This window comes from Lonchura striata, chromosome 2 (genome assembly GCF_050655825.1).
Source record: "Lonchura striata isolate lonStrDom1 chromosome 2, ASM5065582v1, whole genome shotgun sequence".
Taxonomy (NCBI): domain Eukaryota; kingdom Metazoa; phylum Chordata; class Aves; order Passeriformes; family Estrildidae; genus Lonchura; species Lonchura striata.
Window position 1 is genome coordinate 128,055,246 of NC_140704.1, and position 288,358 is coordinate 128,343,603.

The following is a 288,358-nucleotide window of genomic DNA, read 5'->3' on the forward strand; positions in this document are numbered from 1 at the left end:
CTTGGGTGGGAAGTAGCAGAGCAGCTGTGCAAGAGCAGCAGCCTCTCCAAATGGCTTAGCAGGACCCAGGAAAGATGTGTCCATGGCCTTAGCATACTGTGTCTGTGTCAAGGTACCCAATATTGACCTTGGAAATCATCTTAGGTATGGGCCTCTCCTGCTCCCATGCTTCCAGCGTGCAGCTTTCAGCAAAAGGACAAAAATCTGGAAGACTATCAGATTTATCAAGTCATGATTTAGCCCTTGCTGTATACGTCAACCACTCTTATTGCTGCCAGGAGACACAGTGAGAGGTTTTGTCAGACCATCCATCTTCCAACACGGCAAACCGCTCGTGCGAGCGGCAGGAGCAACAAAAGCACTCGCCCATCCTGCCTGCATGAGCCCTTGCCCAGCTGGCAGAGGAGCACAGCTCCTGTCCACAGGGCACAAGGAGGAGTCAGCAGAAATCCTTCCTCCTGGTCCTAGCAGCTGAGGATAAACAAGACAGCCTGATGTGCCTGGTCAGCACTGCCTTTCTCCCATCCGGGATCTCAGATGGGCAGCATCCACACATAGAGAGGAAATCTTCACCACATCACCTAAACACAGTTCAGAGCAGAGATCTCAAAAGCATAGAGTGCAGCCGCCTGGATGTGCCTAACTGCAAGGCTGAGCCCTGATCACAGGCAGGAGGTATTCAAGCAGCCAGCCTGATCCCACACACTATCTCTGGTCTCCTGAGATGACTGGGGATCAGTGGTGCCCACAGACGCGTGACCCTGGGGGGAAAATGTTTGCATCTGCAAGGCAGCTTCTGCTTACTACTGCTTTCAGAGCCTCACCAGATAGAAAATAGCAGGTGTATTAAGCTCCAAAATAAGATTATAACATGCTGTAAATTAAAGTACGATGAGCTCTTTGTGTTCAGTCAAATAAGGAATGATGCATGGAAAACACCAGGGGCTCACATTCATCTCCGAGTGATCATTCACAGGATGCACAACAATACAATTTCACACATAGAAATCAGAGAATGTCTCTGAAATGTAAGATCTGCTCTTCCCGGGTGTATTTTTTTTTCTTTCTCACTAAAGATTTCCAATGTGCTGAAACCACTTATAATAATAATTGGGGAAAAAAGAGTCTCTGGGAAATTATTGGCATGAACTTTTAGATCTCTAAATTAAGGCCAGCCTAATTTTCCAATTAGGCAGCTTGATAGGCAAGATGACATGTGCAGAGTAGAAGGGCAGGCCCTAAACGGCATTTTTACGAACATTTCTCATGCCTGCAGCAGCTTTTCTATACCCAACAGCTGAGGAGTGCACTTTCCCATGCCGTCAGGGGTGAGGAGGTTACGACTCCAGCATTGTGCCCCTTGTTTTTCACACAAGAACCCGGCGCGCTTGAAAGGGCGCGGCGCCCGGAGCCCCCCGCGCCGCCGCTGCCGCCGCCCGGCCCCGCGCCCGCCGCCCGGCTGCGGCTCCCTTCAACCCGCCGCGGCGGCGGGCGCCGGCAGCGCTAATTGGCACCGGGAGGACCTTTTTCAGAGTCGTTCAGTCGGTAAATGAAACTTCAGCTCCCCGGTGATGCAGCGTGTGCAAAGATGCCACGGCCCGAGGTGCAAAGGGCACGGCAAAGATTCCGAGCTGACGCTGCTCTTTCACAGCTCGAGCTGCCCGTCTCTGCTGGCTCCCGGCCGCGCCTCCCACTGCCCGCCCGGCCGAGGGAAGCCCCAGCCCCGGGGCTGCACATCCTGCACATCCATCTTCAGCTGAGTGCTGAGGAACCGAGCACCACTGTGAATTTAGCAGTGATCTTCTAGGGCAAACCGGAACCCAGATCAGTGTGTGAGACCCTCAGGAATTAGGGCAACGCCTAGCCTCCAAAAGGTAAAGAAATCACACATCAGCACCTGCTCTTAGGTGAACATGAGCAAACCATGCCTGGCCTATTCAAACTTCCTTCTCTGGGTCAAGCAATTCAACAGCTAGACCCATGCTAGCCTGCCACAGGCCAGTGTGGCTCATGCAAGGGCTTTGGCAGACAGGCCGGGCAGGAGGTAGCCAGTGACTACCAGGAGAGGACATTTACGTACAGGAGTCCAGGACCATCACCCCTCCTTGGAGGACAACTGCCAGATGCTTCTGCCAGCCACACTGAAAACACTGCCCGTTACCTTGGCATGGCTGGCACCAAACTCTGAGCTGGGATGGGCATCCTTTTCACACAGTACAAGAGCCTGGACCAATGGAAATGTGTCTCATTGAGCTTATTCTCAGTTTGCCCATGCATACAGTAGGAATAAAGAAGGAGGAACAATACCTTTGTTGGAAGTGGGAGAGGGCAGCCACCACAGGCAGTAGCCACAGTCTCCCTAAGACTGCAGGGAAGGCCATGCCAACCAAAGAGCAAACCAGCCTCATGGATACACAGAAGGTACTGATTTCCACCCTCCCTACTTCTGGAGAACCTCAATGCCCTGTTGTCTTTTGACAACTGGATCCCAAAGTGAAGACTGTTTGCTCAGCAGCAAACAGTGAAGACTGCTCAGCAGCAAACCATCTCTAGGTCAGGCAATTCAGGATATCCAAGCTTTCAAAAAGTTAGAGAAATTAAATAAAGCACTTCAACCAGAGTGGCCAAGTAAGATTATAACAGAATCAGATGAAAACAGAATGGTACAGGTTGAAAGGGACTTCTGGAGATAATGTGGTCCATTCCTCCCTGCTCAAACAGTGCCCCATGATCCTTGTTGCCCAGGACCATGTCCAGACTTTTTTTCCACTGTTTCCACAGGTGGAGACTCCACAACCTCTCTGGACAACCTGTGCCAGTTCTCAGTCACTGTCACAGTGTAAAACTGTTTCCTGATGTTCAGAGGGAACAGTGTTTCACTGTGTATCCATGACCTCTGGTCTTGGCATTGGGCACCACTGATGTCCTCCTTTGGACCTTTTTTGAAGACAGGAATGATATTTTCTTTCCTCCAATGCTCAGGCACCTCTCCCAGTCACCATGACCATCCAAATATGCCCAATGGTGCCCAGATTCTCATTTGTGAGGCAGGTCAGGACATATATGAACTCTCTTCTCTGAGATGTTTGTATGTTTTGGTAATTGGCATATCAGACTGTGGCCTTCAACTTCAATTAGTTTTGGAGTTTATTTGTATTCAGTGGAGTGAATCTTCATTTTGAGAACTGAACAAATCCCTGGGAAGAGAAGTATGAAGCCCTTAAATTTCTTCCCCATGCTACTGGACTGAGACAGTGAAATAACACTTCATTTCCCATATATGTCATGGCTTAAACACAAACCAGGTTTGAGGTTGAGAATATGTTCAAAGATTCAACCAGAGGAGCTGCTGTTGTGTGAAAGACATTAACAGAGCTGGTATTTCAGTACTCCTTTGATTTCTCATTCAATGGGAGAAAAAAGACTTAGTGTACTACTTTGAAAGTCAACATTTTAAAGCAATTTATATATGCCATCACTTTCAGAGGCTGACCCAAAGCTACAGAGTGACTATTCCAAGGATGCCTTGGATCCCTTAACCCAGTTGGGAAGTGTAACTTTTGGCTGCTCCTGACACGCAGCCTGCTGCAGACAGAAGTTAAATGGCAGATTTCCTCATTAGAGCCACCAAGCAGTGAGTGCATCAGGGTGCTTAACTCTGATTGAATAAGGCACAACCGAGAAGGCAACAAGAACACTTAGAGGTGTTTAAGATCTTACTCATGTTAGTCTAATGCAGTCATACCAGGGATAATATTTATTTTGGGTTATGGCCAGATGACAATGTAATAGCCCCATTTGGGCAGTTTAGACCTTTCATATGCGATAAATGCTTCTCCAGAATGTATAATGTACTAAAAAATGCATGTAGAGTGCATGCTTGTATCTAGCAGAAATGCTCTCTAGCCAAAACAGAAGACTGGAATAGCTTTCCCAGCATATAGGATTAACACTTCAAGAAAAAGAATAAAAAGCTTGAGCAATAATTTGCCTGATTTATAAATGCGACAGTATCAAGAAATGAGGAGGAACCCAAACTCTTCAGAATGCCCTAAAGGAAAGCAAAATGTGAAGTATTCTTTTCTTTAGAAATTAGCTCAGTGCCAAAGCTTTGGTGGCAAGATGGTAATTTATTTTCAATAGGCAGGCCTGATTTCTTTGGTGTTTCCCTTTCTCCCCATCTCATCACCTAAATGCCTGGAATCTGAAAGGGCAGATAAGCCTGGGAGGATTCACCAGGTCAGTCATCAAAGAAACACTGGACACTGATCATTTTTCTTCCAACTCCACAACATAATAAAGATATTTTGCTTTCCAGGTATGTTTAAAGTGTTTAATGTTCTGTTCATAAAATAAAAGGTAGGATTCTAGGACAACTTTTTAAAGCCTTCAAAACAGGTTCATAATAAACACAAAAGAGAAACTATTACTTCAGCTAAAACCCAAGCCAGCTTTGATTCAGTTTTTATCAAAGATAACTTTGCTTTAAACCGCATCGGTAAACCCAGAAACACCATGGACATTCAGGCACATAAGTGGACTGAGAAGTGGAAGTGGGTTAGAGTGAAGTTCACAAGCTCTTCAGTTACAGGTCTAGAAAAGATTGTGTCCTCCTTGCAGAACATGTGGAAATATTCCTTGATTGTGCAGAAGGGAGAACTTCAGCCTGCCCACCACAATTACCCAGAGAGTTCCCAACCAAGTGAGGAGGCAAGGCCACGATGGCAGCAGCCTCCTCTTCCCTCTGCTGAAGATGCATTTCATTCTGCTCTCTGAGCACTCAGCATTATAATACCAAGTGCAAATTTTACACCAATCATGAATTACAACTACTTGATGTGAATCTGTCATGCTCATCCAAATCTACATGACAAATTTGTCAACTAAGAGACATGGGCAGCATGCAAAGCAGAATATGATAGAGAAAAATGAAAACTCAGTATCTGCTAATGAAGTGGGGTTTGTGTTGTTACCTGAAAATTTTCAGAGAAAAGAAAACCATTCCACACTTTCAAAACTCAAGACTGTTACAGGAAAAAAACCCACATGTCTGAAAAGCAGATGATGAAACAAATGTCTTCTCAGCTGCATAATCAAAAAAAAGGTGAGAGAAGAAATCTGTACGATTTTAGTAATGAACTTTGCTCATCTGGTCTGTGCTTCAGAGTAAGACAAAATTACAAAATTTAGAAGAAAACACAGCATGGCATGTAGAGAAGTTCCTGATTTTGGCAGTCAAAGACAGTTGCACAACTTGGTTCATACTGCCCTCAGGATTCTCAGCAAAATTATGCATTTCCATTTACAGTTGGAATCCTGATACGTATAAGTAGCATTCATTTGGTTCACATTAGTTGTACATGTAATTTATATCGTGGTAAGAGTATTCCAGGAGGTGGTTGGGCTGGGCACAGCGCCACAGGAGCTTCTGGGCTGGCTTAACATGTTCTTCATGTTATGCTCTTACCTGAAGTAAGAATGACCTCCAAACAAAAATTCAGACTGATACCACTGCCCAAACCAAGACACATGCAAGGCCACTCAGGGATCTGCAGCACATGGACAGGGAGATTTCACTGTGCACAGCTCTTGTACGTACATTTGTGCACATTTGACAGCAGAAAATGCAGACAGGAATAAAAAGGAATTTGGCCATGAGGAAAAAAGGGAACTCCTAGGGAAGCAACCAGCAATAAAGAGTCCACATTTATTTTTCTTTATGGATGGCCCTAGAAATACCTGCTTGCATTATCAGTTTCTACTCTGATAAAAGACCAGAGTAAAAAATAAGAATAGTCTTATTGACACAGGTCATGCAACTGTGCCATTGTGGCTACTAAGTAATGAATGCTGGTGGTTTCTTACTCTGTGTTAAGGACATGTAGCCTCCACATATTCTTGGTAAAAGCAGGTATTATAGCTATGAAATGCAAAGTACAGCAGCCCACCACAAAGACATTTCAGAATTCTCTGCTCTGGTTTTGCAACTCTACCTTTGGGAGTTCTGCAGAACTGTGCAATGGGCACAGGCTGCCCCAAACAGGGACTCCTCCAACAAACTGGGACAACACTGCTTCACCAAAGGCCACAAAGACTAGCAGCAGCCTAAAGCCATTGGAGGTTCAATCCTGCAATTTGTGTGACTGGGTCAGTTTATGTCAACCCTTGGATTTTTAAATAGAACACTAAGCTGGATTTGAAATAGTGACCACTACGGCCTCGGAAAGCTACTTCTCTAAAGGTTATCCAGAAGAAGGTTTGATAAAATCACTGTTACCCTATTGTGAAATAACTCTTATTCTGCCCCAAAACATTAACACATATACTTCCTCCCAAATCACTTTTATTGAAGGTTGAGGATGAGTTACATTCAACAGACAGGATTTTTCTGATATTTTAAATCCCTCCTCGCTTCTTAAAAGGCTTTCTTTTCCTAACTCTAGTGATAGCATAACTCTTTACCTGGAGGCTAACACCCAATGAAATTCATGTTAAAAATCCCCTAATTAAGATCACTGAAATGAATGAGAAAATTAAAGCAACAAAATAAGCTTACATTACTTGTTTCCTCTCTCTTGCTTGGATCCTTACTGATTTCAGAAACAGAATTTGTTTGCAAAACTTTAAAAGGATCTGCTGGAACATGTCCATTCCTTCAGAATGGTTATGCATTTACTGTGTGATTCCTACTAGTATTTTGGTAAATAAATACCTTATACTAAAAATATTCTTCTTGACAGATCATGCATGAGGCGTATCTTGGAAACTTCCCATATCAGTTGATGTCAGCCATTGGAATAGGCTGCCAAGACAAGTGGTGGAACCACCACCTCTGGAAGTGTTCAAAAAATGTGTAGATGTGGCACTTACGGACATGGTTTAGTGTTGGGTTAACAGTTAGATGCAATGATCATGAAGATCTTTTCCAACCTTAATAATTCTATGATTCTGTCTGCACTTTATCTCTTGTTTCAGTGTTATGAGAGGGCAAAGGTAGGAAATTAGTTTTCTTCTGTTTATTTGGTTAAAGATTTTCTTTTAACCATAGGTATGAGCAGCAATCAAACCACTGTGCATATGGCTGTAGTTCCAGGTAAGAAGGCACTTCAGCTTTCCTTTTGCTTTTCTTTTTATATATTAAAAAAAATTTCAAAAACCTTTAAAAAAGAAATTACAATGGTTAACCTATAAACAAGTTAAAGCTTTAGAACACTGTTATAAACAAATTTTGTTGGACCATATGAAGACTTGCAGAGCTTGGGTGGCAACCTGACCCACCAGCCAGCTGTGATCTAACAGAATTGCTCCCCATTTCTGCACTGATGCCATCTTATCCAAGCACTTCTCAGATGAAGGCAAGGGAAGGGATGTGTGAGCTGTGGCAACCTGGAACTGGCTCTCTGGTACCCTGCTTCTTTAGGGATCCCTTACCTCCTCTTCCCTCATGGGACTGAGACATCAGTCATGAGAGGCAGAAGGAGCTACACCATCCTCCAGTGGCCCCATCACTGCTCACATGGCCTCCTCCAGCAGAAAGATAAGGTGTCAGTGGATCTGGGTAATACATGCTTAAGACAGTGTATGTTTTGCTGAATTTTGTGCAATCTGCTGAATAACATACATATAAAAGGAACACATTGTCACTGGACAGTCACTGCAGACAAACAAGGTATACTATCCTAACAAACCTCATTTCATTCCAACATTTGGGAAAAAATATTTTAAGATTAAACAGGCTTTCTTTTGCAATTCAGTGGTAGGAATGGCAAATTTTACTTTCACTCAGCACACCTGCTAGGCACTATCCAGATCACAAATGACTGCAGAATTCAGGCTTGGTTATATTAGAAAACAAAAGAAGCGTTCTTTGATAACAAAAACACCAAAAATATATAGGAAATACCATAGGATAATTCTTTGGTTATTGTGTTCAAACACCCACTATATTTATCTTAAATATACTCACAGAAAACTAAGACCTACACTTGGCCAACTTCATTGAAACAGCTTCTTTCCATTTTTATGAACCACCAGGGAAAATTTACTCACATGCATTGGAAATGGGAACTCTGATTAAAGCAAAGAATAATCTCTAGTTCCTCATGCAGATGGAGATAAAAGCTTGATGCAGTGTAACAGATAGTAAACCCAGTATCAGCAGCAAAACAGCCTGCACTGCAACTTGGAAATCAGAAACCCTTGATGTTGTTCTGTATGAAACACCATCCTAAAAGCAGCACCATGACAGCAAGCTTTGGACTTCCTCCACGGAAAATTACCATTCCTTTGGGATAGTATGATGGACTCTGAAATTCTTTATACAAGAATATGAACACATTCAGTTAACCTTCACCTTAAAATCTAAAGGCAAAGAGCTAGATAGATGAGTGAATACAAATGGGACAAGAACTAGGTACAATGTGCCTATTGTATTTTATTGACCTCTTTTTTTACATGACTAAGTGGACAGAAAATTTTCATTTATTTCCTGAGGAAGCATTTAATTAATGTAGTAAGTTTTAGAGCACAAAGTACATATCTTTGCAGTAATTTTACTCCTTTTGCTTTGCTTGCTTGCTCTCTGCAAGTCCCAAAAGCACTGCATCAGCTTCCAGCAATGTTGTGTCACTGGCTGCCCCCAAAAACCTGGACGTCAGTTCAAGATCCAGCAGTCTCAGGCGTACCCGGGTTCCTCTCTGATATTTTCTGTGAAGAAAAGGAGAGAGGAGGAAGAAGGTAAGTTTTGTTAAACACTGGTCTTGCATTTCCTAAGGCTCTCTCCCCCCTGCAGATCTAAGCAACAGCCCCACAGAAAACCAAGCACTGCAATGAAGTCCAATCCTGTTGTAATGTCATCAGCTCTAAAACTGCTAGGACACACTCTATACAACCACAGAGACAGTCTCTGCTGATACAATCCTGCCCATCGAAGACCAGATCCCACTGTGGGAATGCAGACTCTACAAAAAAGCAGTTTATTATATGGGAAACTGTTTGTGTCTTCCATCATAATATTTTACTGTATCATCTGCTATCATGCCAATAATTATCTGCAGGACAACATATCATCAAAGGGGAGGAAAAGTCATCATTACATCACTGGTGACATTGCTATTATCAAAAAGTACAATGCCAGCTAACTATGGTTTAGATTTCCAAACCTAGGCCTCAGGCAAGGAACTTTTCTTGTCTTATCCCCTCATCCAAAGAGTGAGCATCATCTGTAAGTTTTTTATTACATATAATTAAAAAGAAACCCCACAACTATTGTAATGAAACATTCTTTCTACAGGCTTGGGTTTTATTGTCTTATGCTCTCTATTTTTCTTTCCTTTTCCTTTTAAGTCAGAAGATGTGAGTGTTCAATGTGCTCTTAAAACAGACCTTGTGTTAAGATGGCAATGACAAATTAGTGAAGATTATTAAAATATGGACAGGTTTTATAATCAGTAGCACCTGGAGAGCTACTGATGGAAGCCCAGCAATAAAATTGAGAACTATTTTTCTTTTGAAAGTTCAAGTTGCGCTTTCTTTTTCCCCAGTCAAAGCAGAAAGAGCTGAAGATGCAGCAAGCTTGACTACCTTGAGCAAAAGCAAGACATAGTTTGAAACATTCTCCAGTTACTAACAGAATAAAATGTAATAGGGAAGTCTGGTTGCAGCATTTCCATTTCTGCATCCACTGCTGCAGTGAAGAGTATGGCACAGCTACCAAAGACAGAACACAGCTTTTGTTTGGTTGTTACCTAAATAGCTGGAAGGGATCAATTCTGTCCTTTTCTCTGTGAAATATATGCATTTCAAAACAGAACAGTTTCACAACTGATGAGAATTATTTAACAACCTAATGTGCAGCATTTCAATGTTGCTCAAAACAAATGACAATGCATAAGACCTCAAAGTGGATGGTATCTTCCAGGATTCGTTAGGCTCATTGAGAAGAGAGGTCCCCAAAAAAGTTTTGGGATAAGAAGGGGAATGAAGAGGAAAGCTCCTCACTGAAGTATCTTAAATGAAGATCAGCTGACTAATAGTTTTAGCCATTTGGGTATATGGGAGAAATTTCAAGAAAATTCTGTAGCATGAACCAAACCTTCACCATACCAACAGCTTCTGGCTAGATGGGTTGTCTTTGCCTCTAACCATGAAGTTATCCTGATCACTAACAATATCTTCAGCATAAAATATCAGACTTAACTGCCTTTATCAGTGTGGGAGGGGGCAGGATTAGGCTTTGAGAAAGGGCAAAATAAGAGGGAGAGAAAAATCTGAGAGGGAGAAATGGTCTGTGGATACAGAAAAGAAGGAGCAGATACCTTTTAATGAGAAAATAGGTGGCTTGGAAAAACACAAAGAATAGATGAATAGTAAAGCATGTGACAAAAAAGCACTGAAAACATAAGCAAATTGTGTAGAAATCTCGGAAACTATATTATATACAATAGAGCCAAGAAGAGGAAAACATTGCCAAAAAGACTGCATAAAACTATTAAAACCTGACACTAAACTCAAATGTATGAACTACAGCATTTTGTGCTGCTTTAAAAGAATCTTAATATATTTAAAATCTAATAAAACTTAATATTAATACTAGTGGTTCTGTAACAAATTTTTAAAGACCAGTCATCCCTCTGCCTTTTTCATCTCTCTTTCCTCCTACAGGAAAAGCAGCTCACCAATAACCTATAGCAGGAGGCTGTTGAGAACACTGCCTTCAGGGTCCAACACATTCCTACAGAGATCGAACTCAATGAGGTTTAAATTGAATTAGAAATTCTTTCTCTATCTGACAGCCCACAGTGGGAGAGATATTGAACTCCATCTTTGTAACTGAAATACAAAATAATACTTTCATCATGCATCAGTTCCTTTTGGGCAGGTTGCTTGACTACTGTGATGTCCTACAAGTGAATACATGAAGCTAATTTTTTTCTAATCAAGCCTTTAAAAGTAGAAAATCCATGAAGAAACTGTACGTATCATTATTAATGCATTTAATTTTATAGAAAATAAACAAATAAATAATCTGAAGCACAACTGCCCCGATTTTAGTTCTGCTCACTGTACAGTCTGAAGAGAACTTTGCTCTGATTTCCAGACATGACTTTAGCATACATTTGTAATGCAAAATCCAAGCAATTGTATTTTTGTAAGAAGAATCACAATCTTCAATGCTGCTTCAGTAACTGGAAGAGATTCCAGATAATTTAATCATACTTAATTATTAAAGAAGCTTTTCCAGTCACAGCACATCTGCTTACAAAAAAGATCACGATGAACATCTCTTTGAAGAGCTGACACAACTGCCAATTTATATGAATATAAACATTTGGGTTTGTGACAGATGTTCCCTACAGCTAAAACACTTCAAGAGTATGTGGATGATGTAGAAAAAGCAGAAACACAATCACAACATGCAGTGATGGTCTATCCACCACATTTTAGAGCAAGAGGAAATGATAAGTTGCTCTATGTATAGCAATCATATTCTATCCACAAAGGTATTTATCCTTGAAACAGATAAAACTATCCCATGGTTAAAGCAGAAGCTTGAAGCAGGACCTAAAAACAAAGCAGGCATTTTATTATTTTCAGGAATAATGGCCTAGGAGACACAGGACACCAGTGTAAAAGTAAAGAAACCATCTACTTGCTCCACTGTGCAAAAGGACTTGCTTTATTTTTAAGTAACAATGCTGGTTTTCAAGATCATCTTATCCAATGACCATCAGCAGGTACCACTGACCTTCACCCAACCCCTGAGCCCTGTGTTTCTCAAGGATTCATGTATTTTCCTCGTACCACTTCCTACTGCCAGGTAAAAGTATTAAATTCACTGAGAAGTAGACAAAGGTGTTTAGTTATATTCATAAATGAAGGTATAAGAATTTCTCTAGAACTTTAAAAATTATTTTGCAAGTAGACTCAAAGCTTGATCCACTTCCACAGAATTTATTTACAATAGCTATGAATTTTAACCGTTTGGGAACCCCAGTTTAGAATGGAAGGATCTCACCTAAAACCCACATTCAGAGGTGGGAATCCAGAGGTTGCTGTTGCTGAGCCATGACCCCTTCTCAAGCCAATGTCCAGAGCACCCACTGAAGCACCATCAGAAGCCTTTGTCTGAACTTCAACCAAGGAACAAGGGGTCCCAAAAAGCTTTCTCTGTTTTAAATGTGTACCTGCAGGTTTCTCTCCAATTCTTCTGGATGGGGCAAAGAACTAGGTACAAGGTATACCTTCCCTCAAACATCCACTTCCAGAAGATGACATGTAGTTAAATTAGAGGCAACCCAAATAACTGCTTCAGTGCTCTTTGTAATTTTTGAACTGTCATGAACTAGAAAAGAATCAAAATAAAAATCCTTTTTCTTGTTTGAACCATGAGTCTGTGCAACTACACATCACCAATGTAACACAAAATGTAAGAGCACAGAGAATACACACAGCACAGCCTTGGTAATGGTGCTAAAGAAATTTTAAAAACAAATACAAAAATTAAAGTTCATGCACTATTACTACATTAAAAATAGGACCTATTATCTTTGCATGCAAATATGAAGCTACTGTGTCTTAACTTACAAAAAGTAGGTCTTCTATTAGCTAATCATATCAGTAGAACAGTGAGCACTTTCAGACTAAAGTGACTTGGAAGCTTCCTTCTGACTGCTTATATCACTTTTATTGCAATTTGGTCTCTATGCTGATCCTTTCACTTTTGCGCTGAAGCTTTAAATCTCTCAAAATCTTAATGGTAAATTAAAGGGTTTAGCCAAAACTCCCCAAACTCTTCAGTCAAGGTTCTAAACTTGTAATTTTAAAGTAATTTTCCTATGTGAAAGATACATGAAGAAACAAAATACCCCAATATTTTTACATAATAAAACTGGAGGGAGAGGATATGGAATGACATATTTCGCTCCTGGGTGGGAGGGGGAATGTTTTTTTAACTTAAAAGTCATTCCAGGTTACAGCAAAAGGTATACTAATGGAGCTGCCTTGGAAAGTGATGAGCATGTTAAAACAAAGAGGCTATAACTAAAAGTGAGGATCCTAATTATACCAATTTCAGCCAAGAAAATGGGACAGTTGTTTTGCAGGTGTGCAATTTCACATGCAAAGGAAGCATCCTTATTACTAAATGGCATTAAGAACTTTATTCAAACTCTAAATTATAGTTGTAGACATTAAAGCATTTTGTTAAACTATCCAGTATTTAAAACAGCATGTGATCGCAAATTAGCAAGCAGTCCTATTTCTATTAAAACTACTCAAGTTATTAGTTTAAAATTGAGGGCAACAAAGCTTCTATTCTTGGAAACACTGCTACAAAAATAACAATGCAATTACAAAAATGGTTGAGTCTCACTGGGTCTTGGCTGGTATTTCCCACTCATTTCAAAAGTGCATTCACAGATACCTTCTATTTCATAGTATAAAAATATAGGACTGATATTTTGAGACAATCAGAATATTTTGGCTCATATATCCTCTACTTTGTTAAGGATTTTCAGTCTCCATTACCTCCTTTTGGAACCATAACCTGTGCAATACAAAGATGAATGAACTTGCTAGGGCTGGGTATGAGCATTCTCATCCACTGTCCATTCTTCCATGCACTCTGTCCCATCCCTTAGGAATGTGCATTTCTGATAGGAGTAGGAAGGCAACTCTTAAACCTGGGGTTTAATTCCTACACTGAGGTGTAATTTAGAGAATTCAATTTGATTTTTTTACACTTTTTGCATCATTATTTTTTAATATCCCTCAGCACAGTCTAGTGATGGCTTTCTGCAATGAAAGGAATCCCTGGATTATCTTCCATACAAAATCAATTAATATAAAACACTCCAAAGACATGGTTAGAGTTGAGCCATGGTACTCTCAGTGAATGCCATCAGAAGTCTTGATGCCTTTCATTTTTGCACGGAGAATTTCAAAGTGTGTTTTTCAGATCCATTATTCAAGCGGTTTTGTTTCAGTGCCTTAGCACAGTACAGAAGAGTTTACAAAATTTGAAACCTTTTCACTTTCTCTTTTTTTTTTGTTATGTGAAAGACACCACATTATCAACCTCAGAAAAAATACAAGAGCAGCGAAGGTAGTGAAATAAATTGACCACCACTTTCTCTCCAGAGTTTGTGTTCACCATCCTTACCACCTTTCAAATCCACTCAAAATCACCCTGTAGCTCCTCATTAGTAATACTGAAATGATGAAGCATCCCCAGAAGCAAACCCACCTCTAACTAACTGCAGCCAGCAGCAAAGCAGTGCAGCTGGTGTGGAACAAAGCTGTGTGTGGAACAATCCATTTTGTTTCTAGAAAATGTTTTGAAGCATTCCCAGATGCTGCCTGAGCTACAGCTGGCTTAAGGAGCATAGTTCTGTATGAGTTTTGTACAGGTCATCCTCTGATGCCCCACAGCAAAGGAGCTCTGTGAAAGCACACTTCCCAGAAAATACTCCCTCATTGCCAGTATACACAAAATTTTTCTTTAGAGAAAATATGGATGAAAAAAGCAGACTGCTGTCAAGCTGAAGGCAGCACATTTCTATGTAAAAATCTACATCTCATTAAGTGGATTTTGCAGTGAGGCACACATTGCACGTGTAGTGATAGGGGCAGCAATCCTGCATCCAGCAGGTCCAGACAACAGTCATAACACACCCTCCCCCTCTGAATGAGCTCCTAAGAAATGCTGGGGCAAAAAGGCCAAATCCCAGTTTTGTACATAGCAGTGATGGAAGAAAGATCAGTGATGGCAGCAGAAAGGTACCGTCAATTTTGCACAGAGTAGAACAGGGATGGTTGAAGAGATACTGGGAGAGCAGTATCATGGGGTAGTATCCTGCTGACTGCCTTTCTTTAAAGGCTGTTAAAGAGAGGACAAAGAATATGCATAAAAATGAATAACCACATAAAGATCTTGATCTGTTATTAAAAAGATTGAGCTGTCTATACAGAAAGAAAATACTGGTATTGAAAGATGCTTAAATCTGTCTGGGAAAAGCATGCAATAATCAGGAAAGTAAAGTCCAACTAATGTAGATGAGAATGACAATTTGCAAATAATATTGATGAATTAATAGGAATAAACTCCAAGCCCTGAGACTTTTCAGCCATTGATGGCTTCAGCTGAAGAGATGTCAAAACAGATGTGCTAGTTCAGTTCAGGATAACCTGCTGAAATGTCATGTCTTATGATACAGTGAAGCCCTGAGAGATGACCTGAAGGTCCTTTTTGGCTTAGATTTTATTCATCCATTATTTATTACCACAGCATCCAGTCATTCAAATAAGGGATGGATGCTCAAAATAGGATTTTCAAAGCATCTCTGTTCTCTGCAATCAAACACTTCACAAAAATGCTCCAAGGTTGCTGGCTACATTCTGTCAGAAAATGCAATCTCGATTATTGTGACTCATCAACCCATTACCACTTCAGCTGTATTTGCTTCCTACTCCATTTGTTTTCCTCTTTCCTTGAATTAAGAAAGCAAACACACTGTCATTTCTTCTGAGCTATTCCTGCTTGTGACACCTGCTTAATAATTTTTCAGAATATTTTTGCTCCTTCTACCAAACCCATGCTTCTACAAGGAAACAGGCTATACTCTGCTAGATAGAAGCAGAGGTCTAGCTTACTCTGCTAGATAAAAGCAGATAAAAGCCTCTCATATTCTTGGAAGCATTTAGCAGAATGCTTTAAGAGTGTGTGAAATTATCAACTTAAGCAACAGTCATTGTCACCTATTGTTTTGGAACAACAGTGCATTAGCAGATCCTACGGCAAACATCCTTAAAACCAGCAGGTTTTATGCACCTGAGGAAGTCCAAAGCGAAACCCTACTTTACACTGACCACCGTCTAAAGCAGAAATTGGAAATAAATACACAATGAGGTGGGGCATATTAACTAGATGCTGATGTGAAAAACATCCTGAAGCACTTGAATATTCCCCCTGGACAACTGGAGCTTACAGAAATGCCAATGTCACTGCATGTATGGAGACTTGGGGGAAAAAAACCCTACTAAACAGGTTGGTACAAGCAGCAGAGTCTGAGAGTCCACCCCATCATTAGGGGGTAAAATAATATCTCTAGTTATGCTTATGGAGCTGTTCAAAGATGTAATTTATTGGTCAAGCCTTGGCAGCTTCATTCAAGTGCAGGGATCTTGTCACTCTTCCCTGAGTCTTCACACTTGGCTATTGAGATGCCAGACAGTGGTGTCAGTCATAGGTGGCACAGACACAGGTGAATGAAACATGTATGTTTTCATTCCTATTGCTAAAAGAAGGTAAATGCAAAGGCTGACAAGAATTGTTTGATAATTGCCACAGAAAAGCATCAAACAAGCCACTGTGAAGACACTGTCAAGTTCTGCTATTACCATGGTATCAATAATCAATGGCATTTGTGTCTGTGACAGCAAAAGAATACAGCCAAAGGTGTCAAATATTTCAATCTAATTCTGTTCCCATCTGGACATTCAGAGTCTTGGTAGAATTTCTTACTTGTAAACCATTTCTTAAAAGTAACATGCTTGTCCTCAATTCAAACAAAACTCAAAGCAGCCAATATTTAATTACTAGAACAAGCAAAAAAAAATTTACTGTAACTTTTGCTACAGTATCTGCAAGAATCAATTTGTATTCACTAAAACTTCTGGTACAGGATCATTCACTTTTTTAGGGAAGTAATCCACAGAATAATCTGTATTTTAAAATGTACTTCATATCACATCAAAGATGAATGCTGTAACCTTTTCTTCATGGCACAGAGAGGTAAGCTTTGACAAATGAAACTTGCAAGAGGTGACTCCTGTCATCTAAGAACTTGTATCAGATATAGTCATGTCATCACACAGTAATTTATGTCAGTTGCTTTCTCAGTCTATAATTTAAAGAATTTCCTTTAACATGAGAGGAAAATGAAAGAAAAAATAAATCTGAGTCTTTAGTCCAAATTTTTGTTTTTTCTACTGTTTAAACTCTTAAATTAACTATTTTGATCAAAATACCGCTTTGTAACTTACAAAATGTTAAAAAAAATAAAGACTATATATTCAAATATATATACAAAATTAGCCAATGATTTTAGAAAACACTAAAAAAACCCATAGCCCTTTATGCTTACAGGAACCAGAAGCCAGACAAACTGCTCGAAAGATGAAAGATAAAGGTACCCAAGTGGAAAAAAACCCAAGAAACCAAACTCATGTGAAGCATGCTCTAGCTCACATTCTTCTATCCATCTTTCCACAAGTAATCACTATACCAATTCCTACTCCTCTTTCCCATGCTGAGACCTTGGCTCAGTCAGATACTTCTCATGCATGTAGTCCTAAACCTTCAGCCCTCCACAGTTCAAATTCACTTTCCACAATACTGTCTTCATTTTCTTCATAGATGTGGTCTCAATATTACTCCCTTTCTACACCCACTCCATTTCCTAAATCACAACTTCTCTGGCCTCTCACTGTCTCCCTGAGATCCCAGACCAGGCATTTCCAATCTTCTTTTTCTATTCCACAAAAAACTATTAGACATATTTTCTTGCCCCCTCTTACTTACTGCCTCCTCACTCATTTTAGTTCCAGCCCATTTATCCAGCCAGCCTTTGCAGTTTCTTACCCCATCATAACTTTCTCTCTCACCAGTACCAACTCAGTTCAGTTGTATTCCTTTTCTGGCAGTGCTTCTCAGTTTTCTCACTCAGCTGATTCTAATCTCCTCGCACCAGCCATCCTGGCAATTCTCTTATAAGGGATTAAAAATAGTACATTTTGATAATTCAGTCATGGTTCTTATCAAAATTCAAATCAGACTCCCCCTTACTACCTGGGTAATGATACTAGGGAACAATGACAATGAATTTAGAAACCTACCCAGCTTTGGTGCTCAACCCTTAAACTTTTTACAGTTTGGAGCAGCTGTCACACAGGAGAATCCTCAGCAAACCAGGATAATTCACATACTGTCAGCAGGTTTTTGCAGACACATCATCTAAGTCTGCTCTGATGCTCCCAGCTGCACTGATGGAAAGTATTGTACATAGCCTTTATTTGTATTTAAACCTCATCATAGCCATAAATTGGATTTATTTTTTCTTGGGAGAGCTGGATGCTGAAGACATGTAGGGACAGCTAAAATGGCTGTTCCAGGGGCAGTGAGTGCTGGTAACCATGTCAATGTCAGGGCTGGCATACAAAGACAGACAGAAAATAGAGCTGCTGAAAGCTGAAGTAGATACCTGAATTCTCAGTTGCAAGTGAATGCAACAGGAGAGACAAAAAAGGTGCTGAAGATGAAGGAAGGGCACTAATGGAAGATGGGCACTAATGATTTGGGGTCTCAGAAGAAGAATGGACAGGGAGAGAGGGGTCTGGAGGAGATAGAGGTTGAGGAGTAAACTTTGGAGAATGTGGGTGAGGTCTGTAGAGAGAGTTGATGGGCTTGAGAGAAAAGGATGAAGAACTGGATGGGACTCAAAGACAAGAGAAGCGGGAGGTTATCACATGGTTCCTCTTTATCAATCAGCTGAGGCCAAGGGAGGACTGCTCCTTCCCAAAGGACTGCTGAAAAGTTCCAGCCTTTTCCCTGAACCTCCTCGTTCCCCAGCTTTTCCCCAACCTCCTTGTGGCTGTTGGTGCCTGCACAAAGCACTGCCTATCACATCTGCCCTCTGGATTGCTCATTCTTACTGTTCACTGTGGCAAAAGTCAAATCATATTTATGTAACAGTTGGTCTGTAAGATGCAGCATATGCAGATTGCTCAGACAACTGCAAGACACTCAGTTACGGATTTTAGCTAAAAATGCCTGACTGTATGGTCTGAAAAAGCTAAAAGAGGATAAAATGAGATCTGGCAGAGAAAAAGTCCCATTGTTACAACAGATTATAAACCTAACTACTTCCAGTGCTCTTAAACCATCTTGAAGCATCACCGAGTGTGCACATCTGGAATAAATGCCTGCATTTCTACACCAGAGAACATTACCCAACATTTTAAGGTATATCAACTAATATTTCTTGACATTTCAATTCCTTGTTAGCATCCACTTATTCGAATGCCTCAAGAACAATCTCAGCTACTTACTTTAAAAGTGAACAATACGGACTAACACTGAACAGACATTTTCATGAGAAAGAGTTCATGGTGCTCCTGCAAAAGGAAGATTTTCAGATTTGGTCAGGAACATTTCTTTGTAAGCTAACACTTGCATTATTCATGCCACTGGTTTTCACAGTTAATAAAATCTATTCAGAGACAACATGAAAATCTTGGAAATTGGGGAATGGTGCCTTAAAAATGCTACCAGTTTGACACTGTCAGTTTGATTTCCAGATATGGCAAGTAGGAGTGTGAACCATGGGGAAGGTTCACTTCTCTGCAGAATGCTATGCACTTACCTTTGAGAGGAGCAAATATTTCATGGTCCACTTTCTGCCAAAAACCCCTAACATATTAATAAATCTTAATCAGAGTTGGGGGAGGGATGGTGTTCAAATGTGTTTTGGATTTTTAAAATATGTCCTTAATGAAATTGTGAAATGAATGAGGAAAACATATACAGGACATCCATGAAAACCCTCATGGGTCTAGGCAAGGCATTGCCAATGAGAAAGATCACCTAACAGGCCACTCACCTGCTGCACCCAACAATGTCAGGAGTAAGCTCAGATTCCCAAAGGCAACTTTTAGAAATGCCAAATGGAGGGAAAAAACATCCAAAGAGTATGAAACAAGGTATTACCAGACTATTAAGATACTAGAAATTACAAAGGTTGACCTAGCACTAATAATGCTTGAGGTTAAGGAAATATGGACTATCACTGAACATAACTATCACAAGGAAATTTTCAGAAAATTTCATTTTGGAGGCAATAAAGAAGAAATGAAGTGCTGGAAAAATCAAAAGAAACATGTAGGCCAAAATGGCAGGTTCAGGTTGGAAGTACACAAGGAGAAGCCTCCAGGGAAAGCCTCTGGGTACCACATCAGAACGTGTCCTGGGCTCCTAACACCGAAGACAGCAGAAGGGTGGGAAGGGCTTCTAAAGGGAATTCTGTTTAGGGGACACTAACACTGAAACAGAAGCATGCTTACAACTTCTAAAGGGGGAATGAAAGGAGAGGGTAAAGCTTAGAGTAAATATAGTCTATGCAATTCAGTGAAATTGGAGAGACAAACAAGAAATAGGCCTCAAAGATGAAAAAAGCTTATTTAAAATAGCAAAAAAGTAGGTGTAATCATGACAGCAGATCTGCATTCAGTATGGGGAATACACCTGGAAATGAACTAGCAACAACTGTTGTGACACTGTAGAAGGACTAGAGTCATCTTCCCGATCTACTTTTTTGGCTTATGCCTTCCTCTATAACTACTTTATTGTCTTCTGCTCAATAGAAAACCACTACTAAGTTCTTATTAAACACAACACACACACATGCACTGAGAAAAAATACCAAATAAGCCTGTGGGATTTTTTCCCTAGATGTGGAAAGACGAAAGAACTACAGAAACATAAATTATTACAATTTTCTCCACAATGAGAAAATTAGAGATAGATAAAGGTACTTCGGGGAGAAAGCAAAAAATAGAGATTCTGTCAGTAGAGGAAACAACTGAGAAATAAAAGAATTAATGATTATTATACAGAGTCAGGTAACTTTCCCTCTACAGTCCCACCTCCAAATTCTTCCTAGTAGCAGCTTCTTTGAGGGATTTTTCACATATAAGCTCTTTTTTGACCCTTTTGGACCAACTTAAAGCTGTGCAATCTTTCAACTGCATCTACATAAGTAGACCTTTCACATCAGAGGTTTATTATGGGAGTACAAAACTGTCAACCAAAAGAGTCAAAGTCATGACAAAATGTGTGCATATTTGAAGAATAGAGATAAAAATAACATTATATGAATAAATTTAATTTAATCTAGACCCCCAGGTCTGTGTTCCTCATGCTTAGTACTATCAACAATAAAAGAGTGGGATTCAGAGCTTTAGGTACACAACGTCATCAGCTGTGCCCAAAGAAGCACAATGTTCTCTGGCAGACTTTAGTACAAGAAACAATTTGAATTCTCTTTTATATACAAATTTAATGTATACAAACACTTAATGCTATTAGTTTCCAATGTTACTTAGAAATTAATTTAAACATCCTAAGCTGTTTTCTTAGACCCTTTATTCAGAAACTCCAGAACAGATATCCTAAAAATAATTTAGAAGAAAGGCTATATCATATCAAATCTTCATAACACTAAGAAATGAAGAGCTGAAAGTACAACTGCTCTCTCTCCATGGTCAGAGCACTCTCATTAGCTCACCACATGCGGCTGCTAAGACTTGTACTCAAGGCAGCAGAGCTGCTGCAGATGCCTGAGACAAATCCTGTGACCATCCAAACTATGCCAACCATACCTTGTGTGACTGCTTGCCAAGGAGAGGGTGTTATTAGCCAGGCTTGGCTCAAACAATTTACTGCCCACAAAGCTACTTTAATGTACTGTCTCTACTGGGGTAAAAAACACAGTAATCCAACAATACATTACGATACTTTCCCATCACTGCAGCAATTCCCACCACAGGCAACACTTTGTCTCCAACAAAGAAGCCTCACATTCTGTGCCTGCAAAAAACCCCTATCCATACTGTAGGGATGCCAAGAGGAACATCTGTGTGCTCAGAAGGACACAAAATTGGCTTTTTGTGTGCGTGTGTGTGTGTGCCTGGGTGAAAGAAATGGGGGCAGGGAGCTCACAGACAATAGCTTGTGTGACTGCATGGTAAGGAAATGTTCTTTCATTCCCTTCCTCCTTCTTTTAATTTATTTTTTCAATCTGAACAAGGGTGTCAAACAGCCGCAACAGTTATCAGCTACTTCCCCAAGCCCAGTGAAAAGGGTTAAGTTTCTCCCACATGACTAGTTTTAGCCTGAATTCATTTTTACCAGAAATAATTTCTTTAAGCATTAAACACCTACATTCACATTTCATCAAATAATATGAGGATTCTGGGTCTACTTGGCCCTTTATCATAAATTATTATGACTGTAATAATGAAATGGATGAAATGCTGAGCTACAGATAGTAAAATGTCTCCTACATGATGGATGCATTCGCGGGCTTTGATTATTAACAAACTGAAGCTTAAAAAAGAGGAAAAAATAATAATACAAAAGAAGTACAAATACTACTGGCTTTCTGAATATTGGGTCAGTCACCTGGAGAGCAGCATAAGAGAATCTAAACTACAAACTTGCACTACCATGAAATTAATGCTGTAAAGCAATGAAAACCAGTCCAGTAGAAGAAAATTATTATAAAAAGTCCCTCTACAGAGGGCAAAGTCCATCACTTACCAGTAAGCATTTTTATTTTGTTTTTATACTTAATCTAAAATTTAAAAAATCCAACAATTCTTGACTAATGGATTGTATTGACCCAGCCTCTTTTAAATATGTTCAAGTACCTGGCTACACTCAAAAGTCAGAAGAAACTGTAAGGTTTTTTTTTCCTGGAGCTGTGCCTGCTAATGTCACATTCTCATTTTCTTCGTGCCCATTCTCCAGCTACTCTGTTCCAACATGTGTGATGCCATCTAATCATCTGACAGAGACCATTAACTCAAATTGCTTTAAGACTCAGCTTTAATGCCAGTACCTCCAAAACTGGGAGCATGAGGCCAGGGAATCAATTAGCAGCGATTTATCTGTTTCCCCAAATATTTGTAACTCTTTAACCAAGGATCTGAAATTACATCCCCATCCTTCTGAAGGGGAAAATGGAGCCAGGAAATTCAAATCTGAAATAAAACTCAGCCTTTCAATCCTCCTCTCAAACACTCACCTTGCTAAGAACATGCTTCAGCAAAATAGGCAGGTCTTAACATACCTGTTGCACATCAAAAAAACAATATTCAGGTAACAGTAGGCACTGTTATCTTACTGTGCCTTCTCCAGACTAAAAACTGAGTTACAGGAGCTCCTAGAACTCCTGTCCACAAAGCAAGGGAATAAAACAGTTCTGTCATCTGGAGAGGTGTCCACAGAATTTTACTCTGGATTTGGAAACACCAGTCTAGCACTCTAGGAAGCTCAATGCAGAGAGGAAGGACTCAGCTGCAGAGTCCAGGTCTGACAGGGCTCCCTGGGTGTGGAATTAGTCCAAATACCTCTGACAGCCTCTTGACTACCCAACCACACAGATCTGAACTGCTTCTCTATGATGCCACACCTGATACAGCTGCACTAGACTCCCACTGTCACGGGCTCCAAAGGGCACAGTGGAAGTGGCTTTTCAGAGAGTCAGCTCAGGACAAGGAAAACGTTTTAGCTCTTATTTAACCCCGACCCTGCCAAATCTAGAATGATTACACATTTTTGCACTGAGCTCCACTGTCCAGAAGGTTCTACTCACCCAGGTCTAATAACACCTGAATGGGAAGGGTCAGCTCTACGTCAGCCAGTACGTCCTGCTGGAGCTTGGGATGCGAATGGCTAGAACACAGCTGGCAAAAAACCAGCCCACACCTGGAGGGACTTGAGGTGAGTGGGTGCCAGCATCTGCATGGAACCACTTGGATGTCCTTCCTAAAACATCCTGTGACAGCCATGAGATCCTGGCAAATGGAATGAACTGGATATCTCCATCCCTATCACATTGGAAAAGAGGTGACTGCAAAGAATGATGTCAAAACTCATTTAGATAAAACACAACTAAATATTTGACTAAAATTGGAGCACTTACTTGAGCTTACAATGCACAAAAGAAAAATGTTTCACCTGTTCTATGCATGAATAAAAATTACCAGAAAATAAAAATAAATACTTAATACAGAATCTGTGTATGAACAGGCAATATTTTACAATTCTTATTTTGCATTTTCCAGTGAAAGTAGTAAGTGCTCATAAAACCAAGATGAAAATGTAAGTCAATTGCAAGAAAATAATTTGATTTTTTAAGAATTTTCCTTTTCCCCCTCGTAGTTATTGCTAACTATGTTCCAGCTCCAGAGTGTGATTGTATTAAGTATTGTACAAATGTGTACAGACAGCAAATCTTGAAATATTTGCAAACTAGTGCTTGAATTCTGTAAGAGCTGTGGTCCATGTCTCTGACAAGGATAAACTTACTGATTTCTGTGGGATTACACATACAGCTCTGCAATGTGCCTGCACAAGTGGCTGCTGAACTGGGGCTAAAAAAACCAAAACAAAACTAAACTCCCAAACCCAAGTAAAATAATGAAGAACAAATGAACAAAGTAAGGAGGTAATGTCTCTCACTTGCTGGACTGTTTTTCAGAGCAGTAAGTTTTTTAGGAATGCAATACATTTCCACTCTATTCTTTGTATTTTCCTCCAAACTTTAGACACTTTAACTGAAACTCCCCATATAACTTCCTTTGTCACCTCCCTTCTCCTTATCAGCATTTTTTTTGATTTTAAAAATGGCACAAAAGGTTTCTCTAGTTGGCGTTGTGGGATACAAGCACTCAGTGAGAACTTTTTTTCCTAGCCAATACTCATACCTGCTCCTAGAAGACCAAGCACCTTGGTCTATATCCCACATTCCTGAACTGGAAAATGGAACCTGTTAAGATGCTGTCTCATTTTCTGTCTGTTACCCGCAACTGCTGTACATTCTGTATGTTTTACACACAGCTCTTGATAATATGTAAGTAATATTCAAGTCCTCCACCATTTTTCTCTGCAAAAGATTTCAATGAACATTTATATTTATATTCTTAAAAATTAATGAAAATATATTTCAATAATCCAAAGACTTCAAAAACTTATAAAACTCACTATGCCTTTTTATAGATGCACGAAACTGTTTTACAGCAAACTAATGATGTCTGATACGTTCACCTTTAGTTTCTGACAAGTAAGAATGAGTTTTCTATTTTAATAGGCTTTGAAGATGTTCTGGAATAGTAAACTAAATACATTCTGCCAGTGAATTACTGTGTGGAAAAAATTATAAAGAAGCCCAGTGCATCCACCCATCACCCTTCCATCTACTTCTCCAGGTCACACACCCTTTTTGTTTTCTATTTTGAACCTTTTACTCTGAGTTTCTTTCCCAAACTGCCTTGAAAATCTCGCTACCTAACCCTACCTCAAAAGACAACAAGTTTTTCCAGTGTTTGATATTAGAGGGATCTTATCAAAGCAAATGAAAACCAATGGAATATTGAAAGTGTATAAGCCTGGAATAAAATGGGAACCCAAAATGTTAGAAACTGATCTTGTACTAAAGGCAGTCCTCCTTTCAAATGCCAACTTTATACAAAAGATTCAGTAACACTAATAAAACAAAGAACAGGCTTGTCCCAACCCATTTTCAAATAAGCTCTGTCACTGAAAAGGGACTTGCTTAACATTTCCATCTATCTCAGAAGCTGGACACTGTAGTTATATTTCCTAGGGAAAGCAAGGGAGACCTCAAGACTGCTTCCGTACCATTCACTTTGCTAGTCTTTTCTTTCTCACTATCGTCCAAGAATTCCAGCTCCTGTTATTGCTTATCTACAGGTGGAACACGGTAAGACGCAATTAATCATGATAACAAAATCCTATTCTTGTTTGTGAGTAAAACTAATTGTGGTACAGTATTTCTTTTCCATCACCTTAGAAGGCGCCTTGCAGCTTTCCCACAGTATCAAGTTCCCAATACATGCACACACAGAGAGCACCCTGCTGATGACTCATTCCAGCTTAACCTACCTTTTCAAATAAACTTCTCCAAACAATGTATTATCTGCATTTTAAATGGCAGGTGAAATTCTACCACTCTCCCTATAAAAAGGACAGGGAGGTTTATTGTACTACACAAAAGATTTAAGGAAAGTATTGATGGTCCAAGCAATTCGCAATACTCTTGGGGGTGGAAACAATCATTCTGAAAGTTTTCTCACATAAGGAAAAGTAAAAACTACACATAAACTATTTTACCTATTAATGTGTCAATTCCATAAAATGTTATCAAGTCTGAAAGGATTTACTTGTGCATTTTAAAATACCCTGGCTGTAGTAAATCATGTTTGAAGCCAGTGGTGTTAGTTATAACATTAATGACCACACAAAGCAAGAATAGGCATTCTGTCACCCAGGTCAAATTTAGTTTCTCTTATACTTGGGAACAAGTTCAGATTATGTGGGTGACGAAATGCCCACAGAGCCCAAGCAGGGCTGAGCACCAGGAGGCAGGTACAGGTTTAGGCTGCTACAGGGCTGATCATCAGTACCTGCTAAGCCATTTATCACCTGTAGAAATTTTACCTGCAGCCAGGACACAGTGCATAAGTACCTGGCATCAGAGATTCACTTCCAGAGCTGTCACCACCCCTGCACCACTATCCTGATGGACCCAAACCTTAAACTGAACTCCAGTGAGGCTGACACTATTTCAGCACCTCCTTTATGTAACAAGCACACTGCACTTAAAGCACACTGCACTTTCTTTTTACAAAACCTAAGCTATTTGTTTTGTCTTTCATAGGCAGAACAGATTTGATCAAAACTTGCCAGTAATATGATATGACAATACATGAGTAATTACTGAACCTTAAAGTGTCACTTTTTGCATAGGAATAATTTTGATTTATGAAATGTACTTTTTATAATATATAAGTAAAACTTAATGTACAAATATACAAAAAAATTAATATCTAAAAAGTCAGCTTTATTTAACATAGGATTTTAGCAATTTGCCACACTTAACACCCAATAAAACAGCAAATAAATTCAAGATTGATGGCTTTGCTTCACCAACTACAGTAAAAATCAGAAAGAAGTCACAGAAGTTTTAGAGTTCAGCTAGCATTGCAATGACTGTTGGCTGGAAACTCAAAATCCCTGGTGGGGGACTTAGGTTTGTCTGCACACTGGATTCTCTATCCCAAGAGCAATTTTTGTGGGCAAGAGAAACAGCAGCATCATTTCTGAATGGCAGTGGGGGACCAGCCACCGCAGAGCTGGGGAAATGGTAAGACAATAACCTTGGTGCTGCAACAGAGACAGCAAAGTGGCTCTGGGAAGTCCAAGGGTTCCCTTTTGCCACCTGACTAGTTAATGCCCCACAATCATGTTTTGTAAAGATACAGAGAACAGATTTGGCCCCAAATAATTATTTCAGTGGTTTTTTTTCCTACCTTTACTAGGCATAATTTGATTGTTGCAGCCTCACTTAGAAAACTAAATTAGTTTTGCTGGAAGGACTGGGGAAGAGACCAAGGAAGTACATACTGAATATGTCTGGAATACTGTCATCGTAGCCTGGATGTCAAATACATGCTTATCCATCTTTGTGATGCAAAAAAAAACAATTCATAACACTTCTATCATTTGACAGTGCAGTATAAGTAGCACTCTGATTACAGCTACATTTAAAGTTTATACATAACATAATTGTCAAGGTAACAATGGACTAAAAATGTTGTATAGAACAAATATTTTGTAGAAATTTGTACAAAGTAAATTAAAAAAGAAAAAAAAGGCAACATAAAAATGAGGACTAGTGAAATTTAAGAACTTAATATTCAAACCACTGGGATTTATCCTTAGGTGATTCTGTGGATGTTGTAAAATAAAAAGTTTCAGAGCAAACTGCTTTGCACCGTAATTGCACAGGTTGTGCAGTAATATACATGTTAGCTGTTTGATATCAAACACAGGTAACTAAACTGCATTCTCGAAAAGATTAAAAATATTTAGATTTTTCAGAGTAACAGTGTATTAGCCTGAAAAATGTATCCTCCAACACATGGGTGCATGACTGCTCTAACTCAAGCTGCTACAGTGTGTCATACTAAGTAATGGGGAAAAAGTAAGTTAATTATTCTTCAGCATTTTCAATATTTACTTCTGATTTTGATTTCTAAAGAGCTTCTATGCAATGACTAACCAACACATTCAATGACAACAATATACCTTCTTAAAAGAGTTTTCCTTTCAGCAGTCAACTGGTTTGTGCATGTGCGCACACACAAGTATTAAAGGAGAGATAGATTTTAATTAAACTACAGTGTGTGTGTAGGCTTGTACCAGATACTGCTATTTGATTGTGATATTGGATGCTCACATCTTTCTGGGGTTTTCCCCCTAACTTTTTCAAACTTGAACAGAAAACAACCCAGGTACAAGCTGTGAGTATTGTTTATTCTTCAGTAAGAAGCATAGATGAAAAAGCAGGAAACTGGAGGGCCAGAAGTTGAGAAACCACAAGAAAAGCTTATTTCTTGTTAAATAGCACAAGTCTTTGGTGAGCCAGAAGATATTTACTCAAGTTGCAGTTTAGCAAAGCCTGACAGCAAATTGTTTCAGAGATAAGGTCCCATGATTGACCACCTCAGCTTTTCCCAACATTTATCGAGCAAATGGAAAGGATTGAGAGCTGACTGAAACGAAAAAATCAAACTGAGGTGGCAGAATCAATCCCAGGTAACAGTTGTATCAATAATTCAGCCAAATGCTTCCCCATCTCACTCCTACTTATTTCATGGTCATTTACAAAAGAAGTTGAGCAGATTACTTTGAGATTGTATTTATGAGCATTTCTTATTCATCTAGATCACTTGCAAGGTAACACAAACTCTTAGAAAAAAGTATTTTACAAGCTGCACAAAGAAATATTTCAGGAATTCTGAAATGTCTGCTGCACTTTATTGAAATGCTGGATTTTCTACTGTACTTGCCTCAAAGTGTCTCAAAAGCAAATCTTCTTTAATGACCAGCAACTTTCTAAATACTTGACCAAAATCAGAGAAATTAAAAATTGGATGAGACATCAAGTCTTATCTTTTACACCAAAGGACATAGCACGATGAAAAATGCATCTAACTTGTTTTTAAGAATCTTCTGTGAAGGAAAGATTTTTTTACAACTGGCCCTGGGTAAGCTCTCTGACAGTTTCACCATCCTAACAGCTGAACTTGTTTACCAAATATCTAAGCTAATTGTCTAAACCAAGCCAATATTTTTTGTTCTTCCTCCAGCCAAGATCAAAAGATATGACTGTGTATGTTGAATCATCTTCTATACTATAAATAGGTTTTGAATCCATGCACTAATTATTTTCATATTGAAATTATTAAAAAAGAAATCTTGAAATAAACTCCCTTTAATACTTTGTTAATTCTGGTATTTATGACATGAAGTAAAGCTTTAAGAAACTTAAGACAGCAAAAAAAAATATTTCCAAAAGCTGAAGACAAAAACGAAAAAAAAGTATCTCCAACATTCACAATTCAGCCCCTTAGGTAAACATTCAAGTTTAATTCAACACCAGTGGTTTTACTGCTATAGAAGTATAGCATAGAGCATAAAGAAGAGCCTAACTCTTCTAAATCCCAGTTCAGTTTTCTCTTCTTCCCTTGGGAAGATCAGCACTACTACTAGCTGTTACTCTTGGCACCCCATGCAAACTACCATCTGACACTAAAAATGGTACTTGATTCTCTAATCATATGACTGACAATTGGCACAGTGATCAAGGGACTGTGAAATGCAAATCATTCTTTTTCTGACCAGGAGAAATAAAACAAGTCTAGATATCACCGTTTCTTCCTGCCTACTATCAATCCTTCCTCACAGGGCTGTAGGACATGAGTTTCCACTGTCAGTGCTCCAGTTGCCTTTGGTCTGGGAGAAGAACCAGTAGACACTAAAGACACCCATGTATGTGTCCAAATGTCTGCTAGCTCAGTCTACATGGACTATCAAGCAAGTAGCATGAGGTACCTCCCTGATGAAGGTCACCCCTGTCAAATGTCAAGGTATTGTCCAGAAGCTGGACAGGATAACAGTACATAAAAAAGTCAATATAGATTCAGAAATGCTTGGCACTTTCTCCAGCACAGAAGGAAAAATAAACAACCAGGAAGGGAAAATGACAGTGGATAATTTTATTCCAAGTATTCAAAATCTCACGGAATTCAGCAGGATCAGTAACAGGAGAGACAGACCACGGGGTATGAGACAAGCTTACTTAGGGAGCACCACAATCACTTTTGCCTACATGGTACAAACATGAATACATTTAACAATTGCTTGCTAATAATGAACTGCCCTGAAGAGTTGCTTTGCTATGGGAACAACCGTCCCACATCAAAAGAATCTCATTTGTATATCAAAGGAGAAATTACACTCAATAATAATGTTTCTTTGAATTGGCACCTAAAAATAGTATTGGACAAACTTAACTTTTGGTCTGAAGACTTTTGAAGGGAGAAGTGATTTTCATTATAACCAAAAAACAAAAAGAAAACACTTTCACTCAACATATTGCAAATACCATAGGAAAGAAGAGAAACTAATTTTAACTATGTGGTGTGAGGAGGTGGGTGTGAAAAAGAGGAAGACTACTTCTTACGCATACTTCAAAACCTCTCAGCAACATCAAAGGAAAAGCATGCCACACTCTTCCAAGAGGTGTTTGTTTACACTCCAAGAGCAGCTTATGGTGCGCAGGACTCCCAGTCCCATAGCGGAACGTGCTCCCATCAACACCGAGGTCCTCTCACGCTTTCCTATTTACTCCTCAAAGACTTCTTTTATTTCACTAGCCCCATATGAAAGCTTGCTAGATACTCAAGAGGTGCACAGTGCTGCACCATTGATGCCTGCTTTGCCCACTCAACAGAATATTAAATATTGCCTTGCTTACTCTCTCTCCACTGCTTTCCTTTTTCCAGAAGCACTTCAGTGCTCTCTGCACAATTTTGCTACTCCATTCAACATTGTCCAGGAAGTCTGAAGTAGCTTAGTTGTGGGCTTTATGTCACTTACCAATGATGGCATGGCTTTATGTCACACACAGTACTTTCAGGCTTTTCACTAATCCCCATTCTTCTTTTCATCTAAGCCTTATGTTACTTGAGAATTTGACAGGAGGAAATTTCATATGGACAAGGCCTTCTAAAATGAAGCTGCCACTGGCTGTTGATACCCAGATGAAATACAGCAGGGTAGAGCTTTCATCTGTCAAAGGCTGCACCAACAGTAATGCAAGCCTCAGTCTTTTTCTTTGAATAAGTGCAGAAGTAAGAGCTTAAGGTTCAAACTCATTTGAGTCTTTAAACCCCACAGAAGTGCCCTCAACAAACAGCCAAGCGCTACAAGCCAGGAAAGACATGCATGAGCTCCCATTTTACCTCTCTTTATGAAAATCACAAAAAGATGTTAAAACTTTTCTGAACAGACACTAATTATACAATTAAAGGAGGTAGAGCTACCAGGTTTTAAATTCAGTATAAAACTTCAACTCAGTCAGTTAAATTTACGCTATATAAACATTTCTGTTTTAGAAAAAATCAGGTCACATGGTGACTTTTGTCACCAGTCCAAATCCATAAAATGCAGAAGAAAAAAAAGGTAGGTAACTTCAACGTATTCAATTACTTCCATTAATTGTACACACTTCCTAATGAAATCACACGGTTTCACAGCCCTAAGCAATATAGCTTAGAGATGAAAAGCCAGGCCATACCCTCCTTGTTTTGAAGTCTCTCCACTCCTATGAGTTGTTCCTAGTAGGAAACACCCTTCCTCCAGCTGTAAGGGCAGCCGAGCAGCTGCCTTAATAACCAATGCCAACTCCACATATTAATACATAAAAGCAGCTGCCTGCCTGCCTATGCAGCTGAAGGAAAAGTGCTGGAGGCACAGGCCAGTATCTAATACTGGCTCTGATCGCAAAGGCAGCTGCTTGGTTCATACAGCTGCAGGAAGAGTGCTAGGTATCAAAGTAAGAGGAGAAATGGAAGATGAAATGGTTCAAGCTGTGCAATCATAATTCCCAGAATTTACAATATATACTTGCATCCTCAGTCTCTGATCCTTAGCTACCCATTTGTGAACTGATGTAAATATGGGATAAATATGCCTCTCTGCTCATAGGATCCTGAAAAATTATTTCCATTTGTGAATGCGAAGCATATTAATATAGTCATACCCTACCAATGCCAAGAAGAAATAGGGAATTCTATCTTTTTGAACAATTCAAAGCATGGCATAGCTGTTCGTTACACAAATACCATTCCTTCTGTTCATTAAACAATATAAAGGACTTAGAAAAATTTAAGATGAAAATGAAGCACTTCTCTGTTCCTGGTGTCTGGTCAGATTTTGAAAACAGCTATAAGGATCTCTTTGATTGCTTTTTGAGCATGCCTGTGCATGAAAAAAAGTGCATAACACATACAAACTAGAGAAATGTGCCCTGTTTCTCTGCTCTGACTCAGTAGGCAGATGTAGCAGTCTGTATTTACTGCATAACATAAATACTGTATGCAGCTTTTACTGCTTTAGGAAAAAGCAATCTCCATCAACATCCCGCAGCTGATGACAAACAGTGGACAAGTTACATCTTCAAACTGGTACAGAAATTGCATGCAATTACTAGCATAAGGGGCTTTCCAATCCCCTTCGTTGTTGAAAGTGCAACTACAGGGCTAACAGAACTGACCAGATTCTTTGAGCTGGAAAGGAAGAAAGGGCACAGAACTGGAAAATAGATGGAGGCATCTCAGAATCACAGAATCTACACTGGACTTCAGTATATGAGGCACAAAAATCAGAAATGGAGGGGAATCTGAGAGCAGAAGACAGGATAAGAAACTTAGCCCAGCAGTTTTTTTTCTCTTGTGCCACTTCTTAACTTTGGGTCTCATCTCCAGAGTGAGACCAGGTGGATGTTCCTAAGTTAGAAAACTCTGATTCAGGCACAAAGGACCTCTGTGAGAACCAGCCCAGGGCTGGCACAACTGCTAAGTTTCCATGCAGTCAGGTACCTCTGACTCAGGTCCACAGTGTAATCCACAGTACCAATACCATGTCCTCCACAGTTCTCCAGAACAACTCAAACTTCATTTAGCTTAAGCTGAGGTGACCAACCTTTCTATGATTCTGGCTTAGTTTCTGAACAAATGTCCAGGAAACCATTTGGAAATTGACATCTCTTCTCAACCAATCATATACAATTACTGTCTGGGCAATGGCATAAATGCAACTTAACATTTCCCAGGGCTGCTGGCAGAATACAGCAACTAACTTACTAGAAACTTGGCTTTTCAAATGCTTCCACAAAAAGAAGATACACAGTGGAAACTGTCTATTTTTAAATAATCAGAAATATTCCATGTCCCCTTGGATTATTCCACACAGCACTATTAAGAGAAGAAATAAATTGATCAAGAAATTTTTTAGATAAAGAAATCCTTCACTTTTCTTCACACGGTTAAAGAAGACAAAGAGAAAAAAACCTCAGAGATGGGCCCTTCCTGAAAGATGCCATATTTCATAGGAAGCATTCATACTCATATTCATACTTGCCTACCTCCTGCTCAGTAATACTGCTACTGCAGATAAACCAGCAGTAACATAAACATCAACAGCTGTACACAAAACATCAGCCAGCAGATAACACATCATGCTCATGAGCAATGACTGCCAAAATACAATCCATTCCACTGAGAAGCCCTCCCCATCACAATCTCATAAGAGATTGAGACCACAAAGAACTATCACATGGCATAACCAGCACATGGCGTAACTGAAGAACCTCAGGTGGCTTTTGTGGTTTCAATCTCCTCCATCCTTCTTCTGGCTCTCCCTCAAACTGAGAATATTGCATAAAATGTGCATTTAAATAATTGGTACCATACGCATACCTGCAATGCACTGCTTTAATACAAAATCAATTTTTGGTATCAACTCTGGTATCAGATTGAGTGTATTTATGAGGACAGCTCTTCATTGTGCTGCTAGCTGTGTTTTTATGTTTCAGAACTGAAGCACACAGTAAACAAACCACTTTTACTTCTCATTATAGGCACAATTATACATAAAACTGGGGTTGATAATTAGTGCTTCCTACTCAAGTCCCTGTCATTCACACAACACACTTAATGAAAGGGAACACATCAGTGTGTGACATGCCACATTTTTATCAATACTCTACATACAAAGGTAAAATAATTCCCTGCCAATAATATTATCTTCCACTACTCTATTAGACAAAAACTCCCTTAATTCCTCTCTTGTAAATGAAATATTTTTGTAATTTCTTCCCAAAAGGGGAATGGCATTTCCTTCTTTCTGGAGTACATCAGTTGCATTGAATGCCAAAATACACTGAAATAAAAATTGAGGATATAAAATAAAAACTTTCAAAATATTTCCAAAGCTGAAGATTTAGAGCAGAAAATGAATGGCAAGCTACATAAGTGGAAAGACAACATCAATAGGGGCAGCAGGTTGAGGAAGGGGATTCTGCCCCTCTATTCTGCTTCCTTGAGACCCCACCTGGAATATTGCATCTGGGGTTTCCAGCACAAGGGACATGGACCTGCCAGACCAGGACCAGGGGAGGACCATGAAAATACCAGAGGGCTGTAACACTCCTATAAAGGAAGGCTCTGAGAGCTGGGGCTGTTACCTTGGAGAAGAGACAGCCCCAGGGGAAACCTCATTACAGCTTTCAACATATAAAGGGGGCTAATTGGAGACATGGGAACAGACTTTGTAGCTACAGGAAAAGAGCCAAAGTTTTTAAACTGAAAGAGAGGAGGTTTAGGATGAACATTAGGAAGACATACTTATGATGACAGTGGTGGAACACTGGAACAGGTTGTCCAGAGTTGTGGATCCAAGGCCACTCAGACTGCACTTTCAGCAACCTGGTGTAGTGGAACGTGTTCCTGCCCATGGCAGAAGGGTGCAAACCACATAGTCTTTAAGGTCCCTTCTAATCCAAACCATTCTGTGATTCTATGATTCTCCTAACTGAACACCAGTCTCCTAATGTGAGTTAAAAACACACCACTTCTATGAAAAGGATTACTTCCCCCATTCACCCAGAACACCCATGAATGACATAGAGATTTTTAGCACATTTTATGGCTTTCTCTAGTTTAGGTAGATTTAGAGAAATAATGGATAGAATATCCTGCTGATGGGTACTCTCCTGCTCTCCCAAAGACTCTCCATTTGATTACCATCAGACAGGTAGTGAAGTATTGTCTCTATGGTAACAGAGACAACAGGAAGGCTGAGGGGGAACTGGAAGAAATGCAGGATAAGGAAGAAATAAGAACAACACTCTTCTGCCTATCTCTGAAACAACAGCTGTCAGCAAATTACACAATCCTAGGTAGCAAAATCTCACATAACACTCCCAGGCTCACTGCAGAGAGGGGTCAATCCCCAACAGCCCAGTACACAGCAATATGCACTCTGTGGAGAAGAGAACAGTCTTAAGCTTCTGCTCCTCCATTCATAGCATAATTCCTGTGCTGCTTCATACAGGTTGCTTTCATTATAGTCTACAAGTGGCAACTCCAGCTTGTACACAGGTTGGGAGAATAATCTTTCTCCATTTTCTTTTCCTTGGTACCATGTGTTTCTACAGATCTCAGGAGGAGTTCAATACTCTACCTAAGCTTTTTTTCTTTTCTGAAATAAGTTTTAATAGGAACCTTTCCCTACAAACAAGTTTAAAATAGAAAAAAAAAACACTAAGAGTTACAATATACAATGGACAATATCTACCGGGTTTATAGCAAAATCTGTATTTTTAAAAAAGGCATGGAATTCTGTATAAATTTGTATCCAAAACATAAGAAAACACCTTTTTAAAGGACCATATACAGCATTTCTATCTTAGTATTAAGAAATATTTGTTATATTTGTTAAAACATCAGTCAATCCTTAGCAACTGACTGAGGGATGATGAAATAACTGCATACTGTTATGCATGATGTTACACATATTAAAGTATTAACCCTTCTAGCTTATTCTTAAAAACCTTAAGTAAGCAAAAAAATAATTTAAACACTAATGAAGAAGGCAGTGTTGAGTTCTTCTTGCTGTAAAGCAGAGGAGAATAATCCTGCTGACATCATTACATCACAGTTATGCAAATTGGCACAAGCAGAGGTAGATGCTTCACTTAACTCCAAGCTGCTCCACAGTCTGACCGTGTCTGACTGCCAGAAAACAGATGCTGCAAAGCCATAGCAACATTTATGCCATTTATCAGAAGAGTCCTTTGCAATTATGATGTGAATCAATGAATTTCAGCCAGGAAGAATAATGTCTCCTGGTTAAAACACAGGCATTATAAATTCAGTTACTTCCTACTCCTGCCAAAAATGTCCATATTCATGAGCATCTTACAGTTTCCACACTGTAATTTTTTTCCATAAAATGGGAATAATAGTTTACTATAGCACTGGGAGATTGAAAAACATGTTTCATTAATATTTACAACATTCCTCTTGAGAACTGCAGAGTCAGCGACAGAAATTACTAATTTGACATGACAACTTGTACATAGATACATCTTACTGACAGCTATTTGTACAGCCTAGGATATGCAACAGTCTGTTTCTCCTACAATGTTATCAACCCCTCATATGAGCCTAAGATCACCAATATGAAAAGCTATTTTATTCCATCAAGAAATCAAACAGGCAAGGTGATATGATTCCTATACCATAAAGCCTACAAACTTTTAATGAAAAGTTAATTGAGCTTTAAATAGCAGGAGGGAGGACAAGTAAAAATGAAAAACAGGCAACAAAGTTCCACAGGATGTATTTTAAAAAGTACAAATAATGATAATTCAAAGCATTCTAAAAAAAAATAATACAGACTGAGGTTCATTGGGATTATCTATACCACAAAGTAGTTGTAAATAATATGGTAGGGAAAAAAATAAAACATTTCTAAGACCAGTCAATAAAACAAAGTAAGAAAAAAGTAGAAGACGAGAAAAGGAAAAAAAAAACCACCAATTTGTTCTGCAGTCAGCATAGCTGGGCATATGTCTTTAGGGTTGCTATAAATGTGTATTCGTATATTTCTATACCACAGTCTCTGCTGGTCTAATGCAACATAAATATTCAGCAACTCAACCTATAAGCCAAAAGCTCCTCTTAGGCCCGGCTCCTTAGCTTTCCTCCTGGTGGGAAAATGCCCGTACAGAAGCTCCACTCTCAGGAGGTTCAGCCCAGTGGAAGCAGTGGCTGCAGGCTGTGCCTCATACCAGGCTGTGAAACCCAGTGGTTGCTGCCACGTTTTGTCTCCCTGCTCCCACCACAGGCCACACAGTTACACATTTCAGTGAAAAGGCTTTTAACCTTTAAATGCGATTTGTTTTCTTACAGGAAGCTTACAAAGGAGGGAACGCTGATCCACTTCATGCATTAAAAGCTATTTGGAAAAGAGTTGGGTTTTCAGGAAGTATTCCTGGGTGCGATGGAGTCACAATTTACAGCGAGGCACTGCCAGTCCCAAGGGAAAGCAGGAGAGATCCAAGGCTTTTATCTATAACAAGCTTGCTCAGCTTGGCTTGTGCTCACAGTGCGCTGCTGAGGAGGGCTGGCTCTCCTCGCACAACGGCACTTGTGTCTACCCAAGGCTCCTCAAGTTCCCACCAAGCTCTTACTCCACGGGAGAGAACAGCAGCATACTTGTTTGCTTCAACATACTTTTTTATTAGAGAAGAAACGTTGTTTTCAGGGAATGTCTCAAAAATAATTACGTAGAACAAAAGCATCTCTTCACTTTAGGATCACTACCTAAGGAAACTTTAAATTTTAGCAGTGTAACAGCCTATATAAAAAATTGTTCATAATATTTTGGATGTCATCCTTCAGCAGTCCCCCTGCTATGTCTTCTCCAATTCCAACATATGTTCGTGTCTCTGCTTGAGATAATTTTTGATAGCAGGCAAACTAATTAAACATTCTTTAGAAGCCACAGGGCTGAAGTCACTGTGTGGTGACTAAACATTGCAGCTGTCAGGAGAAGCAAAGTGGGTTCCCATCCTAATCCTGCGCTGACCTCGGAGCCGAGCCTGAGAACCTGTCAGAAAGGTGCTCTCACAGCACAAGACAGCGAGCAGCAGCTGCTTATGCTCAGCATGCTGCAGCCAATCTTTTTTTAACCCTTCTTTTTTTTACTTTTTTCTCCCTTTTACTTTTTCACTGTCACTCTGGATATGCACTTGCACATGCACAACCCTGCTCCTGGTGAGAAGGAGCTGCCTGTGAGCTCAGTTGCTGACATGAATAAAGCCCAGACTGAGATGAAACCAAATGTCCTCTAATCAAACTGTGGGCAAAAATCCAGCACTCACCTTGTGCATGGGACAAGAAGCATCAAAAATACATTTTAAGGTATTTCCCAATCCAATTAAATCTAGGTATTGGATTACTTAATTAACAATAGTATTAAGCCTTTTTTCTGTTGAAAAATAAAGAGCACTAATTAGAAAAGTATACCAATAATACAAGCAGAATTCTTTAATCATGCTAAATTAGCCACTAAAGCATAAATACGTGGCAGAACATCTCATATAGCTTTAATCTGAAGGAGTGATTTTTTAAAAATACAAGGCATAGAGAAGACAGAGAAAGCAATCCTTGTAAAATATTGTAAATATTTGATGCAGATATAATACTAACTCACAATGAAAAACTTGACAAACAATAGATCTGAGAGTTGGAAAACCTGAACCACAGAACTAGGCATTTGTTCAAATAAACAAATCTCAGCAATTCAGCTAGGTAAAATTACTAAATTGACTTGAGGACAGCTGTGTTCTGCCTGAAGATCAATAAATGAGGTGACTATCAGTGGTGATAATACTGGTCACCACACATTTATCTCTCTTCATGGCACCTTAGAGCAGCCAAATTTTCTAAGAATGCAAATGTGATGACTGTTTATGGACAGCTAATTCTAAAAGCAAAAAACTGAAAGAAGACTGAAGAGACTGAAAAAGGACACTTTTTTTTTTTTTGTAGAAGTTACTAAAATAAATAATAACTCAGCAGCTCAGCACTACTCATCAATTTTGCTTCTAGTTCACTGCACAGTCTAGTTCTTGTGAGCTATCCAAGTCATGTAGTTATGTTAGGTATCCAAAATCTTCCTTTGGTACCATGAGCCCATCCTTTCATCACTAGTTAAACAACTCATCTATTTTCCTCCAGTTCAGTCATAGAATCAAGAAATTATTTGGGTTGGAAGGGACCAGAAAGATCATCTAGTTCCAAAACCCCTTGCTGTGTGCAGGGACATCTTTCACTAGATTGCTCAAAGCCCATCCAATCTGGCCTTAAGCACTTCCAGGGACTGGTCATCCACAACTTCCCCAAACACCTGTTCCAGTGCCTCACCACCCTCACAGCAAAGAATTTCTTCCTAATATCTAATCTAAATCTACCCTCCTTGAGCTTAAGGCCATTACCCTTTGTCCTACTAATGTCCCTTGTAAAACATCCCTCTACAGCCTTCCTGTAGCCCCCATTAAGTACTGCAAAGTGCTATAAGGTCTCCTTGGAACCTGCTCTTCTTTGGGTTGAACAATCCCAATTCTTTCAGTCTGTCTTCATGGACGAGGTGCTCCAGCACTCTGACCATATTCATAACTCTCCTTTAGACCCTCTCCAACAGGTCCATGAAAGCTTGAATACATGAGGCAACAATGAACAAGCTCAACTGTTTTTAATTCAGCTTCTGCAAATTAGACCCATGTATTTCCTGGTTCTGTACTAGTAAGTCATCTTGTAGCTTAAGACTCAATATTGGTTTCAGTGAAGAAAAACTTGATTATGGATAGTGAACTCCCAACTGCACTAAAGTCTCGTACAAAACTTAAAACAACTAACTTGTGATATCCAAGACCAAGATATTGAAAAAAATGTTATGACTGATACTGGTCTGAGCTCAGAAACAAACACATCTTAAACTAGCCAAGCAGAGTTACTGCTTTTTTCTAAGGTCATTTCAGACACTCTGCTTTCTTGCTGTTTCTCAAAGGTACATGACAAATGTACCTTAGATGCCAAAATGGTCAGACTTCCTCTAAGTGTTGGGAATTGAAGAGAGCACTTGAATTCCACCATTGCCTGTGAAGAGCATTTTCCTACTAATTTTTGGGAATGCATCAAACTTCTCAAAGACTCAGACTTCTCAACTGTCAGAGAATGGGAGCAAGGTGAGTAATGGGTGTTTAGCAACAGCATCATCACACTTCCAGGCATTAAGCCACCCTTGAGGAAGCAACAGTTGTAAATTCCTTGGCATAACAGGTTACCAGAAGTTCATCAAATCTCTCCTGTGATCAGCAAACTGACTTATGAAACACAGCACTGTATTAAAAGATATTAATTCTTTGGACTTAGAGGTATTTCAAGACACAGAGCTTGGATATATAAAAGATCTTCTAGCAGGCAGATATCTATTATTTAAAGGTAGTCATCACACTGAAGCTCATGGAGTTATTTATTCCTCAATCAGAACTTAAGTTCTCAAGACCCAGGCTCTGAAAAGTGTGCCTGCCTACATGAGAACCATCCTGCAGCACACCTCTGTGCTTCACTGCAAGCTACATTCCTTTAGCGGGGGCTCCTTCTAGGAAACATACTTAACAAATGAGATACAAATTAAAATCTGTAAAAACAAAATTCCATATGAAACTTTACCCCTGTGAAAAAGAAACCAGAGCAGACTGCCTGTGACAGATGTTAGCTATTCCTCTCACAACATTATTGGAATGTGCACACGTACATGGTGATTGGTGCAGGAGATGGGACCTGACAAAATAAAACTCCACTGACCCTACCTTCAGAGGGATGTGAGCAAAACTCTGCTTTTAAACTTCACTGTTATACTTCCAACTACAGTTGTTATAATTATCCATCATACTAAACTAATACTCCATGTGAACTAATACCTCAAGACAATAGGTTTATGGACTATGAGCAGCTGAGCCTGGATGCACTGACCGTACAACATAAGGCTCAATGCTATGAACAGCCCATAAAATACCTACTAAAACTGTGAGAGAAGTTATAGGCTTGATAACATCAGTGTACACAGATCAGTTCTTTTAAGTAACAAATTTTTCTTACCACAAGTGAGAATCCTGAATAAATGCACAGACTGTCTTCAGCCAGAGATTTTTAACAGGCTTATTATTATCTGAATTAAAATGTGTTTTTCTCATGAATCCAAAATTTTACTGTAAAAACATATCTTTTTTTTTCTTAGAAGTTATCTGATTTATTAAAAAGAATATTATAGAAAGATCTTATACTTCTATCAGAACATATCGCATAAGTTACTATATAATAAATGCTTTCTGCGATGATTAAAGTTGACTTCAAAGCAACTTTCTACAAAACACCTAAAGTTGTACTTTCAAATTAAGAAAAAGGGAGTACCAGAACAGGAGATAATCTGTTAGGGAAATGGCTGATTGATAAAATGGGGTATGTACTATATTGCCAGCTGCTCCAGGTGTTTGCCTTCAGAGGGAGGCTGTGCCACTACCCACATAATTATAATCATTTGCCAACAAATACCTAACAGATGCCAACTTCAAGTCTGGGTAAAACACAAGCATTCGTATGAGCAGAACTTCTGTGATCATATCCTTCTATCATTGCAAGAAGCTAAAATAAACTATTCAGCTAGCCACACTGCTGGACTGCATTTGCATGCATTAACCATCAATTTGTCCAGTCAGAAAGTTTTGAGTACATTTAATATTTTAAGGGAAGAAAAATAACTGATTTGAGGAGGGGGAGAACAGAGGAGCTGCAGTGGGTCTTTTCAAAACTAAACCTTCTCAAACTTCATTTTCTATTCATGATGTTGATTGATTACATTTTAACCCTCTTCCTCCTCAGACAATAGCAGCTCCTCATTTCATTTTCACATAGAAACAGAGCCACGTTCTTGCTCTCCATCTGCTGGCTCTGCAGGAGCAGCTGACCATGACTTCCAGAATACTCTCATTGCTGATAAGGAAGCAAGGAAGAGCAAGGAACAAGATGCAAAGGCTTTTTCCTACACCCCTTACTATTAATATTTGATGAAGTTGTGTCTGCAATGAAATGAAAGCAGACATAACAGAACCAGGAATAATCCCAGAATTAATCAGACAATATGAAGGTGATAACCTGGGCTTTATGACTTGAAATAATCCACTGGTTTAATAATATTTATTTCTTCTGAGTAAATTTACTCCAAACTGGATATCTGTTAAGAATGTTATTTAACTGACTATAATAATAATTGTGATTATCATTGATTTATATTACTGATATAACATTACTGACCTCATAGGTTATGTTGTGGCATATTCTGAAGACTTTCTACTTGATCCAAGTGTTAATTTAATAGTAGTCTTCAAAATAATCCCACACAGAGAGCCCACCATGAGAGCTGCTATCCATTCTCTTACCAAGTTCTTAATAACAACTAACACTAAGTTATTTTTAAAAGCTAATAGCAAATTCAAAATTGAAGTTATATATTTGCATTCTTGCATGTTTATGAGAGACAAACATACTCCAGCACACCAGCTAACACGGAGTTTTAAAAGATGAACTCATAGACAGGCTGGCTGGGCTAAAGGAGCAGACAATGGTTAAACAAGGTGGTTCCATCTATCCTACAACCTCTGATGTGCACCATGATCAAACTTCCTGTGGAGTCAATGGGACTACTCCAAAGAAACAGCTTCTCTGGCTTCCCTAAACATTTCTGTATCACACAACATTGCTCAAGCTGTGGATAGGAGTGGCCTAGGTGGCAAGAAGGAGGTTACTTTTAAAGCACACTAGCAATGACTGCCAGCATTCCACTTACGTGCTTACAAATTTTCACATATCTCATTTCTCACTCACTGGATTTCCCTTGAATTTCCTTTTCCTCTTCCCTAGCCCAGGACACTAGTAACCTTGTAATAATGAGGAAGTCTGTCCAAATGGTGTTCCAGGAGCCACTCCAGCTTCTATAAGGGAAGGAGAGGCAGTCTTTAGATGCACTTCCTTTTTCAGTGAGAAAACTAGGAGAGACTGTGTAATGGATGCACTGGTGTGAGGCTGAAAGCAGCCAAACTACTGATCTGTACCACTTCAAAACAGTTTACTTGAATTTGCAAAGGGTTTCACAAGGCCTCTTCCAAGGAGATAATAAAAAACCCACCCCATACAGAATACCATGCTAAGCTGTCATGGAATATGAAAGATAATGATCACATCAATGAGTGGAAAAGATAAAATCAACCATAAAGTGGTGCATTTTCTCAATAAAGGGAACTCTTCAGTCAAGTCTCACTGAAATGCAATACTTCAATCTGTGTACAAACTCCCTCCTCTTAATATCAGTAAGAAACTTAAACTACTTACTTTAATAAAAATACTGCTGGTCAGAGGGAGTTGCATAACCTCCCCACAGAGTATATGTAGTGATAAGGATAAAAAGTGACAAATCAAATTTGTGACAGGTAAATGTGAAGCAGGTCACATTGAGAGAAAAATATCTAAACTTCATGTGCACACTTAAATACTTTCTCTTGCTCAGAAAGAGTATCGTGGGGTTACAATAGACAATTTTAAAGAAAATATTTGCTTCAGACTCTGCTGCAGTCAAAACCCAAATCAACTATTTGGCTTTACCCAAGAAAAAGAAAACTAAACTGAAAATATTTTATGCTGTTGCACAAAATAATGGCTTTAAAAGTGTCCCCTTTATTGACTCTCTTGCCTGTGAAAGGATATAGTTAAACTTCCAAGTGTGCAGAGAACAGTGAAAAAAATATCTGTGACTATTCAGCCTCAAAAAGAAAGGACTGAACGGTGTGACCAGTAGCCCCTGACCCTTGGTAAACTTCAAGTTTGTGTGAGAAACAGGACTGTATTTGAATCTTGAGTCACGGAAAGTTCCAAGTGGGTAAAATGGTTCATTGTTGCTTCTAATGCAGGAATAAGCAGGCCTTAAATAAAACTGGCATAATAAGCTAAGGAAAAAAAAACTTCATTTATCACACAGGCTGTGATACTCTGTCCTAAGTTATTTCAGGTGCTGAAACAGTTGACAGAAGTTCAAGGAATGTTTTACTGGGGCAGGGGAGATCAGCGAGGGGCTATTAACCACGAGAACACTACCTCTTGCTCTAGAAGCCCCTCCAGCTGGAAGCTGAACAAAAGCACTGCACTGTTATTGCCATGTCTATAAACTTTCCCCAGGCACTGGCTACTGCTGGAGACTGGGTATTGCAAGAGGTATTGCTGTCTTACCCAAAATAGCTGTTTTTATGTTCCTGTTTCTGCCACAAGAAGCCACAGGCAACCACAATGAGAGGCTTTGAGGGTAGGCAATCAGCTCCCAGGCAGGCTGGAGGGAGTAAATGCAACAGCTCAGCTGGGAAGTTCTTCTTTTTCTCTCAATTCCTTGTTCTGCATCCACTCAAAACACCTTAAAAACCCCAATTATTCTCAAATAGCCCCAGACATGAGTTAAATAGTTGTGATTAAAAGCAATTTTAAAGGTAGTTTTAAAAGCTACCCTTAAACAAAAATATTCAAAGGCCATGAATCTCATCACTTACCTGGAAGAAAAATTCAGTATTTGAAAAAGGAAAACAGAGACACCCTGAAAACTTTATGTTGTTCAAACAAAAATGAAAAGCTTCTAAAAATCACTCATATAAAAGTAATGATGTAAAAATTAAGTATAAATCTAAACTGAAAGGAATTGAGCAAAAAGTTGTTTTTTCTTCTCACCAGGAATTCAACCTTTAATTGGTTTAAATTTTTTAAAACAATTTAAAATCTGTATACATGTACAGCCTCTTTCATTTGAAGTAATAAAAACCTGAAGAAGTGACTTAAAAATATATGAACAAACTGTTATTTCTTTCATGTACTTATACCTATTAAAATGCATGCAACTGACTCAGCACTTGTTTTAACACAATTTAATCAAAACCAAGAGATCCTACATTAAAAAGGTAAATTTTCACTGAACAGGTGTAGATAAGTGTTTGTCCAGAGCTAACCCTTTACTCTGAGGGAAACCTTACATACCATACTTTATTCATTGCAAACTCACTGTGACTGACATTCACCTGATGTGGCAGGATGTCACACACAGCATCAGTACTTCAGTGCTTTAATGAATTAAAACATTCTCACAGAGCAGTGTGAACAGCCACAAGTGTCCTTTGACCAGTGACTCTCTGTCCCAGCTTGAGGATATCACAGATATGCCTGGCAGCTATGGGGCTCCTCCCAACAAAATGAAGGCAGGCCAACACCACCTTCCCAACCCATTTTCATAACATCTACAGACTTGTCCCACCAGCAGGCCTAAGAAACACTCTCAATAAAATGAAAATCATCTGGTCTAAAGAACAGAATTGCTGGTTTCTCAACTGGAGATGAAGAGGAAGGATGCACTAAGGAGCTGAATGGATCACCACCATGAGAAGGGTGAAAAAAGTCATCATGGATCAAAATAGTAACACTAATCAAAAATGCCCTTTATATTTATCCAGACAAGTTACTCCGTATTCCTTTCATCTTCTTGGGAAGGGGGGAGACGTAGACATGATTTTCTTTCTTTATACATAGCTTTTTAACTACAGTAACAATAAGACTTTACTCTGCAGAATCACTGTCTACCATTCAATGCCCATCTTTGCCTATGTCCAACACTTTGCAACTGTACCTTCCAATTGTCAAGAGCTTTTCTCAGACTCCTTCTCCAACTTGTCAAACTTAATTTTGAAGTCTAAGGCCATATTAAAGTTTAAAAGAATCAGAAACTGGATTAGCAGCCACTCTCAGCAGGACATCACCTCCACATTTAACAAGCACACTCAGGATTTCATCATCCTGGTCAATAATGAAAATACTGGCAGCTACCATTAACAAAGTCAGCATCCTATGGAAACAAACTGACTGAATCTTTTCATTCAGACAATGAACTATCCATTGATATTTTTAAATGCACTATGGTTTTAACTGAGTTTTGCATGTGCTGTATACTCCTGCCCCCCTAGTTTGCTATTAGAAGGCCAGGAAGATAGCACAAAAACATTTCTTGATGTCATGCTTCTGACATTGAGTTTTTCCCTTCTGTACACAAAAAGTGTTGACAGTAAACACTGGGAGTCTGAGTGAAAGACGTGCTATATACCTGATTTTCAAATAATTTAGCTATGAAATTTTTCACTGTAAATCTTCATTATACACTCCAATTGGTATTTTCTCATGGTAGGTCTTCATTGACCCTAAGCAGTTTCTTCATAAAGCAACTGCTCTCAGATAACTGGTTCAAACTGCTATTTTTACAAGTCTAAATACAAATTCACATCGATCTGCTACATTCCTTAGGATAAAACACACATGCAAACAGTTTACAGAAAAATCTTTAAGTACTAACTTTGCTCTTTCATTTTCATTTAAAATAATTGCACAAACATTTGAAAAAGCAGATCAGATCACTGACTGTCCAAATATTTCTCCCAGAAAACATATGCAGAAAATGCAAACACACAACATCTGCTGTCAAATTAACTTGAAAGTAGCTGCATGTACCCAAGACCCAAGTCTGGTTGTAAGCAAGAGCATCCATGTTCAAGGACACTGTACGAATGGATAACCCACATCTGCACTAGGCAGGGAAGAGACATTTGCCATGACATGCAACTGAGTGCCCACACAAGAAGAGCAGGCTGTCCCAGAGTTATCATGCAGGTGGATAAACCCCTAAATTCTTTAAACTCCAAACACATACTGGAAAATCTTCTGTAGGACTCAGAATTCTTTGCTATCTGAACTTACTGTAAATTGAAAGAGATCATCTTTTTCAAGCAGATAGTGATCCTTCTTCAGGCAGTAAGACCTAAGCATGTGATGTTCTTCACAAAGAAAGTCCTTCTCATCTCAAGCAGCCAGGGCTGTGATTGAATGCTACAGGAGCAACTCCTATTTTCTGCTTTGCAGGGGAAACTATCACTGCTAGGAAGTTCTGATGGCTTCATCTGAGATGATGTGTAATCCCAGGCAAAAAGTCAAACTTGTGAATAGAAAGCATAACACAGGAGACAGCCTTCCAGAACCTTATCATCTTATTCAAAGTGGGTTTTTATCTGGGCAAACTGAAGATTCAAATTCACAGCTGTTTTTTAGATTTCTCTCTATACAGCAAAAACCTACTCATAGAGGGCCATAATAGTACCCACCAGCCTGACACATGTAGCCAACACTGGCAGTGCCACTCTGCTGTCACTCAATAGGCGAGGATAAAGTTAGAGACTCCAGGAATGCTCCAGTGAGGTGCTAAAATAACAGATTATTATTATGCACATAATTGGCATGAATTAAATGACCATTCAGTTCCTCACTAATTAGCAGGACTTGCACTCTGCCGTGACCTGCAAGTCACTGATGTGATTTACTATGTAATGCAGAGTCTGGATGAAGTGAAGTAAATCTCTACCTAGAGATTTAAGACACACTAATGTGGCTACAATTCAATCTTGTTATTTATTGTTAAGTATTAACACCAGTAAAGACTATATTGGTACTGTGGTTTTGTATAGTGAGATTGCAATGCATTATTGATGCCATTGTACCTAAAAGGAAATAATTTTCAGGCATTCACAGACTGGATTTAGGTGCTTAATTTCCATTGAAATTTAGAGAGAAACTGAAAAGCTCAATTACTATTTGTACCTCTGGAAAATCCCTAATACTTACAACACAATTTTCTTCTAACACAGGTATGGGAAATTTCAGAATTCACAGAGATACCAAGGTGCAGTCTTACGAATTCTGGGCTTTTTTTTTACATTGTATAAAGTCTTTCTATGCCCTTTATGGACACACCAGCTAGAGAAGTACCCTACTGTCTCTTGGAATGTGTATCTCTATAGACACAATGTTATCAGCACCGTTCTATCATAATTGGTATCTTTGTATTTCTCATTGTAAGATCCAGCAACCTAGTCCTGAAAGTATAAGTAGTTTTACATTTAATTTTTTAGTAACAGGTTTGGTGTTTTGTTTTACATTTAATCTGCATCATCCATCCAATGACAATATAGGATTAATTTGGCAATTTGATACTATATTTTTTCCTACCAGCACTGTAAATAGCCTATATGTATGCCTATATGCAATGTATACTTCTTTGCATCTATTAACAATTCTTAAAAGTAAATCATCCTCCTTCTTCAAACACATGCAGTAATTCCCAATTTGAAAAGCATCACCAGAGGTCATCAATGTTTTAAAATCTTCTCAGCCTCAAATTCCCCTATTTTCCTATTTTAAGGCAAGTATTGCACTCATTCCCTTCGGTGTGCAAAACCAGATTTGCTCTGCAGTTTTCACTTGCCTCTCCTTCAGCTGTAGGCTACTACATGCAGCGAGTCATGGCAAAAGCAATTTTTATTGACAGGTATCTCCCCCCTCTCTACATCCTTTCTTTTAAAGTCTAAAATGATGAAGCTGGATGGGAAAATGCTTGGCTGCTTTGTTTCAGGTCTGAGCAGCATCTTGCTTTCCCACAACAGGTAGGCAGAGGCAGAGTGCGCTGCTGAATGCAGGAGACTTCGCCAGAGGCTCAAACCACCAGATATTGCTGCTGTCTCAGGCACTGCATATTTCTAGTGACCATGGCTCTTTGCCAAGCTCTAATTAAGACACTTCAGTGTGTCAGGGAGTTAACCCTCCACTGCACATACCTTCTCCAGAAGCACCAAGATATAAGCATCTTCCTCCTAAAAATCCCTGAGCAGCTTTCCTGTTACCAGCGCTTTGCAGTCTCTAAGCCCTCAACATTTTTACCTCACCAATTCCATAAATGAAGGTGAATTAATGAGGTAGCTGGCACTATAACTTTTAGCAGCATTTCTAAAAGTGAATATGCATTCCACCTGCATTAATTTGGTGTGTATCGTCATATATATTTTCCTTTAAAGAAAATACCTCAATTTGTCAGAGTAGAAATTCCTTTTAAAAAAATAAAGCAAGAATAGGCTGTTAAAAATTCTTTACTCTCTAAATAGTTTTTCATTTTATTCTTGAATGCTGCAGAGCAGCAGCAGTGCTCTTATATGGAAAATGAGGAAATCTGAATAATCCAGAACTGCATTTTAATTTTACAAGAGATGAAACATAAACACATTTGCTGACCTACCAGTACTATCTATTGGTCTCACACAAAGAACAACTGCCACCGGACTGAATGAGGGGAAGCTGTGACAATAGTCAGAGGGGGTAAAAGGAAACCCATGCCGAGGCTGTCTGCATCTATACTTTATTGTTCAAAACCCCTCTTTAAGCATTGCATCCTGTCTGTACGTAAAAATCTTCCCTAATGAAAAGCAATATAAGTCACAATGTGACTGAGAGAAAAACTAACTTAATTTCATTCTAGTAACTAGGGAAAAAAATCATCTGAACTTGAATATGAGACATATCCACATGCAATAAAACCAACAGGAAAAAGCAAGCTGTGTCAACTTCTAGAGAGTTATAAAACCAGAAAATATAGTTGACTAGCCAGCTGCCCTCAGACTGCAGAGTATAAAAGGCATTCGTAATGAAGCCTTTGATTACTTTGCAGAAATAAATCTTGAATTTTACAAAGTCTAAACAAGGTAATTAGTAAGCTAATCCCACTCCTTTGTTCTTACTGTGTATTAGCCCCAGTGGCAGGAAAACCAGAGTTGTCTTCTAAAGCCATTACTGATCTGATCTTGGTTGTGTACAAGTTTTCCTTTTCTGAAATCAAGCTTTTTGCTTTAGACAGTATGTTAACAACTAAAATATGTGATCCTCCCTATAGCTGTGTTTCTCTACAGCAACACTGAGTTCTTCACTTCAACACATCCAGAACCCTACATAGGTTACATGAACATGCTCAGAAGTTTCCTCATTATTAGATAATTCTGCACATCACCTAGTGGCCTTAAGAATTGATTTTTTTTTTATTTAGTAAGAATAATTTCAAATGTTTTGTGCTAGTTCACTTTTCTGTTGAAATAAATGCACTTTTTAAAAATATAAAGAAAATTTTTGTAAGGTAAATGGTTAACATTCAGCTGGATAGAGTTTACAGAACCATGAAGCCTTTCCTATAGGCTTGTATGAAGACAAATCCTGGAAGAAACAGTGGTGGAAGGAAAGCCTTCATCTATAGGCACTGTACATTCCTATGCTTCTCTGCCATATTTTCTGTATAGCTGTAACCCCCAAATGTCATATATGGGAAAAGGGCTGTCCTACTTGGTGCTATCAGAACGTTACTTCCCCTACTCAAAGGGTCTGCCCTCAAATATATTTTTAGAAAGGTCATTTCAGTTTCCATAGAGTTCTTTTGAACAGGGGCAATGTGTGCCAAGCATGCTGGATTTTTTACACATTAGTTACGATATCCTGGGACCCTTTGTTGAAACAAGCCAACTAATTTCTCACTGAAAGTTTTTTTCTTTTTAATCACATTTTATTCTCCTTCTAAGAAAGGTACACAAAACTAAGGCCATTTAGCTTATGCCTATATATGCACTATATGTAAATTGCATATATATGCATCATACTCAAGGTTGACTTTACCAGTAAGTATAACAACTTAAGAAAGAACCTCAGGGTCCACAGTGAAGTTATTCTCCACCAAATGCAGACCAGAATGTTGAATACACATATTGCATGTGCAGGTAATCAGTCTTCAGTGCACATCCAAGAACTCTGTATTTCTGTTCTCTTTTTTTTTTCTAGAACTACAGGAATTTTGCCTATGATACCCTGTTTGCTGAAATATGTGATTAAACCATGTATACTATGCAAGACTTAACTTGATTACATTGATGTTAATACCTTATTGCTCTGAACTACTAAGCACATAATAATTCTTACTATATCTAAATTTTCAACTTTTCTTCCTTTATACAGCACCATCTTCTAAACATACAAGAATGCTGAAGTGGTTAATGCTATTTCAGTAAGTTGAGTGACATATCTAAAGACAAGTCAACTAAGTCTCTTTGGAAAGTGTATTCTTATAACTCATTTTGAATTACATAAAGAGATAGCTGAGAATTACAGCTGAGTCATCACAGGATGCACATGACATCAAAACTGGAGTACCCAAATTAAAAGTTTAATCAAGTTTTACTTATTAGGTAAGAGAGAGAAAAAGACAGTTTAACCAGGAACCTTCTTGATCTCTGCTAACTATTCTCCTTTCAAATTCATCCTGACTTTTCGTATTTGAAGTGGAACAGGCTTTCTCAGTTATAGAATGATATTATTTCAAGGAGTATAAGGCATTTACAGACCTCTGCAAGATAATATTTGGCCTCATTTATCTCCTCTACAAATAATACAGCTGAAGAGAACACTGATCAGACTATCGAGTCCTTTAGATTACATCATTCCTTGGTATTCCCTTTACACTGAAAAATAACAGCAGGTACTAAAAAGGAAATAGTCTATTTTGAATATTCATTTTTAAGCAGAGAATTGGGCAAGTGGTTTAGAAGACTATATAAGTGAAAAGCAACGAATTCCTGTGACTATTTAGTTCTTTTATAAACGTAATACATCTACCAGGGAATACACAAATAGAACGTTCTATATATTTGGAAAACACTGTGCTGATGCAGAGGCAGCAAAGAGACTGTATATAGTCCTGGTATACCCTAGAAATGTTATTCTTTCCTACAGCAGTAAGTATTGAAGAGCCACAGAATCAAATAATTGTGAAGATGCAATTTAACTGTCTTTTGATGGCAGATGGACTCAGTCTTTCCCTACTGTCCTTTGCCTGAAAAACATGGTAATGCCAACACACTTCTATATACACTTGAAATTTTCTTGATTTGCACATTTTAACCTTACTTTTTTTCATAAGAAACTCAGTCCATTCCCTAGAGGCCTGTAAGGAGTAGAAGGTGGAAATCAAATAAAAGTCAACTGACAAAAAAAGAAAGAGAAAGCTAATTACATAACAGATGCCTGCACAAGGCATTTTGAGAAATCCACAATACAAGCAGGTTCCCTTGAATCTGAGCAGACCACTTCTTCCTCCCTGATCTGTGAATGAAGAACCAGCTCTCTGATCTCTAACAGTGGATATACTGTGAAAGGAGAACACTTCACTCTTTTGGCAATTACAGTCCTCCCATAATGTTAGAAGATAATATATTGCAAGATTGCATCCATATATCTACATATATCATAATATGTAACACCTACTCTCCCTGTTTCATGACAGTCCACACTGCAAGAGTACTTCACAATAACTGACTCCTAAGGAACCGCACTGGGATGCAAATGCAAGGAGAAGCAGATAACCATTCATACCTGCAAGTGATCCTTTAAAGGAGGGATTTATCAGCTGGCTGCACTTCTCTCCTGCCCTGCACCCAGGGCTGCTCAGCACTGACTGTGCTCCCAGCCTTGATGTGCCAGGAATGAAAGTCACCCAGGACCTTGTAGCCCTCTCTCCTAATTTCTATAGTGGTCGTTATCTATCCCAGCACTGAAAATGGTGCAAGACAGAAAAGCAAGCTGTTTTAATAATTTTAATAATGGAGAGATCTCTTCCCTCTCAGCAGAAAGGGAGAGACCAGAGGGGGATGAGAAAGAGGATGTGTCAGACTAATTTATATGCAAATACTATGCCCTCAGTTCCAAAGTACATTAAAATAAAAAAGTTTCCTAAAATAACTTATGACCAGGAGTGTTTTATCACTCGTGTACACTTAACACTAAATTTTGAAATGCTGACTTATTTATAATGAGGGTCTGATATCTGTAAATCCTGGCAACTCCTCCTATGGGGACCAGAGCTGTTTTGTACAACAGGATGACAGAAGTATTTGGATGCTTCTCCTGATCTAAAACCCTTAAATAATAAATGGTTCTAGAGCCCAGCAAAGCCTGCAGCTATGGGAAAAATCTGATGCATAAGGCAGCAGAAATACCCAAGCAACTGCACTCAGACTTATTTCTGCCTTCTTGGATAAAGTATCCACCTTGTTGACCTGCCAGTCTTGCTAATCCACCTTCTATTTTCAGTTAGTATCATTAAAGTTCAGCGTTTGCGAGCCTGGAGGGAGAGGCGAGCACTCCATCCCCTTTTTCCACGGGGCGGTAACCAGATGTCAATGGCTGCAGCTGTGACTACATAATTACCTGTTTGCATGAACGCGGACCGCAGTTTAGATTTAATAGGTCAGACGACAATGCAGCAAAACGCATTTAGCCCACGATTACCCCTTTTCAAACATTCTCTCGCTCGCAACTTCGACCCTGGGAACATTGCGGGCACAGACTCGGGTCAATAAGAAACATTGGCCGGCACAATGGGGCTGGCCTCAAACAGCGCTGTTGACAGACACCGGCACAAAGGCGGTGAATAGAGTCCCCCTCAGTTCTCACACAGAGCGAAGAATGACTCAGTGTACTGCCGCTTTAGTGCTCTGTTTGTACAGTGTATACAGCTTTTGTCCCGCGCCACTGTTCCAGGCTCAATGGGGGCTAAAGAGCCGAGGAAGTGAAGGCGGAAGAATGGCGGGGCGCTCACCCCGGCAGCCAGCGGTGCTCGCCCCGCGCGGGATGCTGCGGCGGGGCGCCGGCCACGCCGGCCACGGGCTGCCCGCACCGCTGCCAGCGCCCGCCGCGCTCCCCGCCCGGAGAGCCCTGCGCGGCACGGCTGCTCTGAGACAGCCCGGCACCTCCAGCTCCTGCATTTCATCTCCTGAAACAGGAACGCGCCCTCCCGCCCTGCCCTCCCACCCGCGCACAATTCAAGGCTCCCACTCCGAACAAGACGAAAAATTGAGCGTGGGATTTGGAATTACAGAAGCCCTATGTCCCTCCAAAAGGGACATCAAAGACGGTAATAATGGAGTTGTAATTTTAAATCCTCACCGCAAAGTCTCAACAGAACTGAGACGTGGAACAAGACAACCACAGCTGCATGTCTGTATTTCACACACATTTAGACTGTGCAAATAATGGGTCAGAAAAATTTAACGTACCCGTGATACTGCATGTGCACATCTATTATTAGTTATCTATTAGCAGAAAAAAAAAAAATCACTTCATGCAGATTATTGCTACGCTTCAAATAACAATTTTTGTCAACTTTCCATGGCACTTCTATTATTTACATGGCCATGCTTGTGAGCATGTTTAAGAAACCAAAGCAGCCCCCTAGAACAACATTACAAGTGTTAGCTTCACTTGTTTCCTATCACAGAATCATTGAACGGCCTGGGTTGGAGGGGACCTTAAAGATTATCTAATTCCAAACACACATACACAGAATTGAGCAGGGACACCATTCACTATACAATATGCTAAATGTGCAGACCTTTTTCTATGGAGTGAAATCTTTGCTTGCAAAGAATTTTAAGTTTTTTAATTATTAGCACGAAGCTAATGAGAGATTTAGCAATTGCTCTCTAACTCATGCAGACCATACAACAGATAGTGCCATACATAATGAAGTCAAAGAGAAAGAACTGTTTAGTATGTTTTAGGACTGTGAATTGGTTCAACAACAACAACAAAAAAAAGAAAAAAAAAAGAAAAAAAAAAAAAACTGTATTCTAAAATAAACAAATCCCTGGATTTCCATGAACAGAACACAAAGAATATTGTTCATTTTATCACTAATAGCAAAGATTGTAACAGTAGTAACAGCATGTTCTCTACTACTCTTTCAATTTCAGTTTTTAAGCTCATAATACTAGAATGTTATTATGTTAAGCAGCTACAGAAGAAAGCTCCAGAATACTAAAAAAAAAAGAGATGTGTTTAATGCCAGAAAAAAAGAATTGAACCCACAAAATGAAAGTTCCTTATGTTTGAGCTAGTCAGAAAGATTTTGGGAGTCCTGAAGGTTTGACTTTTATTCTTGGCAAACAAGTTGAGAGCAAGGAATCTTAAAGACATGTGAAGACTTTATCCTCAGATACTTTATTTTAGAACAGCACAAGAATTTCTAGTATTTATACCTATGGAGAGCCTTATTTAAATAAGGCAGGCTTGCCTGCTCTGCACACTAAGTATAAGACATAAGTGCTTGAATATCCTGGCATTGACTATGTAAAAGTACTGATGCTAAAGTATGCCTGCAATCTTACCAAGGATTTCATCAATTATGTTACTGAACAGTTTTAAATTCCCTTTAAAGGAGGAAAATCATCACCTTTCAACTAATATTAGGGTCCTTAAATGTCTTTCCACAGGCATATTCATAGATCTAAAGGCTGATGAACAAAGCTAGAAGCAGAACTAACATCTAGCATGATTATTTTTTCTTATAATGAATGGGAAATTCTCAGAGAAAGCCCTTTCAAATTTGATCTATGATGTGAAGAAAATGGAGACAAACTCTACCAATTCTAAATGGTAAAGGATGAGGAACAGACCAAGAGCATGTGGGTCAGGATTAAATTCACAGCAGGGACAAATGACATTATAGCCTACTACAGGTCACCTGATGAAGAAGACCAAGCAGATGCAACATTCACAATCTCTGACCCTCATAGGGGGCTTCAACCAACCCAATACCTGCTGGAGGGACAGCACAGCAGGGCATAAACAATCCAGGAGGCTCCTGCAATGTGTTGATGGTAATGTCCATCTTCAGTGAGAGAGGAGCCAAAGAGGAGAGGTCATAAAATCATGGAATAGCTTGGGTTGGAAGGGACCTTAAAGATCAACTAGTTCCAGCCCCTTGCCATAGGCAGGGACACCTTCACCTAAACCAGGTTTCTCAGAGGCCCATCCACCAATCTCTCCTTGAACGCTTCCAGGCACAGAGCACACACAGCTTTCCTGGGCAACCTGTTGTGCCTCACAACCTCAGTGCCTTACCACCTTCACAATACAGAATTTTTCCTGATATCTAATCTAAATCTACTCTCTTTCAATTTGAACATATTCCATGTTGTTGTGTCACTACATGCTCTTGAAAATAGTCTTGCCCCATCTTTCCTTTAAGCTCCCTTCAGGTACTGGAAGACTGCAATTTGGTCACCCTGAAGCCTTGTCTTTTCCAGGCTGAACAATCCCAATCATTCCCAAGGTGCTGTGTCAGTCCTCGTTCTTGCCAACAAGGAGGGGCTTGTGGGGAATATGAAGCTCAAGGGCAGCCTGAGCAGCATTTACCATAAAATGGTGGAGTTCAAGGTCTTTAGGGCAGTGGGGTCACAGCAAGCTCACTACCCTGGACTTCAGGAGAGCAGACTTTGGCCTGCTCAGGGATCTGTTTGGAAAAGCCATGGCATAAACCCTTAGGGGGACGTGAACCTCAAGAAAGCTGGTTAATACTCAAAGATCACTAAGAGGAATTTAGGGAAAAACACCGGAAGTCCTAAGTGCATGACCAATGAGTTCCTGGACAAACTCAAACACAAAAAGGAAGCTTACAGAGAGTGAAAGCAGTGAGACTGAGTGCACCCTCAGCAAGTTTTCCCATGAAACCAAGCTGTGCAGTGCAGCCAACACACTGGATGCCAGCCAGGGGGACCCTGACAGGCTTGAGAGATGAGCCTATGTGAACAACCCAAAGGCAAACAAGGCCAAGTGCAAGGTCCTGCACATGGGTCAAGGCAATTCCAATACAAGTACAAACTGGGCAGAAAATGGATTGAGAGCAGCCTTGAGAAGGGAGTACTGGTGGACAAGACACCCAACATGATCCAGCAGTGTGCACCTGCAGCCCAGAAAGCCAGCTGTGCTCTGGGCTGCATCAAAAGCAGTGTGACCAGCAGGTCAAGGGAGCCGATTCTGCCCCTCTGCCCTCCTGAGACTCCCACATGGAGTACTGCACACAGCTCTTGGGCCCAAAACACAAGAAGGATGTGGACCTGTTGGACTGAGACCAGAGGAAGATCACAGAAATAATCACAGAATGGTGAAATATTGGACCAGGTTTCCCAGAGAAGCTATGGGTGGCCCATCCCTGAAGGTATGCCCCATCCCTTCAAGGTCCAGCTGGATGGGGCTCTGAGCAACCTGGTCTAGGGAAAGGTGTCCCTGTTCATGGTGGGTGGCTTGAAACTACATGACCTTTAATGATCCTTCCAACACAAACCATTACATGATTCGATAATAAATTGCCTCAAACTTCCTTTCTTCATTTTTGTTTTTTTTAAGCCTAAATCACTGCTTAGCATGTTAGCCTAATCTACTCTTACCATACATTATTCCTTTACACTCACTATAATTTAGTTTCGGCTAAGTGCACCACTGGTGTGTACTCCAGGCCCAAGCTAAGCACACTCTCAATAAAACTCACAGAAGCAGGCTAGTATTTCACAAACCTCCACATTACAGCAATGCCTTATTCAAGTCAAAGTCCCAGAAAAGGATATTGTATTTGCTGCTACGCATCAGTGCTGCTCTGCATCCCCTCCCAGGCTGGCAGCAGCAGCAGCCCTGCCTCCTGCCAAGCAGAGGATCACAGCTTGTTTACTGAGCTGTGTCTGGAGGAAGCAGAGCGCGTTTTAGTCTCGTCTCCAGCAGCTCTGTCAAGCCAGCTGCCAAGAACAGTCTTGAAAGGCTTCGGGAGAAACAAAATCTCGTACTTAGGTGGTAATAGACTGGTCCAGCACCAGCGACCCAAAGATGAGCAAGGTGGCAGGCACTACTTGATCTGAAAGATTAAAACACTTTTGGATAACTTCAAATATATAGTCATAAAAGAAGTAACTGAACTCTCTAAGTGGAAGGACAGATTAGCAATCAACTTATAATTACCACTGAGATTAGGATCTCTATGTTAATACTTGAAGTTAATGAGTACAAATTGCAGATAAATTAAACTCGTATGCTACTTACATTTCCTTATGATGAATGGAAAAGGCTTGAAAACTCTGATAGGGTTTTCACATTGTAGATTATAATTTTTTAAAAATTTAAATATTTAAACTAATGCTCCATTACTTCCAGAAGATTTCAGACAGATTAAACATGCATGTTGAGCATTTCAACAAAGAAATGTTTTACATAGTTTTATAGGAATCATGACACTAATTCAGTAAGATCTCACTGCCTTTGCAAGGTCTGCTAACTACCCTGAAAATAAAGAAAATGAAGTTTCAGAGGACATGTAAGCAATTCTTCATTTCTTTTAAGATCATTAATCAAAGAAAAATTGCTTAAGCCTTTTTCCTCTTACCCTACTAATGAAAAGTCACCAAACACTAATAAATGACTGGCATTTTTAGTTGTACCCAATGGTTATTTCTCTGCCTTTAGACTCATATCTCAGTTTCTTGGTTAAGTGGCTACATGCTCACACAGTGTGACCACGTTATGTGTGCTTTTCTGTGTGATCAGAGCCTCAAAGTCTCAAAGCAGATTATTCAAAATATAGTTTCAGTATTTTTCAGAACAATCCCTTCAGTATTTAAAGAACTGGGCGGCTGTTGTTATTTCTCAAAGTTGGGACTGGATTTTAAGTTCTTCAGGGGAAAAAAAAAGAAAGTAAAATGATAATACAGGAAAACAGAAAATTTGCCTTTCTTGACAACTATCACAGAAGGAAAAAGAGCTTTGAAGCTGTATTAAAAAAAATGCTTCATGATTGGTTCTCATCATACTTCACATTTCAGTGTCCATAAATCATGGCTGTATTCAGCAAGTTCACAAAGCTAAAGACATCTGCATCCCTGCTTGGCTGCTATCGTGCCTAAAATGCTGACAGAGCCATGGCAGCAGTGACCACACACAGACTCCAAAATCTATTAAGGCAAGTTTTAACAGCTACTGAATACTCTTAGAACACTTTCCCAAGTCCCCTTTTTTCTTTTTAAATATATGGGTCTTTCCTTACACTGCAGTTCTTCCAGCACAACAGCAATACCTGCCTAGAATTTTAAATTTTATATTGAAAATCCTATCTTTCTATAAGAAAAGTCAGGCAAGCAAATACAACGGCAGGGACAGTGTTATCAGATGCTCCTTACTGAGTAAGGGCATATACATACAACCTAAGTGTTACTTTAGTACTATTGCCTCTGCTTCTTGCTCCAAAACATTGGATACACAAATTATACTAATTTGCTATTCCTATCCTAGCTCCACACAAGTGCATGTGAAAAGACAAGAAGCAAGACTGTGGGTTTTGTTAGCATATTAGTAAGCAGAAAAGGAGAATAAATTAGTCTTAAGCAAAGACATGTAATAAAATATTATTTACTTTTGCCTCTAAACACCACGTATTTTTTAATTCAGAATTGCTGTGCTGCCTAGTAGCAGCAAGGCAGCCAAATCCCCTACACAGTTTGGCAACACTCAGCCTTAAAAGCCTTACCTTGCTTTGTAGGAATTTACTTGGTTTTGTGCTCTGGTTGGATAACGGCATCTAAACAGGCTGACAAGGAGTTACAGAAAGTATCAGGGGAAGAAAAGCATCTGTCATGGGTTTGGTGTGTAGGAGTAACAGAATTAATTTTATCAGTCTTTTGGGCCTATTCCAAGCTGCAGTAAACACCCACTCCTCCCTCTGCTGAACCATCCCTCTGTACCAACTAGTGACTTCAAATAAAAATGTGTGACTAAATAAATCATCAATGGCCAGAGACAGCTTTTAAGTATCTCCAAGAACAGAGACTCCACAACCTCCCTGGGTAACCTGTGTCAGTGCTCAGTCACCCTCACTGTAAAAAGCTCTTTCCTGATGTTCAGAAGGAACCTCCTGCGTGTTGCTGTGTGCCCACTGCCCCTGGTCCCATCACTGGGCACTGTTGATAAAAGCCTGGCTCTGCACTCTTTGCCCACTCACTTGAGGTATTTCTACACATTGATGAAATCCCTTTGAGCCTTCTCCATGCTGAACAGCCCCAGCTCTCCCAGCCTTTCCTCATCAAAGAGATGCTCCAGTCCCTTCAGCATCTTAGGGGCCCTTCACTGCACTGTCTCTCGAGCTGCAGAGCCCAGAACTGGACATAGCACACCAGGTCTGGCCTCACCAGGGCTAAGTGGAGGAGAAGGACTGCATCCTGCCACCTGCTTGTCTAATGCAGCCCAGGACAGCACTCATTTTCCTTGCCACAAAGGCTCACTGCTGCCTCATGTTTAACTTGGATGACCACCAGGACCCCATAGGCCTTTTCTGGCAAGCAGCTTTGCATCCCAGTGGCCCCAGCCTGGGGCTGTACCTTCCCAGGGGAAGCACTTCACGCTTCTCTGGCTGAACTTGATGTGGTTCCCATCACACCATGTTTCAGCCTGTTGAGGTCGCTCTGGATGGCAGCACAACCATCCTGTGTAAAAACTCCTCCTTCTCATCCCATCACTGAGGTCATGAATGAAAATGTTAAACAGGACTGGACCCATTACTGACCCCTGGGGTACATGGCTAGGTACTGGCTTCCAGCCTGAGTAATCTTCATGTTATATAGCAGACTGAGAGGAATTATCAGTGAAATAATTCTATACATCTCCAGCATTACTAGTATCAACAATTTCATCAGTTACAGAAGAAGATCAATTGCCATTGTTAAAAAAAGTTGGTTTAATTAAAATTTCCTGATCTGCCAAATTAAAAAAAAATTATGTGAACCCAAAAACTAAATAACCCAGAAAGACATAAACCAAAAAAATAAAAACAACTTTAAACTAATTTTTTGGGAGGCCTGATTCATGCCTTCTAAGAGGTCAAGGTTGATATATATATTACCTGCAGTTTTTCCCTAGATGTGTTAATTCCCTTCTCAGACTCACTTACTGAATCTATTCCAGAGGGGTGAATAATTACCAGTCCATGGTTATATGATAGCATTAATTTTCCTGAGTAAGCTATATGAAGTCTTATAATTCACAATTGGTCCCAAACATCATTAATTCAGTTTCTCAACCTAGAAACTAAATAGCTTCTGTCTTAGGGCAAGTCTGCACCTCTCAGAGGATTGCCATGCAGAGTACACGAGCCAGTTTAGGCCAAACTTGTTTCCCAAAATGAAATCAAAGGTCACAGACACATCAGCACAGCACTGCAGCTCAGCTCAGTATGCTGACAAGAGGGTTTAGTGCACAATTACATCCAACCTAATAAAAGCAGTTATACTGCTACAATAACCTGGACTGTTTTTTCATCTAACCCTTACCTCTGTTACAAGTACAGGACAAACTGACCAGACTTCAAGCCATGAATATCTGCAACTTGCTCTGTGGTTTAGTCAAGTACAGTTGCCTGTACTGCTGAGAAGTTTGTGTAACTGGCAGGAGACTACCTCACCCACTTCACCCAGAGCCACTGATGAGTCAAATGTGCTGAGGAGCATTTTAAGAGTTTTCAAAAAATCCATCATCTGCATCTGGACTGGCTGCATCTTGGAGCCTTGTCTAGCTATTGAGAAAATTAATTACACTTTACTAGTAGTATTGTGCACTAACAGCAAGGCTTTCTCAAAGGTGAGGGGGGAAAATTCCTAATATGCTGCACACAGATATTCAAGTCATTTCATCAATCTCAGAACAAAATACTAGAAACAATTTTAATTCTTCTGCCAAGTAATGAGTTTATAATTCTAGTTTCTGCAGTTCTTGACAGCTAGCACCTGGATTAGGGGAAAAGATGGAGTTTATCTACTCATCTCCTACAGACAACACTGAAGCCTTCCAATGCAGTAATAAGCTTCCCAATACTTTTTTTCCTATAGTGTATAAGAGCACATTTGAGAAAATGTGTAGCTTAAAGAGTATTTACAGACTTTGACATTGCCAAAAAAGCTCCAGGCCACCTACGGTCTGCTTTGTTCTCCCAAGACATTGTACACAGCATATTCCATCTCTCATTCATCACGATCCCCTGGGAAAACAGAGCTGGCAAAACTTTTTTATCAATAAATGCTACTGGTTTTGTGAGGGTTTTTTCTTACAGAGGTCATCAGATCTCATAAATCACTGCTACTCTAAACTAATGATAGAAGCAAAAGCTAAGGATAAAAATTGATTAGCAAGCTCATGTGCACTGCTGTGGCCATATTCCTAGGCCCATGTTGTATTTGCTATACCAAATGCTGCCCAGGATGCCTCATTAATATGAACTAGTTGTACTGTTGAAAACCAACACTTGTCCCATGGTATCATTACATTAACTAGAACTCTAAAACACCTATCTGGGATGAAAAATTAATAGTGTAGTCAAAAAAAAAAAAATGTTTACAGACTTTGGGCTCCAGGAACTTTGAAAGCACTGTCTTGTGCATTACAGAACTGCACAAAGCCTACACCTCTATTTGTGGTTGGAAATAACCACTGAAGAATGATATACAGTGGGTGGCAAAAACAGTCACAATTGTAAAGTAACCAAGCAAATAATAAGCTGTGTCCATAGGGGATAAAAATGCTATAATTTCCAAAATGCATGCTGCTATAAATAAGTTAAGAGGTTATTTGCTGCAGCACACAGACCAAGTTTGCAATCACAGAGCTATTCTTCGTGCCTGTTTTTAAAAAAGCAAGCTGAAATTGTTCGACAGCAGACAGAGTGGCACCACGTGCATTGTTTGGGCTCCAAGCAATGGTGAATTGCACTATATAGAAGCTTTGTAGAAAAGGCAGCTCCTGCCACCTCCTTGAATTTAGTCCTCTTCAATATAAATAATAAGGCTTCCTTTTTAAGTTGCAATGTTGGTATGTGGGAACAGGACAACATCATCAGTCCTGCTTACCATTTCTTCCTGGTATTTGGGCATAGTTGGAGACCAGAGGCTGACCAGAGTGCCAAAACCCAAGTTTGCTGATGACTAGTGAAAACCACCTTGGTCCACAGAGAATTTCAACATGACATTCTCATAATTTTAATCATAGAAAGAGACTGGTTTTCACAACGGGGAGACCAGCCATCTGGTTATGTTTTCCACAAAAGATTCAACCTGGAAGAGATCCAGGAAAGCGTGTGTGCACTATTCATTTTATACTTCAGCAAATATGAACAGGTCATAATTATTTAACAATTCAAAAATTATAACATAGGCTAAGTTTGTCTTTTAAAATGCATAGGAATTTTGCTCTCAGATAAGAAGATGCTTACCTGATAGGTGGAGAACTTGGAAGAAGGAGCAGAAAAGTATAAAAACTGCTTTGATTTCAGATAGCCATTTAGTGTTACAAATATCAGCAACATGGCACTGATAGACCTAAACCATTTGACCTTATAGGCTTAAAGGAAATCTGTCATAGAGACTTACAAATTCTCCCAAGTTGCTTACTTATATCACTGCTTTTTTTTTTTTTTTAATAGGTAAGAAATACTTTCCAAACAAATGAAAAAATGAAACAAAAAAAATCTCAGCTGATAACAAAAGAATAAAGATAACTTTGTGGGAAAGACCAGGTAAGTGGTCATGTTGACTAAATAAGATTATAATACCAGGTATTTTAATAAGTTTTGTAATTTCTGCTTTAATTATGCATAAATGAGCAAAAATTATTTTCAAAACTTTCCAAAAATGTTAGTAGAAGGAACATATCATATACTGCTGCAGTGCAGCAACATCTAAAACATGGTAACTGCTTAAAAACACACAACAGAACTGTAAATTCTAACAGTTCAGTAGTAAAGTATTGGTATAAAGCTGAGCAATACTTTTAAAAATGAAAAAATACTAACTCATTTGCATAATGCAGAATAGATACAACAATACAAAACTGTAATTGGTTAGAAATGTACCTACATTATATTTATATTGGAAATATATATTAACAGTCAGTATTGGGAAAAAAAAATGAGAATGAGCCTGGATCAGGTATAAGTAGTTACCAATGGAGCACACAAATTAGGCAATGGCAGCAAATGATGATGGGAGGGAGGGAGGCAGGAAGGAAGGAAGGAAATGCATTTCCTGCAAGAGACAGGACAAAATTTTCACAGTAGCTGTGAGGGAGTGGAGCCTGAAGCCATGTGGGCTTGTCCAGGTTGTTAGGCTACACTACCACACATCACTGGAAGAGGTGGAAATAAGGGATTCTTGCTTCCAGGAAGAAGGGCATGGCTGGGTCAAGAAAAATCATAGCAGGAGGGGGAAAACCTTTCATCGAGGTCCTTTTGTACACTTCTGTTATTAATATTGCTGCTGTTACTGCTGGTTTTCTAATCTCATTGCTATTTCCAGTAAATTTTTCTCATCTGAACCCTTAATTTTTACCTTTTTCTCAACTCTATTCCCAGAGCAGGATGTGGAAAGGGAGGAAAGAGGGGGGAGCAAGCAAGAGACATCTGATTTGGGAGAGTCTTACGGCAAGGGAGCACTAAATTGGGGAGTGCAGTTCCTAAACCATGGCAGAGGGCTTATACATTCTCTCAATATTCTCGTAAGAATTTTTTTACAGTGTGAATACTAATAGACAAACATGTAAGAAAAAGACTGATCTGTTGGGAATGAAAACTATAACAAAAGGGAAGCAGGGAAAGGAAGAAATCACTGATTCATACCAATGAGCTAACAGCAATAATTTGAACACCTAACTAGAATGAGATAATTCTGTCAGAACTGTGTTCATTCCCCTCACATACCAGAATTGGGAGTTAAAAAAGAAAAAGTTTCTGAGTGGACCTTCTTTTCTAAACAAGACAACATAACAGAAACCAAAAGTGGCTTTCCACACCAATCCAGCATCCTGTGCTTTTATTAGTAACTTCAACACACATAAATAATTTTTAAGAAATCACTAAGTTTCTATAAGTTGCCAGTCTCTTTCATATGACCTGTTCTTTCTGCATCTGCCTAAGTTTGAAAATGGTACTTGCAAAAGCATCATTTATTGGATCACTTGTACTGCTGGTTAGCAATTTCCTTCTTTCCTGTTGAGAATTACATATTACAGATAATGCTATTTTGCTGGCAACAGACAGCAAAAAGGAAGTAGACTACTGTAAAAACAAATGTACAACTAAACCTGACATTATTGTAGCAAGATATATTTTCTTTATATATTACATTAATTGCCTTTTTTTTTTTTTTTTTTTTTTAAACAGTAATAGTTTCATCAACATTCAAAGCTTGAAAGCCAAAGGATGTGCCAGGTTGGCAGACCAGCAACACTCCAGTCAGCAACAGTACAGGACAGGGAATAAATATATACTCTAAGGAGTAAACATGGTTAAACATGAATTTGGTGTCTGTGATTCCCCTGGCAGAGGAAGAGCAAAGGCCTTGGGAATGAGAGCTGAATGCTGAGTCTCTCAATCAGTACAGCCTTCCACCAGTTGTTTGGTCATTACATATTTTAAAGGAAGGAGTTAGAAAGTTGTGTTTCCAACATCTCTCTAAATCTTTTCACAGTAATATTGCACCACTGCATACAAAACAGTCAGGGCAAGGAGGGTTCAGCAAGCAAGGACTGAACCAGACACTGACATGTCCTCTTGTATGAGGGTCACTGCCACACTGAGAGCAGGGTGCTTTGTGTGAGGCAGCTCATTCTGGCTGAGATGCACTCGTTCAAAAAGCATATTCACATGGAATCAAAAGAGAGTAAGGAACTCCAAACTTAGCCTCCAGTCTAGCACATGGTGACTGTTTAATACACAAACTGGAACTAAACCACCAGTGTCTTATTTTCTTCTTTTAGAAAATTTTTCTTCTTTTAGAAAATTGATTTTTTTAATTTTACAAGATCTTTTAAGCAGTTTCTTCTATTACTTTCAACATAAATTTAAGACTGTCTTAATAAAATGAATGTGCTAGAAAAAAAACAGCCTTATTCACATTACCTAATCTAAGAAACCAGATTAGTTTAAATTGGATTCCATTCTGACTTATCTATAAAATATTTTAAAAATAGAACAAAAAGAGAAGAATTTAAAATGTTTCCCAAATAAAATTCATCCTGGCAGTCATTCAAACAGAGTAAATATTTTGATACAATTTGCAGAAACAGCATTAGGTAATATTTTATGGTGCTCATTAAGCTGTCATGTTCTAAATCACAACCGGCATCAAATGATTTCTTCCCTTCTCTGCTATTTAAGTTTGGCAAATATGCACTGTATAAAAGGTGTCAAGTAAAATTGCCACAGGATATACTGGAAATCCCTGCACCAGCTGCATACTCAAGCATAAAGGAAGTGTCTTTCTGATCCTACAGCCTGATAATACTGGAGTTGCTGGAGGGTTACAGCAGTCTTTGAAAATAAAGCTTCATTACACTGGCATGGAGAGGTGCAGTTTAATCCTCTTTGGAAGCTGGTCCTGCAATCCTACATTTTAGAAAATTGCTGAAAGCCATTGTGCTTTTGATGGGAATTGGTCATTAACAGTACAGGTGCAGACCATGCAAGAGACAGTGTCAGCACAATCTCTTCCCATATTTTCTACTTCTCAGGAATTCCATCTGATAATGACAGAAGCAGGTTTTAACAGCACCTTTTTGCCACAGATTAAGTTGTTGCTTATTTGTAGATGTAAGACAGACACTTTCTTCTTTAGGACTTCAATTCCTCTGCATGTTAAAAGAGAGAAAAAATATACTTTCTTCCCATTGCTGAAAAGGAACCTTACTTTACTACAGACCCTTTCTCATTTGTATAAACTTTGGATATTTAACAGAATTTTTGTGCTGTTGGTATAAAACACAAATTTAATAAAGCATTTAAGCCAGATTGTATCAAGAAACGTGTTTACTGATTTTAGTATATATTTAATAAGTACAGCATATATTATATGAGACCTTGAAATCATAAGGGTACTAAATACTCCTCACACAGTAAATAAACCCCAAATAACAAAATTGTACTAATATTTATAATGAATACATCCTTGCCTGACCCCAGTGAGATTTTACCAACAATACATTTCATGTTTAACTAAGCCAATGCATTCTTCCAATCTCAATACCATCAATACTGATAACAAAATGTATTTTCTGCAATTCTGTGAAACAGATGTCCAAAAAAAAGGAAAACAATAAATGAAAACCAAGAAAAAATAGCTAGAAGGTTTTTCAAATGTTTATTCAACTTAAATTTTGCATTACTGTTCTATGGTTTCTTTTCCTTGTGGTGTTTTGTTTGGAGTTTTGGTTTGGGTGTTTTGGGTTTTTTTAAAGCTGAAATTTCTTTTAGTAGAACTGAGGGGAGAAATTTATTTAGCTACTTCAAATTTTCCAAGTGAGGGACACCATTTTTTTTTCCAGTTGCTTTTTTACCTAAGACAGTCTTTAGGGTGAAATCCTTTCTTATGGCCACATGGTGGTAGCACTACAGGGTCTTTCACCTGGACACTCAAAGAAATCACAACTGTTAGGAACAGGACTGTGCAGTTCGAAAGAACAAGTTTTACACTCAAGAACATTTTGTTTCTTTTCAAGTAAACTGTAGCGTTTTCTAAGAGCATAGGACATCATATAAGAAAAAGAAAACTGTATTATAATATAACAAAAATAGTTGAGTTCTGGTGAGAAAAAAGCCAATGACCAAGGTAATATCAAAACATGTGTCCACAAGAGATACCTCTACATAAATTGCAAAAGATTGCTTGCTACTGCAATTTTTTTGTAAATTCAGGTAAATTTTAGAAATTCAAATTCCCAGAAACACAATGAATTGGAAAAAGTTGGCAAGAATTATTTAAATTATTTGCTTTCTTATTTAATTATTTTTATTTAGAGGACTAGGTCTTATAAGCAGCATTTAAACACTGAAGTAGTCTGAGAAAAAAATCAGGTTTCTGGTCTGAACTGAGGAAAATAGGGATTTGAATCAGTCACCTACATCTCAAATGAATGCTTTAAGTCATTTAAACATAGAGTAGAAACACTACTATATCCACTGCCACTACATCCTCAATGTTGTAAATGCTGTCTCTACTATTTTGGGAGCTACCGCCTTTAGTACCAAATTTAACTTCATTAAAAATATGCAGGCTATTAAATTCTATCTCTCCATTCCAATTCAAAAGCAGTCAGAAGGAAGTATAAGTTTTATAGGGATCTCTTTGTTTTTATCATTATAAAAGACAGCGAAAATATAACTGGCCAAGATCTTCTCAGCCCCAGGCTTATGCTCCCAGCATTCAGTGGACAATTGACTCTAAGGCACCTGCTCCAACACGAGTTTTCCTGGGCCTCATCTTCCCCTGTACCTCTGCAATGTGTATCACAAGGAAAGGTGTAAGTTACTGAGGGTAAGGTGAGAGCAAGGAAGAAGTGGACAGATGCTTGTTTGCCTGTGAGGTTTTTAAGGATCTTTCATTCCTTTCCCCCAGTTTGTCTTGCCATTTCAGTATTCCAGACCAGCATGACACCACACAAGGAAACAGCGAGTGGTGGGTTCAGCATTCACCAGGTGAGTGAATCACAGTTAGGAATTTGAAGGTAAACACAAAGGTAAAGCTGCCCCCTCCCCAAACCTGGGAAGAATTGTGCAAGCAAACATGGGTCAAGGCAAAGAAGCTGCAGTGGAAGGAAGAAAGGGACATGAGAGCATGGAGCCTTGCTATGAATCATGCAAGGAGGCAGTTCAGAGCCATGAGCCAAAATTGGAGAGAAAGCCAACAGAGACTCATGGTGGGTGTCTGCTGTGGGCAGAGTGATGAGGAAGACAGAGTGGATGAAGCCATATTCAAACAACCAGAAGCCACCTCAGGATTGCAGGCCTTGACTGCCACAGGGCACTTCAAATGTCCTGATGTGTGCTCAAGCAGGAACAAACATGGAGAGGAGCAAGCAATCAGAGCGAGTGCCCTGATGACATTTTCTCACCAGAGCTGCCAGACAACCCAAGTAGGACAGGTTTTCTGCTGGACGTTACACACAGGCCGATAAGAACTGCTTGGGAATGTGACAGCTGATGTCTGTCTCAGCTGCAGAGACCACCGATGAGAGCTTCCATGCTGAAGGAAAGTAAGAAAGGAAAGTGGTAGAAGACAGATCTAGGCTTCAGGGCAGTAGACTTTGGGTTATTCAGGGCAGAGAAGCTGTCCTGACATGAAAAAGTACCCAGAAGACATCAAAGATCTGTAGGAAAAAAATCCTCAATGCTTCACGAGGGCCTTTCTCAACGTGAAGAATGAGCAGGCCTGGCAGAAGGCTGGTGCAGCTGAACTGGGAGTTTTGGTCTGAACTCGACCACAAAACCAATCGAATGGTCAGAGATTGAAACTAATATAGAAACACTCCTCAGGCATACAAGAATGGGATTGGGAAAGGCAAAACTAATCTCAGTTTGAAATTAGCAAGTGATACACACAGCAACAAGGGCTTTATCACTACAGTAGCAGCAACAGACTAAGAAAATCTCTGCCTGCTGCCAGATGGGATGGGCATAAAGAACTCACTTCAATCTGAGACATCAAATGCATTTCCTATGAAAGTCACAGACCTGTCAAAAAAAGAAGCTAAGTATAAAAACACTATGATAAAATGTTATCGTGGACTTGCACACAAACGTCTGATTATTTCTGTTAAATCTCTTTTTGTTAACTCAACTATTGCAGAACTGATTATCACAGGAATCATAGTTAATGTTTCAAAACCAGTGATGTTGTAGATTAACAAAGACGCTCCTCCTCTCTTAGGGGAAATAGAAGGAAAAGAGATGGACTAAAATATTCTGATGCTATGAATTAAAAAAGATAGTGTTTTGCTTGTGTATTAAAAAATAAGTATTAAAGCAACGTGGAGACAAATGAAATAGACAAGAAATCTTTGAATAATAATTATAAGGTGCCAAAGACAACTTAGAAAGCTTATAAATGTAATTTTCACTAGAGTTTATTGCTTTCTTATCTTTTAGCTCGCTAATTATAGTATTCCCCAGTACAACTGTTCTCGTTCCACCACAGTTTCTCTACTTCAGGACAGAGCGAAACTTGACATCAAAATGTATATAAAATCACCTGCTACAATATATGGAATATTTGACCACATTAGCACTGATCATCTGCTATGAAAAGTATTATCACAAATAATGTGTAAACTCCCCAGTATATCACCTCATGCAGCTATGCTTAGCAGAGATAGCTACTGCCTAAGAAGACTATTTAACATGGGATTGAAGTTCCACATCCACAAAACTCACAAGTATTTTAATAAACAGTGCTTGACAATTATTTCCCTTTTTTTCAGTGACTAAACACCCAGTAACTTCCTTTGCTCATCATAAATTGGAATAATATGGATAGCAATAATGCAAATGTGTAAAGGATTCTGAATTCCAGACGATGAGCTATGAAGATCTGTTTATGCCTGGATTTTCATTCAGCACAATTCGTTAACTTCCATAGTTTAAACCCCAAAATTCATACAAACTATCCCAGGTCAGTACAGAAGATGTTTAAGTCCCCTTAGCTAAGCATTTCATTATGTCATTCACAGATGTCAATCACCTACCATAAGTTTATTACTTACTTTCCATCAACTTCTGGTCTTTTGCACACACAGTGAAACTTGCCACCAAAATCTATGTAAAGATCATCTTCCACAACATGGAATATTTGACCAATGGCAATTTTGTCTTTGGCAGGCCCCATCTGAATTAAAGGAGAGCGTCTCAACATGGATGCAAAGGATTCTGATTTCTCTGAAAGAACCTACAGACAAATAATAAAAAAGAAAAATTAAACGTTTCACAAAACATGCTGTCTGAAGGATTTAAATTAAACTTTCAACATACAAGAGCCTTCATCCACTGAATAGCAAGTAAAGATTTCACATGTTCGTCACATTTTTAGCAAGACTTCTAAGGAAGCACCTGGTACCTTTCTCCAACTCCAAACATTTATCACATTAAAGGTAAAGTTTTCATTAATTCAGTCAAAGAAAAGCATAACAGTGTGCATCTCCTGCAAACATCTGTCAGTTCTACTACTGGTTAGGTAAGTTGCAATTTAAAAACACATCCCAAATGTAGGAGATAGTCCCAAATAGAACACTGCTCATCTCTTGACCAAACCTGAATTAGTAACCCTGCAGCTATTCATGCAAGTATTTAATTATGAATTATACTTAAGTCTTTATTTTAAAGAACAAAGCCATTTTTCAAAGGCAGCAGAAGCAGAAAGCATGCACAGGATGGATCTAACATTAAAAAAAATTTGAACCATTACTTCTCTCATTTTTCACTCTACAAAATCAAAGTAAATAAACAAAATGCCAGTTTTTTTTCTCATAGAGCTTTGGGAAAATGCAAGAACATAAACCTTCCTGCTATGCTTCATGGAGTGAAAGATGTCTGTTCTGTAACCTGAGAAAACTTACCGTCACAGGCTTACCATCATATGCTGGGTGTAAAATATCCAGATATATTAAAGTGAGACTCAATCTCACACATACCATCTCTGATATCCTGAGTATTACCACTTTTTATGATTGTCACCTTTGAAATGCAATTAGTAAGAAAGCCCACTTGCTAGGAACAAATGAAGAGGGCGAAGCATTTTGAGAGAAACACATATCCAAAAGTGAATGTAGGGAAATAATTGTATAGATGGCTAAATAGATTTTAAAAATTAGAACCTATTAATTTTCCCCATATTAAGTATAAGTAATTGATAATAATTATTTTGTGCAAGATTTCAAACTGTTTTGGAACCAGCAGAATAATTAAACTGAATAATCAAGCAATTAAAGGTTCAGCGCTCTACTGGCTTCAACAACACACTTTCCCATTGCTTCAAGTGGATGCTGAAATTCCATCTACATTTTATATGAATAGAGAATAATACCATCATTTTCCACTTGTACTTTTGGAAACTTTTATTCTTAGAGAAGTCAAAACAAGAGACAGTTTTGAATTCCAGCTCTGCTGGAAGACATAAACAGCACAGATTGTTCTGACAGGACAAAGCCTCGGGAATTACAAGCTACAGACCTGACACCTGGTACATTTGCTGCTTCAGAAACAGGAACTGTTAAACGCAGCATCCCAAGGACAAGGGCTGAAAAATGTGCAACATGTGCATATGTGCACACAAACCACAAAAAGAAAGCATCAAGCCATGGTAAACCACAAACAGAGCAATAGGATCTTACATGGGAAAGCTACTATCATATAGGGTTCCAAACACAGCATTGTTTGAATTGCACTATGCATTCTAAATTCAAATACATGAAAGTTAATTATACAGGATGAATTTGTAAGTGCACCAAGAAAAAGATGCAAAATGCTGGAAACGGTAAGAGGACATATTTAAATGAGATGATCCACATCATCAAATGAACTCCCTTTTCTTGCATGTAGATCATTTGACCAAAGCCTGAACTAGCAGAGAGATCAAGAAAACTTTTAAGTTTGGTCTGAAGGAGATTTTCCTGTATTATTTACATAGATGTCATTAGCAATGACATCTGAACACACTGAGCAACACTGAGATTTTTTGCTAAGCAATCAATACAATTCACAGTAAGTGAGCACTTACATTCACTAAATGGCATTCACCTCATCCATGCTGCCTTCATACAATGGCACACCCAGTAGGGCTCTCTACACTAAAAAAATCTCACAGCAATTAATGAAGATGAATACACTAATATCTTATAGATTTCCTGTTTTCACCACCTAAAAATGGTCTATCCTACTTAATAACATCTCTCTTCTTTTTTTCCCAGCAAGAAAAAAATACAGATGTAAAAGTCTCCCATGTGCAAACTTGCTTGGGAAATAATCCCTGTACACAACAAATGCTATCTTTACACAGTGACAGATGTGCTCATTGCTTACTAGAAATAAATTAAAGTAAAATACAGCTGATAATGTACAGAGAATTTTTTTGCCATTCTTCATTGTGGACAGTTTTCCAAGAAGCCACTGGGAATCTGTTAGAATTCTATCATGGGCTCACAAGTCTGCAGCATTCTCTATTCTGCATCCTGGAGAGGAACTTCTCAGGAGCACAAATTGCTGATTTATGTATAAAATAATCCTCAAGAAATGTCATTAGTTACTGCCATCAAGGACTCTTTTGTGGACATTCTAGAAATACAGTGAGATAAAATGCAGTATTTTCTGCTGGGGTGCGCTTTAAGTTCCCCCCCACTTATGGTTGCTCCCTCTCCCCCTCTTTACGTTAAATGGTCTGGCCTCCCTTCTCCTCCCCCTCTATCTGCAGTCACCCCTCCCTGTACCCCATTGGTTCATTCACGCCGGGTCCCTCCCCTGGCCCCTCCCCAGGCCTGTCCGTCACTCTGGGGCCCCTCCCCTTCACCCAGAGAGTTCTACCAGGGCCTCGGGTGATAGGCTGCTCCCCGGGGTCCCCTCCCTCCCTCTCACCCCATTGGACGTTTCCCCTGCCCGTCACCTCGGTTGCCACCCCAGCTGTTATCCCATTGGCTGACTGTTGTTCCTGCCCCTGGTTACCTCCCCCATATAAAAGACTGTGCACCCAGTGCTCGGGGCCTTCTGGGGCTCAGCTCCCTTCAAGCTACGGTTGTCTCCTAAGACTTCTAATAAACTCGGAACGTGGATACCCCCGAAAGGCCCGCTCCTCGCTTTTGTCATTGTCATCACGCGCCTCATCCTGTCTGGCGGCTTCAGGCCCACAGGCCATAGTTCTTGCCCGCAGTGGCATGTGAACGTGGCCCTTGCTGCCTGCAGTGCCAAAGGTACTGGGCTGCCAGACACTTTGGGAAGGCACCGTGACAATTTTCTCCCATTTTCTGCATAACCTACAGCAGATCTCATTAAAGAGTAATTTATCTCAAGCATTTAAAAAGATTTAATGACCTTTTTAGTGCTTTCCCCTACAACTTCTAAATCTCCTTAACTGGATTCTCGACAGTAGCATTACAGAAAAACAGTAAAACTGTACAGTAACAGGGCAACACACTTTATTAAGCACTCTACTTTTCTGATTGCCAAGGAGTGTTGGCCATGCAGTTCTGATAGATGATGCACCGATAACATGTCAAGTCGCAAAAAAACTGGAGATTGTTAAAAATTCAGAAGCACAAATGGTACATTCTTTTCAAGTACCGGAAGTATGAAGGCTTTTTTTTTGCCCTCCTCCTTCTTAAATGCTAAATCTGTTTAATTTTCCTTCTAATTTCTGAATTTTAAAGTGATGTTTGTAGATATTTAGATACCAATCACTTTCAGCATGCATAGTTCAATGAAAAAGTAGCAGCTCTTTCAGCAACAGAACTCTCCAAGATGATACATATTAACCACAGAGTGGTAAAAGTCATAGACTAAAACCCCAGTAGGATCCAAACAAAAGAAGTAACTCCAATGGAGGAATGCAACATACTATTTGTGGAGCACAGCCTATGACTGTACAAGCAGGGTGGCCCTATCCCACCCACTAAGCAAAACATCTGAAAACTCAGGCTATGTGTTTTATGTCTGCTTGCAAAGGCAAGTCGAACGCACACTGGAATGTGAGAGATACGGATGAGAAGAGATGGGAGATTGATAATCTGATTGATAAAATTAAGGGGTGAATGACATAGGAACACCAAGCAGCATGCAAAGAACACAACCCTCTGCAACTATCAAATTGGTTTTCCTCAGCATTGTCATCCCTAGCTAGACAGACCTTTAAAGTTAATTACACAAAACAACAAAATGGAAAAACCAACTTGCAGTAATAAGTTAGTGTGAATCCTCAATAGGCCCCAACAGCTTGGATATCCAAAACAGGACTAGAAATGGCCTTGAGCAACCTCAGCTATGTTTATCCTGCTTGGAACAAGGGGTTTGAACAGATCCTGAGATCACTTTCAACATGTACTATTTTACTTTGGAAAGGTGACTGGAGCCTGCTATAAGGAATATTAAAACAAAACCCAGTATATTAAGCTACCCATTGAACAAGAACATATTGATAAGGCATTTATTTCAACAAGCAATCTAAAAAATTCTACTATCTACTAACCCAGCAAACCTTTATTTAAAATACCTTATAACTATTGGAAGTGTGCACTGTTGCTTAGATATAAACCTAAATCCCAGGATTTTTTTAAATGTCAAAGGCATTATTAGGGTAACAGGTCATAGAGATTCATGCAGTTTATTTACCAAATTTCTCTCTTTTACTACTTTTTTACTCGAATGCAACAAGCTGTATTTAAGTCAGAACTCCATTATGCAGGAGAATATCACCTTAAAGACAGCAGGACCAACTCAGACACTTTACCACAACATCTGATATCCAACAGTTAATGGCCTTCCATCCAGAAGCAGCTCAAGAAGCATTGCTAACTTGAGAACTCTCCTGAATTCATCAAAGAATAACCATCAAGCTTTGTTTTCACCAACACTGTTTCCCTGACACTGAGGTTATCCCAAGAAACAGCACTGAGGAGCTGTTTCACACACAACAACACTCATCAGGAGTGCGAAGTGGACTGACATGACTAGAGTGACTGAAATTTTGATATATAAGCATACAAGCAATTACATCTCAAAGTGCCTTCTTTAGGTGCTGCCTTCTTTTTATGCATTCAGCTATTTGTTCTAATGCTGATGAGTCCTTCTTGAGAAGCTCCATGTATTTTATTCTCCTCTCAGAATATAACCGCTCAAATTTTAGGTATCATGTCTTTAACTCATCTCAGCTCTCAGTCTCCCCTGGACCAAATAAGTTCATGTAACTTCTCTATCTTCAACTTTGAACATGTTCACAACTTTGTGCCTAGCAGTAATCAGTGATTCTTAGAGCCTTCCCAAAGAAAAAACTCTGCTTCCTGTATTAGTAGGAAAAAAATGTTTAGGGGAAAAAATGTTTAAATATAAAAGCTGACATTAACATTTATTATTTACTCAAAAAGTACAGACAACCTCTAGTACATGCCTAAGCTACATTTCTTAAAAACCAACTAAGCTTTGAATATTCAGGCTCATTCCACTGCACAGCCGTTATCTACCAAGACAGCATTCTCACTAAACCTGCACAGCCCTCCACACCTCAAGTAGTCACAGGCAATTTATCTCCTCTTCTCAACTAATTCTGCACTGGGCAAAACATCCTGCACTGCCCACTTTGGGTCTCTACCACCTGTACTTCTACCCAAGGGACAAGGTGACACATAAATGGTTTTCTTTCCTTCCTTGAAAATTTTAAAACCCTGTCCCACAGTTTAGATACATCCTGAAATGCAGAAAACACCATCAGCAACCACCTCAGTATACAGCACTAACTACTGTATTATACAACCTACTCCTTTGGAGAAGGTTTGTGTCTACCATTATTTTTTCAAACAACACAAACTATAGTTCTGCAGGCCAAGGATTCACCTACATGTTTATTATCAACGGCTAGAACAATAAAGACAAACAAAATTTGATAAATACTTGCACTTGCAATATACATTACATAACTTGCTTATATTCTGGAGTACATGGAAGAACAGAAAACCTGTGTATGCCCCATCCCTGGAAGTGCTTAAGGCCAGGTTGGACAGCAGTGGGGCACCGAGAAACCTGGTCCAATGGTAGGTGTCCTTCCAACTCAGGTCATCCTTTGATTCTATGAAAAGTCTAAGATGAAATATAACTCAGGAGCATCTTTTGGATTTGAATATGAACAGTAATGTAAAGACAGGAACCATCTCTTCTCCATCTCTTGTCTAGTATTTGACAACCACTGGAAAAAGTACCAAATTACTTGTTATTCTCTTATTTGCCAATGGCATTCATCTTATGCAGTATTAAAAACGACAATCTGCAAATTGCTTATTAATATATGCCACTCATATACATAGACAACACATACAATAGACACCAGCATGACACCATTGATTCAAAAATTTACAAGGCTGTTTTAGAATTTTTTTGAAGCCCAATGCTTAATTATGCAATACATACCAAGGAAAACTTTAAAATACTATTATTTAAAAGCTCCAAATGTTTATGGATAAAACAGACAGGTGAAACTATGAACAGAGTAGAAAATAGAAAGATCAGATTAGGCAGAGCTGTATAAGCATAAACAAGGACACAGAATTTATTTAGCATACACATAACTAAATATAAAAGCCACAAAATTCACCTACTAATGCTTATAAATAGCAGCACATCATCCCAGATACAGTACAGGCACAATTATAACCAAAGACAGCACGAACACAGAGTCTGTTCTTTAAAGTCCACTGTCTATTTTACATTTATCCTCCCAAGAATACAATTCTTTTTCCTCCCCAATGAGTGGCCTGAGGTTTTGTTCCATTAAAAGAAAAATCAAAAAATCTGAAGTTTATGCTGTTTCCCCACATACTCAATTTACAACCCAGAGTGGTAAACCACAAAGGCAGGGAAGACCTCTTCAGTTTCCCTTTAAACAAGAGACTTTTTCACTTTATTCTGTACAAAAAGATTAAAGTGAAGAACTGATTTAAACTTCTTGTTAACAAAAGGTTTTGAAGACTAAATACTGAACAAAGCTTAAACAAAAGCAAGATTGGTGTTATTTAATAAAACTACCGAAGGGAAATAGTCCAAACAGAAAGCATAAAACAAGGATTTGTGATTCAAAGCAGTAATTTAGGGAAAAATCCAAGATTAATGACTGCACAGTCACAAAGAAGAGCTTTGAAAGCAGTCAAGGAGAAAACTGAAGCTTCCCTGCTATATATTTACTAGATATACAGATATATATATAGATATATATACAAGATATTTATAAAAAGCTTCATATTAATCACTTTCTATGCAACAGTTGTTACAAGGCCACACCAGCTAGCATGCTCTGAATTGAATTCTATAAGGGTATTATTTTAGTTATAAAGATTCTAGTCTAATATTAATTATTTAATATCTACAGGCCAGTAGAAGAAATAACAGTGTAACTAAGAGTTCCAGCAGACACCATATTCCTTCATTTCTTCTCAATCTGAGTAATGACTTGAATTGCACCTCAATGGTAGAAAACTCCTAATTCTATAGTTTTCAAATAAATAGATAGTATTCGTACTCAACTTTTTAAAGTCAAGTTTTGAAAAAAGTAGGAGGGGGAAAAGAAAACAGAATCACTTTTTAGTACAATGTGGTACTACAAAAGTGATATTCAAGAAGAACACAGTAAGCACTAGATTTTCCTCCAAAACTGTAGCATTTGGAGGGAAACAAATCTCTCAGATTTTATGATTGGAAAAAGCAAGGCAAACAGCTCTGCCTATAAGAGGACAAGGTAAATTGATTGCTATGTATTAATTCTTTATTAAATTTTTATTAACTATCAAAAACTTTGCATACTTCAGGTTTTAATTGTACAGAGTTATTTCTTATAATTTTAAAATTGCAAGTACCCATAAACAACCAGAAAGCAAAGCAAACTTCTGCTGTTTCAATCAAAAGACGAACATCCATACACTCTCCTCAGCACAGAGAAGAGATATGGTTTTATTTTAAAATGCAAGCCACACTAAAGTTGTCAGCTAAAAAGGTTGGAAGAAGCTGAAATAAGGCATTGATGAGGAGAATTAAGTGTTTTGGCAAACCATCACTTCAACTTCCCACCAGATATTAAGATTTTTGGTGGATTTTAGATTTTATTGTCAAAGCCTTAATAGCATTTTGCAAAAACTCCCTCATGAAAGCCCTTGTTTTTGTTCATACTTCAGGATTAGGCTTTAAGAAGCACAAAACTCCACTCTCGCTGCTAATTTGAAGGTAGAATCTCATAGTGCCTGCTGCATACATGTGCTGAAAGTCTCTAAGTCCCACCATACTTGTGAGCATACTGAACTGAACTCTCTGGAGAAGAGCACCCTCTCCTCTGTGGACTATCTCAAACAGCATGATCTACTCCATAAGCCTTCTTTGCAGCTTGGACAGAACAATCTGACAGTATTTTAAATCTTAGTTGTAAACTGGTGAACTTCGAGCTGCTCTTGCCGCTCCATTCGAAATCAGCTAAGCTATAAGCACTGGAATATGAAGAATATCCTACTTAGTTATCAATTTAGACCTAAATAAACTACAATAACACTAATAAAAAGCCTCTAGGAAATCCCATTTAGATAGTTACATCAACTGGATATCCAACTGCCCTCAAAAGGCTGAAAACCTTACCAAAGGTAACACTGGAATAGAAACTTGGATGGATGTTGCTGTCCTACACACACATTACAATTGATATTTTTTTCACAGAATGGTTTGGGCTGGAAGGTACCTTAAAGACCACCTAGTCCTAGTGCCCTCTGCCAGGGGCAGGGACATCTGCCACTGGACCCAGTTGCTCAGAGCCCCACCCAACCTGGCACTGAACACTTCTAGGGAAGGGGTATCCACAGCTTTCTATTCCCATGCCTCACAACCTCCACCATTCTTCCTTTGGTCCAACCTAGTTCCACCTTCTTCCAGTTTAAAACCACTGCCCCCATCATTACAGGCCCTACTAATAAAGACTGAGAGAGATTTTTCACTTTATGTTAAAAGTACACAGAAAGGTCTTTCCAGAGCCTTCTCTTCTCCAGGCTGGACAACCTCAATTCTCTCAGCCTGTCTTCACAGCAGCAGTGCTCCAGCCCTGCAATAATTTTTGTGATCTCCTCTGGACTTTCTACATCTTTCATATACTGGGAACCCCATGACTGGATAGAGTACTCCAGGTGGGGTCTCAGAAGAGCAAAGGGTATTTATCAATTTTTAAGTCCACAAATTTACCTGAAAGACACACTTGCTAGAGTAAATGCAAAAGTCTCTGGCTGAAATTCAGTGCATTATGTCAGTCAAAGTCAACCTAAATAGCCCCAGTGATCATCTCCAGCCTAAAAATCAATAGTCTAAGCTTAGTTACATAAGTACACATTTTACTTTCAATAATGCAAATACCATGCAAGCCATAAAAACTTCTGGCACATAACTCCTAAAGAAAAAATGTAAGAACAGTACTGCTTCACTGACTTCCACCTAGGAAGAACTATAACTAATTAAGAAAGAGGCTACTGCACAAAAATATCTACAGGGGTATTTTGAAATTCATGTAATGCAGGAATAATTATTTTCACTGAAGAGTATCTTCATTTTGTCCAAGTTATAGCCCCTATTTACCAACCTTTCTCATCCTAAAAAGGAAAAAATATGGAGAGTACTAAACTTCAGTTTTACCAAGAACAGGATTATTCATATTTAGTAGCGTTGTCAAAAGGAAAGCAAACACAGTTGTAGGAAGTTATAAGGGTTGTCATTCTTGGCAAAGACCACTGGAAGATTTTGCCTGGCTATGGACACAAATGTTAAGCCAACTTCCCATAGTGAAATTATATATTTTTAAAAAGTGTTTAAAATCATATTTTGATTGCAGATTAGGAAAGGATTACACTTCAATTTTAAAAACAACAAAAGTTTCATCATACACTACTGGATATAAATTTATGTTCATTAATAACCTTCCATCAAGCTCCATATTTTGGTACTCACTGCAATGCTGACTGAAGAATATAGCATATTACAAACCTAGTTTAATTTTTGCACACAGAACAATTTCTAATTAAAAATATCTCAGCTGTGCAGAGAACACATGATATGCTTCAATGTATATATTTGTATATATATTGCCCTTGTAATAATGAATAGTGTAATATTGTGAACTAAGCACATTTTTAGAAGAGATTCAAGTAACAATAAACCAAATACATATAGTACTAAACTTATAAAATACCATGGTGAAAACTACCCTTGTCTCTCACAATTACACTTTTCAAGAAGGATCATGTAGGTCTCAAAAGAAAAAAATCACAGGAATAGGATTTGGGTGCTGTGCCTAATATTCAACAGGTTTTTTTGAACTGTACTTTTAGTATCAAAACTTCTTTGTTGCCTAGAAACCTCAATTGTTAAAGCTATTTGAAGCTTTTTCTCTATTTGAAGATGGGATGGGTGCTTCTTAACCTTATCACTGGGATGCACTATACAAACTATCCTTCAACTCATGAAAGAGTATAATTATTCAGAATACTTTGTAAATGTATTTAACTTACCAGTGCCTTACTACATGCTACTAACTCAAGTGTAGAAGTACTGTTCACAAAACAAATGTCAATTTTTTCAATTAACAGACTCATATGTCTTACAACAAATAGTGTGCTACCAGAGTAAATGAAAATTAAGGTGATTATTTTTTAGTCAGTTATGGCTATCCCTGTCCATTATCGGAAAAGTCAAATGTTTACACTATTGTGATTGAGTCTGGGTGTTTTGGTATTATAAACAGTGACACACATGACTAAAATTTAAAGATATACTTTTTTTTTCCTGTGACTTTATGTAACTGAGCATGTGCTTAGGAGGAATAACATAAAACATTAGAGGACATCTGGGGAGGGGAAGGTTAGCCCAGCTGTATCACAAAAATTAATCATCTGCTACTTCTGGATCCTTTTTTGAAACTTTTTCATCAATCAGCTGCCCATTTAAAACCACAAAGTCATATTGCTAACACACTAATGCTACCCAAACCACCAAGGCTTACCCAACAAGTCTTATAAATGTACAATCTGCTGCACTGGTTGACTCAATACCAGCTTCTTTGTGTTTGTAGTAAAAGGAAGGTTTTCCATTTATCTTCACATTTTGACTGGATACACAGCAAAGAAACTGCAAAACAAGACTTTCATAAAGAATTTCAAATGCAGCTTTGAAAATACGCTGTTGACTAGCCAGGTGGATCATTTACTAAACAACGCTGAGCTAAGATTTTATTTCACACACAAAATAGCACAGAATTTGGTCACAATAAAGCAGCTTGTTTTTCTTGAAATTAAATAACTTCTATATAGAATTTAAAACATGAAATATTTATCCGTATATTTCTTTCAAGGGTAACTTTATAGCTAACAAATAGAACATTAGCATCTAAATCACAGAAAGTGGGTGAACCTACTGCAATGGATTGTCAAAAAGAAAATCTAACCAGATGAGCACACACAGTCCTGAGAACAGCCCATGGTGTTTTGAGCCCAGTATCTGCCTTTCTGCATTTATCACTACCCTGCTCTTCCAGGCACTTCTTTTTTTTCCAGGTTCCTGGGGGACAGAATGCTGTTTCAATAGTCATAATAGGAGAATAACTGGGCTCTCCCACAGCAACAGGGGATGTAAATATCCTGTTGATAATTGTAACCACTAGAAAGGATTTCAGTTCCTATTTAACTGTCACATTATGGTTATATACACCTTCTTCCAGATATCTCACATGCAGTCAATCAAACCTAGACAGCTGTCATGCACTTCCTTTTCTCCATGATACTGGCAGTCCCAAGAGTTTAATTTTGGGGATTTCACTCTGACAACCAGTCATCAAGGGCATATCACCTACCACTCATGGATCTCCAGCAATGCCAAAGCAACCAATTGCCAACCCAGAGCTATCTGAAGGAGCGAGTTCCAGAGACAACTCCCCCAGAGCTGTGATCTTCATCTTCCTCAAGTCAACCAAGGACTAAGGGCCCAGGGCTTTCCCACATGAATTTGTGTCTGTGAGTACATGGCTGTGATAGGCAGCAGTGACAGTGTCACTGTACTATAATTAAGAACTCCAAAGAGCAGCATGCATGATTTCTCTGTTGTCCAACATCAGAAGTCCTGTCTGCTCCACTTCAGAGAGTGTTCCTCCAACACCATGTGAGTTTTACAAAATCCTGTCATGCAAGCACTTCTGTCACATGCAAAGCAGGTCATCTGACAGACCCAGCTGTGCATTCAGCTGGGACAAACCCAAGTCAGAACAGACAAGTTTTGGTGCCTCAGCCAGAGCATCCACAAGACAGAACTGTTTCTGCACAGAGGTCAAAAGAAGGACAAACAGGTTCATTCCTACTTTAATACAAACCAGCATTTCAAGCAGATCCAGCTAACAGGATGCTGAGAAGGTTGTGACACAGTCCTTATTTAGCACGAACCTGAAAGTACTGGGATGTGTTCACAGCACAGTATGAGCACACGTAACCCAAGTTTCTCAAACACAGAATTACAATCTGGCAAAGCAAATCAAGAGAAACTTCCAGGTAAAGACTACTCATTCCAGATCCCACAAACCCATAAATGGCAAGTCGCCCTCTCAGTCAGTCAGCAGATTCCAGCACCTGAATGCTGGCCAGAAGATAATCCACCTAAAACAGTAACCTCTGTGCTTGTTATTTATTAGCACTAGCAAACCACTCCAGTCACACAAAGATAACGGGTATACTAAGAAATATTACAGTATGAAAATCACACGTGAAAATGGCACTAAATATTAATCAGCACTTTTGCTCTCAAATAACTGCAAGTTCAGGAAAATCACCTTCTAAATGCTAACTTAAGTGGGAAGACAGATTGAGAGAAGTATTTCCAATCAATTATTAGACGAATATAATTTAATTTTTTTTTACTATTTCAAAACATCCAATGTCACAATTTTTTTTAACCTGAAGATGCCCAGATACTGCACAAGCAAGACAACTACACATTCTTTATAAAGACACCCATGTAACTTTCCGAAATGTAGTACATTCCTTTTAAATTGTCACTTTTGTGTTTTAGTTTTTAATTCTCCCCTAAAACATAAACAAATGAAATAGCTCTTTATATCACCTATGAAAATATTTTTTCATTTTCTTTCTTAATGAATCCTGATACTTTATTTTTAAAATAGTGACATTTAAATACACAGAGATCTTCCTCAAATTTACTAATCCTTTTAGCAAAGAACCCATGGCTAAGTTAATTTAAAAACATGTATGTGCCTGGAAGAATAATTTCTAATCTCTCTCTTTCAGAAATTAGATATTATAATGTACTGATACCAATCCAATCCCGTCTATCTGAACTTTACACAAAATCAGTTACGTTTCTTAACAGATGCTTTCCCTTCAAACACGGTATTCAAGGAATTAAACAGGAAATCCCTCAAACGTGCTGCTTTCGCTGCATCTGGAAACAAGCAGTGCCCTCTGCTGTGCCGGGCGGGATGTTCAGGCAGCCCCGGCGCAGCACCCCTGCCCGCCCGGGCCCAGCAGATCCTTCCTTCTGAGCAAGGACAACTCTGCTCGTGTAACCAGTCCCTGACACGCACCTGATGGTTGTACTCCGCTACTCTCACATGAAAATGTCCCAACAGAGCACCTTCATCACACTGTGACACACAGAGCAAATTAGCAGCGAAGTTCACTTTATGACAGTCCATTTCTACCTAAAAGAACACTTGACAAACTTCACCATTGACATTTGAAACATTTTTAGACTACTTAGTTCACAGTGAAGAAAAAATGTCTGTTTATTCTTAATTAGTGACATTATTCTTATATTTTCTTCAAACTTTAGTAACTGAGCTAACAACACAGCTCAAAAAACATTTCTGTACCTGTATCAAAAACCATCTCATCCTTCCTAAAGACAAGGTTTCCTATTTTACTAGGCACGCAGCTTTAAACCATTAATGAAGGTAACACTTAAAGTATTTGGTCCTTCTGAAAGATTTTGTTAAGCAATTCCATAGAGAGAAAAAAAAAGAACTTTAAACCTGTCTTTTTTTCTTTGTTGTTTATAATGCAAAACTTAAATACAAAAGTGCAGAAGGCAAACACAGCAAAAAGTGAGTTGGCTGCTGTAGACAAATGTCAGGGTATTTGGCTTACCAAGTTGCTACCTTTTCAACAATTTTAATCAACATTTAGGTGCCTTGTCTGTAAGTTTCGCTATTAACAAAACAGTAACAACAGAACTGTTAACTCAAGGTGAAAGCTAAAACAGAAACCTGAACCCCTATAAAATTACCAACACAGCAGAGACATCACCAGGCAGTTCTGAGTAAGGTCAGCAGCACACATTGCTGAAAAAAAAAAAACTTAAAGAGCTACATAGCAAAAGTATCATTCCCATGCTTTTTGAATCATCTGAAGACAAACACGTGTCAACTTGACCATTTATCAAATTTATCTACATTTGCCTAAACTAAGCCACCACCACCAAAATATCAGCCAGCTGATCTAGCTTCAAAATTGAAGAACAGCTGACATAGGAAAACTATACAGGAACTGTTATCAAGCCTCTTCCCAAAAGAAAGAGAAACACAAAGAATCCAAACTCTGGCTCTGGCTCTTACAGGATGAAGCACAGCAAAAGACAGGCAGCACTTGTTGGCTGAGATAAGGAACACAAGTTTTCCTCTAACTGTACTTCAGGTAATGGAGGAACAAGACCACATTTCTCCTTCTTCAAAGAGCAGATCCTGCAGTTGCTGGGACCCCAGGAAGGCACTGCAAGTAGAGCCATCACAGCCTCTCCTGAGGGAAGTATGTGCTTCTCTTAGAAGGATCTTATCAAAAGATCTTCTAAACATTTGAGTTTTACCATCAGCATCCAGTGCATCCTGGATCATCCAGGGCATCCACCAGAAGTATTACCCAGCTTTACCAAAGTAGCATCAGGGTTCTCACATCTATGGAAAGTTTATTTACCAAATAACATACTTTCTAGAAATCAAACATTAGCTAAAAGCGGCAATAATGGGATTTCAAGAACACTACACAACATGAACAGTTTACACTGCAGTCAGATCCCTTTAATTTCCTTCTTGTTGCATACCACCTTTGACTGTTAACTCATCTTCACCAAAACCTTTCCCTCTTCAGTAAACTACTCAAAGAGCAATCTGTGTATAAACATTAATCACACTCAGACTCACTGAGCACTACCTGGGCTGAGAACAGCATGAAGGTAGACTCATGCTTTCAACATCACTAGGCTCTGCAAAGCAAGCTACTTTCCTTTCTCTGCTTCAAGTGAGAAAGTAGCTCAGCAAAGTGTACAGAAATTCAGAGTTGTGGTCCAGATATTCATTTTAAAACCCTAGTTTGAGTTCTAGTAATGCATTATTTGTATCTGTGTATGCAATTCACATGCTGTGAATAAAATGTAACATTTTAGTTAATTAAGAAGCTTTAAAGGCTTGTAACAATTCATTTACAGATAGAGATTATATAGTTAGAAAATGTTTCCAGCTACTCACTTCAACAGAAAAACAAAAAGGGAAAAAATTTAAATCCCCAAATCACCAAAATAGCATTCAGTATCTGCTACAGCTACATCAAATGATTTTGTTCCTAAACTCTTCTGTGGACATCTCCTCGGACACCACCTGAGCTCCTGGACTAGGCAAACCTTTGATCTTTGCACAGCCAGCCTTGCTAGTGTGGATTTTCAATGGAAAACAGAATGTTATATATTGTGCAGTAACTTGGGATGTCAGGTCTTGGATTCAGTGACAGGCATTTCCAGTTCTACACTTGCAGTACCGAATAAGTCCTTGCCATAATAATTCACAGCCTTAATCTCCATATCCTACCAAGCACATTCCAAGTAATCTCAGGTGTAGTCAAATAGAACTGAAAAGTTACAAAAAGATGACTGTCAAGGATAAACACCAGCATGGAATCACTTCTACCTGAGGAATAAGCAGAAGTCAAGGGTTTTTAGTTTGGAAGAGATATTCTGGAATATGTCAGGACACACACAGAGCTTTTTCCTGTTTACCTACCTGTCTGCTAAAAGGCATTGTCATAATCTGTAGGGAAAACCAGCATGACAAAACTCAATGCATTGTTAGAGAAAGTGATGGTTATTCACAAAATCTCTATATTTATTTTACCACTCCCTCTTTCCCAAGTTCCATCCACTCACATTCCTATACCCCTGGATCCCCAACAAGCATCTGGGGAAAACCCATTTGGGTACAACACTGAGGATGAAGGTTGCCAGTTATCAAGGCCTCACCACACCTCTGACATTATTCCTGTTTGGCAAAGATGAACTAGATTTTGCACAGATCTTTTACAGCCTTCAGGAGTCAACAGTTGTTGACGGCGTGGTCCTTTGCTCCAGAATTCTATTTACTGAAGCCTCAATAAACAGCAGACTGCTGGTCATCATCACTCTCCATGACTGATTCTTGGTGGAGTAACAGGAAAACAGATTGCACAGAAGATATGGGACATAATCCTGTAACCCTCCTTGTGCACTTCAGGAGCAGGGTCTGCTCCTGATGAATCATTCCTGCTACAGCTTACCAGAGTGCAGGCCTTGCCAAGCACACCATCCTAATTTTACAGCCAAGGACAGCTTCTGAGAACTGTGGGTTTTCACAACAATATGCAGCAGCCTTTCAACTCTTGTCCTGATGCTTCTTAGGCTGGCTTCACACAGATACAATTCTACAGGTGTGTCACTCATAAAAGCCTTTATGTTTCCACTAGAAGTCTCTGGAATACTGGTTTAACAGGTTTTGATCTGACCCAATAAAATCATTAAGAGATTTTCCACATCTTCCCTGCCAGCCTGTAAAAAGCCAAACGCAGCTTTGCCCAAGCAGCAGTACCTTGCATTCTACTCAACCAAAACTGCTTGCATGCTCTCTGCATTACATTTTTGTAGGAACGTCTTAAAAAGTAATATGAACAGTCCACATTTCTGTGGGCTATTTATTAGGGTGAAGTGGTGAGAAGAGAGAATCAGCGTTGTTAAAGTTGGACATCATGACCTCTGGACATAATCAAGGCCAACCCTCCTGCCAAGGCAAGGTCACCTGGAGCATGTCACACTGGAATGTGTGGGTTTCTGGGTTTTGAGTGTCTCCAGAGAGGGACATTCCACAAACTTCCCTGGCAGCCTGTTCCAGTGGTCCGCCACCCTCAGTGCAAAAAAGCTCTTCCTCGTGTTGAGGTGAAACTCCTTGTACTTCAGTTTATGGCCATTGCTCCCTATCCTGTCGTTCTGGCACCATCCTGTTGGCACCTGCCTCTGAGGCATTGATATGTATTGGTAAGATCCCTTCTCAGTCTTCTCATCTCCAGACTGAACAGGCCCAGCTCCCGCAGCCTCCCCTCGTAAGAGAGATGCCCCAGACCTCTCCTCATCTTTCTAGCCTCCCGCTGGTCCCTCTCCAGCAGCTCCTCCTCTCTTTCGTACTGACCAGACCAGAACCGGACACAGCACTCCAGATGTGGCCGCACTAGGGCCGAGGACGCTGCCCCGGCCCGATCCCCTCGCGCCCTCACCTGCCGGGGGCCGGAGCCCGCGGTGCCGCTGCCCGGGCGCTGCTCCGCTGGCTGCGGGGGAGTCCCGGTGGCTCCCGGCGCGGCCCCGCCGGCGCTGCGGGCCGCGGGCAGCAGCAGCGCCCGCCATGGCCGCGCCGCGCGGCCCCGCAGCGCCGCCGCCATCACTGCGGTGGGCGGCGCCTCCGCGCCGGGCGCAGGCGCGGCGCGCAGCGCTGAGGCGGGCGGCGCCATCTTGGGTGAGGGTGGCGCGCTGCCCCAGGCGACAGCGGCGGGACGGGGGACAGAGCCGAAGCTGGCCAGGGAACGGGTGGGTTGGACATCTGGGGGGATTTCTTCTCGGAAACGGTAATTACATTTTGCAATGCCCAGGGAGGGGGTGCAGTCACCGTCCCTGGAGGTGTTTAAGAAACGACTGGATCTGGCACTTCGTAGAGTAACCCGAGTTGGACAGAGCCCACAAGGATCGTGGAGTTCAACACCTGATCCTGCACAGGACATCCCAGGAGTCACACCATGTGCCCGAGAGCATTGTCCAAACAATTCTTGAAGTGTGTCAAGCTTGGTTCTGTGACCGCTTCCCTGGGGAACCTGTTCCAGTGCCCAAACTGTGTGAAAAACCTTGTAATACCCAGCCTGAACATTCCCTGACACAACCTTCTGCTGTCCCTTCTGGAGCCCCTTAGAGCCATGGTCTAGTTGACAAGGTCCTGTTTGATCAAAGGTTGGACCCCCTGCTCTCAGAGGTATGTTCCAGCCTAATTGATCCTGTGATAACTACACCAGCCCTGAAAGCAAAGCTTCGGTGGTCACAGCAGTGCCAACGCCACCTGCACATGAGGAAACAGAAAGCTGTGGGCAGAAGATTCAGCAAAAGCTCCTGGAGTGTAATAATGTGTTACAATAAAAGGACTGCCATTAGCCTTAAAAAAAAAAAAGGCTTTCCTTCAGAAAACAGAAAGCTCAACTCTGGACTAGAAGACCTTTCTCTCTGTCAGATAAATAAATAAAAAACCCATCCAATAAGGATCATGTTCCAGATAAACCTGCCCTACATGGTACTGACCCAAAAGAGGAAGAGCTCCATTCTCTCTATACCAGTCAATTTTCTGTTCCTTTTGTTAAGTTGGAGCTGTCAGAGTCTGAGGGAATATGTCAACCTGTTTTCTGAACTTCACGATGTAACCAGGGCAGTTTAATTTTATGTAGTGGCAGAGCACTGGAACAGGCTGCTGAAGAAGGTCCTGGATTCTCACTCTCTGGAGACATTCAAAACCCACCTGTTCAACCTGCTCCAGAAGTGGCCCTGCCTCAAAAGGGAGTTTGGACTAGAGGTCCCTTACAACCCTAACAATGCTGTGATTTGTAATTTTATGTAAGCCACTAGAAGGCGACCTAGGCTCAGTATTCTTTAGAAATGCCAAGCTCAGCCATGCAGAGTCCCAGCAGTACAGTAGTATGTATCAGCACTTCTTTGAACCAAACTTGAAGGACTGCTTCAATTAGAAATAAAATTTCCATACTTATTTACAGTATCCTCCATGTTCACAGGACAAGACATTCCTCACATACATTTTTATTAAGCTTCTCACATTGTAATTAAGCATACATTCTACATCTGACATGCTAGCAAGGTTGGCAGGAGCCAACTTTTTTTTCCTCCAGACACCTGTGGCAGTTGAAGTTTCATGGATTTCACACAAATGTAGCAAAACTTGTTTCCAGTTCTAAGCGTGGTGATAAAATGTTCTAACCATGTGGCAGAAACACATAAAACACAAGAAATTTGAGGAGTACAGCAGACAAAACAAGATGAAGGAGGACACATCTTTTAGGAAAGCTATGCTGAGCAATGACACTGTGCACCTCTCAAAACAGACTTCTGGGGCTGGGAACAGGGGCGTGTTGCTTGAGGTACAGGCCTTAAGTACATTAAAAAAAGAGTAAGATGGTGTAGCAGATGTTTTCAGGGTTCAGTCTACAAGAGAAACAACATTAGGATATAGGAGCCATTCTCTTGATGACTAAAAAAGAACTACTTCTGGGGTCAGCCTTATTCTTCTATTCCATGCTTTGATAGTGTGAATATGACACCACCACATGTGAATTAATCTATTTGTGACTGGTCCAATGTTCAGAAGAATGTTATCTTTCCACAGTGATATCCTGTACAAAAAACAAGGTTGAAAATGCTATGGTGACTGAACCAAACCAGCACTGAAGCTGGTTCTTGCTTCCATCTGCATTGGTCAGAAGTTTCTGAGGTGCACAGTGCACGGACAGATGGATAAGTTTTACATGTTCTATTACCTATCCACAGCTGCTGTATGAGGAACACACTCAAAAGACTGTACATTCCTACTCATGTGTGATCTTGCTGTAATTTGTATAAAGCCTGCTGAAACTGAAGTCCTTTCTTTAGCTGGGAGTGATCCTTTCTCCTTGTCCAGTCTCCTAGTCCAGTGTCCCTTGCAGGCAGCACTCAACTAAACAATCACAAGGGAGCGAAGTAACAAGCTTCAGTTTGGCAGCAGCAGTAGATTCATAAGGATTAAGTTGAGCAATAATTACAGATTGAAAAGAAAATCTGTATCCACAGTATCTGTACAATATAATTAACTTCTCAAAAGAGTTTCTTTCATTGCTATATTTTAAAGGTTGTCTTCAAATTAGAAGTAAGTCCTTTAAATGCTTGAAAGGCATAGAAATTTCCCTTCCCACACAAAACCCCAAACAATGTATTTTAGTTTCAAAAATATTTTGAACCCACAAACAAGCTTGGTATCAGTTAATCAGGTAAAATAACTACGTGCTAAATAAAAGCACATCTGGTGGAAAGAGCGCAGAGAATGTTACACATGTGCTTGGTTTTTCCTTGCAGCATCTGGCAGTGGGTAGCAGGACAGAGGCAGAAATCTCAGTGGGTCTCTTCCTCTGTCTGTTCTGCAATAGTTTCTGTGGCACTGGCATTGGCAGCAGAGTTGAGAACGTCTCCAAAGTCTCCTCCAGCAGGTTTGCTTCCTCCAACTTTATACTAGAACACAGAGAGAGCCCCAGCAAAGCATAGTAGTTAGTTGGCATGTCAAACATGCTTAACTGTACAAAACCAGTACGTCTGGTTTAGTAACTCTCTTCAATAAAGCACCTTTTCCAGGTCTAGGAGACCTCCACAATATTCTTAAAATAAATCTGTACATATCTGGCAGGAAACACTCACCAGTAGATGAACACAGTAATCTCCCTTTGTCCTTGAGATACATGAAGCAGCCCTATTCCAGGGCTGATTCCAGAGTCCAAAGGTTGACACACCTTCAGTTACAAATGGATAAAGGTATGAAACCTTTCAAACCATGAAGTCTTATTTTAGAAATTCAGAGTTAAAACTCGCTACGTTTTTTCTCAAGAAAGAACTTTGGAGAGTTTTGAGTCTGAAGATCAAGTCCTGAGACCTTCAGAGCAGCAGAGCAACTATGTTACTTTCTCCATGTAACATGTTTGCTTTTCACTCCCATCCACAGCACACGCTCTGTGGGACTGCAGGGGTGTAAATGCCAATTAGTTGCAAGAGCCCAGTTCCCCTTGCTATCACTTGCATGCTTCTCATCCACATCTCATCCAGCCCAGTGCGCCCAGGAGAAGTCAAATCTGATTCTGATTACACAGATTAGTTATTTTTGAAGTGAGTTTTTATCTGGAAAAGTTATTAATGGTTGTTTCTGGCACTTGAGGCTTTCAGGGGTGAAATTAAAATTAAGGTGCAAAGGCCTTTTGTCTTTTATGCCAGAAATGAGAGATGTATCCCAAGGTATTCTCCTGTGTAGGATACTAGTCCCTAGAAAGGCATGAAATAAAAGCCTAGACAATTTTGGATACCTAGCATTAGGTATTAATTATTTTGCATACCTAATACTAGCTGTTTGTGCAGGTTAGCTGGCTATAAGTTCTTCTAAAGGCATCCTCCTGTATGAGGTGCAGGCAGCCCATTACTTTATTTGCAAATCATTAGGCAGAGAAAGCATTTCCACAGGACTTAAAAAGAAGTTCCTCTAAGCACCTCTTTAACAGTTTACCAGTAACTAAAAAATAGGCTGCCCAGAATCCACTTGAGTCTTTTCTCTACATCCACAGCTGCACAATCATCAAAGGGTTTTAGAAATTCTTACCTTGAAGTTTTCAACCTTTTCCTCAAAGGATTTGAAAGTAGGAGAATTTCTACAAAAGTAAAAAAAAGGAACCACAGAATTAAACCCACATCTAATTAACATAGGAACATCACAAAACAAGCAGACAGTTCCTTTTTCCCAGCAGTAACATGAGATTTGTTTGGGGCTCTTTCCCTGTTTTAGCGATAGCCTAAAAATAGTTTACATCTGAATCCCCCAAGTACTATGAAACTAAAATTCAAACATACTCAAATTGTAGGCTCACTTTCATCTTTGGCAACTGAACATTGCCACGTCCAGTGATAGGATCCTTCCTATCTACATGGATGGGAGAACTAGCAAGTATTTTAGGTTTAGCTTATTATTCCCAGTAATTTCAAACATGTTTCTGGCTTAAAGCATTTGTTCAGAAAATCTTAGTCATCACTTCTGGTTAGTCTAATACATTATTGCTGAAGAGAGCTCATCTGAGTTTTTCACTTTTTATAGGAAAACTAGTTCAGTTTACGTTGCTACATGTTCAATAAATAAAACATGGTACACAGTGGCATTTTCTGCTAACGTTAAATTTAAGTGAGATTCTCCCCCTTACAAATAGTAAGTTCTGCATACAAAAAGCAGGACAGCTTGGGATTTCCACTGCTGAGGGCTGGTGTATAATTCATTAGGGTCAGAAGAGTGGCTTTATGCTCCAAGTAGCTGTCACTGCCATGTGCAAATTTGTACAACACTTTGTACACTTTTTCTGCTTTTATGTAGGATGGGAAATGTTTGCCTTCAGTAGACCAAGACTAAGGATTACTCAAAAATGTATTATATAAATGTTGAAGACAAGGGTGTTTTTCAAAAGAAGCCTACAGCTTCCCTTCTTCCTTTGCTTGGCATTTGTGTAGGTGGCCCACACTTAGCTGCACCCTCTTCCCTTGGGAAAGCACGCAGTGACACGTGCATCAAACCAGACTCTCAGGAGACAGAGCGACACAGTGCCAAGCAAGCGGAGAGAAAAGGCAAGCACCCCAGATCACCAAGAGACTTTTTGTGAAACTACAGGGTTTTTTATATTCACTTTAATTTTCAAAAACATATGCCAAGCTACTGCCTTTTAAACTTGGAATCACTTAATAGCATTGCCTCTAAGAGACAGGGAAAAACTGTTACAGTTTTCCAAACAGTAGCAACATGTCACTTTCCAGATGTTTGTTAACTACCTCCAATAACCAGAGATAAACCAAATTTTATCCTATATTTTAGTACAGGAAATCCACTACAAAGCTGGGTGGGTTTTTTGGTTTTTTATGAAACTATGTTAGTTGACTTAAATTCAATCTGACTGTATTTCACACATGAAAATAAATAAATAAACCAAAGAGCTGGATTATGCATACATTACCTCATAATAGGCATACTAATTGAATGTTGTATGGAGCGTATACTAATGCCAGCATTAAGAGAAAAGAAAGTCACAAGTTAGTTTAAGTATTACATTGAGAAGAAATTGGCATAGAGAGCTGACTTCTGTAAACTATCTTTGGTAAACAGCCAAACAGTCTTACACAGTCTTAGAAACTGTTTGGGTTTGCTTTTTTAAATTGCTTAGCCATGCACACACACAAGTACATCAGAGCAAAAGCTGCAGCAACATTTTTATCTTTTAGAAAGATTCAAGTGCCATGCTTGTTAGTACTTGCTCTGCTAAGCTGCAACAGTCTGCCTGCTCCTTAAGTTTCTCAAGCAACAGGAGTCATGCTGCATTTACAGTTTTGGCAATAGCAGTAGCAAACACTTGAGAGTCTTATTTATCAGCTAATCTTCCTACTGAAAATATTATCTCTACATCCAGAAAGCTTCCATTTACATTCAGTGCAAGTTTTTTACACGCATCGATACAAATTATCTACTCATCAATCAACAAAAACAGTCACATCAGTCAAGGTCGCATTTATGCTGGGAGCAGGATAAAGTCCTAGTCCTGTGTTCTGCAATTCATGAAGGATTTCTATAACTTGCCAGTGTTGCTGTACAGTTACTGTTTGTCTAGCAAGAAAACATATCTGCTCTTAGAAGGTAATTGGATATAGATGAAGGAGTTCCTGGATAACCTCAACACCACTACCACACATCTAATTTAGTTCCATACAGGAAATCCCTGTTTACTGCAGATACAAACAAGCCTTATACATGAAATAATTCTTATCAAATACCACAACAGTAACTTAGAATTATTACAAGTTATGATCTCAGTTTTTCATAACTATATATGGAATGTCAAAATTTGTCTGGGCTTTAGGATGGGCTTTAGGAGAGGAGGGAAAGGAAACAGCTCTCATAAAATGCACATCCAAACTTAGAGTAAGCATCTCAGCATAATCAATGGAAGATACATTAACAGAAGAAAAGAGTTCTATGTTTATTGCAGAAAAAGTTTTAAGAGATTCTCTATGAAGGTTCATAAGTAAAATACCATTATAAAAAAAAAACATTGGGAACCCTTAAGGCAGATGCACAACTATAGGTTGATTTGTAGTTACAGCCTACTGGAATCTGACATGAAAGGCCAGATGCTTTCCTGACACTTCAGTAATGCACAGCTATGTTTCAGCTATTTCCCAATCCCATTTCTCCTGTGTTTCATTCTTATGGATGGTCTGGCTTCCAGAGGCTTTTCCAGATCACAGACAAGCTGATTGTCTTCTGGACTCTAATATATATTCTTCACTGTGATGTGGATTCCTACAAGTTCTGGGCTTGCTACATGGCAGGTTTTATTACAGAGCCACACTGACACTAACTAGTTTCAATCAATGCTCAGCCAATTCCCCTCATGCTGCAAGTAGTTTCTCCCTGCAAGAAGTTTAAAGCTAAAGAGGATTAAATACATATATTTACAAACTGTAGAACAGCTCACACTAAAAAACAACCACCTATAGTGTATTACAGATGTTTTAACAGTTTACTTACAACTTCACAAAAGTTTAGTTTCATCTCAGACATCATTTAATAGAATAACTATTCATGTATTTATGAAGAATTTACTTGCTGCTGGACAATACAGTTCTGTATACCCTCAGTATCCAGTTTGCAAAATAACAGCATAAGATATTACATAGTTTTATCATACAATGATCTGGTTTGCAAGAGAACTGAATTAGATAAATGCAGTTGATTTTTTTTTTAGCATAAACCACCTATTCTTTAGGTAATTCTAGAGGCACAATTAAACCTTGAACAGCTTTATGAATAAGAGAACTAGTATTTCTTTCCCAAAAGACAGAATGCCACACTAAAGCACTCACTCAACTAGGCCATCAACCTGGGCACTTGGAAAGACAAGCCCTTTGCAATGCTCAAAAGCAAACCCATAGCTTAAAAAAGACAATAAATAAAAAAGGCACAGTAAGCTGCTCTCCAGTCTTCCATGTATTTTGTATTGTATTAAAGTTTCTTATCCTCTACACAATATTTTTTTTAAAGTTACTCCATTGCCTCACATTTTGAAAAGGCACAAGGAGGCATGCCAGAGTCCCAGCCTAGTAAACACAGCTTAACATATACAGTAGCTAGTTACTTTGTAGTTAAATTTCCAGCAGATATACTGACATGTTATGGTATTAAGGAATCCATGATATCATAGATTACACTTCTAAAGCAAGCAAAGAAAGTTATTCTGCAATATCAGACAAAGGCAAAGATGGACTTTGCTCCATTATAGGGATGCAGTGCAAGAAGAGCCAAGTGCAAAGTTGTGACTGCTCAGAACCTACATCTTGGTACTACTACTTTGCACAGAATACTGATATTGCCTAGAAGGAAGGTTAGCTCATCAAAACCTCAACAGATAAAGGTATTAAGAGAAACCTAAGATGGAACAGAGTCAATTTTCATCATTTTCATCAACAAAGAGCAGAGGAAACAAATACAAAAAGGAAGCAAAAATACACTGACACTGCACTATCAGTCCTCCCTTCATCTCCATTTCAGCAGTTTCCAAAATCACAGCTCCAGCAGCTGCCTCACTCCCTTTTACAACTCCCTATCAAATCACTTTGCAGTGCCCAAATAAAGACCTGTGTGATGTTTGCTGCATGGAATATGTAGAAATAGTCCAACACGGAAGAAATCATGCCACTGTAGCTGAGAAGTCCCTCAACCAAAACAATACAAGGGAAGGTGAACCCACAATGAAGCCAATGTAAGAGTTTAAGAAGAAAAATGCACCTGCATATTCAGTATAAGTTCAAGTAAATATCAGGCCCATCAACTATCACTTCCAGGAAAGAATTTAGGCATCTAAACCTTTCTGAAACTCAGACTTGCCCTTGAGTAGTCATATAATCCTCGGACCTGAATTCACTGTCTGAATGAATTTACTTCTCATTAAAAACATCTTTAATATTTTGTTTCAAGTGCAACTAAGATCTTCAACAGCACTAATTCTTCACACTTTTCTTTTGTTTTCTAAACACAGCTACCCCTGTATTTATAACAATGCCTTGCATTTCCATCACCATGATTCTCCCTCAGAAGCACACCAAAAGTGCAGACTTCTGTGATACTGTTACATTCTTTTCCAGTAGCCTGGTTTCTGATAGAGTACTCAACACCCACAGAGCCACTCACTGGAGTAATTACGACACTCTTAAGGAGGTATTCCTGAAGTAGAAGACAGCTCTGAGTCTGTGCTTGTCCTTGTCCAGTGCAATAGTCCAATACTAATTGGGGAACACCACAGCCTTACAGCACAAAAGTGACTCCTGTTAAGCGAGCAGCTGAGCTCTGCATCCAGAAGGAACCGAGAAGTCTTCCAGGTTCCCACTGTCTCATCCCAGTTAGTACTCTAGGAGCCAAATCCCAACATCTTTATAGAGATCCTACTGCTGTCTTTAGCTGCTTAGTGGGGGAGTACAGAAAAGCTTAAATCAGACTCAGGTGTGCAGAGATGGGCTGAGAGGCAATGGACAGAAGTTGTTACACAGGAATTTTAACTGCTGAACACACTGAGTATTTGCTTAGATCAAAGTTAATGTAGATGAAGTAACTAAAATACTGGCACTGCTAATGTAATCAATACAAGGACTATTTCTCTGGACAAACTATGAACAAAGAATGTATAAACTACATTTAGACTCCAGTAATTTAGTTAGAACTACAATGCTACACAGCCATTGTAATAGACACAGAAAGGGGAAAATCTCTACTCTACTATGGCACAAACACTGTACAGACAAAGAAGGAGGAATCCTGCATGCCATTGACCTCAACACCACATTCTGTGACCTAATAAAAAACCTTGCAGAATCATTTTAGCAGGTTTCTTTCTAACAAGGAAGAGAGACTAATTAATTATTATGTATACTCAAGATTTCACGTTCTGAGATAGTTACCAGGTGAACATGAAGAGACATTATCCCTGACATTAAAAGGACTTCAGTTTTACCATAACACTAAGAAAATAAGAAATTACGTTTTCCAGACAAAACTTAAATCAAAAACTTTAATGGAGACAGTCTGACTACATGCTTAGTTTGAGAAGCAATTCTTGTGCCCACCTTACCTAAAGGAATGTGAAAATGCCTGTAGTCTGCACAATGCCAGAGTAAGCATTAAGGAGAGAAATTAAGTTCTGATAAATCTGAAGAAAAATCTGTAACTGTGTAGCTGTACTCACTAGACTTCAAAAAGCAAGAAGTTAATGGCAGCACTTTAAAATGGCTGATTTTATTACACTGCTGCCAAAGCAGCAATATTCTGTGAGAATGTGTGAATTTTTATTTGCCCAATAACTGAAAAATAAGTTTAACAACAACAATAAATTACCTGTGGAATTGAATAATTGTATAGGTTCCAGCAGTAAGAATTATATAATCAAGGAATTGTAAGCTAACCATCTGACTGTATTGCATCCAGCAGGATTTTTGCAAGCAGCTCAAAAGAGTTCTAAAAATGACTTGGCAGACTTACCTAATGTGTATGAAGGGCTGTGTCATTTGGCACAGAGTCAAAATATGTTGCATGCCAAGAATAGTTAAGAATTAAAAAGTGCCAATAATCTCTTAAAATGTAATAAAATCAAGCCACTTCTATGAGGCAGAACAGCTTAGAAAGAAATAAAACACACCTGGAATGAATCGACACACAAAACAAAAACAAACAAAACCCAAACAAAAACTAACAACAATTACCAAAAAAAGAGTAAAACAACAAAACACAAACAAAGATATTAGTTGTTTGAATATAATATTCCACAAGCCGAGAAAGAGAGCAGAAATGACAGTGCTGTATGTATCCCACAGAGGCAGGCAGACAGTGCCACCTGCAATCACAGCAGAAAAGTAAGAGCAGCAGTGGAGGTGGTAGCACACATTGCTTTCTCTTGCCTACATAAAACAACATACCACAGAACTCCTCAGCATCAGTGAGGACATTCAAGCAGATTCTGCAGTGTCTTACCTCCTCTAAAACAGTTGCTGAAGACTCTTGATAGATTAGCTTTTAGAAGCACTAGGTATGTTAACAGCATAATCTTATTGCAGTGATTATCTGCTTAAATAAAAATGCAATTACTTGGGAAAAGGTAAATAAACCTACCTGACATCTTCAAGTTTCTTGGTTATGACTGAACCAACAGAAGAAAAAGCAGCAGAAGCCTTCTGACCAGCCTGAGACAGGGTTTCTGATGTTCTCTTATATCTGTGTTCAGAAAAACGTAGTTTTTAGTTATTTTAATAAAACACATAAGGAAATTTTTAGTGTGTGTCTATTTGTATTAAATGCAGAGGTACACTTCAGCTTTGGGGTCAAAAGGAAAGCCTGCTTAAGACATTATTTTGAGCCTTTGCAGTCCCTTCTGGCTTACAGCATCTCTGCCAGCTCTGACCAGATGCAGTTCACCAACATTCACCTACTACCCCACCCCTAGAACAGATCCTATCTGCTATTGTAAGATTTATAAAAATACAAAATAAACTCACACAGAAAACACCCCAATCAAGAAAAAAAAAACCTCAAAAATACAAAAGAAAACAAAACACAAATAAACAAAACTATGCACACACACTGAAAAAGGTCTATTTTTTGTGCCAAGTGTCTAAATTTTTGTACCACACAGTTCTGTCAATAAAATTCACCATAAAAAGTTTGAGGTACATCTGTGACATTCTGTGGTTATTAATTGCAGAAGGCAGCTTGCTCTAGACCTAATAATTGTGTTTGGCAAGAACAGTAACCATGATTTCATACTCTTTCTGCATGGGCTCAGTTTACAATAATTTTTCAGGGTGAAAAAGAAGGGTATTTTATTGGACTTAGGACACTTTGGTATCTCAGACCTATCAGACAATAAAAAGTGTGTTAGAATAGCCCATATTTTGGTCAACCATTCCTCTTTCACATGAGATATGGCTTGCAGTGTTCTTCTTTTTAAAAAGTCTATGTTGACTTACCCAGAGAAGTTTTAATACAACTTAACTTTGTGTTATTCATACTCATTTCACAAGAACAGAGTGTTTAGACATGACACAAGATCTAAACAGTTTTCTTTTCAACAGTCTAAACAATCACCATGAGCTGGTACATACGCTGTGGTTGATGTAACATCTTGCCAACTTTTGGTAATGTTCTGCTTTAGTTCCTGTAGTGAGTTAATTCCCAGCTTTCTCTTGATTTCTGCTAGATGCTTCTCTTTGGCAGCTAGCACTTGTGAGAGTGTCTGGATTTCCTCTTCCACCTGTGGCATGGGAGTTGTTAACACATGGTTAGCAGCTAACAAGGAATACACACAACCATTTAACTATGTATTTCTTTAAAGCATCTACTAGACATCAGTAATGGGAGAGCTAACAGAGGTTTTTAGCATTGCCTCACAGTCATTCCTAAATGCTAAAAGGGAAATCTAATAGACACTACAAGAGCTAGTGAGAAAGTAATCTACCTGCAGCTAGCTCTGTTACTGGAAATGTACAAGGAAGTTGGTAACTAAAAGACTGCATGGTTAGAAATTATTATCTATTATATGTAAAGATTGAAGATTAGTCAAATCCAGGACAATTGCCAAGCCTGTATTCTATTCTATATAAGAAGATATACCAATGTGTGACCAGTATCAGGAAGCTCAGAGCATGTCTGATCCATGCACAAATTTTGTCTCCTTGCTTCAACAGAAAGGTCCTTTTGTGGCTTAAGCCAGCACCTGTAGACCAGATCCAGCCACAGGAGTACCTTCCCCAGAGCAGGTGTGATAATGGTGGCAGAATGAGCAGTCAAAACCCACACAAACACCTGCTCTGTAACTAGAAAACCATACTGTCAGTATACTTCCTTCTTTACTCAGATGGTCACTTAACCCTCTCCTGGAAACATGACCAGAGATGTCAGCACAGTTCTACAATGCCATTCTGTGAGCTTTATAGAAGTGACAGAGGCACTAAGGCCGTATGTATAAAGGCAAGGGCACCCCTCCAATCTTACTTCCTCATCCAGGCAAGATCACCCTAGTTTAGAGCAGCAGGCTGCCCAGTCATTTAAGATCCTTACAGGAGTACAGCTCCTTACTCTACTCCTTACAGTATCTTTAATGCATCTCTGTTTTGGATATCTGTCTGAAGTCCAGCATGACATATCCTAGCGGGACCAGCCCACCCCACTTATCTTTGGCATGAAATGATACTCAGGACTGCCAAATACAAGAATGTATTAAAAGCTAACCTTCGTTTGCTAACCTTAGATTTAAATTAGTGCCTTCCATAAGTGTCCTAAAGTCCCATAGAGGTATTAAAGAAAAAAGACTGGCTGCTTGATAAGGCTTGACTTTGGCATTGTCAGGCTTGAATATTTGCCTGTCAGTTCAAAGAATGCTACATTTTTCACTCTAAAAATATTCTGTTATGGACAAGAACAGTAACATGGTTAGACATTAGCAATACAGCACATACACAGATACTACTACAAAGCATTCTTCCTGAAAGAAACAGCTTTAGCTACTCCACACCAGCAGAGGCAATACTTGGGTTTTGGCTTTCAGCCATGTTCTTGTTGCTGATTTACCCCCTTCTCATCCAAGAAAAAAAAAAGGGTTAGGTATTTATGCATCTTAGGTTAGAATCTGTACATTTAGCACTTCCAGCTTAATTCCTCATCACTAGAACTGGCTGTTCTTTTTTCCTTGACACCCTTCCTTCCTATCTGTGCAATACACAGGAGTGCCAACTTTAGACACTCACAGAATAACTGTGTAAAGTATTAACTTTATGTTCAAAGATAACATTATCCAAGATTTTCATTATCAAAACAAATTTAAGAGCTATTTGCAAAAGAATTACCTTGGCAAGCTCTTTTCTTAGCTCATCCCGTTCTTCTTCTGAGAGTGTTTCTGCCATACTGACTGTAGCAGCAGCATCCTCTCCAACCTCAGGTATAGAGTCACTCCTCAGCAGCCCTTGAGATGAATAAAGCATTAAAAGTCAGATTATCACAAGTCTGCCAAACAGCAGCTAACATTAGCACACAGCTTTTTTGTGCCAGTGCACAAAAAAGACTGATGAGAGGACACCAAAGTCATGCTCCCCAAATACCAAAGGCATTTTATATTTCATTCTATCAAGCTGTATTAAAGCTCAATATAATGGCAACTGCTGCTATAATAGGAGACTGGAGACCTGTTGAGAACAACAGATCCCACTACTCTGTGAGAGAAACCAAGACACAGAATGCTATGTCCCAATCAGTCTTGTCTTTGCATACTCTGATCTCTCATTCATCTGGCACAGAAACTCTGGAAGTGCTGGAGATGCTCAAGGCCAATGCAGAGGCTCCCACCCTTACTACTCTCTACATCAGATTTTAAAGTGTCCATTCTGAGCACACTGGGTGCAGCCACAAGCAAGGTTAAAAACAGTGAAGAAAATTACTGCACTGCAAGTATGAACTCTGTACCCTGCTTGATCTCTCTGTCCCTAGTAACTGGGACCACAGTGCCTAGAAGGTTGCAGATATCATGGAACTGGAAGTAAGCAAGTAAGCTGCTGGGTTACACCTGGACATAAAGACAGATGGGAAGCCCAGAGACAGAACTCAGGAACAAAAGGCTGCTGCTTCAAAACAGGAGAGTACTGAGAAGGGACTGATAAGAATGTGTATCCACTCAAACTGCTGCCTCTTCCTCTTCCAAACCCAGAAACCAAAACTCTGCCAAATTCCTATATAAACCACAAACATCCCCATGGTCTTCCTCAACTATTGCTTTCACAGCTTCAGGGCAAAGAAGGAGGATGATATTATTTGGATTATTACGATGCAATAACTTTAATGATTCCGTTTTTTACTCCTTAGCACTTGCAGTAAGACCATTTTAAACACCTTTTATGCAACAAAATTTCCAGAAAAATATTTTCCATTTTGAGTCTTTGTAGCTGACACTTAAACATAAAGTTTGGCAAAATCAAGGAATTCTGTTCTAATTGCAGAGAGACCAACTTGCAGGGAGACTGCAGGCTGGAGTGATTATGGATTCCCAGAAGTAATTTTCTATTCAAGACATAAAACAGACTTACAGATAATTAAAAAAAAAAAAAAAAAAAAAAGAAGGAAAGAAGGCAAATAAAAATCTTAGAATACAAGAGGAAAGAGATCAGGATTGTCTGTTAATAAGTAGTGAGGAAGAGCGTGTGTATGTATACATATATAAGTGTGTGTGTATTTACATAAATATATCATTCATCTAAGTTGAAGATGCATTAAGTAACATTTCCTATTAATTACTATAGAAATTAACCATCTAACCAATAAAATTATATTCTCATTTCAGGAGCTTCTGGTGTCACCCCATACTATCCTTTGGGAACCAAAAACTCATTAATCACCACTGTGATTTTGCTGTGAGGTTTCATATCAAACAGCTACATCACAATCAACTGAAAAATCGGGGGAAAAAAGATTCTATGAGTCCGTAATTAGTTGTATGCATTCTATGAAGCATGCTCTTAGCAGTTGTCAAGCTGAAAAAAGAAGAAACCTTTTTCTTGGATCAAATTACTGAACTAAGGTAAAAGTCAATTTCACAAATTCTTTCCAAAATGGTGTGTTGTCTGCCCATATCTGTGTCCAGAAGACTTGTCTTCTAGAAGCACACTGCTACATGGATAGGACTTTTGTGAATGCTGTTACTACTAAGTGCACTGAGAAGGAAGCCTGCAGGAAGAATATTAAACCTAATTCTGCATTTATTCATGAGATCTGTGCCATGAGATGTGTCTTCTACACAAACATAATGTAGAGTTCCTGTGGGTTTCCCAATACACTAATTTCTGTCAAAAATCTAGGGCAGTAAGAACTTCAAAATCTAATACCCAAAACAAAGCATAGCACTATGGCACCCAAAACAAAGGATTATGTCTCACAATCAGATAACTTCTGTTTTATGCATAAACATATTTCCGTATCAGTTAAGAATGCCACACCTTTTTGTTAAATTGCTGTTTAACCTATTCATTACATAAACCTACCCTGAAGGAAATCAATTTGAACTGTGTTTCTCCTCCACACCCTACACGCCCTCAGTATGTTCTACTGTGATTCCTGACCTTGCTCTCACCTGCAGCCCTTCTGGACCACTTGCCTGCCATCATAAAGCCACTTCAGAAAGTTTGCAAGTACCAAAATCACCCTGACTCCGGGAACATTAGCACAACCAGCTAAAAGTCTGTTCAATCTGATTATGAGGAGTCATCTGGATTAAATCACCAAAAATAGATCAAGTGAATCCATCAGTAAGAAAACATGCCAGACTGTCTCCTGCAGCAACAGCTTCCATTTGGGGAATGTAGCTTCTCTTTGGAAAAATCATTTTAAGACTGTTCTGCTTCTTGCTTACCAAATAGAATTTAAGGCACAATGCTAAGAAGCAAGGGAATGATCTCTCTTCCCCTTCACATTCCTGGAGTTTTTAGGGAAACAGGAAATCACTGCTATTCAGAGTCCTCCATATCTTACCCTGCACAACTGACTATGCCTTCCTCTTCTTGCCTTCTGAGCCCCTCCCATTTATTACTTTTTTGAGCTCCACATGAAGTATACTAACATCTTCCCATCAATCTTCATTCTGACACCTCTGCTCTCTCTCCTGTCACTGCTCACCCCTCTGTTCCCTTTGCTCCCATTCCTCAGTTCAATACCTGCAGGACACAGGGATCATCCATTCTGTGGGCAATGCTGCACTGGGCCATCTGACCAAGAAGCAATTTTCTGCATAGCTAACAACCCACAGACCTCCACAATGCTGTGGCTACAATCCAAATGTATCCCCATAAAGTAGGGCTGACAGCCAGTAAGATCCTGGCTTTGAAAAAACTTCATAAGGAAACGTGCACAGCCCACCTTAGATCTTTCTATGGGGCATGGGGCAAAAAACCAGGAAATCAGCAATCAGCCAACAGATGGAAATGCTTTGGCTCAAACTACTACTAAGAGAGCATTTCTCACTTATGATCTTTTTATCCCAACAGAACTGTTGCTATTATTCTTTTATATTGCTAAGTAAAATTATTATTATGGCTTTCAACTTGTTACATTTTGTTATGTTAGTTCTCTTGCATCATTAGATTGTGAAGGACTTAAAATTCAGTCATTTGGTTTTCTGTTATAAGCAAGTTTAACTGAACATTTCATGTCTCTCAAACAGAATAAAAAATCTGTTTGGCGGGGAATAAATAAAGACTTAGTATTGAGAAAACATACTAGCTATAAGGTCAGTTTTTAGGTCTGTATTTCCAAGATTAACATATTTTCCCAGCAGTTTATTAGATCTACTTAAATGAACCAAATAAAGACATGAGCAAGTTAGTTGATTAGGACTCCATGGATCACATTCAGGGAAATGGCATTTAAGTCCCTATTATTCTGCCAGGGTAGGCAAAGCATTAGAGTAATTCAATTAACACTCAGTTTTTCTGATTTGTGGCTTGCTTTGGCCAGTTTCAACGCAAGTTCATGCTCCATTTTGACCAGAAGTCCCTACCTCCCCAGCCTGAATTCAGAGATCAGCAGCAAACAGGAGCCATTTTAAGAAGTATTTTTCATTTTGGATGAGCAGCCTCAGGGTGGGGGTAGGTTAACCTCCACAAAGCTTTTTTTTACATCAACATGTTCTGCATGTTACACTCAGAATGAGCATTGTGGTTATCACTATACAGTTGGCAAAGCTAAAGAAAAAAGGTGCTTGTTATAGTTCAGGAGAAAAAGCTGTTTTTGCAAAGATATAAAACTATTCTAACATTTGAGTAACATACAGTACTACAGAGCATATTTACTATGCAGTATATAAGAAAAATCAGATTTAAGTGCTTCCCATTTATCTGAGTGAAAAAGCCAAAGTGAGACATATTTCTTCAACCTGGGGGAGAAAATTCTCGGGATTCTCCCAAATGCTAATTAGATATTCATTCAAAGTGAATGAAAAATAAAAGAAAATAAAGCCCAGAAAAGGCTGGTGGTAATGGTGATGCATCATCACCTGACACAGAGAGTTGCTTCCCCTCTCCTTTAGAAGAGCTGAGAGATGCAGTAATTGCAGAAGTGAATGCTGACCACTTTTTCCCTGGCTCATCAAGTTCACCAAGAGGATTGTTATAGTTCACACAGAGGTTCCCCATGGGATGCATGTTTCTTTAAAATTTTGAATAAAAAGCCCATTACAATAAAATTAACACCTGTGTAACTTTGTTTTGCCACACCTCAAGTAGGTTTAAGCTTTCTATATTTAAAATTATTTTAGAAGATTACATCTGGCAGCAAGGAGTAAAAACAAATGATGACAGTAAAACCAGACTAGATGTGTTGGAAGGCACAGTTATAGGTGTTCCGTACAACAGGCTACCAGCAAGAAACTCATTGGGTTAAGCACTAAATGGATGCCACTGCAGCACAGCACAAGGCAGTCCCAGTGCAGCTTGTATCTGCAGCTGGAAGGTTTGCAGCATTTTAAATGCTAGGTGGAATGGAGTAAAGGTTTTAGAGAGATTTTTTGTTAATCAGTGAGATTTTCAGTATTAAGGCAAAAGCAGATTTTAGACTATCCAGAGCTCTGAAGTCCTACTAAAAATGCAATTTTTACCTCCTCTCCCCAAAAAATCTAATAGTCAAACTAGGCAAGTTATTCCAATCTTGCACAAGTTTTGTTCCTAATTGTTTTTGCCTCTTCATTTTCCCTCAAACTGCCTTTCTGCTGAATAAATAACAAATAATGTAAAGCCAGTAAATGTATAACACATGAGATATTATCTACATGACACACTGAAGCTAACACACTACGAGAATTAACAGGAGGCTAACTTCTATAGATTTTTAATTTGAGAAGTTTTACAGGTATTAATTGCTAAGCATTTCGTGTAGAGATTTTAAGGAAGGAAGAGAAGGAAGTTACCAGTCTTTGCCAGCGTAGGTGATCCAGGTGGAGAAAGGTTTATGCCAGGCGACAAGTAAAGATAATTTCTGTTCACTCCAGCATTGAAATCGAAGGGTGATTTGTAATCCTCATACAGATCCATGCCAGACAGTTCAGTGCGCGCAGCCATCCTCTTCTTCCATTGAAGCATTCATCTTTGCTTTCTGGGGTGACCCAGACAGAAGGATTCAGAAACCCTCCATTTCTCCACATGACACTCACTGTGCCTCCTCAGAGAATTCAGCTCTGCTACATATGATAGAGCTGTCTAGCAAGTGATTTCTTAGCCATCCTGTAGCTGCTGCTGTTTACATGGCACAAAGTTAAGTTCCTGTAAATTTCTAACTGAGGCTGGACTTAAACAGACCGTTCCTTTAACAAACATTCACAGTGTACCACTCATGGCTTCTGGAAGAGCTTTGGTCCTCTGCAGAACTGCATCAACTATGTTCAATCGTTTAAATAAAAAAAGGTCAGCTGACTGCTGCTACACCAGGATATCCTTAATCTTCTAGGACACAAAAGGATTACCAGCCATAATCTATCCTATATACCATCTGTGTTGGAGTTTTTCCTCTGATTAATGGAAAATTCTGTGTGCATAGCTATTTCTCCAGCTGTTTGCATCAGTGTAATAACCACCAGTGAGAACTCAGTCTCTGCTGCCCAGGTATCACGCCATAGTGCAAGTTCGGAATAGGAGGGAGCAGCGCTCCTCTCTGAAGGCTGGGCTATAAACACCTCCTAGGTTTATTGATGAACATTCTAATGTCCATTATGATTTTTGTTCATGAGGCTAAACATATCTGGGTCTGAGAGGGTTTTGTTTGGGGGAGGGGGTTGTTAAACATTTATGAAGTATATCCTTGGTGCTTCAACCAGCATTGCTTAGAACAGCCAGTAACAGCAGTAATGCATCGTCTGAAATATATTTATGCTTTGACACATACACCATAAAGAAAGATCAACTTACATAAGCCACCTGACTTCATGCCAGGCCTTTAAGGTTCAACTCTGGGAAACAGAAATGCTTCTTACCTAAAAGAGGCACTCAGCACAGTTTTGCAGCACTTCACTACATTGTTTTATTTTTATTTCAAGGTCAGCTTCTTTCACTGAAAACACAAGGTTACTAGCAATGTAGATCATCTTTAGAGCTGAGCAACAATTTCCTCCCAAACTCCACACTTTCACCTGGGATTCTTACTGCAGCCTGCACACAGAGGAGCATAATCAAATGCAAGTTAATCTTTTCCTGCACAGTAAGGACAGAGCTGATTAGGCACTACTGATTAGGCATTATTCCAGAGAAGTGAAGGAGCCGTGCAGCATTCCGAAGTCAAGTCCAAGCAAAATAATTCCTGGGCATGTGAGAAGAAAGCACATCCCTTCTGGAATTTTAACTTCCCATTTCCACTGCAGTCAGTTAGTTGCCACAGGAGCAGACCTTCCAGCTAATTAAAAAGCAGATCCTTTAGGCTAAAGACCTACATTTACTTCTGGTAAAGAGTACCTGCAGGCTCATAACAATGAGAGTGCTGGAGCCTGAAATACAGGTCTCTGCTATTTTCCAATCCCACTGAAAAGAAGAAAATAGAATGCCTCCCTGCATTTCTGACACATGGCTGTGACATCTGCCAGAAATACTGCAAAGTTCACCAGGCAAAGGTTAAAGCTTTGGTCACATATTGAGGTTAAAGCACCCAGAGGCAGCAGAAAACTGCAACACAGCTATGGTAATAATATACTCTATTAACCAAGTTTGTTAATATGAACAGCTACAGATTGTGCTTCACAGCTTTCCCTTGTATAAGTCAGCAGTCAGGGGCTGCCTTCTGTGCAAAAGGCTCAGGCAGTAGTTGTGCTAACTGGGTTAGGCAAAATGACAAATTATCAGATGTGGCACACAAAGAGCTGGGTGTTTTCTATCATCACTCTCCCAACACAGAGAGAGAGAAGGGGAACCTACACCCTAGAACTTTTTCCTAACCCTAGATAATCATTCATTTTAACACTGGCCAGTGCTAGCTGGCTACAACTGCAAGTAGCTGTTATAGGAAAAAGAACCCCTTATGAAAATCTGTTGATCCCTGCTAACAATCAAGAATACCATTTCCTAGGTATTTCCTGGAGCAAACATTACATTCCTGTTTTTACAGGAAATTCCCTACAATAAGATTTACCCATTACCAACCATTCAAAAAAATCTGGCACTCTTCCTGTATCTCTGTAGCGCACAAGTTTGTTTCATGTCCCTAGAGATATCTGGATTGCCAGTCTCAACCACTGACCTGGCCTGCCACCCCTACTGATAGAAATCTGTATGGGCCAAACTCTTCAACACCTCTTCAGTGTAGTCAGAGACACTGCTGGAACATACATTTGGCTTACAGGGAAGATTTGCTGAATTACAAATCTGAGCTACCACCTGAGAGCCTGAATTGTGCTTTTGTTCCTCCATATGCATAGCCTGAGCACAAGTCCAGAAGTCACCCAAGACAATCTCTAGTTTTTAGAAATATTACAGATGTATTATTGTTCTAAGGTCATTGCCAAGAGAGGGACACCATGCAAGTGCTCCTTACTTCAAGTTCCTCTCTGCTCAATTATAGTGGCCATACAGACGGGTTGCTACAGCACCTACCAAACACAGCACCTACCAAACACATCACCTAAACACATGAGCCTCCTGCTCTCTTACCTTCTGGACTTTACAGAGTGTTGGTCCTCACTTTTCTCAGGTACAAATCCCACCTGGTAATGAAAGAAGCTGCTTTGTTGAATAAGCTTCATCACTTAGGGAAATTTGATGGTCTTCAAACTGAAGTCAATCTCTCTGTACATAGAAAGAACTGCAGTCCACCCTTCCAAATCTCCTGTACAACAACTTCTAGGCTGTCATTCCTAACTCATTCACTTCAGGGAAGAAATCTCTAGTTTTAAGAGATCCCCTGCCAGCCATAACAATCATTTTATCTGCTTCTTCCCCAGAATTCCTTAGCACATCCAGGGATTCAGGGCAGAGCAAGGCAGGACTCCCCCACACTGCCTAAAGGCAGTCTAAAGAAGATAGGTTCTGCTCGCTGTGGTGCATTTGGAGGAGGAATGAATATCTCTCCAAGAGATTTTCAAATTCAAGTGATGACCTAAGGAAACAAAGCAGGATGGGGATGACAAACAGCAGCTGCACAGAACCAAAAATCAAGGTTTTTCTCTGCAGTGTGAAGATTTCTGACCAGTTTAGCAGCTCTTACAGTCACAGCAATCAAGATTTCTGTACACTATGAAAACAGGCACATTATGAGGCCTTTCTAAAGGGCCCTCTCATGACCAAAACATCCTCTGGATGGGCTTCCTCTCCTTCACAATAATTCAGAGCACTTGCAGCTGGCTGGAGGTGGAACTGAGGTTGTAGAGCCATACCCTAATAGAAGGATGCTGCCTTCCCAGGGCAAGACACACACATTTCAGGGCTGAAGCATACGTTTAGGCTTCTGTTACATGGTTCAGAGTAATTAACTGTGCATCCTCAAGTGTCTCTGTTCTTTGCCCTGAATTGCAAATTCAGTTTTACTGTGTACCTTGGTTGTTGCAGATACCACCTGCAAGGTCTTGATACCTGCAAAGCAGATACCTGCAAAAATCTTGAAGTCTAAGGAAGGAGCTGTTCCAGAGTGAAGTAGCAATTATTTTTCACTTACTATGCAAGGGATTAAAACCGAGTTTTTTGCCATTCCAGATGAAGCATTCATTTGCCCTTAACACCTCAGGATAACTTAAAGGCTAGTACTTAAGTCATCCTTGGCATTTTAGCAGCTGGTGTCTGAGAGACTGGCACAAAGGTAGATACCTTCTGTCAAGGATGCTTGAACCAATTACTGACAAGTTCAACTGAATGTCACAAAGTGCCTCAGAAAGGCTTGGCAAGCCTCAGCAAAGCATTACCATTGCAATTCCTACCATTAACTATGTTGTAATCTCCTCTGTTACAGTTACAGAGTGTACTTAAAGCTTTCCCAGGTAACTATGTAGCATTAACAGTCAGTAAAGTCTTGTGCACCACAGCTCATACTTCTGGCAAGGCTATCATGACTCCAGCATTTAATCAAGCAAGCAAAAGAAAATAAGGGAAAATGATAGGAAGACTTTGTTGACAAAGAGGGGGAAGAGGTGCAAGAAGCGCTTGCTCTTTGGAGGCATAGCAAAAAGATTCAGTCTCTTATTTCAAGGTTGCCTGTGGAGATTCAATTGCTTTCTCGGCCTATACTTGGTCTGAATTTCAACTTCTGCAGTCTGCTAAGAGGCAAGATTGATAAGAGGCCTTCCAGTAAGTGTGTCTGGGGCAAAGATTTCCAGCCAGGTGGTGTTCCACCACCCCCATCTTTCCCGAGTAGATCCCAATCAGGCAGCAACAGTCAGGTTCCTCTCCCCACTCCAACAGTTTTATATGGCATAAGCCATTTTAAGAGCCATAAAGCTACTTAAGCATCTTAAACCAATCTAGATTCTGTAGCATCAATTTGATCTTCGAAGTCTTACCAGTTTACTGACAAGTAAAGCCTTTCAGCACCTGATCTGAGACCTTAAAACTGCATTAAGAGAAAAAGATGCTGTGAAGCAAGAGGACAGAAATCCAAAGACTAAACAAGCCTGAAATTTGTATATTAGTGCTCCTATTTTCACATTGTGCTCTCTCCCCTTCTTTTAACAGCACACACTTCTTTCAGTCCGCTGAGACTTGTGCATGACATGAATGGAGCTGCACAGCTATAGCAATTCCTGAATAGTACCAGCACAGGCTTCTGCAGCCCTGTTAGTAATGCTCAGCAGAATGTGGCTGAAGGGGTTAAGTATCTGCTGCCTTCTAGCAGGGTACAACTCAACACCATATTAATCTCAGTACTTCAGCCTCCTTCACATGCTTTCTCTGGACAAACTCTGCCTGATACAACTACATCATTCAGTACAGTTCTTTGTACAGAAATATCTTCTCCAGTACTTTGTCTAGCCTAAGTGCTGCCTTCACTTACTCTTATTAAAACAAACAAAAAACCCAAAGAAAAAAACACCACAAATAACCACCACCTCTTCAAAGATGTATCTCCCTGGAACACAAATATTTCCAAATGTTACAGGTAGGGATCAGGGATTGCCAGTATTGCTCTTCTCTTAAACCAAAGTCTCAGCCCACAGTATTTCAGACAGCTGACGCACATCTTGGCAAAGGCAGCAGCTCTCGTCTCTCCTCTCAATCCAATTATAAACTCAGACTAATTTCCTGAGCTCTTGTGAGGGAGTAGATCCACGCTCCAGCATATTCTGTGACTAGACAAGCTGACACTACAGTAAAATACTTAACCCATTCACGTCAGACAATATTCTCTATATTTGCACATATTCTCTACTACCTTGCAAGTGTTTTAGCATTTAAAAGATTAGGCAGAAATCCCAGATTTATAACAAAGTTCTGTGTCTCAAACAGTGCTCCAACAGTAACAGGTGAAAAGCTTTCCTATCTATGAAAAAGAACTAGGCCAAACACAGAGTACCACCCCAAAACCAGTGATTAGAGTTTGCACTGACTTGGGAGAAGTCAGATCAAGCCCTGCAAACACAGAGGAACACTTCCAAGTGAGATTAACAGAGTTAAAACACTGTCAGGTAGATTTTAGAGGAATGTATTTAGTTATTTCACTTCAGCCACTTATCCCAATTATGCTGCCATTCTCTACAGACTCCCATCCCTCAAGCAAGAAACTGACCCTGTCAAAACTGTAAAGAAACAGTGCTGAGCTCCAGCTAGATGATAGCTGGAAAAGATTAGGAACACTGCAGTGCAGAAATGGGATTGTCACAAGCAAAGTTGCAGTAAGTAATCTTGCAATCTAATTAAAAGTTTTATTTGAGTGACTCTGGAGTGACTCCCAGCCTCCCTCAGAAGACAAGACTGCTTTTCTGCACTCTTAAAGCAAACTTTCCTCTTTTAACACAGCATCCCAGAGCCTCCATTTCTGAAAAGCAGCTCCAGAAAAGTCCACCATCATGACCCTTTGATACCAGGTCCCACCATGACATTGACACTGAGGTTTTAAGAACAAAACAAATTCAATTACACATTAAGCTGAATTACATATTGTGATATATAAAATTAAAAACACCAAAAAAGCCCCCCCTGTAGTCTTAGCAGTACCTTAATAATACCAAAAAAATCTTCATTGCCTGTGGTACTCAGTAGCTCCCATCATGTAATCACCAAGTTGATGCCTGTATTTGACGCAGTACAGAAATTCCATCATTTACTATCAAGGGCAGAAGTACTGAAGCAACCAAGCAGCGCACAATTTGATGCAAGCAACAAGGGTTTAGGGTAAGTACTTCACAAAATCCATTCTTCAAGATATTCAAAAGGCATCTGGACATGATCATCAATGTGGGCATGGATATCAAGGACCAGTAGTCTTTAATATCTTTATTGATGACACAGTGGCAAGAACTGCACATTCAGCAAGTTTGTAGATGATACAAAGCTGCACTGTGTAGGTGACAGAAGAAGGACAAGGTGCCATCCAGAAGGACCTGGATAAACTCATCAAGTTCAACAGGTCCAAGTGCAAGGCACTGCACCTGAGTCAGGACAATCCCAGATATGAGCACAGGATGGGAGAAGTCCTTGAGAGCAGCCCTGCAAAGAAGGACTTGGGTGGATAAAAAGCCAGACATGAGCCACCAGTGTGTGCTTACAGCCCAGACAGCCAAACACATCCTGGGCTGCATTGAAAGCAGAGTGACCAGCAGGTCAAAGGAGGTGAGTCTCCACCTCTACACTGCCCTTGAGAGACACCAAGTAAAGCACAGCATCCAGCTCTGAAGTTCTCAGCAAAGAAGGGCATTGACCTGCTAGAGCTGATCCAGAGAAAGGTCACAAAGATGATCTCTCTATAAGAGATCCTATAAAGACAGGCTGAGGAGGTTGGGGTTGTTCAGCATAAAGAGGACTCCAGGGAGGCCTCATTGCGGCCTTCCAGTATCTAAAGAGGACTTATAAGAGAGGAAGAACAACTTTTTACTTTGTAGGTAGATAGTGACAGGACAAGGGGGAACAGTTTCAAACTCAAAGAGGAGAAATTTACATTAGACATTAGTAAGAAATTATTTTTTCAGAGGGTTTTTCAGTCAGACACTGGAACAGGTTGCCCAGAAGTGGTAGATGCCCCATCCCTGGAAGTGTTCAAGGCCAGGTTAGATGGGCCCTGAGCTACCTGATCTAGTTAGTGGGTGGCATCCCTGCCCATGCCTGGGGGCTGAACTGATGAGCACTGAAGTCCCTTCCAACTCAAACTATTGTGATATGGTCCTGGGCAACCAGCTCCAGGTGCCCCTGCCCTAACAGAGGGGTTTATGGGTATTCTCAGTTCAGTCAGAGAGAAAGGAGAATTTCTAACAGCCTGGTTAGAAACTCTCCTTTCTCTCTGACTGAACTGAGAATACCCATAGGGGTTGAGCCTTGAGAGGTCCTTCCCACCTTAACTATCCTGTGATTAACCCAACGGCTGTAATAGGTCACGGGCTGCTCCTCCAGATTCTCCAAGGATCTTCCAGGGACCTCTCTTCTTCAGGAACACAAGGAGTCCTGGCACCCTGCCTTTGGGGAGGTCTGTGGCCCACCCTTCATCTTGTGAAGTAGATTTAAAAATACCTACTTGCTGAAAGAATAAAGTACCATTTTCTCCCACTTTCTAAACTGAGATATGGACAGAGACTTCATGGGAGACTTTTCACTTCTGCACATCTACCTAGTGGTATAGGAGTATTATGATGTTTGACAAGCAGAGCAAAAGCATTTGCAGCAGTAGAGACTACGCTGGTTTCTGTTACGAGGTTGCAGGAAAAAGGTAGCTGACAGATTCTGGGAGGGGAAAAACATCTCCTGTATTTTCATAAAAGGGACAGGCTTACACTTTGCTCACTAAATGAATGAGCAAGCAACTTTTTGGGCTTGACATGTGACTCCAGACACAGAAGAAGCTCTTGGCAAGTACAAAAGTCATCTACTTCCCCCTGACACCCCCTTCTCCAGGAGGGAAGTGAATGTATGACTCTTCAGCAGGAAAAGTTCACTCTTGTACAGAAAGAAAAAGTTGCAGTAGACAAATAAACTACTGGTGTCACTGAGCTAAAGCTGCCTTTCAGCATGAGCCTCTCCTCCTTTTACCCTTTATCAATTGCACAGAACCCAAGGAAACTAGGCTCAAGTTAAGTCTTTGAATTCCCTTCTCAGACTCCTCAATTTTTCATCCACTCCAGTACAGTTTCCTTTACTCCTCCAGTAACTCTTTCTACTGCATGCTCTCAGGTTCCCCTAGCAAAGTTCCTCAGCCCAGAAAAAAGCTGATGCAAAAACTTCCAAACACATGTCAGTTTATCTGGAAATGTCAGCTTGCCCTTCAGAAGCACTGGGAGAGTCACTTCTATGCTCAGGACACAGTAATTTTTAGCACAACCACACAAATCTTCCCAAAATAGTCAGAGCACAGTAATCTCCACATGAGCTTCCACAAAGGATGCACACATAACACCACAAGGAGTTATTTTCCAAAAGGAGACATTTTCTAGAAGTACTGCTAATTTTACCACACACAAGTGACTGGTTGCATGGTTAAGGTGCACTCCTACTGTACCCTGGCACTTTATTCTGCTAACCAGGATAAAGATCAGCTTTTTGCTTAGCAATAATGACAAACCACCAGATTTTTTCCCTTCTCAGGACTTGACTAAGTAAGTTTATGATTTTGACTTGTACTGTCAAACAAGTATAATTACATAAAGAGTAAAGTACAACTTTTCAAAGGCAAGCAACTGCAAGTAGCAAGCTGTATAGAAATCCTATTAACATTTCTGCTCTTGGCTTATCTGAGAGCATAGTATGAAATACCTGCAAAACTCTGCCTAGTCAGCAGCAAAGTGTACTAGTACTATAAATTCACAGACATATATGCCTCAGAAATGTTTCAGGCCATAGGAACTTGTTCCTGATCCCCCTTCTTCAACCAGTCAATTCACATCTTTAGACCAGTAATGGGTTTTGCTGCAAACCCTTCAGAGAACCAGCCTGTTCATGAGGTACCTAAAAGCTGACAATAGACACTGAGCCACTTACAGCTTTTCCAAGCAGATAAGCCCATAATGAAGACAAGCCCTTATTATTCATCTACATTTCTCACACTGCAGCATTTCAGTGCACCTTCCTAAACTTAAGAAAGTAAGACCTAACAAAACAGTGCTAATGGCACACCACCAGATTGCTGGTATAAAGTACTTGTGCAGCAGCTCACTATTACTTGGAATCTGTCACTTAAAAACCCAGAATAAGTTGTGTTGTTTTCCCTGCAGCATCAAACAAGACACATTAGCTATTCCTTTATAGTCCAGGACTTTACCAGTCACCCATTCAACTGTGCAGTACCTGAAATGTCCTGTTCCAGATGGAGTGTGGCTGCTGCTTGCCCATACTGCTAAATTCCACATCTAGCTGGGAGGCACCAATTCCTACAGTGCTTCCTAACAGATTTGGATCAATAGCTATCACTACTTAAAGGACCTTGGACACATCCTGCCAAGCCTGCAAATTGGACAAATTCAGGATGTGAGCTTCTGCACTGCTCTTAATCTCATTTAACAGATAAGAAGGAGAATCCTGCAACTGTGCATGCAGCAACAGCAATTCATTAACAAACCAACTGCACTGACCAGATTTTTTTTTTCCTAATATAATGCAGATAATGCATCTACCTTTAGATTATTATGACCACTGAAGCTGCCATTATATTAATAAGTACTCTGAGATTTTATCCAATTGGTATGTCCTTGACTGACTTTTAATGCTGCTTGAGCTGACTAAATCCTGTTAGGAGACATTTGCCCCTACTCCAAGTCATATTAGGACAGTAAATTAAATGAAACCGTTAGCCTAGAGACATACTGCTGTCACACAAATCAACAGACAGTCATAAAACACTAATCACTCCAAAAGCTGAAGGTGGCAAAGATAAGGGTCAAACAAGTTTGTTCAGTGATGATTCCACAAAAAGATATAAGGCTTTAAAGGACATACAGGTCCTAGAAGACTTGAGCATACCTGCTTCCATCAGATCAGACTTTGGACATGAAATGCTACTTTTTGCTGCTGGGTGATATTACAGGCAACCTGTATTTCCTTTTTAACAACCTAGGCAGGTTCAGATCATGAAAGTACTAATCTCTCAAAATCTCCAAGCAATATTAATGTATTTATGCACCATCTAGTTGTGTTCTAGTCTATTCCATACAAAGAGAACTTTTTCTAAATATCAGCATGCTTACATAAGCATCCAGGCTTCTCATTTATATTTCACAGCAAAGTAAGTAGAATGAGTTTAACCATTCATTTTACTGAAAGATATTATACTGGACAAAACTGTGTGCATTAGATAGGTCTTTTCAAAGTCAGGCAGGCATTTTTCCTAATTTTGGTGCAGTTGATGTGATGAAAACTACAGGGGCAGGTGCAGGTTTAAAGAACCAAAGTTTGAAGGTTATTGAGCTTCATCTCTAAAAGCAGACAGGAAATGAAAAAAAGGAAGGGGAGGGGATGACTGGGTTTTGGTTTCTTTTTTAGTTTTATGTGGGTTTGGTTGGTTGTGGGTTTTTTATGTTGGGATTTGTGGTTGGGGTTTTTTTCAGTAAAGAAAGCATGCCTCCACTGTTTTCAGTGACCAGCTGCTCCAGAATGGCACTGTTCCACAAGCTGCCTCTTCCCAATATTTGACCTGAAACAAAACATCAGCGCAAACTCCAAGAATAAAGCTTTACACTACAATGTGAAATCTAAGTTTAGCATCACTCCTTATTGCACAAGCTAATCTACCACACAGCTCATTTCACAACTGTAAATGTCAAGCAAAAAAATACATGTATTCATAGCCATTCTGAGTGCTGGTCATGCCCTAGTTTAATGGCTCCATTGTGTTTAACAGATTAGTCTGGTAAACTTTTCAAACTTTATGGTTAAGAACTGCTCTAGCTGGAACCCAGGTTATTGTTACATCAGATTTGGCACATCACAGCTCGGTCATCAGCACAAAAAAACATTCAGAATAACTCAGAGCTTAAACAGCTATGAATAATGCAATCCACAATTTTTCATTCTGGTAAAAACTTGACCAGGATATTGAAGAGGTGGGAGTCAAAACACTGCCTTGCATACTGCTAGTCCTCAGCTGCCAATCAACATGTGTTTGTCATTATTGCCCCATAGCAGGGAGCTGTGATACAGCATTATTACTGAGAAGCCATCACATCCCTCAGAAATGCTGCTGGCACCACCTTGCATGAAGGGGAAACAAGGCCTCTACAGTAATATTACCTTGGAACAGGAAGACTGGAGAAGTTATTTTACTTGCCCTATCCTTAATTCATCCGTTTTCCCTTCTAAAAATATTAAAAAGTCTTCTCAGCTCCTCTTGACAAAACACAAATTTGCTTTGAGTTTTTGTCCCTCTTCTCATATTTTCACTTTCTCAAAAGCTGCTTTTGAATAGGAAAATACTCTCCATTGGGGATGGGAGGAAAGTATAATTCTGGGATTCACCAAGGTGGATGGTCTTGAATTGTAAATAAGAAACAAAAGCATACCAAATAAAGACTTCATGTATCAGTGTGCTAACACAGAATGAAAGTGTGTACATTCACTCCAGTAAAGCTCTCCCTTTTTTATTTATCCCAAAAACATTTCCCCACCACAGAGGAAGTACTCAGCACATCACTCTGCTGATTCCATTGACACTCAAGTTGTTTTCCTTCTTCTACAATCTCCAAAAATCTGTCATGCCAAAAAACCTGTGACAGGCACAGAAGCCAGTCGAAAACAGCTTCAAAGCAGTGACTCCAACAGGTTTCACTTGCTACTGTTCAGAAATGTGCAGAAACTAATTAGCCCTGCTCACTGCTGCTCATGAACCATAGTACTCACAATTCACACACAAAGGCAGCAAAGCAGGATGCCCCAAATACCCTTTAAGGGTGGTCTACATTTCCCAACTAAAGATTTGGTCAGTATCTCTGTTTTACCACAGAATGGTTTGGGTTAGAAGGGAGCTCCAGTTCCCCTGCTAGGGACACCTTAAACTAGATCAGGTTGCTCAGAGCCCCATCCAGTGTTTCCAAATGTCCAGTGGACCACTAAAAACCTCCAATGTTTTGAGGAATCGTGCATCCACCACCTCTCTGGGCAACCTATTCCAGTGTTTCACCACCCTCATCATAAAAAAATTCTCTATATCTAGTCTGAAGCTACTGTCCTTCAGTTTAAAACCACAATCCCTTGTCCCATCACAACAGGTGCTGCTAAAAATTCTGTGACTATTCCCTGGAACCTTATTTTCTCCACACTGAACAAGCTCATTTCTCTCAGCCTTTCCTCATATAATAGGTGTTCCATCCTTCCCATGATTTTTATGGCCCTCCTTTGAACCTGCCTCAATAGGTCCAACAGGTCCTGTTCTAGAGGCTACAGAACTGGGCACAATACTCCAGGTGGGTTCCCATGGGATCCAAGAAGAGGGGCAGAATCATCTCCCTTGACTATCTGGCCACTGTTGCTTCTGATGAGGCCCAGGATGTGTAATGGCATTCTGGGCTGCAAGTGCACACCGCTGACTAATGTCCAGCTTTTCATACACCAGCACCAGCCTAAGTCACCCTCTGCAGGGCTGCTCTCAACCCCTTCAATCCCCAGCCTGTACTGATATACTGCAGGTTGCCTTAATCCAGAATAATTTACAGGAACAAATTACACACTTAAGAGTGTGAACAACTTGCAGCTCAGAAGTTGGTGTTTGAAGCAATGCATCCAGAGGGTTGCATTAGGCAGAAGGCTCACCTACAACTGCAGCTGTGCTATGAGAGCAACAACCACCTTCCCTGCAGGATTGCTGGACTGTTAAAACCAAGTCCTCAAAACCACATTTGAACCTGAAGGATCCCCACACATACACCAGCAAATCCATGAAACTTCTGCTTCTTTACAGAAGTGCTCTGTATTGTCCAACCAACCCAATCAGTGGGCAGCTAGTGCAGCCCAGCACACAGAGGCCATGTCCTGCAATACATGAAGCACCTCTCTGGCCCTTGTTACGTGCCTGGTGAGTTGCTGGATTTTTCCTCCTTTGATATTAAACAGAATTCAACAAGTTTATATTGAATGTCAGCACTGCTGGAAATGAATAATCAAGAATGTATTTGCAGTAGACTTATTTACTGATTTCTTTGGAAAAAGTCAAATGTTGAAGACACCACAGTCCAAAACCAAATTCTTCCCTCTATACCAATAAGAGATTCCTCCAGAAAAAACAAAAACAAGTTAACTGAGTATTTAAAGATTAAACTGAAGGGCAGGAAAGCAAAATTTCTTTGAATCTAAAAATCAAGACTATATTCAAAAAGAGATATTCAGTCACTTCATTTCACTTTTCCCAAGAAGCATAGTACTACCTGCTTAGTGTCCACACTAGTTCTGCTACATCAAGTGTTAACAAGATCAATACACAAAGCTCAAGTAGCAGTTCACAAAGTACAGACAGGTGTCTCTGTTGTACCCCATCATTTACTGGAAGTGCACTAAGAAATTCAAATGTATTTTAGGAAGGCTAGTGTTTAAGACTGATTGCTATAAACAGTTTTTTAAATGGTAGCAGCAACTGTTTATTCCTTCATCAGAGTTTTCAGGCAAGGAGGTTTAGAGTGGGTATTTAAAACACATCTTTACTGCAGTTAACAACTGCTTTATTGGAGAAAATAACAGTAATGTTTCAGAGTCTTCCCCTCCTTCCAAATTACTGCACTTAAATCATATGACAGTAGCAGCCAGCTAGGAAGGGCAGTAGAGTTTTTAAACTACATAAACAACAACTTCCATGACTCATACAATTCCCCCAATAAGCTTGAGGCTGAGGTCCTGTCATGGTTTGACACAGGAAAAGAATTTTCTTGGAAGGAAGAGGTCAATCCAGTCAGGGGTCAGGTTTGGATACTGACACTTGGGGTGACCAACTGAAGGTGGACACGCCTCTGAGAACACAGAGGGGTTAAAAGCAGAATTCCCAGGAGAACTCTCTCTCTGGTTCCAGTCATCGGAGGGTGCAGACCTCCCCAGCCTGGGTTGGGATGGGTGGGGGAGGGAAGCCATGTGGCCTGGGGAGGCAGGACGGGGGGTGAAGGATCGGGAACCGAGCTGGGCCAGCTCCTGCGGATGGAAGGGTGGAGAACGTCTGAGATGTCTTTGTCCCCCCTCAACCTAGAGGAAAGAGATAGAGAGCCTGCAGACACCTGGAAGTTTGCCAGCAGAGGAGAAGGAGGAGGGGGTGGGGAAGATGCCCAGCATGGGAGATGGAGTCCTGGGCCAAGAGATTTCAGCCGTCTGGGGAGTCTGGGACTTTTACCCTTTCCTGGGAAATGAAGGCTTTGTGAAATATTACTCCTCCTCAATCTGAAGGAAAGAGAGACAGCTGGGGACCTCAGATGTTAGGGAAAGAAGGTTGGGGGGAGATAATGGAGTGGCTTTTGGCTAGACCCTTCTTGTTAGCCATAGACTGAACCAATCCTTCCTCCAAGAGAGACTGCATTTTAGGGGGATGCAATGGTGAGCCAAGAAACTCCTCCAGCAACTACCAGTTCAGGAATGAACAGAGAAAAGCTGAGGAGGGTGTGAGGATGCCCTCCATCTTCAGAGAAGAAGACGATCTCTGTTCTTGGACCCCCGGCCCCAGAGGAAAATGGGGGGGACTGTAGTCCCAAAATGAGACACTGGACTGTTGTTCCTGTTGGTCCTTGGCAAAGCATCCTTAAAGGAGCCCTATAAGCAGTCTCTGTCCATGCATGGTGGTGAGAGCACTGTGACATGGAGAGGAGAGTGTCACACTGGCCGGTGTGTCTGGGCGGTGCCATGTGTGACATGGAAACACAAGAGGTGGCAGCTGTGTTTCCTGGGGTCTATGGTGCAAGGGGGACTCCTCTCTCCTCTGATGGACCCAGTATTGATTATGTGGACGGGTGAAGACTGGATTAAGGGTCCAAATATGTCTCACTGTGTTTCGTTGGAGTTGGGTGGTGGGAGGAGGAATGTTTTGAAAGGTTTTCATTTCTAATTTTGTGTGTGGTTTTTTCCCTTTCTTATTTCTTTTATAGTAGTAGTGGTAGCTTAATAAAGCTGTCTTTTTTTTTCCTTTGTTATTAAGCTTGGGCCTGCTTTGCTCTGTTCTCGATCACATTTCACAGCATTCAATTGATAGGTTGCATTTTCATGGGGGCGCTGGCATTGTGCCAGTGTCAAACCATGACAGGTCCCCAGACACCCTGAAACAGGAGCTGGTGGAAAAAGATACTGTGCAAGGATCCAACCATGGCCTGAGCCCTGGAAGAAGTAGGAAGCCAGACCCACAATGTGCTCAGTCTTGCTCAACAAGATGATCAGGGATGAACACCTGCTTGGCAAACAGCAGCACAGCACCAGTTTGCCATTTCAGACAACAGCAAGTTGGGGTTGTGACCTTCTTCAGATGTCCAGACAATTCTCTTTGGGGTCCTCTGCAGGAACTTCTCTTCCCTGTTCCTTCAAGTGTCTCCAGAGATGGTGACAGATCATATGGCAATGCTCTGAACACAGCAGGTGGACCCATCCATGATATTCTTGGGATACCAGAGCTGCACAGCACCTATAGAGTCTGCCCAGGCAACAGACAAAAAGGCTTGTCACAACTCAGAGCACAAGAAGGTAAAACATACCTGCTATGCAGGCACCAGAGCAGTCTTAAGAGAAAGACAAGAAGTCATTTCAGGTCTTTCCTTTTACTCAAGAATAAACTACTTGTAGAAAAAAAAAAAAACTGTTTTGGAACACATTTGCAAGTAGCAGCTTGCTGAGGAGACGAAACAGAGCATGAATGGTGCTTTTAAGAGCTCATAGCTCAAAGCAAAGCACATTGCAGTAAAACAGCCTGTTTTCCTAATGCCAAGACAGTGACATCTGGCAAGAGGAAAGTCAATATTTAAATCAGGCTCCATTCCCACCCCATGCCTAGGCTGGTACTACTTCTGATGCTCCTCATCCCTGAATGCACATCAGCTGCTCAGCAAAGCCTCTTCAGGGACTGCCTGGCGCAGATTTTTTTGGTGCTATGGAAACAGCCTGCACAGCAGCGTGTGATCTGCTCATGCACACCAAGGCCTGTGTGTGTGCAGGCACAGAACTAACCTCTGCCAGCAATAATCAAAGCAACTCTGAGCAGTCAGCAGGTTAAAAACAGTGACTGATCTGGGGCCTTTCTGCTCTGCCTTCACTCTGCATTTCAAGACTCCTCAGATGCAGGCAAAACACTTTTAAGATGCGCTGAAGGGATTTGTCTTCTGCATAACAGTAGAAATCAGACACTAGAGAGACAGGTGCACTCTGGCCAGTGGGAGCTGTGTCCATTTCATAACCCCGACCCTTCTTTTCAGTAGGAAGTACTGGTTCCTACTTAAAGGACAGCTTCTTTAAAGGTGCTTATAGGCAAGTCCTTGTACAGCCCCACTCCTGGGAACCTGTGTGAGGAAAAGCAAAGGACGCATCAGGAGTCTGATGTACTCCTGCAGGGACTACAGGGTATCAGAAGATCTGAGTTCACGGCCTTCTTCAAAGGCAGCCTGTCCTGGCAGCAGCTGCAAATGTCCACTACAATATGTTACTCCCAGGGACTGGATTGCTGTAGAACACTGCAATGAACATCAGACAGAGATGACTACAGTAGAAGCATAGGAGGAGTTTCTATCAAATTCTGCTATCCTGATCAAATTAATCAAGACTTTCTAATGTCATGATGTGATACACATTTAGGCAGAGCACAGACAAAGACACATGAGTAAGATCACTTCTTCCTCATCTTGGAATCCCTGATAGTAGTTTAATTAAAATATTTTAGGCAAAAATTAAACAATGTAAAACAGACACAAGCAACATCCCCAAGGCTCATAACTGAAATACACAGTTTTGCCATGCTAAGGAGTAGTTAAAAACATTACTTAGCTTTGTTTTCAACCTTTTTGAATTTTTTCTCATGACCAAACATCACTGCCATACATGGAGTCTAATCCTAGCAAAGCACAAGAGCAGCACCTGTCTGAAAACACCAACTCCAGCCCAGGTGCCTCCCTTGGCACATCTTTTCATCCTGGGGGTAAGGGGGTTCTGATGAAGCACCACTTCCCTCTAGCTGCTAGAAAAGGGAAAGCTAAACAGGAAAAATACCTGTTCTTCTGCCTCTGGTTGCCTAACCCACCACCCCCAGCAAGCTGCAGGTGCTCTCCAGCCTCTTTGTTACTCCACAGTACAACACAGGCATTGCTAGTGACAGGACATAAGCTTTGAGCCAAGCTTGCAAGGCCCCAGGACTAGAGACTTGTCAGGCTTGCTCTGTCTCTACCCTTCTTAATCTGCCTGAGGGTTTGTATTACTTGGTGTGTCTCAGAGTAGAGATGAGACTATAGGCATGCTACAAGTAAGGGAGCACAGGGTTGACAATGGAGATCCCATGGCTGTAAGAAAGCCATCGGTCACCAGTGGAGATGTGCAGTTGGACAAAACTATTCTAGAGATAACAGAGAACAAAGGAATAATATCTAGCATATATTAAAGGCACTTTATGTAATAGATTTGATGAAACAGAGCTTGCAAAACCATGAAACAAACAGCACATGTGTAAAAAGCAAACATAACAGAAGGATTCCAGTGGATCCTACCATGAGGAAGAAACCACCACCATTCTAGTCCTCCCAGAAAAGGAGTCACAATTTGACAATTTGCTCTAATACACTTGCCACCACCAAAATGATACTACCACCCTCAGAAGCCAGAGGAAGGATGAGTAAACCACCAAGAAAAAGGTGTAGAAGCTAAATTTGTACATTAGCTTTATTATTACTAAGAATTCATGTGCATAATAGCCTTTTTCTAAACTAATTATTGAATTAGATTGCTAAAATTTCAATCACATTAGCAATAAACAGATTTTCTTTCCATGTACACACACAAAGCGTGCTTTTTCTTTATCTATGAAGTTTTTAGGCACAGTACACATTTGTTGCTCTGCTGGGAGGCTACAAGCAGGAGAGGGGTGATTCAGAACCTGTCACTCCAAACCACGTGTCACAGCATGTTCCTACAGACCTCAGTTCTGCAGAAAAGGAGCATTCCAGGCTTGCCCAAGGCAGCATTTGCTGGGACGCTCCACTGTCAGTCAGCATCCAAGGACACTTATTGCTCTGTTCTCACACTCTGGAATAGAGAAGTCAGCTTGCAAAACAGGAAAGCTGCCTCTTTCAGCGACAGCATTCACACCACAGCAGTAGTGCTGGTTTCTCTCTAGATAGCACCAAACCACCCCTTTCTGCCCACAAGCAACAGCACAATAAGCATTTTTCCACACACCAGCATTTGCTGTGCTGCTCCCCCTACTCCACCCAGGGACAAGTGGTTGCAGACTCCTACAGCTGTACTTGTACTTGCACTAGCAGAAAATCCATACAGCCATCTATAGCTCTGCCAGAAATAAGTGTTTTCATATCAGGATAGCAGGGCAAGGATACTCCAGACCAGTTAGCATGACTCATGGTATAATTCTGCCAAACAGCCAAAGCCAACACACAGCTATATATTCTTTCACTTCTGCTCCCTTAACCAGAGGCAGAGGAAAAGGAGGAAGATAAGTAAGAGGAAATGGCAGGAGTGACACTGAACCTTCAGGAGAGATCCAGATTAGAAAGTTATGGGTATCTGGTCTGTTACTGCAGCCCTTTTCAAAAGGAAAGGCTTCCAATAGAAAGTCTGTCCTCCAATACAAGGCTTTGCAGTGAAGGTTCCAAATCGCTCTGGCTAACACACCCAAACATGAGCAATTCTGAAGACACTCTCCACCTTTAACAGGAAAGAAAGCTGTGCCTCTGGAGACTTAAATTGAAGCTGATACAGAGTGACTGTGTTGGCTGAACGAGAGCATTTCAATTTAGTGTTTAATCTCACTTAATGCTTGCTTTCCCTTTCAGTCACCCTTTGTTTGACATTTTTCTGCTTACTCACTACAGGATATTAAAAGAACAAGGGTAAACACCTCCCTTCCTCCACAGAGGAAATCGCAAATCAGAAATGCCCATATTACAAAGACTCCAGTGGAGGAAACAGTGGGGTCATCATTCTCCTACCTGGAGGACAGCATCTTGTAAAAGCATAAAAACCCCACACCCATCAGGCATCTGCTGCACAGGGCTCAGCAAACGACACTGTTGCTCTCTCCTATTAAATTAAGGAGGAGTTTGGATTATTTTATTTTGAAAATTGGTCAAGAAACATTGGCTTTCAAGAAAACTCCCTGCACTGTATCCTGCTACCATGGAAACATCACTTTTGGAAGAGATACAGCACATATCCTCCCTTACCTGCATCAATGTCCAGCACCCTCAGGAATCAGCAATCCACAAACAGCTCACTGATTTTACATGGTAAATCTAGTCCCTTGTTTTCCTGCAAGACTTTTCTATACTGGCTGAGGGACTTCCTGCCAAAAAAACTGTCAGGACAGTTAAAAAAGCAAACAGTTGTGAAGAAACAGGACCAAGCCTTTGCAGCCTTTACAACACTCAGGTCAGCCAAAGCAGATTTTGGGATGTCCTTACCCAGCAGGGTCAGTGCATGGCAGAAAGCATCAGAAGCCCCAACATCCACTTGCTTTATTACCCAGTTCCTCCTGGGACTATAATGACATCTGGCTCACAAAGCAGAAGTTGTTAGTCAAAGGCTGCTGCATTCAGCAGCTTTAGAAGACAAGGGGAAAAAACGTACATACAAGATAGACAGGAGCATGAATAGAAATATGAATGACATAAAAATGAATAAGATAACATTCCCAAGGCAGAGTAGTGCAGTATGTGGTTACTGAGAGCCCCTGCAGATGGAAGGGGCTGTGCTCTGCAGTCTCCAAGCACAGTTCATAGCAGCTGAAGTGCACTCGTGCCTGGCCAGGAGAGGTGCTAACATATGGCAGCCAACTTTCAGCCACAAAAACCAGCTGTTCCCACTTTACTCACAAAGCATCCAGATCAAGCAGAGCAAGGCACTTCTTCAGCCTGCACCATCACATTCTTAAACCAAAGCCAAGCTGCAGTGCCTTATTATAGGCCAGAAGCGTCAGCCTGAGCCTCCACGGCCTCCCATTATTTTGGTGGGCATTTGCAGTGGGAGAAAGGGGGAACTCATGGGCTACCTCAAAGTGTGGGAAACTGGAATAAAAAGGAATTGCATCATGTTCATGTCAGATTTTAAAAGCCCTGAGCAGTTACAGCTTGGCCTCTTGGAGGATCAAAGGACACAGATCCTTAGCTAAGCTTTCCCTGCACCCAAAGGTCTGACAGTAGACCTTACTCTGCCAGAGTGAAGGACTGTATTGACTGCTTGGGACAGTGTTCCTTGTAGGGAACAGGGAAAAGGATCCATGCACACCACAAGCAGCAGAGTCTTTCCACAGTTGGAGCACTGGGCTGGCCCCCTTCTCCATATCCTACTGAAGTGGGTGTGAGTATGAATGAAGAGTTCAAGTTACCCTCCAATGCTCAAGCAGTGCAGAAGGCAGGAACAGCTGACACGGCTCCAGCCTCCAGCTGCCCACCCAACAGCTGTGCATCACCTGCTCCAGTGTCCCTCCAACACAGCACACTGATCCCCCACGTTTCTGTACCTCAATCATGCACTGGCTGAGAGGGGACACCAGCAATGCCATCAAATAACTATGTAATGCCACCCCACCAAGTCAGGACCCTCCGCCTGAGTCAGAATAAGGCTTTCCTCACCAACACAGTTTTTCTTGCAAAATAAATGAAAGCCTGCTGCTGTTCAAGGGACTTACTCATGTAAGTCTTCTGATATTTCTGTCATATTCAAGTCACTGTTACAGACACTCAGCTCAGTGAAATCATTATTTCTTTGCAGTTCCCACAACAGCTGTCCACTTGTATTTACTTACAAGTGTTTGATTTCACAATTGCACATTAAGTGAAAAAAAAAATCATACAGTACTGCAAGTACCTAGTGATAAGAAACAAATAAAGCAGTAGGAAAAGGTGCAGCTTTGTCCAATGGACAATGGGGGAAACTTGTCCTACTGCCAGAAACAAGTTCTTTCTGCATGAAAAAGAATATTAAAGTCCATTCTGTAAGACCCAAAATTGCAAGTCAACGTTCCAGGAAAAGACAGCCTTACATAGTCTCTCAAGAAATCACATGTAATGTTTTGGGACTCCTTTTAAATACCACAAAAGCCTGAAGATTTTGAAAGGCACCAGATTACATAAGTGAAGTGTTGCTGAAGCACAGGAGGAACCCCTGAACACAACATTGGAGATGGATCATTACCAGGTAACTGTGCTGTGGTGCATGTGTTTGTGAGACTGCTCAGTGGCACAATTTCCTCACTCAGAACACTGCTTCCACTGTAGGGGCAGCTTCAGCTTTATTTTTCCACTGGTAAACTGTATCAGCACCAACAGCAACAAGTCAGAGAGAGACTCTTTTTGCAAGCAAAATCAGGTGTGTTTGTGGTTTGGTTGTTTTGCTTTATTTTGGCAGAGGGAGAGTAGGGAGGAAGAGGGAACAGCAGCATCTTTAACTGCACAACTGCAGTTAATAATTTATTCAGCAACTAAATCCATACAGTGAATCAGATTTTTGTTCATGACAAGTTAAAGCAAAGCAACAGAACAAGGAACTCCTCATCTCAGGATAATATTATATCCACTTGGCTTGAGCTGACACTACTGCTTTGGTGCCTGTAATCACAGAGCAAGAGACTCAGAGTGCTTGGAGACCTATTTCCAGAGCTGTTGGAGAGCACTGAGAATCACATGGAGCCATCTAGCCAGTCCAAATATCCCTTCAATGAAAACATTTCAAGTCAAAAGTTGCCCAGTGATTCTGATGCTGCTGGTGGTAGGCTAGAAACAACATTTTAAGGACTGCTACTAAACCTGACTGCTCAAGAGAGAGGAGAGACTTAAGCACATTCTACACCTGGAGCATTAGCCTTGTCTAGTTTGGCTGCAGTCTTAAAAATAATCTAGATTTTCTTCCTACCTCCTAACTACCACTATCTGAGAAAGCTGTCACCATAACAACAAAGAGTGCAACCTCTGACTCGCAATTTTAAACAAATTAATTTCTGTTTGGATGTGGTAATCCAGAATGTTTATGCTGGCACAGAGACGGGACCTGATGGCCTGGACTTTAATCATATATGTTGGCTTTAGTGAGTAATAATATTGTATCATTAAGCAGTTTCCAATGCAAGAACCCCAGTTCGCCAAGAAAGGTGGTCTTTGAAGTCTAATTGGCAGGGTATTAGAAGCCTTTAATTAACTGGCACAAGTGTGTTGACTAGTCTAGATTTTCCCACTGTATCTGCAGATCTCCACCTCACCATGAAAGTAAGCAGCATAATTACTCCAAAAAGAAGGCAGAGGAAGAAGTTGTTGCACCACATTTGCTCTGTAACAGGCCCTTACATCACACTAGGTACACTATTCTGATAAACATCCTGAGGTGCAACACCCTCTTTATACGAAGCAATTTATAACAGAAATTAGTACAATAGCAAAACAAGCCTCTGGTAAGTGTCAAGACTGTCACTAAAGTTTTCTGAAGATCATGTTATTTTACTCTCCTTTCCCCTCAGAAGTTGTTCAAGACCCTGCAGTTGCAGTAAAGATCTTTACCTTTTTATAGGAGAGCCTCAAGAACTTTGAGACGAATACTGATATCAGTTTTAATGCTCCTGCAGTTGGAATTAAAATTCTGAAGGGACTGACAGTTGTGCTATTTTCTGGCACAATTCTGTTTGTTGGTACCCAAGAATAGGGTTTGGAGGTTGTTTTCTTTCTTTTTTTGGCAGGGGGGATTTGTTGGTTTGTTTTGTTTTTAATTTATACTTATATTGAAGATAGACAAAGGACTTCAAAATGGTTGAAGAAACCTCCCTGAGGTGACTCAGTCCCTCGCCAGATTACCTTCTGGTCAGGCAGAGATAGCCTGACCTTTCCTGTAAGTACAGAGAAACTCAGAGGGAATTGTTAATTGTACAGATGTACTACACATTCCTCAAAACACTTAACTGGGAGCAAATCAAGGCTGGCGCCTGCTCAGCTGGCAGAGCACAGAGCTTGACTGTGGCAGAATAAGGGGTACATTCCCAGCAGCTCCTGCAGCTCCAACATCCCAGCTGCCACAAGTGCAGGCTTCCTGCCATCCCAAGCAGGAAAACCCTGAATGAAATCAGCCCAAGGGCACAGACACCGAGCTGAGCCAAGCACCCCTGCTAGCTTACTGCAGGTAACTTCGTGACCTCAGCCTGCCCTACCTATTCTAGAGAGCAGCTGGCGTGTCGTTCGGTACCACATCATATAAAAGGCTCCAACTAATTCATAAATGGGCTGGATAAATATCCCACACCTCTGCGGGATAAGCTTATACAGCAAGAGAACGTGCTGTGCTTGCATTCACGTTAGTTTTCATCAGTGCACCAACTATTATCTTGGGCAAGCAGATCCAAGGTTTTTGGGTTTCAATAAATCATGAAGTTTTACGAAAAGTGTTGCACCCACAGCAGCCAGGACACCAGTGAAGCACCACAGAGCCACAGCGGCGCCAGCACTGCTGCCGCTCAGGGGCCGAGGGACAGCTGCCCAAATAGAGATGCCAGCTGCGGAGCAACGCCGCGCTGGAGAGAATTAAAAGGCAGCAAACCCTGCGAACAGCGCTGGGCAATCGAAAGTTGCACACTCGTGTAATGGAGGAGGTTTACTTTTACTGCAGGGTGAAAGTAGAAAGTTTATCTGCCGGCGAGGCGCCGCGGGAAGGCCGGGATGCGCTGCCCCTGCATCCGCGGCTCGGCCCGGCAGCCGCCCCGCGCTCCGCCGCCCGCCCGCATCTCCCGAGCCCACGGCCGGCGCAGCCTCGCCCAGGCCGCGGGCAGCTCCTCCCGCACCGCCCCGGCCCCAGGCTGCCCGGCCCGGCAGGGCTGGGCTGGGCAGGTCGGGGCCGAGCGGCGCAGGGCTGCGAGCGCCGCCAGCCCGGGCGCAGCGGCAGCGCCCACGCCGCCCTACCTTGGTCCCTCGGGGGCTCCATGGCGGCCCCGCGCCCGTCCCGCTGCCCGTCGCGGCTGCCCCGGCTCGGCTCGGCTCGGCTCGGCGCCCGCCCCCGCCTGGGTGGCAGCGGAGGCACCGCCCGTGCCCGCGGGGCGGGGCCGCCGCCCGTCACTCAGCGGCGCGGCCCGCCCAGGTGAGCGAGCACCGCCCGCCCCGCCCCGGTGAGCGAGCACCGCCCGCACAGGTGAGTGGGGCACGGCCCGCCCAGGTGAGCGAGCACCGCCCGCCCCGCCCCGCCCCGGTGAGCGAGCACCGACCGCCCCGCCCCGCCCCGGTGAGCGAGCACCGACCGCACAGGTGAGTGGGGCACGGCCCGCCCAGGTGAGCGAGCACCGCCCGCCCCGCCCCGGTGAGCGAGCACCGCCCGCACAGGTGAGTGGGGCACGGCCCGCCCAGGTGAGCGAGCACCGCCCGCCCCGCCCCGCCCCGGTGAGCGAGCACCGACCGCCCCGCCCCGCCCCGGTGAGCGAGCACCGACCGCACAGGTGAGTGGGGCACGGCCCGCCCAGGTGAGCGAGCACCGCCCGCCCCGCCCCGCCCCGGTGAGCGAGCACTGCCCGCCCCGCACAGGTGAGCGAGCACCGCCCGCACAGGTGAGTGGGGCACGGCCCGCACAGGGGAGCGAGCACCGCCCGCCCCGCCCCGGTGAGCGAGCACCGCCCGCCCCGCCCCGCACAGGTGAGCGAGCACCGCCCGCACAGGTGAGTGGGGCACGGCCCGCACAGGTAAGCGAGCACCGCCCGCCCCGCACAGGTGAGTGGGGCACGGCCCGCACAGGTGAGCGAGCACCGCCCGCCCCGCACAGGTGAGTGGGGCACCGCCCGCACAGGTAAGCGAGCACCGCCCGCCCCGCACAGGTGAGTGGGGCACGGCCCGCACAGGGGAGCGAGCACCGCCCGCACAGGTAAGCGAGCACCGCCCGCCCCGCACAGGTGAGCGCGGCCCGGCCCGCCCCGGTGAGCGCAGCCCGCCCCGCCCCGCCCCGCCCAGGGGAGCCGCTCCCGAGCCTGCCCCTCGGCCAGCCCCTCACAGGCTGTGCCCTGGCTCCAGGGCGGCGCCTCGCTCCGCAGTGCTGCTGCACCTCGGCTTGTGCTGGCTGACACCGCGCGGCACCGGCTCGGGGAGGAGAGGCACAACCAACCTGCTGCCCGCAGCTGGTGCGGCGGACAGGAGGGAGCTACCACCGAAGTTCTCAGAATCAGTTCGGTTGGATAAGATCTCTGAGGTCACCGAGTCCAACCTATGAACAAACACCAGCTTGTCAACTCGACCATAGTGCTAAGTGTCAAATCCAATCTTTGCTTAAACACCTCCAGGGATCATGACTCCATCACCTCCCTGCGCAGCCCATTCCCATGTCTAATCCCCCTTTCGGTGAAAAAGTTCTTCCTAATGTCCAACCTAAACCACCCCGAGCATAGCTTAACTGTGTCATCTTGTCCTGTTCCTGATTGCCTGGCACATGAGGCAGATTTCCACCTGGCCACAACCTCCTTTCACGTGGTTGTAGAGTGATCGCATCACCCCTGAGCCTCCCTTTCTCCAGGCTAAACAACCCCAGCTTCCTCAGCCATTCCTCACCAGACTCGTGCTCCAGACCCTTTAGCAGATTTTGTCCTTCTCTGGACATGCCTCAGCACCTTTGTGCGGCTGTGGCATCTTCCTTCTCGTTGTATATCAAAATACACCCACCCACACAAATTGTGCTGCATTACAGAATTTAAACTGTGATTTTATTCTCACTTTAGTGATTGCCCTGCAAGACTCACTAGCATTTACACTAGGCGAGCTAATGCCGTGGCTGCCTTAAAGACACTTCAGCATCTGAAGAGAAAAACAACAACTGTTCTAGCTGCAATCCTAGCTGCAATCACAGCTCTTTCCATTAAAATATCATTAAATGCAGAGAAGTTTTCATTATGCATTTTGACTAGCAGGCTGCCTTACTGAGAATATTAAGATACCAGATAAATATTTGTTTCACCCTTTTCAAATCCACGGCCTTGACATGTATGGATTTGACTGCTTGAAAAGATCAATGTTTGTGCAGAATGAATGGCAAGGCCTCCATGGCAGGGCTGTGTGAATAGCCAAATTGTCCCCAGTGTTCAGCATGCATAGTCACATGCTAAAGCAGAGCACAATAGAGTCATGAGGTGCCAACTCAGAATGTCCTTGCTTTGGATAACAAACAGAGGCAGCAAATCCAGGTAGATTTCGATCCACAAGGCAGCTGAGGAATGTGAGCTTTTGCTAGGGAAAAGGAAGGCATGTTTATATTCTAGGATATGCATAGTTATAGCAGAAGGTTGTTAGATTGATGCCATGAAAATAGGAAGTCAATCAGAATATACCCTGCATGTTTATATTTTTCCCCAGATTTTTTCCCAGTTTCAAAAAATAAATTCAAATAGATATTTGAGAGGGTACATCTGCTTCTATTAAAAAACAAACAAACAAACAAACAAACAAAAAAAACCTGATTTTTTTTTTCCACCACAGTACTCCACTTGAAGTCCCAAGCTTTCCCACTGACCAGCTGATATGTGATACATTATCTGTAATTATAGTGGAAGAATATCAGTAGCAATAAAATTTGCCCTCCTTTGCAGATACTTTTCATTACCAGCAGGCCTGGCAGCTCTGAAATGCCTGTCAAGAACCAACTTGTAGAGCAGTGAAGATGTCAGCATCTCACTGCCTCTTGTAGGGGAAGGGACATTTCACTAGCACATCCATAAAGGCAAGAGCTACCATCAGGAAAGGACTACTGCCTGGAGAGGTGTTTCAGTAACCTCTGGTAGTGACACTCCCACCATCCCACCTGTGTCTGAACAGAGTAGAGCACTGCTGATTCACTCCCCATCCACCCAGCTGAAGAACACCCTGCTGAATGCAAGTGCAGCCTGAATGCACAGTTTGCTCCCACTTTGCTGAACTCAGTGTCTAAGCTTAGAAATAGCCCCTTTCCAGTCCTGCTGGATACAGTGCTGTTCAACTTCTCCAGCAGCTGTGGCCCACTCAAAGTAGCAATGGGGCTACATGTGATTACAGGTCCCAAGCAGGTCCCCAGCTGTCCTGCTCAGACAAATTTTAGATGCAAGAGACACAGTTAGAACCCACCATATACATCCAGATACAATGATGAATACACCATTGCCTTTTTACACATTGCCTTGACTAGCAAGGAGATGGAGTTTGTAACAAGCATCTATTACTCAAACTGAAGGCTGTTAAAAGTTGTATGAATGTTGCCTAGAGGTTCCAATTATGATCACAGAACAGAAACACATGAACTGAGAAGAAAAGACTGCATCTGGCCTGAAAGTCCCATTGTGTCTATGAAAAAGGACAGAAGTGTAGGACAATGGGACTAGGGGTGTACTGAGCTCAGTGCCTGCGACTTCTTCTTTCCTCCAATCAGTTATAAAAATAAAATCAAACATATGCATGTATAGCAACCTGGTCTAGTGGAAGTTGTCCTTGTCCACTTTAGTGGGCTTGGAACTAGATGCTCTTTAAGGTCCCTTCAAACCCAAGCCATATTATAGAAGACAAGCCTATTAGAACTTCGAATCACCTTAATACAGGACTTGAAAATGCTTTGTCCTGAGTGATATTGGGCCTGTCCTGTGTAAAGCATGTTTATTGCCAGGGAATATGAGTAGAGCAACAAACACAGAAACACCTGGCATTATGGCTGCATGTCACATTTAATTTCCCACTCATGACCCTGGAGCTTTCCCAGCACTGTGCCATACTGATAGGCTTGGTCTCCCACTGTGGAGTCAGAGCCTAATTTTAAAATACATTCCCCCTAGATCAGCTGCTTATTGAAAATAACTGGCAAGGCAGTCAGAAGTGAATAAAAGCCAAGGTGTCAAAGAATTAATACTGCCAAAGTGAATGTATATAGAAGAATATACATTTAAGACTAATTTATTTCCATTTTGTTTCAAAATCCAGTAAAAAAGCACCATTGGCTTAGCTTCTTTCAAAGCCTGGAATTATTTTATTAAGCTAAACCTCTGTTCAACTACCTCTTCTAGGCAGAGAATTAAGCCCTTAGTTCCCACAAACCTGTCCCAGGCTCAGGAGGAAGTACTCTGCCACGGAATCATGTGGCAGAACCTCCAATGTTCATGTTTAGGATCATGTTCAGAACCTCCAATGGAAATGGTTCCAGTGCATATAAAAGAAGTTTACAGGACCAAAAGAGTGTGACATTCAATTTTAGTGAGAGAAGAGCCTTATTGCTCAGCTATGTTCTACTAAGGACATTTGTAAATATTCATTGTGATGTAGCTAAGCACACCATTCTCTGGCTCACCTTGGAGCCCCTTCCTCATAACCTCTGGCTTGGGCACTCTCTTGCAAAGCAAAAATTCAAAACCTGTTTAACAGAGGACACATATACATTCTGAGCCACCAGTATAACAGGTAAATAAAAACTGTAATGAACTTGTATTTACCATATGCCAGGTAAATATCACTGGGATATTAGGGGAAGGAAAACAGACAAGCAAGCACACTCTCTTCCTCTACATTATTGCCTGATGCACCAAGCATAACCCTGAAGGCACTTAACTGGATCAAAGTCCTGGCAGCCAAAGAGGGACATATATTGGATCAGAAATACCATGCAATATATCCCTCCTGAGGAAGCATTAAAAATCCCTAAAATCAGATCTACCTATGTCAAATCAGCTGTAAAATCAAAAGGAGACACTGAAAGTGTAAGAGCCTTTTTAGGTTGGTATCATCTGACTCACTAGTCAGAGTTTATAGTTTTTAATTATGTATTTCTTGCTAAAACTCTTCTGTGAAAAATAAATTCTTCATACCTCTTGTTGTCTACAAGTCAAGATCAGACCATGGTACCCACTGGGACAGATAAGCAGATGCCTAGTGGGATTCTAAAATCTCACAGGCTCCCACCTCACCACAAGCAAAGTGCAGCATGTTGCTGAAAATATGCATGAGTGCCTTTCCACCTCTTTAAATGCCTGAGTGTCTCCAAGTCCAAGGCCACTTTTTAAACCAATCCTGAACTGGTTAAATGCTGAACACCCTGCAGTTCTAAGCATTTGAATGAGAACACATTGAGGCCAGGGCTGTTGGAGATGTCTCCAAAAGAACTTGGAGGCCTTCAGCTGAGTAGACCACCATGAACATTGCACAGTGGTCAGCTAGCTGTGAGGCTGTTATTTGTCCTGGGTCAAATCCCAAAATCCTTACGGGAACTAAACCTTCCATCAAAGGACCAAGCTTCAAATGCCTACATGAGCTTGTTTCCTGTAACTAATCTGAGTGGGTGCATGCAAAAGACTGTTAACTGGGAGTTTGCACCTCCCACCTATAGCAGCTTTAGGCACCCACTGTGTACAGCTGCTAGCAGATGAGGGGTAAAAGGACTTGGGGCAGGAAGTAAACATTCTAAATTAATAAATAAGTAAATAACTCTAATCTTGTGTTAAATCTGCTGCAGGAGCACTAGAGGGAGGGCTAGAGCACCGCATGAGTTTAGAATTCGTGTGTCTCTTGGTTATTTCATTATTTCCCAACAAAGGAAGAGTACCTATATGTTTATTTTCATTAAGTGCCCAAATCTCATTTTGCATGAGATACATACAAGAAATTGAGCACAGACGTGCACAGAGATGCATGAATGCTGCAAATGTGTATCTAGGAACACCTCACATTTCTCTTTCCTGTCTCTCCCCATCCCTGGTACCTTCACTTGTGAGCAGAAGAAATGTTTCTAACTTCTCATTACCCATTTATCTTGTACCACAACTGTCTTTGATAGCATTTGCCCAATTATAGCTCCAGGAATAATGTGATAAAGTGTTCTCAAGCCTTCTAGCAGTTTCCAGTTATGACATAAATATATTGATTGGAGAGCACAGTCTTTTCGCCATGCATCATCATCTACAGCAAGCTTTATTGCTGCAGTAAATATACCGTAGATAAAGCCCTAGCTAAACTAAATGCATGCCAATTAACTGCTGCTAGTCAGTTAGTTAGTCACAATTATTCTGTTTCAGAAAATAGATTAAATGGAAGATTTTAACTTTCTAAAATTGAATTACTGGGAGTAAAATGAGGTCATGTCTTCAGTAAGTCATTACTAAATTATTTTTAAGGCTGTAGTGTTGTACAGTTACTACATGATAATTAAGAACCAGAGAATCTAGGTTTAAATTGTAGTTAACCTTCAGTATGCTCTTGTGAAATGACTATGTACTACCAGATCTACTTTATTAGTGGTAAACCAAAACACAAGTATTATTTAATTTTTTTAGAAGCAGATTAAAAAAAAAAAAAAAAAAAAAAAAGAAAAGCAGAACTGGGGCCAGAAGAAATATGTAGGAGTGCAATTACAAGGTTACAAGGGAGGAAAAAAAAAGCAATGATCCAATTAACTAAAATTGCTGCAAATTGTTTATGTATTTTACAGGCAGAAGACAAATGTGAAAGCCTGCTTGCTTGCATAACAGAAGCTGTAGGATACCAGCCTTTTGAATTGCCTCAGACATTTTTTCCTTATCCATTTTACAAAGAAGAAGTCAAGGCTTGTAGTTCCTTGATAATGTAACATCTAGCTTGTTGAAGAGACAAAAATCTGTGTTTCAGGCTTCTACGTATATAGCTGTTTTCATTGAAAAAGCATACCACTGAGCTAGACAATGTAAAGTGAAAATAAGAGGAAAAAATTAGACTATAAACACTGAGATTAAACTTTCATTCATCTCATTAATATTTTACTAGTAACACTGTCTACTCCCTGCTGCCATTATTGTAATGACTAGGCAGTTCCATCAGTCTCACATAGAAATGTTTCCAGTAAGAGATGCACAAATCAGATATAGCTCACATAAGTTAGCCTTTCCTCCAGACTGCTGTGAAGCCAACTATGCTACATGTCTTAACATAGTTCTTAGCTGATCTTATAAAGCTCACTTTGAAACTCCTTGCAAAAATCATGCCTCGAAATTTCCCCAAAGAAGACAGACCATAATTCCAATTTCAGTCACCACAAAACAGATAAAGCAAGTGTCCTCCCTTCTTTTCCCACAACCTATCTATTTGTTTAAATGCAGCACAGATTTTATCCAGTGTCTCAGAGAGCCTAAACCTCCACCAGAACTTTTAAAAAATGGGGTGGCCACTTCCCTGCCAGTCAGCAGCAAGGAGGCACAGGTGTGGTTCTGTGAAGTCAGACATCATCAGCCCCCACCCCAAGCAGGTTCCAGTTTTCATTTCTTCCCTTCAAAGAGAAAATTACCATACTAATTTCATTTGCAATAGCCTTATTCATTTACAATTGGCTTTGTGTCTGAATTATACATTTCTGCATATGCTAAATGCAAGCATGAAGACATCCTTGTTTGTCCATGCATTCACTGAAGTTTGTGTGTGCAAGCAGTGATAAAGCCACACTGCTGACTGATGGCAAGCAGTACATTGCAGTTACCCTCCCACTAACCCAAAGGAGAATGTGTGCCTCTTAAAGCAGTACCCTGCCCTCCTACAGCACTAGATGGGCCACATATAGATGTTTATGCCTTCTTTCCAAACTTGTATCTCTCAGCTCCTTCTTGACCTCAAGTTGTCCTCAGTTCATGCTTTGAGACCTTCAGTCTTACTCCTCACTGCAGCAGCAGCTGCTCTCCAGATCAATATATAGACGTGAACTGGGTGAATAACTGTGAAGTTCCTGTGTCTGAGAAATTACCCCTACTGTATTTTTTACCCCAAAACTGCATTTTTTCATTACACATTCTTCATTCCCATTACTACACTAAATAAATAGTCTGAGTTTCTCATATGAATCTGACTAACAGCTAGACTTGGTTTCAGTAGATTCTGTTTCCTTCAAGGCGGCAGAGGCTGTTGACTGTATACTTGGCAAGACAGCTTTCCTTTGTTACTTTGGAGGAAAGTCATTCCAGGCATGTGCCTACCTCACTGCAGGGCAGGACCCCACAAAGCAACCCAGAATTTTGGTCACAGTCTTGTGCTTTTAAATCTCCTACGGGTGGGTCCACTGAGCTCCTGGCTCGAAGCAGGTATGTGCTGCACATAATGACACTCACTTTGCACTGCAGTAAGGGTGCTACAAGGGCAAACTCCTAATCCATTCTGTAAAGCCCTGGGAGACTGCAAAACACAACAGGAGGTCTGAGGAAACAGCTGATTGCTCTTCCTACTTCTGCTGAAAGCATTTGTATGTACTCCCTTTCATTCAAAACCAGGAATCAATACATGACAGCCCCCCTACACTCACCAACATCTCTAGGTGCTGTGGTTTAAAGGCATAGGAGAGTGTGTAAATTCAAAAGCTGTAAGGCAGCATGTCCTGCAATTCACAGGTTCACGATAATTAATAATTTAATCGAGGTATTCAGAGTTTTATGAGCAATATGTTGGTTTGCTGAAGGAAACAAGCATGTGAAGGGTTTTGTTGCTCAGCCTGGAGCCAGACCCTACTTTTCTGGGTGAAATACTAATATTTGTGGCTCAGAACACTGAAATCTCTATTTTTATTTCTCTTGTGAAAATGGTACATAATGGCATCTTCGGTGTGCTTTCTACTTAATGTATTATCTACTGCTGTCAACATAAAACAGCCTATCACAAGGCCCATAGTTCCTAATGCAGTTCTTGCATGGTTTATCCTTAGGGTTAATAAAATAAATCACTATGTGGCTCTGTGTTTCCAGCCAATTTCAGCATTAAGAGGAAATATCACAGATAACACAGCTAATTCTCTTTTGTGTACCAAGACACAGTCAGAGTCAACTCACTGGTGTGCAGTTTTCACTGTTATCAAAACAGAAAATGACAGGGGAGTTTAGCAGGAACTCTGAAGAAATTCAAGGCATGCTGCACATTCTTTTTCCTTATTGAGTAAAGCAGTAAAAAAGAGGTTTGTCTAATGGTGAAAAAGTAATTAACATTTGAAGATGTATCCTGCTTCTGTGAGGAAGCTTGATTTTGTGCAGAGTATTTCTTTCAAACTAGTCTCCAAGTGCCTTGCAGCTTTAAATATGTTAGCCGAAGAACTAAATAATAAATAAGGGCAGGGTAAGACACATCTTTTAGAAAAGCTCTAAGTGGTCACTTCTTTCATATTTAAAGAGAATGTACACCACTTCCACTCAGCCCTGCCCCCCTCCAAAAAAAATAAAGCAACAATCCTCTTTAATTGGCTGATGATAAGTACTCCACCTACTTACATGCTCCATCTCTCTGCACTAACAGGCACACAATAAGAGAAGGTGTCGATATTTAGGGAGTCAGTTTCCACATGGGTGATTTTCTTGGCTTTTACTTGCCTTAGCTGCATGACTCTTCCAGAGACCCATTTCTGCAGCAGCTGCCACCTCACTGCCACTGTGCTGTCTCACTGTCCTCGGACAACATTTGGAAGGTGCCTGTAATTATTTATCAAGCCAGGGAAAACTCCAGCACCCTCCATGTGATGTTTATGAGCTACCTCCAGGCGTTGTGCAGTGCATCTTTGCAGGGGCTGTAGTTCAGCAGTCTGGTCTGCTGACGGTGAATTCCCCTCTTGCTTCTCCATACACTGCTTGCATCTTCCCAGCTGGCAAGCCCATGGATCCCTCACACCTATCAAAACAGGAGGAAAGCAGAGACCAGCAGACCAAAGAGCAAACACAGCCCTTAAGACAGCAGCTGGAGGAAGACATTCCTAGAAGCCATTGTCAGGGACAAAGAAAGACAAAGCTCCAACAGCCTTCCCTTCTCATGAAGCTTCTTACATGGCTTGTCTTTATTCACCTTGTATTTTCTTCTTTATAGTCAACAGAAATAGAAATACTAAAAGATTGGGCAGGAATGTACCCTTTCACAGCCTTAATGAATGTGTGTGTGCTGGGCATGTAAGCAGTGGTAAGTGGCCAGACTCCAGCCTCCTTATTGCCACTGTTGAAGACAAGATAAAGTCTCCAAAATCATGAAAATGGTTTTTAAAATGGCATTTGATATAATTCTGGTTCTTTTAACTTTCTTTTCCCATCAAGCACCTTGAGGATGCTTCATGCCCTCAGACTCACCTTTCTGCCTTCTGGGCAGCTCTAACGACATAGTGCAGTCTTCATCTAGGTCATGCGCAAACCGGGGTCAAAACAGCTTAGTTAATGCTACTGCGAAAAGAAAAGAAGAAAATTTGAGGTGAATGCCATACATAATCAAGAACTGGGAGACAGTGAAACTTGAGCAAAAACCCCCAAATATTATGTTTACATCAAGCATCAAGACTTGCTTACCACAAATCTACTGTCTTGTGCTCAGAACTCATTTTCCAAAGCCATTAGTTACCATTTTTATATCATTTCTACAAGTTTATTACTATTATCTCTACTTGCAAAATAATGCCAAATTCAAACAGAAATGCATTTTGCAGGCCCAGTCAATCACATTGTATCTTTGGTTGTGATGCTGCAACAAATAGAGACATACTTGTATATTGCTATTAATTTTTTTATTGGTATATTTCTTTATTTTTCTTACACAAATCTTTAGAGCATAAAGCTCTTATGAGGAGCAGCTGAGGAAACTGAGGTTGTTTAGCCTGGAGAAAAAGAGGCTCAGAAAGGATCTTATCACTCTCTACTCTCACTGCCAGAAAGGAGGTGGTACTGAGTTCTTCTCCCAGGTAACAAGTGACAGGAGGAGAGGAGGTGGCCTCAAGATGCATCAGGAGAGGTTTGGATTGGTTATTAGAAAAAATTTCTTCACTGAAAGGGTTATAAAGCATTGGAGCAGGCTGCCCAGAAAAGTGACTGATTCATTATCCCTGGAGGTAGTTAAAAGATGGGTAGATGTAGCACTTGAGGACAGGGTTTAGTGGTGAACTTGGTGATATTAGGTTAAAAGGGTCTTTTCCAATCTAAATGATTCAGTGATCCTGTTCTATGGTTCTATGGAACTCTCTTGCTGTCCATCACCTGTTGTGTCAAGGCAGGCAGAAGGACCTGCTGTGCCAATCACTGCAGCTACTCCAGGCCAGCTCTGAGTACCTAACTGTGGGATGTTCAGTAATGTAACTGTAGAGTGAGAAATTGAGTTGCAAGTTGTAATCTAGCCATGGGGCAGCAGAAATATGGACTGCAGATGTGCCCTGGGCTTGCACAGCTACACACAATCAGATCCTGAACTAGACAAGGGCGCATGCCACAAGACGTGGCTTTAGTGGTGATTCCAGTATGCAAAGAGGTCTCTGTCATAGGGTACTCACTGCAATGGGAGTAGTACAAATAATCTCCACAGGGGATATTAAAACTGACTTCAAAGGTGATAATCTTCACAGAGTACATAAAAATTGAGTTCAGAGCTGAGTTTATAATGCAGATCGATCTGACAGCACTTGTTCATACGAAAAATGGAGTTAAAATAATGGTTCTAACTATTTGTTTAGATTTTGACGTATCTACCTGGAAGGGAACACCTCTCTCATATAGATTGAGAATTCATGTGTCCTGCACCCAGGAACTCAGGAATGCCCATAAACCAGGAGGTGTGGATTTGGCTTCAGGGCCCCCATTGCCTTCTCTTACAGCTGGTGTGGTTTTCTTCAAGCAAAGGCAACAGGGGAAACAGAGACCTTTTGCTTATATGACATTGCTTTGCTAGAACGTCATGGAGATATTTACATGTGACATTATGTGACAGCTGAATAATGCTTTTAATAAAAACATAACCCAGTCAGTGTCTTCAGCCTGCTGACTCTGCTTTTCATAACGCTCTTTGTCAATGTCAGGAACTTGTCAAGAGCTATAAATGGTGCTGAAGGAAAGTGCTAATGTTGCTTCTCGAGCCTCCGATCTACATAATGGGAAAATATTAATACAGAGTATTAACACAAGATATTTCTTGTTCTAAAGGTGCAAGGGTTTAAACTCAACTGAAGTGTTTAGAAAATATGAACAGATTTTTCAACCAGCATGAATCAGTATAATTGATATTGACTTCAGGTTAGACAAGCTGATTTCTACTGAGGATGCAATATAAATATTGATAAATCTGCTATTATTCATTGGAAATAATGATCTGGGCAGAAACAGTTTGAGCATGTGGCCACACAAGGCAATTCAGTTTCACTTGGGTTTTGAACTGAAGGCAATTTTAGAGAATGTGGTTTAATCATTCCCTGGGAAGCCCAAAAACAAGTCAGGGTGCTGTGAGGAGCACAGTGCTGCTCCCTGGCAGCACAGCCAAGCTGAGCCCTCACCAGCAAGGAGCTGGGGTGCTGAGAAGCCAGGACAGGATCAGGTCCAGAGCAGCAACAGGCATCAGACATGGATGGGTGTTCACCAAGCAAGTCTGTAGCCACAGGACGTGTACAAGGGCAAGTGTGGAAGGTGATCTGGAGGAGCTGGGTCAGGGTCAGAATCAGAGCAGTAGCAGCCAGGGCAGAGGCACCACTGCAGCACAGCACGGGTGGGGACAGGGTAAAACCTCAGCTAAAAACAGCTCCCAGGAGGCAGGAGGGCACATCTGTGCTTCTGTGTGTCTTCCCGACACCCCTAATCAGTGAAGCTGGATTGACTTTGGATATAGCCAGCTATGCTCCAGAGGGGGATTTGCCCAGGGTCCTGGCAAGGAGGCTCAATTTTTCCATCCCTGTTTACAAGTATAATTTTCTCCACTCTCCCCTAGTCTCTTTGACAGATGTCAATCAGAACTGCATTTCATTAGTATTAATAAAAATTTTCACAAGTCTTTAGCAGGCTACTTGTTGAGTGACTTCACAATAAAAGAAGTAAGCAAGTGTATTTTAATTTTAGGAATACATCTGGGGATTAGAACACAGGTTTAGATAGAGGAAGAGCTTCTTAACATACTGCTTGCTCTTTGAAGGGAGTATGAAAACCAGGGGGTGGGGTTATCCCTGTATATAAAATAATCCATTTAGAGGAACTGGTCCATTCCTGGTGAAAAGTCACACATAAATTAAGTTATTGCTACTAATGCTCCCACTACTAAGCACATCTACCACTTTGGGGGGAGTTCATGATGTAAATGTAGCTTTAATGTCTATTAAATGTCTATTAATGTCTATTAGGCTTCAAGTAGAAGGGCAGCCTGGCAGCTTCCCTTGCCAGGAACAGCTCTGCACACCGGTGCTGGGTCTGGGCCCAGCAGCACCAGACAAAAGTGCATGTGGATCAAGCTCTCCTTCCTCATTCTTCTATACATATGCTGATGTCTCTGAAAAGAGAAGAAGTCTGATTAATGTGGTTGCTTTCATTTTATTAATTTCACTTATGTGCAGGCATAAATATGCATGGTGATAAGAAGTAGTAATGGAGAGGGCAACGGGCACATCGAGAGCCAGAGAGGGAACATGTGGACCAATTACAGTATTAAATATACAAACTTTTCAGTTCTCATATTACTTAAATATTTGGAGGTGAGCAGTCACATGTTGGAGATGGAGCATATGTTAGGTTTAAAGAAAGGTAAAATTAGAGACTATGTAGAATCAGACAGGGAAATCCTGACCCAGAGATTAATTCTGATGTTTCATAGGACTCTTCACTGGTGGAGTAATTTTCCAGTGTCTGCCTTGGGAAGAGGAAACTGCCTGCCTGCTTGTGGAGGCCAACAATCCCCTGCTGAACCAGCAGGAATATGATATCACTTATCTGTTTCTGAGGATAGAAGAAGACATTAACAGGGACCAGATCCCACCAGAGTGCAGCAGTGTTTAAAGCAACCACTGTCAGATAATTTGGACTTGAAATGACTGAATGTCCAGGGCTCTTCTTTTCTAGACACAGCAGTGGACATATAGTTTGTGATGGAATAGGAGACCGAGAAAACCAGGGACATTTTTCAATCTTCATTCAACAAATTGCAAAGATCTAAAAACAGACCCCCCAAAGAAGCCCTTTCTGAGCAGCAGCTGAAGCCTGGATGCTGCTTGTCAGTGTTCAGGACCTCCAGGGATCCTACATCTGTGTAAGCCAAAATCAGTATTTGGAACATGCTGGCTTTTTCCATGGAGCAAGAAGGAACTGCAAAGTTTTAGCTGTAAAGTAATACAGCTCATGTGTACTTTAGGAATAAATATTGGAAAAGTCACGTGAAATGATGAATGCAAGAGTGTTCAATCATTCAGCTTTGAATACTTACTGAGTTAAACCTGCATTTCTATGTGCAAATCCTAAAAACCTGACTATGTTTATTTATTGATCTAGCAGTTTTCATTCCATTAATTGGCAAATTGCTGTGGGAAATGAGCAGCTTGAACTTTTCTAAACTCCCATATATTGGTTGCTCTAAGCAAGATCCAAGTATGACAAAGAGACTTGTCACTGCTGCAATCTCACATACAGAATATGTGAAGGAAAAAAAATGGCAAAAGTATGTGTGAAGGGAATTTTTCACTATTAGCAAACGTTGAAATAGACTGCTGGCCTTGAATTTGCCAGAATGGAGAATCAAATGGACTTAGTAAAAGGCAAATAATTCACAATAATAGTGTCCCATGTTTCCATCTTCAGCCAGAACAAATGTTTTTCTAGCTCATGGCAGGAAATAATGGTCCTGAAGTGAGAAAAAAGGGAGAGTGGAAAGCGAAGCTCTGATAGGTAAAGCTGATGTAGATTCTGCTCTGGCTTGCAGGGAGATACTTCTCTCCAAAACTCTCTAAACTAATCTGGCTGAGAGTTCGTTTTGACTAACTCATGAGGAATCCCACAGAAACCAGCTCTTGATTAAATTCAGGGGGATAATCTCATGCTTTGAACTTGACCTATTCTATTCTGGGTGTCCTGCATTCCTCAGTCTGGGTTACAGGAAGATAAAGTTGCTTCTTCAAGCTCTTGGAAAGAGGATTGACACAGGATGAAGGCAAATCTCATGGAAATGCTTCAGGGACTGAATGTCAGGCCACCGGCTCTTCAATTGAAGACAGCTAAAAGAAGAGGGCATCCTTGGCAAATGGTTATTAAGGAGTAACAATTTGTTCAAGCCACTGAAAGGATTCCTGACTGTAGGAATCCCTCTCTTTACTTGACCTGAATACACATGTATTCCTTCTTTGAATATTTTATGCTGTTCTGGCTTGTAGCATGCATTCCACTACTGTGCCCTGGTTTGAATGTTGTTTTCCTATGTCATTTGGAACAGTCTCAAGAAAGAAAAGAAAAAATGGTTTTAAAGGAAAGAAAAATTAGCAAAATGGGCATTTTCATCCCTAGGATCTGGGGCACAGATGGGGTGGTGAAAAATATGCCTGTAGGGTAAAATTCTGTTCCGATCACTCTCGTGCCCACCAGAGAAGGTTCTAATTTAAAGCACTGAGGATCACGCACTATGGAATTGCTCTTCATTAATTTATAATCCCTCACCTTAATCTGGTGTATAAATCATGACCACAAGCAAGTGTGTAGCAACAGCTGTAGCTTGCTCTGTCCTAGCAAGAAAGTAGAGTTAGATCAGGAGGTTCAAATATGAAAGAATTTTTACATGTCAGTTTAAAAAGCTCGCACATTTTCTATGTTAAAATATCACTTTAGCCCACTAGGTGGCTTTCAGAGAAAAGGTAGAAACAAAATTGAGAGAGAGGAAATTTGATTAATAAACTATTTTAAGTATCTATTCTCTAAGAATTTATCAGAATGAGATAGAGGAAGTGGTTCAGAATTTTTGGCCAACTACTTTGTAAGTGATAACACTGAGTCAAAAAGAGAAAGCATATTTTGTTTGATTGGTTTTGGTTTTAATACATCTAGGCTGCATTGGTATGCTGAGTGATTAAGCCTTCCCTTTGCCATTCAACACACAAATGGTCAGAAACCAGCATTTTCATCATGAGTTTCATTTCTTCCTGGATTAGGTTTCTGACATGTGTCAGTTGGCTCACCCCTTAGGAGCATGAAACATTTACGTTTAGGCAATGTGAATTACCCTTGAGTTGCTCCGTATTTAGGTACTGTCTGTGAGAATTCATGCTTTTCATGTCTTGAACAGGAGTTTGCTTTACCGTTGATTTCAAGCAAAGTGTATTTACAGACATGGCAAACTGGCCCAGAAATCACGTGAGGATCTCAGAAAAGTGTGCAAAACCTGTTCCTCTAGATGCCTACTGGCAGATACCGGAACTGTGGGGTGATAAGGCAACGTGGAAATAAGCTACTGGGTCTTCAGATAGAATTACACAGTAAGAAAACACTGCCTTGCTCGGGGAACGGCTCCTGGATGTTTCCTGCAATATGTGAGGAATCAAAAAAAACCACGGAGAGCAGCAGAATCATCTTTGTGCAAGTACAAAATAAATGCAGGGATTTTCTTTCAGTTGATGTGGGCTATAGGCTGTGTTCACCTCTAGGAGGATATATCAGCTACCTGCAGTGTGTCCAGGGTGCACAAACTATCATGCATATTTAAAAGGTTTTCCTCCTCCTTTGGGGAAGATGAAAACAGGAACTCCTGCAACACAGTGCACACAAAGGAAGTATTTCACAGAGGTACCAATCAATAAATGATGAATTGCTCTGGGCATATCTCAGCCATAGCAACTGTGCTCATCTGATGGGAAGGCTTTGCTTCACATCAGTGAAAGCAGCAGGGACAAAGTGCGTGGGAGCCATGCAGAAAGGTTGGGGGAGGAATGTAGGAGAGAGCAATACAAGTAGAGAATGGGAAATGTTCAAGAATGTTTGCCAATGATGATGATGACAATGATGATGATAATAATAATAATATCTAATAATAGTAAAGGTAAAAGAACATGCTTACACATAAGGCTAACTAACTGTTCTAGGGCAGGTGAGATAGTGAGTAGAGAGCAGCATAAATTCTCAAATGTATCTAAAAAATGTGGTTTATTTCTGGACTTTGGGCACTACTGGTATAATACATCCGAAACCATTTCTTTGTCTAGGTCAATGTGCTAGAAATCCCTGGGCTAAGGGTTTGAAAAATCACTTTTTCACTACTAAAATCTCAGTCTATTACCATTAATTTAATCATCTGCTTGTGTTTAGCTGTTGCAGAAATTCCTTTATATCCCCAAAACTACTTCCTAACTATTCACCTTCATTTGATGGGCAGGCAATAATCACCTCACAGGTCACTGACTGATTTAACTAGGTTCTAGGTTAAAAAATTACAAGACTGCATTGCCAGTAAATCTTCACCCTGCAGTCCCTTGTGCAGATGTTTGGAGCAAGGGTAGCATCCAGTGGTCAAAATGTTAATTACATTATACTGAGGGCATTGCATGCTGGAAGTAGCTTAACAGCTCCAGCTTTCTTACAGCAAAAAAGCAGGTGAGCAGAAGCCTTGAAAATTCAGGGTTGTGCTTACATTGCACGAAGGAAACCTATGCAGAGTAACACATCTGTCTTTCTACGAGGTTGTTGTGTGTTTTTCCTGCTCATGCCAAATGAGGTCTACTGACCTTTAAGTTTGTAAATTCTAAGACTGAGGAATGGGGATGGATGGATGGATGGATGGATGGATGGATGGATGGATGGATGGATGGATGGATGGATGGATGTTGCTGCACATGGATACCATGCACCAAGTCATGTTCAAGGAAAGAAGGAGGAAGGTATTGCGACCTTGGTCTGGTGTCTGTGAAATGAAGCCTTAAGCACAGGACACTGCAGAGCAGCTGTTCTTGCAGTGCTGTGACAAGGACCTCAGGCACCATGCACAGCTGAAAGCAGCACACCTCTGTCCTGGAAATAGGATGCCAGCACTGGAGTTTGACTCATAATCATGAGATATAGGAGAGAGGATGTCCTTAGGGGAGGGCAGCATCTACCTGATAATTGGTGAGGGTACTGTGGAGGTGGAATCTGCCTTCCTCCTCCACAAACCTCTTTATCTTCACCTGGCCTGGGGAGTGAGAAATAGGGCCAAAAATTGAGTCATATGCTGAGAGGACAAGCCTTGCTTGTGCTTTGTGGACTACAAGAAAAATGTGACCTCAGATAAAGGCTCTGCATGTGCCCAAGGGCATGGAGAAAGGAGTTTCTTCTCAGTCAGGAGGAGAAGCTTCATTAATAACACTGCAAGGGAGCTGCAAGGTGTTCATGAGGGAGCACTGGGTTTAGTCCTCCAGCCTGAGATCAGGGAGATGCTATCCAAAAGGAAAACAAGGCTGTTGGAGACTAGTAGACTAGGATGACAGAAATTTAGCAAGTGATAATTTAGGTTAGACATCTAGGGCTAATTTTTCCCACAACTGCAAAAAAATGATAAAAATTAAAATAAATTAATAAATAACAAATAAATAAGAAGCTGGTCTTAGAAAGTCCACCATTCATGTCCTTGTGCTGTGTCAGCATCACAGATGAAGGATCCCAGGAGCAACCTGGATGCAGCTTTACAGGTGTGCACAGAGCTCTGCCTTTCCTGGACAAAGCACTCTGGTCTCCCCAGCACCAAGAGACTTGTTTTGCTGCATTTCTGTGGCCTTTCAGTGCACCATTACTCTGTGACCTTGAGGCAGTAAAACTTGTCTGGGGCAGTTAATGATTCTCCCTGCTCCCATGCAAACATTAGCCAAGTTAGAGAAGAACCAGCTGCAAGGGCTGCCTCACTTTCCTTTCCTTCCTCCTTTACTAACAGCAGAAATGTTGCAGCTCTAATGCAGAACCACACTTGCCAAAGTGCTGGAGAGAGGAATTCTCCACACTCCTTCTCCTGCTGTGTCTGTCTCCCCACAAAAGTACTGTGAAAAGGTCAGATACTGACGCATACACAGGGAGAGTTCACCCCAAGGGCAAGAATGTTACTTAATTCCAGGCTGCCTTGCATGCCTGGGTGGATGTATTTTCAAAATTATTTCCTTCAGGTTCACACTATCTGATGTGAAATGGGGCACCCCATTAGAAAAACCTTTTACAGAACAGCTTCTCACTGCTTCCCTAGGAACGCACTGTGGATTTTCCATCATGTATGTGCTTGGTGCAGTGATGTTTTAGTGTTAGAGAAGTGCTGAGTTCTGCATGCTGCAGGACCGCTCAACAAGTCTTGTTGGAGTACATGGCAGAGCCAACTTCACATCATTTTATGGGACAAATTGAAGGTTTCTCCTCTCCCCACCCCACCTGACTGCTCAGGTAGGCTGTGACAGTTTCATGCTACCAGCAGATGGCTGTGGGTATGGCAGCTCTACATGCTGTGATGGTGTTAGGGCACTAAATGCCACTGCTTGTGTCTCAAGATCTCTCAGGTGTTTTCTCCAAGGGTGAATGAATGTCATAAATGAGCAGGTAGATGCTGAGTACAGGGTCATGTGGATCTCCCACACATGGGCTTGTCCTCAGACTGTGGGAGCCCAAAGCACCATAACCTCTTCTGTCTGATGCATGGTAACCAAACCAGCCTTCCTGCCCTTATCCTAAGAGTACACCATCCTTTCCTGCAGAAAGCAATGAAGCCTTCTACTGCCTCACAGAGCAAAACTTGTTTAATTCTCCTCCCTGAAGACCAGACTGAAAGTGCCTGGGAAGATGAGCTGTACACAGTGGATATTAATGAGAATATTAAGAAAACAGACCAGTATCTGTTTCGAGTCATAATTTGCACTGCGTCCTGCACAGCTCATAGGAAAGCAAAAGAAAGAACTGTGCCTTGGCTAGGACATGAAAACTTGATGAATTTCCAGAGGTTTTAGTATTTCTTCTGAAAACCTGACCACGTGGGACACATTGTATGGGGTGCATACACCTCATTGCTGCACCACATTTGATTGTGTTAGGAACTATCAGTGCAGCCTGTTGTGCTTTTGGTGGCCTGTGAATATTAAGGGCTGGGGTACAAGGCCCAGGTAGGTTCATAATCCGTACAAAGGCTGTCCTGAAAATGCTTTGTGAATTCTCCATGATACACACAAAGTTCATAGAAATACTCCTATTCATAAACAGAATGAAATTGAAGTATCCCTAAAGGCATGTACTAAAAAAAAAAAGCAAACAGCAGTAAATATGATAACATGTACACTGTGGAGATGTTTAAATTACAGAATAAAAGGGATTTACACTGAGACCATGTAAGTCTGGGAGAGTGGTCACAGTCACAGTGGGCACATTTTCTCTTTGGGGCTGCACAGAGATCTCTTGTGCCAGGAGCAGCATGGCTCTGAGAGATAGCAAGAGTCAGCTCATTCCAGTGGTTACAGTGCTAAAAATCTGATCACATCCCATTCTGGAAAGCCATGTCCCAGAGACGCTGCACATAGATATAAGACCCTAGAGGCAGTGATTCCTTTCCAGATACTCCTCTCAGGTTTCATAGTGTGGTGATACAGGAAAGCACCCTGGCATGAGGATCTCGTATCTAGTGGGCTGCACATTGGCTACAAGCTGCTTTGCATTTTATTGATTCTTGGCAGAGGCTGTACTGGTTCTTGGCTAGAGGACTAGAAGTCTAATTAGCAGCATAAGCAAGGCATGTCTCAGGGATCATCTGAGTGAGAGCTGCTTGCAAAGATAGGCAATGGGGTGTTAGGTGCTTGTACTCTACAAGCCTTCTTGCCTGTTAGACACCATACTCTGAGCCAGCACAGGAAATGCACCTGTGAGCCACCATCAGAGCCTGGCAGTGCCACTGCTCCTCACACTGGGGCCTCCTGCCACTGCGCTCAGCCAAGGGCAGCACGAGCATCTCTACCCACCCAGCAAAAAGGAGGATCTGACTGGCAATAAGGAGAGCACTTTGCTAGAGCCTTCTCTGAATCTGAAATACATTTTGTCTCCCTTGTGGGCACGATCAGATTCCTCACCCAGTTAGCACTCCTGTTTTGCAAGCAGTTGCAGAGTCAGAGGGATTTGTGGCTTTGCTTTGCAGTGTGTTCATTCCTTGTACTTTGCTTAGAATAAGAGAAGCAGTAAATGTAATGTTACACAGAAAGGCCCCACTATCAAAAATCTCTTAGCACAGTAGTATTTTCATAGAAGGCAAAATAACGTGTTAAGATTCGTGAAGATAATAAACTAACTCAGGCTTTCTACACTGATTTCCTACAGTAATCCCCAGCACAGCCAGACAGCACAATTCACAGCTCTTTTGTCTGTAAACACATCCCAAGGCCATTTGACTAGAATGAGGTGTGGGCATGCAGGCTGATTTGTTTAGTGTTTCCCAGCTGCCCCCCACCCCCCACCCCCCCCACCCCTCTTTCTGTCCTTGAGCTTCTCAGCTATGTCTGAGATAAAGTGAGGTTTCACTCTGGGGTCTCATGCTGCAGGGAAGCAAGGACTGGTTTTATCTTGCAACCTCTGCGAGCCTTTTCTCCAGACTCATTTTAGGCACGTGCAGATGCAACCAGAGTAACCTGGGACTGCAAACTGATGCAGGAAAACACCTGTACTTGAACCAAATATTGCAGTTTATAGATGTAATACAAGTGTTTTGACTTTCTCGAATGCAAAATTATTCCCAAACCGAAGAGCAATAAAATCTCTTGTCAGGTCTTCAATTCCACTTATGTCAGGACACAGTTTGAACATACCTCTGCCCCTGAAATGCGGAATTCTTTGGTTCAAACAAAGCAGGTTTAAAGGTGAGCCCCAAGGCCTGCAGGTGGGGCAGTAGAACCGTTGCATAATAGCATCAGACCTACCTAATACCTTCAAATTCCTGCATATCCTAAATAGAGCTGGAAAACAGAGCCCCCACCCATACAGCTGGGAGAGCAGCTTTCTCACTTTGATGAGAAATATGGTCAACTAATACTAAAGAAAGAAAAGCCAGAGGAGAAACACTAGCTGCTAATATTAAAAATATTTCCCAATATAAATACTTTATGTAAAAAAAAACCTAAAAGTAACATTTTATTTCTCCAAAGTTTAAATTTGTCCCTTAAGTAGTCCCGGCAATGCAGTGCGAAAGATCTGTTGCTGCTTGTGATTCAAAACAAAGTGTAGTTGTTCAAAAGCTTTGAACTAGCCCAGGATTTATAATACTTGTAAAGCTGGTTCAACTAGACTGGCAGAAGGTCAAGGTCCTGCTTTTAGAACTCAAATTTGAGTGTTACCCTGTACAAAGACGTTCTTCCTTCAAGAAAGACCCTGTGGTGCAGACTGAGGCTGGTGCTTTTGCTTTTACAGGGAGACAGTTTGTGACTGTGTTCTGTTAAATGTACCTGGGAGGATTTCATACCCTCCCATTTTCCAGGTCATCTGTCCCTCAGGGAAAAGAAATTAAGGGGGCAGGGGATTTAATGGCAGAGACTGATAAAATCATTGTTGATGCAGAAAATAAAAGCAGATAATAACTTTCTCTTAGAATGCAAAAAATCACAAGGCATGAAACAAAATAGCTAAGGCAGTGGAAAGTACTTCTTAACACCGTACACCATTGAGCTGTAAAGCTCCTTGTCACAGGACACCAGGAGTCTGGAAAGCTGTTGAGAGACAATTGAAAGTGAGAGACAATTGGACAAAAAAAAGAAGAAAAAGCCATCAAATACTGTTTACTAATAATCACCCCTTCAATCTAAGGTGCTCCCAAACTGCAAATGGCTGTAGACCAGAAAAAAAATTATGTAAGATCTCATTTTTATCCCTGGGTTTTTATCCTACCTTCTGCACCTGCTGTTGTTCAGTGTTTTGCCTCATGTAAAGAAGAGATTGAAATGAGGATCAAAAGATCAAACCTTTAAAATGTTAGAATTGCAGAGCTTGAACACAAGCATCCTCCACAGTAGCTGTTGCTCTCTCTTAGTGAGCAGCAGAGAAATACCCCCCTGCACTGGCCACTGTTATCAGTTTCTCCTTCTAGGATGTCCAGCTCCAAAAACATTATATGTCCTATTCTCATCTCATTCTACCTCAAAAAGTGAAAAGCTGAATCATGACAATGCATAGTGGATGACAAACACTGGGAAATCTTTTATTTCCTTTCTCTTTTTTATTTTCTAATTGACTGGAATATCCTATTTTCCTGAAATATGCAGCTATGTCTCCTAGTAATTTAAATCCTTTAGTTGTGGCTTGGGCTTTTTTAGAAGAGAGAGTAAAGACCAATGCTAATTGTCTGCACTCTTCCCCACTCGCCAGCTCTGCCTTGTTGCTGTATTCATGGAGATCAGGAGCTGAGAAGGAAGGAAAGGGAGGGAAGGAAGGATGGCGTGTTCTCCACAGTAGCCACAGCCTGGGAGCCTCCCCACCACGGGGGTGCCACATGTGCAGAGGAGATTCCCCAGCTCATCCCCTCGGCAAGGGCAGATGTTGAAGCTGGCAGAAAAGCACACCAAAGGGCAGTTTTCCTAGCGACATGGGGGTTTTATCTCCCCCCATGTTCCTGCAGAGAAAGAACACAGCCCCACCACAGCCTCCCTGTCCCAGGGACCTGCTCCCTAGCACGGCCCAGGCGGCGCTCAAGCAGGATGTACCTCAAGGCAGAACTTGGTTCAGGATCTGGTTTTGTCCCTGTTCCTTTTCAAGAATATAGTCTGTTAAATTAAACACTATCTCCTGAATAAACAAACCACTGCATACTTTTCTTTTCTTCCAAATATACCTTTTAATTACAAGGGAAGAGGACTTGGCAACTCCAGCTAAAGACGGCCGCCTGAGCATACAAACAAGTGAGTAAATAAAAGAGCTCCTCAGAAGGCTATCTTTATAGAAAGAACTACTTTTTAACCTAATTTTGATATTAAGTTTATGTATAAAGTACCGAAATAACAGAGCAGAGAATAATGAATATTTTGAGGTTAGCAGTACCACACTCAAAAATTGAAATTTAAAACAAAAATGCAGCAGGGGAGGAATTTCCCAGGATCTGATGAAGTACACCACACAAGCCCCCAGTCTCTGAAATACCACCAGATCAATAGCTGCATGAGAAGAACACCAGAGTTATTTGAAAAGACTGGGATTTTTCCAGGTTCACCCTTCGTTGGTTTCTTTTTGTTGGGTTTTGTTGGTTTTTAGTTTGGGGGGGTGGGGGGGGAAGGGGTTTGGTTGTTGGGTTTTTTCCAAGAAATCCCAGATTTAGATACAGATATTTTTTTGCTTTAACTCTTACAAGTCAATGAGACTTGCTTTCCATTTTTGAAATTCTATAGAAAGTGTTCCAATTACAAGTATTTTCTTTAAAGCTTCCAGGAATTATTTGGCTGTAAGGAATTTAAGACTTTTCTTTACAATATTTTAAAGAATAGAAATATTCATATTTGAGAGAGTCTGAAAATGTGAAGTCAGCCACTAGAGTTAAAAATTTTGAATAAACACACAGTATCTTATTCTATTCCTCAAAATGCATGTACTGACTTTCAGAGCAATGAGTTCGGCATTTTAACCATATTTTATTTGAATTTAAAATTAAGTTACTTGCAAATTCTATTTGAAAATTACTTTACACTTTTCCAACAGAAGAATCTAACAAAAATAATAAAAATTAGAAGAATGCTTCACAACATAATGAAGGAAAACTTACAATTTAAATGTTTGTTGCAGAATCTATGATATAACTCTTCCAATATGTATTCCTAAGCACTGAATTATTTTCAAAGGTAATAGAAACTCAGTCACTCTGCCATTATAGGGAACAACATTTTCCTTCTTTAGAGAACAATATTCTCAACTTTTTCATCAGACCTTGTTTGGAAAGCCTTTTAGCAGTTTAAACTCAATCTTGCACAATACCAACTCATCCAGGCTCAGTCCCTTTTGGAAAAATAAACCAAGTCACCACTGACTCCAGCTGACATCATTTCCCCAAACTACTTACTAGGGTAAAAGTCTTAAAATTATGGCAGGGGGTTCCAGTTAAGTTTGTTTTCATTAATTGTTAAAATTAAATTCTTTATGTTCATGGGTAAGAATTTTTGTTTTGTGAAACAGGTAAAATCAGCCAAAGAGGTGCTGATGCACTCCTGATAACAGATGCAGTAGTAGAGAAGAATAAAAAGAAAATTATTTTGGGATGTTCCAAAGTACTAGAGCAGAATTTGTACAGCAAATCACAAGATGAACCAAAATATAACACAAGCTAGTTTAAAGCTTGAAAGAGTGCTTTAAAATGTCGGGGTCTGTGTGAAAGAGAAACAAGGAGGAAGCAGCAGAGAAGCTATTTTTGAAATACTTCCAATAAAGGTGATTCTCTAATTTTGCCTGCCAGACATAAGGAAATATTTACTTAATCAACCCACCCTTCCCATGAAAACGATCACACTTCTAGATTTCCAAAGCCACCTATGAAGCATTCCCGAGATCCCAGGGTGGTGGCAGTGGAGCCTTGGGACCCTGCCCAGCCCTGGCAGACCTGGCGGGGGCAGGCAGGCAGAGACAGCACGGGAGACTGGGCAGGAAAGAGGAGTGAAAGTCCTGCAGGGAGTGAGAGCAGCAGGGAGAAAGGAGAAGGAAATGCAGCAAGTCCAAATGCATAAATAATTTACATGGGTTGATATATTTACATGGGGGTACTGCAGGCACCACACTGCAGCTGAGGGCGCTCCAGCTCCTCGTTTACACTTCCACTCACCTTAGGCTGACAGAAGGCATTTGCTTTTATTACAGCACTTGAAATAACTGGAAGACTAAGCAACCTGGTGCTTCAGCATAATCCTTCTCTCCCTCAAATAGTGTCCCTACTATATTTCCACAGTAATAGACTCTGACTCCTCTACTGCAGGAAATCCAGGTGCCAATAGCTCCTCCATCATTCATCCTCCCTTTATTCCTGCCAACCCGCACACTCTGCTTTTGAGGGACCCTCTGCTTCAGGCTGATGATAGGGTCGAGCAGTGACTGGACCAAAACTCTGTTGGCCCTGCACCTCCCTGGAGGCTCCCAGAACAAGGAAAGGAAAGGAACCAGTGGGTGCCAGCTGGAGCCACTGTCTCCAGGTGAGATGGGAAGGAAGCACCTGCTGACCTATTATGTACTCATCAGGACTGGAAAAAAGTGAAAAATTTCAAGAGGAACAGCAAAATCATTTTAAAATCTCAGAGAAGATAAAGGGGAAAAAAGCACCAAAGGCCTGAGGGCATTCACAGCTCTGCCTGACCCTGTCAGCCACACTGGGTTCCCAACCTGCTGGGGCCCAGGACCCCACATCAGCCCCCAGGCTGTCAGCTGCTGCCCCAGCAGCCCTCCAGCCCCCAGGGCCTTGCCTTCCTTGTCCCTGGGTCCCACCCAGCCATGCCCATCCCCAGGGATGTGCCCCAGTGCGTGGCTCCTGGCAGGGGTGGTGGGATGGGCACAGCCTGGTGAGTGGTGGATTATAAGGTTACCCAGTGAGGGTGACTGTTTTCACCATTTTCCTCTGGGATGTGAGGAAATCTGCCATCCCAGCAGCACCAAGGTGACCAAGACAAACGGGGGCTTTGGCCAAGTCCTTCAGGACAATCTGAAATTCAAGGGCTGATCACCTGTCTTGCTTCTTCCCCTGCCTCCTGTTGTTCCCAGTGTTTTCCTTTCTCTCTGAAGCCCTTGTCCCCTGATCACATCTGTCCTTCGGTGAAAACAAAGCTAAAAGGTCTGTCCCTTCTGGGTCTGCTTTTTCTTCATGGAAACAGAATTGCACTTCAGCTACAGCAATGGAGCCCTAGAGGTTTTTTACTCATTTCCTCCTTATGTATCCTAAAGGAATATTCATTCTTATCATTGACCATCCTGAAGGCCATGCCAAAGAAGGTTTTAATAGTTTTTGTAGCTTGGAAGAAATTATATCTGATTTTGTTCCAATAAAAATGTTATTAAGTACTTCAGATGATCCATTCTAGCTGCTTGTTTACAGTCTTCTTAATAACAAGTTGAAGATATATGGTGATTGTCACTGTAGGAATAAGTGGGCTCTCCTCTCCTTATTCTCAGTTCACTGTAAATACATTCAGCTGTAGCAGGATCGTGTTTCCACTTTGGACACTGTATCCCATTTATCCCATCAAAGTTAAGCCAGCAGAGCATTCTGCTGAGGGCTTTGGGAAATACCATACTGAAGTCTGACAGAGGGTGAAAGAGCAGGGATATCCAAGAGAGCACAAACACCTTCCCAAAGGAGTGAATGGGCACCTCAGAAGAGGCTGCTAAAGGAATGTAAGAGGAATGCTGCTCTGTTCTATCTCTTCTTCCTTGTTCGAACTGTTCTCCTCTTTCATCAGCAGTATCTCTACTCCAAATATTTTTCTTCTTAACAACAGCCTTTCCGTGGGCACTTTTTTCCCCAAAACCACAGTATGCCATCTTTGACAGCAAAAGCCCTTAATTTCTCCAGGCAGGATTAGGAAAGATGCATCTTAAATTATCAAAAGTGCTATTTCATTAGCACAGTTAATACTGACCTCCCTGTCCAAATACACTACAAGATAACTTTCATTATCCCTTTAAATAAATATAGTTTTCACGGATCCAAGTATGTAAATAAATTTGTGTCTGTTCTTGTTTTACACTTTCAGCCATGGCTATGCTGACACAGTGCTGCTGATCTTTTCTTGTCACGTTTAGCATGGCCTTGCTACTCTATCCCATTAATGATTTTTTTAAATTTTCCTATTTCCCAGAAGAATGCAGAGACTGACTCTCTAGCCTTCCCTGTATTGTAAAGTGAAGTTCTTTCCCTCCCATTTTCATGTGCTCTAAAAGCAAACTTTTGCAATATTTAAAGCAAAGGTGTCAGGGGAAAGACCGCAGCCTCCTCACCAGCTGTAATTACTCCCTGAAGCAGATCACATCCTGCACAATTACAAAGATGATACAACTGAAGACCACACCTGGTGAGCACAAAGGAGCCCCAGTTAAGAATAAGCGAGCAATGGAAGGGTGAGGGTGTCTTTTATGACATCCAGAGCTGGAGGGAATGCACACAATTCGGCCAGAGGGCTTCCAGCTCTACCTTTAGGACTGACTTAAATGCTTTCCCTTTGTCTATCTGTAGAATTATAGATACACTCCCTTTGGTGCCCAAGCTCTAAAAAGTGCCAGTAACTACAGCAAACTGTGGGGTGTAGTGGAGACATGGCCTTCATCAGTGCCTGCTGCCCAGCTTCCTCAGCAGCTCTGTAGTGTGTGGTTTCCCACTGTAGCTGTTGTCTCAACACAGCTGAAGCTTCAGCATGCTATGTCTTAGGCAGATTTGTGAGTTCCATGCTCTCAAGCACATTTCAATCTGCTTTGCCGTTCCCATTTCACTGTGCTCCTTTTCAAAGTGATGCTTGTGGACAGAGAAATCTTGAGAAGGATGAACCCAGAGCAGCAAGTCCCCTGCAGAAATCAGAGGCAAAGGCTAAAGAAAAAATAATCTGTACCCTATATGTCATTAAGTCACAGTATATTCATATTTCAGAAAGACGGTTTTTGAAGTGGCAAGTAGTTTAAAAGTAGACCTGCTCAGCCACAGGACTTCCAAGCAGCAAGTGATGTAGTTGAATTTGAGCTGTACACGCTGTGAGAACTTCCCCACCACTTCTAATTTTCTGAAGCTAGATAAATCAGAACTCTGTGTTTACAGAGACTTTTGTCTTTGCACAATGATTTGACTGTATTTGACCTGTAAGTTTTATCTTCTGTTTGCTTCTGCAATATTTTAATAGCTTTGACTTTGTGACTTTCAGGCATCTAAAGTGCTATAGCAGACGGGAACAATAACATTTTCATTGGAACACATTGACAATCTGGGTTTCAATTCAGATGTTTCCAGCGGCTGATCTGTGGTCCAGTGATTGAAATGTATGCCCAAAATTTTCTTTTAGATATTTTTTTTCCTTGGGCAAAAACAAGAAGATAAATCCTACACTTTCATTTTGTGTCCATCCTTGGCCCTTGAGAGCCAATGTACAACCACAATAATGTTCCTTTAGAAGTGCAGCTCCTGTGTAAGGGCAGACTAAGGGCCCACCAGTGTGCCTGCTTCCTAAAGGATGGGAACACTCACGCTTTGAAGTCTGCCTCTTTGCTTGCAGAGCAATGGGCCATGCAGTATCATTGATATAAAGCTTCCCAGCCTAAGTCCTGGAGCCTGCAAAGATATTGTACTGAAGGGAAGAACTGCAAAAACCAGATGAGCGAATTACTCTTCATCTCTTTTTTTTTTAAAGCTGATAGCTAATACCCTCACACAAGCAGATCATTTGGTAAGTTTTTCCCAGGTGATAGTAAATCATGTTTTGAATTTCTTGATTATTTGTTTAGTATTTTTTTTTTGCAAACAGTTGCTTTATAGCAACTCATCTTTTTAGCACAGGTTAACATTTCATAAACCTAGAACTGCAGAGATTCCCCTTTAAAATTCTACCTGAAAGAAAACTGTTTAAAATTATTCAACTGAAGGCAATAGTAAGTTTGAGACACTAAAGTAACAACTGGAAATAAATTAATCGTCATGGTCAGCATATTTGTACAAGTAACACAGTTGTAGTAAACCTGGCCCTGGCATTCGTCAGTGTTCTTGTTATTTTGTCCCATATTCTGTAGCAGTATCTGCTAGTAATGTATTAACAAAAATCACCTTCCCAAGGCATGGAAACACTTTTTTTAGCTCCTGACGTTATAAATGTATCTTGAATCAATAGAGCTGGCCACTTACTGCGAGAATCGGAAATACTGTGGGAGGTAATTGCTTCACAGCAAATTACTTCACATAATTTGATAGTCGCTAGGCCTCATGCATTATTCTTGCTGTTAATCCGTTGTGATTTATTATCCATTTCTACTCCATTTATCATCACTTTACTGTTCAAGGTTTTTCCTGCTCTTTGCTTCTCAGAGCCCAGTCTCACATTTCATTGCTGACAGTTCAAATAAAAAATAAAATAGATTGAACACTTGAAATACAGTGCCCAGCAAATATGCTTCACTTGTACTGTGTCTGGAGGGCGTCCTGGACAGTCCAATCTTTCAATTTTTCACTTCTTGTGGTAAGTCAAAAAGACTATGCCAATAAGAGTCCCCTTTTTGGAGTAACAATGATTAGATTTCACTTGACTTCCAAATCTAGCTACAAATACACAGCACTGTGGCTTTTCATTGTGCAGCTGACATTTATTGAGAGTGTGTTGGAATGTTTTGAAAATATACAGTTATCCATTGCTGGTGTTTTTCATGCTTCTTGGGGTTTAAGGGTTGTCAGATTCAACCCCTTTTGGATATTAGATAAAGACAGTGCTGGCTGATCTGCATTCCCTTCCACTCTGATTTAACATTTTCATTCTGTTAATATTTCTCTAGGATTACTCTGCTTGAGAGAGGTTGGACCAGATGACCCACTGTGGTCCCCTCCAACCTTATCCATTTTGTGATTCTGTGATTCCTAAGTGAGAGATGTGTGTGAGAGCCTGAGGTGAGGAGTGGGAAGAGTGGCCACAGAGCAGCTCCCTGCAGATTTTCCAGAGCTGTAAGTGGGCTCTATGCATACCCATGGGGAGCTGGCATGACAGCCTCAAAATGTCTCTTTGCTTGGAGCTGTCTGTCCAGAATTCCAGCACAATATTTTCCCTATTGTTAGTGCTGCATGTGAAAAAAGACTTTGTCAAAGCAGGGAGGAGACAGGGCTTCTCTGTGCCAAGATAGCAGGGATCAGCAGCAGAACCTGGAATAATGTTCTTTGTTTGCCCCAAAACCTACAGTGCTTCTGTTGGATTGTTTTATGGGCAGCAAGGCAGGGGGTGCAGGTGACAGCTCAGACCTAAGTAACCTCTTATGAGGTTCCTCCTGTTTGCCTCTAAATAAAACTGAAATATTTGGAGCTGAGCTACATGAAGGCTAAGAACAGAAGGAGGCAGCATTTCCACCAGTTTGGACTAAATGACTCACAAAGCTGTAGGATTATGCTCTTCATCACTACCAAAGCACAAGCAGGATTCCAGCCTATGAGTGACTTGAGTAGTGAGGATCATTTACTGTCCTGGATGGTCATATGATAGTTGGACTACTCTCTAGGTTCCTCAGTCAATGGATTACCTGTAACATTACAAGAGGAGAAGGCATCTTCTCTCTTGGTCCTGCAGAATTACAGGGTTGTCAGACTGATGCTTCATTCCCTTTTTGGCAAGCACGGTTCTCCTTGTGCTGTACACAGGCTCCTGGCCTGTGTTTAGAAATCCAAGGCCATTAAAGATGCCCAGGAATATAGGTAACACTGGAGGCATTTGTTTTGACAGAAATTCTTTCTGCCTAAATGAGACCTTTGTTTCAGCCAGGAGTTCAATAGAAGGCTTGCCTGTGCTTTGCACGCTTGACATTTTTTGTGGCTTAAGCCCATTTTACATGGTAGTAATATATCATCAGGAAAGTACTGAGCTTTTTTGCTTGACCTTCTGTAGTTCCTGTTCCCATTTTTAGAAGCCACTTCAAATGTTGCTGTTGGTCATGTTCCATTTATACTCAATCTGTTCCTCATGTCACTGTTGTCACTCATACTGCTAACTATGGAACTGAGAATTAACATTTGTTTTCAACGAAAGAGCATTTTCAGCCTCCTTACCTATCACTTATTAATTGTAATTTCAGTGTTACTTGGAACACACAGGGGTTTTTTTGGGTCTTTACTCATTACAGGGTACATGCAAGTTGCAACCGACTGCTCAAAAAGGGATTTTCCTATAATGAAGCCAGCAATAATTTGTGAGCTCTGTGGATTTTGGATAAATCATATCTCTTTCTGGTAAAACCATGATGTAACAATCACCAGCGATGATGGATTTGCATCCACAACCTAAGATGTCCCTATGGTTTTTCTTTCTATCCCTTTTTGAAGCAAACGGTGTCACAGCCATGACATCAGCACTTTCTTTATGATGGGCAGAATTTCCTCTCTCCTTCTCTCATTCCTAAGCCAGCAGTGTGAAGCTGATGGAAGAACTCTTTATCTAGAGCTGGTCTTGTCACCACTTCTTGTCTGCAGGCTTGGTACAGCTGCCCATTTTCCTGAGGGATGAGGGTCTAAGGTGAAGTTTCATTACTTAGAGGCCTCCAACTGACAGGCAAATCTGTCTCTAAATATAGCATTTTGTATCCTGTGCTACAGTAATTCTTTTGCCATAAATGTACCATTAAGCAGGATGTTAGAAATTGGTTCCATTTATGTTAAATACAGGAGATTCATTTCTGCACATGCCAGAGGTCTTTATGGAGCAGAAAACACTGTCACTGTCCTTGTGGACACAATCTGAATGCTCAGTGGGTATCCATAGAGGACCCTGTAGAAAATAGGACCTCTACCAACTATATTCAAACAGATCTGCTGCCTCAGGGCTCCTTTATATTGAAGAACTTATTTAAATGTGTGTGTCCTGGCTCCTTCTCCAACCCCCCTTTTATTTGTCTGCCTTCCAGGTGCTGCTGGTATAAGAGTCCATTCCACTTCCAGAAGACAAGAGATTTTTACTAAGCACTCTTCAATGTTGGACTTTCAGGGGGTCAGAAAAGCACGAAGTTGAAAGTCACTGTGGCAAAGTCTGACCACAGGAATTTGACTCACCTGGCTTTTACAGCTCTAACTACGTGAATACAATCAAGGAAGGAAAGGTCTGGAAATAGCTGCCTTGGAGACACCTGTGGAGAAAAGGACATCTGGTCTAGAGACAGACTACCCTGGGCAAGACCCAGGCAAAGCTTCCCAGGCTCAAGCTCTCTGAAAGTTATTATATCATGTGGGTATGACTTACAGTTTTCTTTGAAACATCTGAGGTTTTCCCAAGATAACCTACTCATGGCCAAATGGCAAGGGGTGTTACCCTGAAAGTGAGCAGGCAGTGATATTCCTTTAGAGCATGTTGTATTTTGGCAGAATTATGTCAGTAACAGTTTGCTGAGGCTGAAACTAAAATACATTTTGCTGAGGCTTGTCAAGAGAGCTTATACCCAGCATATGGCTTGCACAGTCACCCCTGGAACAGCCTGAGCCATATGAATATTTAGGCCTGTATGTTTGAACAAAGCTTTAACTTTCTTCATGTTTTCTGAGTGCCAAAACCTCGGCAATTCTGCAGAGCGGTAACTTGGCACGGCAAATGAAAGTACACCTAAGGAATGCCCCTGCTGATGACTGGTGTGAGCAATCATGAGTCATATCTGTAGTGCTCTGGGAGGTCAGCCAGAGGCTGCCACTGGAGAAGCACTGAACTGCAGCTCCTGGGCAAATCCCGTGCTCTTTGGATTGATACTTTTCTCGTGTTTGCACATCACCCTGAAAGGCCCTTCAGGTGTCATCTCCTCCAAGGCTCTGACTTATTCATATCACACACATGGAGTGATGCACAGGTGGGCACTGTACACCAAGTCCTTACAGAAAGGCAGGGTCCCCCTGTGATGCCCCATACTGGCAAGGAGCTGCACCGAGTTCCAGTGCAGTGACCACAAACCTGAATTCATTTGTGTTGATCTACATGTCAGCTACAGAGGTCATCCACCTCAGAGGTTCAGCCTAAATTGGAGTCTGTCAGATCAGGATGCTCCAGATTTCCCATATGGGACAAGACCTTATCTCAGACATTCAAAGGAATGTGGTACAGGCATGAGCAAGACAAAGTAAGTTTGCAGTACAGTTTTGGTGTGGCATAGTTCCCCTCACCATCTCTAGTTTTGGATAAATGCTCCCAGGGGTGATAAAAGAATTTGTTGGGTATTTGTTTTCTAAGCACAGAGATTTTAACCAGAGAGACCACAGTGTAAGCATGTTACAGACACCTCCATAAAGGAGTGAATATGTGGCAAGAAGTGGGTGTCCCATGGCAGTAACACTGGCTGGGCTGCCAGTGACAGGGGGTTGGCAGCAGGCTGGCAGGCACTGTGCCACCTTGGCAGGCATGAGGACAACAGAGCAGGCAGGAAAACATTCTGCAAGGACTGTCCCAGCTGGTCCCTTGATGCCTTGACCACTTGCTTGGCAGACTGTGCTCAAGCTGCAGCCCCTGAAATTCGCTGACAGCCCACCCCAAATGGTGCAATACCAGCCCTGTTACCTGCTTTCAAAAGCTGCTGTGCAGAAATGCAGGATCAGGCTTTGCAGGGTCTCAGGCTGGGAAGTAGACAAAGACATCCCCTGGTGGGAGACAGGGACTTTTGAGGGGATGTGGCTGATTGTGGACCCCTGCTTTGTTTGTCTCCAAAACTTTAACTTGTCATCCTAATGCAACCTATCCTGAACTGTATTTCTGATGTGTGCTTGCAGCCCCAGATGGGAGTGCCCAGCTTAGGAGTGACCAGCTCCACATGGATCCCAGGGGAATTATCCAGCATCACATCTTGCAATGGATGACAGAACCAAGGGGCAAATACTTGGATTGGAGCAGCAGGAGTAAGAAGGGTCAACATCCCACAGCCAAATGCCCTTCTGCTGTTTCGTTTGCTTGTGCCTTGGGAACATGCATCCACTGCTCTGCTGGTGCTTGTACCAAAACAAGGGGCAAACCAGACCTGTCCCCCATGCTGGATAGGGAATGGGCAGAGCCAGTGGAGGGAGCTGCTAAGCAGCCTCAGTATGTGTGGCAGATGCAGAGGAGTCAAATGGTGTTAAACCTCTGTAAACACACACAGAGCTTGTCATCTAGGGAACTAGGTGGTTGGTGTCAACACCAAGCAGTAACACAGCCCAAATCTGTACAGGAGCTATCTCTCAGGAAAACAGCATTTTGGGGTTCAGCTATCAATGTTGGAGTTTTTAAGCAAGGAAAGAGCTGCAGTGTTTGATAATCATGGTGGAGGCATGAGCTACGGGATTCCAGGCGATATGGTTTATTTCTCACTGGACCATTTTCTGCTTCTCAGTGCACAGAACTGAGGTAAGCTTGAGGGGGAAGTTTTACAGCTGTTCCAAGATGACCTCGGTGTGAGGTTCTCCTCCAATGCTCAGGAAACACCCCCTCAGGTCCCTACCATACCTTTAGTGGGTTCTATTTCTTGTGAGGTAACAAGGTTATTCCTGTGTGAGAGCCCAGCTTCCTGCCTGTGCCATGAAGTTGTATTACACAACAGCTGTATTGTGGCACCTGAAAATAGTGACCTCCAAGTGATATTAAAGGTCAAGACCACGTAAACTGCCAGAAAGCTTAGCCTCAAAGACATTGCAGTAGGAGGATCATGGGGGTGCTTTAAACAGGCTGAGGCCAGTCCTTTGCTATTACAGCAACCACATCATCCAAGTCCCTGCACAAATCCAGCAAGCTCACTCCTAAATTAGCTAGATTTCTGTTCTCACCCTTCTGTTGTAAAAGACCATTGTAAAATATGTTAAATGCCATGCACCCTAACAAACCAACCCAAACAAACTCAATCTTCTACAGGAAACTCTGTGTATCTCCCATGGTTTGCTGAAACTAATGTTTAGGACTACACCTCCAGCATTCCTGCCTGCCCAGGGAAATGACTCATCTGTGAGGAGCTGCAGGAGGATCATTGTCACAGAAAGATTCCCTGTTGGCTGTGCTCCAAGGCTTTAAAACTGAGATCTTCTTTTAGATCAGTGACACTGAAGGAATACATACTTTGCTTCAGAAGTACTTGTCAGAGTGCTCAGCTGACCCTGTAACCACAGTGCAGCTTCTCACACTTTGCTGCTTTGCTATTCCTGCTCACTGAAGACAGTCCTGGGCCAGACTGTCTGATTGCATATCCAGTATGCAGTCAGAAGCCACCATTTTCAGAGCTGAGATGTTGATCAGAGGTGGGCTGGTTCACCAGACATGTCACTTCCCAGGGACATGGGACATGTCTGCATTCCTGTGCATGAAGGGCCAGGTACAACAAAACAGCTGATGCAGCAGGAGCTGGCTGTCCAAACACGTTCCAAACATATGTCCAAACATGTCCAAACATATGACTGCTTTGTTTCAGTCAACCAATACTCAATGGCACTGTGGGTTTATTTCTAGCATGAGGAGAAGATTGCAAGAGTAAGGTTATTCTTGCTTCTGCAGTCCTGTTTGTTTACAGGGAAGTGCATGCATGCCTATGTCCCCAAAACAACCTGGAAATGAACAGAACACAGTTGTGCTGCTCACTCTTTTCAAGACAGCTTTTCCTCTCAGCTCTGCTTGTCCAAATTTTCTATCTCCAGGTGATCTGTCCCAGGACAACTCTCTCCATTACTTTCCTTATTTTTTCCTGGCTTTCAGCCTCTAATATGCTCTTAGCAGCCAGTATGCTTTCCTCAGCGTTCACCACTCATTCAATTAGGCCAGGTTTTAGCTCCTGATACACTTATATGCAATGTATTGTGTAAGTTCCTACCATTTTGAGCTGTCATGGCCTTCAGAGGCTGTTTTTCTCTTTCCATATTTCTTGGAGAAATCTTACATAGATTACTGACTGTTCTTAACGAGGTCTCTGCCTTTTTCCTATAGAAGGTTGATTTCAAATTTAAATAGTCTCTACTACAGCAGTAAGGTAGGCTTTGAATCACTTGTGTGAATGGTAATTAAAGGACAGCACTCACGAGAAATTTTACAATGGAAAATTATTTGAAACAAGCAGGAGTTTGTATTGCTGCACACTAATTACTCTGTACTTCCCCCCATGTTGTGAAAATGCAGTGAGTTCAAAGAGGTTTCAGTTCAGAAACTTCAGGTGCACTGAAATGATGTTCATTACAACCTGCTCCATCTCCATAGCTCTGCTTATGTGAGGAAATTCTTAATTTCAGGAGCTGCTTCCATTTCCTTGCCTATTTATCCTGTTGCAAACACCTACAGAGTTTCTTCAGAGCATGCTGTGGTGTCGCTCTGCCTTGGCAGTGGAGAGCAGCTCAGCCTAACACCGACGTGCCCGAGTCAGAATTCTGCACTGCGACGCCTGCACGAGGGACACCCTCTGTTCTCAGCATGCCCTGCACACCCACAGGGTGGGCTCCCAACAGAGGCTCTCCCTCTCCATCTCACTGAGTGTGATTCTTCACACAGGGAACAAGAGCTGGGGCACAGAGGGCAGGACCTGCCAGACTGGCAATAGGAGCGCTCTGGGACACAAATCCCCTACACAGCCCAGATCCCCTGTGCTAGGGAGGCATTCAGTTATGTAGCTTATTAACTGTGCTCATCAGTCGTGGAAAATCATATCCAGGTATCTCAGAAATGCCTGCCTGAACTGATGTGGGGTAGCTGGGATTTGCCAGAAATCTGCTCTCTCATGTGCAGCTGCGTTACCAGGTTTTCAGGAGAGTTCAAAGTATGAGTGATTATGCCCCTAAGGAGATGTGAAGCAGACACACATTGAACTTTTAAAGGTGTTTTTCTTACAAATCAATGAAGTGCTGATTCTCACTTTTATTTCCATAACCATATGACTTGTTTTCACTATGTGTCAGCTGCCTGCTAATATTGGATTTGCACTTTACAGAGAGATTTTGTTCATATGATTTCCAGAGAGACAACTGAATGCTGCTGAAGGTGAGAACTAGCTGTAGCAGAAAAACATTTCAGTCCAAGCAACCTGCAGTGACCTGAGAGAAGGACACTGTATGCACCACAAGTAATGCAGCATTACAGGAAGGAACAGCAGAATGAAATAGCTCATGCTGAAACCTTGACTTCTACATTAGGTGCCTTTTAGGAGGGTTACTCAAGACCAGATCATCTAGTCTAGTGGACTGAACATGCAGTTGTGGTTCACACACATCAGATGTGCTCCTGGAGAATCTCACAGCTTAATTTAATCTGAAACTATCTAGTTTACAGACTCCAAGCATGCAAAGCCAGATGCAGTAGGTAAGGACAACTGGACAATCTGTACATCCCTTAGGTAAAACACTAATGTTGACAAGGAAAAAGACTACTTGAAATAGATTAAATTAAGACTAGAAGAGAAGTTTTCCCTCTGTGATATGTAGGAACAAAGAAGCTGCATGTTCACAATAAATTGCAGCTGACAAAAAGCTCAGCAAATAAATATGCAGTTTCTTCTTCTTTCTGTATCCCTCTCCTTCTTCCCTGGTACACCACAAAGGAAGCTGGGGTGCTTAGCTCTGCATTCTGTATGCAGAAGAAAGAAACCAGCCATCTAGAAATTTGATATTGCAATACAACCCTACAGGATCTAATAATAAGCATTTTTAGTTTAAATTAACTATTATTTGCCTCATAATTTAAACAGAGGAGAGCTACATTTTGCCTTCAGTAAAATGCATACTGGAGCAAATTTTTTTCTGTAATTTTTTAAATAAACTATATTCATTAAATTAGTTTTCCTCTCAGTCATTCTATTTACTTTTATTTGCTATCTAAAGCTGCATTATGGTTTCAGCTCAGTTCTTCCCTGGAGGCCATAGCCACAATAATATTGTTTGATGTAAATAGGCTGTGGTGACTGAATTTTTTACTCCAGTAAGCATATTGCTTGGAACATGCTACTCACTCTTATGCTCCAAAAAACTGTGAAGGGATGACTCATAGCTAACAACTGTTACTGATCTCATTTCCCTTACTCAAACTCCAGAGTTTATGTACAGTTCTGTGTCTCTGTGTACAGTGTGAATGTGTCTCCAGTCTTGCCTTACTCAGCCTTAGGAGCAAAGAAGGGTGTTTCTTTCTTTTAGTGGACTGTTGCTCATCTCACTAATTTAATGTTCATTTACAGGAACATAATGGAAGTTTAAAGTTCAGTTTATCCTACAACAACTGCGTGTGGTATATTTAGAACTACTTTCTAAGCATTTTTAGGGTAGATGGCCAGGTGAACTTGCACCAGCCTAGACTCTAAGGAGCTATTTATATTATGCATTACCCACTCTGAACTGCTTGTCTGTGCATAAAGATCTCTGCATGTGACACACTTCCTTCCTGGATGTAAAAAGAATGCTTTTGTGGTCTTCCACTGCTAAAGTCAGCCACAAAGATTTTTATGCTGCAATAATCTTTCTCTGCTTGTGTTTATTTTAGTGGTTCTCCCATGGCCTCCTCCCATGGCTTTTGTATGTGTGCAGCACTGCTGCAGGGTCACCACTGTGGAAGCCAGGGCACTGTGCCAATGTCAGCACAAATGCTGATACAAATGCAAGTGCACTTTTCTGAGCTCATCTCCCTTTGCCTGCATTTCTGTTTTGTGTTTCTCCTGGAGCTGCCCGGAACACCTCAGGAAAGAGGTGGTGCAGGGACCTGCATGATCCCCACTACAGGTGCTGGAATTTTTGAGAGAAGCAGTAAAGAGACTAGCCAAGAAAGACTGTAACTGGGCTAATAACCCTAATAACCCAAAGCTACAGAGATGACTTGGGAACCTGAAGGGGAGATTACTTATGGTTGAGCCCATGATAAACACCGGGCTGGATTTATTGACATGAGTCACACACACTAATTCTCACCCCAAGGCTTTCTTTTGGCTCGAGCTCTTGCTTTTCAGCCTCCACTGTCATCCTTTAGCTAAGCAGTTATTTTGTATCAAGAGCTCAGTACAGTCTTTACCAAAGGTTTTCCTTTTCTAAGTATAAGAGGAGTTGAACGGGTTCTCTTAGAATAAGACAATTAGCCAGTGTTTCTTATATCACATTGTTCACCATACTAGCAAGGCCAGCCAGTAGGAGAAAGAAATGAAAATTAATGCATTTTTTTTAGGCAATCTGCATTAATATTAAATCCATTACAGGACTAACTAGGCTTTAATAGAAAATACCAATTTTTACCAATGAAGTCCATAGCTTTGTACAGGACGGAAGTTATCAAAATATAGTTTCAACAAGCTATTCCACCCAAGCAATCTCATGAGAAGGTCACACACATTAATCATGCAATGCCATTTGTCATTTCATAGAATCACAGAACATTTTGGGTTAGAATTGAAATTTAAAGGTCATCTAGTCCAACCCCTCCTGCAATGTTCAGAGAAATCTTCAATCAGACCAGGTTGCTCAGAGCCCAATCCAGTCTGACCTTGGATATTTCCAGGGATGTGTCATCCATAACTTCTCTGGGCAACCTATTCTAGTGCCTCACCACTTGCATTACCAAAAAAAAAAATCTCCCTTATATTTGCTCTAAATCTACTGCCTTTTATTTTAAAATCACTTCCCTTGTCCTGTCACAACAGGCCATGCTAAAAACGTCTGTCCCCATCTTCCTTATAAGCTTCCTTTAACTACTGAAAGGCTGCAGTGAGGTCTCCCTGGAGTCTTGTCTTGTCCAAGCTGAACAACCTCAACTCTCCCAGCCTTTCCTCATAAGAAAATTGTTCAAGCCTTCCAGACATTTTTGTGACCCTCCTCCAGACTTGCTCCAACAAGCCCATGGGGTTTTTGTGCAGAGGACCCCACAGCTGGATGCAGCACTAGAGATGGGGTCCCACAAGGCTGCAGCAGAGGGGCACAACCACGTCCCTTGACCTGCTGGCAGGGTTCTTTGGATGCAGCCCAGGACATGCTGGCTTTCTGGGCTGTGAGTGCACACTGTTGGCTCACATCCAGCTTTTCATCCACCACCACCAGCACATTCTTCTCAGCAGGGCTGCCCTCAATCTGTTCATCCCCCAGCCTGTATTGACACTAGGGACTGCCCTGACCCAGATTCAGTCTTGTACTTGGCCTGTTTTTCTCTTATCAATTTCACATGGGCCCACTCCTCAAGCTCATTCAGGTCCCTCTGGATGATGTCCTGGCTTTCAGGTGTGTCCATTTAGTGAATACCTCACTACAGTTGCTCCAAGAGTTGTCCCACCCCCTTGGGTTTGTGAGTAGCAACTGGCACTTCCACATTTCCACACAGCAGGGATTACATATGTCAGATTATGCTGTGTGCTGGCCCCTGGTACTCATGCAGGTGTGCAGGACAATGGTGCCATCGCTGCCTGCCCTACCAAGCCAAACCAGAAACATCTCACCACATCTCTCTTCTTCTGTTTCAGGATTAACTTGGTAGTGAAACATGCAGAAAGCTGTCAGAAAGGGAACACAGAGGGAATATTTCAGAGGAAGAAGACAGAAAAAGCCATGCTGTATTCTGCAATAATCCCAAAATGGCAATGAATCCAGGCTCATCTTTCGTCCATGCTGATGGAGACAAACCTATTGCTTACACAGAAGCTAACACAGGCCCAGCTCAGGGGCAAAAGCTAAATGCATACCCATTTCAACAGCATCCTAGGCTGGAAATGCTGTTTGCAACTGCATTAGTAAATTAAACAGGAGAGGAGAGGGAGAGGGAGAGGGAGAGGGAGAGGGAGAGGGAGAGGGAGAGGGAGAGGGAGAGGAGGCAGCAAGGGGAACCTAAAAAGACCTAATGCACTAAAAAATGTGCTGCCAGCAATATTTAAAAGATTAAAGAGAACTGGCATGAGTTCATGCTTTAGTCAAATACTTGCAGAGGCTGTGGTGAAAGCTCATTGCAGTACATGGAGCAGGGGAAGGTGCACTTTAAAGATTCAAGATGCTATTAGAAGAGATTTCCCTGTCTCATGATATTTATTGAATATCCAATTTTAGACTAGTGATAAGGTCAGACATTAGTACCAGGTTGTATGTTAATATTTAATATTATTGACCCCCATTCTCATGTTTCAGGGGAACATGCTGGAAACCATGGCAAAAATTACATAGGGATCATGGGGATGTGATACATTAATATAGGGAAAGACCAACTGTAGCACTGATTTCTTTGTTGCTGAAACTAAATTCCTTTTTCTTTTTTTCATCTGCAGCTTTGTGGGACCTGTAGGGTATGACAAATATTTATTCTCAGCGTAGCATTTTGCTGCACATACAGAAAGGCTGTGGCTGTTTCTCGATGCTCCCTGGCTGCTGCTTCTGTGGTGGTGCCATTCAGTGCAAACAAAGAGAGGAGCAGGGGGAACATTCATTTCAGTCAGCACCACCAGTTTACAGCATCAACTTTTTTTATCCTGACCTACAATATCCCAGTGCCAAACACGGACCTAAATGTTAAACTGTTCTATAGCCAAAAAAAGAGAATGTTATCTGGCAGCACATTTACCAATGAGCTAATGAATACAGAGTTACAAATATCTGATTACTGTTAGATAACTGTGATAGTGGCAATACATTATACACATCATCTGTCCCATGCTACTGCCATTTACTGAAGTTAGTCTCAAAATGTGGATGCTAAATGACTGATCACTGCATCTGCAGATGGTTAAAATCCAAACCTTTTGAAAAACATGTAAAAGAGAGTTCAATGTCTATGTTGAAAGGGGAGAAGCACACTTGAAAATCATGGACACCAGCTGGGGAGAAGTGGTTAGTTTGTGAGTCAAGACCTCTGTCAGCCACATCTGGAAAAAAACTATGGAGATGAAACTACAGAGATGAGAAAAAATAATCGTTACAGTATTCATACATTTTTACAGATTCTAACCTCAGAAAGGTAGAACAAAGAAGAATAAGTAGTGAGCTTTAGCATGACAAAATGATCTTGAAGGTTCCATGTGTTATCAGTGATCTGCAGTAGGTCATTCACATTAGCTGAGGTGCCAACATCTGCCAAGTAGCTAATTTTGTAGATAGGCTGACCTCAGATAGGACTGATTTCTAAATGAGCTGGGACACCTGCATGAATCACAGCATGAGGAGAAGCTGGAAAAGCTAACTTGAACAAATTCCAGAACTGTAATAAAATAGTGTGCAAGTATAAAGCTTTGTTTCTAAAACAACCTCCTCTCTCTGCAGGACAGATGCCTTATACATAGGTTATAGACACTTCTAGGGCGAAACTGTTTCTTTTTAGTGTTTATTTTCTACAGGACTGATGGAGGTTATGCTCCATATTTGAAGCCCCAAATTATTATTATGAGATAGCACACAACAGAGGGAAGGAAATTTTCCCTGCATGCCTTCAGTATTTCTCACTATACTTGGATGTGAAGTCACCATTCTCAGGAGAGGAAGTTTTTCAGGCATAGAGTTTTTCTGCATAATACTGTTAATAATTATACTAATTATTTATTATTATATCTTATTATATAATAACATAATCAACAAATATAATAGTTATTATATATTAGTTTTATATAATAATTATACTATTACACTATTAATTTGTTGTAATACTACTGAGAATACTAATGAGAATAAATATAACAAGAACAAAGAAGCAAAAATAGCTTTACTCTCATATAAGCTGATTCATTCCATCTTCATTTCTCTACACAGAGGAACAGTGTTACCTGAGCCCTGTATCCTTATTTCCCTTCTGCCTTCCAAACCTGGAGCAGGTTGAAGTCAGCTCTTATAACACAAATGGAGCTTAGGGAAATGCTGCTGTTCCTACTGCAGCTCCCCTGCAGGTCCAAGCAGATGCAATGAGATCACAATCAGTAGTCAGAGCACTTGTAGTTTGTCCTGATTTCTTGAGCATCGGGTCATCAACACCAGCACAGAGGAGCAGATGTGGGGTCCCAGTGGCATGTCACAACCAGGAGATTGCTGCTCATCTGGGAGCATCTCCACATCTCCAGTTTCTGGAGGAAATCTTGGTGGCTCTTTCCAGGATTGCTCAGATATAACCAGCAGCTATTCTGGGATCAGCAATTCCCTGGCTTAGCAGAGCAGCTGCCTGTGTCCCAGCAGTGGGCTCCCATGCCCTCGTGTGGGTCAGAGACGCAGACTTCCCCACTCTTGGACACAAGCATGCACCTCTGCTCCCACCTTGGAAATCCCTGCTACTTTAGAAAACACTCAGTTCTTCTCTCTCCAGCCTATGATTTTACATCACCACCCTCTTTTTACTTTTCTACTAGCTATCTTGAAAGTAGCTGATAAAATGGAAATTTCAGCTTCAGCTGAATCACGGAATCATTTTGTCTTTGTCTTCACTTCATAGAGTGTGAAACATGGTATCAAAAGGCTTTTAAAAAACAAATAAGCTCTAAAGGTCTTTACATTTTCCAGAGCCTGAGAGAGTGCAAAGCTGGGTCTAGCTAGATACATGCGTGTGCATGTGCCTGTGTGTGTGAGCACCATTTACAGGCAAAGAGCCCCCCGGCTTTGAAGAAGGGCCGTTGTCAGCCCTGAAAGCCTGCAGAGTGCTCCATGGGCTCTCCAGGGCTGCCTGCTCCCTGCAGAGCTGCAGCTCCTGATTCCTTCTCACTCAAGTCAGTGCTGATAACACCTCGTGGGGAACTGCAAGTTAAACACCAGTAAGAGAAAAAGCCCAAGCCTACTGCTGATAGCAGATAAAATCCCACAAACACTTAACCGGGCTAACCTTATCTTGTTATCTTAAATTAGCAGAGTTCAATCTAATTAAGTGCTCACATGGAAGAAACCCAAGTTGTGGTGTGACTAGTCAGCCTGAAGGCTCTTCTAACCGCAGCACTGATAGGCTCTGCTCCTATGGGATCTGAGAGAAGGTACAGTTCATGCTACAAATGGTTTGCAAGCTAAAGTCTGATCTCCTCTCAGAAAGGTGGGCAGGCACTCATTATATAGATGTGGTTTGCATCTTGAAAAATTAATCTCTGATGGGTTATTTCAACTCTTAAAGCAAGATCAACATATGCTTGTGCCTCTTTGCTGTTATCAGCTTCATTAACTATGCCAGGGCTATTACCTAATACACTTACACTGATAAATTTTATTACACTTAAACCAGAAATTCCTATAGAAGATAAGACCTTGGGAATCAAACTGCACTGAGGTTTATACCTTGATTTATTCATTTATACCCTGATGTTTATCAGCAGCAGAGTAGTTGATAAATTGCTGTTGTGAATTTGTCAGATATGCTCAAGAACCAGTAAAAATTGCAGCATTCGAAGATTTGGATCCCAAAGCTGTGACCCAGTAAATTCAAGAGCCAACAATACCCAGGAGAGCATTGTCTTTAGCTTTTGCATCTGCTGATATTACTTCCCACTCCACACAGCTGGATGCCCCCTTATATCCAAATGGTGTTTTATAAACATCTGCAGCACAGCCTTGAAGTCACACAGCTGGATTTCACTGGAAATTGAGAGCAGCATCACCATGCTCCAGTCAATAGATTTATACCTGCACAGATGGACATAACAAGCCTGTTGTATGCAGCCTTTCTGTGGTGTCAGTGAAGCTACCTGTCCCTTACTATTTTTCATCTAAAATTTAACTTGAACACAGTATGCACCTCAGTTACTTATGTCCAGGTCGGAAGATGGCACAGATAAACTAGATAATTAGAAAATTATCATGAACTGTAGGAGAGTGTGTCCCGAGCAGGCCAGTGTGTGTGAGATGCAGTCTGTGCTGTGAGGTTGAGTGCAGGGCAGCCGCAGAGCTCAGCTGACAGATTGCTGGCCCTTGCTGTCAGCTCCGTGCAGAGCACAAGCCCCGGGGAGCCTGGGAACTCAGCTGGAAGGACAGCAAAGCTGGGGAGGAGAAAAAGCTCTTGTATTTTGTTCTGTTTGCCTGGGAGGAAAGACCTGCAAATGAAATATCAACCGGCTCTTTCATTCCTTCATTTGAACAAATCTGAAAAAAAAAGGATCAAAAAATGGCTTGGGTAGCAGATGCAGCCTCCCACACTGGTTCATCTCATCTACTAAGGGAGGGGAGAGTGGGGAGCACAAACAAGCATCTGGTCTTCCTGATTGTCATCTGACCCATGAATTTAAAACCCTGTGAAATTCAGAGGTGGGAGGGTTTCTCCCAGGGAGCTGTACAGCATTCCTGAGAACAAAGAACAGCTCAACACCAAAGTGGCTCACCTGCAGAATTTCTCAGCTATTCATTCCCGAAGGAGGCCTGAACATGACACTTTCTGCACCTTTTCTCCACCATTTGGGATGCCACAGCCCAGAGGCTCAAAGCCCTCTCCCTTAAGTCCAGCTTATAAATCCCCTTCCTACCCAGCCTGTCATGACTGGCTGCTGCCCTGCTGCCAAGCCTCCTGTGCTGTCAGAGGGGATTTTGGTAGCTGTGGGCTGCTGAAGATCCTCAGGGCTCCAAGCACCTCCTGCACTCAAAGGCAGCACACACAGCCACACACAGCTCTACAGAAAGGAGTGGGTTTCAGCCAGGGAAAACAAGCTGCTGGAGTGTCCACTTCACGTCTCCAGTGGGCTTCAGCACCCACACTGAGCTGCAGAAAAGAGGGAAGGGGACAGGTGAAGGATGCAGCAGACAGAGGTAGTGATGCCTGGTCACAGTTAGAGCTGAGTTTTAGGTTTACCACACCATGATTAAAACAAACAGCTATTTCAATACATTGAAAACCATTATGGTCCATTTTCAAACACAATGAAACCTAAGTTGTTGGCCACAGTCATAAGCTGGTGCACAGTCTTGACAGATTACAATTAAGCATTCTGTTGGGAGGAAAGGCACAACCCAGAAGCTCTTTGGCCCTTGGCCTTGACACATGGCTGGTGAGCACAGACCTGGGGCCCCTGGGCAGGGCTTTCAGCTCCTTGCATGTTATGTGACAGGCTGCCTTCAGCCATGTGCTCTCAGTCTCCCCACTGCCCTCCCTCCTCTGACACCACAGGGACCTGGAGATCCCCAGTGCTTCCAACAGCTGCCCATTTATCATGGATGGGCACTGTTACTGTCATGAGAAGCTCTCACTGCTCATCAGACATGTGAAGCTGAGGAGGATCATGCCCTGGCAAAGCAGTAAATGTGTTAGAAGGAAAGAGATGAAGACCCAGCCAGAGGATATCTCACAGTGTGCAGCAGACCAGCTGCTTTGTTTGGCAAATGATAACTGGGATAAACCCTTAGAAACTGTAGCATCACAGAGAAGATCCAAGGGGGAGTCAGAACTTAGATAAATCAGGCTTACATTAAGCAGACTGACCCCCGAACACAGGCAAATTAAGCTCTTGCAGAGAACTGGGGACTACCTATGCCAGTTTCGGAAAGCCAGATACTTTTGGCAGATGTAGCCTGACTCTGGTTCCAGAAACAATAGCTGTAATACTTTGTGGTGTGTCTAAAGTGGTGCTGCAAAGCCTGAACTGATCCCAATGATGAATTATTTCCTCTCCCATCACCAAAGGAGTGACAATAATTATCAGTCCAGAACACACAGGTAACTCTCAGTGTAGCGTTACTGAAAAGTAGGAAACAAAACCAAAACCAACAATCATATTACAGGCAAATAAGCAATAAAAGCCTAGTAGGAGAATGTCATGTACTAGAAGTGGATTCAACAGAAACTGAAGATCTGCAGTCTAACTCCAGTCACAATACTGAAGTTTTCTTTGAAAAGATGTTCCAATTAAATGTAAAATCACATGGGTCACTCCTCTGTCCTCTCCATGGCAGATAAGCAATCAAAATAAACACATTTATATGAGCAATCTGTTAATCCTCTGCATAAATAACATTTCCCTATGCAAGTTATATTTGGCTTAGTGCTCCTTGAGCATTGAGAAGCTTAGCAAAGTAGTTCAGTCCTTATCCTATGAGAGCACAACCACAAAATCCAATCCATGTTTGCATGTCCTAAGGTTACCCAGGAGACAGGGATAAGAGCCATCTTTGGTCCCTCTCTGCACAAAATGGAGCTCCCCAGTCCCCCTGAATCTCTGCTTGGTGGTCGAAGGGAGTAGGTGAAGAGAGCCTGGCACAGATTTTCAGGCAGACAAAAGATACACAATCACTTTTCCTGGAATATTTTCAGGAATATTCGTGAGGATTTCTTTCTTTCAAAGCCAAGAAGCTCCTTAGTTTGTTCTTTCAGCATTCTGAGTTTGGAGTGGCAGATCCCTGCACAGCTGTTGGTTAGAGGAGGCTGAAGGCTGGCTCAAGGAAAGCACATGCCCTTGAGACCTCTCTGCTGGCTCAGGGAGGCAGAGCTTTCCTGGGGAAAGGTAAGCAGAACCCTTTCAGAAATGCTGCCAAACCTGAAAGCTCAGGGGATACTTTACAGAGCATACCTGCCGCACAAGGTGCTGCTCACGAGTTTGGAAGGTGAATGAAGAGGATGGTCCTGCTGGGATGTGAAGACATCTGCCCCCAACAGCCTTCCCAAGGGATTTCTGTGAACTGTGCACCTTGCAACTATGGACCTCCCTGGCTCTTGGCATGACCTTTCCTACAGGTGCACAGGTTCTGAAACAAAGAGCTTTAAATCTAACAGCAAAAAGCTGCTAGGCAAACATACCTAATAAAAATTTTGAGTCAAAATTTGGAACATAGAGAGATTTATTCACCACAGACATGTTCAAAGAAACAACAATTTTCAGACATTTATATATGCTATAACATCTGAGATTTTTTTTATAGACAGTCCCAAAAGTTCACCCAGTTTATTGCATCATGGTATAGGTGGTTTGTTTCTTTGAATTACTACCAGGACACCTCATCTATCTTGGTTTAATGGATAACTCGAGTTTTATCCAGCTAAACAGTGCTTTGTTAAATTTGCTGTCCTGGCTAGACAATTACTATTGATTAAGTTTTCTGGGGTTTACAAGCCTGCAGAGTGGCTCCCTCACTGCACCTGCAATGTATTAATCAAGTTTCCTGCAGTGTACAGATCTTTAACTACTTAATTTCCTCATGGTATCTTTCTTGTTCTATAACACCTATTTTATCTCTAGTTATATGATATCAAACAATTCTTTATTAAATGTTGTTCTTCATATATTGATTAAGTTCTGTAAGGGGTAGGTGTCCATGGGGTTCCTTTCCGCAGGTGCAATGAGCTAATTTCTTAGAGTTTTCTACTGACACTCAACTGACACATATCTAAATCAAAACCATCAAAGTAAACCTTTCAAACATTCCTTAAATAATTAAACATAATTCATTACAAAATTTTTAAAGAATCACAGAACTCCTGGCTAACTAAGATATAACTCGCTGTCAGTTCCTTCTGGATACAGGACTTCACCACTGGTTGAATCTGAGGCCATCCAGAAACAAAAACATCTTATTTGGAAGCACATTTCTTCTTCCCAACCCTCACACCCTGTTGATAATTTTTGAACTTTGTCTTGGAGGGCCCTGGTTTTGCAAGGTAAGCTGCAAAGCCACGAAGGAAAAGGAGCTACCAGAATATAGAAGTTCTCACATTAAAATATATCACATTCATTATATTTGATATATTATAATATGATAGTATTATCATTGTTTAAAATACTTGTACAAAAAGGCAGATTATTTTCCAAAAGTCAAAATCTGATACCAAGCTTATCAAAAGATGTAGTCAAAAGTTGGTCAGATACTATACATCTGGCACTGATTAAGAAATGTTATTTGGAGCTACCAAAGGTAATTGGTGATAAAAGTAATCTTTATTCCAGTCTTATAAATGAGGTAACTGAGGCATGGAAAAATTAAGTGCCTTGTTCAGGGTCGTATGGGAAAACTTGGCCATGGCTAGGAGCACCTTACTAACCCTCCACTCCCAAACCTTTTAGCTGTTTGTCTTCACTACTCTTTCCTGACAAAAACCTCAACCTCTATTGCAGATGAGAAAACTCTGTGAGAACAACTTCAGGAGGTTTCTTGTAAGCAGCAAATTAATGAAATATTGCTTTTCCAGTGGATTTGCATCCTGAAAGCTCAAATTCTCTTCCTTAGCAGACTCCCATGATACCAACACCTTCCTTCACAGCTCCCCCCAATACCTCATAGTCTCCCTGGACCCAGCCACAGTCCCAGCATCACTGCTGCTGTAGGAGAGCTGCTGGTGATGACCATCCTCCTGAGGAAGGAGATGGCTGTGTGTCTCTCTTGTTTACACAGTAGCTGACCTTCATGGAAAGCCTATAAGATCAGCGGTGTCTTTTCAACTCCTTCTTTGAAATGCAGTTGGACAAGTTCAACAGTCACTGGGAGATCACAGTTTCCCCAGGGACGCAGGTTAAACCTTGAGCTAAAGTGCCTGCCACTCTCTGGACCTGTGGGAAGCATTGTGAATTCTCCTGTTCAGCAAGCTGGCAAAGGGGACATTTCGGAAATAATTATGGAAACATAGAATGCCTTAGTTGGAAGATACCTTTGAGATCATCTATTTCCAGCCCCACTGCCATGGGCAAGGATGCCTTTCACTAGACCAGGTTGCTCAGACCCCCATCCAATAGGGCCTTGAACACTTCCAGGGATGTGAAATAGTCAAGTTGCTTAGTACTTAACCAGCTTGTCTTCCATGAAATCACAGCAAGAATTACCACGCTGCTTTGTGGATGTTCCTCAGCAGCTTGCCATCTCCCAGTGAGCAAGTCACTGCTGGAGGCCACAAAGCCATGACCACCCTCCACCACAGGCTAGTAGCCATGGCATCAAGTGCCATCTTATCCTGGTACAGAATCTTGGCCAAGCTTCTCATCACCCTGTAGCTTACCTCTCAGATTTGTAGCAGTGGCAATAAAGAACACTGGCAACCAGGATTTAATAAAAGTAATTAAAAGGCTGTTAATTATATGGTTGTTTTCACTGCTATTCATAGATTGTCTTGATTAATGGTTGTCTTTTTTCCTCATGCATCATCCTGTGTGGTTAATTACACACCAGCCTGCCCAATGCAGAGAGCACAGCACAGCATGCCCTGGCTGGTATGAAAGAGCCAGAACATTTAAAGCAAGCCATACAGCTTGAGTGAGAAGCCTTTATCTTATAGCATCAGTACCACTGCCCCTTTCTGACTCCATCACACTGAAAACAGTGCACTATTTAGTGCTGTCCAACAGTAGGGACTATGACAACACTTCAGACATCTTTTCTGAAAAACAAAAAAACTCCTTTCCATAGCAAAAGTACACATTTTCCTCTTTTGTGCACTTCAGTAGTGATGAAGATTGCAATAGCTGGGGTTGGGGATGGAGAAAGTCAACTGCTAAAAGTCTATAAAACTTTAAAACAGAAAACTGTGACCTGGCATCTGTGAAGCTAGCAACCATGAGACATTGGTTAGTATAATCTATACTTACAGTGATATATTTTGATGTCTTTTTTCTCTGTGAAAATGTGAAATGACCATGGAAAAGAAAATCATGACCACAGGATGCATCTCCTGAAGTGTACTTGTGAGACAAAGGCGAATGTGAACATCAAACTGCAAAGTTTTGCCTAGGCATCCTCTGAAATCTCAAATATGACTCTTTTCACCTGTACAGCCTGTGAGATTTTTTCTCTTTATCTTCTTTTTTATCTCTTAATCCCACTTTTTACTATTTTTCATTGTGTCTTGATTTATTCTTCCACTGTGCTCTCTTGCCCCTCCTCTTCCATCCTCATGGCCCCAACGCACTGCAGGCTGTCGTTCCCAGCAAATGGTGCTGATCCCCACTTCCCACTCTACCTGCAATTATTGCCCAGCAGGAAGCTGGACACCCAAATGGCAGAGAGATCTCCATCATGCAAAGAGACAGGTTTAAAAATGAGATTCAGAGAACAGAAGCTCAGAGGAAGCCTCTGCTTAAGGCTGAGATCCTTGACATAGGAGAGTGCTGTGTAACGCAGCAGTGCTGCTGCACTGCAGCAAGGCAATGTGACTGCATTGGCTCCTCCTTTTGAGAAACACCTTTCTGAGTGAACATGACAGGGTTGCCTATGACAGAAGGGGTTAGATGAGAGACTAAGGTAATCCCTTCCAGATGGACGTTTCTTTGCTACTTCTCATATATCATCAGCACATACAGATTTGCAGTCTGGGACTTCATCATGACAAAAACAAACCATTAGGTGTTATTACTCTGCTAGAGCTTTAAATTAACCTCTTGAATTTTACCCATCAGTAGAGCAGAAATCCAAGCCAACCTAAAAAGCAGAAATACAGCCATCCTAAACTGTGCTATCACAGCTGGGAAGGGAGAACTCATCTGCACCTGACCTCTTTTCAAGTTGTACTCAAACAACACTCAAAATTGAAGACACTGTACCATCTAAACCCACAGAGAACTAAATTGTGGTTGAATACAGTAAAACCTGTCCTGCTGGAGATGGCTCCAATCCCTTACCCAATCATAGCAGCTTCAAGTGATCCTGATGGATTCAGCAGGATCCATTATCTGTCATCTCTTTCAAGGGTAATCTCAGTGGATGTCATTGAAGGACACTTCTTATAGAATCAGCTTCATTGCATGACTCCCTTTTTAGTTGCTGTGGGTCACTTGTAGTTCACAGTCATCCCTGTCATCCATATGTCTGTCTCAGCCATGTGCATGCCAATAAAGGGAAAGACAATGCTGGATTGATTATCTTCTGCACAATGGTGTCACAACACCCTGTCAGCCTCACTGCCTGACTTTAGATCACAAACAGCTCAGCAGCCACTTACAGGTGTCAGGCAGATAAACAGCTGGTTAGAGCTGTTAGAAAACCATGGAGGCTCTTTCCTTACTATTGGCAAATGGCACTCAGTGGTTTGCTCTACGAGCTTTTCCCAGTAGTGTTCATTCCTGAGGAAATCTTACCCCACCTGAGAATGCCCAGAAGGACTCATGGAATTTGCCAGTCACCTCTGGCACACCTTAGAAAGGGTTGTTAATGGCCTGCACTGCTGTCCAGCCCACTGCCCTGGAGTTTTTCATCTCAGAAACAGAAGAATCTAGGATATCTTTCCACTTTGAAAAATAGCCTCTATTAGAAATAGAAGCAAACTCTTAGGATACTCTTTCTAAATGCTGTTTCAACATGCTCTTGTTCGGGTTTTTCATAAAACTTTTACCAGATGTGGCTTTTTCCTTAGACAGTCCTTTCTCATATTTTCTTTTTGGAAAATTAGGTGTCATTTAGCTGCAGTTTATATAAAGTAAAATATTTGTTTCCATTTCCTTTAATTTCATAAATATATTCATTTGTAATACAGTTTGCAGGTTTTTGTTCTCTTTTTTTATGAAAGAAAGTGAAAAGAAAAATGATGATATTGAAATGTATCTCTTTATGACTTTCTTCTATTCCTATTTACTTACCTTGCTCAATATTAAAAGAACCCTGAGATAAAGTGGTTTTTGCACACCATTTGCCTTTGGTTTTCCTTCTTTTTTGTTTTCTTTTTTTTTTTTTTTTTTTTCAGTTTTATACTTCCTCACCACCTACAAGAGATATGTGAATAAGACATCACCAAAAACCTTCTTTTTGCTTAGGCAGCTTGAACTCTTTCAGACTGAATTTAGCATAGTTTTTGCTAACATGCCTTGTGAAAAGCAGTGGTTCTACCAATACAAAATTTAAGGGCAAGATCTTTTTGAGGGTTCACAAGCATGGAAAATGCACAGCTCTCCTTCCTCTTGCACCCTCTGTAGTCATGTACAGAAATCCATGACTTTTGTTCGTTCACTGGTCAAAGATTCACTGAACAACAATTTACTGTTCAGTAATCTTTAAGCCATTTGCTGCCACTTACTGGATAACTAGACATCCTACTTCAAAAAAGGGGGAAAAAATAATCAGAAGTGGGTTTACAATGAAATTCAAAGTAGGCATCACCTTAAGCCTGCACCAGTGTAAGAAAAATGTCAAGGGCAAAATGAACATTAAAGTTGTTCCACTCAGTGGAGACGGGTTCTTTGTTAATGAGTTACAGCTATAAAATGCCTGTAAACTGCACCACCCCATTTCACTTCCTCCTCCTCCTCTGCCCTGCGTGAATCCCTTGGGAGTGGGAGAAGGCAATTGGAATACCAAAGCAAAAGGAGATTTACTGCATTTGCGGTAAATTGGAAGAACTGGAGATAAAGTAACACCTCCCTGGGAGAGAGGATACCTTTCCCACCATTTTCATTTATTTCCATGTACTTCTATTTCCTGAGGATGCTAGTACTGATAACATTGCTATTTCCTCAATGAAATGAGATGTTAATTTTATTTAGATGAATTTGGAGGGGTTTAATACTAGTTGCCATTTGAAAAGAGATGGCTAAAATAACATTAAAAGTTGCAAAGTGAAATATTTACAAACAACAGATAGGACTAAAAGGCTAGAAACGAGATATTGCATTTATACTACGGCTGTTCTTTAGTCATACAAGAACAAACTATTTTGCTGGAACTGGTGCCCAGGTGGGAAGGGGAAGGTGAGGTACATGAACATTTGATTTATCCCCAGTTTTAAGTCTAGCTTCCCTTGCCTCCTACACCCTACTGAGACCCTTATCTGAAGGAAGAATTATTAATCTGTTCCCAGGCTGTCCTGAAGAAGCGTTATCCTATTATCCAAGTACAACACAACCCCAAATTAATTCATTTTTCACATTGCCTCTAAGAGAATTGCCGTGAATTTCTCATTTCACAGCTGACAGCCGAGATGCAGTCAGAGATGTCCACAATATTTTCATGAAGGAAGCAGCCAGCTCTCAAGCAGGCAGTCTGGCAGAGTGAAACACTACCAGTAGCCACTTTGGAAAAGCTTGATTTTAGCAGCTTGTCCAAAATTTCTGTGACAGAGCCAAGGACAGAGCACAGTTCTGAATTGCAACACCTGTTTTCTTGGCTATGCCTCTTTAGCTCCATGGATAACATGGCCAGGGTCCAAGCACTTCCACCAGTCAATAAACCTGATCCATCCCCAAAACAAGCCTATGATGTCCATCAGTTGAGATGGGAACTCAGGACAATACCAAGTGATCAAATATTTAATACTTCAGTCTGGATATCACTAGCCAGATTTTGAGGTTGGAACATAAAACCTTCAGCTGGCCTGGAAATCTTCCTGACAGGTCAGGAGATGCCAGACCCTGCTTTCTGGAGAAACAAACCAGTTGAACTGGGTAAGTGGGGAAGATCTTAAGCCAGTTCAATTTCCCCAAGTCATTTCCATTTATGACCATCTTTTAGTGAACTACAAAGTACAAAGACTGCAATATGAATAAAAGAGATGACGTTGCTGTTCAGTGTTTCCTGTTGCACAGAGGGACTTAAGGTATAGAAAAAGATCCTTCACACTCATGGTGTGACCACTAACCAACCCATTCCTCTCTACTGCTTTCTGACTTTCTCACCGATTCTCCCAGCATTTCTAATAATAATTACATTTGGTTGGTTTTAGGAGCAGAAAATGCTGAGAAATGGATAAATGAGAAATCTTGCTAGTCATCAGAGTCACCCTGTAACACCAAAGCTGTCTTTAGTTTTATAAGCACTCAATTTACCTAGGCACAGTGTTAAGAAACTGCAAGAAACAAAGCCTTCTGAAGCTGAAGGAAGTGCAAGCTAGCACAAACTAGACTTCTCTCAGCCTGGTTTACATCCCTCACCTCCATAAAGAGGAAAAGTGAATGCATAATCAGGGAAATAGCCTCCAGGGCAATCACATCGAACTTATGCATTAATTGTTTCATTTATTCATTGTATAGTCTTTTTCTAAAGAAAAGCAAACCCAACCACGTGGCATTTTGCTGGTGCTGTGCACACGGTGGCAATGGACCAGCTAAGGAGTGATGCCCCAGCTCTCTTCCACTGCCTTCACAGCTCCAGGGAAAATCTTCTCCAAGGAGCAGGGAGGTGTCTGCTGCCTCGCCTGCACTGCTGGCACAGGCAGGAAGGCAAGGAGGAATGCTGCTGTCTTGGACACAGGAGAGATGGGGAGATAGCAGCAGCTGCCCCTGGGTTTCTGGGGTGATGGAGCTCCCTTTTCCTCAATCTTTGGCATTTAAGTGTGCTCAGCCTGGGCTTTGAATACATCTTACTCAGGATGGCTCTTTGGAGAAAAAAAACCTCCGTGTTCTCTGAGGATAGAAGTGGTTTTTGAGCTTTTCCTGAAGGCACAGCTGTCTTTAACATAGCTGCTGTCCTGTTTCTAGTAGTAAAATGAACTAGGTCTTACAACAAGACAAGTTTTGTTGTCTGCTGGCTGCAAAGTGGCACACTTTCTACTCATTACATGGGATGCTGCATTTCATGCCTTACTGCCTTACTTTACACTGACCTCACTCACAGTATGATCAGAGCACTCTGAAAAAAAAAAATTCAAACACTCAGCCCTCCTAAATAATCTCCTATTTACATTTTTTTTTTGCTACTTCCAAAAGTAAATTTTGAGTAAAAATACTGCAATCTACTGGGCTTTAGCTTTTGCTTCTGCCAAGGATGTAGCAAAAAAAATTACTCCCAGTGAGGAGAGGCTACGGGTTGTGAGGGGAACAATATGTCCATTGCGACTCCCCCTCTGACATTTCCTTAGGAAGTGAGTTCTGCCAGCAGATGCCAAAGGTAAACCCTACCATATGCCTGACACCACATCCACCTGGTTAACATATTAGGATCAAAACAGAAAAGTCAGCACATATTAATGTACAGACATACAAAGACAGAAAAAACCTAACTGGTCAAGAGGCTCTCTGTGCATCAGCTATGTTTAAATTTCAGATTAATATGCAACTGCAGTAGCACAGAGACTCAGGGACCACAGGAAGGATGCATTACCTACAGAAATCACATGCAGTACTGGTGTTTAGAAGCCTGAGGGAGTTGGTTTCTGCAGTGCTATCACACATGCCACAAGAAACTATTTCAAAACCACATGAGGTCTGACACCACAGCCTGTCCTCCTGCAGCTCAGGCACCGGTGTGAGTGCTCAGCTTTATTAAAACTGCAGACATCAAACTGGCTGCCATATCTGCCCAACTGTGTTTAAAAACCCCCTGACAGTAGAAGGTCAGCACAAACTAGGTTGGATATAGCTCAGGCTATGGACGTGCTATGAGCACTGGATGCAAGCTGCTTCAAAGCCAGAAGCAGATGCATTCAGCCTTTCCCAAAAGGAGCTTAAAAGCCAGATGAGAAGGTGTATTCAGCCTTTTTAGCTGCTCTATCTCAACGTGTGGCCAGCAGGATTTGAACTCAAAGCTGTGTCTGAAAGGGGTCCTGCTGCTGGGCCGTGCACAGCTGGTCTTTGCAGAGCAGCACATCTGTACAGCCAGAGCTGGCAGAGGGGCACTGCTGCGGGTACTGGCAGCCAGGACACACACACCTGCCATCCCCGAGGCCTCCAGACCTCTGAAGGTGGCCCTGGGTTTCTGTGTACCTGGGACATGGGGCGGAGGAGAAATTTCACAGAAACAGGACAGCAATGTGTTTTGTTAAGCTGCATGACTGAGAACGGACTGTTTGTCTGGTGTTTTCTGCTTGAGATCACAGGTTTCCTCCAGCAACTGCTTTCCTTTACTTCTAGGTGTATTGGTTTGACTGTAACAAGCAAAATAGAAACAGAAGTTATTGGTTATCAAAACAGTCTCCTTCTGCCTAATTTTCACTTCAGGGTTTTGCCTTTTAAAAACTTTTTCCATCAGAACTTGTGTGTATTCACTTTTTCACAAATACTTGTGCATATATTCGTATATGTGTCCAAACACACAAATACAAACACTCACACACATATTCCCTATAGCATGCACTAGACTGAAAATGTTAGTTCTTTAATACTTGAGTATATAATGTTCTGTTGCAGTTCATTACCAATGGCATCCAATACCAATACCAATCTTAGTTTTCTCAGATTAGATTTTTAAATTTCTCTTAATTGTAATTTCTGATTAGTATTAAAATACCAATAAATAACCAAAACCCAGTGGGAGCATTGCATATGTCTTCCTCTATTCATTTCAGCTCCTTTAGAGGAGTAAAATATCTTTTAAATGCTTGAAATGTTTCAGATTTTGATTGCTATTTGTTGCTCTCTCCTTTTATTTTTATTTTGCCCAAGACTAATTCCATTTTGATTGTCTTCCATAAAAAAGTAGACTCATCAGAATTAATTTTTTTAAATGTATGATTATACATATTTCCTCGATTAATCAATTCATATTAAATAATTGATTATTTCTACAAATCAGCAATTAATGAAAATGTTTTGATAGCATTACGAATCTGAGAATTAATATATTGGTTCACCAACAGGTCACACACCATTTCAGTATTCTTCTACCTGAGCCTTTACATTGAGAATCAGAGTTTTACTCTAAGAATCAGATTTCTGCTGTAGATTTGTGCTGTTACACTTTTTGCAAACATTCTTGTCAGGATAGATCTACTTCTTCAGTTATTTACAGGCCTCAGATTTCAAAGGGAAAAGTATAAGACAAATATGTAGCTATTTGTGTCTCTAAATCTTTCTTTACGAACATGTTTTAACACAGAACATTCAGCTGATAACCACTGACTTGCACTCCCTCATGTCCTTGATCTTGATGCTTCCTGTTGATAAATTACTTCCACAGTGGGGCTCTGAAAGCACCCCTGGGTGCTCCAGCTTGGACAGCATCCCTGAGACCACACCAGTGTGTAAAGATGGGGTGTCCTCGCTCCTTGGCCAGTCCCAGCTGCCTTGCTGCACTCAGGCAGCCTCCAGACCCTGGCTAAGTGTGTGCTTGCACAAGAACTCCTTGAATTCCTCCTTCTACGGGTGACTCAGATGACAGGAATTCAGCCTTACCGTAATTCATGCTCAGTTGCCTTTAGAATTTGTCCCTTAATTAACTGATGCATGCAAGAAACCTGTTCTCCTAGCTATTCAAATAGTGGCTATGCAACATTAATCCGTGGACCTTTACTGTATCAACAGTCACCAGCACAAATTATTTCAGCTACCTGACTTGGATTATTTTGGATAGAAGTGAAGTTCCTCTGCATAAAGAAACATTGTTTCAAGCCAGTCTCCTTTGAACACAAATACAGATTTAAGGCAAATTTAAGACAGTTCCCAAAATGTCATGGGACACTGAAGTTTTTGCATCCCAAGACAATCAGCAGTTATCTCAAAGAACAAACAGCTCTGTTTTCTAGAGCTGACCTTGTGGGAGCATTTACTAAAACAAGTAGCCCAACCCAAAATAGTGAGTATCAATACAGCCAGATAATAAACCTGGTTCTCTTCCTTCACTACAGGATTCTTCCTCTCCTCCCAGCCTCTGCTTTTGTACAGCGTCAATGAATACTGTTAACCACACATCATAGTTAATTCTAGAAAGGACTGCATTTCATTTATGAAAAGCATACAATGTTATGGTTTTATGTTATCTTTTATTCTCTGACAAAGCCTGACAGGCCTGTCCGTCCCCCCCACCCCCATACACTGCTCCCGGCTGCCCTGGCAATTGTGCCAACAATGATTGTGAGCCTGGCAAACCAGATCAGTGAGCCCATCTTCTAACTGGCTTAAAAAAATCTCAAAAAAAAAAAAAATCAAAACAAAACACACCCAGAGCTGCAGTGCTCACAAAGAAAATGTAACATGAAACTATGGCCTCCCTCAACCCCTCCCTCAAAATAGTCTCAGTTCTTTGATGAATAAAATACACTAAGCTTTCTCATTGCAGCTGTTTTAATTCTAGTTCAGGATGGAAAATGTCAGCACATCAGGTTCTTATAAAATAATAGAAAATCCATTTCCTTTATGGGGTCATTAAACAATTGGTGTTTTCTCAGAGAAGCAAAACAATATTTTTAATGGCAAAAAATTAAAATAGTGACTCTCAGTGGTATTCTTCAACCCTCTACTGTTTTTGGTTTTTTTCTCAAGACTTTCCTTTTTCCTTTCTTTTGTTTATCTTGTGGAGGGAAAGGAAAATTTGAAAACATGAAAGCTCCCTATCGGACCTGCCTTATCTCATCTTGAGGGTTTCCTTGTCTTGGGCAGAGCTGAAGCTGGGTGGAAGCCATGCACCTCCAGCCACTCCCTTGCTGCCTCCTGAGCAGCCAGGGACAGGAATGCTGGCATCTCACAAAGAACCAAGCACAGAAAGACCTGAAAATCTTCTCACTTGGCATCAGTGACTCCTTGCATCAGTGGAACAGTGCTCTCCTGTTTTGGATGAAAAAGTTCCTTCAGTTCTCTTGTGCTCCTAAAATAATCATAGGTTAACTCCACACCTCTTTCCTCCAGAGTGCCCTGGTTACAGCCCCTCTCTCCCAGCTTCCAGTACATTTTACCACCTCCACAGAACTGTATGTCCATTTACTCATTCACCAGAGACCACCAGGCACCAGGATATCCACTTGCCCACTCCACCTTCCCTTGAAAATAACTGCAAACCCTGGTCATTCTTCACTGAGCCCTTAGGCAGAGAACAGAAAACACAGAAATGACAGATGCTGCACATGCCCACACCCTCCATCCAGCCACTGGTCACTCAGGGTGTCCAGTATCCCTGATTGGAACCCATTCCCACTCTGCTCCCCCAGACTTCATTACTTTGGGCAGCCAGTTGCCTGCCATGGCCCTGAAAAGATATACTGCAAGCAGAGGCACAGATTCATATGAGTAGTTTGCAAATCTGCACATTAGTTCATTCCAAAATGTTTGTAAGACATCACACGTGGAGCTGTGAAAGATTTAGCAGCCAGATAAGCAGTGACAGCCTGCCTACACTGACAGCTGGAGCAACAGGACCAAGGAAACAGCTTTGGCCATCTTCACTCTAAAACTGCTGCCTCTTCAGGTGTGGACAAATCTTTTGTGTGTGAGTTAAGCCCAGCATAGGCAAGTAGGATACACCAAAGTCCAAAGTAGGGAGTGCACTGGGATTTGTTTTGCTTTAATTCAGGCATGCTGAACTTGGTTTTCCATGGTTGTGATTCTTCAAAGTCATCTTCATTCCACATGGTTCTGTGTAAGGAAAAAGAGACCCAAAGGTCAAGCTTTTCAATGTGTATCCCAAACCAAGGATTTCTGCATGAAAATGACAGAGCTTGGAAGTACATCAACATGGAAATGGGGACCTTTTACCTTCCAACAAGACAAAAACATCTTCCAGAGAAATATTTAACTGCCTTTGCCTTCAGACAGCCATTCCAATGCGAGTGAGGATGTGCTTATTTTGGCAAGACTCTCCTGAACTGTTTTGTGTGTGGTTAGGAGTGTCGGATGAAGGCTCAGTAATTTGCTAGTGGATGCTTGAGGTAAGCAGTTCTTGGGAAGAGGCTGACTAGACAGCCAAAATGTAGGTCACCAGTGAGTGGAGTTCATAACCTCCCAGCACTGCTGCAGTCAGTATGCAGAAGTTACATCTCCCACAGATTTTGAAATTATTGATGAAGCCTGAAAGCTGGGCCACTAACTATAGATCCTTAGGATGATAATTTAATTGGTTAGTCATCTATGTAAGATGCTGTTTAATGTCCACTCTGTTCCCAGATTATCTGCCTTCCATGTGCAAGGACACAGGTGTTACTCTACAGTGTCTAAATGTAAAAGCAAATATTGATAACACAGTTAAAGACCATTAGTCTCATTTTCAAAATGTCTCCTTCCTATCACACTCATGGCAGTTCAGAGCAATATTTTGGGTCCTCAGCTTCAATGGCCATTCAATTGGCAGGGCTTTGCAGCAATGATTGGTGAGAGACATGGGGTTTCAGTTGTCTGGCCAAGCATTCAGTGAGAGCAGTCAGGGGAGAGCACTAGTTTCTCAAATGGCCCTTTAAAATCAGATCTATATAGCATTGTACCAGTTTTTATTCCTCTTGCTGCTTGTGTTTCAGAAAAAAAAACCCAAAAAACAACAACCCTCAAACCTTAATAACTGTTCTAAACAAGAAGCCAGAATAACACACCCTTTTATGTTTGCACACACTCCATAGTTGCCTTAACTCCAGGCTAAACCACTGCTGTATATCTGCATAATCTTAAACCTTAGCAAATTAGAAAATGAATATATGTGCATGCATTTGAAATAGCACATTCTCCTCCAGGCTTTATCTCTCTATAACTGCTGAAATTGTCTGACAGGAATATTGCTCGAAGTCTTATCACACAGATCTGTGGTAAAAAGGTTTCAGCAGTTTGCAGTGCAGATGTACCATCAGGACTGTCACCAGGATACTTTGGAGGGATTTGCAAAAACCAGCTGTCCCTGGAGGAGATTGCTGCAGGAGCAGAGGCCTCCTCTGCATGTACTAGCTGAACAGACATGGGGTTACTGCATATGGACCTCTGAAACATCAAATATCAGCATTCCTGCCTAAAATTCAGTAGCTAGTTGGAAAGTGGTCTGAGTGATGTGTCCAGGAGGTGTAATGGTATGACTCACAAAGCAAAGCTAGTGAGGATATCTGGTGCTGGAAGTTTAAACAAACAAGACTTTAATTCTGACCAAGTCATGCAAACAAAATATTTTGCCATACTGCTTCATGTTTGTAGTCTTCTACCCTGTGGAAAAAGGGTTAAGGATTGTAGAAAAAGATATTTCATATAAAGAAAGCACTACTGGCACCACCAGCAGCCCTACATCAGGGTACATTCTGATGTGTATGCCTGTCCTTGCTGCTGTCTGTGAATGGTCTGAGTTAGCTGAGTTAGGCACAATCATCTATGAGAATTGGCCCCTTTGAAGGATGTGCAGTTCCTGAGACCAAAGATGAAAATAAAATAGCAACAATGTGGCCAGCATAGGCTAGACAAAGAGGGCACCTAAGAAATTTTACAGGTAAAAATTTCTTCAGGTGTCCCAGAAGAGTAGATACTGTGGGATGAAGTAGGTTTGCTGCCACTTGCATCCAGGAGGTCAGTTCCACCTGGGCTGCACATTAGGCATCTGATTGCTTTTCTGGACTGGGCTGTATAGAGAATTTACACAGGAAATCTGAGGTAGAGGAGGAGATCTGTCTCTGATTTTCCAACTTCCAGTTCAGTGCCTTAACCACAGGTGCCACCTCCTGAGTGGCCCTGAGCTCATAGGGATGCTGGAGTTCTTCCAAACTAGAAGCGATACCAGAACGGAAATAGGCCCTTTCAGCACAGAACAAACAAGAATAGTCCATAAATGCTAATGATACAATTTAAGTGTCACTTGTTCAATGAACTCAGCCTTTCACCTCCAAATGCTGGCAGCTGAAGTTTCTTTTGTGTAAGATCAAACATTACTTTAATGGTCTTTGTCTCAGTAATCTATTTTAACACTATGGTTAATATCTGACAATTATGCTAGATTAGCATCAAAGACTAATGGAAAGACTGAGGTAAATATACTCACAATAGTCACCGTGTGGTTCAACATAAAGATGTTTGCTGTCAAAGAAAGGTTTTCTATTATAAACAAGTGTGTTACTATTAGCATTGCTGTATAAGGTCTAGGAGCAAGTGAGCCCTTTGCTGCTTCCAATGTCAAGCAACTAAACCACACAAAACTTAAGGTTTTAAATGTAAGAAGTCTTGGAAAAAAAAAGTAGATTAAAAAAATAGGAAAAACCCACAAATTTCTGCCTCTTCTTGCTTTCCCATTGTGATTCCAGTCTTTGTAATTGCCCTGCCTGTACATTCAGTACATAAATCGCCAGACAAAGATTAAAGCCGACAGGATCAGCTTTCATAGGATGGTCTGGTATACCTAAGGAATTATGGAAGTGTGAGATGAGATACAGAAAGGAATTTAAACCTCAATGAAAAATTACAAAAAAGAAGATCTTCTGCCTGAAAAAACACAGTATGAAAAAAAGGATATTATTATATTATTATTATTTATAATAATAAGGATATTATATTATTATTTATATATGCATGCTCCATTAAAATGACACTCATTGAAATATATAATTTAAAATGACCCCAAAAGTTCAAGGTTCCTTAACTAACAATGATTCTGTCTCACAAACTGCAGGCACTGAAATACTGCACAATTTCTACTGAGCTGTGCCCAAGAAGTTACTGTGACAGTACACACGTAATATTTTAAGCACAATATTCCATAGCAGTGTTTGTTAAAAAAGCATTTCCTGCTGTTTCCACTGATTATATTTCATGAAAGGCTAAGCAGGAATCATAGTTGTATGTACAGATACTCAAGCTCACTGTGGCCATATCATGGATTTCCACTTCTGTCTTATGATGTTTTGATCAGTATACAGGCTTATTATTTTTCTGTGTTACTTACTAGCAAGCAAATCCCACAGTATTGGGACAGATCTTTGACCTGTTGTTTACCACAATTCTTCAGAAGCTATTTGATGCATGCATTATATCACATCACTAATTCAGGATTTCCAGTGTTCATTGATGCCTTTCAGCATTCAACCTGTGACTTCCAGACTCTCAGTGTGATGATTTAGCTGTTACTGGGGACAGTGCTGCTAAGGCTGACACATTGCACCTGCTTTGTAAGTGGATTTCACAGAGACACAGAATCACAAATGTCTTCCATTCCAACCCCCTGCTCAAAGCAGTCACCCAGAACTGGTTTCCTAGCACAATGTCTCTTTGGGTTTGAATACCTCCAAGGAAAGACTCCACAACCTCTCATGGCAGCCTGCACCAGGGTTTGATCTTCCTCACAGTAAGGAAAATTCTTTCTTATATTTAAACAGAGTTTTTCAAATTTCAATTTGTGCCTATTTCCTCTCATCCTTTCACCAGATACTACTCATAAGGGTCTAACTCTCTTTTTTGTTCTTATGTCTTTTTATTAGGCTTTATGTCATAATACAATATGTCATAATGTTATTATGTGAATATTGGACATTAAACTACTATCTTTCATATCATAATATTGGTCCTTGTTATATTCCCCCATCAAGTATTTTTCTGCATTGATAAGCCTCACCCACTTATTTACACAATTTGTTTGCTTTCTCTCTAGGGCCTTGGTGGTTTCCTCAATGCTCGCCCTAACTCCAGAATGCAGCTGACCTCAAGACCCATCCTTTCTCCTTAAAGTTACTTCAATGCATTGATGCTACGTGGAACAGCTGTACTGTCCTTATAAAGACATTGCAAGACCAAATTTCAGGAATGACATGGTGAATAAGAAAACACTGTTTTAGCTAAGTTTCTTCTTCTGCTCACACTGAAGCCCATATGCCTTTTAAGTGCAGAAAAGGAAACTGTCTTCTCCTTTTGGCAAGCCCTGTAAGAAAGGTTCTGTGGGAAGGAAAAGAACAAGAGGTGGAATATAGATGCCACTTCATCGTGCTTTCAAGCACTTGGCCCTGGGAAGAAATCCAATCCATGTGACATAGTGCTCTGTACAATCACTGCAGAGTAATCAAGTTCCCCCTCTCCTCTGACAACATACCACAGGCACCGTGTGCACCCCAGCAGCAGCTCAGTCTGCTTGTGTATGTGTTTTCCTTCCTTCACAGACAACATACAGAATTTGGGAAAAAGTTATGCCCCTTCATCCATTTGGAATCTTGTCCACAGAGCCTCCTTCAAGGACAGGCGCCAAGAAGGTTACACTTACACAGTTACTGTCCTTGAAAGTACAGGAGTTAGAGGCTGTGTTTTCAAGAGCCAGTGTAGTCCACAGACTGAACCTCATGTCACAAAAGAGTTTTAACCAGGTCTTTAACCAGTTCAATCTGGGGAACACACTCATGGCTGATCTTTGGAAGCCAGACAGCAACTGAAACCTGTGGGACCAGTAGAAGCTGGTCAGAGGGATCCTCGTGATAGCCTGGAAGCTGGGCTGCTTTGCTTATGGCGTAGCAGAACTGATGTTCAGGTGCTGCTTTCTGCATCAGACTCCTTACTGTGGGATAAAAGATTGCTTCTTTTCTGCCACTGACATGATGTCCTGTTCTGCAAACACATCAATCTTTTAAAAACTGACAGCAGCCTCCAGTTCCCACCTCCAGCTGTCACTGCTTTGGCTGTGAAGCTTCCTGGCACGGTACTTGAGAGGCTTCTCTGCCTTCTTCTGATCCCAAGAGCTTTATAAGCTGCATTGACTCAGTAAACTCAAGCTATTTAAAACTACTGATGCCTGGATAGTAAATTCAGGCACTTAGAAGTCAGAAAATAATAGATCTGTCCAACTGCAGATTTGTTCTCTTTAAATTCATTTTGTGCTGTCCTGTCAGTGAGAATATGAGTTATTTGCTTTAACTGTGGTTCTGACATTAAAATCAGCACCATCCTAAGCATGCACAGAGAAGAAATAATTACAGTGGCACAAGCAGTAAAATGATCTCCTTGTCTAAGCACTTGTCTTTGTAATCTAATAACAGTTAACCAGTTATTATCCTCCTACTCTTCTTCTGTCACTCCTCTCATTTCTCCCTTCCTTCCTTTCTCCCTCTCTTCCTTCCCATCCATAGTACCTCTCCCCACTGAAATATCAGCAGCATTTTCAGCTCTGAACCTTGTATATTGTATATTGAACTGAGATTAAAGACTGACAGTAGCTACCAAGAAGGAAAGCTATCCCTTAAAGCCATGGAGAATTTGCAGAGCCCTGGATCAACACCAAAGCAGTGTCATTGTAAGCAGTGTCACATGGCAGATTGTCCTTCTGCCATGTGCAAATATCAGAAAACTTCTGCTGTATGTGTTGCTGCTGACACACTGTAATTAGGTAGTAGAGCCACAGACCATATCCATGGTTACTCTGTCCACTTCATTCTGCTTAGGAGTTGAAGAAAGAAAGAAGGATTGGTGTCTCCAGTATCATTTTATTCCTGGAGAAACTAAAATAGGAGCATGAGTGCTGAGTGAAGGAGGTAACCTAAAATATCTCTCTCAAACTTGGGTTTTTTCTCTTCAAAATACACTCTGAGTGTCTTTGTTCTACCTTAAAAAATTTCAACTGTTCATGTTTTGAGAAGGAACACATATTCAGTTAACAATATACAATCTTTATCAGTAAAGACCTTCCTCAACACTTATTTTCCTGAGTAAATAGGTTAGCTAGTTTGACTTACAAGTAAGTACATACAGTTGAACTCTTTAAACACCTTCCTATCTCAAAATCTGTGGGGATTACAGTCTAAAATCTAAGATATATGTAACAGCTTGGAAAAAACCCATAATTATAACATTATAAAACCTAAATATTGATACAAAATAATGTGAACCTTAAATCCACTCTTCATTACATTAATTGTCTCATTTCTTCTCCAACAGGTTCTATTTGTAGTGTACTAATGAGTCCTTTATCTTGAGGATTTTTGTTTCTTGTTTGGCTGTCTTTTATGGATAAAACCTTAATTCAGTTGATGGTACTCATGGTTGTCATATTTGTGCTCTCCACCAAGCTCACCTGTTTGATTCAACCATCAGAAGTCACTAGGGAGGGTCTCATACCCACTCAAATTCAGTTCTCTCCTCTTCCTGGTAACTTATTTATACTGGGTTATGCAGGAAATTAATTTTGTATCAAGACATACATATCCTTGCATTAAGTATGGTCAAAGCAGGCAGTAGGCTAAAGGAAGGTGATGGCAGGAACACACAGACATAGAGAGGATCACACAAATTTGCTTCCCTTGAAATGGTGGCAAATTTCCTGTTGCTTGCTGGTAGAGAAACAGATGGAAAAAACCATCAGATAGGCTTGGCATTTGATTGCTCCTTAGCTTCCAGGGCTGTCACACCCAGCAGTGACTCCATGGGGTGCTATTTCCTCTGGGAGGTCTCCTGATGCCAGCTGAAATGCCTCACAGCTATCTGACAAAAGGTGTTGAAGTGGTGCAAAATCCTTCTGCCAGTTCATGTATGCTCAAAAGATGTTTGAAGAAGCAGTTTTGTCCCTAAAGGCTTTCTTCTGTTTTCTTCTCTTTTCTTGTTTCTTTTCCTGATCAGGTGTAATCTGTCCTTATCCAGATGGCATTAACATTACTCTCCTGGGTAATTCAAGAGAAAAACAATCATGAGTTCACAGCAGACCAGCATTAGGGTCGTTAGTGGGTGGTTATCCACAGTCTTAACCAGAGCAGATCCATGTCCTGATATACTCTACAATGTCTCTATGTGCAGTGAGCTCAGAAGTCACAAGAAATAAAATCTTCTTTCAGACTCTTCCAACAGTTGCCAGCTTTATCTTCTTTGGATCCCTCTTCTAACCAGAAAAATGGGAATAATATTTACTTTTCCATGTAATGAAGTAGGAAGCATTGCTATGCATGCATGTACAAATGACTCTTAGCACCTCAGTATTAACTCACATCTATTAATCTGTTCAGGACCATTTTGTTAGTCTCAAGTGCTGCAAAAAACTTTATTTCTGCTGTTACCTATGTAGGAGTAGATCAGGATTAACTCTCCTGAAGTTAATAATAAAACCAGGCTGAGTAAATGCAGAATCAAACACTTCCAGTAAGTGAAACACTCCAGACTCACTCTCACAGGAGTTGAACTTTCTTGAGCCATTCTCACAATCTTTACAAACCCCTGTGATAAAAGATAATTAGTTCATGTTTTCACTCCTTTGGGAACCTGTACAGATCTAACACTGCTGAATCTGACCTGTTTCTCAAGGTGGGAGTTTAATTTTCTAACCTTGAGAGCAGTTAGTTAGGTTTCCAATTTGGCTGTTTTACTCCCATGTACAGACACTTGATTCTCATTAAAGAACATATAATCTACAATAAGAAATGTGACTAACAAATGTTACACGGTGAATTCAGACAAGGCCAGAAAATTACAATTAAAGTGATATTAATGGGCTTTTATGTTTTCCCCAATGAGATCTGAACCTGTGTCCTGGGGTGCATCAGACAGAGCATCACCAGCAGGGCAACAGAAGGGATTGTCCTGCTCTGCTCTGCTCCGATGTGGCCTCACCCTGAATATTGTGTGCAGTTTTGGGCACCACAACAGAACAGTATAAGGCTACTGGGGAGTGTCCAAAGGAGGGCCATGAAAATGGTGAAGGGCCTTGAGGGGAAGCTGAATGAGGAGTGGCTGAGGTCTCTTGGGCTGTTCAGCCTGGAGGAGCCTGAGGGGAGACCACGTTGCCATCTGCAACTTCCTTGTGACGACAAAAGGAGGGGCAGGCACAGATCTCTTCTCTCTGGTGCCCAGTAACAGGACTCAAGGGAATGGCCTGAAGTTGTGTCAGGGGATGTTTAGGTTGTGTATTAGAAAAAATATTCTTCACCCAGAGGGTGTTTGGGCACTGGAACAGGCCCTCCAGAGAAGTGGTCACAGCACCAAGCCTGGCAGAGTTCAAGAAGTGTTTGGACAGTGCTCTCAGGCACATGTTGTAATGCGCAGGGGATGGAGCTGTGCAGGGCCAGGAGCTGGGCTTGGTAACCCTTGTGGGTCTCTTCCAACTCAGTTTATTTTGTGATCCTATGAAGAATCTTTCACACCATTTACCACTCAGGAAGGCCACACACTGAATGCATCCAACCACTTCATCTCTACCACATCCATCTGACTCGGCTATTGCTGAGTGATGGGGGTGGTTGCAAACATAGAGTCCTTTCTTGACTGCACAAAACTTCAGCTCTAACATCTCTGTCCATGTAACTGTGCTTTCTGAGATCAAGCAGACCTGTGGCACTTCCAGGTTTCATATGCTGCTTTTATCATCCAAAATATGCCTGGCAGAATAGTGTTATGATGCATTCAGCCTCTCAACATGAGGAAGACATAAAACTTCAGATTTAGCTGCAGATATATTACATTGCCTCAGAGATGAAACATAATAAGTAAATCTCATATACATGGTTCCCACTGCTTACAGATCTTGAATCGTTTGTTGGGTTTTGTTTCACTTAAATGTGTACTGAATTCTCTCTGCAACATTCTTCTGTCTTTTGTAAAGTTCCAAGACAGCCTGAAGTACAGTAAAAATGTCTGTTTTGGTGTAAGGTGGATTTCTTTTCAAAGCACATATTATCTTCTGGGAAAAAAACCCAGGAAGTCTGTAGCTCTGGACTCCTCACATCAGAATGAAGCCCTCAGGACATGCAGGAGGAGAGAGGCAGCTCCAGAGCATGGATCCATGCAGAGCAATCATGGCCACACAACAAGGATAGCAAACTTTGAGGTTGACTGATACTAAATAGCTTTGAGGAAACACTTTAGCCTTTGGTTACTGAGACCGATCCAAACCTGTCAGGGACAAGAAATGGTTCCAGCAGAGCCTTGTAGTCCCCCTCTGTGTAAGTGGCCACAGCACAGGCTAAGGGCAGAAGACAGTGAGGCAGTCATGTAGGAAGGATTTAGTTCCAAATGCAGTGGGGATCCTGGCTTCTACACAGCTTGGAGACTACTGCTGTAGCAACACGGAGAGCATTTCATTCAGCTTCTGCTGCTGCCAAGAATTTAGGTTGCAAACTACTTTTCTCTCACCCTCCCTCAGCTACCATGCAGTCTTGGCTCCTGCACAGTGGCTGCCAGGATGTGGATCTGCAGGACCCTGAGCTCCCCCTCCACTTTAACACCCCCACCTTGCTCCAGTGCCTCTGCACAGGCTCCCACTACAGCCACCACAGCCAGCCCCCGTTCCACCCTGGGGAAATGAGTGCTGGGGAGCACCAGTTCCTCCAGCCCGCCGCGGCTGCGCTGTGGCAGAGCACAGATCATCCCCTTAGTGCTGCCCCAGACGCCCCAGAATCGTTGCCTTATAAAGACCATTTTGTCTGTGGCTCACGCTCATGCCCTGTATACATAAAGAGAAATTGAAATGTTCCAGGCTCCGCTGTCATCTTCTGAGCAAAGCAGTAATATATGGCCTTGCGACTCCTCACCAAATCTGCTGCAGAGGTTGAGTTCCTCTCTTCAGCCACCAAGCTGGCCAGGGCGGCAAGCCTGGTGAGCCAGCTGCCATGAGGGACCCCCTGGGATGGCTTTGCTCGGCCTCAATTGTTGCCATTGATATTTTTCCCTATGATAATGCTAGGTTGAGGGTCTTCATAAGAAAAGGTTTCAAATTCCTGGTACCATATTACCTTTATGACACACGGACCATGTTTACAGCCCTGTTACCAACTACTTTGTCAGCTACTTGGTGTTGAAACTGTACAGTTTGCTAAAGGGAACTGTAGGGAAGATTGCCTCAAAATTTCAGCTGGGACAGTTCACACCTTTCCACTTAAAAAACTGCAAGAATGCAGAAGACCAGAGTTTCACCCTCAGCAACTCAGCATGTATTTCATGGTAATGAAATGGCAAGAGAAGGGCAGCACAGCAGGAGGTTGGATATGCTGGACCTCAGACTGTAACTCACTAAAACAGCTCCAAGCAGCAAAATGGCTGCTGCTACTGAGAGAAATTAATTGGGCATAATTTCTCTTCAAAACAGTGTCACAGCTGAGGCTATGGCGTAGGGCAGTGGGATTGGATAACTCTCACTCTCCTGAGATTACAGGGGAAAATCAGGCTCGAGGGCCTTATGTTTTTTCCAGTGACAAATATCATGAAGCTCTTCCTTTATTTACAGGAACTCAGGGCAACACCAGTTTTGTACACAAGAATGTGTGTCTACTGGTTGTAAAGAAATCCTTATGCCCTATCAATCTGTTTTCAGTCACTCCAGATAAGAAAACCTTGTGAAGTGTGACTTAAACCTCTCTCTAAGCAGAGATTTAGACTAAATATGTATTATTCCTTTGGACTTAGTATTATTACATCCTGCATTCAGTTCAAATTATACAAGTAGCGACCTCTTCTATTTACAGAAGGGGAATCTGATCAGGAAAACATTTCTTTTTTTTTTTTTTTTCCTTTTTGGCTACAGGAGCCCTTCTGACACAAATATGCTAAAAGCTTTTGTATCACTGCTGGAACATCCCATATGATCTCTTCTCTCATTCCCAAGCAAGGCTGGGACAGATACCTGCCATACAGAGAAATGAGGAACCAAAGGCCATCACAGCTCACCACACTTTCCTGTTTTGCTTTTGTTTTACCAGAGTAGTGGGGGCTTTTCATGCCTGTCCTAAGTCAGGCTGAGATTTGGCCATCAACAATTAAAGAAAGTATATAGTGACAAGACAGGGGGAATTGATTCAAACTGAAAGGGAGTACGTTTAGAGGTTAGGAAGAAATCTTCACTGTGAGGGTAGTGAAGTTGTCCAGAAAAGTTGTGAATGCCCCACCCTGGAAGTGTTCAAGAACAGGCTGGACTGGGCTCTGAGCAACCTGGTCTAGTGGAAGGTGCCCCTGCACATGGCAGGGGGTTGGAACCAGATGGTCCCTAGGGCGCCTTCCAACACAAGTGATTCTGTGATCTCCCACCCATTCCCTAGTGTGCGAGAGAGGTGAGCAGGTCAGTCCTTTAGGGTTCACCTCCTGTTGGATGGCAGACAGAGAGCAGAGAGAATAGACCTGCAATGCAGATGCAGGGAGAGAAGGTCTTGACATACCCTAAATATACTGCAGACCTACGAATACAGAATTTGGGATAAAACCATATATTTTTAATATATTATATTTCTTTAAGGTATTTATATACACACACACACACATATAAAGAGTCAACACTTTAGGGCAACTTACAACAGATTAACTACTTCTTGGTTCAGTGTCCTCAGAAGATCTATGTCATTGTAGCAATATGAAGGAGAGAATCAAGACAAAAAAAAAGCTCTTGACTTAAACCTGGATTTAAATTTTTTCGCTGCAAAGCAGGCATGTGTGCTTTGCTGCCTGGTAAAAGACCCAAAGCAAATTCTGAAGGACAAAGGAGATAAACAGACGGCAGTTTAAATTAGCAAACCACAGATTGATACACAGTATATGCAGCTAGAGCAAAAGTGAAAGCTCAGGGAGAGACTTCACAAGGCAAGAAGGTTGTTTTGCCAGAAGATAAGCATAAATGCTTGCTTGCAGCCTAGAAACAGGCTCAGATCAGCAGTACCCAGCTCCCCACAGCTGCTATATTTACAAGACTAAAATTATTTTCTGCAAGAAACCTCAGGCAGGTTGTTCTGGTATCTGCAGTTACCGTCCAGACTTCGTGAAGAATATCCAGGTGTGCTGCTATAGATTATCAATATAGGGTGTGGGGAAACAGTTATTTTGGGAAAGAAATGCTTGTATTCATTTCAGCAAGTGGGAAGGGTTGAAAAACATGGGTTTAGTAATAGGGACTCCATTCATTTGCATAAATAAGTAGTTTTTTTCCCTCAGAGTGTCCTACAGAGTACTGTCTGACCCCATCTACTCCTCCCACAGGGCATGTCTGTCCTGTAGACCCCGTGCTTTATCCATCAGTGCTTTTGGATGTCTCACATGCCAGTTAGGACACTGGGTACCACCAAAATAATCCCTTGGTGTTAGAAGCAGAGCATTCACCATAGCCAGACAGGCCCATAAGGACAAGGAAAAACAATACTAAATACGAGTATAGAAATTATGGGGGAAAACCCCCACAAACTTACAAGAAGGAGATCAACAGCAAATGGATAAAATTTTGCGACTACCAAGTGTAACTTGAAAAATGTTAGAGCAAAGACCGCAATGAATCCAATGCTGTTTACACTAATTTTCTAGAAAATGTATTTGTACTGATGTATGCAGATTTGTCCTGGCCATGACCTGGGCTCAGAGAGCTGCGATGGGAGGCACAAGCCCCAGCTGGAGGCCAGTCTGGGGGTACCCCAGGGGTCCTGGGGTACCTGCTCTAGCTGACCCCACTTTGACCACACAGTTTGCAGAGAGGCTGTCTGGTCTGTGATTGCATGTGGAAAAAATTTACTCACTGTCTCTAAGTTATGATTTCTTCTACCCAGAAACATGACACAGCTGATGAGCATATAATCAACGTCATGGTCAAGGTATTTGCCAGAAATAGCACACTGATAATGGCAGTGGTAGACAATGGACCACAGCTTACAAGTTTAAAAGTCAAAGCCTTTGCCAATCATGTAAACACTTTACTTCAAATTCAGGGTGTTCACTGTGCAAGTATACTGTGAATAGTAGTGCTACAACAGCTAACTATTTAAACAGGTTATAGCAAGCAGATTTTAGGGAAGCCAGATGTTTTGTGAAAATAACTAAAAATATGTAGAAGAGCTTATGTGAATGATAGAAAATATAAGAAGACTCAAGTGCCAACAGCCTATAAAACAGCCTTAAGAAAACCTGGAGTGAGTTATATCAGAGGAATGCTTGTGAAGAGAGGAAAAGAGAAGGAACGTAACCACACAGAGAAAGCTTCACCAGTGCAGGTTATGGAGATAGACTAGTTAGAAACATAAGATGGTATGAAGGTATGAAGGGAAGGAAGGGAGGGAGGGAGGGAGGGAGGGAGGGAGGGAGGGAAGGAGGGAGGGAGGGAGGGAGGGAGGAAGGAAGGAAGGAAGGAAGGAAGGAAGGAAGGAAGGAAGGAAGGAAGGAAGGAAGGAAGGAAGGAAGGAAGGAAGGAAGGAAGGAAGGAAGGTTGGTTTACACAATGATTGTTTAGCCTATGATAGATTCTTGGAAAAGGGAAGAACTCATCTTCCCACTGAGTGAAGAAGATAAAGACAGGCAGAGAATATACAGATTTACATTCAAAACTAAAGTTGTGCTTTTTTTCAATGGCAAGGCTCTGAAAATAGGAAAGGTGAAGAAGAACTTGTCCATGGTGAAGAAAACCTGTCACAGGACACGTGGCCAGGTTCATCTTTGCATTTGAACTCAGATGGCCACAAAACTGAGGTGTCTGGGGAGTATCTCAGTCATTGGAGCAGCAGAGACACAGGAATCTCTTCCTGACAAAAATCTTTTAGCAAGGTTCCCTTGCTGGCGATAGACTGTTACACTGACTGTCTGCTGACGACTTTATTAGAATTTTGCTGGATATGGGACCAGGACAACCCTCTATCTTTGACATAGGTTATAAACAGAACATGAGATCAGACAGTAAAGAAAAAAAAACAGTTAAAAATGCAGCAAAATGCATGTGCATAAAAGAAGACTGAAAACAAAAGAAAGACCTTGGAAAATAGTGGAAGAAAGGCAGAAGCAACTTTGTGAAGATAACAAACATCACTGTTAGCAACATAAGTATCACTATTTTAATTAACCAAAAATAAAAGCCAAAACCAAACCTGTGAAGATGGATTTGATTTGAAGAATTGGGCACCAGGGTGAAGCCTGGACTTTCTCCAGCTCCATTCAACAGCCAAAGGCGTCAGCAAGATGAAAAACAGGAACCAGTCAATGCTAAGGAGTGTCACAGATGCCAGAATGTGAAACAAGACTGAAGACAAAGAATCACAGCAGTAAGACACACAAAGTCTATAACCAGCTACTCTGCCTGCCCAAGGTCACCATGTTATTTGCAGGAAATTCTAGGACAAGTATGTTGAGGGAGAATTTCATACAGAAATTTTTCTAGTCTGTGGTATCATCTAAAAGGAGTTGAACCACAAGTGGTCTGATACAATGGCCAAAACTCTTCTTGAGAGGCGTGGCATTCTGCCTGTGACCCCACAGGCCACACATCCCCAGCGGAGACCAGATGCTGGATGCCACAGATAAAACGTTATTTGCCAGCTTTGCTGAAGACATTCTGCAAGAGCCCACAGAAAGAAAAAGAAAAAGAAAAAGAAAAAGAAAAAAGAAAAAAGAAAAAGAAAAAGAAAAAGAAAAAGAAAAAGAAAAAGAAAAAGAAAAAGAAAAAGAAAAAGAAAAAGAAAAAGAAAAAGAAAAAGAAAAAGAAAAAGAAAAAGAAAAAGAAAAAGAAAAAGAAAAAGAAAAAGAAAAAGAAAAAGAAAAAGAAAAAGAAAAAGAAAAAGAAAAAGAAAGAAAAAGAGGGGAAGATATTACTGTGGCTAAAGTATAGTTAGTTGTTGTGAGAGATCATGTCTACCCCTGCTGATACCAGGGTAGAAGGTTCCAAGTCCACCAGTGTTTACTGAAACACTCTGCAGGCTCATCACAGCTCTATTCTCCCCACTGTCCTACATGGATCCAGACAGGAAACAGACCTGTTCCTGCATGTAACTGTCCTGGTATCTCATAAAGATTTAAATCTGACATCCAGGACAGGAAGAGGTTGTGTCAGCAATGATAGCTGACCTCTGAAAGCAAGTCACATGGGTTTGCTGGTGATGTGACAGATTGAAGACATCAGATGCAGGTTGTGAGATTTTTGTCCATGCTAATTCCCAGTTTTGGTGTATGGTCATAACCTTTGAGAAGTGCAGTTCCACTGTCCTGAAAATTTGACAGAGTTTACAGGACCCTCAGAACTTACAGGCAAACCATGTAATTCCATAATCTAATGTTGCAGTAGGCTGCTAGGAGCATCTTCCCAGCCCAGGAGCAGGTTGCTGATGCTGCCTGGAGGCTTGGCAAGTAACATGCTACAGTAAAACATAAGTCACTTTTAAAGACATGGAGCTGAAAACTTGCTGTAAACTATGTAAACAGCAGTATGTGTGCTATATCCCCATGATACAGAGTGGGACATGGAGTAATAACATCACAGTAATGTTGTGAGTCCATATGCTGAGTGATGAAGGTGCTTCACCTTCAGTGGGATCAAAGAGCAGCTGAGATATTGTCTAAGTCTTTGCCTGTCAGTAACACGAATATCTACTATGGTTCCTGCCACTGAATGTATAATTGAAACAGGACATTCAAATTTGCAATTTTATTATTCCTGAATATAACAGTAGGACTCCAGTAAGAGCTATTTATTATCATCAACAACAATGTCCAAGGATTTGTGTATTTGGAGAGGAAGAGGAGCAGGGACTAGCTTAGAGGCCTGCAGTCCTCTTCTCCCCATGAGCACTACCTGATTTAACACAATCTCCAGGCCATGTAACATTAGAATGTTCTGTGCCTTTGCTTCCAGCTCCAGCAACAGCTGTGCTTAGCTGCAGTTCAAGGTACTCAGTCTGCATCTGAGCCTTTGGGTTGCACACATCAGCCAAATCCCTCGTGGTATTAAGTGCAAAACCACCTTTGCTGATAGATGAAGGAACAAGAGTAGGAAAAGTAGTATGTTTTTATTGCCTGTATAATTTGACAGCATGACTTTTTTTAAGATGAGGCTAAAGGCCAAACTGATATTAGATTTGCAGGAACATTCAGCAATGACTCTTCCAGAAGTCTGAAGCAACATCTGCATTGTGTAAAATCCTACTATTACTGAGGCTCATTTGCAGACTAGTTATGAAAAACAGAATTTAGATTAGATTTTAAGTAGCAGTCACGGGTTATTGTAGTTCATTGTAGGTAGTTCCATCTTGAAAACATTGCACAAACATCAATTAACTAATTCACTTGAAAGAGGAGAAAAATTCACAAGCAAATTTGTAAATTGAGAAATATAACCAAATAAGGCTAGTGGTGATGTTCTGGCCAAGAATTTCAGAAAAAAAAAAAAAAGAAAACATATTTCTGTAACAGCCCTTTGAGCAATATGGTAACTCTCAATAAAATTCACTGATTTCTTTAGGCATGCTTCTAGAAGTACTAGAAAGTCATACTTTTTCTAATCACAAATCTTTCAGTCTACTTACCATCATACTACAGCTTATTTTTTGCTTTAACCTTTTACTTGCAAAATTAACAGTTGCTCACAAATAAGGTTTAATATATTCAAGATTCATAGAGTTCATACCAACAGAGTTAATCCTGCATTTTTGTTTTCCCACATGAACATTTGTTTGTGCCTTCCATGTCTGTTGTAGATTTTAAATATTGGCTTTGATACAAAACATGCATTATTTATAAAAGAGTGGACAAGAGGCAAGTTGCTAGTATACTTCCTGAGCTATTACAGACCATGTTATAGAAATGGTACTAAAACACCCTATTTCACACTCAGATCAGCTTCAGAAGCATTTAATACCTGAGAAAAGTTAAGTGATAGGTTTATGCAAAACTTGTCGAGGAAGATTTGTTCTACATAAAGCTAAATTCAGACTTCCTTCAGGAAACTGGGAAATGTCATTATTCCTTTTCATCCTGTTTTATGATCTCAAAGACAGTTGGTATTTCTGCATTTCTTTCATGTAAAAAGCACTTAGTAATCACCAAAGATAAGACTTCAGCAAAAGGCAAGACACAAATTTGTTAAAGTGGGTTTAGAGGAGGTCACTAAGATGGTCAGAGGGCTGGGGTACCTGTGCTATGCAAACAGACTGAAAGAGCTGGGGTTGTTCAGTTTGGAAAAGAGAAGGTCCTGGGGAGACCTTAATGCGGCCTTTCAGTACTTAGAAGTGGCTTACCAAAAAAGTTAGTGAGAAACTCTTTAGCAGCATCTATGAGTGACAGGGTAAGAGGTAGCATTTTTAAACTGAAAGAGGTCGAGGCTGGATACCATTAAACACTTCATGATGAGTACTGTGAGATGCTTGAAAGGGCTGCCCAGAGAAGTTGTGAACTCCCTGTCTCTGGAAGTGTTCAAGGCCAGGTTGGATGGGCCTTTGAGCAATCTGGTATAGTGGAAGATGTCCCTGACCATGGCAGGGGGGTTGGAACTGGATAATCTTTGACATCCTTTTGGCCCAAACCATTCTGTGATTCTCTGAATCTATTCTCAGATATAAATTCTGCTGTGGTTTTATTTATTGTTATACTAATCAAACAAGTTGTTCATACTTTCTACCAATTGTTATTCTTCATCCTCAGATATATCAATAGCTGTATTCAACTTTTTACAGGCTCTGTTTAAAGGTACCTTTAGAGAAGCACAGGACATAAATTCCAAAGCTTTTGACAAGGAAACATCAGGGTAGAAAATCACATTGAAACAAGGCTAAATATATTTTCTTCAGATAATCTCAGCATTAGACTTCCATTTTCCATTGCCATCTAACTTCATAGTTAGAAAGAGTTTGTTGTTTCAAGTAAAGTTGTCCCATTCCTTCCCACTGGTAGGACAAACTACATCTTTCATAACAAAGCAGCCAGGGCAGTCAGAGGGAAAATCCTGTGCTGCAGTAAGAGATGTCATTTCTGTCATGATAGAGATATCATGACAAAGTAAAAAATTGCCTATAAAATTTCAATTTTTTTTTTAATTTCCAGAAAGTACAGTTTCCAACTGTAGAGCAGAAGTTTTTAGCCAGCCCTCATCGCTTCAAAAACCTAGCCTGCTTTCTTGTCATTATCAGGAAAACACTGGATGAAGTATGAAGTTAGTCTCTTCCCATTCCCACATGCATCTGGAAAACAGATCCAGGCTGAATGACTTGTATATAAACGAAGTGGGAGTGTGCAACCCGTGTTTTCTAGTACTTTCCCTTGTGCAAAGGACTCGGGAACAGAGAAATTCTTGATTCCAGCTTCATGCCACCTCATGCAGCAACTAGGGGAGTTAGCAGGCATCAAAGATGAAATAAATGTCACCCTTAGGTAAGATAGTAGTGTACCTCCAGGAAGGCTGGGATTCACTGTCCTGTGTATTAACACAATTTACAACTCAGAATACTTTTTTGAACCAATTTTGGAAGCAAGCAATTTAAAGGTTGATCTATATTAAGCGCTGTGCCAATAAAGCAGTCCAGCTGTACTGAAATATTACCCAAGAAAGCCTCTTGAAGTTAATTCAAGAAATTAGGTTACTTTACAGCCAGACACAGCTAGAATCAGTGATTTATAGTAATTTACTCATGGCTCTACAGTCAGGATGCCACTGTAGAAGGAAAAACAATAGAAAAATCCAAAACAAGTAGTACCCAATAAAAAAAATTGATATATAATGCCTGTTGACCTGAAATTAACATTTAATTCACACTGGTGCCGTGTTTTAATTGAGTTGAAAGAGTAACAGATTCGGTTTTCTATCACACGCTAGTCTATTCATGTTCTCACCCCATTGCAGCAACACCCAATTGCTTTCCAGTAGTGCATTAAGCAACACCTTCTTTGTTCTCTCTTCCTCTGCCCCAGGGGAGACGTTTGTACGAGGATTTGCTTTGATAATTTGGATGCTTCTCTTTAATGTATATGTTGCAATGTATTTATGTCACAAAGGCAGGTTAAATAACCTTGTTTACATTTGGATGATGATGTTTGCAATTGTCTTAGCTCCTGAGGGAATTAATTCCATAGTCTTGGACCAAGCTTTAAAAGTTTTCAACCACCTGCATTAAGGAGACACTTCAAGGCCAAGGGGTAATTCTTTTTCTTCATTTTGTCATGTTTTTTCATCTTGAGTTTCAGTCTGTCTTCTAGTGAATTTCATCTTTAGCTCATCCTTCTTTAGTTTTTGTTTTGCCTATGTTTTCTAATGTGCATAATATATCACATGACATTATATATATATATATATATATATATATAATTTATAAATAAAAAATACAAATATATTGGGAATGCATGTTCAAAGTCTTTTTAGTGATAGGGGTACATTACCTAAACATTTTGAGACCACAGTTCTAGAGAGCCCTATCTATCCCCTAATGATAGTGCACCCTAATAACATTGAGATCCCTAATTTTGATCAGTATTTGTAAGCCAATGCAAAAAAAAACTCCTAGTATAACCATCAAGCATTCTTTAAAAACTTCTGCTATTGTGGAGAGTTGCTACAACCTTCCTACACCACATGGATTTCCCTGGTGCCAAGAATACCCAGCAGAAATAGCATGTAGCTGTGCTCTAACCAAGAGGTGTAAGAAATATGAGAATAGAGCATAACAGAGCTGCGAACACGGGAGTTTCCTGGCCAGGAATGATTAAATATCGCTGGCCTCATGAGCTGCTTTTAGGGTACCAGCACAAAACCCAGAATTGCTCCCAAACTGTAGACTGAACTGACTGTGGGTTTATGTATTCGCACCATGGAAACTGCAATGGACAGTAAATTCTCCAAAAGTAATTTCTCTGAGAACCATTTCTGTCTTCCAGAGACTTCTGGTTCAAGAGTTGACACCTTTATGCCCTGTCCTTGAAAAACACAATGGAGCTGTTGATGTGAGTGTTGATGTGACACAAGTTGGTGACCTGTGCTAAGTGCATTAGCACCTGGTTTTGAAAATACAGCCTCCCTAGGTTAAATCAAATTATTACAAAGGTGCTAACTGTAATTTTGAAAATAAACACTCGGAGATGAATCTGCAAGACTTTTATTGAAGTAGCCACTTTGATTTAATTTCAACAGTACTATACCTTAACCCATTCTCTGGCATACAAAAACAATTAGATATTTTCCAGTTTATTCACACCTTCCAGAAAGGCCTTGTAGTTATAGTGAGGTAAACCTGAAGTTTTCCCAACTAAACCAGGTTTTCACAAAGCATCAAGAGTTCATACTTTATCAGTACTATAAAAATGGGGGGATGTGTGAGGGGAGGAGTTCCTAGTGAAAACAAGAGATTCCTTTTTGAAACGCCCATTTAGCAACAATGTTCCCCACAGGACATTAAGATGTAGCAGATTAGGACAACTGCTTGTCCATACCACAAAGAAGAGGAAGAGGAGGAAAAAAAAGGATGTTGAGCAAGAACACTTCAGGGTGGCACCTGAAGTGCTAATGCTTCTGAAACACACTTTAGGTCCATGCCATAGTGAAGGGAACAGCGACCAATATTTCAGCAACAATTTCCCAGGCCTTAAAGGGAGTATCCAAGGTAACAATTGGTTTTCCTACTAGGATTCTGATTCAGATAGGGGAATGCATTAGATGTAAGGTCACCAACACTGCATGTGGGAACCCCTTGTAGCACTGTGTGTGGAGAGAAATGTTTTGGCACAGCTGAGTGCTCTGATGGTTTGGCTTTGGGAAAACGTGCATCAGGGAGAAGGATGGCACAAGGGCAGTGCAAAGGCAGGCAGTGTTGCTGTGGAGTCCTTCCCTTGCTTGCACTAGGGTGCTTTGGGAAAAACAAAAGGGAGCATCAGCTCAGGGAATGGCTGGTGAAGTTGGCAGGGGATATTTCTAAGGACAAAATGGAGTGTCAGGGTCTTGAGCCCGCTCCCATCTTCCTGAGAGTTTGGTTGTCTGGGCTCAGGGCCAACTCAGAGACACCGCAGGTGGTGACCTTGAGGAAAACTCTTACTGAAAGCAAAGCAGGGTGGCATCAGCCAGGGCTGCCCCTCCTCCTGGAACCTGCATCAAAGTTGATTCTCTTCACTTTCCTCTTCCCTTTGGTCCCTGCCTGTGTTAAGCTGCAGTGGCACTGCAGCCATGCCTGTGCATTGCCTACCAGACTGACAGAAGAAAATATTTGCACAGCTGTGTCTGGCATTGGCAACAGCAGAAATTGCAACATCTATAATGTGTTCAGCAGTATTAACATTTGAGAGTGCTAGCCCTGATCCTTACTGAACTGACGTTAGCATTTTTGCTGGCAGATTTCACTTAGTTTTAGGAATTTTGATTTAAATTTGATTTTCTGAGTGAATAAAGCTATCCTATCTACAATATTCTAAGGAATCATTTTAATTCCCTCCAGCAAATACAGTTATAATTATGGCTGCTATATAGAATTGCAGCATTAGCAAAGTATACCAATAATAAATTGGTTTGTATAGCTTCTTTATCTCCTCCCAAGAAAGGAATCCGCAAACATTGTCCTACAAGAAGGACATTTCAATAAGCAGAATTTTCAAATTAACTCCTGTTTAACACTGGACTAACTCACCCAGCTGAGATTCTGCATTCCATGATAACAATTAATAACTGCTCAGTAATAAATATGAGACAGGCTGAATGGAGATATATGCCTTCTGTGAACTTTGGGAACTTAAGCTGGAGTGTACCACTGGCCCACTAACAGATTTCACAGTAGGAAAAATTATCCAGAAAAACAAGAATTGGATAGTTGGATAAAAAGAGAGGGATACATCAGATTACCCAAAGTCAGCAGTCAGAGTGTTAGGAGGAGTCTGTAACCTGACTGAAGGGGCAGACTGATCAAAGTCACAGGGAAAATGCATTTGTTTAAGTATCCAGAAGGACTTCATTCCCTTCCTGATTAGAGAGTATCTTTGACAGCTCATTTACTGCCTGACAAAGCACATCCATCTAAGCTGCAGACTGAAAAATACAGGACTACTATGGAGGCCCACCAAAGAAATGAAAGACATGAAAGAACAAAAATGTACTGTTTTTCCAGTCAGACAATCATTGAAAACCAGATGTTTTCAGAACTGACCACCGTTCAGAAGACACCTAACCCAGACAGACAAAAGGACCAGAGAAGCCTGTGAATAAGAAAGAATAACAAATCTTAGGTATAAACATGCTAAATTACTTTAAAAGAGGTTGAAGAAAAGCGGAGATGCCTTGCATTTGTGAACACTAAACTGGCCATAGCTGTAGCCATAGGAATAAAATAATAATAAAAAAAAATTAATCTCTTCATCATCTGAGTAGTTGGCCACAATGAATGAGCAGATTTCAGCCTCCTTTAGCACACTTCAGATTGGATCTTTTAGTTCTACTTCAGGAAAATATTTTTTTTTTAGTAAAATCCTATGTTCTTTCTTCATGGAAGCACATGAAAATATCTAGAGGTTCAAGTACTTCACTGGAAAAGAATAATTTAGGCTGTAGGTGACTGACTGAAACAAATAGCAGGGCTGTCATTGTGTACAATAAAATATGGGGGGAAAAAAGGAACTACAAAAACCAGTTATGTGAAGCTACAACACTAAGAGCAGAATTTTTCAAAAGCAGAGAGAGTTAGTAGTCATAAAAACAACAGTGGTAGATGAAGCACAATCTCTTAATAAGGATGTTTAGGAACTCCAACATGAAAATACAAGAAAATGTAATCTAAAGAGATTAGGAAAAGATGGTGCAAGGGATCCATGAAAGAAGGGAAACCATTATGCATTCCATGGGCCTTGCAAGCAAGCTGAGGGTGTAGCTAGAGAAGAAGGCTCTGCAACAGTAAGGGCACATCTGGAAAGAGGGTGGCAAGGACAGCTCTTCACAGCCAAGCAGACAAAACCCCTTTCAGAGGCCTGTAGGCAACTGGACCCCTCTAGGTTTTAGAGTAATAGGAGGTCTTTCACATGACCATGAGAAAATGTACAAATTGGGAATGAAGTCTGGAGTCCCCTCACTGGATGTGAACTTCTGCCAGTAGTGTACAAACAGTGTGACACAGCCCCAGAACAGACTGTCCCTGGGTCAAGGGGCAGCACTGCCACCCTGCATCCAGGTGCTGCCTGTGCATCTGGCTTCCTTGACAGGAACAGCTCAGGTTTAGGATAAGGAAATTATGTTTTAATTTTGTAAGACTAATAGTTAAAATTCACCCATTATACCTTCTGACACAGTTTGTTGAATAAGGCAGTTTTTATACCTCTGGATACTTTCAAATTATTTTGTATTGCCAAAGTGGTATAAAAGTACTTAGTATGAATGAGATTTAAGACAGAAATGTCTTAATGACAGAAATGTCTTAACAGGAAAGGCACAGACCTGTTTGGAGGAGCTACAATACCCACGGTGCAGGCAGGAGTAAGTCATGTGCCGGCACTCAGCTGGCAGACAGGTGTGCTGGCTGCTCAGTGACATTATCATTCTTCCAGTTGTTCCTTACCACTCCTCTGCCGAGAGTTTCCACCCCCGCAGCTCTGTTGGCAGAAGGAATTAAGCGAGCACTCCCTCGTGTGCTTCCAACAAGTCAGATGGATTAGTCAACAAAGAGGGTTTAAACCAACCTGCTCGCTTTGCCTGAAGCAAATGAAAGCGCTCCTAAACAAACCTTCTTACCAGCTGAGCCAGCAGTAACGGCAGCATCGGAGGGGAAGCGTGAAGGTACAAACTGGCAAAACCTTCAAGTGGCACATTTACATTTGGTACACACTGTTGTCCAAAGATTTACATGAAAGCACAAGTTACACACACAGTTGTCCATATGTATATGTTATTCTTCAGGAAACACAAAGCTGATGCAATTACACTGAAAATTCTTCTACCATGGGCTAAATTATGGCACATTATCTCATATTTATTGTGTACTAAGAGCATGTAAGGGAACAGGTATCAGACAACTGATGGTTAGCTTTCATTCATAATACCTTTGTAACCTGAGGTTATAGCGTGTGATTGTGCAAAATTAAGTAATTGACCTGAAAAGATTGTGATTTATTTTGTCAAATGTCACTTACAAGGTAATTCCAAAACAAATTATTGCACAAGCTCAATTTGAGTTCAATTTACCTCAGAAACATCTGCCAATTTTGTCCAAATATTCTGCTGACACACAAACAATGTGACAGTTTCTACTAATAGGAATTACACTTTCAAGTGTTCTCCAATTGTAATCTGGAAAGAAGGATTGTGAAATAACTAGATATGCCCATGCCAGGCTGGAAAGCAATGAAATTCCAGCACACACAGGTCTTCCCATGGCATTCAGTGCTCCCTAGGCAGCTGAACATGTGGCACCAAAATCTACTTTGGTATGTGCACTTCAGTGACACCTGAGCATAAGGAGAACTGCAAACTAAGGATGGCAACAAGGTTTCTGAATTTTTCCTTATTAGCTTCAATCATTGTATTCTCTTCCTGGTACTTGTGCTGTGGAGTAGCGGAGTTCAAACTACAAAGTGCCAGGTTATACTATTTATTTTTGGCTATGATCTATTTTACCACTTCTGGAGTATCAGGAAAAAATGTGCACTGTTCCTGCCCTGGTAATAAAGCTCCAGTTCCAATAGACTCACTTTCCTGTGTGATCCCCACAGCAGAGAAATGCTTTTGCTTGAGAGACAGAAGCACCTTCTCTCCTATGAGTCAACTTCCAGCTTCCAAAATCCCTCAATATGCAGAAGTATTTGAAGTGAACTTTCACATGCCCAGGAATATAGATTTCATAACACAAAAATCATGTTAGTGAGCCTTGGAAGTTCTTTAAAAGAATTTTTGAACCTTCCTCACTGAACACCCAATGCAGAGATACAGACTCTAGGGACAGGACAACAATCCATCAGTTTCAGAAGCTATCTTGGAGGAGTCAGCCTCATCATGAAAGTGTTTCTTAGGTCGCAGCAGGAATTGCAGGACATGAATCATTCCAGTTATAACATGCTATTATTATGAGTGCATTTTTGTTGAAAGTGCTTGTGATTGGTACACACTGGGATGCCATGACATTTGTCATGGCATGATCTATTTCCCACTCATTTCTGTAAAAGTTAGATCTGACTTTAAATACTCTCCTCAGCTGCAACAAAAAGAGACGCAGGATGTATGTAACAAAGTCACTGGCCATGGTGGGGGACTTGGAATTATGTGATACTTAAGGTCCCTTTTAACAAAACCATTCTATGATTCTACAGATAACACACAGGCATCAATCATGCAAGTATGAGAATTTAATCCTCAGAGTCTTGCACAACAGGTTTTATCATCTAAAAGCAGAATATCCTACGCTTTTGTGTGGGAGCTTGCAATTTGTTCACTGAAAACCTAATTCAGCAGTATATACAAACACACATTTAAAAGTCTTGGTAGAGTGAGATTTAAGTAGTATTAAATATGAAATACATTATGAAATACAAGTGATTATATTCATGCACAAAGGAGTTTTGTAAACCATTCTAACCAGATATATATACAGCTGGAGTGATGAACAGGATTTATGGGATTCTCACTCCATTTTCACAGCATTATGACAATTTATTTTTAAATATTGGACAAACCAAAAATAAGTAACAAGTAATGCTTTCCTGGACAGTGTCCCCTGCACAAAGTACTACCAGTGACTGGCAGTTTCATAGTTATATTTGGATTTTTCCAGGTTTGGAGCAAAATGCCACACTACAATAGTGTATGTAGCCTTGAGGTATCAATTATTAATTCTGTTGTCTTGTGTGAGGCACTGGCTTTTCATTTGCATAAAGCTGAATCAGTTTATCTTTCTTCCCAACTAACAGTGGAAGATTCCTACATCTTTCTGTATCACAGGAGAAAGAAACAGAAAGAACCAAGGACTATCAGAGATATAAGGTAAGGAAGCTCCATGTTGTGTCTGGAGAACTAGATTTCAGACTGAATAAAACTGCATTTTCCATCTACAGTACTAAAATAGTTAACCTCTAAACATTTCTTACCTACACTCCCATCAAAGAGTGTAAAAGCAAAGATATCCTGGATGTTGTCCAAATTAATGAACTTTGGCAGTAAACATTACTGATTCTCAAGAGACTGTGAGTGAAAAACATATGTTAAAAAATACCAGCAGGTGTACATCAATGGCTATTTTTTAATTACGAGCCTTAGTAGCATGTGTGCTTGTCAGGGGAATTGAAAAGCTGAAGAAGAAACTGCAATGTTGTTACAAAATAAATTCATTTTTGCTACAGCATCCTCAGGATGCTTTTGGAAATATTTTGTCCTGCTATGAACACAACAGAAAACTGCATTTGCAGCAAAACAGTCTGAAAATGAGAATTTCTGCTGTGAAGATTAAGTGGTTTGCAAATTTTTGCGAATTACACAGCAACAAAAAGCATCATGCAAAAGTTAAGATTACCTAGGGAGACCTGTGTCTGTGAAGACACTCCGACAAATGCAATTAATAAGCAGACCAATGCAATCTTGATTCTAGCATGGCAGAGCCATTATAGAACAATTAAATTAGCGACAATGATTCTGTTATGTTCCCTTTTCTGAGAGCACTGCTCAGTGGTGGAATCCCTCACAGTGAGCTGACAGCAGAGGCATGATGAGACCCCTTGGGAGGAGCTATTGCAAAAGCTCAACACCTGGGGAGAGTCTGAGAGGGTGTCTCTGAGAAATTCACTGTAACTGTAGCATTGGCCCTGCTTTGAACTGAGTGAACTCCAGAGGCTGCCTCCAGTCTAAATCATTTTATGATTCTGTATCGATTTGTTAACACTCGAGATTACCTGTTGCAATCAAGAAACACCTACTTCCACTTCAGAACAGGAGCCCTACAGCTTCTTATCCTACCATTTCTCTGTGTGTTTGGCAGCTCATTCCCGGATGCCCACGGAATAGGTTTTTAGCAGACCAGTCCAGGGTGCACTTAATGTTCCTGGAGATGACAAGCAGCCTACTCAGTAAATGTGAATCCCAGCAGGGATTCTTCCTGCAAACTTTCTGTATACACTCGCTGCCATCTGCACTGATTTAAACATACAGTAAGAAAGAATCTACACCACAGAATATTTCTTTAAAAACAATAAGAAATGGGTAAGAAATTCTAACGTACGTAAAGGCTGACTTAGCTGACAAATGCTGACAGGTGAGAATCAAGTGACAGGAATGCAAAATTATGGATATATCACAAAACCTAAAACTTTATGAAGTACAGGTCTGTTTTATGTTGTATAGAGGCTGTATCATGGGAACCCTTTGCTCCAATGGACCCTGACCTGTATCATTACCTTCATCCTGTGCCCCAGCGAGGCACAGCAAATTTAAAAATTCTTTTACTCTCATCATTCATCCAACTCTTTGCTTAGATTTAAACCATTTTTGCTCCTCTCCTGGAAATCTGGTACTGCCTTTTACAGTTACTCTGTTTCTCCACGACTGACTCTCCGCTCCATTCCCCCAAGAATTGTAGAAATATTTTCCCTGAATATAAACTAATTTTCTACCAAATATCTCCTTTTCACAAGCAATTATTTGGAAGGAAGAAATCATTCTGGTTTATAGATTTTTTTAAAGTATTCTTGCAAAGTCTTCTCAAAAGCTTAAGGCCAGCTGTTCCAGATCCCTGCCTATTTCCAGGCCAAGACACAGGTTTGTGGACACCACACTTCTTCAGCTGGAAGACTCCATCATCTCTTTTTAAGATATTTTGTTATCTGTAGTTCTGGACCTGGCAAAATATTCTTCACAGTGGCTGGATGGGCTGGCATTGCTGAACTGCATTGGCACCCAGGCCTTTTCTATTTCTTGCTCTGTTGCCGCAGTGAACAAATAGGGGGGTGCCAAATAAGGGGGCGGGTGACACCACTAAAGCAAGGACAGCGGTACTCCATGCTGCATAACATCGTGCGGCCGGGCAGAGAGGGAAATTAACCATCTTTTTCTTGGGAACTGCAATACCCTTGGGGAGTGGACAGTGACTGCCTGAGCACTTGTTCTGGTTTCCCTCTCTCTCATTTTCGCACATACCGAGCTATTCTGTAGCTTGACCTATTGGTTTTCCCCCACACTGGGCGTAGTGAACGGGCTGCCCAGAGAGACGGCGGTCTCCCCGTTACTCAGGACCCGCCTGGAAGCAATCCCGAGCCACGTGCTGTAGGCTGGCCGTGCTCGAGCAGGGGTTTCGGCCCCGCTGACCGCGGCGGCGCCTCCCGGCGTTTCCCGCCCTGCGGCTCCGCGCAGCCCGCGGTGCCCCGGCCGCTCCCGCGCCGCGCCTCGCGCCTTGCGCGCGGCACGGGGACCCGCCCCGCCGGCACGTGCGGGAGCCCTCGCGCCGCCCCGCGCGCCTCTAACGGTACCGCCGCTCCGGGGCGCCGGGGAGGCTCGGCCGCTGCTCCGCGGCCGCCGCCGCCGCTCGCCCCGCGGGACCCACGGTGTCCCCCTTCCCTCGCCGCGTCCGGCAGCCGAGGGGGCGGGCTGCGGCCCCTCGGCGCGGGCAGATGTGGGGGGTGAAGGAAAGGAAAGGAGGGGCGGCGGGGGTCGACCCCGTCCCCCCTCCCCCCCCCCGCCCCACAATGGGCGGGGCGGGGCGGGGCGGGCGGCTCGTGACGCGCGCGGCCGCAGCGCGCGCCCGCCCCCCGCCGGCCCCCCCTCCCTCCTGCCCGCCCCCCGCTCGCGCCCCCCCTCCCCTCCCCTCCCCTGCGGCGGCGGCGGGCGGCGGCCGCGGTGCATTGTGGGCAGCCCGTTGTTCATTTGCCACCCGACCCGATCCGGGGCCTGTCGGGACGGAAGCGCCGCCGCCGAGCGATCGAGCGGGATCCATTGTGGGCAGCCCCGCGCCCGCCGCGATCCAGGCCAGACCCGGGGGAGCGGGGAGCGAGCGGCCGGACTTCGCTTCTCTCGGCCGCCGCCCCCGCACGGCAGCCGGGCGCCTCCTTCCCCCGCCCCGTTCCCGCGGCGGACGGAGCGCTCGGCCGGGCGGGGGGCGCGGGGTGCGCCCGCCATGTTCGCGGAGATAAACCGGCGGACGCTCGCGTTCCGCGGCGGCGGCCTCGTCACCTCCGCGGCGGCCGCCCCGGCGGCGGGGGCCGAGGCCTGGGAGCGGCAGGACCCCGAGGCGCTGAACGGGCGCGGGGCGGACGAGGAGGCGGAGCTGGAGGGGCTGGAGGCCGAGGAGCTGGAGGCCACCGCCGCCGAGGAGAAGGAGCTGCTGCTGCCCCAGGACGCGGCGTCGCCCCCCGCCGCCGCCGGCCCCATGTTCGCCGAGAGGAACCGCCGGACTCTGGCCTTCCGCGGCGGCGGGGGGCTTCTGGCCGCCCACCCCGCCGCCAACAATGGCTGCGAGGCCGCGGCCTGGCCGCGGAAGCACTTCAATGGGCGGGGGGCGGACGAGGAGATGGAGCTGGAGGGCACGGAGGGGCTGGAGACGGAGGGGCTGCTGGAGGGCAAGGAGCTGGTCCAGGACGGGGGTTCGCTGAGTGACAGCAGCGACGACGAGGAGGACGGCGAAGGGGGCAGCCTGGGCGACGGCAGCGGCGCCGAGGGCGGCAGCTGCAGCAGCAGCCGGCGGTCGGGGGGCGACGGCGGGGACGAGGCGGAGGGCAGCGGCGAGGGGGAGAGCATCCGGCACTTCCCGCTGGCCAGGCCCAAGTCCCTGCTGCAGAAGCTGCACATCTCCTTCCAGGGCTCCTGGCTCAAGGAGTTCCCGTGGCTCTACTACTGCCAGGAGACCGGCCTCATGTCCTGCGCCTGGTGCACCGCGGCCGTGGCCGCTGCCGCGCCCCCCGAGGTGATCATGTCCGGCGCGCCCCTGCCCGGGGGGCACGATGAGCTCTGCAAGGGCACCCGCAACTACAAGCGCACTCTGCTCCTGCGGCACCACCTCTCCGCCGAGCATCGCCTCAACGAGCCCGGCAGCGCCGAGCAGGTACGGCACGGGACGGGGAGGGGGCGGCGGGGAGGGAGGGGCAGTCCCGGCCTCCCCTTTGCGTAGGTGAGCTTTTCTTGTGCTCACGTCTGTGAACTTCTTTAAACGGCTGCTCGAGGTGGAAGCTGGCCGGCGGGCTGGCCACGCCGCGTTGCTCTCGCTCGCCGCGTCCGGAACGGGAGACGAGCCCCCTCTGGGATTTGGGGTGACTCTCCCGCTGGATGTGGGCAGGCACACAAACACAGCACGAGCTCTCGTTTGTGGCTGTATTCCATTCCCGTTATCTGTCCGGCCCTGGCGGGTGCCCCTTTCATTAGTTCATCTGTTTATCTCGTGAAGATAAACCGGCGAAGTGGGGAAAAAAGTTGCGTACGAATCCCAGTGTCACAGCACTGATTTAAATACGCTCGTTACAACTTCCTCCTGCGGTACAGGCGGAGGGAGGGCAGTGTCCGGCCAGCGACCGCTTGTGAAATGGGGGCTCGGCGGCGTGAAATTGGAATCGCCCTGCCGTGCTTAGCGGTGTGGCCCCGGTGCACTAATCGGATAACTCCGTGTATTTAAGTTCTTCGCGCTGAAATCTTTTTTTCCCGATTGCGTTGCCTTAGATTGAGTTGCTGAGCAAGAGGTCTGCAATCGCTTGGTGTGTGTTTGAGATAAACATGTGGTTTCCTGAAAGCCGTGTTACTATGCCAGCGCTCTTCTAACGCTGTAGGAGTAGCGAAACTCTTCACGTTCTCCGCTGAACTTCAAATAATTGTGTTTCTTGGCTGCTTTCACGAATGAGGCAGGGCTTGCCCTAGAATATATGTGGATGAAAAGCCCCTAAAGAATACTTGTGTTGAATCCGCAGCCTTTTCTCCTAGGGATGCCTGCTTTGCTGAGGTTCGCTGAATCGCTTCGCTGGCGTTAAACTTGCCTGCGGGCATTAGCTAAGTGTTGCTTCAGGTTAGGCTAGTTCTTGAATTGTTAGGCTGTTAGCCGGAATTAATTGATTAGTCACTCCATTTTTCTGCATTTAGAATTCAGTTTTAATTAAAACACCCACCCTGGTTGGGTAGCTTTATTTGGAGTCTGAAATGTAATGCGGTAGTTAGATTGAGGTTATTGCTTGAGCACTCTTAAGGAGCTCAGGGTACCTTGGACAAGAGCTGCTAGTCAAATGTTGGTGCAGGATATCAGGATTACAGAATGATTTATAAAACCTTAGGTGAGCTATAGTTTTCTTAGAACTACTTGGAAAATGTATGCAATTTTTCTGTGAAGCTATTGCAGAACTGCAAGGGAAACCTTATGGTGCACAAATATGAGTTATCCAAAATATTATTTTTGGATTTACAAATGCAACATTCACCTTTAAGATTATTAATACTACCTTTCGGTGAGTGTAGTTTTATAGTACCTGTTGTTACAGATGCTATGTGGTAGTAGGTCATCCTCTCAGTTTTCTTCAGTCTTCTGGGGTTTGCTATTCACTGTGCAATGTTTTTTCTAAGCTTGCTTTCAATTAGTTGTTTATAAGTAAGAGACTTATGTAGTTTGTTTCTTTTACTTTTTCATAGCTTTGAAAATGTTCTACTTTTGCATAATGCTATTGTAACATATTCTTTACTGTCTTGTTGCCTAGCTCCTAACTTTGAGTTGTGAATAATTACTCTGTAGAAGTATGTTGTTACTGTGTAGCCTCCTGTGTTAGTGGATGCTGCTAATCCCTGCTACTTTTGGAACTTTCTCTCACTCTGTTTTAGCTCTATTTAAATAAAAGCAATTTCAAGCATTTTTTTCTCTACTCAGATAACTATTTTTTTCTTTCTGTCCTCTTACCCTGTGTCTTGTAAAACTGTTAAATACTGGGAGGGTGGAAGGGAGGACAGAATATTGGGTTGTTATCACAGTAGTCTACAAGTTAATGTAAATATGTATTTGAAGATTGTGTTTATTTGAGGACCTTCCATTGTCATGGGAATATTTGTAAAAATGAATCTGCTTTTATACCACTGATAGTTTAAGAAAAAATATTTGTACTAACTGTAATAATAAATGAAACAGTAGGATAGATGAGTCAGTGGTTCTTCCGCACTGTACTAAAGATAAGGTTGGGACAAAGGTAGCTATAAAGAGATGGCTTTTTTTTGAGTGGAAAGCAGTGCTTTGTGCATCCTTCTGCAATTACATTTCAGTTAAAAACTTCTCATGAGGGAAGGAATTGCAGTTTTTCAGGAGTCAGTCTACTTTGTGGCAAACTTTGATGTTACCGTTGCTTTATCAAAAACCTGATTAAGAATCTGTTTTCTTTCCCTCCTATGTTTAATTTCCGTATTTTTTTTATACTCTTAATGGCACTTGAATTTCTTTTGATACATATGTTTAAATTAATACCAAAACAATAGCCCCATTTTTTTCTAAACGCCATGATACCAGATCCTTGGAACAAAAGTAGGTAATTTGTACCCTGACCATATTTCCAACATACATAATGAGGCAGCAAAGCTGTTTAGGTTTAATGAAACTTGGGAGAGATCTTTCAGCCTTTGTGTTAGAGACAGCACACATGTATTATGGACTTGACAAGCCTCAACTGCAGGGCATGTTTAGCAGCTGCTAATAAACATATGGCATAGTGCCACCACTCAAGCACAGAAAGGAAATCGTAGGTGTTAAGACAGTGAAACAGTGGAAATTTCTATAGGTCTGTTGGATATTACACTCGTGAAGAAATGAGTGATGATTTCAGTTTATTTTTGGGATACATTTAATTTGGAATGCCAAAATACATCACAAGTGGTTGCAGCTGCTGTAATTCAAGGGTATTGAGCTGTCAGCTGATGCTTCTTTCTAAGACCAAATTCTTGAATCTTTTTCTATTCTAGTTTTTAAAATAATTTTTCTCCACATCAAAGCTTAAGGAAATCTATCATCATCTTGATAGATTTTTGCTACCTTTGTTTTTGTAGCGAGCAGACTACTGTGTTGCAAGAATCTTAAGAAATGGATGCTTAGCGGGACATCGTGGCAAAATATTTTAATTCTTTGATGAATTTGGGTCCATAAGATAAAGATTTATTGGCTGCTGGGGAGTCCTCTCTTCAAACCATCTTCTTAAAACATTTTCTTTCTGGACATAATTTAAAGCTAAGCTTTGGAAATACTGCCAGAAAAGCTTTCTCCAGTCTAACAGGCATGTTGGTTTAAAGCAGAAGCTCTCCAAAAGGAGGAAGGCCTTTGATGTGTTATTTTTTCCATGTGAACTGGAATTGTTTGCATTATGTGAGCAGTGATGAATGGAAGTCATGCTTCAGATTTTAGAGTTACATTACAGTGTTCTGAATTAGCTTCTTGACTTACTCTTAGCAGAGTGAAGAAGTTGAGGACATCAGGCCTTAGAGTAAACACTATCAGTGTATTTTCATGTAGTGTTTTTATCAAACCTCGAACTACTCAACTCGATATTAGGCAATTGATGAAATAATTTGGAATTGCTGAATTGTCTGTGAGTGGTGCTGTGTATGTACAGAAACAGTGGAACATCGTGTGCAGCTGATGGAACCATATTTTGAGAATTTTCCTCTGCACATGGTTAAGAAGCTGCTGACAGCTTACTTTTTAAAAAGGTACATTTACCAGAGTAAGAATTAATCCAGGGGCACAGGGAACTGCTGTAGAGCAAGATGTGGTAGTGGGAAAGGGATTAAAAAACATGGCATAATTACTTTTCAAACCACATGCATCTGAGATGGCATCTGTAGTTAGGTTGGTTTGGGTTTTTCTTAATTCTTCCTGCCCTCTCTGTTCTTCCTTCCAGGAACAGTAGGAGAAAGAAAACGAAACTTCTAGTAGCAATTTTTGATCTGTTTCTGCTCCTGTTAGCTTTTGGGCAAGTTTAAGTAGTGAATTATGCATATAAAATAGTAATGTATCTGTGTGTCTTCTATTGAAACTGAACACAATGTTATTTTCCTTAAGCAGTCTCTTTTCCGTTACAGCACTTCTTAATCTCACCCACAGAGAGAAGTTTTTTACTTAAAACACTGAAGATTCCATAAATTGAAATTGTGCGATTTTTCTTCCTTACTAGTGTTTATTAAAGGATGAGGTGATTTGGTGTTGGGGTAACTTAGTTGATGAGACTATGGGGTCTGTATTCTGAAAATATAGTTGACATCTACACAAATATCATTAGTTTGTTGCTCTCATTAGAAAAACAGAACCCTTATGATGACATGTCATGTAAGTTACAGAAGTTTGCAAATACACTTTTTCCTGTAATTGTTTTCTGCATCTTGCCTCCTGTTGAACTGTGTTGTATTTTTTCTGTATCAATGTCTAAATCTCTCAAATATATTTGAGAGTTATCTCAAAGTAATATTATTCATTTTTCTTATAATAAATATCGGTTCTACTTGTCATACTTGGTGTACATGAACTTGATAACTGCTCAGATGTCAGGACTTCATTTTAGTTGTGGCACTAAGGCTAATGTTGTACCATACCAGCAGTAAAACAGTTGGGTTTAGTATTGCAGTTAGTTTTAGAAATGTTTATGCACACGCTTCTGTAAAGCTATAATACTAATTAAAGCTGTAATACTGATTGATCTTTTTGTCCAACACACACCCCTAATAGCTTGGACACAGGTTGCATAACACATCATTTTTCCACTCAACCTTCTTGCCTTGTTGTAATAAAGATTTCAGTCTTGTTTTTCTGTAGCACATTTGTGATCTGCAGCTTCACTTTGCTGGCTTGTCCTGTTCTCAGGAAACAAAAACCCCACTTTGTAAATATAAATTTATTTTTTTGTCCCAGCTTGATGGGGTATTTATACTTGCTTAGTTAATATGTACTCTCTCTCCATTATTTAATCAGACATTTGTCAAGAGAAAAGAACTGCTGCAGGTTGTTTTTTAAATTTTATGTGGTGCTTAATGTATTCTCAGCGAATGAAATTGGCAGCTGTCGTAGCATCTAACATTTACTGTGTGAGGTGCAAGTCACTGGTGATGGATGAGCATGACAACACTTTAGGGTACCATCATTTTCATCTCAATCTGATCCAGTGCCAGTGTAATTGGTGTTTTGAAACTGTGCAGTGCTCCATTGCTAAAGTGACAGGAAGCTAGTCCAGAACCCAAATCTGAGATCTTAGAGTGACAGCCTTAGCTGTCCCACACCTGGAGCAAATTGTTTCAGAGCCTAGATCTGAGGTAGTACTTGGCATGTGTCATAAAGTACACAAAAAAAAATTAAAGATGAGGTTGGGCAAAGATCTGTTGCTTGTTTTCACATAAAAGCCTAATTGCTTTTTTTTCTTCCTCTTTAATGAAGTGTTTTTCTGGGAAGGGTAGAGATTCAGAAGCAACTTGAATGTGACAACAAACTGAAATTTATCTGCAGGAGATGCTGAAATGGCACAGTTTCTGTTTTGGTTATACCAGGCCTTATTTGCTGCTTATAGATGTAAACACCATTTTAGATGTAGTTACAGCCTCAGTAGTCATTCCAGTGATCCACACTGGGATTATAAATTGAGATGAGTACTGATTTAATCCACTAAAGTCTGTGGGGTGTAAAGTGACTTTCAAAATATACATTGGTTACATATAAAAACTTTGGTTACATATAAACAGCGAGTTTTAAAATATGCATGGTTTCTGCCATAGTCCCAAATTAAGAGTAGGAGTTTCCTGCAATGGGTATTTTAGCCCCAGCATAGCTCATGGACTCATGACAGTGATAGCATTGACCTGTTGAGGCATCTCTAGCTCCCTACAAGATGTTTTAGGAAATGAGAGAAGAAAATAATGATTTGGCTTGAGCTATCAATTTTTTGGCTTTCCTTGTTTGCTAGGAAAGAAGAAAGAATCTTGGAGATCTAGTATGAAACAGACTGTCATTGTTGCTGTTCTTGATGGCAGCATATGTCAGCCCATATAAGTATGGTCTCAAATATGCCAGTATATGTTTTCTGCTTTCTCCTAGCTGTTGCTTTCTAGCATCTCTGAATCATCTTCATCTAAACATGAGTTAGAAGTCTTCTTTGGGCTCTAAAATCCAGTTCAGATCTCTTGATCTCTATCTCTGAACTAATATTTAATAATGAATTATGTCTTGGTGTTGGATTTTCTGAGAATATCAGGTTTTAGCAAATTTTGAAGCCGTGTTTGAGATCACATCTTAAAAAGGCTGTGTGTGTGTAATAAGTATTGTGCTAGTGTTGCCAGTGGAGAGTTTGGGAGGCTTATTTTGAGAAAAGCTTCCATTACAATACTTACCTCAGACTAAGTCGGGAGTTTTTTTGTCATCTGCAGTATTTATATTTTTTCTGCTTGTCATGTGATACACTGTTTAATCCTAAACCTGCTGCAGTTAAAAAGCAAAGAATAAATACTTAATTTGCTAAAACTGTGTAAGAAATACATTTGCTCTTATATCTACTTTAGCAATATGTTTTCTTTAAAACATTCAAGACAGATCGAGACATACAGACCTAATCTGTGTCTGCTCATATCTCAGCATGAAGAAAATGTTGAATCACTTATCTGGATTCTGCTTAATTGTTTAATTGGAGATTTCTGGGGAAGTACAAGGGATTTGACATGTAAGAATAATCTAGTTAAATCTTTGGAAAGAGAGGCTCCTGAATCTTTAATATATGTGGGTTAGGAATAACAAGTGCTTGACACTCAGCTATATATTTCCTTACTTTTGGCTGAAATTTCCCTTCCTTTGCCCTCAAGGCAAATCTAGTTCTGCTTGTTTCAAACTTGGGGGTGGAAGGTGCAGGATGAGAGCATGATTTCTAGTTTTCAGAAATGTCTTGTTATTTATATATTCCTGTCTGCCTTTGTGACCAAGAACATAAATAAAATCTTCTTTAATTTATTTTCATATCGTTATTATTGTGTTGAAGAGCTAAGGAGAGCATTTATTAAGACCTAATTATGTTTGTGCGTTTTTTTTAATTGCAGGAGGCAGAGTTACCATCAGAACTGAATAATGAAGGATACTGTGATTTTAACAGCAGGCCAAATGAGAACTCGTACTGCTATCAGCTCCTGCAAGAGCTCAATGAACAGAGGAAGAAAGGCATTCTTTGTGATGTTAATATTGTGGTGAGTGGGAGGGTCTTCAGAGCTCACAAGAACATCCTGGTTGCAGGCAGCCGCTTCTTTAAGACTCTGTATTGCTTTACAAACAAAGAAAGCCGTAACCAAACCACTGTTACCTATTTAGATGTTGTTGCTGTTCAAGGTTTTTCTGTCATCTTGGACTTCTTGTATTCTGGTAACCTCGTGCTTACGAGCCAAAACGCCATTGAAGTGATGTCGGTGGCCAGCTACCTTCAGATGACTGAGGTTGTCCAGTCCTGCCGCAACTTCATTAAAGATGCCTTAAACATAAGTATAAAATCGGAAGCTCCAGAGACTGTTGTAGTGGATTACAACAGAAGATCTGTTAGTAGGGATGGCTTATCTCCTAGGGATCAAAAAGTTGCCAGCTTCTGGGCAACACGAAACCTTACCAACTTGGCAAGTAGCATAAAAACTGAGAATGATCCCTACCCTATTGATGAGGGCCAAATGGAAAGCTACCAAATGAATGACTGCAGTTGGGTCCAGGACAGCTCACCTGAAATGGCTGAAAATGAATCTCAAGGTGAGGGAAAAGTTTTTGTGTGGAATGATATGAGTGCACAGGGACAATCAGTTCAAGAACCTGGAAAAGCAAGAAGGAAAAACCAAACTGCAAAGAGATTTATTTATAATATACCACCTAATACTGAAGAGAATTCTGAAGATTGCTCAGTGTTGCAACCGTCAGTACCATATCCAGAAGAAGATTTGTCATTTATTAAAGAAGAAGCAGGTAAATATTGCTTATTGTCAATTATGTAATTTGAAAATTAAAGTATTGACTGCAATACCTGACTACGTAATGTTTGGTTTTTTATTTTTTAAATTATTATGTTGTATGAATAGTTAATGTATGCATTTGAAGTACTGTCATTTGCCTGCCTCACTTTTTGATGAATTGATAGTTTTGAAAACTTACTGCAATTTAGGAGCCAAGTTAGGGGTGGATTTGAGACACAGCTGGAACAAAGTTCTTTAGATGTGTCTTGTTTCTGAAGGAGTTTAAAATGCATGTCTGCTTTAAATATCAGTGAACTGTGGATGTCTCCTCCACGGGCTCTGCTCTGCTCCTGCCCATGGGGGTGGGGGACACAGATGAGCTATAGTCCCGCAGGGGGAACGTGGGGACCCACGGTCGTGCTGTGCTGTGCCAGCAGTGCCTGGGCACAGCAGTGACATGTGCCAGTGCAGAGCACTGTGGGCTGGAACTGGGGATGTGTTTCTCCAGTACAAGAGACCTTCGTGTGCTTAGTGAGTAGTGTGACACAACAGAGCAGCTCTGAAGAAGCATCTGTGCTGAGAAGCACTTCTGCAAATGCTTGTTACTTATCTCTGGTCTTCATCTCTGAACTCTGGGTATGTCTGCTTTAGCTTTACTTGGGAGTTGTGCTTGTGAAATGAGTTTCCTCTGCTTCTCATACTGGCAAAGGTTTGTTAGACTGCACAGGATTCCTTCTGGCTGAGCTGAGGATGGAAGCTGTGTTTCAGGAATATGACAGTCACTAATATGCCTCATGTCCACCGAATCAGGTTAGATCTAGCCTAAGTGAAGCACCTTTAGCTGCAGATAGTGGGGGATGTTGAGTCCTCAGCACCCACACAATAATTCTGCCTGTTCTGGGCTACACTACTTGCTCTTGCAGTGCCACAAAAAAGGACCACGGACTGGAGCAAGAGCTGAGGATGTGTGCATTAGCTGCACAAATACAAAATTTCTGACAGAATTTAGCATGTGATTTCTATTGATAGGTGGTAAATATTTAGTGTCTTTTATTGATGGAAATACAGAGAATATGCCTACTGTGTGATGGCACCAGCAACAGATAATAAATAATTGTTTGGGTTCTGTGGAATCTCGTATGTGTGCTGTGAAGATTTCTTGGAGAAATAAATGGAGGGCATGGGCAGTGTAGTATGTTTAGTCCTTGGGGCTTTTTTGTTGTTTTGTTTGTTTGTGGGTTTTTGTTTGTTTTGGTGGTGTTATTGTGTGGGTTTTGTTGTTTTTTTTTTTTTTTAACAGAAGCACCAATGTTTCCAGTAACTTGTTATGCTAAAGAATTAAATTACAAAATACATCCATGTAGCATTGTGCGGAAAAGAACTATATTGGAGACAGAGCATACTGAATATGTGTTGTGATGTCTGTCTATAACCATTCTGTGACTGCAGGGGGAATTTTAGAGAGTTCTAAAATACTCATCAACTAGTGATCTCTTTGGTATTTTCAGAGCACACCATATATGTTCCTAAGTACCTAGTTACATAGTCTGTCAGTATCAGAATTCTTTTGGAAGCCATATCTAATATTTTTGTAATGATATCTTCACTTTTACTAAGTTCTTGAATACATATTGCTTGAAACAAGAAGCGTGACTGAAGTCGGGCTTGGTATAGCTTACTGAAGTCCATTTTTCAGCTTTTGGTATTCTTTCTCTTCTGCTTGTGGCTCTTTTTCTTTGCTTTGCAGGTAGATTCCACTCTTAAATACTCTCCTTTTAACTGCTCCCTCTGTGCCAAAGAGGAGGTGGAAGAGGGAGGAGTGGAGAGTTGGAAGAATGTCAGGAATGAGTTGCAGAGTAACCTGCAGGTTATACAATAACTTTTTAGTTTTAGATTAAATTTCTTGTGGGGATGAAAAACTACCAAAAATAATGGGTACTGAGAGGTAAAAATCCATACAGAAATGTCATCTGGAATAGATATGACAATTCTATAAGAAGAAAAATAAAGAATAGTAAATTCTTATGTTCAGAGCTAAGGAGCATGCTCTCCCATTGGTTGCTAAAACAGAAACGAGCTTCTACTATTATGCTTTGTCATGTTCTGATGGGGATAACACCAGTGATTATGAACTGTCAGTTACATGCAGGGTGAGTTTCTGTGCCCTTGATTTAGGTTTGGTGCTTTTGTGATGATATTGTAGATAGGGTGGAAGAGAAGCCTACTACTTAAGATCGCTCCTCTTGCTACAAAAATTTATCCCTGAAGCCACTTTCTTGAATTCAATAGTAAATGAATTTTCCGGTTGGGTACAGTTGGTAAGTATTAGATAATAAACAGTAAAAGCTTTCTGAAGCTTCTGCTACCCCTCTTGTTCCAGTGAAGCAAATATGTTAAACTGCTCCTTGCTGAACAGGAGTTTTTCTACTCGTATCCACTAAGGATATGTCAGCTACTTTTTCCTCTCACCCTGTGTTGCTGATGCCTTGTGAAGGCTGACCTAGAATAGAGGCTAGATGGAGTTGAAGAATAAAGTAGGTATTTATTAAAAGGCCTCAATGGATGCACCTTGGGCAATACAAAAGCCCAGCCAGTGCTACACTCAAGATGAATCCAAAATGTACAACCAGCCACAGGGTCTCACACTTATAAGTTCTGGTCCATTAGCATATTGGAGTTAATTGTCCAGTTATAGCTTTAGCTTAGGAAGTCCCATCCTTCTTGTTTTTCTCTATTCGGTCCACCATTGTTTATGCTCTTGGGCCTGAAACTTGGATTATTTGTCCTTGGCCCCAGATAGAGAAGGAATTGTTTTGTCTACTTACTCTGAAGAGAGCTTACTATCCCCTAATATGAAGCTCAGAACTACACACTAAAGCAGTACAGAGTCTGAAAAATATAAAAGCTAAAACCTGAGGCATCATTGCCAGTGAGTTTCTCTGTAAAAGTAGCATGTTGGCGAGCTTTCAAGAAGCTTTTAAAAAGTTAAGATGGATTTGAAATTCCTTGTATTTACTTATATTTTACTTAAGTTTTCAAGACTTCTAAAGTAGCTGTTTAATTAAAACGTGGAATGTTACCACCTTATCAGTATTTTCTCTCTTAGTTGCTAATCTGCTAAAAAAGTCTCTTACTGTTTACAGCCATCATTCATCCTACAATTAACCATTTACCATAGTGAAAATAACTATGCAGACAGCACATTACAGTCAATTTTACAGTGTTACAAAAGGTCATAAAAGCTCAGTGAACATAATTCATCATATGCTTAATGTCTGTTCATGGGGTGATTTTGTCAATTTTCATCACTTCTTGGGTATGTCTTTCATCTGGGCATGGCGGTTTTGTTTTTTTCATCAAGTGTCCTATCCTCAGACTTCAGAACACAGCTGTGAAGTATTGCTCGTGCTTTCTGGAACTGACTGATTTTTAGGAGACTTGCATGCAATATCCAAGTAGCTTTATGAAGCTACAAGTGTATAATTTCTTACTGTTATTTTCTGGCTAGATAATGCTGTGCTCTGGTGGAGGTGAGGGAAAGGATAACAAGTGCAGGATTAAAACAGTCCTTGGTGGAATGAGAGGGTTCCTAACTGATTTTATAGGGGTTCTTAGGGAATGTAATTCAGCTTGCTGTAGAAACAACTTCTTTTCAGAGGGAGACAAACAAACAGCAGGTAAACCTGCGTACAAAAAGTGTAGTGCTGGTCCCAGCTTTTGTCATGATGCAAGGGAGGAGCATAACACGACCTGATTAGGGCTTTACAATAAAGTAGGTATCTTTGTATTTGAAGAAATCAAGATTGATGGACTTATCAGGATGTGTATATTTCTTGTAGGGATAAACCCCACTTGACTGACTATGTTACAAAATAAAAAAGAATTGTGTATTTTTTCTATTTTTCCATGGTACTATAACTGTCATATTTTCTTTAGACCTTAAGCTGATACCCTGATTAAAAGATTTAAGTTCCTCGAGAGACCTTTAACCACTTTATTTGCCCCATTCCCTGTGTAATCCACAATTGAAGGTGTCAAAGGTTTTAGAAGTCACCTGAAAACACTGCAATATCTGAGGGTCACCCTCTTTCCCATTCATTCAATTTACCTCTTCCAGGGATCATCTCAAAAACAAGCAGGTTCTCTCAGACCATTCTCACAGTATGGTCTGTTCCTGAGCCTACAACTCCAGGCAATGTTTTGTGTATTACTGTTGTCAATATGCTGCCTTTTGCCTTCTTTTTTTTTTTTTTTTTTTTTTTTTTTTTTTTTTTTGTGAATGGGTTGAGGAAGAAGGTTTTGTGGTGTCTACATGTCTACAGACCACCTCTGCCTGAAAATCCCTTTGAGTCCTAGTGTAATGCATTAACTTACTAAAAAGGGTCCATGAGAACAGTTAACTTTGTCACAAATAAATGGTCTGCATGAGGAAAGTTCTTCACTTTCTTGTGTTTCATTGGTATAGTTGTTGGAGATCAGCAAAATAGCTTTCACTATCTTGGGAAGGAATTTTACAGGGAAGGTACAATAATCAAGTTGAAAAGCAAGTGCATAATATATTTGGCATCAGTTAGTGGTCTTCTGTCAGGGCTAGATTATGCTAGACTTGACTCTGTAGTCATAGCAATATACCACCTTTTCATGAATGAAAAATAGTAAAAATTGAGAGCAATTTGGAGCAATAGATAGAGTATGAGTAAGACTGTGTTGGCAAAATGTCTTACATATGTCTGAGCCCTCTGTTGCAAGAGGCAGTTGAGCAGTAATGTGCTTCCAGAATAATCCTTTTCAGAAAAAGCAAGGTTGAATATGTGAGGAATACTCTGGGAACAAAGGGAGCTCAAAATACTTCCTTTTCCCCACTTTCCTAGTATGTCAGTCTTGATAGTGCTGTTTCCTCTGTCACGTTACCTAACATAAGCAACAATTCCAGCTCTCTAATAGCAATCCAGATTGTATCAGTAGATTACCACTGCTTTCTTTGCAAACCTTGAAAGCTATGGGCTAATTGCTTATCCTGTCCACTTTTTCTTTTTGAATTGATTAGATGAGCAGTCAATGTCAAAAAATATAGTGAAAAATAGTATTTATTTTTCTATTATTTTGGCACTGTTTGCAGTGATAATATATGTAAGAAAACAGAAGTTAAGTTCACTACAAACAGCTGTATCTAATGCAAAGTTTTGTGTCTTTTCCCTCAGTGCACCATATGTGTGTCCTTTTCTATAATGCCCTGTTCAATGGCTTTTGTCAGTGAACTCATTATTTCACATATTATCACCTGCTGAGTAATGTATCCTTTTTTGGCCCCAAAACCAGTATATTTTCTGCTATAAATTAGAAAGAGTGAAATTTGTCAAACTAAGGATGCTTCTGGCTTAGACATGTTTTCTCTTTCTGATGGTGCATACCTACCTCTTGCCTTCAAAACTGAAAATCATTGTATCTGGCTTCTGTTTATCCTCTTTCCTGAGAACAAATGCAGTAGAACATAAAATCCTTTCACAATATTTTTGATAGCTTTTCTTAGTGGTGTAAAAGCCACACAACCACTTTATTTCACGCTGTCCTTACCTCTTCTCAAATCAACATAGTGTGAATTTTAGTGCTGATGATTAATCAGATTCTTTGTATTCTATTTTATTTTTTATTATTTTGGCTTTGCTTATTGTTGACTTTTATTAAAGATCACATTACTGATAGCCTTTTACCATGCAGCCTAGAAGAATGGGTAAATGTTTCAGGTTAATTGAAATTTGGATAATTAACTTATACCTCTTAGAAATCAACTGAAGTGTAGAAAGGTAACCTAAGGTCAGAGAAAAGTGGTGATCAGGTGGTTTAGTCTGGAGACACAGAATATTATTGCTTATAATTAGCTTTTTTTTTTTTTTCCAAAGATCTGCTGTACCTGTCTATACTTTCCCCCTTTGCACCCTATCCCCAGTATACCAGTATCACTGCACCTATAGTTGCTTCCAGCCTCCTATCAAGAGGCTATCATCTGGCTTTAAATTGACCAGAACAGGTCAGATGATAATTATGTCTAGTTTTGCAGCAGGTTTCAGGGGGCAGTAGCCTGGGTGAGAGGAGAAATGGGAGAAGATATTATGAGCCACAGGGTTCTGTAAATAAGTTGCATTGTAGAAGCTTACCTGACTGTAGACTCTATATCCAGCTGGGGAATGTAGTAAAGGCTGGGTATGGCACTTCCAGCTTCCAGTCTGTGTGTAATTCACGTCTATCTTGTTTGGATGAGCAATTAGAAACTAAATATGCCTTTTGCATTGTTTTGTTTTGAACACATTAAATGTGTGCTTAATCAGGCTTTCTAGGTCAACGAATTATTCTAAGAATAAGCATTAGGTCTAATTATTATCTACTTAGTCATGTATACTCAAGCATGAAGCATGTGTAGCAAACTCTTAGCTCCTGTGGTATCTGTGTTGGTGTTCTTTCATGTTATAGTGGGTCTTCTCTTTCAGCTGGAGGTTGAAAGATTTAGTAGCTACTACCTACACTAGATGACAGCTCTTAAATTTATTTGTCTCTATGCTGAATCTTGTGGTAAGATCTCGAATTATGCAGGGGTTTGAGCTCCTAAGTTCCCACACACTTAAATACCAGATGTGTACATAAATGTTCCTAGTGGCATTTAGTTTGTGTTCTCTTAAATACAGAAGAATTGTCAAAATGACGGTGTTATAAAATATGTTCAGCTTGGTCCACCTCTTACCTATGGTCAGTCTTTAGTGTATGCTTATTCTGAAGGAAGCTATACAATAGTGCCTGTACACAGCAGAACATCACATCTGTGTGCAGTAAGGACTTGGGTCTGTTGATCTTACAGATATTCATCCTATAAGGGAGGGAAAAGCGATTAAAATATTTTATCGCTGACTAACCTTTTACTGTTCAGCTACAATTCTAGTACAGGGAGAGAAATCTATAAAGAAAGGATCTACTACTTTAAACATTATAAGTTTGTTTTTTTTTCCCTCTGCTAGATCCTGAAACCTGCTGTAATTTGGAGGCTTTTAGCCTTAAGATCACATCATCTTTGCTCTTACCCAGCTTCCTCTCTAATCCTTTCTTGCGTATTATACAAGGAAGTCTTCCTCCTCACCTCAAAGGAATGTGTAGTTGGCATGTCTATAGGGTATCTGTGTTCTATTCCTTGAGTTGTTGAGATGCCATTGCTGGAGTCCATCATTCCAAATTAGTATAAGGAGTTCTTGCCTCCTTTGGACATTAGAGAAGTTATGTCAGTAATTAAAGCTAGAGTCAGTAATTTTAAAAAAAATCCTCACTCTTCGTGTTTTTAAGGGAGAGGGAGGTTTATTCTCTTCCCTCTTCTTCCTTTTATAGCAAAATAGGTAGTTAGATGAGCTAAAATACTGCTATTTCTCATCTTCATACACTCAAGCTCTGCTTTTTAAAAGCTCTGGTGGAATGCCTAGTTTGGCAGTTATGATCCAGCTTTTCTATCTTATCCATTAGACAATGGCAAACAACAAGAATTATAAGCTTCCTACTTGCTAAGTGATATCCTTTTGAACTGTTGTCTTATGGTGCAAACCAAATCACTGCTGCCAGTGGTAATGCTGCCTGAGCAGTAAATGAAGCTGCTGTGTCTCATGCTGTGAGGATTTGTAATCTGTACCTTTTTCCAGTAAAACTGCAAGTTGGAAGTGTTTAAATGTGCAGCTTGCCACTAGCTGCATGAAATTCTGGTTTAGCCTAAGAGAATTTCCTTTCCCAAAAAATCCTTAGAATGAACAGTGTAGGGATAAAAAGAAGTCTTTGGACTATTAAAATGCATAGTTTCAGGCTTGAAACCAAGAATACAACTCCTCAAGACTTTTCACAGTGGTGACATTGGGAATCCAGTGTGAGGACTCAGCTACCATCCAGAGAAATAAAAGGAAATCTGCCAGTTACCACTGCAGTTTGTTTATTTAACAACTGCTTGCCTGTGAGGAAAGTAATGGATTTATGACTTCATGATTTCCAACAAACTCCTGTCTTGGGGATTGGGAAGAACATTGATTTGCACTATTGCCAGAAGAGTTTTTGCCCAACAAATACGATTTTGTCAAATTCTTAGTGCAGCTTTGTGTACTATTTATAGTTCTTTGTGCTCTGTGTGACTCCATGTTCACTGATGCTGTTTTTGTTATGAAGTATAGAATTAAACAAGCACAGATCTTTTTAAGGCATCGTTCACTTCTGAGTGGTTTTATTCTTTTAAAGAGGAAAAAAAGGATACAAAGACAACATAAACTGCACAAGATCTTAAGAGCAAATGTAAATATGCAAACTAGTATTTTAAGCTGTTATATTCCAAGTAATTATGGTCTCTTGAATTGATGTGGTTATAGACTAATGGACATGATTATTCAGAAAACGATTTAGACATAGCTGTAGGATCCTTTATGTAAATAAAGGTATTTAAAGCACTACATATGTATACCATGAAGTTATTTTAAGGCAATAAAAAAAGCAACCATGCCTCTAGTAGAAAATACTTCTGTACCAGCTAGACTACTATGGCAGTGCAGGTGAAGATGCTGCACAAAACAGTTCTGAAGAGAAAGGTTTTCTGATGGAAAAACTTTCAGCCCCCTCATGATAATGGTAAGGGAATATGTATCCTTACCATCAAAGTCCCTGTAGTGTTACAGTGAGCTCATGGGCACTCCATTTCCCCTTCCCCGGGACCCTGTGACTCTGATCAAGATAACCCTGGACCCCTCCTTCCTGCCCCAATGGGGTTGGCGGAGAGCCAGGGAAGCCCACCCTGTCCAAAGTCTATATAGACCCCTGACATTTCCTGTTCTTCCTCTTTTGCCCCCTCTCCACATGGACACCACAGAATAAAGAGAGCTGAACCAACATATATTGGGGTAAGAGCCTCTTTTGGAAATCTTTGCCATCTCCTGATATTCCTCCCCTCACAGCCTGCTTACCTCTGAGCTAGCCTAGGATATTTGGGGGGGCTGCGCAGTGGCGGGGACATCACTGTAGTATGAAAAAGACTTTCAATTTTTTTCTCAGGATGGGGAGAAGAAATGGTGCTGTGGAGAGTAGGTCAATGGTCTCATTTCATTGAAATTAGGAATACAGTTATTTCTTGTTTTAGTGTTGAATACTATGTGAAAACATGCTACAATTACTATTTTAAGGTTAGAGACTTTTTTGTCACAGTTTAAAAAGGATATATATTGCTAAACAGATTAGATTGATAATTGATTAGAACCCAGGAAGCTAAAGAAAGAATATGTCTTTAATAGCTACTTCAAGTGACTTCAAGTATGGACTGTTGCCGGGTACTTCAAATGACTTCAAGTACGGATTGCTGCCGGGTACTTCAAGTGACTTCAAGTATGGGCTGCTACCGGGTACTTCAAGTGATTTCAAGTATGGATTGCTGCCAGAATCTTGGCCAAAAGAAGCTTGGGAAAATGGTAAGTGTATCTGATGGAGAGTAGGTAGAGGGCTAGGAGATTATTTAATCAGTCTTCTTCCATATCATTTGCCTTTCTGGATAATGTACTTCCTTGGAGGGAGGAAAAGGAATTCAGTTGTATGGAAGAGTGAAAACACAATGTGATTTTTATCAGTTCTAGTATTGTGACTGAGTGTGTAGCTACCCGAGGTCTTTAATAACCTGATAGCTGCCTGTTCCTTTACTAAGGTAAATACAGATAAATGGCCTTTGAAATGGTAAACTAGGATGGTTAAGATATGGAAACAAATATAATTTTAAAAGGAGATCTCAGCATATGCCTTGCTATTCTTGCTATTAAAAATAAAAAACATCATTGCAATAAATGTTTTTAGTTCAGTGCAGCTGTAATTAAGCCTTCTTCTGTCAGTTCAAGCAAGCATGGAGATGGAGCATCTCTCTCTTCTGTCAGTTCAAGCAAGCAATTATCTGTAATTATTTTTCTGTCTGAAAACATACTAAAAACACCACCATATCTAAACTAATTGTTGCTAGTTCCTTGCAATACATAAAGTCTTCAGTAAAAAGAAGATATAAAGTACTGGGTAATAGTAATGCTTACCTCTTCTCTTTAACTGAGTATTACTGGGATGCGGCTTATGGTTTATTTTAAATATTTTGGGGATTACAGTAGAAGTGTGGTCATCAGAAGGTGAAATTTGCTGGCAGTCAAGAAATTAGAAGCTGGGTCTGAGGAAGTCTGCCTGTTCTTAAACCATTAAATTCCCATATATCTTACGTCCCTGATATCTGCCTGTATAGGACTTTTCTTCATGCAAACCATTATGTGGACATGCAGCTCACATGAGTGCTCCAATATGCAAACTTGCGAATATTAGCAAAATGTAACTTCCATGTTTGGATGGATTTAGAAGCTCAAAGGAGGCAACTCTAGATGCAGGCCTATGAGCATGTGCACATAATGCACAATTACTTATGCTTTCTTCCTGCCAGTGTGAACATTAGAAACTCTTGCATGTAATCATTTGTAGCCTTAGCCAGTGCTTTTTGGATGCTTCTAGATGGTTATGTTCATAAGTTCTCACTTGTAGTAAGTTGAGTCAGTATGCTATTATGAAAATCATCCTTGTATTCCTATATGGCCTTCCACGTCATAGAATCCTCTGTTCTTTTTCACTCAGTAATAGGCAGCTGTATTAAACCTGTTTGCATATATCCTTTGAGAAAACTATATGGAGTTCTCCTCCATTGTAAGGAAGAAGTGAGATATTGCTACTTCCGGAAGTTTTTTCTGCTCTTTTTATTTCTTCTGCTGTTAGATCAAATTAGAAAACAGGTAAAATCTGAACCAATTCCTTTTTGAGAATTTCAGAATTTTGCTACCTCTAAGTGTCTTACTCCTCTTGTCAATATTAATTCTTACTTACACTTTTTTAAATCAGGTCTTGGTAGACAGTTCCTGCATGTAATTCTAAATAGAATATTGGAAGAGAAGATTGCGACTGTCTAAATGCTGCAGAGTTAGAGGGTTTCTAAACCAGAAGATGATGTTTGCTGGTATAACTGACATCTAGGTATATTGGTAAATTGTAGTTAACTTACTTCAATTAATGAAATAAGACTTCTGTGGTAAAAATGCCTTGGTTACAAGTAGGTGGGTTTTTTTTAGTAGAATTGTATATACAGAACTTGGCAGCATTTTTGATTTCTGCAGACAGACATTGTCCTGATTTCACTGATGAAAAGTCATGTGTTTTGCTTTATTGTTTTGGCACCTGTTTATTTTTGTGTGCTAGGCAGAACGTATTTGAATTATTTATTGTGTGTTTTATCATCATTTCTCCTGATGGCTTCTTGTCTTTTAGGTGATTCCTCTGCTTTAATCATGAACAAGTTGAAGTGTCCACACTGTAATTATGTAGCCAAATACAGAAGAACACTAAAGAGACACTTGCTCATTCACACAGGCGTGAGATCTTTCAGTTGTGACATCTGTGGGAAGCTGTTTACACGAAGAGAGCATGTAAAGAGACATTCCTTGGTAGGTAATCTCAAGTGTTCATGTATATGTACGCACACATATGAGTGGGGTTTTTCAGGTGTTTTGGTAGTTGGAACAAACTTTTCTGATTTGACATAATGTAAATTCTTATCTTGATCTGAAATGGATGAAGATAAACATTTCTTATCATAACTGTGCCTCTTGTTTTCTTTATGGAAAATGCACTGTCAATGAAGACAGCAATTTCAAGATTATTTTGAAAGTGATGTGATAAAGGGATGCAGTGTATATAACTGTTCTGTAGATAATGAAAAGCAGTTTTGGCTTAGTTTTACTGCAGTAGGACAGCACATATTGGTCTGTAATGCTGCATCACCATTTTCTGAGAAGGCATCTTGTTAATTCAGCCATTGCACAATATCTTGAGGTAGTTCTGAAATGTTTATTTCACAACTAGACAAAGCTATAGTATAGTATCTGCTTTAAGATTAGGAAAGAATGAAAAATAATCTGGTGCAGAAAGTAAACATCTGTCTGACTTGCATTCTGCCAGTACCATAACCAGCAGTTCAGCTTACCCTGTCCTGTGCACATTGCATAACTCAGGATTTGACTTGAGTACTTGTTTATCTGCGGATCCAGAGGAAGTTTTATCGGTCTTGGATATTTTGTAGGTACTTTGTATCTAGTCTATAAGGAAATTAAGACTTCATTATAATATATACTATATAAATTCCAAGGTGTATTTGTGCAGTAATAAAAGCAAGATCATGTTGGTGGTATTTCTCCAAGCTGTGATTTTAAAAGTTTCCCTAATTTTGCAAGATGTTTTGTAGATAGATAGAAAAGCTTAGTTAGTACATGGAGTGGGGTAAATTGCACTTCTCCAAGATGCTACAGCTGGGTTGGGGCAGCTCTTGGTATCTATAGGGCCTGTTGGATGAGCATGTTGAGAGCAGCCCTCCCGGGAAGGATTGGGGGTGCTGGTGGGTGAGAGGTGGGACATGAGCCACCAGTGTGCTCTTTCATCCCAGACAGCCAAATGTATCCTGGGCTGCATCAAAAGCAGCATGGCCAGCAGGGTGAGGAAGGGCATTCTGCCCCTCACAAGACCCACCTGGAGCACTGCATCCAGCTCTGGCACCCCCAAAACATGAGGGACATGGAACTGTTGGAGCTACTCTGGGGGAGGGCTATGAAAATGGTTGGAGGGATGGAGCATCTCTCATATGCAGAAAGGCTAAGAGAATTTGGGCATTATTGCCTCATTGATGGACATGCTCCTTCCTTCATGGCTTACCAGAGAAGACAGCAGCAGTGGGAGTTAGCTGGTCTACCAGGAAGAGTAGAGGAACTTCAGTTTTCTATTTTTGCTGTGTTTTCAGTTTTCTGTATTTTCTGTCCTGTATTGTCTGACCAGGACTTGTAGCTGAAGTCAGACAATGTGAAAACAGCTGTGGAGTGCTCAGTGCAGTTCTGCACTTTAACTGAAGTGTTCTGGCTCTGATGAAGTCAGAACACTTTTTCTTTTTTCTGTTTTTTTTTTTTTCCGCCTCCCTCCCCCTTTCAGTTCAACAAACCTCAAACATTCTGCCTTGCATTGAAGTATTATAACAAGTCAAGAGGCTGAGGAAAGCACATGTATCAGCTGTACCGACTATACAGCAGAGCCAAAGTAACTATTTGTATCATAACCTAATTTATTTTTCCCCTCACCTGGGTGGTAATTTCTCTTTTATCTAAAATTGCAACTTTTTCAATGGGACTTCAAATGAGATATTTAAGCACATAATTGTAATCTGTTGTGGGAACACCAGATAGAAGAAGGAAGTCTTCAACGTAATTTTTTCATAGATAATAACTAATATACATGATTGCTGAACTCAGTTACTTGTAAAAGCAACATACTTCCAAATTAAAAATCAAAGTTTATGGTTAGTCAACAGCAACCCTCCAATTTTACACACACACTCAAATACAGGACAAAAAAATTACCTGAGGGACCTGGAAAGTTGACATTGGTTTTAATTGTGTTGAGAGGGAGAAGTCATGGTAGAATTTTGCTCTTTGAATTATTGAATGTAATAACTCTTGCTTGTTTTTATTATTTCTAGAATTTAAAATTGTTAACTCGTTTAGAAAATTGCTTTTATCTTGTGTGCAGTAGAAGGGTTTGTGCTGCTCTCATTGCTTCTGAGTCTTGTTCTGTACCCTGAGGAGATGTGAACTGAATGCTCACCTGTGTAAAGAACAGGCAACCTGCTGAGCTCCAACAAAGTGGTTTGTTTGTGGGCAGTAGTTCATATCTGTTGAGGAATACGTAAATACATCTCCAGTACTCCTTCCTTACTCTGAACAGTGTTTGGTATCTTTTGGAAAAGTTAAAAATAGGAATTCTGATATTAATAATTATTATTGATTTTATTAATAGTTTTCAGTACTACATGCAAATGTAACCTGATGTGCCTATATTCAGCTGTTAAAATTTCTCTTCCATAGGTGCATAAAAAGGATAAAAAGTATAAGTGTATGGTATGTAAGAAGATTTTCATGCTAGCAGCCAGCGTTGGAATAAGACACGGATCGCGACGTTACGGAGTTTGTGTAGACTGTGCAGATAAATCTCAGCCTGGAGGGCAAGAGGGAGCAGACCAGGTGCAGGACACAGATTTCCCTAGAGATGAAGAATACGAAGAAAATGAAGTGGGAGAAGGCGATGAGGAGCTTGGTGATGATGTAGAAGAACAGAATGACCAGTCTCGATGGGATGAAGGCGGGGAAGTTTGTATGCCTTTAGATGACTGACAGAGCATATGACTTCAGGGTGCTGCAAGTGGACACTATGGATTGACTGCTTGAATTTTTGGACTGAAGGCTTGCGAAATATGGTACAGGCTGGATGGTAGTTATGTTGCTGTGAAAATGTAGGGTCAAAGCCTTATAGCAAAAAAAGGATTATTAATTTTTTTATTATATTTGCACAGGACTGTACAGCATACAACCGTTTGGTTGAATTATACAGAGTCCTCACATCTACAGTCAACTATCAAAAGAAAAATGTATTTTTTATTATTTATAGGCTATAGCTACTTGGGTCCTATTCAGACATAGTAGTAACTGTAATTATGTTACACATTCATGTACCTGTTAACATGAATGAAGAAAATTGCAATTTGGTATGGAAATACAAAGACAGCTTTCCCAAATCCACTTGTACTTTTGTCAGTGAGTCAGTGAAGCTAATTTGGGCTAGTGGCTCATTTTCCACAAGCATGTCTTTGCCATACAAATCTTACCTCTCCTGTAATCTGATAGGTGAAAGCCAGTCATTTTAATATGTGTCACAGAGATTGCCAACACTGTATTGAAATTTGGGTTGAAACCTTTTGGCTCTGTGCTGGCAGGTGCTATGGGTGATAAGCACTGGAGAAGTTTTTAATGGCATTAATTTAGTGTCTGTTTTTTAAAGAAGGTTGTTGATTCATCAGTTTTAAAATGATAATGCAGAAGAAATGACCAGTAATGAAAATAATAGACTGATCAGAGCATGGGTAACTCTTGTGCCACTTAGTCAAAAGAGACAGTCATGCTAAAAGGTATCTGATGTAATAATGTTTATTCTCCCTTCTAAGGCCCCCCTTCTCTCAAAATTTTTTTGCTTCCCTGGTGTATACCTCAGTCCCACAGAATAAAAATACAAGGAATGGAGAAAGTGTCATATTAAAACAACTTTTTGGTCAATAATTTCTTACTTGTCCGTTTTTTGGCTAGTTTATGTGATGTGAATTGGACACTAGGCTATTGTGCCCATCGTTCATCATTGAACACAAACTATTTTTTATTCTTTTGTACTTCATGGGTTGTTGTTAGTATTTAATATAAACAAACTACATTTAACTTGCTCATTTGCTGGATTTTTTTTTTAAGAAAAACAAGAAGTCCAAAGCAAAATAATGATTTTTGAGTTGTCTACTTTTCAGGAGGATATGCTCTCTATGCTCTTTGTTTCAGATTTTCTAGGAGGCATTGAAACTTGAATTTTTGTAGCCACATAGTTCTTTTTTTTTCTTTTTTTCCTAAGCTTGTAATATTGTACCAATGATTTCAGGCCCCTTTCATAGGGAGGGGAGGGCATTACACCTTCACTTTAAATTCCTCTGTGTTGTCTAGCCTAAGGCAAGTTTATTCCGGCAGTCATTGGAACAATAAGTCTGATGTACTATTATGTCACAGTGAGTAAATATGCAGAGCATTTGTCATGACATATAGCTAGGCCAGTGTGACAGTACTGTATAAAAAACAATCGAGGGTCACCATATTTTTCAACTTTGTTTAATTTTAAAATGAATATATTTTTTCCTATTTTATGTCAGGTAACTAAATTATGGTAGTTGTGTGGATAACTTTGAATTATGCTTTGATGGACAAAATCTTACTGGTGCTCCATCTGATCAAAGTCGGTATGTATTTAAAGAGACAAGCTTTACTGTTGTCCATAGAACAGTAATATAATGTTAACATATTGTTTTTACTGATTGAAACTGAGATGACAAGTTTGAGCTACAGTTATATGGGAATTAAAATGCTTTTTTTTTTTTTATCATCCACTTGTTTCATTGGTAGTTTCCACATCATTGTAAACCTGACATGAATAGTTTTTTGGGGAGGGTGGGGAGGGCAGGGTACCTTTTTTAACACTGAAAATTACATCTTATTCTCATTGTTCTAGACTGAAATGAGTAATGTGTAATTCTGGTGGGGTCCAAAGTAGAAATTAGTTGGGCAAAGATGATATGAATGAAAAAGTATTTTAAACGTTAAAGTAATGTTCTGCTTTGTGAATATGTAAGTATAGCATAAAGATTTTTCCATCCCATTTATCCCTTTTAAAACCATAGTTTACAATTGGTAGATCTGTCTATATATATAAATATATATATATCTGAAATTCACCTAAATCTGCTTTATTAGAATACTGCTCACTTAATGCTTAGAAACTGGACCTGGCTCTACATTCTTAATGTATTTTCTTTTTTTTTTTCCTCCTTTTGTTTTGTTGGGATTTTTTCCTCAAGGTATGAACTTATTCTCTTGGAACTGAATCTTCTTTTACTACTTAAATCATTTATGTATATCTGGTAAATTATGACCAAATTTGTTGTTAGACTGCATTACAGTAAATTGAAATATACACTTGGTACACTACAGAATTGTTGTGCTTTTGTTCTGGTTCTGTTTGGAAAAGCAAGCCTTAGTAAACATTTGTGTTATTTATAACTATTCAGTTATTATTCACTGGCCTTAATATTCTGTTGCATTGTGACAATCATAATTTCCTTGGTAAAGCTTAACTGCTTGCTATTAGAAGTTGCATGTAATTGCCCATGGTAGGCTGGAGAGAGAGGGATGACTGTTTCTAGCAAATGGTGTGGAATACTTCAGTGAAGGTCCACTGTTCTTGTCTTGGTGAACCATAAGAATTCAGATGCTATCTCCAGTCTGGATTTTCTAAATTGTTTTATTTAGCAGTTATTTAAAATATGTTACCTTGATTTGGTATAGTTCTAAATTAATAAAACAAAACTTCCGAAGGATTAGCTCTTGATAGATAGCTCAAGTTTATTCACTGTTATAATAATTAGAAAGAGATTTCTCTTTGTGCAAGAAATTCTTTCCCTCAAGAAATGAAGTTATGCTGTAGTAACACAGCAACGGATTTTGTCTGTTTTGAGATTTTTTCCCATTTTAAAAGAAGACTGATAAATGTCATATTTATCACATGAAAAGACATTCAGTCTTTCATTTTGTTTTCTGATGAAATAATTTTCAACCCAAATGTATGCCATTTGTGTATTTGGAAAATGCCATGCAAGTAGTTTTATGAAGAGAATCATGTTATTAAAACAACACAGTGTGTCTGATGTTGGGATTCCCCCTTTCACCAAGGGTTTTTGTTTGCTTTCTATTCTCTTCAAGCAGTAGTCAGTATATTTTATAGATAATCATACAGAGCAGTTTCTGGCAGGGCACTGTGATGCAGGACAAAATTTCAATTAGTAAGTAAATTCACTTTAGATTCACAATTAGAAGTTCTGGTCAAAGTAGGTCAAATTATGTAAGGAAGACACGCAACATAAAATGTGTTTGTCTGATGTCAGTGTTACTGTCAGTGCATTAGAAAGCAATTTTTCAATTGCAATGACAGATGCATTTTGCAGGAAGAACGGCATTTTCCAATTACTTAGACAAATTTTGTAGTTCAGCTTCCAAACAATCCTCTAGTAATTTTTGCCATGAAACCAGTTTTGAAAGCCAGGAGTTGTATTTCCTTGTCAGTATGCATCCTAAGAAGTATGAGTTGCAATTACTTGTTCCCATAGTGTACACCTGGTTTTTGAGATGTGTAGCCTTCTGCAAATGCAGTTTTCAGGTATTACTACATGTGACTACTCTTTCTTCTGACAAGAATAAGCATTATCAAGTGAAGAAAAGTTGGGGGCCAGGACACTGGCATGAGGTATGCTCCTAGTTGTGGGTCACAGCAGTCATGCTGTTGGCAGAAGATGCTTTCCTTGCCTAGCTTTAAGTTGGTAAGGCTTTTAATAGGATTTGATTTAATTAGGCCAATCTCGATTGTTAGCTTGCTTTTAAGTTTTGTTTCACTTGATTTGTCTTGTTCTTGCCAGTAACACAAGTCTCCCACCTGTTCCAAAATACTTTTGTAGTCTGCTGATTCCACATAGATGCAAAATTCACTTTTGAAAGTATGGTACCTTGTTTGCTGTTCCTTTTTTACTTTGTTGTATTTAAATGGCTTTAGAAACTGAAATGAGAGCAAGACAATTGACAACACTACCAGCCCAAAAAACTTGTGCCAAAAAGGAGTAAAATGTGGAGTGCAATGTGATAAGAAAAAGGCTGTTGAGTTTGCATTGTTACAACTCCTCTGGTTTGTTACTTGAACGTTTTGGACAATTCACTGTACTTTTCCCTAGCACTATTTGGTGACAACCTTCTGATGAAGAAGCTATGCAAGAAGTCCAGTTTTGAGTTTATTCAGTGTCTTCAGAATGTGGTTCAGGCTCTGCAGAGGTAGTGGCACTGAGTAGCTTTCTATAGATATTTTACTGTAGAGCCTTCTGTTAGCATCCTTCTTCACTGTGTGATCCGTTACCCATTTTTTATTTGATAAACGTTTGCTCCTTTGCCTTTTATACATTTTGATGGCACGTTACTGTGCATTGCTGAACAGTATGGTAAAGGTTAAATATTGACACAATGCATAAAGAGAAATAAGTTGGTTTTCATTTAGTATCTTTTAACAAACCTTTTAACAAACAAATCTTTTAACAAACAAAATAATTTGTTTGTAATAAAGAAAATACAGGTTTGAAATCCAGGGGAAGGGGTATTGCTGAGCAGAACCCCTTAACATTAAAGATTCCATGTATAATTCACCATGGGTTTTAAAAATAATTTTTTTGTGGGGAAAAGCTTAAAACTACACTCGACTTAAACTTGAAAATAAAATTGGCTTATGAAGTACTTTGTATTTGACATTATTGCAATTTGAAGTTAACGTTTTAAATAAGCTATAAGTGTTTCTTCCTGAATCAATTAGAATTAGCCACTTCAGGATACAGATAAAAGTAACTTCTCACTAACATTTTTGTGTGTAAAAATAACTTCAAGACTTCTAATACTCTATGCACCAGTCTTTAAGTTACCATGCTGCAAATAAATTGAAGAAATAACCATTTTATTCTATTTTTCTGTGGCTTGCTTTCTCACCCTCCACAAGTAGATGAAGAGAGATTTCTTTGGATGGCTAAGTGTTAACGTTTAATACTGAAAAAAACCAAACTACTTGCTGCAAATAATTTCTGCTTCTGATATAGAATAAGATTTGTAGAAAATAGCTGTTATTTTAAGCTATATTTTTAAACTTCTCTCATAATAAGGCAGGTTTAGACATACATTATTATGCCAATTTAAAGATAACTATTTTCCAAAAAGAAGAATCCAGATAAGGTGGTTATACCTAAAACTGGATTTTAGATAAACATGCAGAGCTGAGCAGGTCACAGATGGGGTACATCAGCCTCAGTCTATACATAGCAGAAGGTTTGGATCCCCTCAGAAGTGCAGTAGTACCTTGTGTGCCCAAAGGCTTTCTCTTGCTGTTTTGTTCCCTCCCTTCAGCTCCACCGACCTAAGAATTTTGGAGCAATTTTGGTTTCAGCTGGTTTCAAAAACTCCTTGTCTGAACAATGCCGGGTATGTGTTTAAACTGGTGCTTTAGCTTCTGTTATCTTCTAAAGATGGGTTATTTTTGGTAGATTATACACAAGTGGGTTTCTTCAGTTAGATGATCATCCCTTTGGGTCTTTGAAGGATTTGAATGCTTTGAAATTTTCTATTTGCCCTACAGAGAAAGGTTTAGGTTTGATATTCTGGACAGGCAAGTCTGTCTGTGTGTCTTGACTGAGATACCAGGGGTTACTGAAGACCAAAGGAGTCTGTCCAGTTAGCTTTTCCTATTCCCTGGATCTGCACACTGCCCATCTGATTGTATCTAGAGCATGTGAGGAAATGGTCTTGTGTGGGACTATAGCTCCAGTTTGGGAAGAGCCTGGAAAATAACTTCTAGGCCATTGAACAAACTTCAGCATTATTTTTAGTTATCTGAATGATAATTATCTGAATTATCCCTCCAACTGCAAAGTTGGAGGGAGAGTGGTGGAAAAGCCAGTACTGCATGAATGTAGCAGCTTTGTTAATGGGCCTGAAGTCTGGCTGCATTCAGCAAGGAAAAGGTGCTTATCTTGCAGCAGAGCTCAGTTGGTGTTGCTGTAAAACCCTTAACATTTGAAATGCTGGCTTTTAAAGGATAGACCTAACATCAAACCTTGAAGTAGTCAGCCTTCCTTTGGCCCTTTAGCTTGGAAATACATATGGGATTAACTGTTAAGAGATACCAAGCAAGAGAAACAGGCCAAATTCTTTTCCGATGAAATGAAGAGGGTTTTTTGAGCATGTAAGTGATTATACCATTTCAATGCATTTATTTCCAAAAGGTCATGCAGTAGAAGCATAGTATTAGTCCAGTTCCTTCAGAGATTTTATTGATATTGAATGCCAAAACTGTCAGCTTGACAAGAAATGGTAGCTGCATCCCACTTCTATAAACCTAAGATGCCTCTCACTTGGAAGGGTTGCTTTTATGAGTCAGTATGTGCTGCATTCTCCTGAGATACTGTCTGCATACGTTACATCTTGTTCAAACTAGCCTTAAGTTCCTCCTCCTGGGTTTTGGTTGCAAAACATTATCTGTGAAGAAGTGTCACAAAATAAATTTTACCTGGGAATGTTTTTCTTGTTTCACATTGCTGAAATGTAGAAAATAAATTTCTGAAACATTGCTTTAATTGAAACATTCCTAAAGTAACTATTTTCCTATTTAAGTAACTATTTTCTTGCTTTAGTGAGTGACCTGCATGTGCTCTTTCTATGTTGTCATGCCATCTTTCTGCAAGTTATCCTCTGCATCCACTTGGAGATCACACTACTGAGGTCATAGGATATAATGTTAATATGCCTATACATTTTTTCATCTTTTTCAGAAATTGAGGTAATTGGAAGAGGGGGAGTGGGAAGATTTATCGCTTACCTTTGAGTAACTGGAATTTGGGGAAAAGCTTGCTTTTAAACCTTACTGAGACTTGATATGCCAAGATGTTTATAAGCTGCATAGGATACATTTTATTACTCTGGCTAAGTTTGCAACAATTACCATTGCCATTTTAAGTCATAGTTTTTTTCAGAACTATTGGATTTATCTCCAAGTACTCTTTCCTGTGGTAGCTCTAAGATAATTTGCGACTATGGAGAATCTACTCGCTTTCTGGAAACATTAAGATAGGATTTTATAATGTTTCCAAAGGAGTTGTCACTAGCTTTCTGTTGGTAATTATTCTGCTTTGGATTCCTCCTTGAATGATTATTTTTGTCTAGAAGATGTAGAATGTGGCATGGTGGCCACTATATACTGATAGGGTTAAAAAACCCTTTGCAATCTACAAGAAAAGGCATATGTATATATTTTCATTCTGGAAGCAGACTTCCCTTGGAATTTCTTACACCTTGCTCTGAAGCATTTTAGCTTTGAAACTGGCACAGTATTGTGAAGAAGCCACTACACTTATTGAGTGTGTAATTGATGCTCATGCACCATTTAAATGAATAAAAAGTATGATCTGATAATGCTGAACACTTTTAAGTGCAGTTGTCACTATTTGTGCTGCTTTAATAATTGTGACTATTGAAATGGTGTATGTGATTGCAGCATCTGACAGGACTCTTAAAGCTGTTTTGTTGCCTTTTGTGCTATGGCCTGCCAGGTAATGTCTGGGGGGTTATTTTGCCCTGTGTGTGTTATTTCCCCAAGTAGATAATTATTTTTTCCTTGAGATATTTCATAAAGCTGTCCTGAAGCACTGAGAAAATTGTTTTTCAAGAGCCAAAGAACCGGAGTGCCTGTGTAAATCTGTGGTGCTTAATGAGAATTATTGGAAGTTCCTGTTCTTTGATGTAGCTTTAGAAAAGAATCTAAAACTGATGTGGTTTTAAGTTACCACATCAAATGATTTAACGTTAGAGTTTATTCATAGTGATAGATGATGACTCATTTCTTTATCATCACAGGATAAAATCTCAACTCTTCTCTCAGACACACTTCTACCTGTTTGTCTTGCACCAGATACTCCTTTTTTCTCTCCTCACTTGTGGATTGCTTCAATTATGCACATACTTATCTTTTCTGCACTTCTACTGGCTGGCTCTGAAGTGATTGTCTCTCCACTTATTTCTTTGCTGGCAATGCAAAAATGCTGGAAATGAGTTTCTGTAGGAAAGAACCTTTAGTGGAGTTGGGAGATCTGGGTCTGTTCAGTGTCTGCTCATAGCTGCAAAACCTATTTGACTGAAAAAGAATAATGAAAATATGTAACATCTGTATATTTTCTGCATGTTGTTGTGATGCTGCCTTGCTTTTACTGATGTTAATGAAGATCATTAACTTTCCCCACACCTACTGAAGGTAGAACAGTTGCAGTAAATCCTTAGTGACTGCATCACGGACATTGGCCAAACAATTCTGCCTGTAAATTGTCTGCAAATTTGGTGTATCCTGCATAATTGCTAGCATTCTAGAACATTTCTTTGTAAGGGAAGTATTTGTAAGAAAACAAACAGTAACTTCTTAATTTTGGATTTGGTGCCACTGTTCTACAATGTTTTATGTTATTCATCTTAAAATGCAGTAGGGAATTTTTTTTGTCACCAGTTTTTGAGCTATATTGCACTAACTGTAAATTACTGCACCAGATCATTTGTATTTCTATAACTTGATATTGGACTTGAAAAGCAACATGTTTAATATCAACAAGAAACCTCCTAATTGCTGGATTCAACATGGAGCCTGCCAGTCAGTTCAGCCATGAAGAATGCCAGGGAACAATTGAAAATATAGGAGAGGGAATCCTCAGCTTTGCCACAGCAGGGAGGAAGACCCCTGCTTTTTAGAGTTCCTTTCACAGTAAAACTACATGGAACTAGATTTATGTACTTTGGAAGGGGGAAGGACTGAGTCAGCCCGGTTGGAATTTGAACTTTTGTGCTAGGGCGCTTCGATGATTCCAAGTCTGAGCTTACACTGCTTCCCTTTAAACAGTATACAAGAGCTTAGTGCATTGGAGCAATAAGTCTGCAACCTGTTGTTGCTCTGTGCAGGTCAGATTTTGGGTTTAGTGTGATTTCAATTCCCAACTTCAATGTTAATTATTTTTTCTGGTGGTGTTTTTAAATGAGCATTTCAGAATCTACTGTTTGATACTCTATGTATTCAGTATTGAATGAAATTGATACATAAAAGATAATATATGCAGTACATTTTCAGATGCATCGGGGCTTTTTTCATCTTGCAGTTATTGGACAAGCAAGCTGGAGCTCAGATTGTGTCCCTTTGTTCCTTCAAGGACCCGAGATCAGGATTTCCCTTTGAAATGCAGCTGCTCTCCACCTCTCTCAGCTGCTTTTCCTGTACCAAATCAAACATCAAAATTCTCATACCATGTTTAGCTTTACTCAGCAAGCACACAGTTTGAAACTTGGTATTTTTTACACTCTACATAGCTTCTGTCCAGAAAAGAAAAAAGCAAGCTGTGTGTTGTTTTTCAGGTGCTAAAATTGAGATTATTCCTGAACATTTGACCTCTCTGTTTGGGATGACCAAAGGAATATCTTATTTATGCATGTAATATTAATTTAATGCCAACTTTAAGTAATGTCTTGTGGTTCCATGCTGAGGTGTGTGCCCTCAGGCACAGCTCTAATTATGAATAAAGCATGGTACAGAATGCAGTTGTGTTAAAAAAGTGCAGCAGATCTTTTGGGCAAGTGAAATGGGAGAAATCAAGATGTTGCTAAAGCTTGGGCTGCTGGGACACCAATACCACCAGCCTTGTGACATGGAAAGCTTTTCTGAAAGCTTGGTTGGGTCTGTGTTTGCTCTGCCCAGAAGCAACACTTATCCTCTGTAGTGTGTGGCTTTCTCCTGGGCATCATTCTGAGGGACAAGACAAGTGCAGCAGGCATCCAGTGTTCTCCCCAGGGAAAAGGATTAATATTTTGAGCTCGCTGTTATTTCATTTGCACCCTTCTTTGACTGTTGTGGGGCAGGGTATGACAGTGTTGAGGCTTAAATATTTAGTGAACTCTGTCATGAAAAGTGGTTTATGTTCAGCTGTTCAAATTTGACACCAAACTCTCCCTTGCCTTTTAATACAGATGACAATTTATGTGGGTGATATGGATAACAGGCTCAGTATTGACAGGTTTTGTGCCAGGTCTGCACTAATCTTGCTCCTTGACAGTTTTAGCAGAGTTGGTGATTTATGTGCTTGATTTGATGGTATCCCGTGTTTTGCTGTTATCAGCCAAAAGCAAGGGGCACAGATGCAATTTCTGATTTAAATCCTTTTTATGATGTTAGCTGGCTAAGCTGCCAATGCTAATAAGCTACTTTACTCTTAAGCTTTATCAGTTTGCTATTATTGTTGTTAAAACCAAGGAAAGTACAAATCAGCCTTGTCACATCATTGTGATATAAAACAAATACTGGAGTTGGCACAGATACTGTAAAAAGGGCAACTCTGCTGTTACTTGAGTCTAGCTTGTTTAGAAGTTACTGTACTCAGACCTCTTTTTTCAGAATAACAAATTATTTGCTGAAAATTCATCTATGCCAAGTTTCTTGTGTAGTTTTAACTTTTTTTTAATTTCCAACAAATTGTAAAACAATTAAAACCACTTTTTCTAGTCTTCTTTCCCCCCCTTATTTTCTTTGACCTGTTTTCAGAACTTTTTTTGCTCCCCTACTAAGTGTATACATTCAAATGATGTATTGTTCTGAAATACTGCTTGAACCACGTTCTCGTTGAACTTAAAAACTGACTTAGATCTATTTTTTTCACCTTGCAAAGGGGAGCTGCAAATAATTGCTCAATCAAAAAAAATAAAAAAACAACAACAACAAAAAACCCCACAAGACAACATCCACACCCTAGGGTTGGGAATTTTTGCTCATGTTCTTGAATATCTTGGGCACTATCTGCCTATTAATAACTCCTATCCATAGGGATGAGGAAGCAAGGAAGATTGTTTTCCAGGTAATTTCTGCAACTGAAGAAAACTTGACTGGGAGAAACAATGAAGATTTTCCATCCGGATCCAATTAGAAATTCACACAGCCTCAGTGCTCAATGTCGTTTCCCTGGGCTTTTTCTGGGATGATAAGAGACACCAGGGGACTTGAGCTGTCCTGTAGCTCTTGCAGGGTCAATGTGCCGACATTTCAACTTGTTCAGTGTATGCTTGGACAAAGAAAAGTTACTGTTTTCCAGTTCAATCAGTCAAAGCCAAACTGCATCCAGGTCCTGAGTTATTTTAGATCAGAAGATCACTCCTGAAGCAGAGCTCTCCATCACCCCCACTTACCCACCTGTAGTTTTTATTGCAGAGCTCCCTGAACACTTCATTGAATTCCTTTTGGACAAAACTAAATGAAGACATACTTCAGAGTGTTCCTGATATGCTCCAACCAGAAATGCTTCTCTCTCTGTAGGACCAAATTAAAGCTAATAAAAGGAAGAATTCCTTGAAATGTGCATAGGCTGTACAACTGTTTACACATCTGCTTTTATGGGATCACACAACTAACAGGCATAGGCAAATGGTGCTACCCTAGAGCTGTGCTGCTTTTGCTTACATCGACTCTACCAAAGATCAAAATGAGGACATAGAAATTCTTAACTTCTAAAATAATTACTGGAAAAAAGCAATTTACAAACCATGATAACTACAGGCAGATTTTCCTATCCAAGTTCTTTAGCAGTGTGATGCTGCATAGGCTGGGAGTGAGAGGAGTATTTCTCTTCCTGCTGAGGAAGTAATACCTGCAATCTTGCACATCCTCACTCACTTTGTCTTGTTTCAGTATCCTGCTGTGGCTTATGCTTGTTTTAAATGAAGCTGAAACCAACAAAATGTCTTTAAATGTTTTAAGCTTTACATTTCATTTTAGAGCTGTTCTGGTGCACCACATTGTCTTCACTGGAAGTAGTGACTAAGGTGGGGGAAATCACAGTGGTGATAGCAGGATTAGTTCTAAGTTGTGGATGTGGCTTTTTGTGGCCTATTTCCAACATGGTGCAGAGGCAGTACTCACAAGCACTTTGTCCTAGAGCTTTTCATGGGATGTTATAATGCCTCTGCTTTCACAGGGACTTGCAATATCCCTCTGAAAAACATTAGGGATAAAATTGTTTGCTTATGCTTTGTTTGCTGAGCATATTGCTGAAGAAGGCTACCGGAGCAATGACTATTGCCACAATAGAAATTCTCACTTAGCCCTTTTCTGTGGCTGTAAGATGAATACTTCTTGGAATTGCACTGACTGAACATGGTAGTGATACTTATGTCCTGCATCGTAATTTTGGTTGAGAGAGAGCAGCACAAGCAGTGTACAGGTGAGTCATACACACACAAGAAGCTCTCTGGGGTGGCCTGAGTGCCTGTTCTGTCTATAACAAACCAGTTTGGGGAAGGTGGACAGAAACAACTGCAAAATTATTTTGCAGGCACAGAGCTAAAGCAGATGAGACTCAGCAGCCCTTTAGGCCCCTGAATGGACCTGCCTGGAATCCTTTTTTCGTAAATAAATCTCTCAAAGAAAAGCTGAGTAACCATTGGCTTTTATGTCCTGTCCCTTGGCTAAAATACCATTTCCAAAACTAAGTAATTTCCTTCTTATTCTGGGAGTTGCAAGGTTTGGGTCCTAGAAAGGACAAAAAATTACTTAAGATATTTTGACAAATTGTCACTTAACACAAGGGAGTACATTCATATAGTGCAGAACTTGTTCAGAAACCTTCTACTGTCTCTGTCGCATTAAGCGCTCACAATAACACTGATTGTAATCTTTCTTCAGTCTGATTAAATCTTCATCACACTGGTACAAGCTACATTTTGACAGGCAATCATTAATGTTTATGAAGCACACTGAGAATGAAAAAGATGACTGGTAATGTGAGAAGCTAAGCTGTACTTGATTGTTCTTGTGCCCAGTTGCTCGAAGTACAATTGTGTGTGCTCATAACAAGGGTTAGCTTGGAAACCAGCCATGGAATTATTCTGATGTCACAAACATTGTTAATCAAATGCTCATTGATTATGCAAAGTGACAAACTTCATCAAGCAGGTTTCACAGACATATTTTAAACAAGTTGGGCACCTTACAGAGATCAGATTGATTGTCCTGTGGTAATGCAAAGCAGGCAGCAATCATATCTCCCTGATGGAGGGTGGAATGCCTACAGCTCTAGGGAGCAAGTTCCCACCTTTTGCCAGGCAAAGACAGTGGAGCTGGGAGGGAGCAGCAGGAAAGGGATGGCTTTGGGGTACAGGATTCAAAACAGTCTGGGCTTGTTCCTACCTGCACAGTATGAATGAATACAATTGAAAGATAACATCGTCCCCTACAGCTGTCTTCCTTACTTTTTAATAGCCATTTGCAATATGTCACAAAGTGTTTCAGTCAGGGAACTGATGAGATGTCCTTTCCATTTAATTTTTTTCCCAGCTGATGTGGCCCATCTGTTAGGTGTCACTCAAAGTGGTGAACAGATGTTGAATTAATTGTGGAAGTGTCTGTTACCCACAAGGATTAAAAGCATTTGCCCTCCAAAGATGCTGGGCTAGGGTGAAACTTGGATTAAGCAGGGCAAACAGTATTTTTGCTTCTCTCAAATGGACCTGATGCAAATATAGGAGATGTTTTTCAATCCCATATTTGATTGTGGCAGTTGGTGAATGTCCTGCTGCTGCTTTATTTTCAGGGAAGACTGGTCTGGGTTTTTTTAGGGACTGAGTTCCTGTGTCATAGCCTCTGCCCTCCAGCCTGCTCTAGCAAAAGAGGCACACCCAATTAAGTCTCAGTGGCTTAGTTTAGTTATGCAGCTCTGGATGTGACAGTGGTGGATCTTAATGCCTTCATGAAAAATCATTGTAGTTATCACCATCTTTTTGAACCTATATAAGTTGTTCTGTGATTCCCGTGTAAGCCAGTAAAGAATGGCTGTCGCTGTAAAGCAGCAACAGCCAGGGCAGCATGTACAAAGAGACATTCTGGAAACAATCACCTCTGTTTTGAGAGGCTTCACTTTGTAATGGAATTGGAACACGCCAGTTTGTCTGGTCATGCAGAGTCCTACACTGATATACTGTTCTTATTAGTTACTCTTGATAATTGGCAAATCCAAAGCAAATATTTAATCCTGGATCATTGATTTAAACTTCTTAAAATGCAAGTTCTTTAACTTGAAGAGGCTTAGCAAATGTTTCATTAAATCTGACAAGTTTATAGGCCCTGATTTTTCAAAGAACATGAGTTTTACCTTAAGTGTCTTCAAATATCCAGGTCTTAAATTATGTAAGTATCTGAGGGGCTGATGAGTGATACTGATCACTGAGGATGCTAAGATAGTGGCCAGTCTGAAAGAAATTTATTGCATAGCCTTAAATGCTGAACTCCTATTGAAATATTTACTACCTCAAGTCACACAGAGTCTTGGGGAATTGCTTGATAGTCCTAAGAGTTTACAAATACTTTAATGCAGTACAGAGAAAAAAAAAATCTAGTCCAAAAGGTAGTTATAGGAATCAGTCAAAGGATGCAGGGAAGACCATTGCTCTCCAAATGCTTTTCTAACTAGGCTGACTGGTTAAATCTGCAGACCTCAGATTCAGCATCTCATTTCCAGCTCATAACAATCCATGAAAATTAATTTAGGAATTGTGGTCAAGAAATTATCTAACTTTATTTTTAAAAACACAGATGCCATGTTCTTTTGTCTTTGTTTGATAGTTGATGGTTTTGTGTGATTCTTGCTGTTATTTTCTTTATATGGGAAATGTCTTGAATGGAAATTCCAACCATCTTCAGCCATGTAGCACCTTTCATTAGAAAGAGCTTGCCTGTTTTTTGCATTTGTGCAAAATACTCAGTCATTCAGACAGTTTTTGCATAGATTCTCATATGTGTTGTTTAGATTGGCACAAAGAATTCTCAAATTAAATTTTCATTAAATTTTTGTATTGGATAACCTTTTGGAAAATGAGATGGAGGGAAAGAAAAACAGTGTTTGCAATTAAATTAGAATGTGTTAAGAATGACAGAGAGCCTTCTTTTTAAGTTGCTTTTAGAGTTAATTTTAATTGAACAATTAGCTCTTTTTTCGGAGATAAATATCTTCCTGAAATCCCACTCTATTCCCTTATAAGCATCTCCTCAGAGCCAATTTGTTTTAGATCCTCATCAAGAAGTGGAGTAGGAACAGTAGCTTTGGTCTGCAGGAATCTGCACAGACCCAGCTATAAGGGTCTAAATGAAGAAGAAGAAGCACGAGCCAGTCCTTTGTCTTTCACCTTTCGTTTATAAATTACCATGGTGAAGTTACAAAAAAAAGTCCATTTATCTTCACTTTTTCCCAAATGCCAGTATTGATTTTAAAGCTCCCCATGTTGTGGAATCACACTGTTGTGATCCTCTGTGCAGTGCTATTTCATACTCTCCAGTCCCTGAGCTGCTGTTGCTTCCAAGGAAATGTGGCATATCCAGTGCTGCTCCCACGCTTGTATCCATGCAACTGCCTTTGGCTACTGCTGAAGAGTGTGACACTCCTTCAGCTGCTTCTCTCAGGACTTGTGCTCCAGACCCTTCACCAGCTTTATTCCCCTTCTTTGAAAACACAGCTAGTTCAAACAGTGTCTCTGCACTCTATTTAATTATCTTAGTTAATACAGACATTCATGTTCTTAAATAAAAGGGATCCTCTGGTAAACAAAACACTTTTTTGGTGTCCCCAGGTCTGTCTCTAGAATGGTGTTTAAATCCTTGACAGACATTTTCACACAGTTTGATTTTTCTGTCTCTAAAACCTTTGTGTGGCTGTCATTCTTTCTAAGTGTTAGCTGGATGGTTATTTCTGACTGCTGCTGCTAAGATGGAAATGAAGAAAAAAAATTCCATGTGTTTCCCTGAGTTGTGCCAGCAGGAGAGTCATCAAAGCTTCTTCCTTCTGGAAAGAGGCCAGATGTTCTAACAAACAATAAACTTAAGTAAAAAGAAGAAAGAGAAAGCATGCAGGCAACTTTTTTAGCTAAAGGAAAAATAATCTGTTTGCATGTGCTGGGAAGACAGAAAGAGTTACATTTAATTAGCTTTGGAGAATGTGGCTGCTACTCTTAATTTATGATGATGTATATGAAGCATTCACAATCTCTCCCCCTAACACAGTCATGCTTTTCCATGCAATCAAAGGCACGTGCAAGATTTATGTCAGTACTGGATTGCATCTCACCCAGGTTCATCTCACACATCTGCTTTAAAACATGACAAACTTAACCCAGGAGCTGATTGTGCTTTCTTAATCCTTATAAAAGAAACCCCTTTCACAAGAAGGGAGCTGGGGCTCAATCCAGATGCTTGATTTCAGATGTTTGAGAGCACCTCCCTTGGCCTTCATCTGCTGGTCAGGTGGGCGGATGATTTACAGCTCCTGCATGGTCCCAGCAAGTCCCATCTGGATGTCTGAAGAACTGAAATGCTGAATTGATTCCATAGGATGGAGCTTGGCTTGATGGCCAGGAACTCACGGCAACAGGACCCTGAGAAAGGCCTGGAAAAGGTTTTTGCCAGCTAAGTGCTGGTATGTACAGTGGCACTCCCTCCTGCTCTCTGCTGAGGGAAACAGGGCTTGTTAGTATACAGGGATGCAAGGAAAAGCCATTCCACTGTTGCCTTCACAAACCCAGAGAACTCCAGGGTCCTTTAGCAACTTGTGCCAAAGAGTAAGATTTACCCTTTATCCTTGTTCTTCATTTCAAAAAACAATGTGGTATAACAACTCTGACATGTGTATGAGTTAGACATGGCAAACAGTGCCACCAAAAATTAGCCATTGCTGCATCTGCCAAGGAAATCCTCAGACTGGAATCCAATTCTTTAGATCAGAACTTCTTTAGAAGTGGCTGGTGCTTATGATAAGATTCTTAACAATGATGGGCAGAAAATAGCATAGTATCTTATTGTGGGCAAAGCTGTATTATTTACCTTTGATAGATCCATAGAGGATAAAAATTAAAGGGAGTCAGGAGTTAAGCAAAAGCTCAGTGAAACAAACTGGTGCTGACATACACAGATAATGTCAACTGATAGCTTTTTGGCATTATGTATTGTTTTATAATTAGATAATTAAAGCAAGTCTGTACAAACTTAGCTTTCAGGAAGCTGTAAAGATACATGTAGCTGTAAAGTTATATTTAGCCATTAAGTTCTTGTCAAGTCTGTCATACTTTCTCATAAAATATCTAATAAAGAAGCTTAAACATGCACAGTTTCATGCATTTCTTCTAGAAACTGAGGTATGTAACAGTGCAGCCCTAGAATACCAAAGCACAGTAGTAAATATATATATATATATAACTCTTTGCTCTTCATTCCTTTTCAAATTGAATATGTTTTTACAGCTTTAATCTTTTAAAGGCAGGAGAGCACTTAAGTCCCACCAGAAGCCAGTCCCACTGACTTGGCTAAGATTATGCAAAAATGTCAAGTTTTTTAAGCAGGTTCTCTAGACTGAGAACTAAAACTGCTGGGTACTGTTCAATTGCCAGAAAATAAATCCTAAGACTTCATAGGGAAAAGAAATGTTATTTGAACCAGCACAGGGTCTTTCTTCTGGGTCTTGTAGATCCAAGTATTGTAGACAATACAGAGACAGCTCATGACAGACATAAAGGAGCTGAGAATGAATGAAGGCACAACAGCAGATGCATAGTAAAAAAATAATCAGAATAAAAGCCTATAGAACAGGCTTAAAGCTAGGACATCAGTTTAATTCTCAGTTGTATTTGGAAGTTAATGGACTTTTATATCTGTAGCTTGAAGATGAATTTTTTTTCTGTAGATCTGAATTTTCAATTATCTGTTCAGTGGACCCAGTTTCTTTAAAAAAAATGCAAACTAACTTTCAAAAAGCTTTCTGCATTTTTTCAGTTGAGGTATTTTTTACATATTACTTTTAGTTTCAATTGACTGACATTTTTCACCAGAAATCGGGCACCACAAGTTATACAGAACAGACAGAAATCTATCATGGACATCTTTTGTGCTGGGTATTTCCTTCCAGCATTGAATAAAACTAAATGGAGGAATTAATGTAAAAGTAAACTGTATTAAAATAAGCTGACAAATCATGGATGCAAAAAGGGCTGAACTGACTGATAAGAAAATTGCCTCAGTTTTGAGTTGTGGGTTTTTTTGGGGGGTGAAGACTGTTGCTGAACAGTCCATACTGCAACAGTCAGACCCTTTCACGAAGAGGTAGGTTGCCGCAGCCACACGCTTGGGCCATTAAAAGGGCTTAATTATCCAATATATGTTTGATCACAATGCATTTGATTGCTCACAGCAGCAAAACCTGTAGAATTTCTAAGGGCATGTTCATTACTAATCTAACCTGAACTTACCCTGTTTGCAGCTGCTAATACCCAAAAAAATTGTGATACAGAAAAATGAAACAAAATGGGTAAAGCATAGGCAACCTGAATGCTGCCAATATTGATTGCTTTGCATCTTGCTTTATACAAGTAGCTTCCCTTCACTGGGAAAATACTTCTGGCAATAAATGAACCTTAAGGTGCTCTGGGGGCTGGCACAATTTTACTTCCTTTGTTTCTCTCATGCTTTATTTATGACCTGCCAAGTGCTTGTAAAAGAAAAGCCAGGGCTCGCTCTCTCAGCATTTCACAAGGATTTTTAATTATTGGAGCAAAGCTTGAACCTTACTAGCATGCTTTTTTCTTTAAATTTTAGGTAGAGTATCCTTTAAAAAAGTAAAATAAGCTCAGATAGTGGTATCTGAAATGTTTTCCTTTTCCTAACTGTGTTGTTATAAAGATATATCAACAGTGACGAGGGGCTGTGGTCACCACCAAATCTAGATGAAGGTTGCAGTTTTCCCAGTGCATGTGTTAACCATTTGCATAAAGGCATGTACAGTTATTGGAGCTTCCAATGTATAATTCTTTAAAAAAGACTGGTCATAGGACTCCATCAGAATTTCAGTTTCAATTTTATAACTAATTTTCTAAATTAGACAACACAACAGCGAGTTTAAAATACTCTGCCCTTTGTATGCACCTCTATTGTCTGTTAACCATGTTGTCCTCATCCCAAAAGGCAGTAGGTGTTCTGCTGAGAAGTTAAAAATTTGGTTTTAAGAAGGTTTAGATTGTCTTTTATCAAAAGGAGATGTGAGGAGAGATTTGGAAAACAGTGCCTTTATAAGCAAGAGAAGTCATAAATTGCCTTAATTGTTTATGTCTTGATCCTTCAGCTTTTAGATAGCCAGAACTGAATTGTTTGCCTACCAGCTTCCATCTCCCAGTGATGGAATGGATTTGCTGTAGCTGCTGGAAGGAATGAACTTGAAGTCTATCATGTACTTTGACAATGGTACCAGCATGCTCTGCAGAACAAATACCAAACTCTCAAGCAAGGGATCCAAAAGTGCATTTGGAGATCCAAGCCCTTACCTGTGTCTTTGGTAACACTTCTTTTATCTGCTTTAATCCATTCACCCCAGAGGTAGTTCAAACAGTAACCCAGTCTAGTGAAAGGTGTCCCTGCCCACGGCAGGGGGCTCGGAATGAGGCGATCTTTAAGGTCTCTTGCAATCCAAACAATTCAGACACTCTGTGATTTTCTGTGTATGGGCCTATTGACATGCCCAGGAAGGAGGGAATCAGCCATGCTGGTTTTAGTTAACTCTGCAGAACAGCACTGAGACTCAAATGCAGCACCAGCCTGGCGCCTCCTGCAACGAATTTATGGGACTCCTGAGCACTCTCATTTCCTCCTCATGAGCCATTTCTAGCACATTCTCTGTCCTGATTGCAAAGTAAATACAGTATGTTTCTTGTGACTGCTGATTTGCAATAAGATTTTAGTATTGTGGTGTGGAGGCTCCAGAAGGTTGACCAAATCAAGACTAGGGTTTTTTTGCAGTCAGATTCTCAGTATTTTATTTCTGGTTTTTGTGTTTCTGCATGCAGACAAAGACATATTTGCTTTCCTTGAGCACAGGGAATGACAATCCAACTTTAAATTCAAAGTAACATATGGGCTCCTATGCCTAATGCCACAGCTCTATAGCATAAGTATGTTACATGCAGACCAGTCCATATAGATTTTTTCCTTCCTTTAAGGTGGCTTTATGCTGGAGCAGGACATATAATGTCTGAAATTACCTGGAATTAGACCAGTGTAGCAAATTGTGAACTATGTAGCAAATTGTAAGCAAGAACTGATTTAGCAGTGACAATTACATCTCCAAACTTTCCCTTCTAATGGGTTTGTAATAGTTTAATGCTTTGGTTTCAGGCTCTTAGGCTCTCGGTGTCTGCCATAAAGAAAAAATTAGGCCAATATATGTGACTGACAGAATCACAAAATGAAGTTGAGATACACAAAGCTCTGTTTGGGACCACAGCAGAGCCCTCTAGCATTGAAACTGCTATAAGCACACTAGGTTGCATTTAAAATAGAAAATAAATGTAATTGGGACCAGACTGAAGGAAAATCTCTACATCCTCCAGCAATTTTCCTTAATGTGATAGATTGCAATATATTTTTCCTACTTGCATCTCAGGAAAAGGGAAGGGATTAATTCTACTAGGCTGTTTCATCTGAGGGAGTGGAAATTCACTGTGTACACTTGGATGAAAGTTTTTACTCTCAGATTCTTTGCAGAATAATAGCTTTGTAGCCAGAACTGTAACAGTTCCTTGAGGCCAGTCAGACTGGAGGGACTGAAGGTGACTGTACAGCCTTGTCAAAGTGGCTGGGGAGGAGGGTGCAGTGTAGCAGGGGCAGCCACCAGAGAACCAACATCTCGAGGGGAAAGAGGCCCCTATCAGTGAGCTGTGGAGTCACACTTCAAGGATTTAATACAACAGGGAGCTGTAAGTACTTAGAATTTAAAAATTACCTTCATCTTCTGCAAGTCTTGCTCGGCATGAGTGGCAGATTTTGGCTGGATGCTGGTAGCCTTTTTGGCCTGCTTTCATCATGAATTACTGTTCAGGAATTGCTGGCTTGTCCATAAAGCTGTACTGGTTGTTTTTTCCAAAGATCACGTGATTACTGGAATCACATACCAGCTGTAATTTTCTTACTTCTGGCTAGAACATAATATTTTGACACAGCAAATAATATGGATAGCTACTGTTCTCATCTTGCAGCAAACAGACCACCATGCAATGTTTCTGAGCTCTCTATCTTGTTTAAGCAATGCTCAACAGTAAGATGCCAGCTTTTGTGGGTTTGCTGCACCTCATTTTATAATAGGTTTTCTTTCTCAAGATTTGGGCTGCAGGAATAAGGAGACTGCAATAGAAAAGAACTTTGCTAAAGGAAAAAAAAAAAACCAAACCAAACAATCCCTCCTAGCACTTGCACAGTGCTTGGAAAATGTGAGTCAAGTCCACTCTCAAACTAAAAACCAGAAAGCAAATAAAAGAACCTAACAATGTTGCCCAAAATAAATAACCACAGTGTGGAGGCACCTAACTGGGGGACATGTGGAGGAGAAGTTATTCATTTTTTTTAATCCTCAAGCTTGGCACATCTGCCACAAACTAAACAAACAAATTGTTATTGGAGTCAGGAAGGGACAACTAATGTAAAACAGGCTGAGACATAAATTAGAAGTCATGGTAATCTGTCACAGGTGAGTGCTCCTTAAAGAAGTGACTTGAAATGCCAAACAAACATTCTACTGAAATCCTGGGAATCTGTTTATCCAACCACTTTATTTTAATCTAAGAATCAGATACGGCTACTATGAAAAATGCATATAGAGAAATATAAGCACTTCAAAGAATTGTAAAATAATTAGTAGTTCCTTCCACAGCTTCCCTGCCATCATAGCACCTGTGCAGCCATGTGCAGTGCTCACTCACAGTCACAGGCCTCCCTAAATCAGAAGCCATGAAAACTTTAAGCACTGCTTTTTTCCTTCTAAATTCCAGCATTTTATGGAATACAATTATTTTTCTTTGCAACCATTGGAATTATCAATGGCAAAGAAAATAAAAGACTAAATTCCTTCATAATCTTAGCTCCAACGATAGAGTTTGTGGTTTTATGGGGAAAAAACCCACTCATGGTGCAAGACCAAGGATAAAACAATGACACTGGTAACAAGTAAATGGGCTCATCTTCTAAATGCTTTCATACTCATGGCAACTGTTTGAGCACCTTTGCCAAAATTTGTCAGGAGATGTCATATTATTTCTTTATATTTGTTCCATGGGTTAGTGCTGTCTTGTAACATTTCAGTATTAAGACAGTACATTAGGCTGAAGAAGGTGATCATATGAACACTGAGCAAACTGTTAAGTAGCTGTCAGAATGACTGGTTCAAACCAACAAAAGATTAACACTCCTAACTTAGACCAAATGGGTCGACCTAATAGAGACACAAATATGCGCTCTGAAAATAACTGAGCAGGGGCTATTTCCGGAGGGCTTGAGGAACATTACGACAGTAAGTTTGTTCTTACAGTTCCGCCAGCCTTAATCACCACCTCTCATTTCTCACTTCAGATTACAACTGTCTAAAAAAATTACTTCTGTCTAAAGTGCTGTTAAACTTGGAAAACAATGTGGTGGGTTGACCCTGGCTGGATGCCAGTTGCCCACCAAGGCTGCTCCAATACTCCACTCCTCAGCTGGACAGAGAAGAAAAAAGTATAACAAAAGGCTTGTGGGTTGAGAGAAGGACAGGGGGAGATCACTCACCAGTTACCATCATGGGCAGATGAGGCCCACCTTGGGACATTTGTTTGATTTTTTGTCAATCAAATCAGAGTAGGATAATGGGAAATAAAAACTAAATCTTAATATACCTTAAACTGCCCACACACACTCACAACCCCCCTTCCTGGGCTTAACTTTACTCACAGTTTCCTCTCCCTCCTCTCTCCCAGCCGTGCAGAGAGATGGGAATGGAGGTTGAGGTAAGTCCATCAAACATTGTCTCTGCCACTTACTCCTCAGTGAGAAGACTCCTCTCATTCTTCCCCTGCCCTCCCATGGGAGACAGTCCTCCACCAACTTCTTCAGTATGGGTCCTTCCCATTGACTGCAGTTTTTCAGAAGCTGCTCCAGCATGGGTGCCCCCCAGGGTCACAAGCCCTTCCAGGAAACCTGCTTTAGCATGGGCTCTTCTCTCCATGGGACCACAGGTCCTGCTAGGAGCCCGCTCCAGTGCCGGCTTCCCATGGGGTCACGGCCTCCTTCAAGCATCTGCCTGCTCGGGCTTGGGGTCCTCCATGGGCTGCGGGTGGATCTCTGCATCCCCATGGTCCTCCAGGGGCTGCAGGGGCACAGCTGCTTCACCATGGGCTGCAAAGGAATCCCAGCTCCAGTGCTCAGAGCACTTCCTGCCCCTCCTTCTGTGCTGACCTTGGTGTTTGCAAAGATGCTTATCTCACATATTCTCATTCCTCTCTCCCAACTTGATGGTTTAGCTTTTTTTCACTTTCTAAAATACATTACCCCAGAGGTGCTACTACCATTGCTGATGGGCTCAGCCTTGGGCCAATGGTGAGTCTATCTTGGAGCCAGCTGGCATTGGCTCAGTTGGACAAACTTCTCATAGAAGCCACCCCTGTAGCCTCCCTGCAACTAAAAACCTGCCACAAAAACCTAATACAGCCCTTATTTTGTGAGAAGTAGTGTCTGCTCAGGCCCACGTAGATTTGATCAGAACTTGATGAATAGTGTAACTTTACATTTCTTTCTTAGGTGTGAAGATGAAACAACAGTCCTAGAGGCTTTTTTGAATCTTTGTGACCTGTGCTGTTTGGGTATAAGAACAAAGCACACTTATTTGATGCCTGAACAGTCTTAACAGAGCTAAATATCTTAGAAAATCTTTATTTATATTTAATGGCAGCAGAATCTAATTAACAGTTGTATATTAAAGACTTGAAAGTCTCTGATCTCTTAGAAAATCATCAATACTGCCAAAACTGCAAACTCATAAAAACAAGGAGACTGATTTACATTGAGAGATCTTTGCACTGAAGTAGTTTATGCAATTTCTTTGAAAGGAAAATAATAGCTGTGATGAAAAACTAGCAGAAACACAAAAGTGATTAGAGGGCCAAATCTCTGTGAAAGCATGAAATATTGGAAGAACTAGTAATGAAGGGACTTGCCAAGTGTAAGCAGCAGAATACTTCAGTATCATTTAGATACTGCAAAGTTTCGGGTATCTTCATGCTATCATAAGGAGGAATCTAGGAAACATATTTATATTTTAACTTCAGAGTTCTAAAGGCAAAACAGTGCCCCTAGCATGGGTGGGTACAGCCCTGCTCTGCCTGGTTGCCAAGTGATGAGGGGAGCCAAGTGATGTGGGAGCCAGGTAATGTGAGGCTGTAGCATATTTTTCACATTTCTGTGCAGCAGTACAGACACTCTTTGGTTCACTTGATCTGATGTGCTGAAAGGAAGAAAGAAATTGCAATACTCCACTGAAGAAGAGAGCAGAAAGAGCCAAGGTCACCTACAATTATCACAGAGTCACAGAATCAGTATGGACAAGTTCTCCAAGTTGAGTCCAAACTTTCGCCAAACACCACCATGCCAACTAAACCACAGCACTAAGTGGCAGTCATTCTTTTTACATTTCCAGGGATGGTGACTCTACCACTTCCCTGGGTTGCCTTATCCAGTGCTTAAACCACTCTATTAGTGAAGAAATTCCTCCTGATGGCAAACCTGAACCTCTCGGGTATGACTGAGATTATGGCCTCTTGTCCTGTTGCTGGTTGCCTCAGAGAAGAGACCAACCCCCACTTGGCTACACCATCCTTTCAGGTAATTGTAGAGGGTAATAAGGTCTCGACGAGCCTCCTGTTCTTCAGGCTAAACAATCCCCTTTTCCTCAGCTGATCCTCATAGGACTTGTGTTCCAGGCCCTTCCCCAGCTCCATTGCCCTTCTCTGGAAACACTCCAGCATCTCAATGTCTTTCTTGTAGTGAGGGGCCCAAAACTGGACACAGTTCAGTACAGTCTCACCAGTGCTGAGTATAGGGGGATGATCACTGCCCTGATCCTGTTGGCCACACCTTTGCTGACACAAGCTAGGATGCCATTGGCCTTCTTGGCCACCTGGGCACTCAATGATCACTCATGTTCTGTTGGGCTGTCATAAGCACCCCTAGACCTTTTCCACTGGGCTGCTTTCCAGCCACTCTTTCTCAAGCCTGTAGAACTGCCTGAGGTTGTCATGACCCAAGTGCAGGACCCAGCACTTGGCCTTGTACAGGTGAGCTCAACCCATAGATCCAGCCTATCCAGACCCCTGTGTAGAACTTTTCTGCCCTCCAGAAGATCTACACTCCCAACCAACTTGGAGTTCTCTGCCAACTTACTAAGGCTGCACTCAATCCCCTCCTCTAGGTCATAAGTGAAGAAATTAAACTGGATGATTTTGTATCTCTCCTCCCTTCAAAATCCTTGGCTTCTGACCTCTTACCAGAAAAAAATACAGGTTTAGAAATAAAACCAAAAAACAATTCATGTGACTTTGCTTTTGTTTATCATCTTTTTGTTCCTATTGCTCCACGGTAGATGACTAATTTCCCCTTCAGTCCTCAGCAGGGACTGAGAGTACAGCATGACCCCCAGCTGTTTCAGGAATAGCTCTTCATTTTGCAAGGAGAAACTTCTCTGGATGCAGCATGTGCAGCCCACGTGCAGTCTCCATACTGTGTATTTCTTAAATGCAGCTGCCAACCACAAACAGCACATGAAAATAAGGCCTATGGCTACCTTTTAGCAGGCAAAATGGTTCCAGAATAGGATGAAGACCAGTAACTTCTCTTCTTCTGTCCCCAAGCTGTTTATGTTTGGAGAAGACATCTGACCATGACTGTTGTACAAGAAAGAGAAGCCCTGCACTTATCTACCTACCTGAATTCCCTCTAATTTTGCAACTTGTAGCATTTGCTCAGGTCCCATCACCCAGCTCTCGGTCTTGTAGATCCCCTCCAAGGAATGCCACAGCCACACAAGGAGAAAATATAGTGATCAAAGCAGTAACAGGCAAATATTCAATGCAATTCTTCAGGAAAATCTAATTACATACACTATATTTCAACTCAGAACACATTTTACAGCATATCTTGAAAACAAAGCTACTAGTTATGGTGCTATAATGTTATTACTGATGTTATAATAGGGATTTTGTGTCTGACCTGACTCCCATCTCACCACTCTATCAAACTGGCTGACTTTTGCAAAGTCTGATTAAGCATTAAGTCAAAACATAAATCCTAAGGAATTTTACCACTCACACTGACATTTACTAGTTTTCTGCCATGCATAAAAACACCATTCTGCAAAATCTCATGCTGTTGCTTTAGTGAATGAATGCAAAACACTCTTGGAGCCATGGTAAATACAGACTTCTACATGGAGACACGTAATTTATTCCAGCTGCATAATATCTTGTCTATTGCTATGTTCTGTACTTTCCTAATCAAACCACCTGTTGTTTCAGATAAATGGCTAAAACTACTGTTTAAAGTTTACAATCCAAAGAGGACACTGTAACAAGGTAGTCATTCAGTCTGTATTCTCCAAACAGATAACTAAATTCAATATTCAGATGAAAGACAACTGTTCAGTTGGACAGAGAAGCAGCTGAAGCAGCTTGGTAGCCTGCATTCCTAGCAGGAAGTCCGCTGCTTTTTAAATCTAGGCTGTTCTCACAGTTAGAAACACGCCCTTAGGAAACAGCAAACAGATTCTCCCAAATATGGGGAACTGCATAGTTCCCAGAAAAGGAATTCTCCACTGAGTCTTAAACAAAGGAAATCATCTGCTTTTCCTACTGTAAGTCAAATGAATCATTTTTCCACAAGAAGTGACTTAAATATACTTTCCTAGATGAGCATATTCACTTCAGCATTTTGAAGGACCTGCGCTTTCAGTTTTGTTTTTGCAAAAGGATATGGAAACAAAGTCTCAAGTCCCAGTAGGCAAACTTGTTTCTCTAGCTTCTTTGTATTTGTCTCCCCAACTGATTTGGAAGAACCCCTTTTGTCTGCATCAACAAGCTGAAAAGCACTTTTAAAAAATATAAACTGCCTGAAGTTTGTAGAGAGTATGTTCATATGACAAATATTTGCTACTGCTCCCAGAACAAAGGGACCAAACCCAGATGTGTACAACTGATTTAGGAAAGGAGAAAACAAAAGTCTTAACCACTGTCTAATCTGCTTTTGCTATATTAGCCTTTTGCTGAGTAACAGGCTTTGCAAACCTACAACCAAAGTTAAAGATTGTTACACTCAGATGAATGACAAAAAATGCCTTAGACCCCGTAGCTGATATGCTCTTGCATTCCAGTTCCAGCAAAGTACTTCTACCTCTATGTTACTCGTAATGCCAGCTTGTGAGCACCTGGACACAGCTGACAATGTGCAAGTCTACAGTTCCCACCTGGAGTTAGAATTTTTCACCTATAGAAGTGCTTTGTATCAAGTTCTTACTTGCAACTTTCTAAGAGCTGTTTTCGCCCACAGGCAGACCTCTCGATTACTGTTGCGAGATCTCCCAATAAAATCAGGACCAAATTATTAGTGATTTTTTTTTCCCTTGGAGAAGTTGCTAAACAATCAGATTTAGCCAGAGCATGGCCTCTGACCAGCCTACATCTTAAATATCCTTCTGATACCCTCCAAGACAGCAGTGACTTCTAGGTGCTCCAGCCCACTCAGTCCTTGGAAGGTGCCAGCAGCCTCCTAGTGATGCTTCCTCAGAGTTGCCTTCAAGAACAAATAGGCTTAGGTCCTATAAAAAAGGGAACACAACTGGAATTTCCATGAATATCATGTGATGTTCACTGTCATTTCTAAACTTGAGGGCCAAGTCTCAACCAAAACATTTTTCAGCTCTAGCTAAATTCCAGACTGGTGTTCCTCAGACTTTTTTTTGCTGGTAACAACAGCATAATCATTTAACAATGTTAAAAGAATACTGGAAGGAGTGAAAAGGTTGTTTTTTGATTTAAAGAAATAATGCCCTCATTCTATAGGGCTTCCTCTTCTATTTGGAGAGAGCAGAAAGGTGGAGAGGTAAGGCAGGAGATTGACACTTCTCCTATTTCACTTCTCTACAATGCAATGAAAGGAGTTGCATTCCACATTTGGTCTTAAAGTGAGTGCTGGACAAAACCCATCCCTGCTGCACAGTTACAGTCTCTCAATAACTTTCTCTCAGCTGTGTTCATCCCTGGGAAGGTGCTCTACTGCCAGGATGTTCTTGCCTCCTCCCACCCACTCACCCACCCGAGTTTCCCTGGCAGCTGTCTTAGCCTTGCTCCAGCCTTAGGATATCCCCACCTACCACTTCCTGCCATGAAACCTTTTAGCTTTATAGCACATCTGCTTGCTTGGATAACGAGACACCAAATGCTGAGCTGTATCATCTCTCAAAGGCACAGATGGGGTATGGGATGTAGAAGTGGTGTAATGTACCAAGGCAGCTCTTTTTCTTTTTGGGTTCTAGGAGATCAGCACACATCAAGAACTGAACCTGTTTCAGCAGCCCTGGAATTCCTTTGATTCATTTCAGCAGCCCCAATAGTACATAAGAGTCACCACAGTGAACACTCCCTGCACAACAGCTTCAGACTGTTTATGACTGTGCTATACAGCGCTCATGATGCGACAGTTCTCTGCTCCCGCTGTGATCCTTCACAATTTTTCAGCTGCTGTGGCCTGGCCTTGATGTGATCCTTAGTCACTGGCAGGGCTCCTGTGCTGTTCCCTGGTGCAGAGCATGAGAATAAATACACAGCTCTACTCCAGCCAGGTGTGGAGGCTGCAAAGGCTTGTAAGACAGAAGCTGGGAGAAGGAGCAGAAAGAGGTGAGCTGCATAGCTGTGTGGAGACCAGGAAAGGAGCTGCAAAAGGCTGCAGTCCTTTCGCAGGAGAGGTTGCATAGGAAGTTCAGCAAGAAAGAGGAGTGTTCTTCAGACTCCTTGACATCTATTTTGTGAAAAAAGCAGTGCATTAGTTCAGTGCATCGTTATTCAGGAGGTGATTTGTTCTGTTTGCTGTATTCCAAGTTATTAAAAATGGAAATGTGAAAAATGAAATCAATTTTCCAGACTCACTCCATCAGCGGTTGAAAGGAAACAAATATTTTCACACTCTATTTCTAGCAGGTATATAATTTAATGTTGCAACACTGTAATGTTTGGGCTGTAAATGCTTCAGGGAACTTGAAAGAAAAGTATTTCTATTGGATTTTAAATCACAGAAACCTTTCTATTGCTATGAATTTCTCACATGGTACAAAAACGAGCTTTGACGCTTTTAGATTTAACTCTTCTTTATTTACCTCATAACAACAGTAAAGGGTTCATAAATACTGAATATTACACCACAAATAATGTCAAAACAATGAATGTTGAGATTCTTAAAGAGAAAAACTAGGTTTATGACAGTAGGCAAGAGGGACAGAAGAGAGAGGCAAAGAGAGAAGGTAATTTATTAAAAGCTGAACATTACACAGAAGCAAATATATGACTAAGTTTCTAATAATGTAGCTCTCAGAATCCTTTTGAATCCCTTAAGAACTGTGTGTGGAATGCAATATATGCCAGAGGCCCAAACCAAAGAACGCATACAAATACTTCAAGGAATTAATTGTAAATACTGTAAGATTCCTGTGTGTAGTGTAAATTATTGTTACTGCAATTTCAAGGCTCTTTATGCCTGAGATAAATAAAAACAAGTTTGCTATGTTCCCCGAATATAGGAATATAGCTGTGAAATGAGCAACGTCCATCAAAATAAACGGCCTATGAGAATTCTGAGATTCTTCTCCATGGCATGATAAACTGGGCCTTTACTCCTTACTTTTACTGGCTTTCTTATACTAAAAAAATCTCATTGCTGACCAAAGCCATGTAGTCTTTTCTCCCCACAAGAGACCAGTGATTATACATTTCCTAACCACCCTACGTTTCTATCTCTTGTTTCCTTGAGATTATTTGTCCCCATCATGCCGACCTAATTGTGATCATAAAACTATGCCCTGTTCAGTTTCTGCAAGACAAAACAAGATCCAAATCCAGGAAAGGGTCCATGGCTGTGAATCCATTAAGGAGACTTCCATCAGTCCAGAGTTAGTTAAGTAAGATGCTGAGCCTCAAAGATTTAGATGTCTAACTTGTATTTAAAGGCACCTAATTACCTTTAAGAATCTGAGCCTAAGCCCCTTAGCCCCTTGGGGTTAACTTGTGGCTCTCTCCTTAGCATTTCCTACAGCTATTTTGGAGAGATCCCTGTTCAATTTGCTGACGTTTGGGATTTCAGGAGGGAACAGGGCTTATTTTGCATCTCTGGTTGCTATACCTTAAAAGCTAAGGTGATTGAAAGGGGTGCTGGTGACTTTTAAATCCGCAGTGTAAATTTACCTGCTCGTTTCTACTGTCTTTGCACACACCTGAAACCCTTCTACTGTTCCTTCTTATGCTTTCCTCCTTTTATATGCTTCAATACAACAACTTCTTCCATGAGGCCTACACAACACGCTGTTTTCCTCTAAGAAGCAGCAGGCTTTTTCTTCCCTCTCCTCCTTTGCAACATCCTTCCTTTGGAATCCCTCCAGTAAGCTCCTTAAGCACATGGTGTCACAAGTACTTAGCACAGAAGAGAATTACATAAATAATAATAATAATAATTAATAGCCCATAAATAGAACCTTAAGGGGCTTCTAATTTTCACATGTGCTTGGAAAGCAACTCTCTGAAACTATTTAATTTGGGTGAGAGTTCTTAGCAGCAATATAATAATCAAAATATCAAACAAGTTTATACACTTACATAGCCAAGTAGGCTTCTGCACAAGGCAATATCTGTATATAGCTTGGCTGTGGCAGAGCATTGCCCATCCCGGATTCCTCAAGTTGACATTTAAACAAAGTTTGTAGGGAATGCGTAGGATGTGTTACTCTTCTGTACTACTCACTTGAAATTGGGTGCCAGGTTGGAGGAGTAAATCAGTTGGAAGCAATGGATTTCCTTGAGTTTCCTAGAATAAGATATGACATAATGCATGCAGCTACATAGCACTAGTAATACCCTGTTGATGCTTATATTTAATGCTCTTGATTTTTTAAAAGTTAAATTATTTCAATAACCCTGGTGTTTGTAAAAACATTTTGTTCTCCATTTTCATGGAAAATGTCAGTATCAAAATTGCAAACAAAATGAAAGTAATTAACTGTAATGCTGTGGTTTCTGGTCTTTCTTGTGACTGAAATGTTGCTTATGTGTAGAAAAATGGAGATACACTTGAATGAATAATGATTTTTGTTTCAGACCAATTTGACTACAATGTCATCCCCCCACTAATCAGCAGTGGGACCTTTGAGGAGAAATTTAGCAGTGACTTTTCCATTGAATATCTTACTTTAGTAGAATCTTGAATGGTTGAGAGTGCAGTATTGAAGTGCACTTGGAAAAGAGCCGTCCTGGAAACGCACATTCCCAGAGGCTCGGGAACAGGCCACAGACCCTTCCCTGGCACAGCACACGCTTGTGTGCTGGACACGACTTTGCATGCCCAGCCCTGGGAAGCCACCAGTGTCCTTTCCACAGGGACACATAATTATCCTAGGGATAAACCAGTCTCCTCCTGGAAAAACAAGCTGTTGTTGCTAGTCCACCAGAGACGGGAAAACTGCTAGCTTGGAAAGGGCTGCACTGAGGCGCTCAGCCCCTCGCACAGCCCATTCCCCTGAACTTGCGTAATCCTCCGGGGTGGAAAACAAAGATTTGCCCTCATCATCTCTCCGTTTATCTTAAGTTTTCCCTCGCGGCTCTCCGGAGAGGCCTCCGGGGGGATGCCAGGGCGGTTCCCGCTCTCCTCCCGCCCAGCAGGGCCGGGCCGGGGAGCGGAGGAGAACTCAGCCCGGACCCAAGAGAGCCGCGCCGCGCAGCGCCGGCCTGCCGGCGGGGCGTGTTTGCTTGCCGGGCTCTTAATGTTTCGTCTGGAGTTTATTTTTGTTTGCTTGTTTTGGGGTTTTTTCGGGGTGGGGAGGAATCGTCCAAATGTAGTCGGCATTTAGACACCATTTGTTATATTGAATTTAATTAACACAGAGAGCGGCAGCGAGCCGCGCTGGCGGGCTGCTCCCCTGGTGAAAAGGGAATGGGCGGGGACGGCAGCGCCGGGGCGGGCGGGACGGGGCGGGACGGGGCCGGGTCTGGGCCGGGTCTGGGCCGGGTCTGGGCCGGGTCTGGGCCGGGTCTGGGCCGGGTCTGGGCCGGGTCTGGGGCGGGTCTGGGGCGGGTCTGGGCCGGGACGGGGCCGGGTCTGGGCCGGGTCTGGGGCGGGACGGGGCCGGGTCTGGGGCGGGTCTGGGCCGGGTCTGGGCCGGGTCTGGGGCGGGACGGGGCCGGGTCTGGGCCGGGTCTGGGCCGGGTCTGGGCCGGGTCTGGGGCGGGACGGGGCCGGGTCTGGGCCGGGTCTGGGCCGGGTCTGGGGCGGGACGGGGCCGGGTCTGGGCCGGGTCTGGGCCGGGTCTGGGCCGGGTCTGGGCCGGGTCTGGGGCGGGTCTGGGCCGGGTCTGGGCCGGGTCTGGGCCGGGTCTGGGCCGGGTCTGGGCCGGGCCGAGGAACTGGAAGGGCGGGCGGGAGCCCGGCGCGGCGATGGCGCTGCGAGTCTCCCCCGTCAGTGTTTGTATAGAGCGGAGTGAGGCGGCTGCAGCTGCGTGGAGGGACCTGGTGTGCCTGGCGTGGCAGGCACGGAGGCCGGAGTGTCAAAACAGGGTTTCTGAGCAAGGCAGAGATAGCCAGTGGGTTGAAGGGGAGGGATTAAAGTGTGCCTGGGAAGTACAAAGGCAGCAGGAGCGCTCTCCATCGGCTCCTCCCGAGCTTGGAGCGCCCACTACCCCTCGGGGGCCGATGCCCACAGCCGGTGTGGGCCAGGGACAGCTGCGCACACCTCTGCCTCCATCCTCTTCATCCGTGCACGGCCTCTGCTAATCCTGCCACAAGCAGGGCAAGGAAGCAGAGCAGAAGGTGGAGGGGTTCGTCACTGCTGTAGGGCTGAGGGGAGTGGGATGTCCTCTGCTGATGGAACAGCTGGGCTGGAAACGTGGAGCTGCGCCCACAGTCTTCTATTCCTCTGCTGTCAACAAATAACAGTGAGAAACCATCGAGCTCTTGCACTGCTCATCTGTGTAAAAGATGGCAATTTGCCACTGACAGAGGTTAATGCTCCAGCTCAAATGACAGAAGGCCATGTTGTGGAGTTACAGCATTCATCAAGCCTGCTAATGATCTTGTGGTGACATACATGAATTCTGATGATGGGTGTCCTCTCTTTGCTTTAAATATGATCTGAAAGATTATGCTTCAGGGCTTGTTCTTAATTTATCCTCCTCCTGCATGTATTCAGCATGTTGCAGGTTATAATGGTAGATTGTGTGTTATTTTCCACAGGGTGCCTCTGCTCAGGACTTGAGGTGGATGGTGCTCTGGAGATGAATTGTAGCTGGGCACTAAGAGGGATGTTATCTGGGTTGCTCCTATTCTTGTTTTGCAAAAACTGGACCATGTACAGTAAGTGATGTGGGAGAGGCATGATGGAGATGGGATGGTCTCCAGAGCAAAATAGGTAAAATGCCACTTAGTATGCATGACAGAGCTGCTTATACAACTCTGGGCAGCAGCTTAAACTCCAGCTTGCCGGCCACAGCAGGTATATGCCCCATTCTCAGATATCCAACCTGCATCACCAGACTTCTAGTCCCCCCTCAAAAAAAAGCTAAATACTTTGAAAAAGTAAGAAAAAAAAAGTTGGAGATGTCTCAGACTGAGAATCCAAAGTACCATGTCCCTTGTTCGTGTCTTCTATCAACCATAAGGTTTAGTTAAATGAAGATTTTCTATTGAAGTTCAGTTCCTTCACGTCACATCTGCCCTTACGCTGTTCCCTGCTCTGTGTGGCAGCTCACAAATGTAATAGTGAAACTGTCTGGGCTTGCAGTGCAGATGATTTACAGGCCAGCCTTGTAAATGATTGTGTCAGTGCTACAGTAACCATATCGTGAGTCCATCATCACTCAAGTAGCAACACTGGTGTGAAAACTTGCCCCTCTGCTCCTGAAGGTGTCTAACAACATCTACATTAGTGTTGGCGAGGGGCCGTGCTCTCTGAGCACCTGAGGAGCACCAATGAATAATCCTCTATGCACAACACAGCTGGGGTAACATTTGGCTTAGGAAGATGCACCAACACAGGCAAAACAGAAGAGAAATCGAATTACTGAGCAGGCACTCACCAAGTGGTCACTGGCTGTTCTGCTCACCAATGATGCTAGAATCCCACAGGAAAAAAAACACCTTAGAACATCTCATGTAATTACAGACTGCATCTTCACACAGTTGTGCAAGAGGCACAGTTCAAAACTAGCATTTAACTAAAATAGTAATATCCTTTGAGATACTCTGTTTGTCTAAAAATACCTCTCTTCCCATTTAGACTTGGTCAGGGTGGCTGTTTTTCCATTTCAGCCTGTCGGACTGAGGCACCTGGGAGGGTGCTGCAGGCTGTGAGAAGTATCCTGGAGCCCGAGGAGTGGCCGTGAGCTGATTTGGCATTCCAGGTCCTATCTGTTGCTGGGGCAACCCAGCCCTGCCCATCGCTTCAGCCAGCCCCAGCTCCTGTCTTCATTTCCTTCCCCTGAGCTGTAGGGTGGAGAGAAGCTGGCTGCATTCCCCGGGAAGAGGCCTTCAGCTCTGGGATATGTTATTGATTTGCTGGGGGAGACTCTTGCTGGAGGGCAGCTGGGCCCTGTGAGAGGATGGCTTGCCCATCCAGAGATCAATATGCTTCAGCAAACCAGGGAGCAGGCACTGGCAAAGCCAGAAGTTTCCTTTGTTCTGTTTGTCTTGTGGAAAAAATAGACAAGCAAATAGGCTTAAGGACTGTGGATACAGAGAAGGAGAAAACCTCCTTATTTACAGAGTAGCACAACCCATCCAGCAGTGACAGTTTTAAACCAAACAGTTTTAAGTATGTGTATAGCTGAGGAAATGGTGACTAGTAAGGGTGGAGAATCTAGAGAGTTTAGTGTGTGTCTGTTGGGTTCTTTTTGGTTTGAAATAAGGCCAGCTTCAGGGACAAGTGACCAAGTTCCCAAGTCAGTATTTTGTGGTTTTACAATCACACTTTGAAAAATGTTTTCTCATTCCTATTGCTGTGTGGAAGATCCACCAAAATAGCTCTGAAGATTGCCAACACACCAGGCGAAAGAATAAAATACTACTAATAGCATCTGTTTTGAAGTTTGTGTGACATACAATACCAAGAGACAAATAGATTTGAAATGCAAGTGTGTTTTCTATTGTTTTTAATTTGACAGTGACTCCTTAAGAACATAACATTGCCTCCACAGTTTATTTTACAGTTCACAGTAAGAATGAGGCTGCCAGGCAGGGTTACTTTGTTTTGGTTTTTTTTTTCCTTTCTTTCTTTTTTCAGTTGCTCCTAAAATCATGGTCTAAAAACTCCTAAAATGCAGATTGAACTGCTGTTTGGTTTTGGAAGGACTGGGTCATTGTCTCCCCATAGCACCCCATACTCTGCTTCCCTATTGCATAGTTGCCTGCAAGTCTGTATTAAAATGAATTGTTTTCATAATTACTTCGTTATCTTCTGAGAAGCACTTCCCTTTTTAAATAACTACAATATAAAAATAAGGAGCTAAATAGGGCACAAATGGTGACTGGTGAGTTCATGCTGACAGCATGCTTCTTGGGATGGCTTTGGTCCATGCAGCCCATACTTCTCAGTCAGTGCCCAGACACAAGCCTGAAACTGTTCCTGGGAGACATCATGGAGACTTGTTTTAGGAGACAAGGAAAATACTGCCACATGGACACAAGCTGGGCATTGCCACTGGCCTTTAGAGTCAGAGGACAGGCACTAAAACTGTTCAGTGTAATACAGATGTAACTGTGATCAGGTAACTAAAAGAAAAACCAACACCGATTTCAGCTTCATTAAGTACTTAGCTGTCCTGTGTAATGATCCTGGTCCTCTGCAGAATCTGCTAGGAGGATCTCAAGCATGTAGGGTGCATGGAGCTGCTTGATTGTATTCTTTATAGAGTATATAGTGATTTAAGTTAAAAAATGCAGATTCAGCAGCACCAGATATATCTGAAGAATCTTCTTATCAAAACATGTGTGTTTCTTCTAGGGTGTGAAGTATAAACTACAAGATAAAGTGCGGTGGTGTGTCTTTAATTTGATATTTGTTTAATATCTGTTTCCCCCCCCCCATCCCTAATCTCCTCCTCTCCCCAGTGTCAGTCTTCCCTAGCTCTCCCCTAACCCCCTCATCTCCAAGTTGCCAATCCTCCCTTTCCCTGCCCCTTTCCCTGGAACCTTCCCTGTCATTCATCCTAGCCCCCTCCTCAGCTTCCAGACCATTCCCTGTCTATTTAGTGAGGCTCAACACTCTATTGATCCATTTGTACTATTCAACTCCCCTGTTTCCCCTGATAGGTTTGTGATATGTTAGTTCTGCCCTAAACTCCTCCCCTGCTATTCCCTTAGTGGTTACTGTTCCTACACCCGTCCTCCTGAGTTCTGTATAAAACCTCTGCTCCCGCTCTCGAGGGGGTCTTGGGGCTCACTGAATAAAACCATCCTGTTCACCCCCAAGTCCCGTGTCGCCTTCGTCTGTCCCCGCGCGCCACGAACTGAACTGCAGAGCTTGCAGGGGGAAGCGGCCGCCCGTTCTCTTCCCTCACCGCCCAGCCCGGCACGGCTCGGAGTGCCACGGCGAGAGGAGCGCGTACTGCGCTACAACATATGGTAGCAGAGGATGGTTCCCTCCTTCGTCTTGTAGAAAAAACGGGCAAATTCATGGGGGCGCCCGCCTCACAGAAGAAGAAGGAGGGAAGAGGAACATCTACGGCCGTAAAAGCTCTGACAGATGCTATGAGGAGCTGAGCGCCGAGCGAAAAAGATTGAGGCTCCGGGACCTCTTTGTTCTCGCCATCTACCCGCCCTGGAGCAGCCGCGCTGCACGGGCAGCCGGGCTGCAGAGCTTTTTGGCGGGCAGACTTACCCGAGGACACAGAGAGCGGTTTTGGCAGCGGCTCGGGGGAGCCTGAAGAGGGACTGACCGAGAAGAGGTTCGTTCCTCGGTCAGCATCTGCAGCGAGACCACCGGAGGCTGATAGTGGCCGAAACCAAGGCTTCGGGGACGAGTCTTGGTTTAACGGGAACACCCAGGCCTCCGGAAGGGCCAAACCGAAAGAGAAGGAACATCCCCAGTTTTCAGCGCGACTTTTCCATCGAGTCGAAGAGAAGATCCAAGCCATCTCCGTCCGAGCCTGCAAGGTAAGGTAGGCTACACGGGGTGGGGATCGCCCCGACGGGCGGCTGGGTCTGCCACTTTTTTTTTTTTGCGTTTTAACCCCCGTCTGCGCCCAGACTGGGGCTGTAGCCTTGCATGTCCCTGGCAGGCGGGTGGGTTTTCTTTTTCTGGGGGAAGCTAGCACTGAGTGCTATTCTTCGCCTAGTCTTCTGTGGGGACCTAGATTGGATCGCTTTTTCTTCTCCTCGAAAAAGTTGTCTTCTCTATCCTCCCCTCCCCATTCTGGGCTGGACGGAGGGGGTAGAAAAGACACCAGTAGGGAACAGCTAAGAGGGCGACACGTTAGCTATAGGAGAGTTGTTAAAACGGGGCCCTTTACACCCATGCATTGCGCCGACATCCAGCTGCGTTGGGCCCCCCCCCCCCCCCCCCTATAAATTTCCCCTTTTTGCTTCTGTGAAGCTCCCTATGCCCCCATCCCCTCGGACTTTCCTAAAACCCTTTCCTATCCTCCCTTGGGGATTGCTGTGGCCGAGCCGCCCCAAGTGCCCTGCCGGACACTGCTCAGGCCAAGTGCAGTGTGCCCGGCACCCCCTCCCAAGATGGCGCTGGCCACGCCGCTCGGGACCCATTTTCCTGCCTTGACCCTTCTTTTCCGCCCCTGGCTTCCCGCCAGTCCCATCTCTCCCCCAATAGCCCTGCACCGTCCCTGCACGAGGCTAGTCCCTGTTGGGGGAGGCGGGGTTGGATATTCCCCCATCCTTCTTCGGGCTCGTCCTCCGGGGGGAAGGTCGGGAGGGATCTTCTCCCGAGGAAATGGAGCCGAAACCCGGGACTGGGGATCCGTCATTTTGTCTTCCCCCTAAAATGGCGACACCCCGGTCCACCCCTTACCGATACCCCCTGTTAATCATGGCAATCACTAATTAAGTGATTGTCTGATTCTCCCATCCTATTCCTTAATGTACCCTACCCAATGTTCCTTTTTATTTAACCACAAATTCCTCTTTTTGCTTTTGATTATTTTTTGAATAATCTGTTTGTTGAGTTATATTTTATAGAAAAAAAAAATCGTCTCATTTAATTAATACTCAAGATATTATGCCCACCTCTCAAACAAACATTCAAATTGGACAAACCACGTCACTGTTCGCTGACCTGACTCTGCTCTGGGAATTTTAAGAAGCTGAACATCGCAAGCGCCGTGACAAATCAAGTTTTAAATCAGATGAAGTCACAAATCCTGCTGTGCTTTGTACCCTTAATTTGGACTTTCGTTTAGGACAATTCTATATATTCCAGATGAAGTTTTTATATGTTTCATATGTTGTAATCACAATTAGTTTATCCTTTTTTAATGTATTTCGATTTACGCCTTTTTTGTAATGTGTAATGTTATTATTTGAGTAGGAAAACATATCAAAAAATCTTTCTTTTGATTATATTAAGTTGTTTTGTTGTAATTATAATTAATTCAGTCTTTTCTGATATTTTTTAACTTAAAGGCTGTGTTTATGACCATCATTGCTACAGGAATCACGTAGCTAGTGTATCAATTCAGGCTTGCTGCATTGCTGCGAAGTTTAAAAAATTATTAGTTATATTTAGTTGATCTTTTATTATATTTAATTCCAATAATTCCATTTAATTATTTTATTTAAATTAGATAGTTGTAATTTTAATCATTCTAATTAAATTTTTTAGTTTAATTTCTGTCAATTATTTCATTCTATTTCAATCACCTAGTCTTTATCTGATTTCAATTCTATTTCAATTATTTCAATTATTTGCATTATTCTAGATTGTTACTCAGAGCAGCAAAACAGCAAGTTTTGTACAGTCTTATGTCTGATTTAAGATGTTACTACTTTTCCTGCCCTATAAATGCAATAATGTGTCTTTCATGTCCTTTAAGTAATTTACAAAGTTATCATATAATTTTATGTTGTATTAATTTGCTTAAACCACAGAATTCTCCTTCCTTTTGTAAAAGAAAAGAGGGAGATGCGGTGGTGTGTCTTTAATTTGATATTTGTTTAATATCTGTTTCCCCCCCCCCATCCCTAATCTCCTCCTCTCCCCAGTGTCAGTCTTCCCTAGCTCTCCCCTAACCCCCTCATCTCCAAGTTGCCAATCCTCCCTTTCCCTGCCCCTTTCCCTGGAACCTTCCCTGTCATTCATCCTAGCCCCCTCCTCAGCTTCCAGACCATTCCCTGTCTATTTAGTGAGGCACAACACTCTATTGATCCATTTGTACTATTCCACTCCCCTGTTTCCCCTGATAGGTTTGTGATATGTTAGTTCTTCTCTAAACTCCTCCCCTGCTATTCCCTTAGTGGTTACTGTTCCTACACCCCTCCTCCTGAGTTCTGTATAAAACCTCTGCTCCCGCTCTCGAGGGGGTCTTGGGGCTCACTGAATAAAACCATCCTGTTCACCCCCAAGTCCCGTGTCGCCTTCGTCTGTCCCCGCGCGCCACGAACTGAACTGCAGAGCTTGCAGGGGGAAGCGGCCGCCCGTTTCTCTTCCCTCACCGCCCAGCCCAGCACGGCTCGGAGTGCCGCGGCGAGAGGAGCGCATGCCGCGCCACAACAATAAAGGGAGAAATAAGATGGGTGTAACTTGTGTGTTCTTCTCCTGCTACAAGTCTGTAACCTCTGGCAGTGAATGTCGTGTCAGCTTGGCACTTTCATGCCTCAGACACTACTGCTAAGCATTTCTCTGTGAGAGACCAATTGGAAGGAGAAAGGAGATGTCTCCTTCAGCATGTCAATTCAGCTATTCAGCCACTAAACTTAGGGGTTTAGCTGTAAAACAACAAAATAAATTCCAGCTTCCCTTCCTCTCCCTCCCCAAGCCCCCTGGGTTCTCCCTAAATAATGTCTGTGGTCACCCATTTAGGTTATTTGCAAAGTTTCCACTTACGGCAGTAATTTCATAGGAATGACTGTGTTCCTTCAGTGTTTTGTGATAATAAGAATAGAAATAGGGAATGGAAAAAAAGAACAGAGGAAAGTAGAGGCCTCACCTAGAACTGCCCTATTACTAAGTAGCCTAAGCAGAGTGTTGGGGAAAAGCCAGGCAGTACTTCATCCTGAGCTATCACATCACTTAAGACTGAAAGCAATTACTGACATTTTCACAGGGCTAAGATCACATTTAGGATTGAATATGTTTGTTCAGGCATAAAGTCAACTTCAAGACTTTTAGTTAGTCTGTTTCATGGGTTATCGCATCTGAAAACAGTAAACTCCAGTTGAACTGGGAAACAGAGCATGAGGACCCATATGTACCTTTAAAACTGCCTTAAAAACAAGAAGGGGAATGCAAGCTCTTGTAAAATAATTGTGCCTTAAAATCCCTGAGGTTTTGCTCCTCGCTCCTCCTATTAGGCTGTATGAATACCTGAGGCCTTTAGATCACAGAATTTCCCCAGATAACTGAATTGGTGGCCTGAAGCTTCATCAGAACAATATCCTTATACCCTACAGCAGCTGTCTGTAGAAGACCAGGTGGGTTGTGCAGTTAAGCCTTTAAAATCAAGTAACAAGCTCACCTGCTACATACTTAAGATAGGGGTTTTTTTTTAAGGCAGGGAAAATACAAACATTAAGGAAAAGGTAATAGGCATGAAGTACCACAATATAAAGAAGCTGCTCCAGAGCATCCTGAGGAGGGCTATGATGATGGTGAAGGGCTCTGAGGGGAAGCCGCGTGTGGCTGAGGGCACTTGGTCTGTTCAGCCTGGAGAAGAGGAGACTGAGGGGAGACCTCACTGCAGTTTAGAGCTTCATTATGAGGGGAAGAGAAGGGTTGGGCACTGATCTGTTCCCTGTGGTGACCAGTGACAGGACATGAGGGAATGGCCTGAGGCTGTGTCAGGGGAGGTTTAGGTTGGATATCAGAAAAATATTCTTCCCCCAGAGGTTGGCTGGGCACTGGAACAGGCTCCCCAGGGAAGTGGTCACAGCACCAAGCTTGACAGAATTCAAGAAGTGTGTGGACAGTGCTCTCAGGCACATGGTGTGACTCTAGGGGATGTTCTGTGCAGGGCTAGGAACTGGGCTTGATGGTCCCTGTGAGTGCCTTCCAACTCAGGATACTCTATGACTCTATGCATACAATAGTGAAGGAGAGCTTCCAGCACAAAATTGGATGTGTGTGGAATCAGGATGTAGCAGTCCAGCTTTGCACAGATAACATGCTGAATTCACATACATCTTTTTCTTGGGAGTTTCAAATGGCCAAAGGTGCCTCTTGGATTGAGGTATTCAATTTGCAGTGTAACAGGGTGCTTAAAAGCGGTAATTAGAAGTACAGATTTACTGTTAAGGCACAAAGAGAAGAGCTAAGAGATTCTGAGTAATAATTCTATGGCTCAAAACAATGCCAGTGTGTGTCCCAGCTCCCATAGTTGTGCACCATTTCAGCAAGAATGGTGTAATGCCACATCCGTGGGAGTGTTCAAGGCCAGTTTGGATGGGTTTTCGAGCAACCTGGTCTACTGGAAGGTGTCCCTGTGCAGCAGTAGGGTTGGAATTAAATAGCCTTTAAGGTCCCTTCCAACCCAAACCATTCTATGATTCTTGAACAACTCCAGCCACTGTGTTGTAAATTGGATTTAAAGGTACTAGGTTTTCCTTATCAGCATGGAGGAGGAAAAGCACCCTGAAATATTTGTTGATACTATTCTTTATCTTACAAGCAGGGCCACCCTTGGCTTGACCCAAAGAAACTTTCAGTGCTTCAGAAATGAGTTGTCACTGCTTTTGCATTGCTCTTAAGTGGAATACTTTTTATGCTTGGCCTTATAAGTGTCAAAAGCCTCCAGCCTGAAGTCTTACAGCCACATAACTCTCTGTTCTCCTTTTTATTTCAATCTTTTTTCAGAAGTTCAGAGTACAGAAATATGGTTCAATTTCCCCAAGCAGTTCTAGTAATCAAATATGAAAACAGTAGAAAAATCTGTATATGAAATTAAAGAATATCTTACAGAAAATTTGAGTGGATTTTTGAATAGCATAGTTTTAAAGCTAATCAGTAGCTAGAAATGCACTTCATCTTTGTAACTTCACTTCTAAAAGAAAGCACCCTGTTTCTCCTTTTTCTTAATTCCTGGGGTAATTGCAACAGCCTGTATTGTGTGTGGTGAAATTAGTGTATTAGGCACTGAATTGAAAGAAACCAAATGATACTTGTGCTTTGTTTATCTTGTTTATCTGCTGACTTCTTTCAGACCTGAGTCAATTCCTTCTGTCCTTTACAGAAATAACACTCCTTTACATCGTGTGGCTGGGCCACCAGCCCCTTGGAACAGCCCACATTTTGGGCAGTAACAACTTCTCCCATCCCTCTTTTTAATGGCCAGTGGACTGAACTTGTTAAATTCTTTCTGTGGAGTCTCATGACATGTGAAAGGGAGTGTGAAGGACAGAAGGCCTGAACATGGTAAAGGGATAAACTACAGTACACTACATAGCCAACATATATAGATGGTATAACATATAAAGATGGTAGAGAATGGCTGAAGAGAGAAAAAACCCAAACAAACAGAAAACTACTTTAAGACCATTTCAGAAAAGCACTTGTGTGTCTACTTTACCATGCTGGGTTTTGTGGCAGTGCTTTACAGATTTTGTCAGCCAGACCCTTAAAAAATCTTGGCTTCCACCCTACTCACTGACATTGCCATCTAAGCCAAAGATTTCACAGTCTTTCCCTCCTTCACCTGCCACACCCTTAGAAAGTTCCTCCTCTCTTCCACACAAGGTCCTTGTTAGCTGTCCACTACCTTCTAGCCCTTTACCCTTCTGAGTCTGACCATATCTCTCAGATAATTTTAAGATATTTTAGAAACTACTGCATTAGAATGCCTCCAGTTTTGAAGCCTCTCTTACATTTCCCTCAATTGTACATTGGCAGATCAAAGAAGAAATTGTTGCCAGCTTAAAACATCTCTGCTGCATCTAAGCACAGCTCTTGATGAGCACAGACTGTCCTATCATTTTTCTGTTCCTTCCCCGTGGCTGCTGTCACTACAAACCCATTTTTAAATTTTCTTCCTCATCTTGTGCCAAAACCAGGATCCAGCTATTAAGGTATTATGAAGTGCATTAGAAGGACTCGGAAGTTTATCCTTACAGCAGTCCAGCAAGCACCAGCCTTTCAAAAGGCAGGGCCAGCAAAAGGGTGCTCCAAATCTTCTCCTCCAAAGCAAACTGAGAATAGTAAATTGTACTAAGATGTGAATTACATTCATAGGAATGTCACGAGTAATGAAGAGAAGTGTTCTCAGAGTAATGATTGTGATTACTTGAACAAACAAGATAGGCACCTTGGACATGTAACCCTGGTCCTCTTTATCTGCACCACCATTTTCTCCCTAACACCATACATCGCCTCCCATCTAGACTTAATTCAACACTTTGAATTGCGTTTGATCAGGGACAGATCAAAGAAGTTGTCATCAGACATCTTTGACAGATTTTAAAAATACCTACTTTTGATTTAAAACAGAAACTTAAAATGTCTGGTGGCTTGTCTTCAGAGATAGTAGTTTGCTCAGTTTAAAACACAAAATTCTCTGCTTGCTGTAACCTGCTGGGCCAGGATTTTGATATCCTCAGAAATTACATGCACGCTGGCCTTTGCTGTGCTGAACAAGTAGTTGGAACACTTTCAATTCTAGTATTTCAACATAATGTTTTTATCTCATGTTCAGGATGAAAATGGAAAAAAATGACCCCTACCCCAGAAATGTTTTCACGTGGAAAGTTTTATTTTGAAATCTTCCTATTCAAACTAGTTAATTTTGGCATTGTTTCACATGAAGATGTATCCTTACAGGTGGTTTTACTGGTTTTCAGTCCTTGGGATCGATATCCACTCAACATTGTCACAGTTCTCCTCATGCTCCACTCCAGCCACAAAATAGAATGCAGTGAGGGAAAAAAACCCACCTTGATAAGAAACCATCCCAAACTTGTTACTTGTGTGTTCCAACAAGACTTGTTTGAATTAAGATTATAGAGTCATTGATCAAATAATTCATTCTTCTAGGAAAAAAAAAGTCAACTTCTTCACAGTTGTGTTTTCCTATAAAAATTTGTTTTGGTGCAAGTTTTAAAGCAGTTGTAAAATGTGATATTTTGACAATTATCCTCTTATTTATGCACCTTAATGTAGACTAAAGACACCCAGATTAAACTCTTCAAAGTTTAAATTAGGAAAGAAAGTATTCAAATATTTACTGAACACTACTACTATACATTGGATTAATCTCTGCCATAGATTTCCAAGGTGGAAATGCCACTTCCAACTTGATTCTCCCCCAGTGTTGATAATCCTCTCCAGTCAGTGAGTACTGTTTGCAGTACAAGCAAAAGAGCTCTGTTGTGAAAGAGTAAAATCAGCTTGGCCACAAATAGTCAACTCAGAATAAAAATAAAGTCCCAGAAGAAGGGCTGAGGTTGAAGGACACCATTCAGAAGATGCAAGAAGCCACATTAGTCAAAAATAGACCAAATGGCAGGGAAATATTGTGTGAAATTGAAGCAGAAGTCCTCAATACTGTGGCTTTCACTACATAAAACCTGTATTTTCATTTTCTGTCACAAGTCATTAGAAATGTCATTTCTTGTTCAGAGAACCTCACTGCTGACTGTATCTTAGTATCACTTGGAGGTATCACTTTTCTAGTTTGATTTGTCTTTGCCTGTACCTTAGGACAGCTGCACTAAATTTCCCAGTGACACCTGCAGTTAAGACCCCTACAATGAGAATTCAAAAATTCTTCCCGTCCATCTGTCTGAAGAGTTGTGGTAGCCAAGTGTTCCTCTGAAGTCCACGTGCATCCTTCTCCTCCATAGCTTTGTGCCTGTGCTCTGACACAGTGCTTGAAGTCGGTACACACTGCAGAGCCTCCTTTCTGGCTTGAGGAGTTGCTATTGTCTGCACACTCTCCCCTTGCCTTCGATGAAACCTGGACTAATAAGGAGGA

At 41.1% G+C, this 288,358-nt stretch overlaps 3 protein-coding genes across 14 annotated transcripts; 1 reads left to right on the forward strand and 2 right to left on the reverse strand.

Annotated features, from left to right (window-relative positions):
* Positions 1-8,414: 8,414 nt before the first annotated feature.
* Positions 8,415-88,272, reverse strand: MRPS28 (mitochondrial ribosomal protein S28). The gene is made up of 6 exons (XM_085561641.1): positions 87,775-88,272; positions 70,213-70,394; positions 68,566-68,696; positions 59,171-62,738; positions 52,198-57,508; positions 8,415-8,706 (listed from the first exon to the last, which is right to left on the reverse strand). Exons 1-3 carry the CDS (start codon positions 88,270-88,272, stop codon positions 68,663-68,665), a joined length of 714 nt encoding a protein of 237 aa, XP_085417767.1. The 3' UTR covers positions 8,415-8,706; positions 52,198-57,508; positions 59,171-62,738; positions 68,566-68,662.
* A 1,059-nt stretch (positions 88,273-89,331) lies between these two features.
* Positions 89,332-130,648, reverse strand: TPD52 (tumor protein D52). 12 transcript variants are annotated; one of them, XM_085572278.1, is made up of 12 exons: positions 130,576-130,648; positions 109,067-109,119; positions 107,404-107,480; positions 106,345-106,529; positions 101,249-101,364; positions 99,509-99,657; positions 98,520-98,621; positions 97,486-97,512; positions 93,325-93,366; positions 91,935-91,983; positions 90,989-91,080; positions 89,332-90,805 (listed from the first exon to the last, which is right to left on the reverse strand). In XM_085572278.1, the coding sequence occupies exons 4-12, from the start codon at positions 106,514-106,516 to the stop codon at positions 90,577-90,579; spliced, it is 978 nt and encodes a 325-aa protein (XP_085428404.1). In that variant the 5' UTR covers positions 106,517-106,529; positions 107,404-107,480; positions 109,067-109,119; positions 130,576-130,648; the 3' UTR covers positions 89,332-90,576. The 12 variants fall into 12 exon arrangements, with proteins under 12 accessions (XP_085428404.1, XP_085428403.1, XP_085428402.1 ...); XM_085572277.1 differs by lacking the exon at positions 107,404-107,480; XM_085572276.1 differs by having other exon boundaries at positions 106,345-107,480.
* An 89,129-nt stretch (positions 130,649-219,777) lies between these two features.
* On the forward strand, positions 219,778-244,842 carry ZBTB10 (zinc finger and BTB domain containing 10). The gene is made up of 5 exons (XM_021550585.4): positions 219,778-220,921; positions 227,890-228,787; positions 238,068-238,241; positions 240,109-240,284; positions 242,745-244,842. Exons 1-5 carry the CDS (start codon positions 219,998-220,000, stop codon positions 243,048-243,050), a joined length of 2,478 nt encoding a protein of 825 aa, XP_021406260.1. The 5' UTR covers positions 219,778-219,997; the 3' UTR covers positions 243,051-244,842.
* The last annotated feature ends 43,516 nt before the right edge of the window (positions 244,843-288,358 follow it).

Excerpts from the sequence above, each read along its gene's own strand:
- TPD52 (XM_085572277.1), bottom strand. The coding sequence starts at position 106,516 with ATGCTTCAATGGAAGAAGAGGATGGCTGCGCGCACTGAACTGTCTGGC. Across the intron at positions 99,658-101,248 it reads TAAGAAAAGAGCTTGCCAAG|GTGGAAGAGGAAATCCAGAC; the intron begins GTAATTCTTTTG and ends CCCATGCCACAG. Across the intron at positions 97,513-98,519 it reads AAGAAACTTGAAGATGTCAG|ACTACAGGCATTTTCACATT; the intron begins GTAGGTTTATTT and ends GGCATTGTGCAG.
- ZBTB10 (XM_021550585.4), top strand. The coding sequence starts at position 219,998 with ATGTTCGCGGAGATAAACCGGCGGACGCTCGCGTTCCGCGGCGGCGGC. Across the intron at positions 220,922-227,889 it reads AGCCCGGCAGCGCCGAGCAG|GAGGCAGAGTTACCATCAGA; the intron begins GTACGGCACGGG and ends TTTTAATTGCAG. Across the intron at positions 238,242-240,108 it reads AAAAGAAGCTTGGGAAAATG|GTGATTCCTCTGCTTTAATC; the intron begins GTAAGTGTATCT and ends CTTGTCTTTTAG.
- MRPS28 (XM_085561641.1), bottom strand. The coding sequence starts at position 88,272 with ATGTCCTGTGCAGGATCAGGTGTTGAACTCCACGATCCTTGTGGGCTC. Across the intron at positions 70,395-87,774 it reads CGGGCTCCGGCCCCCGGCAG|GTTCTTTCAGAGAAATCAGA; the intron begins GTGAGGGCGCGA and ends ATTTGTCTGTAG. Across the intron at positions 68,697-70,212 it reads AGACCAGAAGTTGATGGAAA|CATGGAAGCTCTCATCGGTG; the intron begins GTAAGTAATAAA and ends ACTTTCCTTCAG.